The sequence below is a fragment of the Mytilus californianus genome, unplaced genomic scaffold (genome assembly GCF_021869535.1).
Source record: "Mytilus californianus isolate M0D057914Y unplaced genomic scaffold, xbMytCali1.0.p SCAF_10, whole genome shotgun sequence".
In the NCBI taxonomy this organism is placed as follows: Eukaryota; Metazoa; Mollusca; class Bivalvia; order Mytilida; family Mytilidae; genus Mytilus; species Mytilus californianus.
The window spans coordinates 3,975,964-4,244,741 of NW_026262582.1; the positions used below are offsets into that span (position 1 = coordinate 3,975,964).

The 268,778-nt window shown below is 31.9% G+C and overlaps 3 protein-coding genes across 27 annotated transcripts; 2 read left to right on the forward strand and 1 right to left on the reverse strand.

Annotated features, from left to right (window-relative positions):
• The first annotated feature begins 10,368 nt into the window (after positions 1–10,368).
• LOC127717479 (tensin-3-like) lies at positions 10,369–214,070 on the forward strand. Of its 24 annotated transcripts, none has more exons than XM_052223133.1 (32): positions 10,369–10,757; positions 76,493–76,604; positions 79,097–79,134; positions 145,151–145,192; positions 150,649–150,690; positions 151,273–151,408; positions 151,918–152,066; positions 152,489–152,679; positions 152,957–153,040; positions 154,002–154,175; positions 159,195–159,394; positions 159,744–159,812; positions 160,663–160,770; positions 173,891–174,100; positions 174,943–176,331; positions 177,929–178,263; positions 179,335–179,403; positions 182,118–182,295; positions 183,430–183,498; positions 186,213–186,263; positions 187,699–187,860; positions 189,019–189,222; positions 189,584–189,965; positions 202,532–202,704; positions 203,240–203,326; positions 205,039–205,260; positions 205,696–205,773; positions 206,761–206,799; positions 208,317–208,400; positions 208,947–209,115; positions 209,900–209,968; positions 210,631–214,070. In XM_052223133.1, the coding sequence occupies exons 1-32, from the start codon at positions 10,596–10,598 to the stop codon at positions 210,818–210,820; spliced, it is 5,667 nt and encodes a 1,888-aa protein (XP_052079093.1). In that variant the 5' UTR covers positions 10,369–10,595; the 3' UTR covers positions 210,821–214,070. The 24 variants fall into 24 exon arrangements, with proteins under 24 accessions (XP_052079093.1, XP_052079095.1, XP_052079094.1 ...); XM_052223135.1 differs by lacking the exon at positions 10,369–10,757 and adding an exon at positions 24,010–24,072; XM_052223134.1 differs by lacking the exon at positions 10,369–10,757 and adding an exon at positions 45,514–45,768.
• A 9,901-nt stretch (positions 214,071–223,971) lies between these two features.
• LOC127717480 (phosphonoacetaldehyde hydrolase-like) lies at positions 223,972–226,878 on the reverse strand. Of its 2 annotated transcripts, none has more exons than XM_052223145.1 (2): positions 226,756–226,878; positions 223,972–224,953 (listed from the first exon to the last, which is right to left on the reverse strand). In XM_052223145.1, exon 2 carries the CDS (start codon positions 224,946–224,948, stop codon positions 224,100–224,102), a length of 849 nt encoding a protein of 282 aa, XP_052079105.1. In that variant the 5' UTR covers positions 224,949–224,953; positions 226,756–226,878; the 3' UTR covers positions 223,972–224,099. The 2 variants fall into 2 exon arrangements, with proteins under 2 accessions (XP_052079105.1, XP_052079104.1); XM_052223144.1 differs by lacking the exon at positions 226,756–226,878 and adding an exon at positions 226,543–226,617.
• Positions 226,879–259,100: 32,222 nt separating this feature from the next.
• On the forward strand, positions 259,101–265,147 carry LOC127718645 (integrin beta-7-like). Its single transcript, XM_052224697.1, has 4 exons — positions 259,101–259,326; positions 261,336–261,440; positions 264,094–264,210; positions 265,004–265,147. The coding sequence occupies exons 1-4, from the start codon at positions 259,101–259,103 to the stop codon at positions 265,024–265,026; spliced, it is 471 nt and encodes a 156-aa protein (XP_052080657.1). The 3' UTR covers positions 265,027–265,147.
• The last annotated feature ends 3,631 nt before the right edge of the window (positions 265,148–268,778 follow it).

Consider the following 268,778-nt stretch of genomic DNA (forward strand, 5'->3'; position numbering starts at 1 on the left):
CTGTTCTTCATTTTTTTTTTGTGTTAGCATAAATCAGACCGTTGGTTTTCTCCGTGTTAAAACTTTTGATATTTTCTTTTGCCAGTGCGTTAAATTTTGTAGTTTACTACACGCAGAGACGGGTTAAAGGAGGGGGGTCCCCTTATAGAGCTTCATATATGTTAAATGCATAGACTTTTTACAAATACCACTTCAAACGTTGGCTTACCAGGGCCCCTCTTCTTCAAAATCCTGGATCCTGAATTATTTTCGTTTTAATCTTTTAATTCAATCCGAAACCATATGTTTTTACATCGCAAGCTGTTGTTTCATACATATACAAGTAAACAATATTTATAAAGTTATAAAAAGTTGTGTGACTTGAAATAACTTTATTTACAAAACGTATGTGAAGTGTATAAATAAACTCGTGAATATATAACTTTGTTCTGCAAATCTATAGTGATATGTGATGCATCTGTTTCCAGGAACGAATTGTAAGTAAATAACAAAATACTTTTAATCTGCTGGGTTGAACCTGAGACTACTATAACAGTGTGTTATAGTAGTCTCAGGTTGAACAATAATGAGGTGCAGAGCGAATTTAGAGGCGCGTGCATCAATATAATGTTAAAATTACGAAGATCATAACAATCTTTTTGAAGTAAGGCTAAGGTTGCTTACTTCAACGTCATTTGGTCTCTGGTGGAGAGTTCATACCACATCTTCTTCTTAATTGTTGTTATATACTATACTGAGAATACCAGTTTATGATACCTCTTAAGTTTGCACTGGTTTCGACAGAAAATTAGACTATAAACAAAATATCCCTAGAATTATCCCATATAACGCACACGAACTGAATAAAGCAGCATCTATGTTCCAATAAAAGTTGAAAACATTTTGTTGATATGTTGTTGTGATTGGGACCTACAGAGGAATCAATATATAATAAGATATATAGGATCTATGTTGTTTGTTACAGAGGAATCAATCATTTAGTCGTCAAAATCGCTCTGTTTTATGGAAATTTGTAGGTCTAGCATTAAAATCTTATGCTCTGATGTATGTTTTGGACTGGGTGATTGACAATAGATACTAGATAGTTTGTTTGCAGTTTAAAACTTATAAAGGAATCTTATATGTAATTCTGGATAATGGTGTTTTTAGAAGAAGCATAACAGCAGAGAGAGAGAGAGAGAGAGAGAGAGAGAGAGAGAGAGAGAGAGAGAGAGAGAGAGAGAGAGATGTGTGTTTGAGAGAGAGAGAGAGAGAGAGAGAGAGAGAGAGAGAGAGAGAGAGATGTGTGTTTTAGAAGAAAGCAACAAAACAGAGAGAGACATGAGTTTTAGGAGAAAGTAACATAGCAGAGAAAGAGAGATATAGATTCCTTTGTCAGTGGCAAATATTTGAAATAACTCTTATGTTTAACTCTGAAAAAGTAGTAAAAGAAAACAAAGAATGCAATCAATCAGTAAAAATAAAGATTTTATGTAGCAGTTGTTTAATAGTAATAAAGGTAGACAATAAAATGCGTATATTTCAACGTTAAGTATCGCAGTTAATATTTTAGAATTTCTTCTATAACGTAAAATATCTTGGTAACTTGATCATGAAGATTAATTGCTTCATATTGATATGGGAAATCCATAAATTTTCAAATGATTTGATGTTGGAGTAGAAAATTCTATTACACCACTTGAAGTGATCAATTTGCTAAACTATATAATATGTTAGTAGAAGTGTGTTCTGTGGTTTGACCCTCTTATATCCTATATTGATCTCTATAGAGCTTTGTAAATCATGCTTATAAGTGATTCTGTGTTGAATAATATCTTCACTAAACATGCTTTGCGGTAATTTTGTAAAAGAATACGGTATTTTTATTTGTATAGAATTTGTAAATTGAGTACATCGGGGTTTAATTACAAATCTCACCGGGGAGAGGTAATTGTATCAAAAGGTTTGCAAATGTTGCACCATCTCTAATATCCGGTGGAAGCCAAAATCATCAGGGGCGGATCCAGAATTTTTGAAAAAGAGGGGAAAAGGGGGGGGGGGGGGGGAATTCCCGATCAATTACTTTATAATTTATAAAAAAATTGGACATTTTATACAACAATTGTATATATCTCGTAAAAAACATGGAATTAAAAAAATAGCGATCAAAAGGTTGGCGTCCGTGCTCAACGAAAAGTTGAATATTCAATGCAAACAATGAAAAAAATTACCGAAATTGTTTACCCAAGCGCCTAAGTTTTATTTAGAATAATTGCAGATTATTCTTTGATGCAGAAAACCGGCGACAAGTAACAAACCAGCAATTTCTCTCCCCTTTCATAACATTCCCCTTATGATTGTCACGTATTGGCTGGCTCTGTACAACAAATTTTACTGGAACTGTTCGAGTAGAGCACTCATTGAAGAATAACAGATTTATTTGTTGTCAAGTTAGGCAACATGTATGCCTAATTAAATTCGTATCAGCTAGAATGGGACCGTGAGGTCACTCATTGTCATGTGGGATATTTTAAAAATTACATTCCAAAAATTTTTAATTTCTGATTTCAGAGAAAATATTTCAAAGTGCATTTGTTTCAAACAATCCAATCAACTTTTGATTATTGAATTTTTTTTCAAAAATTGCATGAGTAATAGATGCTAGATTTACCTCCGAAAACCTCTATGATTTTGGTTCTGGAGTGGGAGTCCTTCATTTCTTTAATTTTTTAGACCATTTTCCTGTACATTCTGTAATTGTTTTCACCATTTTTCTCTTTTCTTTATTTTAACACCTCAGTATTATCTATTCTTTATTTTTGTCCCTATTTTTCTCTATTTATTTTTTCCTATTTTCTTCTAATCTTTTTATATTTGCCCATAATTCTGCACTTGTTGCCCATTATTCTCTCAATGTAATCCCAATCCAGACCCTCATAATTTTCAAGGTCTCCATCTAATAAACCAACATCTATCCAAACAGTAGTAGTTGTAGCCTTTGGGCTAATTATTTGCATTTTGAAATATTTTCCCCAAAATACAAAAAAGAATTATGCATATTGCAAGGGTGAATGGTCCCTAATCTTGTTGCTTGCCATCTCATTGTAGATTGTTGGTTCCCTTATGTCCAGTGGCAAATATTTCACTTAAATCACTGATGAAATGATTAACTATGTTTTTTTGCTTGGGTTGTTGGGTAGCCGAACCTTTTATACTCTTATTGTCAATGAGTGTTGACACTTGGGAGAACAATAAAATTTATTTTTTTAATTACTATATCATAGAATTGAGAATGGAAATAGGGAATGTGTCAAAGAGATAACAACCCACACAAAGAGCAGAAAACAACCTATGCAAACTATTTTTAAGAGCCTTTGTACTTTTATAAATCTTTAGATGTACTTACATACACAATTTTACACTTAGATAATTTAAAATCAACATTGCAGCTAAACTGCCAGATTGATACTTTTAATGACTACCAAAAGATATTGAAATTTTAAAATCAAAACTCAACTTAAGCATGTGATAAGAGAGCTACATTATATAATTTCAAGTGGCAGAAAGTGGTGAAATACAGATTCTTGACATTTTATAAAGATGCCATAAATAGTTCATTTAATCTAGACCAAAATAAATCAAGCTTTCTAATATTGTACAACTTTTTACACAATTTTGTCAAAATTATTTTTTCCCTAGAAGAAAACTTTTTGAAAAATATCATTTACAGTCTACAGTTGAACTGCAAACAATCAGGTATTTTTTTGTAATTTGATTAATATTTTGACATTGTCCTTGAACTTGATGTATAAGATACTAATAAACAGTAATGAAGAAAGTGAAGATTTTATTGTTATTTTATATGCTGGATTTCAGCCAAAGATTAGATAAAAATGTTTTTAGCATATAAATTCTGAAATTACATGCTAAAAGATCATCACCACCTATATCATCTATTTAACAGTAATGTTTCATCAGAACTTGAATGTTTTGGATTTTTCGTCAAAGAGGTAGGACCATTTTTTTTAAAAAACAAAAGATGTTGGTCAATAACATTTGTTTAAAACATTACAGTACTGTTGTAAAAATGGGGGAGGGGGGGTGCGAAGATGCCTGGGCCCCCCCTTATGGAGCTACATTTTTTTAACCTATACCACCCCAATTTTTTTCTAGTTTTGGGCCCACCCCCCTTTTGGAGAATCCTGGATCCGCATCTGTAAAAACCATTGTTCATATTTGAAGCCTATTGAATTAAATATTATAAGGAACAGGAAACATTAGTTGGTATTTCCTTTCATTAATACCACTAATACTATGGGTCAATAATGATCAATAACCTAAAATCGTCCCATAAATAAAAAGGTTCTATTTAGCTTTTGGTAAACTTCTCCTCGTAAGATATACTACCAGCTTATTGTATTAACAGGCTGATTAATGTCAATAAGGCAGCAACCCAGACAAAAAGAACAGATGACATCAAGAGGCCTACAAATGGTCGAAACAATAAAGAATTGTCACTCTCTAAGTTGCCTATAGTGTAAAACAAATGGTGAATAAATTATCATGCTACATAAAAGCTATCTTCTGATGAATTTCTTTATGACCAGTGGCAAATATTACATTTATATTCAGGATGATAATTTGTTTATTTTTATATAAATAAACCAGACTGGTGTATTAAATGCAAAATCTTTCCTGGTTTAAAATTTAAAAGAAGCATTAATAGCAACAGTATTTATAAATGGTGTATTCATATAAAAATTAATTTCATATTTTCAATATCAGTATTAAACATTGTGTGTTAAGGAATTCTATCATGGTATGTTTTATTCATATAGAAGAGATGATTGGGTAGATTGGTTTTAATATCTGATCTATCATGTTGATCAGATCTGTTAGCTGGGTTTTTTGGTGTTTTTTCAGTTCATGACCTTGATCAAGTGATGATTACCCCAATTTTTGGGATCATTATTGTTTATGATGTAGATTTCATGTATGATAAAAAAAAATCATGAAGATTACTTACAAATTTGTGTTTGTTTATAGTTTGTAAATATATGATATGAAAATTTGATAATTAAGGTAAGGCCTGATTAATGTCTGTCAATTAGTACCTACAAAATTAAATTAAGGCAAAGAAACAAAATTTTCTATGTATTTTATAATTTTTTAGTATATAACATTAGAACGATTTTTTATTATTTTTATTTTGGTACAAACTAACAACAGGGCTGCTCTAGATTTCTGGGAGATTTATTTTGTTCAAAGTGCTGTTTTGATTATAAAGGATAATCAAAAGTTTAATTACTGTGAATTCCAGAATTTCTGTAATGTTTTATAACTGCTAAAAATGAGACAGAATAGGTGCCTCAAAAATAAAAAATTCACATTTTAAACTTTGATAACATTAATTGTAATTGGAACATTTCCGGAAACCATAATAATTAACAATGCATTTTCCTCTATTGTTCAACCAAGGCAAAAATAAATGCACACAGAAATTTCTGAAAGTAAGTATTCTACAAAACTTAGTATCACTAAACTGCATATAAAAAGTTCTTGAACATGATATAAAAAGTTATGTTCAAAATATACATAAATATGCACCATAAAATTTATGACCAAATACCAATACCAATTTTACAGGTGAGCTGAGTCTAAAGTTGACATGGTCTTAGATTACGTTAATATTTTAATTTCCAATTAAAAATGTTGCAGTATTTGAAATTGTAAGATTAAAGTTTAAATTACTTCTTTTTCAGTGAAAATGAATTCCTGTGTCATATATTCCATTGGAAAATGAAGAGTAAACTGTATCAAAGATATTTGAAGAAATAAGCAGATGTGATAATGATTTACAGTAAGGTGTATAGTAAGGCAAGTTTTGAATAATATGATTGCTTCATATTCAATTTTAGAAAACTGTACACCTAGCTTTCCACTGTGAAATGCTCACAGTGTTGTTATACCCCAGCCAAAATTTTTTTGGGGGGTATATAGGAATTTACCATGTCTGTCTGTTCATCCCTCCATCCTGCTTCATGTCCCGTGCATAACTTTTGTCACTCTGACCTTAACTTTAACCTTTTAAAGCGTTTATTATTAAAGTGTGAAAGTGCATGGAATTTTATATGGGTTGGAAGCTTTATTTTTAAGATTTGGGGCCTAATCAATTATAATTTTTCAAAAACTTAACACGCTTAAGTTCAAGCTAACTGATTGACCTGGATTTCTAACACTAATTTTGGTTTTTTTAAAGGGAGGAGTTATTGTTAGGAAACAGACACTTATAAACCATCTGATTTAATTTAGACACAATAAATAGTTGTAAATACATGTAGACATGCAATTCTATCTTCCTTGTTTACAGTTATAACTAGTTGTGCATTGCTAAGCATAAACTGTTTAGGGCTTATGTTTTGGATACACACATGAGCACAGATTGGGAGTTTCTTATTTACTCCATTCAGATATTATTGTAAATACAAAATAATGCTTCAAATATCTTAACATTTTGTACAATGTTGCAGATCATGAAATGCACTGTGATTTCAAGGGAGACAGATGTGTAAGTGTGATCTTAATGTTGCCTCAATAATTTAGACTGGGGAGATTTTAGCAATTTGACCTTATCTTCTTGTAAAGCATGACTAATGACATCTTGTTGTAAATGATACAAGGAGATGTGGTGTAAACATTAAAGAGACAGCAACTCAACAACACAAAAAAACTAAAAGACAGCAAAAGTCAAAAAAACGTTTTGAACAATAGACAGGTGTATTATGCACTACACCAACATCTAAATTGTCCATAGTCTATAAAAATTGTTAATAAATTTAACAGAAACAATCAAAGAACTGCCATTAACACTCAATTCTTCATAATGGTTTATATATCTGGTTGTGCAACAGCATGAATTGTTTATGGCTTGTGCCTTGTAACTGTTTCATACTAAACACAGTATATCGTTTCAGATGAATGATTTCAATGCCAAAAACCTTAATTTATATTTAACATATGATTTTGTAATAAGCTTATTTCACGAGATTGGAATTTTATATCTTCAGTATCAATGCAATAATTAAAAAGCAGAAGTTTGGTATAATTGGAATTTCATTTCTTTAAAATAAGTGATAAAAATTGTTTTGTTTAGGTCAGCAACCCAACAACACGAAAATCAAAAAACTTCAATGTCCTCATTAAAGTCATATTCATTTTTTATGGTAAATTAGTAAAGTCAATGAAACCTAATGGAAATATGTACAAAACTTATTTTTAAGGTATCTAGTTTAAAATAATGACATGTATTCTGCCAAGTAAAAAACTAAGCCACTGCGGCTAAAAGAAAATATAAGAGTCAAATCATGTTTTTGACAGAGAATCATCACCTCAAAACACTTTATGATCAGCAATTAACTTACTATATACCCCCCTGCAAACAAAATTTGGGGGTATATGGGAATCAGCCTATCTGTCCGTCCTCCTGGACCAACTTTTTTGTCCTTTGTTTGTTTCACTTGAAACTTTTCAGCATAATTGATCATGATCCGGAAACATCACCATGTAAAAGGTATTTTATTGTGTTTAGTTCATCCAGAATTATGCCCTTTCACCTTAGAATCTTTAACCCAGTTCATAATCGACCTAATGTCACTGCAAATCCTCCTACATGGATTATTGTATCTAAATGAAGCTTAGTACATTACTAGATCTTAAGGTAACTGATAATGATGGAAGTTTTTAACGACCTTGACTGGCTATAAAGCCTTCGCATGGTTGGCCCTGGCTTGTGCCTTTTTGGGCATTTAAATTATTTAATTTCTACCATAAGGTAATTGATATAATTTAGAATTACTGATAAGAAAAAACCTATTATGAATACAAAGTAAAAGTGAGTAAAAATTTGAATGATAGAATAACTAATGAATAAATAAATTGATGAATAAAAATACATGATGAAAATAAAATAGAACTTATATAAGATAAAAGAAAAAAATGAAAATTTTTATAGAAAACAAAAGAAAACAAAAATAAAAAGTAAATAGATAAAAAAATAATTAAATGGAGCCACCAGGATAATACATTTTAAACATGAATTAATGTCAACTTGAGTGGGTTTTTGTTTGTCATGTTTTCACCACTGCCTGATTCTTAGGCAGATTGGCACTTGATATGCAGATATGTATCCATGGGGGTAGGATCTTCCTGTTTATTGATACTTTAATTTTAGAGTTCCTTTTAACGTAGAAATTTTGGCCCTGTCCAGCACTAATCTTGGCATGGCAACTCCTCCTACATGTTCTATGGTATATAAACAATACTTGGTATAGTATTAGATCCTAATATTCAGAAGTGTATTAGGGTAAGATGCTCCAGTCCATTGAATTTTCCCAGACACATGCACCTTTGAGCGTTGAGCTTTGAACAATGGTCATACCACATCTCCTTATTTTTACATTTCCATTGTTGCTAATGGTTTCATTGTTGCATATTTTGCCTGGTGGGTCACATGATTCATGCACCTCTATGTTGTTTTGGAAATTATCTTAAAAATCTAGTTGATAGAGAGAAACTATCAACTGCAAAAAAAATTATCTGCAAGACAAATTAGTAAGCCTCACCCTGATTGTCAATTGACACCTTTTGAGATCACCCCCAGTTTTTGGTGGGGTTTGTGTTACTCAGTCTTAAGTTGTCTATGTTGTGTTTTGTTTACTATTGTTTGTCTGTTGGTCTTTTTTTTTTAGCCATGGCGTTGTCAGTTTATTTTCGAATTATGAGTTTGAATGTCCTTTTGGTATCTTTTGCCTCTCTTTTATGAAGTTATTTTTTTTAAATGATTTTTTTTTTACCTAATTTAGCCTTTTTTGCTTCTACCATGAAAACTATTAACTAAATAGAGAACTTGTATCCAGCAAAGATAATTAGCAGAAAAAGATTTACCAGGAAATCATGTGACACCTCATCCCATTCATGCCTGCAAATGACAATAAAAACAAGTTAATTCAAAAATACTTATAATTTCCTCTCAAGCAATTGTACAACTGATGCATTTTACCAAGTCAGACATCTCTCCTTGACCCTTCACGTTGCCTCTTAAACAACTATACAAATATTTGTAAATTGTAATTATAACTGCTTTTTATGTTTCAGAGATGGACATTGATTGACCGATTCTAAGTATTGATGTCTGGACAATTAATTTTATGACCTGCAAATTGTGTCCAAAGTGATGACTATTATCCGGATATGTTTACTCAGGTTTTTAATGCATTACAAGAACAGTTTAACTCGTCTTGGATACGGATTATGTGGAAGTGGTATTTTACTTTAATTTCGTAATTGAAAATTGGATCATTGGAAATAATATCCGGTTTTGAAATGTTTGCAGACCAATTTGATAAGATTATCAACATCAAATTAACGTTTCAAAAATAAATCGTAGGAAGTAGTGATATAATTTACATGTAGCACCATATGTGTAATTACAATGCGTCGTGAAAAGTGAAGGATACATGTATGTTAAAAAGTGGCTAATTAGGGTTACATGTATTTGTGAACTCGATGGATATGATGTAGTTTTTAGTCAGTCAGTGTGCAACTTCTCATAGTCAGATCGGAAATTAAACAAGCCTCACTTATACTGGAATGTACTAATTGTATATATTCGTAGACTAAAGATTTTGCTTGTTAAAGTTTGGTTTTTCCAAAAAAAATTTAGAGGGTAAAAAAGTTTGAACTGACAGTGAAGAATGAATGAAAAAAGGAGTTTAAAGGAATTTTACATATATGATAGGACAAAAATGATTACACTTATTTAAAGGTCAATATTAGGAGTTATACATAAGATCATCTTGAAACATATTTGAATGCAAATACTGAAAAAATAAAGGATATATATTGTCAAAATTGATGCATATATAATGACAAAATGATATTATCTTCATGAAGGAAAAGTCTGATTGATATAGTTTCACAGTCTGAACAATATTTTTTAATACATGTTAATAAAAAAAAAAGTTTCCTGAATAATAAATACTTTACGTAAACATTGGACCTCTTTAAGGATTATATCTAGGAAATAAATGAAGATAATGTTTTGTGAAATGAACGTTTATTTGTAACAGAGGAAACTGAACCAATCAATAAAAATGTCAAATATAGATATGAACAAAATAAAACTATTGAACTCTGGCAGTGTTGTATAACAAATCATTGAAATTTGAAAGGATTCCGTTTTGATGAATTAGTGCAAACCTTATAAATATGAAAATAGTGAGCAGTTGTTAAGAATCCTATGAAGATAACCGCTGACAACTCAATCAATTTCTTCAATAGTTTCGTCAAACATAGAAATGAATACTTAAAAGTTTCGAGCATATATCGAAGAAATTGTTTTTACCTTGCAATACTTGAGATCACACTGTTTGATTGAGAATTATACCAATGTGCTGAATGGACTCTTTGTGCATAAATATGTCATCATTACATTATAGCATTAAAATTGACAGTTTCTAAAAATAAATTTGAAAAATGGGCACTTCGGTTTTGTCAACAAAGCATTTTACATTGTCAACAAAATCTTATCTCTTGGAATAATTAGTTGCCTTGACAATATGACAGGTACCGGTCAACAGAGAGTGGTGTCCTGTGCCAGTGGATATACTTTAAGTGCAGAATCAGTTGGTGGGACGTCCATGGCTGAGGGAATGAAACTTGGATTACAGGGACTTTTCCATCTATTGTATGTTCCATTTCAGTGCTGTCAACGTAAAAAGGTAAGTGCATTGTTGTAAATTTTTCATTTTCAACTTTTAGAGGAGAAATGATGAAGAGGTGACTACTTTGCAAAGTATAGAAAAAATTCAAGTAAAGACAATTCACCCTTTATCATATGTATACCCTTATATAGATGTTTTGGCAATTGACAAATATAGATTTCACCACTGCAACTAGTGTGTTACGATATTTCTCCACTGGAGACAGTTAAATTTTAATATTTGAAGCGCGAGGCTTGCCGAGCTTTTTAAATAATTAAAATTTAACTGTTGAGAGTGGAGAAATATCGTAATAAACGAGTTATAGTGGTGGAATCTGTTTCTTTAATGATTTCTATCCTTCCTTTTCAAAGATTTGCAGAACGTTGTGTTCTTTAAATGTGACGTCATCAGGCATGGTCGCCTTTTTTTCATGACGTCACAATAGGAAAATTCAGAAGAAACCAAGAAAAATTTGACGTCATAATTAAATTTCTACCAAGCATTTGCAGAGAACAGATATTTCACTAGTGAGGAGAAATATTTTTCTCACACCGATCAAGAAATGTGAAAATAGCACAAAAATGAGAAGTAACTTTATATGAGTTGAAAATCCAGATCATCCTGTATTGACTTTGGTGACCTCTTGTGACCTCTTAACCATATGTAGTGGTGATTTTGACCTATTTTAAATGCCAATTAGCTAAAGTCAGTTCAATTGATTACAGTTGAGGCGAAAAAGGGGTCTGTTACAGATATCAGAGATTTAATTTCAGTATTGTTTAAATAATGTCACAGCTTTTCAGCTACCTTGTATATAATGTTATTTTCATGCAACCTGTTTTGCAATTTTTATTTCACATGTTTTCTTGCTTGAAGCTTCTATAATTCACGACCGTGATTCATACATATTGGCCAAACAGCAACAATTTAGCTTTTATTTTATTTTTTCAATTATTGTGAAATGGCTATTTATTACCTATTTGAGTGAATTTGAATGTAAAACACCTAAAGGTTGCGACAACCATTAGTTTTCACTTTGAAATTCACCCAGAAGAATGACTTTTTATCAGCATCACCTTGAGTTTTCTGTCACTAAAGCTTGTTTCAATTCTGACCATATAACATGATTTTTATCCATCAAAGATACTTTTAGTTGTCTATAAACTACTGCTATGGGAAATAAGAATTTGTTTATAGCCACTCTGGTAAGCCTTTCCCCTCTGACGACCCATGGCCTGAAAATTCAGAAGTGTTTCACCACTTGGAAATTCCCCTATATCTTTCATATAAAAACACATTTTTTTTTAAAACATTTTCAAAAAGTTACTTCAGTTTCAATTTAATGAATTTTTTTTGTTGTTATCTCATAAATTTGTAACAGTTTCTTATGGTTATAAGGAAATATTTTTATGAAATGTCCTAACTGAGAAATTATTATTCATTATACAAATATTGTAACTAAGTGTTATTTTTCCCAGTAACAGCCTATATATATATAATAAAACCAAGTCTAAATTGAAAACAATTCAAACCTATGATTGCGTTGGATAAAAACCGCAATTTTTATATGTGTGCATGTAAAACAAATTTCTTGGTAGAGGGGTCTAAATACAGCTCAAACAACATTTTCCAAAAGACCAAAAAAGTGAAAAAGTATATCTTAACAAAACGCATTTGACTAACAGGTCGAACAACAGATGTTCTTAAACCCTGCTGACTGCCATTGGCGATTGCCAAATAAATTGATCACCAGTACAAAATGGATCTTAATATTAATTTAATACCAAACAGAAAACAATAAACTTGTGGAAAAGATGGTATACCTCAAACATGAGGTGCAAAAATTTGTACACCATATCCGGATTTCGACAATTAATGTCTCTTCAGTGATGTTAGGGATCGAAACGGTATTTGGAAGGCCATATAATTTACCTCAATTTAGGATAGACTCTTGAATTTTGAAGAGTCGAAATAGGATGAACGGATCACATAAACCCGAAGGAAAATATAATACAAGCCCAAACGGATAAAATATAAACAAGTCTAAATTGAAAACAACATTCAAACCTATGATTGCGTTGGATAAAAACCACAATTTTTATACGTGTGCATGTAAAACAAATTTCTTGGTAGAGGGGTCTAAATACAGCTCAAACAACATTTTCCAAAAGACCAAAATAGGGAAAAAGTATATTTTAACAAAACGCATTTGACTAACAGGTTGAACAACGGATGTTCTTAAACCCTGCTGACTGTATAATAAAACCATATATTTTTTTTTTTTATGCAGAAATTCATTTTTGTATTCAAACTGATTTTTCTTAAAAGTATAAATCATAAATATATTTCATAATTATTGCAAGCAACTGCAGACGCTTCTGAATTTCATGGTAAAAATTTAATTCAATTCGGACAAAAAATAACTAAAGGAGATTTTTTTTAATTAGAAATGTGTTTTTTTATGAAATGTATAGTCATTAGTGGAATTTTCAATGGTGAAACACTTGACCTCCTCTAACTGTTGTACTTCTAGAATATTATCTCTGGTGATTTGCAGAGTACCACTTTGTTTGGAATATAAAACACTGTATGCAGAAAGTTCGAGCAATGATATTTCTTCCAAGGATGATACATATTTGATTATAATGAAGAGCCATATGAAAAAAATATATAAGTCACCATGGCCTATATATATCATACATGAGAAGCTAAGGTCAGGTTTTGCACAAGTGCAGGGTAAAAAATACAAAAAGTTGAAAAAACATTTTGTGAGTTACTGCTTATCTACATGGTGTTTAATATGATATGAACTTATCACTACAAACTATATAGAAATATTAAGATATATCCAAATTTAATGAAAAAAAGGGGGAGGGGGTATTTTTTTTGCTTTGTCCAGTTTATTGTTTGTTCATCAATATATATTTGTATCCATAACTGATTCTATTTCATGGACTGCATTTCAATCACAATTGTTTTTTTTTCAAAAACTGAATTTCTGACAGCAAATTGCACTGCCAACTTTTCCTGGTTTTTCAAATTATTTTTAGGTAGGCAGTTTGTAGGTATCACTCAATGGATTGCACAGTATCATCAGCAACTAATGTTATTATGCACTGATTATATGGTGCCTTGATCTATATAATATTGAGGATTTCCAACATTAAAGATATGGAATCATTGATAACTTCACAAATTAGGAGAGAGGAAATGAATAATATAAGAGCTATGCTGTACGGGTTTTGCTCATTGTTGAAGGCAACATACAGAAACAATGTCATTAAGTTTCAAAGAAAACAAAATGTAAATAAGTATCAATTAGTACATTGACCTTGCATATATAGAAGCGGGGGCATCTGTGTCACATGGACACATTCTTCTTTTATTTTATTTTTTTACAGTGACTGCATTTCACTATTTTAAAAAAAAAACCTTCAAGTCCTGATGACAAATTGAACTACCTATTTTTTTTGCTTCAAATGATTTTAAGGTAGAAATTTTGTATTTACAACTCCTCATAAGCAACTCAATGGATTTCAGGGCAAATAATAAGCTAACTTTTCCCAATCCTGACATATTGTTCTAAATCCAAACTCACCATTATTAAAACTTTTTGCACTGAAGGCAAACATGCTGCAAGGAAACCAACAAGTTGAAAGTTAATGCATTGAGTAAAATTGGTTTTAGATTTATAGGTGCATTAACTTTGTTTGCTTTGCAATTGAAAATTCCAAAATGATCTGCAGGTTGACTCTTCGATTTAAAAATAGTCTGTTGCTAGACTGATATCATCACATTTTTCAAGTAGTATTATAATTGAAGAGTTATCTCCCTTATTGTCATAGTGTTGGTTTGCTTTTAATCATCTGTTTGGATGTATGAATTATGTAATAACTTCCCTGGTGATATGAATACACAATAATGGTCTATGAATATCGACAAAATATGACTACTTATAACTAAGGCCAAAAATAAAATTTAAATTGTTTGTTGTTGCCTACCTACCCAGCTAAAAAGCAGCCTACCCAAACAAATTTATGACACAAATCGTTTCAATTTTTTTTAAAAGATTTTTTCCTGCTCTTATATCATTTTCTTGTCTATAACACATAACTTATGTTGTTGGCCAAAAAACAAAAATAAAATCCTTACCTACCTACCTAACCCTACAAAGCATGGATAGGCAACATCAAAAACATTCTTAAGGGTGGCTGACAGACTAACATAACAATTTTTTTTATATATTTACATTGTTTTTTTTTGTTACTTGTGTTTGTATATAAGTTCCAAAGGTCAGGGTGGTATACTGGTTTACCTCTATCCATTCTTCTGTCCTTGTATATCCTGTCTTTCCAATAAAATCTTGGATAAGTTTTTCTCAGGTCAAATACAAATCAGAGCTTCCTGAAATTTGGTATCAATCTAAATGTGAGCATGTCACAGTGTGTGATGAATTTTTAGATTTGTCACTCATCAATTTAGTTTTTAGATAACACTGATAGCGGGGAAGACATTTACAAGAAATTGCGCAGATTGCAACTTGTTGGTCTTGCCAATAGACTTTTAAAAAAGTACTAGTTAATTTTTTTTAGTTTTATGTAATTGGAAAAGAACAGACATCAGTTCTTGACACAAAATCCCTTAACCACTTGATGAAACTAAATCAATGTAACAATGCATTATTGCTGTTCATTATTTCAAAGTCACAATGAGGTCTTCAACATGGAACAAAAGTGCACACCTCATTGCAAGTTCAAGATGGCCCCTAACATCATTTTATTTTTATATTGATCAGGAGTATGTATTAGGTACTGTTTCTACCTCACCAAGAACAGATATAGTCATTCTTCAAAGTACTTTCTCTCAACCTTTAATCTGATAAATCCCTTCAAACAAGGAATTATTTGAATCTGGAATAATTTTGAATTCTGAAAAATTTATCAGAAATTTATGATGAAAACTAACCAAACTAAAGAGGGTTAGCCATGCGTGCACGGCTAAGGTTAATTTTACTTTCACTGATATTTCAGTATGAACTTAAACTAACCCCCCTTAACCATACATGCATGCATGGCTAACCCTCCTCTAACATTGGGTTAGTTTTCATCATACATTTTTCATCAATTTTCCAGAATTCAAAATTATTCCAGATTCAAATAATTCCTTGTTTTCATTTAAAAGGCATAAAACAAGAAAATTCTGTTGAAACAGGATATACCTAATGGACTTTGCTAGTCTGTCTTTTCCTGTTTCAAAAATAATGAATCCATAATATACAATTTATCTGTTCATATGTAAATAAGATGATTTTGTAACAATTTATACGTTTGGCTGGTAAGGAAAAAAACGTCTAATTTACAGCCGTTAAATTCTGCAATTTCAAGAACTTACATAGATATAAAAAGATGTACATGTGGTATGAGTGCCAATTAGACAACTCTCCATCCAAGTCACAATTTGTAAAAATAAACCATTATAGGTCAAAGTACAGCCTTCAACATGGAGCCTTGGCTCACACCGAACAGCAAGCTATAAAGGGCCCAAAAAATGACTAGTGTTAAACCATTTAAACAGGAAAACCAACAGTCTAATCTATATAAAAAACAAGACACAAGAAACACTTATGAACCACATCAACAAATATCAACCACTGAACATCAGGTTCCTGACTTAGGACAGGTGCAAACAAATGCAGCGGGTTTAAACGTTTTAATAGGCTCCACCTTTCACCCTAACCTACAACAATAGTGTAACATCACAACATAGAAAGACACACTATAAAATATCAATTGAAATAGCTTAACTCAATCAAAAGACATATTAACAAAAACAAGTCAACATACGCTGAACGAATAAATTTGATCTATGACACAATGTAAATACAAAATGAATGAAACAAGGGGGTTAGATGTAAAACAATATCAGAAAGAAAACCATAACCTTGGACAAAATGCCTCCAAATAAAATAACGTACACAGGTAAATAAAAATAATTTTGTTGCAAGGTATACATGGAGTATGGAAATATTTTTTACAAAATAAATAATTTTGTTGTTCATAGTAAAAAGTGAAAATTTATCGACATACCAAACACTAATATCAAAGGTGGTATATATTAAAAATAGTGAGACATAACACTAAATAAGTAAACAAAAATGCATTACAAATTGTTACCAACAGGTCAAATTAACACTTATAGCTAGAGGTCTTATAAAATGACAGTCATTTTGTGTCAAAACACTACCTTTTTGTGACTTGTGTTATAAAAAATCACCATAGCTTTCAATGCATTTAAGGATGTTCGCTACTCTGCTTCAAAATAACAAGGTCTTCAAGAGACTGTTATGAAAAATTGAAAGTATATGAATAAAGCAACTAAATAATTTGAAAAAATTGAAGGGTCAGTGTGCTTGTTTTCGAGAAATAAGCCATTAAAAATTTGGCGGTATACAATTCTCTCTATATTTTCCATACATGTAACATTGGCATCTTTTTTCTTTCAAAAACTATGAAAAAAAACCAAGGATTTATGTAATTTTCAAAAAAGGTGTTTTTAACTATATGTAATAAGATTATGAAAAGAAAAGTAGGGGTTAGCGGGCAAATTGTTTTATTGGCACAACATGGATAAAACTAGAGGATTTCAAATATCTGACATCTTAAGAGTACACTGGTTCCTGTAATGTTTGAAGTACAAACAGTAAGTATATCTGATTAGAGAAACAGCCAAAAAGTACTAAATCTTGTCTATCATAAGGCCAAACCAAAAATTTAAGTGTTTATAGGGTTTCCTTCTTTAGAAAAATAGGATAGGTATATACCTTGAGCATATGGGGACAACATGGAATTTTTTTCACTATTTACTACCAAAAATACCAATAAAAACTGTTATAAAGGCTTTTGGACCATACAAAATAGGGTAGGCAGAGAAACTCTTACCACAAGTATTTTTTATTTGGGCCTAATGAAACTTGTTTAAGTAGAGTTATCTCCCCTATATCAAGTAGTATTAGAAATCCAGCTGTTGATTTAATTGATATTTTGTGTATGAATTATACAACTATGTCCCATGTTGTCAAAATTAGCATTTGAGTAATAAATATCAATCCAGTATAAATTCTACAGAGAGGAGATAAGACACAATAGATGGTAGACAATTGAACAGCAATCATATAGACTTCTGACATTTCATTATAGGATGGTCTGGATGAGAGGTCCTTCATTTCTGTATTCTTTAATATTTTATGTCATTAATCTCTTTTCTTTATATTTATTTGGCTATTTTTCTCTATTTTTTATTTATTTGGCTATTTTTCTCTATTTTTTATTTATTTGCCCTATTTTTCTCTATTCTTTATTTTTTTTGGTCCATTTTTCTGTTACGATGTAGCCCATTATTCTGTATTCTGTAAACCTCACCCAGACCCTCATGACATTTCATTATAGCATTATGTATATTTTTTTTTTTATTAATATCAATAATTTGGAAAACGTTGGTATAATAATATAAGGAAACAAATTTGTTTCTAAATGCTTCACAGTTTCAATGGTCGCATGCTGTTTATAAGGTTACAAGAGTGTGATAATTTGCAATGAATTTTCTATAGGGTATATACCAGTGGTGTTCAAAATTATATTTCTTGGAGAAAAAATGGTTACTATAAATGTCAGTGTCAGTTATAACAGAAAAAAACTTATATCATCATGTAGAATTTTTTTATTAAATGTAGTTGAAATGGGAGCTACATAATTTCAGTAATTAATGGAAAATGAAAATTTTGAAAGTGTCCATAGTTAATACAATGAATATTAAATATATTATCTGCTGTTTGTAGAATATGGATTTAATTTTCATGACTTTATACCTAATTTGATAAGTTTTCAAATATAAATAACTTCATACAATCAGTAGTCCCACATTAATTTATTCAGAAAGCATTCTGAGGCAAAATAATTGCTGATTAAGGGCCAACAAAACATTCAAGCTAACAAACATTACACATTAATTTTGGTAACACAATTGTACATTGAAATGAACGATTTGTTTTGTCCCATTCGTAAATTATCAATAAATTGTTTAGGTAGACAATGAAGAGTTTCCAAGTACTAATTCACAAATCAAATTTGTTCATTCAAAAAATGTATAAGTCAGTAAAATTTTAAAAATAATAACAATGGCTGTAATACACTATCAGTTCTAAACACTTGCTTTTATTTTGGTTTTTACTTTTCCTATAAAAGGGTAACAGTTTTACATTTACATTCTGCTGTTAAAGATCCAATATTCCTGTCTTTGAGATGTCATGTCATTAGAATCTTAATGTTACAGAATTATCTCAGTGTGACATTTATGCAGGCAGATGTTTGTGAGATTATTATATTTCCTGTTCCGTAGGAAGCAGTTTCCAAGGTAAAAAAATTGCAGCATATTTTAGTTGAAATCAGCAGTTTCTTTTGTTTTAATGAAGTACTGAAAAACTGTATCCATTCGTTTACAGAAAATGTTTGAAAAATATTAATCAGGTTTGCATTTAACTTCTGTAAAGTGGTTTAATTTTCAAAAATTCTAGTGCCAAATTAATTTGTGAGGTTTTATTTTAATGCTTTTCTTGTCTGTTAGTCAATTGTTCATCATAGATAAAATTTATGCAAGTGACAATGTTTTGGGAATTTTATCTAAATTGCAAAATTGGTAAACATAAACCCTCAGCAAACATTTCCTGCTCTGCTGTGTGCTGAGTATAATTCATTGTACAGTTGTGGACTCCAATCAACTCCCATAAACAATATGGACCAAAGAAAGCTAAAAAGAATTGTCTATAAACTACCATTGGGTCCAAACTGACATGAATTATCGTAAAAGAGAGGCAAAGGATAATGTAAATGTGGATATATAAGAGAGGTTTTGGTTTCATGATTTTAATACATAAACTTTTGTTGTGGGGTACATTTGTTGTGTAGTATATATGTGATTCAATCTAAGGGTTAATAACCATCACGCGATATGTTTGAGATTTACAGCATTTATCATACTACGATTAACTTTCAGTATACTACCTTTGATCATGTTTATCAATCATATGAATGTTTCAATATTTTATTCCAACAAAAAAAATAAATTGCTCTATACTGCAACATGTTGAGAGTGAAATAATATTTTTGATAATGTGAAAAGTTTTCTTTCCCATTTGATTCTTTCATTGTCTGACATCTCAGTGTTATTCATGACAATTTAATATATCCCTCGGCTTGCTGTTTCACTGCATATATGATATGATTATGCTCTGAAGGAATCTGATTTAGATTGTACTTATGAATTGGACTAAACAAAATGTATATATCTTCTCAGGATTCTGATCCCTCCAGGGATTTTGGATAGGGATACTGGGTGTGATAATGTTATATCCTGTCCAGTACTACTGTGAAAATTTCACACAACATTTCATTGCATATTATAAGAAACTAACAATCACTGGAAGTAAACCAAGCAACTTTTCAGCCCTTTTTAGCTCACCTGGCCCAAAGGGCCAAGTGAGCTTTTCTCATCACTTGGCGTCCGTCGTTGTTGTCGTCCGTCGTCGTTAACTTTTACAAAAATCTTCTCCTCTGAAACTACTGGGCCAAATTTGACCAAACTTGGCCACAATCATCATTGGGGTATCTAGTTTTAAAAATGTGTCCGGGGACCCGGCCAACCAACCAAGATGGCCGCCATGGCTAAAAATAGAACATAGGGGTAAAATGTAGATTTTGGCTTATATCTCTGAAACCAAAGCATTTAGAGCAAATCTGACATAGGTAAAATTGTTTATCAGGTCAAGATCTATCTGCCCTGAAATTTTCAGATGAATTGGACAACCCGTTGTGGGGTTGCTACCCCTGAATTGGTCATTTTAAGGAAATTTTGCCGTATTTGGTTATTATCTTGAATATTATTATAGATAGAGATAAACTGTAAACAGCAATAATGTTCAGCAATTAAGGTTTACAAATAAGTCAACTTGACCAAAATGGTCAGTTGACCCCTTAAGGAGTTATTGCCCTTTATAGTCAATTTTTAACCATTTTTCGTAAATTTTTGTAATCTTTTACAAAAATCTTCTCCTCTGAAACTACTAAGACAAATTTAACCAAACTTGTCCACAATCATCATTAGGGTATCTAGTTTAAAAAATGTGTCCGATGACCCCGCCCGCAAACCAAGATGGCCAACATGGCTAAAAAATAGTACAGAGGGTAAAATGCAGTTTTTGGATCACATCTCTATAACCAAAGCATTTAGAGCAAATCTGATGGGATAAAATTGTTCATTAGGTCAAGCTCTATCTGCCCTGAAATTTTCAGACCAATCAGGAACACGTTTTTGGGTTGCTGCCCCTGAATTGGTAATTTTAAGAAAATTTTGCAGCTTTTGGTTATTATCTTGAATATTATTATAGATAGAGATAAACTGTAAACAGCAATAATGTACAGCAAAGTTAGATCTACAAATAAGTCAACATAACCAAAATTGTCAATTGACCCCTTAAGGAGTTATTGCCCTTTATAGTCAATTTTTTACAATTTTCATAAATTTTGTAAATGTTTGTAAATTTTTACAAAATATTTTCCACTGTTACTACCGAGCCAAGTTCATTATAGATAGAGATAATAGTAAGGAGCAAGAATGTTCAATAAAGTAAGATCTACAAACACATCACCATCACCAAAACACAATTTTGTCATGAATCCATCTGTGTCCTTTGTTTAATATGCACATAGACCAAGGTGAGCGACACAGGCTCTTTAGAGCCTCTAGTTTTCCTGTTCACAAGCTTTAGCAATCATGTGACCTCAAGTGTCCTAAATATTTCATATAACACCAAATTAAAAAAAAGAATGGTGCTTTGAAACACCCAAGATATATGTTTATGACTCAGAAAATATTTTTCTGCCATGAAATGCAGGGCTAATTTCCTAACTCTAAAATTCAAGGGAATATTTTTTCAACCCTTTTTCGCTTGAAACAGGATCTGACGTACTATGTCTTGGTGATATTACACCAAAAAGGCTCTGGATATCAAAATATGAAACAATGTTTAACAGAAAAATACAGAATACTGTGGATTCATTATTATTCGTTGGATACCAATTTTCGTGGTTTTCGTGGATACAGGTAAACCACGAATTTAAATGTTCAACGAATTACAAATTTTCTATCAGGTTGTATGCTGACTTCAGCAAAACCACGAAATCACATATCCACGAAAATGCAAGTTTTCTGCAATCCACGAAAATTGGTACCCACGAAAATAAATGAATCCACAGTATATAAGAAATTGCATGTTGTTTTTCTCATTTACATTAGTACACCCTACATTTCTGTTTATTCATATAAAAAACAAAGATATGCAGTTTGTATTAGGAAAGTACACAAATGGCCTGCCTATCCACCCCTATCAAATTGGTTTAGCACAAAAATATTTTATAAGCCATTCAAATCAGGAACTTATCTTTAAAGATATACAGATGAGATAAAGTATTTATGCTTCTTACTATCTGAGACTACTGTGTTATAGTAGTCACCCCGTTACCATATAAAAAAAAAAGAAATGAAGAACAAGAAAACTGGGACAAAATATATTGAAGGTAGCATACTATTCACAGAGGAAAGTGAATATGAATTGAAGAATAAAAGATTTTGTTTATGAAAGTTTTAATGATTATCTCCCCTTGACTGGCTCTGGGGAAAATAAGAGTATTTCACAAATGACTGATATATATAAATTTAATTGGAATTGTTAATAATTTTACTATTAAAAAAAAAAATTCTAATCTAATATTCTCAGTACCTCACATACAGAAAAAATTTGCAGTATAAATGAACAATTTTACAGCGAAATTAAAATTTATATGATTTATTTGAGGGACTAAGAATTTGTTCTTGCTTCTAAATCTTGCATTTTTAGCAAAGAACGAGCAAATATCTGGTGGGATATATAACCCATGATATCTGCATTAGAGACAGAAATGCTGCTACGAAACCATGCAGCTTTTTTTTTATATTAAAACAGTTGAATATGGTACCGTATTGATAATAGTTTTTGCAGCGGGTAGAATATTTGAATATCAATGCTGCATTTTGAAGAAAACCTTTTTGTCTTAATTAGTTTTTTTTCTGAATTTTGTTTACATGTTGGTAAGAAAGATTACATTTCTGCATAAATAGCTACTATTTTACAAACCATTCAAGAAATGTCATCAGCTTGCTAAACAAAGCAAGATACTAATTAATTCAATTCTGCAAAAATATCTATATCATGTATATCCTCAAATTTCATGAGAGAAACACATTAATATTATGTTGTATATTTAAATATATAATTAAATTAAGTCTTCTGATTAAACCCACATCATGTTCAAAGACATACACCATTTCATTAAGAATTCTTTAATACATATCATTTGTTTACTGTTAAATGGCCTATGCAAACTATAATTATAATACTTGGTCAGATAGGGGAGGTTTGTGGGTTAATTATATTGAGATAAGGGTCAGATAACTTTGATCCATGTCAAAAAAGAGCTGAAATATATACTGATATAACAGTTAGTAATTGTGGCATGCAGGGTCAGTGTATATTTCAATGTGTACAATTCTATGACTTTGTTCTAGTTATGAATGAACTTTTGGTTGTACTTTTGTTGTGACATATTTTTGAATTGTAGAAGAAAGTGTAGTTTTTATGAATGAAATTGTAAAGTTGTGGGAATGATGAATTAATGGATTAAGTTCTTTTGTGACTTTATGCTTATATTTATATCAGGAAATTAAACCAAGTAGACAAAATTTTTTGTGTGATTAAGTGACTTGAATGGAATACCGTGGAGCAAAACAAAATATTCTTATTAAAGGAATGCATGTATGAATTTGTAAATTGAAAACATCAGAGTTTATTTTGATTCTTTTTTTGTGACACAAATTTGTGAAGGAATCTGAGTCTATCTGAAAGGAAACCTAATGAAAGAATTTTATTATTTTGTTTACATACCTGATGGCCACAAGAATAGTTTTAGCAGTAAAAGTGTTTTATTAGCATAACTGAGTTTTTGAAAAGTTAATGTAATGAATTGTGAGTTACTGAATAACAATATATATGGATTATACTGAAAAGCTAAGTTTATGTTCTCCGAATTATAATTATAGATGTTTGTTTAAATGCTGTTTTATGGTAATTACGAAAATGAAAAAAAGATTTTAAGAATTTTGTTCAGATGTGGATATACCAATAAACCTTTGTCACAATATGAGAAGAGCAGGATCTCTATGTTTTGAGGATTGCTGTAAACACAGGGTAAGCATTTTATAGTATGGGCCCAAGGAATTCTCTAAGGAATTCCCACTATTTATAGTACAGGTCTCTGGGATTCCCTGAGGGATTTTGGCTATTTGTTGTTTAGGCCTCAGAGGGATTCCCTTAGGGATTCTAGCTATTTATAGTATAGGCCTCAGGGATTCTCTGAGGGATTCCCACTATTCATAGTATAGGCCTCAGTTACTCTCTTGGGAGTCTCTGAGGGATCACCACTATTTATAGTACAGGTCTCAGGGATTTCCCAAGGGATTCAGGCTATTTATTGTATAGGGTGCAATCAACAGTTTTTTTCTATGACGTCATATTTTAAGGGACCATGTCTAAGTGACCCTTAGTGGTGGAATGTTTAATAAAGATACTTGTATAAAAATAGATATCACTGGAATCAGAATTGTCTCTAGTTTATATTGAAATAAAAATATAGTGTACTTTTAGTATAGTAAAAAAGTTCTATCCAGAGAAAATGGGGGAAAAGTTGCCTAATCTGAACATAAAAAACCTGAAATCAGCTCATGTGCATACCCATGTAAACATGATACAGGCACATTTCCCATAATCAAAACTGTATGAAATTCATAGGTCTTTACCTGGCTTTTAATAAAAATCATGTTTCAGGGTACGGTTTCCTGCTTCGAAAAGAGCTACAGTGGCTGCAAATAAGTTTTCAATTTTCGCTGCCAAAAAAACAGGATGTTTACAGTGTTGTCTCCCCTCAAAACATGTATATTTAATCTAATTTTTTAAATTATTTTAATCATTTAACCTGTTTAAATTGAAAGCTAATTAACTAATTTATACAATTAAATACAAAAAACATGATACTTTTTCACCAATTATATGAATAAATAGGGATTTCCCTCCATGGTTATTTTTAGTCGGGGAATAACCCCTAGTTTTTTATACGAAACTGTTTATAGCACCCATAAGGTCTTAGGGAATCTGGCTATAACTTGGACAATTTTGGTGCTAAATTTCAATGCATTTATGAAGGCATGATTAGCTGTCAGACCTGATTTATTAAATATATCATTATGTATAAATGAAAACAATAATTTAAAAAAAAATTTGCATGATTTTCACTGCCTTTCATTGATTTTTCACAATTTTAGCCAAGATTATGTCCCCTGAAACGAACAGATTTGTGATACAGGATTTTACATTAACAAAACAACCAATACCACAGAATGTAGACCATTTGGCCTAAAATGTCCTTGACCTGTAAGAAACCTGAAGTCTGTTGAGAGAAAATAAAAACATGGCAAATTATCTTTGCATGAGAGAGGAATTTTATCATAAATAATAAAAATAATGCTAGTAATGATAGATAGCATGCAGAGTTCAGGAGGTCTTTGTCCTAGGTTCAAGGGTCAAAAAGTCAAAATATCAAGTGTTAAAGATTTTCTGGTATCTTCAAACAATTTGCAATACTACAAATTATACGAACTATCAAAAATTTTGGATCTTTCAGCTAGAGAAGAAATTGAAATTGTGACTGTACATTCTTCGTTAACATAGACATGATAGATATGAATGAATTAATGGTTCAGGGGCAGATTCAGTTGGAGGGAGTAAATGGAATTAGTCTAGGATACATGATTTTATTTATGTGCCTGTCCCAAGTCAGGGGCCTGACACTGGTTCAGTGGTTGTGGTTGGTTCATGTCTGTCATATTTGTTTTTCGTAAGTTGTCTGTTGTAAATTAGGCCATTAGTTTTCTCAATTGAATAGTTTCATATTTTTCATGTCGGAGTTTTTATAATCGACAATACTGTATGGAGTTTTCTCATTATTGAAGGGTTATGGTTGCCTACAATTGCTTACACCTCCACTTCATTTGAACTTTGGCGGATATATAGTTGTCTCATTATGATGTTGCCCTTTGCTGGATGATTAACGTATGATTTTCAAATTTATGACTGCAGAGATGCCTCTGATTTTTTAGTGGGTCCCTTCTTGCCACCTTTTCTCAAGAAAAAAAAGGTAAATGTGCCCTATATGACATGCCACTCCTTATGCAACGGGAGGTGTAACTTATAAATAAGATAGGCTAAACTAATGTTTACACAGGGAGGGGGAGTCAAGTCAAAAGTCAGTGAAGTGTGGGAGGCTGGTTTAAAGTCAATAATATATACATATGTACACAAGAAAATGATAAAGGTTGGTGAAGTAAATACATGTAGTAAAAATGAAATATTAAAGAATTTAGTGCAGAATCTTTATTTGAAGATCACTGTTAATTCCAGATCCAATCAACTTGCAACAAAATTTAAGTGTATTTATTATAATTAAAGGCAGATTTAGGGGTAGAGGAGGGGGCCAGCCCCCCCCCCCCCCTAATGTAGGTTATTGTTTAGTTTGTCCCTAGATCCTTTTTTCAAAATCCTGGATTTGTATCTGATAATATTTTTGATAGGTTTTTCAAATTGTTTAACTTTTGTTTATTTCTAGTTTAGATGTTTTTATTTTCCACATTTTTTGTTAAGACTTTTCTTCAGGTGTTGTATGTGAAAAATTTGGCACCTAGGAAAAAGTTTTTAAGAACTAAGATTTTCCAACCATTACAAGCTATTATATCAACAAGATCCATAACTAATTGAAGCCTCACTGAAACATTGATTAATTGAATATTTAACCCAATGTTTGACCATGCCTTATCTGTTGGTCAGTCTGTCCAGTATAATTATCCATAATCATAGCATTGAACCATTTACTGTATAATTTCTCTTTGTTTTCATTGTTTACTTTGGTTTTGTAAAATGATGATTAAGTGACATTGATATTTACAATCTGTCAAATTTGAGGATATAATTCCTTGTTGTTTAATAATTCAAGTTGCAGGGAAAATATACAACTGGTCATCTTTGATGATTGAATTCCTTGCTGTTCAATAATATAAGTTGAAGAAAACAAATACAACCTGTCAGCTTTGATGGTATAATTCCCTAATGTTCAGCGATAAAGAATATTTATTATTCCAATCAAGGGCCCTTGACGGGCAACATAACATGTACACATAAAACAATACATCATGATTTGTAACAGAAAAACATTTTTATATATTAAAATGAAACATTGAAAAGTTCAGACAGATGTTATTATCTTCATTCTATAAAAATCACATACATTTAATTCCAGGCAGGATCAGAACTATAAAATCATTACAATTATCATTGTTATTACATACATTAATTAACATTTCGTCTAACATCTAGACATGTAATAATATAGCTCCCTAAATATTTAAGTATAGACAAATTTTCATTAGTAAATAACCAAACAAATTTTGCCTCATTTGAAAGATATATAAAATTGGGACAGATACAGTTTATCTCCTTGAAAAATATCTCCCTATCATTATTGTATGCTGGACAACTAGTAATAAAATGTTGTTCATCTTCAACCAGATTTAGAGTACATTTCTTACAAAGAAATAAGTTGAAGGGAAGAAAAACAACCATTCAACTTTGGTTATTTATTTTCTTTTTGCTTGATAGCATTCCAGATTGAAGTTTATTATTAAAATTTTTAAGTAATTGACTGCATTATAGAAACTGTTTTAACCATTTGTTATTGTGAAAAAAAATCTTAATACACAATTGATAAAACCTAAATTAAAGAATCAGGACACATCTCAAAATACAATATAGTTGGGTGCCCCTATCCATGGCCAACTTTCCACATTTTCCCTCCCATCATCACAGTCAGCCTACTTCCAAAACCTACCTTATTGCATTGTTTATTTGTTATTGTCCTAAGTATGTATGAAATATTTGTCCCTGGACAAAAGCAAGCAGCAACCAATCAATCAGTCAAAAGTTTTAGTGAGACCTTCAAAATAGAACAGAAGTTTGCACCTAACTGCAAGATTGGATTGGCCCATAGCACTCTCATTGAGATGTTAATAATGCTGATTAATGCCAAGCATTGGAGATTGTAATGCAATTCTGTTTTTTCATAAGTGATTTTTAGAGAAATAGATACTGGAATTGAATTGATATTACGGTTGATTAATATTTTTCTAATACTAAAGTTTTCAAGGACTGTTTGAGTCAAGGGAAATCTTTTCTGTGTACCACAATAAACTTGTTGTACAACTTGTCCTTTGATTTTTGTTGTCAATAAATATTGTCCTTAGTGTGGACAGTGTATAAGTAGTAAATATTTTTCATACACCTTCCAAATTTATTTATTTATATTTTATGCAAAAAATTGTAAGTATGAGGGAGGATCAAATGTTAAAAAAATTGTGATGAATTTTTGGGGTAAAGTAGTGATTATTCCAGTTGAAAAAGGTAAAAAACAAGTATGTCTGATTTTAGCTGTCAATCTGAATTACAGACCCCTTAAATTACAGAAAATCTGTCTTTATCTAAAATTTAACTTATTTGTCTGTCTAGACAGTAAAGTGTTTCTCTTTGTAAAAAAAATCTCAAATTGGAAACAAAGTTGTAAATAGAAAATTAGACAGTTGTAATTTTGTAAACAGTTCTGATTGGTCAAAGAAATTCTGTCTAAAACTCAAACTGAACTGGTTGTTTTACAAAAGGAAAATCTGTCTAAAACTCAAACTGAACTGGTTACAAAAGAAAATCTGTCTAAAACTCAAACTGAACTGGTTGTTCTACAATAGAAAATCTGTCTAAAACTCAAACTGAACTGGTTGTTCTACAAAAGCACAATTGTCTAAAACTCAAACTGTTTTGGTTGTACTACAAAAGAAAAACTGTCTAAAACTCAAACTGAACTGGTTGTACTACAAAAGAAAATGACAGCTGTAATAATTGTTAATGATTGATTGATTAAATATTTAACCTTGATAACTAGATTTTATCAATGACCAAGCTATTATCACTACAATTATAACATGTTATGTTATCAAATGAAAGTGTTATAGAGCCATGTGTAGAGAGAGAGATAGAGTGAACAGATAGCAGAATTGTGTGAGGCTTCTGTTTATCTGACAATGTAATCTGTTAAGATAAAGATATTTAAAACCATGGAAATAATATAGAAGTCAATATGTGATACTTCCATGGAAAAAAATAGTGACTTAAGGATGTTCGCTACTCTGTTTCAAAATAACAAGCTTTTTAAAAGACTGTTATAAATTGATAGTATATCAATAATGGAACTAAAAAAATCAAAAAAAATGAAGGGTCTGTGTGCTTGTTTTCGAGGTATAAGCCATTGAAAATTTGGCGGGAAATATTCCTCTCTAGACTTTTCATATATATAACATTAGCACCCTTTTTCTTTAAAAAAATATGAAAAAATACAAGGATTTTATAGGATTTTCAAATATGGCTTTTTAAACTATATGTAATTAAATTATGAAAAGAAAAGTAGGGGTTAGCGGGGAAATTTTTTTAATAGCACTGCATGGGTAAAACCAGAGGATTTCGAATGTCTGGCAAACATTCAAAAACAAGAGGAGCGAACATCCTTAAAAACCTTAGAAAAAATAGATGACTTATTATGAAAGATTGATTGATTAGTGATTTTTTTAAAGCTAAAAAGGCTATGTCAACAGTTTTTTTTTTGGTTAAAAATTTTCATCATGCAAATAAACGAAAGGATAGGTCAGATATGGTGTATTTATTGACTAGAATTGCTAGTTTTTCCTGCCAAAGATAGATCAGTTCTCACCATGCACTCTGGCTTCCTCTACTAACAAACAAATTGCTATCACAAAAACAAAAACTATAGTGCTGAATGTGGTGTCAATCAATTACACAATTTATAAATTTTCTAATGGAAAAAGAAAGACAACTTTAATGTTATGGTACAATAGTTTCAGTTGCAATGGAAAGATATTTGCTGTCTTTCACATGGTGGCATTACAAATGTATGTACAAATTCATAAGCATTCCTTGACTTTCAAAAACAATGGAGGCATATTGCAATCCATCAAAGGATCCAAAAAGTTCCAGTGTCATATACATTTATAAGGGATATTTACATCATCAATTCAAATAGAAATACAAGGTCTGTGAGTATACATGTATTAATAAAAGTTGTCATATTAACATATTTTATAAGAAAATCACATGACAGCAATTTTTTGTGACCTTGGGCTTTTTTCTCCTCTTTGGTCGAGTTGTTGACTCTTTGACGCATTCCCCTATTCCATTCTCAATTTTATGTTTAAAGTCTTTGATTACTGAAATACTATAGAGGAACTGTTCACAACATGTTGAAGAGGACATAATGTGCCGACGTAAAAAATTACAATTTGAATACACAAAATGCTGTTTTTTACTATTCCCATGATTTTCTAGTCATACAATGTATAAAATTACAAAGCTGTTAGTTTTCTCAATTGAATTGTTTCATATTTTTCATGTCGGGGCCTTTTATAGCTGACTATACGGTATGGGGTTTTCTCATTGTTGAAAGCCGTACAGTTGCCTATAACTGCTTACATCTACTTTATTTAAACTTTGGTGGATAATTGTCTCATTGGCAATCATACCTTGTCTCCTTATTTTTATAAGGGTATCCCTTTTAAGATCTTTGATCATAGAAAATATTGCTGAAGCTGTTGATTAATATAAACAATTCTTATACAAGTTTATTGATGTTAACATGGCAGAGATGAAAGATAATTTGTACATCTTAATTAAAATCTCTCAACCCCACTGTCTTTACATGGCTCGTTAATCACATGACTTATTGTTAATCACATGACTTAATGTATCTGATCACAACATGGCCATACATACAACTGTTTGGTCAGCTGATCAATGTATACTAACATTCAGTTGACAGGAATACATACAGAAAACTGATATCAATATTTATTAGTTTGGTTCGAATAAATTTAATCTACCAGCGATATCTGAAAAACTTCAATTCATTTAATAAATCATGCACCCATTTCCATTTGAACATTAGAATTATCCCCAATAGTGGGTACACATTTTGTGAAATTTAAACTCTCCTTATACAGTTTTCAACCAAGATGTACGAAAATTCACAGAAAGTGTGCATCTGATGTTCAGTAGTTGTCGTTTGTTGATGTGGTTCATAAGTGTTTCTCGTTTCTCCTTTTTTATATAGATTAGACTAGACTGTTGGTTTTCCTGTTTGAATGGTTTTACACTAGTAACTTTTGGGGCCCTTTATAGCTTGCTGTCCTGTGTGAGCCAAGGCTCCGTGTTGAAGACCGTACTTTGACCTATAATGGTTTACTTTTATAAATTTTGACTAGGATGGAGAGTTGTCTCATTGGCACTCATACCACATCTTTTTATATCTATATTTGATTTGTGACTCCCTATCCTATTTCAGACCATCTCAATTTAATGAAACTTCACAGAAAGCTTGTACCCATTTTTTAGCTCAGCTGGCCCACAGGTTCATTGTGAGCTTTTGTCATCACTTGGTGTTCATCTTCTGTTATCCTTGTAGTCGTTGTCTTCCATTAATTTTTACAAAAATCTTCTCAGAATCTTCTGGACCAAATTAAACCAAACTTTGCCACAATAGCCAATAAATATGGTCAGCATGGCTAAAAATAGAAAATATTATCTTAAAAAATTATTATAAATGATCATAGATAGAACTCACACTGAAGCTTTAAATTCAAAAATGATCAGCAAAACAAGATCTAAAATAAGTCAATATGGCTGAATTGTCAGTTGACCTGTTGTTAAAGTTATTGCCCTTTATTGACAAATTTTACCAAATTTTTGGATGTTTGCCTATTATCTTGAACACTATAATTGATTGATAGACACTTCAAATAGCAAAAATGATAAACAAGACAATCTGATACAGATGCCAATAGTATATGTCACATGTAGTTTCCAATTTAACCCGAATAATTCAGTCCCTCCCCGTGATCGACTCTCCCAGTCGCGAGGGCCTGAACTCTTAATACGATAAAAACGTGTCACGAATCCATGATTTTGATTGGTGTTCTCTGTGAGAGAGAGCCAATCAGCTAATAGCTAAATGTAATCGAGATAGGTAAATCCCAAGCTAATTCCGAATGATTATTTGACAATTTTTCATTGACTAGGCCTTCAGGCGTTTATGTAGCCATCGTAGAGCAGCGGAATATAACGACTGAATTATTCGGGTTATTTCCAATTGTAACTGTTACTTTAACTGTAAAATGAATCTTCCTCCAATGAAGGAGCACCTCATATGATAAGTAATCCTCCACCAAATTAAAAGTTCATGTATCCTAATGCTTAAAATGTTACATTTACATGTGATGAGCAGTCCTTCACCTATAATAAAAGTTAATCTAGTCTAACATTAAAAGTAATATTATATATATGTAACCAATCAGGGGCACAGTTGGGACTCTTGTCTTGGCTCCCTAAATGTTACGGGGTCATGATTTTATTTGTAAAATCATTAGAAAAACAATTAAACTATGACGGTCACCAATATCAGGAACTAGTTGTTGCAGTTCACGAAGATCCAACACATTCAAGATATATAATTTAATTCCAAGCCAAAGTACTAATATAACATATACAAAGGACAATGTCAATATAATGTGACTCCTACTGTATCTTACTTTCTAACTCAAAGTATATTACTTCTGATCGTACTCATTTTACAAAGTTTACCATAAGTATTTATACTAAATATCGAAAATAGACAATACTCAATTAACATGACAATACTCAAATTAAAATGACATTTCATAACTTTAAGCTATAAGTGACAGCATTCACATTAATTAATATAAAAGATAATTATAATTTATAATACTCATATATAATCTCAATCTTTCAATAATTTTCACACCTTTAGTATGAATTAATGTCTTTCATATTAATTTCTGTTACTCAATAAATAAATCTGTCACAAACATTTGAAAATCATATGTCACTAATTAAGATTAACACATTATTTGTCTATACATGTAAATATTTAAATTTGTAAATAATAAGTTTTCTAAAAGTCCAATTTCTAAATAAAATGATAAAATTAGAATTAAGTCCAAATAAGCCTGGTGACATATACATCAAAGTAAAACACTGACCTGCTTTATATCTTAAAATATAAAACACTTCTTCACTAATTTAAAGTTTAAATTAACAAAGTTTATTAGTATGTTTAAATACACCAAAGGAAATTATGTTACTGCAAGCTCAATGGTTTGCCTTTGTAGGCATAACACTGTATAGTGTGGCATAATATCCATGCTCATTGTCACACAAGTTGACAGTGGGTTGTGTATTAAACGTCAGGTTAAGTAAAGTATGGTTGTAGTAAGAAAACCAGGAAGGGTTCAAACTGAAAGATTTTGAAAACAGAGAAAACTGTGCACCTTTATAATAATCAGCATGACTTTATCAGATGACAATACAAATACTAATCAAAGTACTGAAGTACTGGACATCCGATGACCGCAAGTTCTTGTGGATGGTCAAAAGCACATGTCACAGAAAAAAATCACATCTCTATACCTGAAACTGAGGTTAATGTACAGAGATATATTTTTTTCTGAGACAAGTTCGTGCGTAGATGATGAATAAATGACATGAAATTCAACCTCACCATAATAACTATTATATTGTAGTGATACAAATCAGTATACACTGGTTTGTTGTTATATATTATATTATATTAATATAACTGCAGTTACATGTATATATAATTTTCATCCATTTGTATATCATTCTATTCTACTATTCTAATAATAGTGCAGTGCAAGTGCATGGTGGACACTCTTCTGTAAAAATTCGATTTTTCTAAAAGATTGGATATGAGTAGGCATTCATATTTTCCAGCAAAAACAATTACAGAGTTACCGGTCCTTGCCGGGATTGTTGCAAAACGTTCTTGAGATATTCTACCGCATGCTTTAACACAATTTTTCGGTACATGTGCATAGATATTATCAATAATTTTTTACTTATATATATATATATATATATATCTAACGACAAAACATTTTCATATTATTAATTTATGTTCTAAACAAAAATATTTTTATCAGTATTCACTGAAGAGATGTATTTATAACAAACGATAAGGAATGTTAGTTTGCACTCATTAATATCCCCGTATTTATCATGTTTATAGATCAGTTACAAACCCAAAACGAAAGTAATGTAATGGAAATCTAGGCGATAGCAATACATCGGAATGCCCTCACGGTCATCTCGATGTAAAAATCCAGACTTAAAATAAGGGTTAAGTACTTTCCAATTTGTTAGCTTGAAGTAAAAACGAATTCAACTTTATATATAACTTATATAGGAAAATGGTGCTGATTAAAAATTACACATTCCCTGGCCCTTTTGTTTCCACATAATTGATATTACCAATAATTAACAAGTTCCGAGTCGACGGGTTCAAACAAAGATTTTGAAAGCAGAGAAAACTGTGCACCTTATAATCAGCATGACTTTATCAGAAGACAATACGAATACTAAAAATTCAGGCTAAAATAAGGCGTAGGAACTTTAATTCAGTCACGGACATGAGATATCACGGGTGTGTTCTAGTATTTTATAATTATAACAAGAAAATGACAGAATTAGTTTGAATTCCTCTAAATTTCAAAACTTTGCAAGAACTAATTTACATAATAACAGCAAGGAAAAAAACATTTAGTTTATTGTTATCATAATCACCCAATCAACTTGAGAGCATTAGTACAGAAGAAGTGTTTTGTAATTAAGATAAGGATTTTATGTAGCATTATACTCATTGTAATTGGTAATTACACACATTTATGCTTTAATTGATCTTTTGTGGTCATTTGTAGTTATTCATGAATGGTTGCTATGGTACCGTTTTAAGATTATTTTGAGTGTCCACTTATGAAATTGATTTTTCAGTAAAGGTATTTAATAATTGTTGATAAGATCATATGCTTTATTTTGTGTTGGTCAGCTAATTAATATAGTTTTATTATGCCATGGATGATATCAAGACTTACACTTTTGTGCATTTAGCATTTTGCCTGTTCATTGTGGATGTTACAATGCTTATTTAGATATTATGTCAAAGTAAGCGTTGATTGTTGGATGATGTCATTTATGTTGATTGAGAGGATTTTTGAAAGGGGGTATAATTCTCGATAGTTGAAGATATACAGCGACAGACTATTTTATACTAAAAATTTATACATTTTATATATCTTGAAAAACATGACATTTAAAAAAAAATTGCTGATCAAAGGGGGGCAGTTGTCCTCTTCGCTCCCCTGGTTCCCCCATGGAATCAGATTATGTATAAGTCCTGGATTAAAGTCCTTATAATAAAACACTCACTTACTGACATCTGAGCAATTGCTTTTTTGTTTTTCTGTCTGCACTCTGTATCAGAAAACTCCTCTTAAACCTAAAACTGAGATTTCAATGAAATTTCACACAATAATTATCAGCTAATGGTGTGGTGCAATTTTTTTTAAACTTTTTTTATTCAAATTTATTTTCAGTTTTCCTATAGCAATACAATGACTTTTGCAATACTTTAAAATTTCAAAAGGGGTTTATTTGTTTGAGGAATATCCAAATCAGATGGCAAGACAAATGCAAAAATAAAACAACCTGAATATTGCCCTAAAATTGTAAATTACAGTATAATCTTCAATTGGGGTAGACACCTTGTATTGACAACGACCTTAAGTAAGTACTATTATGAGGCTGACTTCATACAGGAGCTTCTTAGGAAGAGAGATAAGAAGTTAGCAATATCCTTTAACTCTACGTTCCGCTATATAGATGATGTTCTCTCACTAAATAATACAAAATTTGGTGACTATGTTGAACGAATCTATCCCATCGAACTAGAGATAAAGGATACTACAGATACAGTTAAGTCTGCCTCATATCTTGACTTACATCTAGAAATTGACAATGAGGGTCGGTTGAAAACAAAACTTTACGACAAAAGAGATGATTTCAGCTTCCCAATTGTGAACTTTCCATTTCTATGTAGCAACATTCCAGCAGCGCCTGCATACGGAGTATATATCTCCCAATTGATACGATATTCCGGGGCTTGTGTTTCCTATCATGATTTCCTTGATAGAGGATTGCTGCTCACAAGGAAGCTATTAAACCAAGAGTTCCAAATGGTGAAGTTGAAGTCATCCCTTCGTAAATTTTATGGACGCCATCACGAGTTGGTTGACCGTTATGGAATAACCGTTTCACAGATGATATCGGATATGTTCCTTATGTCGTAACTACAATACCCTTCCCTTTTCACGAATGTGACTTACCGAATTAGACTATTTACCGGATTTGTAATAACATAAGCAACTCGACGGGTGCCACATGTGGAGCAGGATCTGCTTACCCTTCCGGAGCACCTGAGATCACCCCCAGTTTTTGGTGGGGTTCGTGTTGCTTAGTCTTTAGTTTTCTATGTTGTGTCATCTGTACTATTATTTGTCTGTTTGTCTTTTTATTTTTGGCCATGACGTTGTCAGTTTGTTTTCGATCTATGAGTTTGACTGTCCCTCTGGTATCTTTCGTCCCTCCTTTACTAAAAAGAAACTTTTTATTAAATCTTTTTTACATAATGACATAGTTGCTTATATAATTAGTGCATCCCTATTTTTCAGTCTGATTTAAATTTGAGAGGTTTTTATATTGTGTGCATCTGGAAAACTTGAACTTTTCCTAATCTTTACAAATGCTCGAGAAGAGGAAAGATAATAAACTTTTTGTAGTTTTTATCCATCAATTTAAAGAATTTCTGGAAAAAAAACTATTTTACACTTTTACTTTTTTTAGTTTTGAATAAAAATAAAAGATATTGTTTGCATGGCTGCTATTATATCTCTTTATACCTTTCAAAAATATTCTATGGTATGTCCTGAACCTAGGTGAAAATCTTTATAATTTTCCACATGAATCATGTAGCTTTATCTCTATAATCAGGTGTTGCAGTTGTATGCATACATTGACAATGCATTGATTTGTTGCATCCTAATTCATCAGGGCCTTGCATCAGTGTGAAAAATCAATGTTTTATTTCACCTTGAGGGATAATGTTGCAAGGAGATAACAATAAACTGTCAGCTGAAGCAGATTCATCACATGTTTATTGTTAGAACTTGTTACCTGTGTTTTTACCTGGTGTTTTATGAGATTTCTATGCAATTTATTGATTGTTTTTTAATGACATGAACTTGGTGACATGATACAGATGCTGGCTTTTGTTTTGTATGTTATTTTAGCTGTGGCTCTGCATGTTTTAGATAATTGTAAGGTTCTTTGAAGGTGTTTAATATTTCAAAGCTTCATCCAATGTGACAAAAAAATCTTTTGATAATAATCCAGCCATTAGTTCAAACTTCATACTTTTAATTCTAAGTTGGACATAAAATGGAAATTATAATTTTTGCAATTATTAATGTTTGTTCTGATTTCAGTAGAGTTAAAAATGATATATATTAAAAATAAATGCATCATTTCAGCTGCTGAATTTTTTTTATCCCTTCATTTAAATGATCCTTTGACTAAAAAGTTGTTGAATAAAATTGTCTTCATTTGATAGGATTTATCATAATCCTATTGTGTTTTTTTCCATCTATTTCTGACATTTCTGTCATTAAAACAGTCATATGTTCAATAAAACTGACTGAAATCAGTGGCAGTTCCAGAACTTTCAAAAAGATAGCTAAGAAAACCAGCCAAAAAGATAGCTAAGAAAACCAGCCAAAAAGATAGCTAAGAAAACCAGCCAAAAAGATAGCTAAGAAAACCAGCCAAAAAAAATAGGGTGAAGGGGTAGGGGCTTTAGCAGTGAAAAAAAAGCTGTACTTAAAAAAACAAATGTTTGGTTAAAACGGGGGCTCAGGGCCCGATCACCGTGACCCCTGGATTTTCTCTGTAGGTAGTGATTCTTGTAAATTAAAGAGAAATATGCTTTAACATTTTATAATTTTTTAACACCTTGTATTTTGAATATTCATTAATTTAATGCACGCATCTTTGGTGATTGAAATCTAAAATGAATGAATGTGAACTCAGAGAATAGTCTGACACAATGGCCAGCTGAATATTTTAGCAAACAGGTGATCTTTTTACTTGACCAGAATAGTTGTATGGGGTTGAATAGTTTGATCTAAAAGATCTAAAAAATATCTTATATGAACATCAGATTTGGAAGTGATGTGAATAAGGTGATCCTATATTGGGATGTTAAAATCAGACTTCTGAGTAAAATTTGCTTAACTCTTGGATAATTAAAAATATTCTGAAACAGTGCATTATTGCCAACAGGTTTTAATCTTTTTGTTATCATATTATGACAGCTCTATAATATCTGAGATGTTGGTGAGAAGAATAAGAAAATATAGGATGAAAAAGTAATCGGAGGAAAGAAATTTTCAGTTAAAATAAGAATAAAAAAAGATGCTGTGTTACATTTGTGCAACACTAATACCAAACAAAGACAAAAGAAATCTAAAGAATTAAGTGAAAGTACCTAAAATATGTGAGTCTTCATATTGATAAATTTAAATTCAGATGTGGAGTATTTAATTAAGTTTGATATAAATAGTGGATTGATACTTGATTAACTTGGATATATTTAGGGGATTGAAAAGATACAATTTAATGTCTGTGAATTAAATTGGATATCTGTAGTACATTGATAATGTTGTAAGTTATCGAAGTGGATTCACATGTTAAGTTTGGCATCAATATTGGATTGATAATGTTTACATGTTATCAATAATTTTTAATGTTGCCTCCTTGGTGTTTTACCCAGTGTATCTCTTATAGTTTTTGCAAACATGAACAAAGGGGAGATGGGGTATATACTCCAATAAAACAGCAACCCAGAGACTGAAATAACCATAAGACATCTAGAGGGCAATATGAAGTCCTCAACGATATACAGATGTCCATGTGATATGTCGATTTCTGTACACCTTTACAGTTTTGATATATATCCAATTGCATCCTTACTTAACAGTAAGTGAAAGCATCCTTTTGGCGCCCTCCACTTAATAGAAAGATCTGTATCCTTTTGTGTACCCAGCTTATACAGTACAAGTGCATCCTATAGAATATATTTTAATCAGAAATTGATTCTGAATGTTGATTTCAAAGCTACTTTTATTGATTGTGAATACTATATTGTTATTGTTAACATAGTTATGTAACGTCTAATATGATTAGCTGTATAGGAGAGCACAAGTTATGTAACGTCTAATATGATTAGCTGTATAGGAGAGCACTGGTTGGAATCCAATTAATTTGTTCATTAAGTATATTCCCTATTTATTCTTAAAAACAATTACAGTAAATGTTTCTTTTTTCCCCTGTTAGTTTTTGATCTAAGCATTGAACTAACAAATATTTAACATAAGGAGATGTGGTATGATTGGTAATACGGCAGCTATCTACCAGAGACCAAAGGATAAGGATGATAACAACTATAGGTTACTCAACGTAGTGTATAGCCTTCAACAATGAGCAAAACCCATACCATACAGTATTTAAAGATACAAAAGGCCAGGCTCCATGACAAAATGTGAAACAATACAAAAGAGAAAACCAACAGCCTGATTTATAACAAAATAATTTACAAAAATCAAACAATATAGACAGCAAGCAACCAACAACAACTGCTGAATTACAGGTACTTGTTAATTCATTAGTGTAAAATCTGTATAAATTCAAATTTGTGGCTGTCTAATAAGCTATAACCCATTGATTGATCGAGGCTTTACAACCCGTGGCAAATATTACTTGCATATTCTGGAGGATAGCATTATATTTCACATGGCTTTACCTTGGTTTGTACTACACCAAAATGTTCGGTTGCTCCAAAATATAATGTATCCGTATCCAGTTGATTATGCATACAGAATTATATTTATTTACTGTGAATTCAGAAATTTTTGTGATGTTCAAATCATTGCTAAAATTGCAACATATTATGCTATGCCCCGGGTTGTCAGTTCATTTTTGACCTTTGAGTTTGAATGTCTCTTTGGTGTCTTCACCTCTCTTTTATAAAAAGTTTGCGCAAAAATAAAAAAAAAATTGCATTTTAGATTTTTATAGCACCATTTGTATGTGACATTTCCTGAAATGGTAAAAACTAATCTTTTCATTGTTCTTTGTACAACAATTGCCATAATGAATACTCACAAACATTTCTGAATTTACAGTAGACTGAAGTAAATATAGTGATGTACTAGAATTGCGGGTAACTGTTGAGGGTTGTCTATCCTTGGAAACAGACCTCATTTAATCCATTCAAATGGGTTTACGATTCATTTGTTAGAGAGAATATTTTAACAATTTGTATCAATGTATCAATTGATTTGAACAAAGCAAAAGAATTTATAGGTGTTTTAATCATTAAAAATTTGTTACAACTAAGTTAAATATTTATTATACAATAATAGAAGATTATTAAATATTTTGATATAAAATTACCATTTGTCAATCAGCAATATAAATGGTTATAGTATGTAGTACTTAAAACATTTAATGTTGGAGAAAATTGTATATAGTTTATATACTGCAGTTTTGTTCAGATTCAAAGAAAATTCTGGATTAATAATGTATTCGGATTTTAATTTTATTATGTTATATTTTTTTCTACAAAAGGAAAGTATTTACTCTGTCTGATAATCGTTCATTGATTTCTTGTATGGGATAAATTCATTGAGCATTCATTTTGATCATTTGGTCAATCTCTTCTCAAGGGATAGAGAGTGTGGACACAATAGATATTTGTAATGTGTAATAAAAAAGAGAGGGAGAACTTCCGGAGAAGACAGTCAAAAACCATTTGTCAAAATTAAAGAAAAACCAACAATATCTAGACTTAAAAGAAATTCATGGACAAACAGTCCACTGAAAACGGAAGCGAATAATGATTACATCAAAAACTCAAAGTGCTTTGGAAGGGTCAGCAATTCCTGCTCCTTTAGTGACACCTGTTGTGTTTACTCTTGACATTTCTAAGAGACAGATGTTCATCCAGAATGATTTTTTTTTCTAATTATTATCAAACTTATCATTATATTTACTTTTTTTAGTTGAAAAAAATCACCTTAGAATTTAAACTGAATAATTTCAAGACTTAATTTTTCCAATGGAAAAATATGACAATGACTGGAAAAGCTATAACATTAATTTCCAATTAAATGTGAATTTATTAATGAAGACTAGACAATGTAGTTAGGATGTTATTGAATTTTTATTTTTATTGAAGAAGATATAAAGGTATGATCAGAAAGAGCTATAGATTTTTTACCTGAGGCAAATGAGATTAGTATCATTTTACTATCAAGTTGTAAAATTCAAACGTAATTGATAACTTCACACTTTTATTCAGGTAAGGTCCATTGATTTATTTTTATGATTATAATACCCCCATATTCTCCTAAACAATTTTCATTGGCTATTTTTAATTGGGTTTTTTGGTCATCATCATGTATTGGTCAATAAATCTAATAGTCAGTTGTGATATTAGAGGGTTAATTGGTAAAGCCATCAAGAATCGTTTACAGATTATTGTGAAAATTTTGTTTGTATAAATTATTTATTGAAAAGAAAGTATTGGTTCTGGATACATATGAAGGCATATTTTCCAATAATCATGACTATGATATCCTATTAGTTTTACAAGTGCAATTGACATGGTCAGTTGTCAATTATTCAAGGAAAATGTAAAATTTCATAATGTTACAGATGTAATCGTGTCACATGACTAAATGAAATAGACATAGACATATTTATGTATTTCATAATTTAGTATTGGTTAAAATCAGCGTTGTCTTTGTGTGTATTTTGATAATTAGTCCAATTTGAAAACCACATGGAATGGAAATTCAAATCAGCATGGAGCAGAATCTAAGTTAATAATTGAAGTATGGAATTTTAATCCTTATTAATTTTGGTGCATCATATTGAGCAAAATATTGAATATTATATCTATCATTTTGTGGACCAGAGATGTGCTGTATCAGATTTTATATTGTGCAATATTTCCGAATAATTAATTGGATCAGGAGTTAATTAGGAGAATTTTATTCGTAACAACAGGTGGTTGATCTGATAATATACAATTTTAATATGTTTTCTTTTATTTCATATAAAGCAGGATTAGAATAATTTAAAAATTTAAATTTTTCATAAATTTGAATAAGATATTTTGTGGTTTTAGGGAAATTTCCTAAAAACAAATGGATACAGCAATTAAATTTGTAAGTAAGTAAACAAAATTTGATAAGGGGTGACATCTTTAACTTGACCAGTGTTTACTCTCACTGACACAAAGGTTAAATACTTCACCTGACATTTTTCTTGGCCATTCTTTCACTCAGCAACAGGACCAGAAGGAATTATTTTACTAAGCAAGCTTGAAATACTGAAGGCAAGAATGTAGAATTTACTCTATTCTAAAAATTTTATTATCAATTTAGTTTGTTTGAAAAGCCATACAATCGTTAATTTAATTAAATGAAGCTTTTGAAGAAGACAAAATTCTATACATAAATTGTGCTTTGTCACTTGGTTGAATATTTATTTTAACTTTTTGATGTTAACAGCTAGGGACATTTAGTTTCCAATTGATATTTCACACATGGAATTATTCATTAACACGGCTCTTTGTGTACATTGTCAATTTCATGTGTTTGTCAATTTTGGATACAGATGAAATGAACATTTATGGTTAGAACATCTTATTTTTTAGTCATTTAAAAACTTAAGATTTTATTGGAATTATTTACATTTGACAAGTTTGAAAGGGTTTTTTAAAGCAAGACATAGTCAAGAAACTCAAGCTTTATACTGATAAAAGGCCTGTGACAATTGGTATGGGCTATAAATGTAATAGTTGCAGCACTAAATAGCAAAAACATCAGTGATCATAAGAATTTAATGAATGAAATTTTGGTGAAAATTGATTCATAGGAATCAATCGGCTTTTATAGTATTTGTGTATCTTTATAATGTTTGTTTGTCTAAATTATTACCCTTCAATGATAAATATTTGGTCATGGTATTTAAATTTTTGAAATAAATGCCAAGAAATTATTTACTGTTTTTTAATCAACTCATATGGACATTTTCCACCAATGCATTATTATTCAAGAGGCTCCATTGGAATGTAGGCATTTTTAGACTGATTTTCTAACTGCTTCAGTTGAAATTGCATCCTTGTGAAATTTATATATATTTTTGATATTGAAAATAAATTTGGTTTTGGCATTTTTTCTTTATGATTCCAGACTGTTTTTTATTTATTTTTATTCCTTTCTTGCTTCCCCCGTTAAAAACCAAGCACTAAGTCCACTAATAATTTATTCATCTTTGGGATAATGACATTGATTACAATAGAAATTATTGGACAATATTATGAATTCTCAGCATATTTATCATGTGATTAATAATTCCCTTGTGAATCCACAAATAATCAAAACATTATTATTAATTAGTGTCAACTAATAAAGTCATAATTTAGGATGACAGCTGTTATACATGGAAGCTAATAAGTGAAGATCATGAAAAACTTTAACCTTTAATAAACCATTGCCATCTACCAATTTCTATTTCCATATTTAAAATAAATATTCAACTTTTATCATTTATAAAGTACTGAAATTGTAATATGAGACAATTGTTTAAGTTATTGCAAATATAATTCAAGTTTTTTCTTTTAATTTGAAAAAAGACAGGGGCGGATTCAGGCGGGGGCGTGTCAGGCATGCGCCCCCTAAAGTTTGCAAAGCATGGGTTGTCCTCAGCTTAGAAAAGAATATTTCAATAATTTTACCCCATAAAAATTTTAGTTTGCACCCCTCCCCTTTAACCCTAAATTCCTGGATCTGCCCATGAAAGAAATATTAATTTATGGTTGATATCCTGAAGTAATGATATCACTATAAAGATGGCTTTATCAGAAAAAATATGACAGTACATTTTTCAAGTATTACAGAAAGCGCCACTGTATTTTAAGCTGATGTAACACTTACTATCAATTTAAAGTGTTAATCATAGGAAAACTTGAAATAAATATAAATATTAGATAATTAACATTCAAGTATTTTTGTCTATTTATAGTACACTTATGTGGAAAAGTACATGTAAGATGATTAATAATATCAATTTTGATTAGTAATGGTATATTTTTAAGAAATTCAAACATGCTATGAAAGAAACATAAGCGGAGACTAAAAATCTTGGATTTCTGATTTTATACTTCCTGGTCTGTGGCCTGAAGGTCCAGGGGAAGTTTTAACATGTTTTACCAAAAAAAACTCTTTTGATCTTTTAATTAAATATAAACTTAAATATTGATTCCAGTGTCTTAATTCCCAAGTATATTCATATCACAATGCATTCAGTGATTAGAAAATAGGACTGATTCCCTCAAGTTATAGAACCACATTTATAAAACATTCGATTATAAAATCCATTCAGATAACACCGTGATAAAACATATAGTTTTATGGTACCAGTGGTAAAAGATATTAGGTCCCGGGTTGAACAATCGGTCCACATCCAATTTTTAGTAACTTCTAATGATAGCCTGGATTTTTCAATATTTGAATTTCTTTCATTCACAGTTTCCCCCAATATGAAAGCTGCAATAAAAAACTATGGATTTTTCAATATTTAAATTTCTTCCATTCACAGTTTCCCCCAATATGAAAGCTGCAATAAAAAACTACAGGTTTTTCAATATTTAAATTTCTTCCATTCACAGTTTCCTACAAAATGAAAGCGGCAATCAAAAACTGAAGTATTTAAGGGACTTTATGTGTCAAGACAGGAAGGCAATTAGTCCGAGGCAAAGCGGGAACAATTAGTTCATTCTAGAGAATTCAATACTTTGAAGTATGACAATGTGTAACGGAAACATTGACTTGTAACCTATTGAAAAAAATACCGCTAACTGATACTTTTTATGAAGTCTGTTGAACAGGTTAATATAGATAGTTTCATAAGAGTTATAGTGGTTTTTACATAATGACAAAAACATATTGTTTCAAAAAATAGTAACAGTAAGTAATCGTAATAACCTGATAAAAATACGATTGTTATTTTCTGAAAAATTGATGTATATTTCTCAGCTGGAATTAAGAAGTTGACCTAGTAGTGAAATGTGATGTGCCACTAATACACTTGTACAATCGTATAGTGTCAGTTAGCCACATGTGGAAATAATTAATTTTGAAAAATTTAAAAGTGATTCCTGGAAGAACTTGAATCAATCAAGGCATGTTTATTGACAAGCATTGCAAAGTGCCACTTGTTTACACTTGTACAGTGATGTAGAAAGTTAGCCACATGTGGAAATAATTACTTTTAAAAAAATTGAAAGTGATTCCCAGAAAGACTTTATCAATGAATGCATGCTATGGATAAACATTAAATATAATATTATATTATATGTTATGTTTATTACACAGACATTGAAATAAGCTATACCGATTAGTATCAATACATTAAAATTGATAGAACTCAACTTAGAAACATCAATTTTACAAATTTTGATGATGCACAGATTATATTAATTCTTTATGGAGTTTTTGATCATCAAAGTGGATACATTTTATATTGAAACCTTCATGAATTTTCCTGGAATTAAAAACATTGGTGAAAATGCCCCTGAAGAATTTACGGAGAAGATGGAGTACTTTATTGAACATTCAGCCACCAAAGAAAAAGATGAAAAAGTCTCTCAGCTGTTTATCAGATACATTCAAGGTAATTGTTTTATTTTGGAAAGAGGGGTGGGGAGGGCGGGGTTGGATCCCTTGTTGGAGGAAAGGAGAGACCTAAATGTCTGTGCAAGTGAAAATGAAAGATGAGTGGATTGAGACAAATATTTTTGGTACAATTTTATTGCCGAGCCTTCGACTTCTGTCGCAGAAAGCTTGACATAGGGATAGTGATCCGGCGGCGGCGTTAACTTACTTCTTAAAAGCTTAATATTTTAGAAGGTAGAAGACCTGGATGCTTCATACTTTGTATATAGATGCCTTATGATATGAAGTTTCTGTCATATGTCTATTGTCCATTGTCCTTGACCTCATTTTCATGGTTCAGTGACTACTTGAAAAAAAGTTGAGATTTTTTATAATGTTAACTTCTCTCTTATTATGATTAACAGGATAACTATATTTGGTATGTGCGTACCTTGCAAGGTCCTCATGCCTGTCAGACTGTTTTCACTTGACCTCAACCTCATTTCATGGATCAGTGAACAAGGTTAAGTTTTCGTGATCAAGTCCATATCTCAGATACTATAAGCAATTGGTCTACTATATTTGGTGTATGTAATGATTGTAAGGTGTACATGTCCAACTGGCAGGTCTCATCTGGCCTTGACCTCATTTTCATGGTCCAGTGGTTATAGATAAGTTTTTGTGTTTTGGTCTGTTTCTCTAATACTGTATGCAATAGGTCAACCATATTTAGTGTATGGAAATATTTTACGATGTAGATGTCAGTTGGGCAGGTTTTATTTGACCTTGACCTCATTTTCATGGTTCATTGCTCAATGTTAAGTTTTTTTGTTTAAGTGTTTTTTTCTAATACTGTATGCAATAGGTCATTTGTATTTGGTGTATGGAAATAATTTATGATGAACATGTCAGTCTGGCAGGTTTTATTTGACCTTGACCTCATTTTCATGGTTCATTGCTCAATGTTAAGTTTTTTTGTTTAGTCTCACTCTGTTTTTCTAATACTGTATGCAATAGGTCAACTATATTTGGTGTATGGAAATATTTTACATGTACATGTCAGTCTGGCAGGTTTTATTTGACCTTGACCTCATTTTCATGGTTTATGCTCAGTGTTAAGTTTTTGTGTTTTGGTCTGTTTTTCTTAAATTTTAAGCAATAGGTCAACTATATTTAGTGTATGGAATGATTGGAAGAAAAAAGTGTATATATCTGCCTGGCAGGTATCATCTGACCTTCACCTCATTTTCATGGTTCATTGGTCAATGTTCGGTTTTCCTGGCTGATTTTGTTTCTTAGATACTATAAGCAATAGGTCAGCTATATTTGATGCATGGAATGATTTAAAGGTGTACATGTCTGTCTGGCAGGGTTCATCTGACCTTGACCTCATTTTCGTGGTTCATTGGTCTATATAAAATGTCCATGGTTTAGTCTTTCTTTTAAACTATAAGCAATAGGTCATCTATATTCAGTGTATGGAATGATTGTGTTAAAGGTGTTCATGTATTTCCGGCTTTGTTTATCTGACCTTGACCTCATTTTCTTGGATCATAAATGTTAATGTGATACTTGTAGTAAGTAAGTGTTTTACATAGTACTCATTTTAGGTGAGGGATGTTGGCTGATTATATCCCCCCCACCTCTCTCCTTTTTTTCTAATAAATTTGCCTATGACTATATGATACAAGTAAATCCACATATATCACAATACGTAAATAATTATTTCTCAAATGTCAAAATTAGACGTAACTTATTATGTTCAATGTCCCTTGGCTAGTAAAAGATGCCTGTTTTCTTTGGTCTAAGGTGTCTATCATTTACTTATAAACGAACTACATAGCAGACAAATGAAGCTAATTAAAAGCTTATGAACTATTTTCTTGGCCTAAGTAAGTCAGTAAAGTATTGATGTTAGGTCCGTTCACCTGATGTAGTGAAGGTCAGGTTAACACTTTAATCACAAGGAAAAGAAATCATTTAAATGTGTGAATGTCCTCATCGTTTCATAAGTACACAGTTACATATATATAAATATTGAAAGCTAGGGGCTGTAAATTCACCCAAAAAATTAATAAAATGATTAAAAAAATAGAATCTGCTAGGACTCTGAACATGGTTAACATTTAAGAAATAGAAGTTTAAAAAATGTGATATTCATTTTGTACATAGGACATGCATACATGCCTACAGACATTTTATACACTAACATTAAGGTTGGTTATCATTTCCATGCCCCGCCTTCAGTTGTTGGGTGACATTATGTTTTCTGTTCTGTGCGTCCTTCCATTGAGTCAGAATGAGTGTGTACGTATCAGGTTAAAAAAAATTAAAGGTACCGTGGATTCACTATTTTTCGTTGAATACCAATTTTCTTGAGACTCGTGGGTACAGGTGAACTACAAATTTGAATGTTTAAATCAAATATCCGCGAAAATGCAAGTTTTTCTCAATCCACAAAAATTGGTACCCACGAAAAATAAATGAATCCACAGTAGTTATTAACCATAAAGCTGTGGTCACATCAACTTGAAACTTATTACAAATATTTTTTATGATGTAAACTTTTTAACATTTTATGCCAACTTATGATGTTGACCCCAATTTTCCCAGGACACATGATAGTGACTCAAGCCAGGCATTGTGTCCTATGGACACATATTCTTGTTTGAATTCTAAATTCAGCTGATTTGTATTAACTATCAAAATTGAATGATGCTCTCCTTGTGTCTAAGATAATTTTGGAACCTTAAATGACCTCCGAAATTTCATTTAGAGCTTCTCTTTACAGACCCATACTTCAATAACAGGCAATTAAAACAGATGAAATTTTCAATTAAGGATAGAATTATCTTTCATAAATTTCCCAGTGGAAAGACATTATTAATTTTCAGCCCAACCTCCAACACTGTTAGTCTTGTTGCAAGCCATGTCCAAGCACAACTGAGGTCTTAGGAGGTCAAGTGATTACAATTTGCAAACTTGACAAAAAGGTCATTTCATGGCTGAACCTAATTTTCACCCAGTTTTGTTGATTAGAATTATCTTTTATTCCAAGAAGTGGTCCTTTGCCTTGTAAACAATTTATTTCATACTTGATCAAATTTATAAAATAGCTTGATTGAAATGTATAGAAAATAAAATCATGTCTGTGAAGTGTCCAAATGTCCACTTGAAACCCTGGCCACACAGGATATTAGTAAAGGCTAACTTTTTAATAGGAAATCAAGTTTTGCTAATTATATGTATCACTTCAGACATCCTTTTTCAGCTGTAATTCTTTTTTAAAGCCAATAATGGCTCTGTTTCTTTAACTTTTGCTTTTGGTCACACAGCGTATAAGGATTTTATGTCATCAATTAAAACACCATATCCCTTCTTCTCCATTACTTTGATAGAGTTGTGCTATAAAATTTCCCTGTGCTTTTATTGCTGTTTTTCAAATTGATAGTTGTTATTGAAGACATAACTGTTTAGGTTGCAGCAATGTTTATAATGGATGTATCATAAATACATACTGTATTGAATGCATTTTTGAGCTTTAAGGTTTAACTACTGGTAATAAAAAATATTTTCCCATCATACAACACTCATCATATTAGTGTGGCATCTGTTTTTCGCTGAACTTGTATACATGATTGTTTAAAAAAGGGGCCAGCTGAAGCCCACCTCTGGGTGCAGAATTTTCTCATTGCTTTGAAGACCCATTGATGGCATTGGGCTGTTTTCTGCTCTGTTGACAAATTCCTTGTTTCCATTATGATAACATCAGTCTAGTGTAGATGAGCAATTGGTATCTTTGTGGAAACTTTATTTGCAGTCACTGAAAGCCTGACCGTTTATTATCATAAAACTGACAAGTTGTAATCCCTCAAAATGTACCTTTCATGCCGCAGGTATGTTCAAAATTTTGTCATGAAGTTGAAAACAAACTTTTCTGTAGATCACTTTGATACAAGAAATTATGATCTCTTTTAAGGAGTGGGTGGGTGTTAGTGGTTACAGTAGTCTGTTGTACTGGGGGGTATTTTTGGTGATAACTGTTTTTATGTACATTTTATATACCAATAATGGTCTTAACTCTTGAAGTCAGAAACATTGGAAAACTTGTACCAGTTTTGTCTTGCTATGTTCACTGGTTTAGTTTCATAAAAATTTGGTCATGGAAATGCTCACAGTCTCCTCCTGTGATCTATTCAAGGATATTATATCTGAATTAAAAGTCATGTTTGTGAAGTTTTTTTTTTAGTATTCAGACTTCATCACTAAACTGTATCAATAACATTAGATTAGATATTTACAAAAGAGATGTGTTTAGATCAATACATAAACAATAGTTGTGTTAAACGGGCCATTTCTCTGTGCTTTAATCATTGTGTAATAATATACTAACATGTTGATATGGTGAAATACTATCTAGTTAATCAATCTGTATTGAGACAAGCTGTTCTCTCTGTTCTGATTCAGGAGGGGGGGGGGGGTGTAGTAATAATACATATGTGAAATACTATCTAGTTAATCAATCTGTATTGCGACAAGCTGTTTTCTATTCTGATTCAGGAGGGGGGTGTAGTAATAATAACTATTTGAAATACTATCTAGTTAATGAATCTGTAATAAGACAAGCTGTTCTCTGTTCTGATTCGGGGGGGGGGGGGGGTTGTAGTAATAATAACTATGTGAAATACTATCTAGTTAATGAATCTGTATTGAGACAAGCTGTTCTCTGTTCTGATTCAGGAGGAAGGATATGTGGTGGGGATTTGTTTTGTTGTTATAAAAAGCATATTTATAAAAGGGGACTAAAATAGGTAAACATGATTGTGACAGAAACCCAACCAGGGGCAGATACAGTTTTTTTGAAATGGTGGCCTTAATTCAAAAAAAAATAATACATATATATAAAGAACAGTATATTTGATTTGTTAGGATGATTTTATGCCAAAAATGATATTTTTCTTATCAAAAAGGGGGACACTCTCTACTGCCCTCCTGAATCTGCTGATGCCAACAAAGTCTGTTTGTACCTAATATGGTTCATAAGTCTTTTAAAAAACAAGTGCTAAGCTGATACTGTAAGTTCTAAAAGGCTGTTAAAAAGAAACTCAAAACATTCTTTTGATCTAGTAAGATATTTCCAAAAAATTAAGAAAAATTAAACACAAATTAATCAATCAATCAGTCATTATTTCAGCCTATCATGTATTATTAAAGTGTAAACTACATACACAGAAAGATGTTACGGAGTGGGACCTAAAAATGGAGTTTAATTTTAACGGTTCTGTTGGTATCTTTTACCATATGGTAGAAACTAGTACAAAGTTTGGGAAAACTTTGATTGATATTGTTGAAGCAATGATTTGGTAATAACTTTTGTGGATTGCTTCAATGTGTTAGTTATAATTAAACGAAACATAATTTTCAAGTAAAAATATCTGCTTTTAAAATATATATATATACAGTAATTTCCTGTTTCAATATTTGTCATTTGAATTGGGAGTAAACATTTAAAGATGATAGTAGGTGTAGTTATCAATTTTTGTAAAAAAAATCTATAAACACCACTTGATAATATGATGAGAATTAGGGCTGAGCTTCCTTTCCCACTCCTACAACTCTGTTATCAATATATCTACTCTAGATCATGAAAGGAAATATGAAATTTTTGACATTATGTATGTAATTATGATATTTCTAAGGTATTTATTATTTATTACGTTTGCTAGTTTTGGAATGCTGACTTATGAGATTGACTTTCTAAAATTGTCCGTTTATGAATTAAGAAATTGACTTTTTAATTGTAAAGAAACGAAGGTTTCAATTCCCTAAGACAAAGTTTAAACATTAGATGGATTTTTTGTACATAAATGAGGCCTTTAGTTTTCTCGTTTGAGTTGTTTTACATTGTCATTTTGGGGCCTTTTATAGCTGACTGTGCTGTATGGGCTTTGCTCATTGTTGAAGGCCGTATGGTGACCTATAGTTGTTAATTTCTGTGTCATTTGGTCTCTTGTGGAGAGTTGTCTCATTGGCAATCATACCACATCTTCTTTTTTATATTGGCTATTATATTTAGGTCCTTTTTGGCCATATTATTCCAGCTCTTCAACTGTTTCTATTCTTATACATCCTTGGCTTTTAAATATTCGGCTATTAGCATTCCTGATGAAGACAAATCCAAAAAAGCGCTTCGGACGCATTATATTTATAACGTGTTGTTTTCATTTATTACAGCACTGGGTCGATACATCTGCTGGTGGACTATTAGTTATTGGCTAATTATAGGTACTTTTAGTCATATAGCTCTTCTACTGTTTCGGTTCTTATACATCCTTGGCTTTCAAATATTGGACTGTAAGATAAATCAAGAAGGGCTTCAGATGCATCAAATTTATAAAGTGTTGTTTTCATTTTTTACATCGTGCCAGTTTCATGTTTTGGTGCATTTCCCAAGACTCTTGTTCTATTGTCAATGATTGTTGTTTTTGTCCATAGCATAGCATGCCCCCTCCCCTAAAAAGGAAACTCTGCACCATACAATCAGTGCCCTTTATATCCTATTTCAAAGATTCTATTCCAGAAACCTAATACATCCCACATCCTTAGAAGAGTCATGACCTGAAAGTGACCTTTTTGCATGTGACAATAAAGTTGTTATCAAATTAAAGCTTTTTACTGTTAATTGATCTTCACGTCCATTAAGAGAATTTTTTCACCATGTCATAAAATAAGTGTTGTATGTTATTCTTCTGGCTATAAATGGACGCTGGACATTTGTTACCATTGATATTTATGGTTGTTTTATCGTCATTTAAGTGCAGGAAATATAGGAAAAATTAAAGGAAGTCAGTAAAAGGAACGAATTAAAAGAAACATTATTCACATTCTTGAACTCAATGTTTTTTCTCAATCATTTACTAACAAATTGATGTTACTGTAACAATTTAGGCAAATTTGGTGGTAAACTGAGGTCTGAATACAAAAATATTGTATATAAGGATGTCTGGACATTTGAATTGGCCAAAAATCGTTTTGAATTTTTTAGAATTTCATCCCTCCTAAATTCTCAACCATCTTTAAAGACAGACTCTTATTTTACTATTCTTCCATCAACTCCAATAATGTCAAACATGGGACTCTAAGAAACCTCTTTTTCTGTATTTTATCAAGCAGAAAAAATAACCGCATCCTTCTCTGCCAATTACAGTTGCAGTAACCAGTGTTCCAAATGTGATGAACTGTGAACACAGAATGTTGGTATGCTCCACGATCAAGAACCCAAGATCATAGGAGCATGTAGTTCAGTGGTTGTGGTTGGTTCATGTCCTTCATATTGTTTTTCGTAAATTGTTTTGTTATAAATTATATGCTATGTTTTATTTTTTTAATTGTTTCACATTTTTCATATTGAAGCCTTTTACAGCTGACTATAAGGTACAGAATTTCTCATTATTACTTGTATCCACTTATTTGAGCTCTGGTGGATAGTTGTATCATAGGCAATCATACCACATCTCCTTATTTTTATATTGTAAAGCCAACATCCGATAGAAATTTCCCAGCACAATGTTTTCTGTAAGGGGAATGTCATACTAGTCTTGCAGCATTGCACAGTCACCATTTTCTGTCTCAACCAGATTGTACTCAAGATGTTCATGTTTAACAGCCAGTATTCATTAAACATGATCCTCCCTTCCTTTGTCATTGTACATGTTAAATAACAGCCAGTATTCATTAAATATGATCCTCCCTTCCTTTGTCATTGTACATGCCTTACTGCCCACAATTACCATTGACAAAATTCTTGATAAAACAATACTTTTCCTTGATGGACAATTATTGGATTGTATTTCTTAATTATATTTCTGATTTTAATGTCAATTTCATTATCCTGTTAATTTCTCTCCTTTGATCTTGGCCAGTCTGATAACTTAAAATGATGTAGAAATTGATCTTTTCATTATCCATGCTTAATTAAACATGAAGATGTGACTCTCTCTTATGAGATTGTGCATTGACAAGTGTCTTGACATCAAGTAAAAGGCATCTGGATCATATATTTTTGTCTTTAACTGTTGATTTAAAGTGGGTCTCATTGGGGTCTAAGCGTGACGCGGAATTGACTGATTTTTATGTAAGCGTGACATGTGAAAGTCAAATTATTGTGCATGAAAACAAGAAACGAAGTCGGGCGGGACACTTGAAGTTACAAGCATTATTATTACAATGATAAGCAGAATACAGGAATCGGACAAAACAATAAGGAGGATCCGGGATCAGACCAGACCCCCTTTAAGAATGTTCGCTCCTCTTGGTTCTGAATTTTTGATAGATATTCGGAAACCTCTGGTTTTATCGATGTTGTGCCTTTAAATAATTTTGCCCACTAACCCCTACTTTTCTTTCCATAATTTGATTACATATAGTTTAAAATGTCATCTTTGAAAATCTTATAAAATCCTTGTTATTTTTTCATTGTTTTTGAAAGAAAAAGGCACCAATGTCAAGAGGATGAAAAATCCAGGGAGAATTATTTCCCGCCAAATTTGCAATGGCTTATATTTCCAAAACAAGCACACAGACCCTTCATTTTTTTCTGCTTTTTATATGCCCGTCAATTTTTGACGGGACCTATTATGGTATAGAAATGTCTGATGTCTGTCGGTCCGTCCGTCCGTCTGTCCGTCTGTCTGTCCGGCGTAAACATGTCGCACCGTAACTTGAGAATGACTTATCCAAATTTCATGAAACTTAAGATAGTTGTTTCTTATGATAATCAAACGATCTGTATACTTTTTGGTGAAAATAAGATTAAAACTTTTTGAGTTACAGGACTTAGTAACTAAAACAGGTGTGTGTTTTTTTTCACATGTCGCGCCGTATCGCAAAAACAATTTATGATTATTGCTTAAAACTTTACACACTTCTTAGTTATATTAATCTTAAGATCTGTATACTTTGTGTTGATGATTCAAAATTTTTTTTTAGAGATATTGAGTATTTTGTTAAAAAAGGGGGAGGGGTTTTTCACATGTCGCACCGTATCTCAAAAACAGTTTATGATTATTGCTTAAAACTTTACACACTTCTTAGTTATATTAACCTTAAGATCTGTATACTTTTTGGTGTTGATTTAAAATTTTATTTTTGAGTTATTGTGTATTTTGTAAAAAAAGGGGGAGGGGTTTTTCACATGTCGCGCCGTATCTCAAAAATGATTTATGATTATTGCTTAAAATTTTACACACTTCTTAGTTATATTAATCTAAAGATCTGTATCCTTTTTGGTTTTGATTCAAAATTTTATTTTTGAGATATTGATTTTTTTTTTTTAAAAGGGGGGTTTTCACATGTCGCGCCATATCTCAAAAACGATTTATGATTATTGCTTAAAATTTTATACACTTCTTAGTTATATTAATCTAAAGATCTGTATACTTTTTGGTTTGGATTCAAAATTTCATTTTAGAGATATTGAGTTTTTTGTAAAAAAAAAAGGGGGTTTTCGGCTTTTCACATGTCACGCTGTATGTCAGAAACTATTTATGCTTATTGCATAAAAATTCACACAAAAGACGACGGGCGTATCATGCGCTCATGGCGCAGCTGTTTATTTAGTTTCTTTATTTATATACTATCAATTTATAACAGTCTTTTAAAAAGCTTGTTATTTTGAAACAGAGTATATGTACGTAGGAAACATCCTTAAAGCGCATTTGTGTATATTGTAAACCAACTTATTTTTGCATTTAGACCTATCTTGCTGACTTTGTGACGATTTATTTTTGTGATTATCCTAACATTGTTGATGTATTATTGTAAGGGAAGATTTTATTTTGTAATTATATTCATTATGATTTATGTCCTCCTTATTTTTTCGTCTTGCAAAAATTGCAAAAATTAAATCATTCCTGAAAAACTTAAGTTGGTTTACAGTATAAAGTTTTTTAGTGGAAATGTCATTGAATAAGGGGATTTGTAAAAGTTTATGTTTAAGTAATTTCAATATTCAAATCTTATAGTACTTGTTTCAAGCATCACAAAGATTCATAAATGTGCAACAAAATGATTGAGCCGAAATTATGCAGTCATGGAAAATATGACTTTATTTGTGAGATTTCTGTAATTTGTTGATAATTTACTTTGCATAATAGAAAAACATAGGATATGGGGTATCCATCCAACACAAAAAATCAGTACATACATTGCAAAAAACACACAAAAAGCAAAGGAGCAGCGCTTTTATTGCTGTTCTTCATCTCAAAGTCACAGTGAGGCCTTCAATACGTAGCTTAAAGAAACTCACCTCACTGCAATTTTGAGACGGCCCCCATAGCACTGATTTGAGGGAAATTCTTTTCAAAATGATTTGGATAGACTTTGTCAGATGTAACACCACCAAATCTGGCCCAGTCAAAAAAGAACATACTGGAAAGTAGTACATATTTAAAACTGAATATTTCCTACGCATGATTCTTCAATGCACAGTTGTAAGTGTTATTGAAATAGAGCAAATAACTCTGCTTTAATTGGTGCTTCTGGAACATCTTGATATTTCAGTGGTTTGTGAGGTTTTACTCTGTAGAGTGGGTGACGCATATTCGCCGTGGACACATTTTCGCCGTTTTTGCTATTTTTTCTGTAAATTTCGTGTGCCTTTACCCAGTACTTGCCTAAAAAGATGCTAAACACTGTTTGTAATGTTCAAACTGTTGATATTCCACTTTACCCCATTTCCAATGTTATTCGCACATATAAAGAAATACGCAGGTGTTTTTGAACGATTTTGCCAATTATGTAAGATTTATATGGCACGCATGCGCAGTCATAAAGTAAATATCTGTTAGAAAAATAGTATAGGAATGATCTCTCAAGCTAATTCATGTAATTGCAAACATTCGTTTCTATAATATACAAGGATAATGAGGATGGTCATATCATACATTGCGGCGAAAATGTGTCCCCCATGGTACAAGAACAACTTGATTTCCTCTTGAGTTTGCGTTCATTTTTAAAACATTTAACCAATGTTTTGAAGAGAATTCATTTATCAAACATTTTTTTCATATAGTAAACTTTCTGAAACCTACATAAAAAGTTTCAAATATTCGAATGTAGGTCGGATGTAGGTGGAAATGAACGAATTTTGCTGCGAATATGCGTCACCCACTCTATATCACATGCTGAAGGCCTCACTGTGATTTAAATGATGGAGAACATCAATGAAATGGCAATTTCTTTGCTTTGGGTTTTGTCGAGTGTGTGTGAAGGGATTTTGTGTCAAAATTTATATACCACATACCGTCTTTTCTATGACTTAGAATAGACCTATAACAAGATGGTGAAAAAGGGGGATGCCTTTTCACATTTTGTGATCATGTGCACAAAATAAGATAGATTCAACCCTGTACTAGGTGGAATATTAATAAATAGGCATATTCAATAACAATAATTATTTCAATATTTGATTGATAGATATTATCTAGTGGTTTTTGAATGATAAGAGTTTCTTGTATTTAATTAGAAAAATCCAATTAGCTACAAAATGCTTTCTAACTAATCCTTCAATAGTAATATCTTTTTTCATGCCACGCCACCCATTTGTATTTAATTTGACATGGCTTTTGTCCAGATTGTTATTAATGAGATTTTTTTCATTAAACCATATCCTCATATGGGAAAATCTATTGTCCATCAATGGTCATTAAATGTTTTATTATTTAGATACCATGGTGGTCACATGAGCAAATATACTTTTTAGAAATTGAGAGACCAGCACTACATGAGATGAAAATGTTATTGTGTAGTGAAGAATTTCTGCCACATTTCAAGTGCTTTTGAAAGAACAGATAATTGGATTGAAGATGACATTGTATCAGTCATCCATTGCCTAATTATCATTGTAGCTCTACATGTATCCATCATTATTATACTCCCACTCTTGGAGTACTCAGGGCTGGGTGAGTATGTTGCGATCGCCTTGTCTGTCCATTCATTAAAAAAATAAAGAAAATGTAGGCTAATTAAAGATCATGCAATTAGACAGCAACCATTCAACAACATAAGTTATCCAATCCATATAATTGTTAAAGATGGGAAAGCTGTTACATCCATAGATCTTATAGATATCAGAAAAGTTGTCTAATCTGTAATCTTATGCTGTGCATGTACTGATTTTGTGTCATGGATGGATACCCCATGTCTATAGCAGGAGATGCTTACCTACTCAGGCTCACTCATTTTGAGGTCATGTGATTCTATTATAGCAGGAGATGCTTACCTACCCAGGCTGACTCCTTTTGAGGTCATGTGATTCTATTATAGCAGGAGATGCTTACCTACCCAGGCTCACTCATTTTGAGGTCATGTGATTCTATTATAGCAGGAGATCCTTATCTACTCATGCTCGGTCCTTTTGAGGTCATGTGATTCTATTATAGCACCAGATGTATCTACCCAGGCTCACTCCTTTTGAGGTCATGTGATTCTATTATGGCAGGAGATGCTTACCTACCAAGGCTCGGTCCTTTTGAGGTCATGTGATTCTATTATAGCAGGAGACATTTACTTACCCAGGCTCGGTCCTTGTGAAGTCATGTGATTCTATTATAGCAGGAGATACTTACCTACCCAGGCTCGGTCCTTTTGAGGTCATGTGATTCTATCATAACAGGAGATACTTACCTACTCAGACTCACTTCTTTTGAGGTCATGTGATTCTATTATAGCAGGAGATGCTTACCTACACAGGCTCACTCCTTTTGAGGTCATGTGATTCTATCATAGCAGGAGACACTTACCTACTCAGACTCACTTCTTTTGAGGTCATGTGATTCTATTATAGCAGGAGATACTTACCTACCTAGGCACGATCCTTTTGAGGTTTTGTTTTTCTATTATAGCAGGAGATGCTTACCTACCCAGGCTCACTCATTTTGAGGTCATGTGATTCTATTATAGCAGGAGATACTTACCTACTCAGACTCACTCCTTTTGAGGTCATGTGATTCTATTATAGCAGGAGATGCTTACCTATCCAGGCTCACTCCTTTTAAAGTCATGTGATTCTATTATCACATGAGATACTTACCTACTCAGACTCACTCCTTTTGAGGTCATGTGATTCTATTATAGCAGGAGATACTTACCTATCCAGGCTCACTCCTTTTAAAGTCATGTGATTCTATTATCACATGACATACTTACCTACTCAGACTCACTTCTTTTGAGGTCATGTGATTGTATTATAGCAGGAGATACTTACCTACCCAGGATCACTCCTTTTGAGGTCATGTGATTCTATTATCACATGACATACTTACCTACTCAGACTCACTCCTTTTGAGGTCATGTGATTCTTCAGTTTTATTTTGTTACATTAATTTGTCTTCTCAATCCATCTCACAATTGCCTTGAGTCTCAGACAAGTGACTCAGCCTTTTGTATCATTTAGAGCAAAAATGTACACATCAATGCAGATCTAAGCTCATAAAAAATGGAAACTGAAAGGATGAATTAATCAATAGAAAAGTTAAAAGACAATACTTTGATGTACTAACATTTCATGTTGTGAGAAGAATTCTTCATGAATTATGTAAAAAAAAATTTGCTTTGTAGTTTACTGTCAGGAGAATCATTACTTCATGTCACATGGTAACAATTAACTATAAATTAAAAATATACTTCTTTTCAGGAGATTCTGAAAATTCTGAAAATTTTTGATGTTTTTATTATTGCATTGCGAAATTTGCGATAGGATAGCTTTCGGCAAAATGCATTTTAGATTTTGTCATTTGAAGTAGATTCAGTAACTCACTTTATGGAATAAAATCCCTTTTCATGGTGTAGCATTTTTCAAGAATATTACAGGATAGTGGAATTCTTGGAAGATTATACATGATAATTTTAATCAAATGTAGTAGAATTTGAAGTTTAAGAAATTAAACGTTTCGAAAAACTACACTCAAATAATATCAAAGGAATTATTATGGCTTTGAATGGATTTTGTGTCTTGTTTATTCCTGATGACTATTACAAGGTTAGTGTTCAGTTTGTTACTGAGTTATCTCCCTTTGTACATTAAAAATTTAACATTGTTTAATCTGATAAAAATACTATGGAAGATACATAAGCCTTGTTTATCTGATTATACACTCCAAAAGATATGATATTATATAATTTAAAACAAAATTTTAGTTCAAAAGTTATTTGTTTATTAAAAAGAGAGGCGAAGGATACGAAAGGGACATTCAAACTCATAAGTCGAAAATAAACTGACAACTCCATAGCTGAAAAAGAAAAAAGATCAACAGACAAACAATAGTACACAAAACACAATATAGAAAACCAAAGTCTGAGAAACACGAACAAAAAAGTTCCGAATGAATGTAAATGATTAGCATGTATTAGGATAGGATGCCATGGTCCTGGCAAGAAATAGAAATGAAGAGGTATCTTTCTAAAGTCTAAAAACTATTTTTGATATATTCTGCATCAAATTAAAAGATTGAGTCCTACCAAATATGAACATCTTATGTTGAAAGAGAGGTGAAGGATACCAAAGGGAGTCATTCAAACTTGTAAGTCGAAAATAAACTGACTACACCATGGCTAAAAAAAGAAAAAGACCAACAGACAAACAACAGTACACTAAATAGAGATGCGCCGACTCTTCTGGGATTACAAATGAAATCTGTAGATGTGTTATTATGCCATATATGTACATTTTGTAACTTATAAATACTAGTTTATTCTCTCTGCTTTAATATTCTGCCTTAGATTACCTTTAATTCTTCCTATTTAACTCATCTTTCCAAATATAGGACAGACCTTTGACTAGTAACGCTTATAAATTACTCACAGTATAATAGGTCTTTTGTTACTGTATCAGTATATGTTTCATGGTTTTTTCCCCCAATGTTATTTTATCTTGTCCTCACCAATGGATAAAAGGTTTTGATAAAATCTTTAAAGTCAAAATTAAATCAACTATGCCTCAGCTGATCTATTGTATTAGGAGATCATCTAGCCTTTGACACACATAAAAATCCACATTAAAACTTGTCTTTCATCAGCTGTTGATTATTATCGGCTTAAATTAACTTGATAGGAACCCATCATTTGAATTGTTTTACAGATAATTTAGGAGCATCTTACTGGATATAGCAAAATTTTGTATTTTTGTATTTGACCCAAATTATAATGACAGCAATCATTAAAAGTAGGTAAAGTATAGGCTGGGACTGCTTTGACTCTGGCAGCCTATTTGGCACTTGCTGAGGCTGGGTCCTTAATGGCCCAACAAGTCCCAAGTCCCTGAGAGGTCAGAACAATCCCCGACTTGTATAATATTGATTATTCTTGTGATATATACAAATATTTCAAGTTTCTAAGGAAGATGCATGCATGTTGGACCTGTAAAGACTTTATGAAGTTATATATCTGATATAAACTTATATAGTATATAAGAATTATCCAGGAATGTCTGTTTCTCACTAAGACTTTTAATTGCAGGGAACAAGGGCTATTTCATAGAAGGGGAATAACTTGCTTTAAATTTGGTGAGAGCTGTAACTTTGGTTAAAAAGGTTAGGAATTTAAGGGAGATGTTTTGAATTTGTTATAATTATTCCATAGGAAAATGTGGATGGATGGGTTTTGAGTAGAATAGTTAGTACGGTATTGTTTTTACCAAATGTATCAATAACAATATACATGGAGTTTGAATTTATTCTAAAGATCAAAGGATTTGTTCTAATCTAAGATAGACCTAAAATGAACATTATTTCTAAATGTTTATTTGAATTTTTATACACCCGTTTACAGAACGTATTATGGAATACCGTTGTCTGTCCTTCTGTCGTCAACATGTCCGACAAAACTCAAAAACACTTAAACAAATTTTCATGAAGCTTTGGTGAATTGTTTATATCTATTGACATGAGCCCCTTTTTGATTTTAATAAATTTTAGATTTTATGTTTCCGAGTTATGAGATTTTATTCATAAAAAAGGGGAATTTTCTAGTTCACTGACAAAAACTCAAAAATGCTTTGAGCAGTTTTCATGCAACTTTGGTGACTGGTTTATATCTATTAAAAGGGGCCTCAGTGGCCGAGTGGTCTAAGTAGTTGAACTGCTGTATCACTAGCCTGTCAGCACTGAGGTTGTGAGTTCAAATCCCGCACTGGGCAGCAGGTGCAGTCGACTCCAATCTTAATTGACTAGGATTGTTACTTTTCCTACTGAAGGTCATGGTTCTCTCTGAGCACTCTGGCTTCCTCCACCAATAAAAACTGACCACCACAAAATAGCACAATAGTGTTGAAAGTGGCATTAAACACCAATAAATCAATCAATATATCTATTAAAATAAGCTCCCTTTAGTTTTTTTATAAATTTCTGATATGACATTGAGGAGTTATGGACCTTTATTCGTTGAACAAGCAACGGGCGTATCATGCGCTCATGACACAGCTTTTTATTCAAGTTCTATTTTCAACATTGTAATATGATTTTCATAGATTCTTAGCATAATCATACAACCAGTTAATTGGTTAATGTATTATACATTGGTGTTTTGTACTATAGGAATTAATGAATTATTAATTATATGCTTTATAGCTTTCAAAATACCAAATTATCACATTTATAGAACAGGATTATGATATGTTCAGATAAAAAGGGAACAGGTTGCAGTTTAATCAAAAAGTACAAATGTTATGAATAAGTTTGAGTTGTCATAAAGCCAAACTTTTACTTTTACATGTAGTGTCCCTTTGGAACCTCTTTCTTCAATCACCTGAATAGACATTTAAACTTCTAATACAGAGACACTGTTCTGCACTGGACAAGTTGTAAACAAAGTTTCAAGGTGTTGGAAATATCCACCATTTTGCACAAATCCTTGTGCATTGGAAGTCTCCCTTCAGACTTATTTTGTGTTTTTCCTGTTGATGTGGATTATTGATTTGTGTATTGGAATTTATTGATTGTAATTTTGTTCACTGTATTTTTTGTGTATTGGGATTTGTCTTCACCTGTGAATTCTCAGGTGAGTTAATTAGAAAAGTGTGTTTGTATTTGTATTGAACTTGAAAGTTTGTTTATCTACTGTAGAAGTTAAATATGATAAATTCCATTAATTTGTAACCATCTGTTTGCTGTTGCTACAACTTTTTTTGTTTCTTGTCTTGTTCATATAAAACAGGTTTGGGACTTGAATCACCTGAATGAGATATAAACTGTACACAGTACAAGTATATTAAATTTTTTGATTTTGTTTATGAATTTCTTAAAATTGAATTCAGTTAGATCAATAATAAAGGAAAAAATTGTTAATGACCTTTCTTGTTTGACCCCTCAGAACAATCTCAATTTTGACACATGTAGGATTCAATCTGGCAAGAATTCAGGCAGTGGCATCCATAAAGGTGCCTTTAACTAATTATTGTCTCAAAATCTAATTTTTTTTTTGCACTATATTGAAGTTTATATCCCTTTTGGATATTTTATCTTATAATAAACAGTTTATTATATCCCATTTGGATGAATTGGTTCCAACCTGTTTAAGAAGAGATGGGTAAGGCAGACAGAAGCCTGAAAGTAAAAGGATTGGCAACAGGGGTTAACCGGTAATAAACTGAAAGGCAAGGATGCAGAAACAAAAAACTATTAAATTTGTATTTGTCACAACAGGTTCATGAAGAATATAATTTTTGTCTCGCCTGCGACAAAAGTGAATGTATGCGAGACATAAGGATTACTATCCAGTGGCAGTGGTGGCGGTGGCGTAAACTATTTGTATAAGGCTTTATATTTCAGAAGGAAGAAAACCTGGATGCTTCATACCTTGTTTGCAGATACCTTAAGTTATGAAGTTTCTGTCGTCATATGTCCATTGTCCTTGACCTCATTTTCATGGTTCAGCGACTGCTTGAAAAAACTTATAGCTTGTTTGTCATGTGAATTTCTCACTTATGAGTAAAAGGATATATTTAAAGTATACAGGTTCCATGCAAAGTCTAGATGTCCGTCAGATAGGGTTCACTGGACCGCGACCTCATTTCATGGATCAGTGATCAAGGTTAAAGTTACATGATTAGGTCCTTTTCTCAGATTCTATAAGCAGCAGGTCAACTATATGTGGTCTATGGAATAATTGTAAGGGGTATACTGTGGATTCATTTATTTTCGTGGATACCAATTTTCGTGGATTGAGGAAAACTGACACTTTCGTGGATATTTAATTTCGTGGTTTTGCCAAAGTCTGCATACAAGTCAATTGAAAATTTCCAATTCATGGAGAATTTAAATTCGTGGTTAACCTGTAGCCACGAAATCCACGAAAATTAGTATCCAACGAATAATAATGAATCCACAGTATGTCGTTTTGTGTTTTGGTTTGTTTTTCAAGCAATAGGTCAGCTATCTTCGGTGTATGGAATGTTTGTAAGGTGTACATGTGTGTCTGGCAGGTATGATCTGACCTTGACCTCATTTTCATGGTTCATTGATCAATGTTAAGTTTTTGTGATTTGGTCGGTTTTCAATTACCATGCATAAGCAATAGATCAAGTATAATTTGTGTATGGAGTAATTGTAAGGTGTACATGTCTGTTTGACAGGATATATCTGACCTAAGACGACCTCATTTTCATGGATCTTTAAAAATGTTAAGAGTATGTGATACTTATAGTAAAACCTTTATCTTTAAGATATTTAACATAAAATCAATGGTCAGAAAAGCAGGCGAGGCATTTTATTTGTTTCCTTGTTTTTAATTTATGTAAAAGTTTTGGAGATTTAGAAGGAAGTGACCAAGTGTAAGGGGTTAGAGAACTGAGGAGGACTAGCACCTGAAAACTCAGAGAGTCAAGTGTAGATAAAAGGGAAATGGAAGTTTGGAGGATGAGAACTAGCTGAGACTGAAGTGGGATTGAGCTTGAGTTTGAAGTTAGAGTAAGGAGGAGGAATTTATTAGACTAGTTAAGAAAGGGACTGTAAATTGGTCCAATACTTACCGTAGTCAATTTTTATTATTGTCCAGTATAGACAGTTATAATGACATTTGCATTTGGATTTTGATCTATTCTTCATACTTGATTTCTTGCCATGTAATATTTTGCTTGCTTTCCAAAACATAAAACTTATCTATGGATTTTTATGGAGCAAAAAATGGGGATGTCATGGATAATATGTGGGGACATTAAAATCTAAGGTATGTGAATTTGGTTAATTTCTTGTAAGTTTGAAGTCCTGCAGGTGGTTTTAATTTTCATGTTTCAATATAATTAATGATGATTTGAGGTAATTACATCAGTGAGGCAGTATAATAGGTTATAACAAAACAAATCCCAACAAAAAATGAAACTACATGTGAACATATGGTCTTAAGCAATACAGAATTGGCAAATGTCTATGGATAAAATAAAGTCGAAAATGGATGTGAATTGAGGGGCAGATCTAGGGTTAGAAGAGAGTCAGAGTAGATGTAAATGTTGGTAATGGTGAATAAAGTGTGAATGGTCCAGCCAGATTAAATTTTTATTATTTACGATTTTATGCCAAAATGATTTTTTTCCGATCAAAGAACCCTATACGCCCACAACTGAATTTGGAACAATGGGCTAGATTTATTTGATACATTCCTAAAAAAGACTTGGAGTTGACATATTTCAACAGAAATGTGCTTCCATATAGAAAAGAAGATGTGGTATGGGTATGATTACCAATGAGACAACTTTTCACTAGAGACCAAATGACACAGAAAGTAACAACTATAGGTCACCGTACGGCCTTCAACAATGAGCAAAGCTGTTCTTCATATTCATGTTTTTTTCTTCAATGATGAGTTTGAGAGCAAAAATGAAGATTGACTTAGGTTACTGTAAATTCAGATATTATTACCTGCATTTATTATTGCAATTTTTGTAGAATTGAGAAAAATGTGAGATTAGTTATTGCGATTTCAGGGAAATCTGCATACAGATAAATGAATCAGATATCGGAATGCAAGTTCTTTAATAATATTGCGATACTCACCATGTGGCATTATTCGCATTAATATAAACCTCGCAATAATTTCTGAATTTACAGTATTATTTTCATAAGTCTTTGTAGCAAAATAGTTCTCTGAATATATAGTTTTTTTCCAGGTCCTATAAGAAAGGAATCTTAAAATTTCTGCCATGTCAGATCTCTTGGAAGAACGAAGATCCCCTAATGAAAAATGTCAACTTAATTCATACTGTGATATTAATAAATATATTCACCAAAGCTCTTGGAAGTTGCCATGAAATTACTTAAACAACTGATGAGATCTTGTTTCATGCACTGTTGAAGAGATCTTGTTTGATACACTGTTGATGAGATCTTGTTTCATACACTGTTGATGAGATCTTGTTTCATGCACTGTTGATGAGATCTTGTTTCATACACTGTTGAAGAGATCTTGTTTGATACACTGTTGATTAGATCTTGTTTCATACACTGATGATGAGATCTTGTTTCATACTGTTGATGAGATCTTGTTTCATACACTGTTGATGAGATCTTGTTTCATGCACTGTTGATGAGATCTTGTTTCATTCACTGTTGATGGGATCTTGTTTCATGCACTGTTGATGAGATCTTGTTTCATACACTGTTGATGAGATCTTGTTTCATGCACTGTTGATGAGATCTTGTTTCATACTGTTGATGAGATCTTGTTTCATACACTGTTGATGAGATCTTGTTTCATGCACTGTTGATGAGATCTTGTTTCATGCACTGTTGATGAGATCTTGTTTCATGCACTGTTGATGAGATCTTGTTTCATACACAGTCATACATAGCCTGACAACACAGCAGTTTTATAACAATAACAAACATTAAGACACAATAACAAACATTAAGACTATAACTTTGCTATAATATATAAGGAGCATAGTTACACCCTTAACATGGGATATATAATTTGAAGATCTCCATATTTAGAGCTAGAGAATGTGTAATATCATACTCAATGTAGGTCAACATTCCTTTTCGTTTAGCAAATTTAAGGGTGGGTAAAAAATGTCCAATTTTTTTGAAGTACTTAAATTTTTAAATCTACAACACCCTTAAATATACTGAAACCTGTGTTCACTTAACAAATAGTATCTTTTTGTGTGATGTCAAAATGAGATCAAGGGGTCAGAAATAATGTAACGACTTTTGACGTGAGACCCTCAAACATTTCAGGGTGCATGGAGAGGATTAGTCAAACACGGTATTTTAATAATCAGCTTAGTTGTAATCCACCCGAATCGTAAGTTTGTATAGAAACCTATCCTTATATTTAATTTGTCATTAAGAAGATATATATACTTTTACCTATTTAATCATTTAAATATTTGGTGATTCTCTAAACCAGGATTATGTGAGATTTTAGTTTATTTAATGTTCCTACAGGACTCTAACATTTATTTTTATGTCTGGCTTATTGAGAGTTGAGGGGCAATAGGTTTTTTGGTTGGGGCTGTTCATTGGTTTGTCCGACGGATAGTCCATCCCATATCAGGTGAACAATTTTGGTAAAGGTAGTAAATACCATGAAGTTTTAATCACATTAATATGAAACTTAGTACACATATAAAAGATGTGGTATGATTGCCAATGAGAGTCAAGTGTCCATTGAGACCAAATGAAATAGATTTTAGCATGTTTATTGCAAGGTGAACTTAAATGACAAATTACCATTTGACCCCAATTTCACCCTTCTCTGAACATGGACTTGGATATTGCAAGCTAAGCATGGTTAGGCTATATGGACACATATTCTTGTTGCATAACAAATTTCAGGTCTCTTTGGACTTATTTACTTGTTCCGTAACACATTTAGTATAATGTAAGCTTGGCATGGTATAATCCTATATTGACACAAATTCTTGTTGCTTAACAAATTTCAGGTCTCTGGATATATATTTTTGTTCCGTAACACATTTAGAATAGTGTAAGCTTGGCATGGTATCCTATATGGACACATATTCTTGTTGCATAACAAATTGCAGGATTATTTGGTCCAGTGGTCTAAGTAGTATATCTACAGTGATCGCTAGTCTGTATGAGGTTATGAGTATTTCAGGGCTCTTTGGTCGAGTGGTCTAAGTAGTATATCTACAGGGATCGCTAGTCTGTATGAGGTTATGAGTATTTCAGGGCTCTTTGGTCCAGTGGTCTAAGTAGTATATCTACAGTGATCGCTAGTCTGTATGAGGTTATGAGTATTTCAGGGCTCTTTGGTCGAGTGGTCTAAGTAGTATATCTACAGGGATCGCTAGTCTGTATGAGGTTATGAGTATTTCAGGGCTCTTTGGTCCAGTGGTCTAAGTAGTATATCTACAGTGATCGCTAGTCTGTATGAGGTTATGAGTATTTCAGGGCTCTTTGGTCCAGTGGTCTAAGTAGTATATCTACAGTGATCGCTAGTCTGTATGAGGTTATGAGTATTTCAGGGCTCTTTGGTCCAGTGGTCTAAGTAGTATATCTACAGTGATCGCTAGTCTGTATGAGGTTATGAGTATTTCAGGGCTCTTTGGTCGAGTGGTCTAAGTAGTATATCTACAGTGATTGCTAGTCTGTATGAGGTTATGAGTATTTCAGGGCTCTTTGGTCGAGTGGTCTAAGTAGTATATCTACAGTGATTGCTAGTCTGTATGAAGTTATGAGTATTTCAGGGCTCTTTGGTCGAGTGGTCTAAGTAGTATATCTACAGTGATCGCTAGTCTGTATGAGGTTATGAGAATTTCAGGGCTCTTTGGTCGAGTGGTCTATGTAGTATATCTACAGTGATCGCTAGTCTGTATGAGGTAACATGAGTTTGAATCCTGTTTGTGGTGATTATTGATAAGAATTGATCAATGTAAATTTGCCTACTGAAGGTCAGTGGTTTTCTTCATGTACTCCAGCTCCTCCATCAATATACCGCCTCTGTGGTCTTATGGTAGCATGTTCCCTTCGAATACAGGAGGTCATTGATTTCGAACCCCGATCAGGTCAAACCAAAGGCTTTAAAAATTTTGTTTAGCTGCTACTCAGATAAGCACACAGCATTAAGGAGTAAGAGCAAAGAATGGTCAGCATGGAGTCAAAATAATGTGTCTGGGTATGGTGACATATCTTTCTGAGGACTGTTACCTCATGAAGCACATTAAAAATTGGGCTCAGCATGTTGGTGTACTAGCAGGGTTAATATCCATATTACATTAACATGTTCTTGTCCTAAATATACAATTAATTTGCTGCTGGACGTTAAACAGCCATCCATCATCATCATCATCATCATCATCATCATCATCATCATCATCATCATCATCATCATCATCATCATCATCATCATCATCATCATCATCATCATCATCATCATCATCATCATCATCATCATCATCATCATCATCATCATCATCATCATCATCATCATCATCATCATCATCATCATCATCATCATCATCATCATCATCATCATCCTTGGCCAATAAAAGATAGCCACCATCATATATTTTTGTTTGCTGAGAGCAAGGCTCACGAGAGTTATATAATTTCACAGTGAATCACCCACAATCACCCACATTTATTCATAAAATTCACCAGTTAGAGTGATTATTTACTGAATAACTTTGTGTATACTTTAAATGTATTTACTGTTAAAGTGAAATTAACAATTATATATCAAAGAAATCGGTCTTTGAAGTAAAAATGCTTGTAAATGTTGACTGTTTTCAAATTAAGATGAATGATCATTTTGTAATTTATAAATTTTCCTGTTTGTGCTAAATAAAATAAAGAAAATTTGCTGACTTCAGATAGAAAAATTACAGTTAATATTCTCATCATTGAAAAGAATCGCCTACACTTTGCTTCATGCATGGCAAATAACAAATTTTCATTAGCATAAATATTACATAAAATTTGGTAAAAATATAATGCATGTATTTAAAGTTTGTAATCATGTTTCTTAAAAGAATGCTTAGTCAACTGTGCATGGCCAAATGATTTTGCAGTTTTTTATTGTAAAAAATCACCTTGAGTGTGGGACGTCTGTGGGTAAAAGTGCTTGGGTGGGTTAAATGAAAAACATAGACGTCACAATTTGTATTTGATGGTTCTAAGGTATGTTGCAAGTGTGAGTAAAGACTGTAAAAGGCTCAGAGTCAGGATAAATTGTGTCCAAGTAGGGTTCTTTGTCTTCCTATGGACTGTGAATTACCTTAGTGTGACCAAACAATTAGTTCAGGTAACCGCCTTGATTGTCTTGTGGTAGCTTGTTCACCTCAAGTGTGGGAGGTCGTGGGTTCGGCCTGCTCAAACCAAAGACTTTAAAATTGGTATTTGCTGCTTCTCCGCTACTAAGCTCGCAGCATTAAGGAGTTAGGCTGAGAAGCAAAGACTGGTGGTAGGCTCGGAGTCAGAATAATGTGTCCGGGTAAGGTGATGTCTTCCTGCGAACTGTAACCTTGTGAACTAGCACATTAAAATCCAGGTCTAGTACAAAGCAGGTTAAATATTCATATTACATTAACATATTCTCGTCCTGAATATGCATATTAATTTGCCGCTGGATGTAAAGCAGCCATCCATCATCATCATCAAGTGGTTCAGTCTTGAACAATATTCATATCTCATGTTCATCCTAAATATGAATGTAATATTAATGCTGCTAAATGTTAGGCAGCCATCCATCATCATCTTTTATATGTTTTTTCTGTGTTTGAGGGGAGTATATTTGATCCTTTTCTTGAGTACCCTAACAATAATTCTGTGATTTTTTTTCTTTTGCAACCTCAGAAATACCTACTTGAGTTTGTAACCTCAGAAAATCTTCAGTTGTTGACCAGCAGGTCTCAGTAAATCAAATCTTTTAGGACAGTAATGAAAACATCAAGTTATCATTTTGTTTTTTACATTCATGCTGGAAATGTTTTGGTTAAATCTTAAATGTTAAAAAAAAAGACTTTTAAATATCAAATGCTAAGAGAAAATACTTACTTCCACCTTCTATTTTATTATGATTGCTGCTATTTAAAATCTGTCCATTTAATTTGTTTAAGTGCTAAATGAACCAATAACTAATTGGCTTTTAGCCAATAGTAATTATGATTTTGTTGACAAACTTCGATAACTGTTCCATATTTAGACAGTGCAGTCAATTCATTCATGATTTTAGTAAATAAAAGGTGTGTTGTAAAAAGCAGGGTCACCATGAAATAAATGAGGCAGACTGAAGGATTCACGAAATTAAAAAAAAAAACATTTCTATTACCTAAGTACAGGTACCTGTAAAGGTTAAATCTAACCGAAAATCCTCGATTGCCATCATTGTAATCATTTGAATTTTTACTAGTATTGATTCAAATCCTGAGTTAGTACCATTTAAGCAGATTCAGGTTGATTAAGGGAGTGAGTCACATAAGAAGTTCATATTAACATGATAATGATAAATTGGTAGTTCAACAAACATCAAAGATGGCCATCAGATGCAGAGGTTTGAAAATTCAAAGATTATATAAGCTTCATCAAAACAATTTCTAATTATTTTTTTTTTAATTTGTAAACAAAACTTGGCCATGAGAACACTCCTTTATAAGGGTCAATCTTTTTTACCCAAATTATAATTGACACTTATAGATTCAGCTTCACTTAACTATAGATGTTTTAAAAATAGCTAAGTGAAGATAAGTTTATCAATTATAATTTAGGCCCCAACCTCATACAGAAATGGGTTGACAGTGTCTTATGGTGTAATACCACCATTGATTTTCCCCTATTAGTCTTTGTTAAATTTGCACTTTTCAAAAAAAGTGTGCAGAATTTATCTTTGTTTCAAATAAAGAAATACTTGACATGAGTAAAGTTTTATCCTGTCCAGTACAATAGACAAAATGTCACACAACATTTCATTGCATATCACTGGAAGTTAACCAATAAAATTTTCACCCCTTTTTTCCTGTCAAGTTTCCAAAATATTCTATAGAAACACCAAATAAAAAAATAAGGGTGCTTTGAAACACCGAAGATATATGTTTATGAATCAGAAATTTTTTACTGCAATGAAATGAAGGATTAATTTCCTACAACTTTCATATTCAAGGGAATATTTTTTTTTACCCTTTTTCGAATGCAACCGGATGTGACGTACTATGATTTGGTGGTATTACACCTGACGTCTGAATCCCTTTCTATCTGAAGTTTGAGCCTCTGTGACAAATTTATTATAATCTAAATAGTTTATCTACTGCACAAGTCTGTCAACATTTAGGTTGTGAGTTTGGCAGGTGTGTTTTCCGACTCCACTCTTTAATGACATAGCTTTGCCAGTTTTCATGCTGAAGTTTGGTGGTTCTTTCTGGGCACTCCGGAGCTGACCTCCATTAAAAAAAATGAGCAGCCACAAGATAGCCAATAGGGCTGAAAGTGGCGTTAAAACACCAAAAATCAATCAATAAATCTATATATGAGGTTTGATGACACACTAACCAATTCAGACAACCATTCACACCTTAAAGACCCTGTAAGAGTCAAATGTTTTCTTAAATAAGAAATCTAAAAAATTGCATTACACAAATCAAATCGCTCTTATTTATGTATTAGATACACATATGAGGGCATTAGCCCGATTTGGTGTATCTAATTTACACCAAGATATTATTGTCAATGCAGAATGATAGTTTTCAATAATTTAGGAGTGGGGTCTTTCATTGACTTTACCATATGTTATTGAAAAGCATGATAAATGCTGGGTATCCAATTTCATTTAATGCAATCTTGGTGTAAAGAAAAAAAGTAAATTGTCATTATATAATATATAAGATTATTCTGAGATATCCAGTTGAAAAAAAGTTAAGTTGACTGATTATGTTTAAATTTGATATCTAGAGGACATCTGCTTGTTTGTGACATAACCCATTACTTTTATTTAAATTTGGCAGTTGTACAATCTATTGTTATGTTTCTGTTTTTTAATGAGTCACTTAAATGTCTCAGAAAGCATGAACTAAAACCAATTTCATACACCCAGTGTCCATAGAACAAAAGACTAAATTTGACTAATTAAACATTTTCATTCATCGTAACAGAAGTGAACAGATTTCTACAATCAACGAAAACTGGTACAGACGAAAACAAATGAATCCACAATAGATATTGTGATTTGTATGAGATTTGGCATGTCTGTTGATGTCATGGGCCTGCTTTTCACATATTTCACTAACCTTAATGTGATGATATACCTGAATTTTTTGGTCCTGATTTGTCAAGCACTATTTTTTGAGCTGCTGACAGTATCATATTGATAATAAAAAAGCTCTTTAATCATATATTCATTTTCAAGTTCTGGTTTTTGTTTCTATATTAATAGGAAACTCTTGTTTTCCATGTAAATAATTGTGCCGTAGGTATAGAGTAAAGCAGAAAATCTCTTTTTGACATGGCCATTTGATTTTGAGGAGAGATTTTGAATATACAAAAACGTAAAGTTAACTGCAGTCAAAACTCCAATCCATTAAATTAAATCGTAAAAAGTAGTTTCCATTTTTTTTTACAAAAAAGCCTTTGTTCATAAATCGTATTTATCAATTACAAAGAAATGTGTTACTGTATACAAAATGGCCATTGTTGTACAATTGAAAACGACTGATGGGGGATCTTGAGCTGATTCTTACAATGTTTGATTCATGTTGGGCTGTAAAGGTCATTTGAATTAAAAATGCTTTAGAACCGTAGATCTTCTTTCTGTAATCATCTTAAGAGGTCTTGAAGACAAAAATGACCTTTGTTGTTAAAAAAAAAACTGTCAAAGAAAGAAACAAAAATATATTCGTTTTAGGCCCTCTAGATTAAGTATGCAATTTAGTTAAAATAAATTCAAATTATTTAAGTTTTATCATATTCATGTGATTGTTACAGTGCTAAAAATTGAAATTTAAAAAAGGAAAAATTAAACTAGGACAACAGTGTTACATATAATGGATGTTCTTGGGTGGATAAGTTTGGTTTGTAGAGATTTATGTAGCAAACTGTGCAAGGTATAGTACTGATTTATTTTTAAAAAAAAAAGAATTGTCATTTCCTTATTGATTTTAGTGCAAAATTTTTGAATTCTTCAGGGTACAGGCTCTCGTGATCATATCGGGTAGAATGTGTTGTGTTTATATGTAGTAGGAAAAGACGTCTATACAAATGAATGATGTAATGATGGATGACAATGATGTTTACACATAGATACCATGACATTTCATAGACAGCATTAAGTAACGTGTATAAATATATGTATATATCCAGCGGTACTACGAAAGTCTCAGCTCTTATCAAACCAAAACTGACCTGGGAAGACTTTACTTGACCTATATATTTTTACAATTTTAATGTTTAGCTGTATATGAATGTGAGCTCACATTGACTTTTAACTCCACAGGGTCAAACCTGTTGGTCCTGAGTCCCAAACACCAAACCTCAAATGTTATGTTGAAAAAGCGAAAATGTCCTGTAAAAAAAGCACATGTCTTTTCTTTCGGAAGGGCAGATATCCTTTAAACAATGCAAATGTCCTATCAAAAAACTCAAACATACCACGCTGTAGATCAATCCTCAATGTATTTTTGAACCCTCATCATCTTTCATATTTCCAGCTCATTACAATGGAGATGTATTATGATTATTATGCCTGTTAATTTGTTCATTCATTCATTTTTTAAGCTGTTTGCTTTTTTTATATACATATTTCTTTAAATCACAAACCATGCAGTGGTTTTAGTTCAATTTACTCTGAGAATTCAAATGATCACCAACAGAATTTTATTTATTTAGAGTTATCTCCCATTGTTCATTCATTTCTATTCAAAATTTCAGACACCCATTAATTTCTCTTTAAATATTTCCAATATGAATTCCTCTTTGAAGATAAAAAGTGCAGACACATATAGATTTCTCTGAATATTTCCAATATTATTTCCTCTTTGAATTTTTCCAATATTGATATAAGATAAGGAAATGTCCTCATTAAACATCTCCAATACTATTCCCATTTGACTGACAATAATTGTGCAATTGTGCTTTATTGAAATTAGTTCTTTTGATCTTGTTGTTGTTGATTCTGTATCTCTTATCTAGTTATCTTAGTACTCTATTAAATTATACAGAAAATAAATAGTAGATATGTTATGTTTCAGTAACATATTTATTCACTTTCTCTATTGACTCAAGCAACTATCATTGATTTATAGTTTGTTACAAAATTTACATTATTAAATATATATTGAAGGGGTCAAATGGTCAAATGTCTGAATACAGCAAGATAGTTCATCTTTCAATGTTTGTTTGTACTGGAATGAGATGTGTATATTTTTTTTCGAGAAAGTTGGAAATTGTTCTGAGAGATCAGCAGTTGAAATTCAATTATCAGAAACTAAAAGTATTCATTCTTTTTTGTGACTTTTTGATGCATTGTCTTATACATTTTTTTTGATTCTTTTTTTTTTCCATTACGAGAAAAAGTTTTTAATTTACGTAGATTTTGGACACCATTAAAAAATGTTATCGGCAGACCTAGGATAACTTTATTCTTGAACTGACAAGGTCATTGCACATGCCTGACATGATTCAAGCATCCCTCTGTCAATTCTTATGCACATTAAGGTGGTACCTAACACCTTGACTAATATTAATTTGGCTCGTTTAATTTTCATAAAATTTTGACAAAATGTTTACTTTGACCCTTTGACAGAAATATAAAACTTTCAAATAATTTGAACCAACCACTTTATCAGAAAAATTTCATTGGTTATATAGCAGTTTGACAAAACACTAATTTTGATCATTGAGAAGCTTAATATTTCCTTAACAATACAACGTAATTAAAACGTTTAGCTGATTTTTACAGAGTTATCTCCCTGTAGTGTTAGGTACCACCTTAATCAACCCTTACAAACATAAATATATTTGTTTTGTCAGTTTTCTAAGAAACAATATTATAATCCCAATTAATAATCCCAATTAAGACACTCACCCCTTTGCTCAGGGTAGTGATGTTATCCCCAACAAAAGCACAGATGAAATGATGTTAGAATGTGTAAACCCAAATATGTACTTCCAAAAAAATGAAAATTTATAGAAACCAAAATATTTTGGTTTAAAAAGACCATCAAATTAACATGATAAACTGACTATAAGTTATTCACCATTGACAAATTGTCAAATATCAGTTGTCAGCATGATGAAATAAACCTTGCTTTTTCTGTCTGCTCATTTCTTAAAAATACATCATATTGTGAGTTTTCTTCTACAACTACTACTTAAGACTATGTTGTAATATTACAAGGAATTATTTGAATTTGGAATAATTTTGAAATCTGGAAAATTTATAAGAAATTTATGATGAAAAATAACCCATACATGCCTAATGGGGCTGGGTTAGTTAGTTTGTACTGAAATATTAGTGAAAGTAAAATTAATCTAAGCCATGCACGCACGGCTAACCCTCCATAGTTGGATAAGTTTCCATCATACATTTCTTATCAATTTTCCAGAATTCAAAATTATTCCAGATTCAAGTTATTCCTTGTTTTACCCTTTTTTTAACACATTATAGAATTCATCCAGCTACAAGAAATATTGTTGATTAAAAAATTGATGTGATGTTTTTATTACTGTGAAAATATTAAAAGATGACCATCTCAACAATTTATAGTTGTTTGTTTTTAATTTTGTTATTTTCTTTCTATCTTACAGACAGAAGAACAAGAGAGAATTAAGCACAAGTTTCGACATTATTACTTCCATCGACCCAGAGTTTGTTTTGTTTGTAAACAGAGGGTATTGAGCCAGGGTAGTGCATGCCAAGGTATAGATTTTGTCATTCACATGTTCTATTAAGATAAACACACACACTCAAAATATAGGAAAATTGTCTGCAAGATTGTTGTCATTTAATGGAAGACAAAAGATGTGAAGGAGGGTCAAAACCAGAATTCATTCACCAGATTAAGAAAATTTCAAAAAATTGGAACTACATGTATTTTGACTTTCATACATCTCAAACCATATGTTCTTGCGGGACATAATTTATTGTTATAGAATTTTCTGTTAGATATACATGGTCAACAAAAAAAGATATCAAACTAAGTGGTGCGGGTCAAACCAGACTTTAAAGTTGGTATTTGCTGCTTTTCCGCTAAGCACGCGGCATTAAAGAGTAAGAGAAAAGACTGGTCAGCTCAGAGTCAGAATAATGTCCAGGTAAGGTGATACGCCTTCCTGCGGACTATTACCTTTTGAACTAGCAGTTAAAAATTCGACTCAGTGTGTAGGTCTAGTACAAAGCAGGGTTAATATTCATATAACATAACATGTTCTCGTCCTGAATATGCATATTAATTTGCTGCTGGACATTAAGCAGCCATCCATCCATCATCATAATCATCATCATCAAACTAAGTGAAAGGAAGAAGTTTCTTAAAAACAGTGGGATTTCATTTATTTCCCTTTTTGATCCCCTTATTTGAGAAGAAATGATAGATTAAACAAATCCCCACAATGCACCTCTTAAAACAGGAAAAAAGCTGAATCAATCAATTTCCATTAAGTTGCACATGTCTTTTATAAATATTTATAATACCTAACATGCCTATCTGCCAAAATCTACCTTAGAGTAAACATCAAAGTGATTTAATTACCTGGAGATCAACACTACTGATTTTTATATTTCATCAAAATGCAACACATTGTACATTTTGTATGCCTTATGCAAATGTTAAAATCTTTAGGGGGCTTAAAATGGAGATTGATAAGACTTGGTGGGGAGGGTCACATAGAATACAGAATGGAAATGGCAAATGTGCCAAAGAGACAACAACCCGACCAAAGAGCGGAAAACAGCCCACTGTGGCCACCAATTGGTCTTCAACACGTCGAGAAAATCCTGCACCTGGAGGCGAGGTTCATCTTGTCCCTAAACAATAATGTATACTAGTTCGATGGTTAAATCAATCATATGATCACATATGCTCAATTCAAAGGTAAACAATTCTGTAGGGGAGCTTGGAAGGACATAGGAGAGCTACTATTCTATGTATTACTATGTGTAGTTTATATGTTGTCTGTCTGTAGTTGTTATGACTGGTAAATAACAATCGATATATTTATATCTTTCGTATAAAAAAGGTGTAAAAAAAAAGAATGGTTTTTGCATTTTATAGTTCAATTTGTACAAGATGTCTTTTTTTGCTCTGTTTCTTGGTTGCTGTCTCATTACTTATTCCATTTCATAAGGTGTATATATATCTATATAACATTTGGGAATATCAACAGTTGTTACTGAAAAAAATCAGGAATGCTTCAAGCAAAATCTGAAATTTGAAGGTAACAGGAAAACAAGCAAAGCTCATGGGATGGTCAGCTTGCAATATACAATGGGTATACAGTCGGGAAAGCAAAATACATGCAAAGAAGTATTGGAACATTTAGGGTCAATAAAGCTCATATTTGCCAGTGTGAGCTGAAGCAAGGTCAAATAAAGTTAAATTATAAAAGACTGAATTAACATATCAAAAGTTAAGAGTATGCCAGGATGGAGGGAAAGACAAAATGGAAGTTTGAAATTTTACATTACAAGTAAATATTCTACAAGTGGTGAGCTAAAATGACTGAGAAAATACCAAGGTGTCAATTGAAAATCATAAGTCCAATAAAAACCGACAAAACCTTTGCCAAGAATAGAATAACAAAATTACAAACAACATTAAATATACCACATACATATAACCAAAGACTGAGCAACATAAACCCCGCCAAAAACCAAGTGTGTACTCAAGGTGCTCCAAAAGGGTAAGCAGTTCCTGCTCCTCATGTGGCACCTGTCATGTTGCTCATGTAAGTTCAAATCAGGTGAGAAGTGAGCCTTCAGTAATGTCACAATTGAAGAAAAGAGGACAGGATTATGGATATGACAATTGTAACATGTCTGTGATTATCTAGGACACACATAATCCACAGCAGTCAATCTTATCATGATGAAGTCTGTAAAATAGCCCTCAAAACGGTAGACAAATTTCAGCTTCACATGAAGCAGCTAAAAATATATCCACATTTTCAAACTAAAAATTTGTTGATAGATTTTTAATGTTTGCTTTAAATGTTCAGTGGCAAACATTTCATGCATGTTCATAGTGACATTCATAATGGTATATATGCAATATTATAATACACATAGAAAATAACTACCTGCAAAATATACATTTATGTGTATATATACATACATGTATATATAATAAATTCAGTTATTGGGCTACATAATTCAAGTACTGAAAATTAATGATTGAACCTTTGTATTTTTAGTTTGTAGATATATATGTCACAGACAATGTGAGAACCAGGTAAGTTTTATATTGTTATAATTCTAAATTTAATGCAGTATTTATTATTAATATCCATCTACAACAGTGGACAATAATTTCAATTCATGGCCATGTTGTAGTACTTGGGAATTTGTTGTCATTGGATTGACATGTACATGTAATTGAATAGTTGCAATTCTAATCCTGAGATATTTTCAGCCTTTATGGTAACAGTGCTTTAGTTTTTGAATTTACATTAGATGATAGAAATCAACAGAAGTAAGTCAGGTTTCATTAATTTATCCATTTAGTATTTGTTGATGCTGTGCACAAGATATTTCATAAGCCTGAAATTAATTATTCTTCATGTTGAACAGACAAATTAGTACATAGAAATGACTGTATCAGATGATATTTTCTGAACAGCATGTCAGTTTTCAATGGCAAAATCTTTTTGAAACCAGGAAAAAGACTTCTTTCTAAAGTGTAGAAATTCAACAGTCTTTCAAGGGCCAGAACAAGATGATTACATAACATAAATTTTTGTCTCCTTGTATGAAGTTACGGTTGGGTGACTTAAGCGTGAAAGTTTGGATTGCTGATTGAAGTAACTTGAACCATTTTCCCTCACTGATGAAAGTCTAAAAAGGATTTTCATAGGTGATTCTTACATCTTTCAAAATCTTCTACTTGCTGCCAGTTTTCAAAGAAATATTTTCAAAAGAATGTGTTCAGCAAAATGCTTTATTTATAAGATTTGAAAGCAACTACTTGTTAGCTTTCATGTTTCAAGTGCAATTAACTAAAAGTGTGCCATTCAGTGCATCTAATGTGTCACAAAGGTTTGAAGATTTATTTTAAGAAGCTTACTTAAAAAAGAATAATGGTGAAAGTGTTTCTGGTTTTTACTTTGCTATTATCTATTGGAATATTAACATAATTTCATTTTGTTGTAATTTTTTGGACTGAAAAATAGCAAATGTTGAAACTCTAAGTATTATGAAAATTTTCACACTTTAATAGTGTGGATGCTATTACAAACAGAATAAGTTAATACGAAAAAAAATATGAGAAGGAGAGATAACTTCAAATTCTTGTTGTTCTGTAGTTTTGTCTATAATTACTTATCTTACCTCAAAATGTGTTTATTTTTTTTTTTTGGCTTTATTTCCTTGGACTTAAGCCACTTATCTCAATTTGTGCATATGGTATTATTAAACTCTGTGGCTTAAGAATCATTTATTTGGGAAAATTTACAAAGAGGAATCAGGTGTTGTACATATGTAATTACTACACTGGTGTTTTACATATGTATTGGCAGTTAATGAACTTTAGAAAACATCATTATGATAATTAAGAGTTCAGCAAACTCATGGTTTATAGGATAATTTTTTAGATATGATTTATGGATGCTGAGACTTCTCAACTATTTAGCAGTTGGAAAAACGTGATCTGTAGTTTTTCTTTAGATGAAACAAAAGTAGACAAGTCTGTCCTCTGATGGGGCTCTAGATATTTAAGTCATAGTGATTTAAAATCTGTCTTTACAGTTTCTTATTGGGTCTTTTGTTTTCCAGTTGAAAAATTGTAAAAAGTATAATGCATGCAAATAGTTGTTGGAAAGTCAACATGACATAAGGCATTTAATTATCATACTTTTAAATTCTTCCATTCAAAAGTTAATCATATAAACTAGCTGTGTATGTGATTCCTTTATTTTCCCAGTTTAATTATATGTGAATTAAAAATATTTGCAGAAAGTTTGCACCTACTTAAGATCAGAACATTTTGGTTTATAGATTACATATCAATAATTTAAAAGGATTTGAAAGTGCAGAATTTAGCCTTGAGGTAGTGCCAAGTAAACTGATTGTTTTGAAAAAAAAAATTAAAGAAGATTTAAAAAACAATAATCACGTAAATAAGTATGCCAAGCAGTTTTGAAACTTCAGTTGTGTTTCTTTTCCAGGCCTTATAGTACTCAAGTTCTGTTCTATTGACATGAAAAATCACTTTGTATTTTTGGCAGGAACAGGTTTTAAATCTTCATAGTGGTGTCTGACAGTACAACAAATATTGTCTATCATGTTACATTTTTGTTCAGTTTGCAGGAATTGTTTGTGCTTTTTGTATTGTTTTATTTATAAAAAATTTCAAAATCAAAATGTACAGATATATTTAAGTCTCCCAAACGAAGTTTGGGAAGACTTATTGTTTTTGCTCAGTTCTTATTATTATTATTATTCTTCTTCTTCTTCTTCTTCTTCTTCTTCTTCTTCTTCCGCCGCTTTTAAATTTGAACTTGTCCGCACCCGTTCTCCAAAACCGCTTGTCAGATTAACTTAGGGTTTCACAATATGTTAGACTAACATGTCTAGTGGTGCAATCAGGGTTTTGTTTGTGCAATGGGGTTTATAAAGGGGTACTTTGAGGGGCAAAAAGAAAAGAGGGTTTTACTATAGAACCCTAAGGGATTTTATTTTTTGAAATTTTCAAATGATTATAAATTGAAAACCGTTTGTGATAGACACAATCTTTTTAATTGGAAATGTTCTAAATGATAAAGCCCATTTAATGAAATACAGGGTTAGTCCCCAGGGGCCACCCCCACCCCCTGCCATTTAAGAACGTTCTAATACCTTGTAAGTGGTCAAGATCCCCACCCCTAAACCATATATATTTTGGTTTGTTATGCTAAGATGGTTTGAATGATATACAGGGTTAGTCCCCAGGGGTCATCCCCACCCCCTGCCATTTAAGAAAGTTCTAATATCTTGTAAATGGTCGAGATCCCCACCCCTAAACCATATATATTCTGGTTTGTCATGATAAAGCACATCAAATGAAATACAGGTTTAGTCCCCAGGGGTCAACCCCACCCCCTGCCATTTAAGAAAGTTCTAATATCTTCTAAGTGGTCAAGATCCCCACCCCTAAACCATATATATTCTGGTTTGTCATGCTAAGATGGTTTGAATGATATACAGGGTTAGTCCCCAGGGGTCATCCCGACCCCCTGCCATTTGAGAAAGTTCTAATATCTTGTAAATGGTCGAGATCCCCACCCCTAAACCATATATATTCTGGTTTGTCATGATAAAGAACATCAAATGAAATACAGGGTTAGTCCCCAGGGGTCACCCCCACCCCCTGCCATTTAAGAAAGTTCTAATATCTTCTAAGTGGTCAAGATCCCCACGCCTAAACCATATATATTCTGGTTTGTCATGCTAAGATGGTTTGAATGATATACAGGGTTAGTCCCCAGGGGTCATCCCGACCCCCTGCCATTTGAGAAAGTTCTAATATCTTGTAAATGGTCGAGATCCCCACCCCTAAACTATATATATTCTGGTTTGTCATGATAAAGCACATCAAATGTAATACAGGGTTAGTCCCCAGGGGTCACCCCCACCCCCTGCCATTTAAGAAAGTTCTAATATCTTCTAAGTGGTCAAGATCCCCACGCCTAAACCATATATATTCTGGTTTGTTATGCTAAGATGGTTTGAATGATATACAGGGTTAGTCCCCAGGGGTCATCCCGACCCCCTGCCATTTGAGAAAGTTCTAATATCTTGTAAATGGTCGAGATCCCCACCCCTAAACTATATATATTCTGGTTTGTCATGATAAAGCACATCAAATGTAATACAGGGTTAGTCCCCAGGGGTGACACCCCCACCCCCTGCCATTTAAGAAAGTTCTAATATCTTCTAAGTGGTCAAGATCCCCACCCCTTAACCATATATATTCTGGTTTGTCATGCTAAGATGGTTTGAATGATATACAGGGTTAGTCCCCAGGGGTCATCCCGACCCCCTGCCATTTGAGAAAGTTCTAATATCTTGTAAATGGTCGAGATCCCCACCCCTAAACCATATATATTCTGGTTTGTCATGATAAAGCACATCAAATAAAATACAGGGTTAGTTCCCAGGGGTCACCCCCACCCCCTGCCATTTAAGAAAGTTCTAGTATTTTGTAAATGGTCGAGATCCCCACCCCTAAACCATATATATTCTGGTTTGTCATGCCAAGATTATTTGAATGATATACAAGGTTAGTCCCCAGGCATCACTAATGCATATAACTTTACTGGATTAAACTAATTTTCACTGGACGTTGCCCAATGTCAGGCGACACTGGGAATTACGAATTATGGGAGCTTCGTTTGGGAGACTTTGTAACAGCATCCTGTTACAATCATTTCTTATTAATCTGTTAGAACTATTAATTCATCAAAAAATAAGACTTAATTGCAATCTTCTGAAACCTGTTAACATCTGTATAAATATATACTTGTATTATAACTTATAGAATTTTCTGTTTTATAAACAATTAACATGCTTGTAGAGAAAACAGTTAAGAAATACCTCATTTATTTTATGTGGTGACTTAGAGATATTCAGAATTAATAGAGATATATTATAACACATATGATTTGTATTAAATCTCTAGGAATTTAAGATGCAATTATGTGTTATAACCTTGAGGTAACTTCTGCAGATTTGTGCACCAGAACAGGTGATTAATTTGGCTTATAATTTATAATTCTACAGATTTTCTGCGAACCCTGTACCACATTCCCGTATTACTACTAGGGAAATATTCACTTATAGAAATGAAATTTGTATATGATTTGAGAGAGAGTGTGTATTTTAAGTGATACTGGAGACTTTTTTGTAACAATATTTTGAATTGTGTTGCTGATTATAGGGTATGGGTTTTGAAAATAATATCATTATCACATGACAGTTTTCATACCAGATGTATTATCTGCCCTTAATTATGGATGTTTGCTCCTCTTGTTTTTGAATATTTGCCAGATATTCGGAATCCCCTGGTTTTAGCCATGTAGTGCCATTAAAATTTTGCCCATGAACCTCTACTTATCTTTCAATAATTTGATTACATATAGTTTAAAATGTCATCTTTGAAAATCTTACAAAATCCTTGTTTTTTTTATCATTTTTGAAAGAAAAAAGGTGCCAATGTTAAGTGTATGAAAAATCTAGAGAGAATTATTTCCTGCCAAATTTTCAATGGCTTATATCTCGAAAACAAGCACACAGACCCTTCATTTTTTCTGCTGTTTTAGTTTCTTTCAATTTATTTTAGTCTTTTAAAAAGCTTGTTATTTTGAGAAACAGAGTAGCGAACATCCTTAAGATCAAGATCTCAGCCCATTTGAGCCGAAGTGACAATGAATTGCCGTGCGATACGTAATGTTACGGACAGCCATGCAATAATAACCAGAAGCAGTCAATAAATTTTTCCTATCGGCCTGCTTGGCACGATTTTGGAAATACGGAATTACACAAATTAAATGCTATTATCATACTGTAAAAATTACATGTTATTTACCCTTAAGTATATGATAAACCAGTTTACAGTAAGAGTTCAATATAAAGCTTTGTTTAACTATATTATATTTCAAATTTAAATCCTTTCACAGAAGAGTAATAATCATGCTTTGATCACAAGTTTTTATCAGATAGATTTCTGAGATTTATTGGAGGCTGTAAGGCTTTGTATCCACTTCAATTATTAATGTAATAATTTTTATTTAGGGTTAATAAATGTGTATATGTATTATAATTAATAGTATGGGAAAATTCATGTAAAACTTGATAAACTACCTAATTTTTTTGGTGGTATGACTCCATCATTTTTCAGAAGTCATAATTTTTGGCAAACTGTGGTTAAATGACAAATTTACATAGATGTGTCAAACCTTCTAAGTGGGAGATCTCCCTCGGAGGAAAAACTTTGAATCTGCAATATGACATAGAACCTATTACTGGTGTTTATGTAGCTTATTTGCTGCAGTTACATTATGTAATGCTTAAATATTGAAATTGGTATTCAAATAAATCAAAACGTAAATAGATAAACTTCATAAAAACAACACTACAGGAAGCTTGTGCACTTTTGCCGAATTTTTTTTTATATTCTTTGAAAGTGTGAATAGGAGCTTTTTTGTGTGAAATATGTACATAAAACTTTCTTATGTATTCTGTCTGAGAGATCCAAAATTAGTGGTTTTATACCATAAGATAATCAATTTGTTAAGTTTTGCACAAATTTTCGGAGGGAGGCTTTTATTTTTGGTCTTGATTATCATTTAAATTTTAAGAGTTTAAAGATTTTTAAATAAAATTATTTCAGAGAATGATAGAAGAGGGATGATAATCTGAAAATAAATTTCATGTAGCCTTAAATACTCAATTTACACTGTAGAAATTTTATTCCATCCATACTGTATCAATAAACAGAGATTGTGGATTATTAAATAAGTAAAGCTGTAAACATGTTATTAGTATTAAATCCTCAAACATGTATTTGCCCCTCACAGTTCCTTATGTCGAGGTTATGTAGCATTACATCTTATCCAAGCTGTGTTAATGTTGATAAACTTTAAGCCTTCATAAAGATTGTCTCCCCTTGCTGTTTCTGACATCAGAGTTGTGTAATATTAGTTAATGGTCAGACGATGCTTTAAAAGTTTCCATCTTCTCCTCAGGTTTCTTATTCAAGGATCAATAAACAACTTACGTTGATCCAGAACAATACCTTAGTTATAATCTCTAACCCTGAGAAGTGAAAGTTTAGAGATTAAATCAGTATTTTGTTTCAAAATAAAGTTACTTTGTAGTTTTTGCCTTCTACTATGTGTATTTATCTTAAGTATGGCAAACATTAGTCTGCATGGATACTTGTGAGTTTTAATCTTGACAGAAAATATTACTGACTTCCAGTTTTAGAGGATATTTTGTGGACCTTTCATAAGTGTGAATCTATGCAAAGTAAATCAGATAAGATTGTAGTCTTGCTTAGTCATCTACTGCAAACTATTCTCTTTCTAGCTACTCACCGACTTAACATCACAAGAGAGTTTTTATTAAAGAGAACATACCAATATTTATTTAACTATAATTGTGATTTTAGTCAGTTTCTTGGACCATAGATGTTTACATCTATGCTTGGACACTGCACTAAAAAAAATAAGGATTAAATTCACTAAAACATTTTTTGACTTCTGGGATGTACCTTGATGCGTTGATATAATTTGGAAGAAGCATATATCTCACAGAAAAACAAAGGGAAAAGTGATTTAAAACTAAAGTGATCTGGTGTGGACTGATTTATGTGGATTTTGTGGATGCACAGTATTCACATCTTCATAAAATGTTAGATTGCTTTTCAAGTTCAGCGAGTTTCTGATTTAAAACCTGCTTCCTTTCTGAAGTAACAGATAACCCTCCAGCCTAGGAATTTTTATTTGTCAGTAAATGACAATAGTTTGCATGTTCTAGATATTTGTACTATAAGGATGTGTTGATGTATGGTTTATCTGTTTTACTTGTAACAGAAGACACCTGGAATTTTTTATTTAAAGGCAAAATAGATTTGATTGATATTTTCTTTGAATAAGAAACTACAACCAGAAAAATATCAATCATTTTACCGTACATATGTGATATGTATTTGACTTTTGTAGTTGAAGTGATCAAAACTGTGCAAAGGCAAGGGAAATAACTCTAATTTTCATCTGGAAAAGTGGTTAAGGGAGATAAGTCAATTTGTAAAATAAAAGGAAGTAACTTTCATTTTAGAGAAGGTTGAGATATAATACTGACTGAATTGGACATTTGATTGTAAGTTGATTTTCATGTCACACTAAATGAAATAATTCAAACATGGTACTACTAGTCTGAAATCTCATTAGTAGTTTATTAAATTTGTCAGTATAATTTGACAGCTGCCAGTCAGTCATAAATTGTGGTTAATTATATATATATACATGTTGTGGGAAAAAAAGTATAAAATTGAAGTGTGAAGTCATGTAAAGGGAACTGAACATATAAAAATAAAACATGATTTTAAATTTGTATTACAATAACTTATAGAAGCATTTTAATACACTTCTAGCAGACATCAATTGAACATTTAATTCTGTCATTTCACCATTCTGGGAAAAGTGGAGAAATTTAAGAAAATTGTGGTTTATAACTTTTTGGTTAAGTAGAAGTAATTAATGAAGTATCTGTTAGTTTAAGAAATAGATATACTTATGATATCTTGAGACACTTCATGGTATATCTTTGATAAGATGATTGGTCCACATTAAGTATGTTAAAAGGAAGAATAATGTTTCTTTCTTGTGATTAATTTATGGTTTAATCTTGAAGAAGTGTATACTGTAAAGAATTTTGACATCCTTCAAAGTATATTATAACATGCATAAGAACAATTTTGAGTGATCAGAATTTAAAAGCATGTCTTTCTATTAACCAACCTTTTTGTCACCATCAGACATGTTAGTTAACAAAGTCTAGGATTTGTTACTCTGAAGAAACCTCTCACAAAAGGATACAGGACGTACTGAACGATCTATCGAACTATAAAGACTGTGATAAAAGTGAGGAAAAAGGACTACTATCGATCATATCCCTGGACTGTAAAAACCTCACAAAAAAGGATACAGGATGTGTAAAATTCTGTCAAACTTAAGACCGACCGTGATATAAAGGAACAAAAGGGACTAAGTGCAATCAATCAAATCTGCCGTACTTATAATCCAGCATTAATTACCGTTGTATGTCTAGAAGTCTTGTGTTATACACCTTTCCATAGTAAATTTTATATCTTACATGTTGTAAACAAGAAATATGACGACAAGACATGTTATTGTCATGGTTAAAGACAAAAATAGGTAATTTATAAACGTGAGGAATGTGGTAGTGTGTACCTGGTGTACTTCTCAATTTAGCGGGAAAAGTTTTAGTTTTGTGATAAGAAGCTGTGGTACATTTTAAGATATTTACTTGTATGTATCGGCTTGAAAGTGTCAATTACTTGATTGTTTGGTAATCTATGAATTAGGTTTTTACACCTTAATGGTTTTGTAAGTGTCCATTTTACTACATGTATAGAGCAATTGGAGTGGTTTTGACAGTTTTGAAATAATAAAATTTACAATTTGAACAAATTGGAAGTGAAGTTAAATATGTACATACAGGAAATTGTCATTGACTGAGATAGATTGAGTTGTTTAACAACTGAAATATTTAAATGTGATACGCATTTGTATTTTTGAATGAAAAAAAATGCAACTATTTTTGGAAAACGTGATAAACACTATTGATATTTTAGTAGTTCACAGGAAATTGGCGGGCAGTTGAATAAAATCTACCGAGCAAAAAGGAACTATTGAAAGGCTCTTAGTTTTAAACTGGACGAAATACGAACCATTTTGAAACATAATGCTTAAAACACATTAACAGACAAATATAGATGTGACTGAAGGAGAACAGACTATATATGGGACCACCAGTTCATTGTATTTTGAAAGACTTGTCTTTTTTATGTAGAATAATTGATCGGTAATCGATTAAAATTTGGAAGGACATTCCTCAGCAGAACTTTGTGTCGACTATTTGACTCTGTCTTCATTACTTGTACAAGGATATAACTGAGTCCATTACCTGACTTAACATTTGGACATTTGACACTGCAGAACTTTGTGAAGACTATATGACTCTGTCTACATAACTTGTAATACTGATTCATAACCAATTCAAATATGGATTTTGAGGCATTGTAGAAGTTTGTTTGAAGACTATTTTAGTAGACAAACAACTAAGCTTTTTATAACTGATTAAGTGACCTGAGGCCCTTGTTATGATGAATGAATGATGAAAACAAAAACATGATTGAAGAACCAGTGATCATTTAGAAGTTCTGCTTGCCATTCGAAAGGTACATGCTTATATCTTTTGAATTACATTGCCATTGTTTTGAATAGAACTGTAATCTTTCTCTGAATGAAGCTGAGAAAACAATTGGTTTATTCTGTATGAACGTATCAACTCTGAGTTTAGGATAAAGGTATTTCACATGGTCGAATTCCCCAGAAGTTTTGTTTGAAGTGGTAACAGTTTATGACAGTAATTTATTGGATGTTAGAAGCGTTAGTGCTTCTGTTAGAATAAAGAAATGTGCAAAAAATGTAATCAACTGGACAGACCTATCATCATTTAGTGCTTTACTAAGTTACTTTCATTAGCTTCAAGTAGAAAGTGTAGTATTTGTTCTTAGTAAATCTGTTACAGAAAGGAGAGAAGGAATAAAAGAAAAAGAAAAGCCAAGGAAGAAGGGTTTGAACATTATTTTGTATTAGATTAGAAAGGAGAAGTTGAATTCAAAAAGAAAAATTGTTATAGAGTTTAAAAATTGATGACTGTCTGCCTACCCTAGGCAAGAACCAAATGTAGATTTTGTCAAGTTGCTTACTTAGTGATGTACATGGCATTTATAGTTTTATAAGCTTCACAACTGGGAATAGTTTGTATTTGGTTGTATGATAATACAACAACAAAAAACAGTTACGAAATTGCTAAAGGAATCTTTAAGCAAATTTGAATCAAGCAATTATTAGCAAAAAAATGGATCTTTTAATTGAAGTCAGGATGTGAGAATAAATGAAAGTGCTTTTGGATCTGAAACTAACTGAAATTTAAGAAATTGCAGAAAATTTTTGTAATTGAAATAACATGATTGGTTGTCATATTGAGTTACCAGTGATTGACAATCTTCAAGATAAAATTGTGCAAAAAATGTAAAATTGATAGATTGATGAAATTTCAAGGTACTTATATACATTTATACAGCTACCATCATTAAAAAAGTTTGTGTGAAAAATTAATATTTTGATAAGGTTAAAAAAAAAACGGACAAATTGGAAATTGACAGTTTGCAAAAGTGATTACTGGAGAAAATTTGAAGCAAAAATTATGACCTTGTAAGAAACTTTCATCTTTGATGTCAATTAGAATTGTATATAAATCATTACCTAGGGATATATGGGTTTCAAATGAGATAAAAACATAGATAGGGAGATAAACTAATTATGACACACTGATTATATTCTGATTGATGTATTTTGTGTGAAATTTATAGCATTTTTGATTCAGCATTGTGATATGTTGACATTGATATCCTTATCTCTTGATTAATCAGTGATGTTTTAATTAATATTGCTTTATGGATTGTGATTAATCATTGATTTATGTTTGATATTGCTGTATGGATTGATTAATCAGTGATTGAATATAAGTATTAATCGTAAATATTTCAATTGGTGATTTGCATTGGATATTGCTGTATGGATTGATTAATCAGTGATTTCTTTACACCTGTGATCAGTGATTGAATATTAGTATTAATCGTAAATATTTCAATTGGTGATTTGCATTGGATATTGCTGTATGGATTGATTAATCAGCGATTTCTTTCCATCTGTGATCAGTGAATGAATATTAGTATTAATCGTAAATATTTCAATTGGTGATTTGCATTGGATATTGCTGTATGGATTGATTAATCAGCGATTTCTTTCCATCTGTGATCAGTGATTGAATATTAGTATTAATCGTAAATATTTCAATTGGTGATTTGCATTGGATATTGCTGTATGGATTGATTAATCAGTGATTTCTTTACACCTGTGATCAGTGATTGAATATTAGTATTAATCGTAAATATTTCAATTGGTGATTTGTATTGGATATTGCTGTATAGATTGATTAATCAGTGATTTCTCTACAACAGTGATTGAATATTTTTTATGAATAGATTTTGAATCAATCAACTGTGATTGATTAATGATTGTATCAGTGATTATATATCTTTCTGATACTGGTAAATGATATTGACAAGAATATGTCTTGTTTTTTTATTTTTTTGGTAATTGAAATATTTGAATAGTTTGTGACGGTATATGTATATAATATTGACAAAAATAAGTTTTGCATCTTTTTCTTGTTTTGGTAGTTTGTGAGGTATATGTTAAATTTGATAAAATTCCTTTGCAGATGATTGCTATGTCTTGCTGACTCTTTGCTTATCATTGATTTTAATGATCAATCATTGATTCAAGTGATTACAAGTTTTAACACATAATGAGATAGATAGACTGGAGACTAAATTGAGAAAATTTGAGTGCAGCTAATTTTCACTTGAAAGAAATATTTAAACATTGTATCTTAAGAAAATTGAAGCAAAAATTACTTTTCAAGCACTGAAATACTTGACTATTTTGAATCATTTAAGTGAAAGAGAATATGAGCGCCAACACATGCAAAATATAATTTAGATATATAGTGTTACAGGAATTTGAAGGATTTACTTATTTAAGCCTTTACTGAGATAGACAGACTATAATTAATGAACAATCGCTTTGGTTATCTCAGTATAATTAACTGTGCATTCAATCACTAATTTAATCAATAGATTAACGTTAAAAAGTAAACCTTTGAAGAGCTGGTGCGACTTCTGTTTACATTGAGAGAGAAAAACGTGCTTCCTTCTAGCTTTAACAATTGGAGGCTTTCCTTTGACTATTCTTGGCATTTGTTAAGTTCATCATCTGATAGATAAGTGTAATTTCCCTCTCGTTAACTGCAAAACTCTAAAATTGAACATCTGCCAGCTTTCATTTATATTCTTCTGTCAAGTATTTTACCTTAAAATATAATCAGGCAGAAAAAATCATCGATATCCAGTGTGAAAAAATATCTCAGTTTGATCAGTTTACCTGTAATTGTTGTGCAGTGCAGGTATTTTGAGATGGCACCCTTCTTTCTTGGACTGACGTCTGCTGTAATGTGATCAAAGTCACATGAGTGTTTTATTTCATACAAATATGGCTGCTTTCCAGAAAATAATGTTCTGAGGGGGATTTCTGTTATGTAACTAATTGATGTTGCTGTAACCATGCTGAAATTTGTATCAACGAAACCGCCAAAGGGAGGCCAGCCAAGTCAAGGAAACACTGATGAGAAACCAAGGAAAAAGAAGGGTTCTTTTCGTTGGAAGATTTTCTCAAAACGAGAAAATCCCCAAACTTTCGAAAACCATGATAAGAGTGACGAGTTGGACACAAGAAGGGATAAGGATTGTGAAAGAAACATGGATGAGTATTTAACCAACCAAGCGGACTATGACAATTATGACTCTTCTCAAATGAAAGATTCGTCACAAAAGGGAGTAAACGGAAAAGTTGCCTATACAAGGTCATGGTCAGCAGGATCAGATTCTAGTGTTGATTCATATAGAGGATCACAATCAAGAAAACACATCTATGACCCTTACAAAGGTCAAAGTCATCCACTTCGTCATGTGACTTGGAGTCCAGATGTAACTGATGGAAGTGAACATGGATTTTCTTTTGACACTAGCAACATAATGGGCAATGTTACTAGGCAACATGAGAAAGACAATATTGTGGGCAATGTTTCTAGGCAACATGAGAAAGACAATATTGTGGGCAATGATTCTATGCAACATGGGAATATTGTGGGCAATGATTCTGGGCAACATGAGGATTATTACTGGGACAATTTAGAACAGTTTAATAGCTCACAACCATTTAAATTATTTCATCAAGGCACTTGTGCTCTAGATGAAAATGGACCATTTTACCAAACAATTAACAAGAAAACACCACCTGTTAATGTTTCCTCTGGACAATCTCATCCAACATGTTCAAGGAGATTAGAATTTTATCCAAGGGACCAGTTTATACATCATGTTGGGAAACCAATTCTGAATAGAAAATATGAAATGTACCCGAGCGTAACATTGCCACATAGAACTAAAAGTTCAACAGCAACTGCTGCAGCAGCTAATTCATATGCCACTGTCGGACCAAGGACTTTAAAACGGAATTACAACATACCATACAGTGTTCCTGTTTCATCTACAAAATCATCACAACAATCTATTCCTATGAATGTGTCACATGACAAGCCAAAGCTGCCTCCACTTAATATTCCAATACATAGAAATTTAATGAGGAATTACAGTGTACCTTATTGTGTATCGTCAGAACCGATTTCTTCTCCGAGGGAAATTTCTGTCAATTCAAAGTTAATTTTTTCTCCATCAATTTATAGTACACCAAAACAAAGGAAAGAATATGGCTCAGATAGAACTGTGAAATCTTGGGACCAAAAACCTGCAATTTCCACAGACTACGATCGTTTATTGACTACAGAAGACTATTTCAAAAGACCCAGTTCAGAGGGACCATCTCTAAAAATTTCAAAACCATTCTCAGACCCTCTTTACAAGGAGGATAAATACTTAGATTTTATACAGAACATAAGAAAAAGATATCCCCAGCAGGGTACTAATGAATTACAAAGTAATACAGCAAAACCTACCATGATAGTTGACAGTTCTCTGCAGGGAACCAGTCAACCTAATGGTACTACAAGAGTTTCTGACAAATTTGAAGAAAGGAAATATGGAAGGCGTTCTAATGGTTATGAAGATGTGACAGAAATGTATTTTCCACATGTAAGTTAACTGATATCATATGATTTGCATGATACTTGTACCCTATCCCCCTAAAATTCCACAGATTTAAATGTATACAACGTCTTTATTTCAGATGAGGTTTTGGTCTGGTAGTGTATTATTCATTTATTTCAGATGAGGTTTTGGTCTGGTAGTGTATTATTTAAAATTTTCAAAGTTCAAGTTGATAATTCAGGCATATATCTTATCCTCAAAATTAGAATGTAATTTTATACATGCACATTATAAATATTCCCCACATTTTGAGTTTGAGAAATTATCAATATATAAACATTTTTGGAAAAGACAGAAAGTGTGACATTGATTAAGTTTTTTGGGTATATTGATAACTTTTAAAGTTATAATTCAATTTAGAAAAAAATATCTTCTCTAGATTAAAAACAAAAGAAGCCATTTTAAAAATTGAAGTTATCAGCTTTACGTAAACTAGTAAAGTTTAAATGATCTGCATTGAATGACTATTTTAAGTTAATGATCTGGTTGCTACTGATATTTCAAAAGTACAGCAAACCATCTTTTATCTAAATAAAAAGAATGGTTTTGGTAAAAGCTTACTAAACTTAAATAGTGTACTTATTTTAAAATATGTTATATCCTTAATTTCTAGAAGTACTGTCTCGTGGGCCATGATTTTTAAGTAGTAACTTTTAGTTTAGAGGTAACAGCTGATATTTTCAGGAGTATCAAGTTGGAAGAAAAGTCCTACATGTATAACTTTTCCCAAACAGTTTGTAGAAATATTACATAATTACTAATGACTGATGTTTTTCAATGTAGATGAATGGTTAAATTATTGTACATCTCATTTTTTGACTAATTTTTTTTTTCTGATCTTAACAAATTCTGAAAAATCTATTTTGTTAATGATCAATTATTGCCTTGGGCTAATTTATGTAAGAAAACTGAACATGGAATTCTGTTTGGCAATGAAAGACATAGGATATTTTTAGAATTGTCCAGGTTTCCAATGGTTGTATATTCCACTTGATTTATAATTAAGCTAGAGGCTACAGAACCCCAGTAGCTTACTAAGTCTCTAGCTGTTTGAAGTCAGGCAAAAGATACAGTTTCTGTATTCTAGGGGCCTCTGGTTTGGATAGGGGAACATGTGGTTTTAAGTCAAGCGAGAGATACAGTTTCTGTATTATAGAACCCGAGGAGCCTCCTAGTTAGGTTAAGGGAACATGCTTGAAGAGCCATAAAAATGTGCAGTAACTATAGATTTATAACATATAATTATTTTATGTAATATAACTTTATTATGTAGGTTGCATGATGCATCTGGAAAACACATCTAGTTTAGGAAAATTAATATGAAAATGACTTAACCACAGTAATAAAACACATTATAAACCTTGAGGTTAACCTAACACAACATGTACACAAGTGTATTAAACATGTCTTAATATGAAAACAGCAAAGTATATTGCTGTTTGGTAAAGTCATTTGACCAATGCTTACCCTTAAGGATCACATGAGATCACCAATAGTGTTTGGTGGGGGTTCTTGTTGTTTTGTCTGTAGTTTTCTATAGAGTACTGTAAATTCAGAAATTATTGCGATGTTTTTATTATTGCGAAAAAATAATCGCAATAATTTTAACTCGCATTTTGAAATTTTTTATATGAATTAAACAGGATTTTTCTCAATATCGCAAAAATTAAAATCGCATTTTAGTCTAAAATGTCAAAATCGCTGACAAAATCGCAATAATAAATGTACGCAATAATTTCTGAATTTACAGTATTTTGTGGACTTTGTTACCATGGTGTTGTCAGTTTCTCGTAGACTTATGAATTATGAATTCCAGCTTCCTCTAACTTTAAATGGCCCAAACAACAGTTAAGAGTGCTTTAAGTGGCTTTAATTAAACACCATCAATCAATCAACCAGTAACTTGAAGATACTTTTGTTAAGTATGGGGACTTTACATCATGGTACATGGTTAGCAATTCAACAACAAAATCAAGAAGACATAAACAGTTCAACATACCGTCTTCAAGTAAAGACAATGTCAAGGTCTAAATGACCCCTTCTAATTGATTGTTGTTGTTTGTTTGATGTCCAGTTGACCACTTCTGTGTTTATTTCTTCCCTGTTGTCACTAGGGGTTCCAATAAGTCCGTCTCTTTTTTAGTTGATGAAGGTTAATTTCAATTGATTGATTGGATGAAAAAAAAAGGGGGGTGGGGGGTTCAATTTGCAACAGCATAGTGTATTGCACAAAAAAAAAGGGGGGGGGGGCAATTCGCAACAGCATAGTGTATTGCACAAAAGCAAAAAAATTGAATAAATTCAAATCATATAACCAATTCTAAGTTCTTTGACTACAGTTATTCTGTGTCAGAAACCTATTATGTGTCAAATATTTAATTTCAATCCAAATTCAGACCTGTATCAAGCACAAATATTGTGTCCATTTTTGACTCAACTGTTCAGGGTTGGACCTCTGCGGTCGTATCCAGCTGCGCTTGGCTAAACAATTTATTGTATTTTCTTCTCCCATTTACAATACCTCTTTTTAGAATTGGTTTAAAGTTAAGCCTGACACCCCCAAAGTTGATCTATCAATTAACTTTCAAAAATGAGGTATCAAAATAGATGTGTTTATTTCATCCTTGTGGTTTACACATAATCAGTTTGCCCAATCAACGAGATAAGTTATTTACAAACCAGGGTGCTTTATCTTTGATAAGTTACATAAAATAAAGATAAACATTTTGATTGTTCCAAATGTATGCCAAATTTTGAGCATCTTGACATTCTGTGGAAGACATTTATCAAATTTTATGTTTTAGTTACCTTTTTACACTCATAGCATTAAGGTATAAAAAAAAAAAATGAATATGTAGTTTTGATCTGTGAAGTCTTTGGGAAGGAAGAGAAACGTGGACAATTTTTCCACAACTTTTTTTGTGTTTCTGTATTTTGGTGAAATTTTCTTCACTTCTTTAAATTGCTAATATAAGAATAGGAAGATGTGGTATGATTGCCAATGAGACAACTCTCCACATAGACCAAATATAAACACAAACATTAACAACAATGAGTAAAACCCATACTGCATAGTAAGTTACCTTTTAGAAAATCTTGCCACTTATTAACTAGTACTGCATTACAATTTTCACTGAAGAATATGTTTTACAGAAATTTGATTTAACTCTAAAGAAATTCAATCCTTCACTTTAAAAAATAATGCTAAAATAAATGATCTTTCAAAAATTTGTGACAATAAAATTGATACTTGGGAATATTACAGATCCATTGTTCTAAGAGATCCATTGTTCCAAGATAAAATGTATTCCAATCATATGCAACTGTTCTAATGCCATAAAATATCAAAGACAATACAAGGAATATTCAGTATATATTGACTCAACTCCACCAATAAAAACTGACCACTGTGAAATAGCACAATAGTGCTGAAAGTGGCATTAAACACCAATCAATCAATATATTGACTATCAAGACTCAAATTTTTTTTATATAAAAAAAATGACCAGAAAAAACACTCTTTAGAATTGCTAATTTGAAAAGGCCATTGGAAAAAGCACATTCACATAACTTAGACAATATAAATTGAGGTCTCAAGACTACTGTGCTGGGATCCAAAAATTTTGAAATGGGAATTTTTTCTTGATATAAAAAATAATTGTGAATAACACTTCAGATAATAATATTTCTACATATTCAAACTTACAAATGTTATCGGTTTTCTTTTAATGAATGAGATAGGAGTGTCACATTTCCATGTTTACATAATAGTGCTTGTTTTGAAAAAATAAAAATGCCATTAAAACATCAATCTTGGATTACAATTGATAAAAATAGGATTTTAATAAAACTGTTTGTAGTCATCTTAAATACTGAAAAACACAGGAAGTCGTGCATATAGCAGTCAGAAATAAATGATATGTTGAAATCCGATCATATTATCTAAAAAAATTGTGTTATATAATGTTTGACTCAGAGCAAGTCAACACCTTCTATTCATCAATAATGTTAGTAAAAAAATAGTTCTCAATGTTGTAATCTTCATGTAAACATTTCTAATATTTATTTCTGAATTGAATCTAGTAACCCTTTCATAAATAAGAAAAAAAGTAATGTCACTGATAACATAACATGGAAAAATTGGTAAAAAAAAATGCTACTTTTTTCACCAAAATTTTTTACAAAAAATAACTGGTAACAAATGAACATTTCAATAGAACATACAAGAATTGATAAAGTCATAAGATTTTTTGTGAACACAGCAGCTGTCACATAGACATTAATTAAAACTATTTTGCCAAAAAGTATACATGGTGATGTAAGAAATAAAAATGTAATTGTACAAAAAGTCACATATTTTTTCTTGCTCTTGGGTAACAAATTGGTTAATTATCTTCATTTGACATTTTTGAAACAGTGAGTCAAACTTTTATCATACATGTTTTCTTTCCATGAAAATGATATACCGGGTAGGTCATGGAATACCTACAAATAGTTTATCTTAAAGTATTTGAAATATAATCTGTTAATTACATTGCCCTTTCTGCACTTAGGCATTGTTTTCCCTATTAGATTTCTGATTACAAAGAAAAGTACATTATTTTGCATCTTAATTGATAATGATTTACATGTTAATTGGTAGTTTTCTTAGATTATGTAAGTCTATAGCTGTCACTTGTAGTTTTGGGTATTGAATGAAGATAACAAGTTTTTTGGCCCTGACTTAGTATGGTGTATTCCACATTCTTCAAAGCTGGAGAAATAAAAATTGCACTGGATGTGAAAATAAAAAGTGGTGGTCACATTTCTTGGTATAAGGATCCTGGGTGAACTGGGCCCCCCCTTTTGTGGGAAAAATTTGGTTAATTTATAATATAGGGAATCACTGAAGCATGACTGGAGCGGGCCCCCCTTATGAAAAGTTCTGGATCCGCCACTGTTTTAACCCATATCTGTAGTCTCACTCTGAAAAACAGAGTTCTCATTCTTTGGTGGCTGTTAATATCAATACACCTCTCTATATTTCTTTCCCTTAATACTAGTTAATTTATGCTTTGAGTTTGCAAATTATTTTTCAGTTTTTATGAGCATTACAACTTGATTTGATATTGAAACGTGTGATGTTTTTTCCTTGATCTTTAACAGAAATGAATAAGAGTTACCTCCCCTCCCATTCTTGATTCATCAAACTGGAATTTAAGCTACAAGTGCCTCATTGTTCAGCTCATCAATTTCAGCCTATTTTAATTACACAATGATTGTATAAGATAGAACACCAGTTGTTTACAGAGAAATGTATAAATTCTATTTTTAGTCACGATTTATAAGTATCTTGAGTAATTAGTAAATTAATGAGAAATATTATGTAACAAGACACCTGACAGACTACAAACTGGTGGTAAACAGACTGAAATCGACAGAATCTTGAATTTGTACAATTTTCAATTTTCATGCAAACAAACATTTTATTAAAAAAATATAATAGTTCTGTAGACTTTGAGTTTATTTAATGCTTTTCCTCTAACATACAAAGCCAAAGCATTATATTCTTTTTTTCTTGTCTCCTGGCTGAAAAAAGAGTAGGTACGAACGTAAGATAGTTTGTTTAGAAAAGAATTTTACATAGCCTATAAAGGGAAATATTGTAAACTTTATAAACCGTTCTTAACAAAAAAATGTCTGGACTTGAAATGGTGCTTGACCAAAACCTTCCATAAACTGTGTTATAAGAGTAAGCATGAAAATTTAAAGGTAGGTTTGGAAGCAGAAAACAGCTGTATATTTTGCTGCCTTAATATAGGAAGATTATAAAAGCTGAAAATATATAAATTGTTTAGATGCTATATTTAAAAAAGGGGGAGGGGGTGTACCAAGGGGCCATGATTAAAGGTATGAATCTAGTCCTAAATTGCACATCCTTTTTCGTTCACTGTTTTGTACAATTAGGACTTTGGTTTTCTCATTTGATGATTCAGTTTGTCATGTCAGGGCCTTTTATAGCTTGCTATAGAGTATGGACTTACTCATTGTTGAAGGCAGTATGGTGACCTATATTTGTTGATATCTACATTATTTGTTCTCTGGTTGATAGTTGTCTGATCACCAATTATACCACATCTTCTTATTTTACTATTAAGTTTGATTTTAATAAAATTAATTTTAAAGTTTCAAACAAAGGATATATCTGTATATCATATTGCTCTGAGTGCTGGTATGGTCAACCTTTTCACACCAGTTCAAAAGTTGAATACACAATTACACATAGTTTTCCAATCTGAAGAGAGTTCATTAGTCTAAAAGCAGCTCATTAGTAAACTTATACTTTAGCTAATTAATTATAAAAAAAGTAAGAATTTTATTTTTGGGAGTATGATTCACATAGTATTTAAGTGCCTGCCAAGAACTGTATTTATAACAATGATGAAGATAAAAAACAGATGCTTGCACCAAAATAGCTGTAAAGGTGCAAGATCTGTTAAAATTCCATTCTAAAAAAACACATTCATCTTTTTATGAACAGATTTATTCATTACCTTAGAATTACGATATATAAAATATTTTTTTAGAGGTTTTTAAATGATTTTTGAAATTTCTTTTTGAAATTGGAGAGACAAGACTGCATGAACAGATTTCAAGAGAGCTATTTTAATTTTACATTTGAAATTTAAGATTGTAATGGCACAATATATGTTCAGCAATTTAAATATTAATAGACTCATCTCCATTTAGTATCAATGAGTGTCTGAACTAAGATTTTGTTTACTGTTTATCCAGTTATGTAATAATATATACGTGTATGCAAATCTCCACAATTTACAGTTAGAAAGATGATATATCTAGGTCTATTATACATGTCAACAATTTTAATTCTTGCCAAATCTTTAGATTAGACAGGTGGTTTACTATAACTAGCCCTTTTTTTTAAGTTTATATATGATATATATATTAGAAGAAAGAGAGTGATCATTTTCATTGCAAAGAAAGATAACTCTCATTGCAAACTTAAATGTTCAGGTTTCTGGAATTAATTTATTTATTTTGAGTGGACAATGATGAAAATTATGCAATGAAAGCTCTTTCCATGTTTTTTTGAAAGGCCATCTTTAAAACTGTGAACAGAATTTTGAAATTGACAATTTTTTTGGGGTTTAATTTTCTTTATACTGTGCATCAGCTACTCTTAAAAGGGTTCTTAATAATGAAATAGTTTGGTAATGATCATCAACTTTAAATTTGAAGCAGACAACATATAAATTTTGCTGAATTAGTGAATCAGCATTTTGAAATCTGATTACATTTTTATCAAACATCCTACCACTTCTCCCTCTCTTTTTTTACCGATGCAAGGTTACAAGGGCATTTCAAATTTTATGGTCAACAGAGCAGCTAATAATCCCTTGCCAAATTAACTGATTTGCTAGATCAAACAAAATGATTAAATATTGAGGCGGAAATTTTAAATGGTCATTAATATTCCTAAATATTATATTTTTTACAAATTTTGAGAACTTTTCCAAATACTTACAGTACCTTCCTAATAAAATAATTACTTTAATTTTGATTATGCAGTCAGCAGCCATCATATTCAGTGACGTGACTCTTACCGCCAAAAATACCCAATGAAATCAAATTTTGTTTGGTAAAATTTTAATCAGATAACTATTACCACTGTTTGTATTTAGATTTAGTAGGTAAATATTGTTATCCAAATAAGAAAACAATTAGTAAGTGACCAATAAACTATGGTGGTCAACAATGGTGGTCAACAGATAAATTTTTTAGTTACCAACTTATGACAGATTTTAAATGTGTCCAATAAACTTAACCGGTTAATTTTTACTGTTTTTCAATTTATTTCTTTAGGGTGGTTAAGGAGGGGGAAGGTGCTACCCTCACAGGATATTTAAGTCCTCTTTCAACAATTTTTAGAGTGGTCTGTATATATGGCTTGTTACAGGACAAAATTTTTGACCTTCCTAAAACATTTTTACATTGCAGACAATTAAAGAGAGGGTACTCATTTCCCAAATCCCACTTTTTTTAACCCCCTATATCCCTGGCATATCCCAAAAATTTGTCATCCCCATTAGGTATAAAACCACTAATTCATAGCCCCATTGCTTTCTATGTTAAATTCTGCAATTTCAAGCTTTAATGGCTACTTTGTCTTAAGTTCAAATAAAGTAGCAGTTATTTCATGTCAAAACTGTACCTTATCCTGACTTGTGCTGAAAAAATCAACATACCTTTAATTGCATATTAGAACGTACTGGTTCCTGGAAGTTTGATAGTACAAAAACAGGAACTTCTGATCTGAACAACAGGCCAAATGAGCCCTCCTATTAAAATTTCATATACTTCTTTATTATTCAAATAAAACTTTCAATAAAGGTCCTACAGTCATCCCAAGTCAACAAGCTTTCATTTGATACAAAAACTACCCAAATATTCCCACTATTGACAAAGATACAGCTATGCGTAGGAACTATTTTGTTTAAAATATGTACTACTTTCTTGTATGTTCTTTTTGACCGGGCCTGAATTAGTGGTTCTATACCTATAACAGCACCAAACTTGTTATATTGACTTCTGCTTGACTTAATTTCCTTTTATGATCTATTTCTAGCATAGAAAAACACATCAAGCTTTTGTCAAAACACTATATCACTGAATTCAAGCTCAAATTAGACTGGTAGTAGCATATGCGTTAAACAAAGAAAACTACATATGGATACTAATAGTGACAGATATGACACTTTTTCATTTTTTACCAGTTCTGATTTGTTAATATTTACTCAAATAACAGTGTTCTTACCTATATGTCTTATTTTTATCAGAGATTCTTCCTTGAATATAAATACAGTGGTCAAAACATAAAATATAATTGATAATTTTGTCCCCCCTTTTTTCTACATGTTGGAAAAGGAGAGTGATTTGGTAAAAAACCATACTTTTATGTATAAACATGGATCACCAAGAGTAATTTATGTATCTCCAAGCTAGACAACTTGCTAAAATGGTTATAAAATGCATTTCAAGTGAGAATTTGGAATTCCTATATAAGTATACACCAATTTTCCTTGAAATAAATAATTCACTATGAAAGACAATAAAACATGAACACTCACTAGATAATTTGACCAAAAACAATATTTATACTGCAAACTAGTCATAATATACAAGTCTCATTGGTTTCAGTGTAAGATACTCCAAAAAATAAAATTTCAGGTAAAATCTTAACTGTGTGCATGCTAAATGACCAAAAAAGGCTAAAATATCTTAATGTAGCAATTTGAGGGTTGTAATTTGACACTAACATAATTGTTACATAAAAAAAATAATGTAACATGATTTCTGACAACAAATGTGACCAATTTTCACTGTAAAGGGTATGATTTCTAAAAATAGAATTTCATATGCCTGTCAGTAATAGGTATAAAACCACTAATTCATAGCCCCATTGCTTTCTATGTTAAATTCTGCAATTTCAAGCTTTAATGGCTACTTTGTCTTAAGTTCAAATAAAGTAGCAGTTATTTCATGTCAAAACTGTACCTTATCCTGACTTGTGCTGAAAAAATCAACATACCTTTAATTGCATATTAGAACGTACTGGTTCCTGGAAGTTTGATAGTACAAAAACAGGAACTTCTGATCTGAACAACAGGCCAAATGAGCCCTCCTATTAAAATTTCATATACTTCTTTATTATTCAAATAAAACTTTCAATAAAGGTCCTACAGTCATCCCAAGTCAACAAGCTTTCATTTGATACAAAAACTACCCAAATATTCCCACTATTGACAAAGATACAGCTATGCGTAGGAACTATTTTGTTTAAAATATGTACTACTTTCTTGTATGTTCTTTTTGACCGGGCCTGAATTAGTGGTTCTATACCATTATCAGAATTGCTCAATTTATGATATTCCTAATCTACCCACTTTTCAGAACCTACGACAACGATTTCTATGCAATTGGTTCTAATCCTGAATAATGCATAAATTATTTGCCACAGGTTATTTAACAAATAAATAAAATCTACGATTTTGAGGAGATAGGGAGCAGATGTTTGTCACCTTGCAGTGACCAAATAATGTTATTGTAAATTCAGAAATTATTGGGAGGTTTTTATTAATGCGAATAATGCGACTGGGTGAGTATCGCAATAATAAGAACTTGCATTCTGATAACTGAAATATATACCTGTATGCACTTTTTTCGAAATTGCTCACATTTTTGTCCATTCTTGAAAAATTGCAATAATAAATGCACGCAATAATTTCTGATTTTACAGTATTCAATTGTTATGATTTTTTCCAGGCTTGTTAAAATCTGAATCTCCTAAGTGTGGCCTAAATGTCACGTCAAAGCTTAAGAAAAAAGTAAAATATCCACAATTAGAAACACTACATAAACTGTTAATTCAGAAATTATTGTGTGCATTTATTATTGCGATTTTGTCATTTTAGAATAAAATGCGATTTTAATTTTTGTGACATTGAGAAAAATCCTGTCTTATTCATATAAAAAATTTCAAAATACGAGTTTAAATTATTTTGATTACAACCCTGTCGCATTTTTCGCAATAATAAAAAAATCGCAATAATTTCTGAATTTACAGTACATAGAAGTATTAATACATGAAACGTTTTTAAAAATTTTCCCGTTCTATCTAATTTAGGTTTATATAATAATGAAATAATCTGTTGATTCTACCCACTGAAGTGCCCCATAAAAATTGACCTAATATGTGTGTACATTTTACTTTCACTAGGGACCAAATGAATGTTAGCTAACGATTTCTGAGTGTACTCAAAATAAAGATATCAGCTGGCTTCCAAAGGTTACAAGTGTTATAAATTTATACAAATAAAGCCCATTATTGAATCGTATATGAATTTAAATACAAGCTTATCAACAGTAATTTGTCGTAGTACCCGATAGGGAATATAGGCTGACGTGGTGACAGAATATCAATTGCTTGATAATTTCGACATTTTTGTTTTTTCGTATTTTTTTTTCGAATTTTGTACATATTTGGAATTATTGTGTTCAGTTCTTGATGGTCGTTATGGGATTAATATTGAAAACTGGAATGTTCTAGCTTTGAATGGAAGTACGTAATTTGAGACTTATTTAGAATACCCGATAAATGTTTTGGCGTCAAAAGAAGACGGTTATCCTTGATATTTCAATAGCGTACATATTCTATGGTTCTCAACTTAAATTTTCATCAAACCCATTATCACATAATTAGTTGGATTAATTATAATTAATTAAAGTGTTTGTATAAAGAATGGGATCTTCATTTTCCAAATTAATTAAATTTGATGGAATGATTTAATTGATCTGGAGCAAACTTTCCATAGACAAGATGTCCAGCTGTTTTTTATGTGGTGGGAAAAATTCTAAGAAGAAAAAAGAATCTAAGGTAATTGGTTCTATATTAGTTTATAAACTTTCTAATGTAAAAAAGTAATATGTTATGCTTGGACTGTTTGCTTTAACTTATTTGCTTAAGAGTTTTAGCCTTGGGTACATTGAAAAGGAAATATGAGCTCAGCCTCAGCTGCTCACTGTTTTGGTTTTGTTTCCATTTTGTTTTTATGGGCTGATTTTATTATTATACAGACCTCAAATTCAAAAATTCATCCAATGAAATTAATGTCTTTATTTGTTTTCTGGAATTACAAATCAGAACTTGCTGATGTCTTAAGAAACAAGCATCGTGGAAGAATACCCTGTGATACATCCATCACTGATCAACTCTCTGTTTATACATAATGTCCTGTCTAATAATGTAGGAAATTCACATCACATTTTTCTCAGGAACTGCAAATCTGAGAGCTTCCTGAAATCTGGTAACAAGCATCATGTGAGCATGCTAATGATACCGTGTGATGTTTTTTTTACATTCATTGATCCTCAACTTCCTGCTTATAGAATAGTGTTATTTTCGGTGTACTATTAGAGTAATAGCTCACAGTCCTTCTTGTTAATTTATGATTATGTGACTAAGTGAAACCCCAATTCTCCCCATTCTGGGCCTTAAAAGACTATATATGAGCTACAAATACTATTTAGGAGTATATAGCCCCAGAATTTTTGTGTGAGAAAAAGGGTTGATATATACATCTTTCTTTCTTTTTAACCACTTACTTAAGTAGTAGAGTTATAACCCTAGATTGAACCATCAGTTTGGAGCTGTGTACCTTTATAAATTGTATTTAAGCTGTTCACACTTAACAAAGTTCAGTGTTGGAGACAGAAATCTTATTGTGATTAAAAAACTTGTCATTCTAAATTTTGACCCTATAATGAGAGTTTGATCACATGTATCATAACATGAGAAATTTCTATTTGAGTTGTATGTGACTTTGAATTCATCATTTATAAGACTTAAGGTTCAGGTTGTTTGAACTTTTATAGGAATACGTTAAACATTATGTTGTGAGAATATACAACTACCTTAGCACCTTTAAGCTTTCAAACCATTTTAAAGTGATTTTTACTGAGAATCGCCATTTTGCACTGAACAGGATATATCATTAGGGAATGACCATTTAACTTCAAGGGGGGTATGGTTATTTCCTAAAAAATTATTCTGATCCCCAATTTGATGATGGTTGCTTCCATAAGAACATTTATTCACTTTTGTTGATTTTTTGTTGATTTGTTTGTTTTGCAATGGTTAATTTTTACCTTATTGGCCAGATCTTAAAGCACCTATAAATCATTGGGGAATGATGCATCATGTTTAATAATGACAGTCAACACTAAATTTGGGTGACCATATTGACCTTAATTTTATGGATGAATAACTGTGGTTTAGTTTTGTATTAAGGTCGCAATCTTAGCAACTACAAATCAGAGATTATTGATCTTTTGGCAGTGGATGCATTATGTTAAGTGGCAAAGTCTGCACTAAAATTAGACAATCCTAACCTCCATAAAAGAATTTTGAATAAAAAAAATATATATACTTCAGCAAGATGATTAGCTTTTATTTACAACAGCTCCATCTATTTCAACTAAAATTTTTACAAATTATCGAATATTTTGAATGTGCAGATTTTTTGGAAACTATCAATGTAATAAAATTCAAGATAAAATTCTGCATTATGATTCACAGTTTGTACCAAGTGAACATTAAGTACATTTATAATAAGTTATACGACTTTCTACCCCCTAGTTTTTGCTTTGCAAACATGCACTAAAAATATATAGTCTTTTAACCTTGAAGGCAACAGTTCAATAAAGCCAAAAAAATCAAATTATTTACGATTACAAACATTTTTACTATCTTAATTTTGAAAAATATTAAACACATTTTGTTGATTTAAGAAGAGTCAATATTTACCAAGGAGTTCACAGGTATTTTTTCTCAGACTGTTTGGCAATTTTTTTTAAATTGGAAGATAATTTTGGATCAAGGTGTAAATAGCTCTACTTGTTATTACCTTCTTTAAAGATTTTTAAATCTTTCTTTAGTTATCAATTGACATAAATATTATGATGATTCTCAAAAAATTGACGCTTTCGTTATAGAGATATGAAAAAACAAGAAATAAAATGTATCTCGCCATTAGTAAATCTTATGACCCAATTCATCATATTTGATGATATCCATATTAGTCATGACTTAAACTCTGTATGACACTCCTAGTTTAATAAATCACATGACCTTATTCATCACAAGTGATAATATCCATATCAGACATGACTTAAACCCTGTATCACACCTCAAGTAAATCACATGACCCTATACATCACATGTGATAATATCCATACCAGTCATGACTTTAAAACTCTGTATCACACCCCTAGTAAACCATATGACCCTTTTCATCACATGTGATATCCACATCTGCCATGACTCAACTCTGTATCACATTGCTAGTAAATCATATGACCCTTTTCTTCACATGTGATAATATCCATATCAGACATGACTTCACTTTGTATCACTTCTCAAATAAATCACATGACCCTATACATCACATGTGATTATATCCTTTCCAGTCATGACTACCTTTGTATCAAGCCCTGAGTTAATCACATGACCCTTTTTATACGCCCGTCAATTTTTGACGGGACGTATATGGTATACAAATGTCTGGTGTCCGTCCGTGCGTCCGTCTGTCTGTCCTGCGTAAACGTGTCGCACCGTTACTTAAGAATGACTTATCCAAATTTCATGAACCTTAAAATAGTTGTTTCTTATGATGGTCAAACGATCTGTATACTTTTTGGTGAAAATAAGATTAAAACTTTTTGAGTTACGGGACTTAGTAACTAAAACAGGTGTGTGTTTTTTTTCACATGTCTCGCCGTATCTCAAAAACAATTTATGATTATTGCTTAAAACTTTACACACTTCTTAGTTATAATAATCTGAAAATTTGTATACTTTTTGGTGATGATTCAAAATTTTATTTTAGAGATATTGAGTATTTTGTTAAAAAAGGGGGAGGGGTTTTTCACATGTCGCACCGTATCTCAAAAACAATTTATGATTATTGCTTAAAACTTTACACACTTCTTAGTTATATTAACCTTAAGATCTGTATACTTTTTGGTGATGATTCAAAATTTTATTTTTGAGTTATTGAGTATTTTGTAAAAAAAGGGGGAGGGGTTTTTCACATGTCGCGCCGTATCTCAAAAACGATTTATGATTATTGCTTAAAATTTTACACACTTCTTAGTTATATTAATCTAAAGATCTGTATACTTTTTGGTTTTGATTCAAAATTTTATTTTTGAGATATTGATTTTTTTTTTTTAAAAGGGGGGTTTTCACATGTCGCGCCGTATCTCAAAAACGATTTATGATTATTGCTTAAAATTTTACACACTTCTTAGTTATATTAATCTAAAGATCTGTATACTTTTTGGTTTTGATTCAAAATTTTATTTAAGAGATATTGAGTTTTTTGTAAAAAAAAAAGGGGGGTTTTCGCATGTCACGCCATATGTCAGAAACTATTTATGCTTATTGCATAAAAATTCACACACAAGACGACGGGCGTATCATGCGCTCATGGCGCAGCTGTTTATTATCACATGTGATAATATTCATACCAGTCATGACTTTTAACTTTGTATCACACCCCAAGTTAATCACATGATCCTTTTCATCACATGTGATAATATTCATACCAGTCATGACTTTTAACTGTCTCACACCTAGTAAATCACATGACCCTATGATTCATCACATATGATATCTATATTAGTCAAGATTATTAAACTGTGTATCACACATCTAGCAAATCACATGACCCAATTCATCATATATGATGAATAATACCGGTATCCATATCAGTCATGACTGATAAAAGTCTTGAAAAATATATGATATAAAGATGCACATCTTTTATCAACCATTGACCAATATCAGACCCTCATATAAAGTTCTGCGGTAGATAATACTAAAAAATAACATTATTAAATATTAACTACATTTAATAGTCGTATACTTGAGTAATAGTACAAATAAACAATAAATATTTTGACCTTAAACATTCAGGCAACAAATGAATGATGTTCATAATGAACATGACGAAAAGCATAAGGATCTTTTTTGGTTGTTTGTTTTTCTTAATTTTAGATGTGAGCAAAATGTAAATATTACCAGTCAAACATGCTCATATTTTGATGCATTTTGATAAATGGTTAAGAAAACAGAATATTTGATCGATTGAAGATTATTTTTTAATGTAATTGAGATTACTCATTTTGTCTAAGCCTACACTACTATGGTATTTGTCCCACAAGCCGATGTTTGTGGTTTGTGGGGGATAGTTTTTGTAAACTTTTCAGTCATGTACAAGTTAATGTTTTATTTTATGAGTCAGTGTGCTGCTGGTGCTCGACTTGAAACTGGGCTATTTGTTTTTTCTCATTGTTGAAGGCTGTATGGTTCGCCTCTAATTGCTTACATCCACTTTATTTGAACTTTGGTCGATAGTTGTCTCATTGTGAATCATACCTCATCTCCTTATTTTTATATTATTGATTAACCATATTAAATAGGGGAAAATGATATATATATATATGGGGGGGGGGGGGGGAATAACAAAGGTTTCAAGGAGCACATATCATATTAAATGTTTAATGTTTAAGTATATACTTTGAAATCAGAAATTATTGTGTGCATTTATTATTGCGATTTAAAGAATGCCATGCAAAAATGAGAGATTAAATATTCGCATTACTAAAGACCTTGCAATAATTTCTGAATTCACAGAACTTATGTGATTTTGAGATGAAGAACAGCAATTATAGAGCTAACGTACTTCCTTGTATTTAGATCTTGTTTTGTACATGTAGGGATTTTGTTTACACTGCATATACATGTATATATGGACAGCCAGACTAGCAAAAAATCTCCAAATGATAGTTCATGCTTCATATATCAAAGTTTTTTCCGTCTGATTTATTTTAAAGATATATATTGCCTTTTAAAACCACTGTATACTTAATAGTGATAGTTTAATTCATTCATGTCTTATTTGGTTTTAGAATCCCAGGGGCTTGTATGTTCTTGATGATTTACAGTTTTAATTGTTTCAAGAGGTCAGATTCATAGACAATTTATAACATTTATTTTAATAAATATTTCTTCCTTAAGGAAAACATATTACTATCGTGTGCAGTGAAGCATGACAAGGAGTTTGTAGTTGTTATTTGTTTGTTATACATGTATCTTATAAATCAGATGATTCTTGTGCTCCAGCTTATAATGTTACTACTCTTATTAGTATACTTGTCAACATACTGGTATATTTGTTCCGCCTAACAGAAGTAGTTCCCCTGCAAACTTGTTATAAACAAAAGGCCATACTATCTGTTCCTCTTGGATCAAACATTCTATACGTTTTATTCCGTAAGGAACAAATTCTGTAATATTTGTTCCAGTGGAAAAAATGTCACAGAATATTTCTTCTATTTGGAACTAATACTATATATAATGAAGGAACTTCTATTTCATGACATACTGGCTGTGTTTATGCAGGGTGCATTCCCTTCCTAATAGATCTCAAACTCCTCTAAAAAGATAAAACAAACAAAACCCATCTGGAGACATAATTGTATAGACACCTGTCTATTGGTGAAGACTGTGTGCTGTCCTGGTGATGTTTTGGGAGCATTTTTGTCCTTTAGTTAGTGTCTTATTGAGGTATAATTTTTTCTGATTAAGATTGATGATGCAGCAATGATAATATAGGACTATATAAATCCCTTGAAATATAGATTTGTTGTATGAAGATGACTTCAGAGAGAGAAAAAAAAAGAAGTTGAGTTCACATTTTTCTTTCCTGCTTGGTGAAAACAAAACCATAAGATTTATAAAACTTGGTGTGCAGTCATATATAGTTTAAAATGACCCAGTGAATTATTTACATATCCTGATTATATAACCTGACATGAAATATCCATTTAGTGGAGAGCACTTGACAAAACTGTATATCTTAAATCAGAGGGGGTAACATTAGTTTCAGTGAAGTTTCTCCACATTTATTAAAGGTTTCTCTATAAGTCAGTCTACTTGAGTTTTGCTAGCCTCTCAAAAGAAATGTGTGAGAAAAAAAGAATGACTTTTGAAACCCCATGGTATCAGTGGGTAGTCCAGCTTAAAATCCCATGTGATCAGAGTTAATATAATAGTCCAGCTTTAAAAGTCCTTGGCCAGTCTCCCTGTCTGTCTCTTTGTGTAGTCTATACTCCAAAAATGGATGAGAATTGTGGGAAAATTTAAAATGCATATGTAGTGAGTGGAAAGGGTTATTTCATGCAAAGCTTACAACTTTCATTGCACATGTGTTCCTGCTTGAATATTCATAAATGCAATGTGTAAGCTATTTCTTAAGTTTCATTTTTCATGAAAGGACCATTTTATTTCCCGCCCGTCTATGCACATACCCCCCTTTTACGACCCTCACTTTATAAAAAGTTATAGTGTTCCCTGTCCAAGGAATCATGGGATACTATCTTACAAATATATGCATCGATCCACTTTTCGCATGTATTCTGAAAATGCTGTAGAAAAGTTGCTGCACTCATGCTCTGGTGATTATAGACTTGCATTACATCATCAACATCAAAGCAACCACAACCATTTGTGCATATAAATCAAATCAATAATTCAAGGGGCCGAAATTAACATAGTCCTTGTTTATACCAAATTTTGAATGATATTTTCTGTAAGTTAATTTAAATCATGTAAAATATCAAACAAAAATAGCAATATAAAACTTAAAAATAGTAAATAAAAGCTGTATTTTTTATGGATGTAGGTTGATGTTTTGGTAAACATCGATTACCTGAGACAAATTCAAGCAAATAAAGTGATGTTCTGTCATTCGTAACGGTGGGTGTTGTATTTTTAATTCTAAGATGTAGATGTAGTCGGCCCTGCAGATATAATAGTATCTAATACAGCAAAATTAATAAATTGAGTTGTAGTTCGGACTTTGGGATGTAACATTGTTTTTGTGACATCACATAAAAATTTAACGGATTTTCCAGAAAAGCAGGCGTTCGTAGTCTAGGAAAAAATAGTGATTTAAGTGCAGATGAGGCAGCCAGCCAAGATGGTAAATTTCAAATTTATATTAACATATATTTCATGGTTTAATGGTTTAAATTTTGATTGAAAAGATACAATTTAGTAGATATTGGTTCTTTAGATTTTTTTCATGCTTGTATATACTTTATATACAACAGATTTCGATTAATTTTTAATTTTCTGTAAAAAATATTATAACTTATCAATGTTCATACATTATTGTGGATAATTATGATCTGACTTTTAGAATAAATTGCAAGTGATTGTTTTTTTCTCTGTAGAATATATGTATATAAACATAACTGAATGTATCATAATATTTAGTAGTTACTGCCTTCAACTGGTTACCAAAAAATAAAGAGAGAAAAAATAGAAAAATTCATTTTCCAATATATACTTTTTTTTTTCAACATGGTCTCAGTTTGAATAAAGAACCAGTCACAAATTTAATATCTTATGTTATAAGGAAAACTGATTTATCATTACAACACCCTAAATTGCCACACATATATAAGTAATATGTTGTAATTTTGTATCATCAATTTAAAGGCTATCATCATAACATACTAAGATATCAAACCCAAGGGTTGCCCCCATCAATTTCTTTTTATACCACGACAGCAAAAAATGTTTTGGGATCCTATAATGGTATGATGTCGTCGTCTGCATCGTCGTCGTCTGCGTCGTCGTCCGAAGACACATTGGTTTCCGGACAATAACTTTAGTTAAGGTGAATAGATCTCTATGAAATTTTTTTTAGAAGGTTCAATAACACAAAAGGAAGGTTGGGATTGATTTTGGGGATAATGGTCCCAACCGTTTAGGAATTAGGGGCCCAAAAGGGGCCTAAAACAAGCATTTTTCTAGTTTCAGGATAATAACTTGTGTATAAGTATTTCGATTGCTCTGAAATTGTACCACAATGTTTAATACCACAAGTTGAAGGTTTTTGATTCATTTTAGGGGTTATGGGGCCAACAGTTTAGGAATTAAGGGCCAAAAAGGGGCCAAAAACAAGCATTTTTCTAGTTTCCAGACAATAACGTGTGTGTAAGTGTATGGATCTCTCTGACATTGTACCACAAGGTTCCATATAACAAAGGGAAGGCTGTGATTGAGTTTGGGGTTAATTGCCCCAAACATGTAGGAATTAGGGGCCAAAAAAGGTCCAAAAACAAGCATTTTTCTAGTTTCCTGACAATAACTTGTGTGTAAGTGTATGGATCTCTCTGAAATTGTACTACAATGTTCCATACTACAAAGGAAAGGCTGGGATTGAGTTTTGGGGTTATTTCTCGAAGGGGGGTTTCAAAAAGTTGGGGGGGAGGGGGATTTTTTTTTCTAATTTTTTTAAGGGATTCATATTTTTTTTTCAAAATTTTTCAAATTTCGAATTTTTGAAAAGTTTCAAGAAGAAATCTTCAATTGCTCAGTATTGCGCAATAGATTTGTAAGATCTTTGACCACATTTGTTTTGTGTCAGAAACCTATATTATGTCAAAAATTTGATCACAATCCAAATTCAGACAGTATCAAGCTTGAATATTGTGTCCAAATTTGCCCAAACTGTTCAGAGTTCGACCTCTGCGGTCGTATCAGGCTGCGCTCAGCGAAGCATTTTATTTAATGTAAGGTATTGAATCGTTCTACCCAACTACCGTATAAAATTAAATATCAAATTGAATTTGATTTTTTCCTTGCTAAAATATGATTTAAAACCTTCCAAGCAGGTGTGCGTTAAAACAATAAAAAAACTTGATTTGTTGAATTTTACATAAGGCAAATTTATTTCAGATGAAATGACACAATATATGTGTGATGTAAAGTAAAAACTCAAGATCATGCATAATGTCAAAATATAAACCAACATCAAAGACATTTTAGAGCATTCACCTAGGATAAAAAGCTCAAGGGGACATAACTTAGTGTATTATCTCCCTTTGATGTGTTTTACAGTGAAGGGATGGGTCAATATTGGAATGTTATCTAGTATTTTCTGTTTATGATATTATTTATCATTAGGTAATCCTTAATGTGATCAAGTTTAATGTGAAGTCAGCTATTTTCCTATTTGATAGTAAATGTGTAAAATGAATGTTGTTTTCCCTGGTGGGATTACCTCCCTTGTTTACAGTAAAGATTCTAGATATAGGGGCTTATATGAATGCTGAGTAAGCATCACTTAGAGACACACAATAAAACCAGAAAATACTAAAGATTTTTTCTTGCTTTTGGACCACATATACAAGTCATTATTGACACTTTTCTTTTGTCTCAGCTTGCAAATGAAAATTGTAATTATCAGAGGTAAAATATTTTTTGCTATTATGGAAACACATGTTAAATAATTCCAGGGCTAGGTGAAAAAATGAATAAAGAATGCCTGCGTAGGATGAGTTTTAATAAAAAGTTCTCATACTTTATTAAAGTTTATGGTTGTTGAGCTATTACATATTATTCGTTACGTACTTAAATCAAAGTTTGTAGATTCAAAGATGATCATAAATTCAAGAATTAACCCTGTAATTTAATTTTGAATGAGGATATATACATAACAATGTCGACTATTATTAACATATGTTAACATTCTTGCAGGATCAAATTTCCTGGCAACTTTTTTTTAAGGCTAATGACTTTATTTGTGAAATATGTATAGATAAAAATAGACAAAAAAAATCATCTTCAAAAGGTACTTTAAACACCTTTTCTGAATATCAAACTTATAATTCTTTTTAAGTCTGGGTTAATTGCCCTCCATAGTAAACATCACTTAATGTGTTATATTTGACATAAACACTTGTCATATGCATGTTTATGCACATTTTATGAATAAACCATACACATGATTATGATATATGAATAACTCATTTTTGGCAAACATGTAGTAAGCATTTGATGTACATGTAGCTTAAGCTGTCTTGTAAAACTTTGAAATTGTCACACATTTGATGCTTATTTTTTTCTTGCATAAACTAAGCCTTTCAAATAACTTATGTAATGGGATCTATATGCATTTATTAATTGTTATGAAAAATTGTTCCTCATTTAGATTTTTTTTCAAGGAAGCAGTGTCTGAAGAATTACCAATATATTTAGTATCTTTCCAGTTGACCATGAACTTTGGTTTTTGCCCTTGAAGTGTGTATCAGATTCTCATAAGACACCCTCTAAATTTTGTTTACCTGACCCATCACCCAAACTTGATCTTTGAACTCTAATCTTGAGAATTAATTGGTCCATGCATCTTCTCTTCTTTTGAAGTTCAATATACCAAGTTTTATGAAGTTTGCTGAAACATTATAGTGTCCCTCATGGCTCAGAACCCCCTAATGACATTATTTAGTTTACATATGACCTTGATGTTAAATAATCAAGTGAGCGATCATCCCCTCCACTGATAGTTATGAAGTTTGCTGAAGCTGTTACAGGTGTATAAGATAAATTATATGTATCTTTTGCTTAAAAAGAGGTAATTCAAATATTATTTCATCCTTAGTGCCTCCCCTTTTGAAACCCCCCATTCAGAACAACTTCTACAATATTCTATAAATACAAAAAGTTACTGCATGGAGCCCCTCAATTAATACATAAATTGGATGTAATATCTATAGCTATATCATTGCTCATGATGAAATATGTAGTGTTTTATTATACTCTTATAGGATGGGGATAGTAAATAATTAAATTTGACACAAATATTTTATCAGCCGGTGGTTTCCTAGAGAACATTGCACTGGGCAAGATGGCATTTATAAGGTTTATAAAATATTGTCCTAAAAAATGCTGAATTGTTGTGCGATCATGAAGTTACAGGGTGTAGATTTTATCAAAACAATCGGTGAATATTCTTTTTGAGAAATTTATTTGATTACTGGTACTCATGTTAAGCTTGAAGGAACCAACTGATTATAATTGAGAAAAGAGTAAGGTTAAATTTTTTACAAAGATCATACATTTATATGTCATCGTAGGAAGTTTCATTGTGTGAAGTAGATTAATATCAAGTGTTTTGTCTCATTCGTCACTTCTTCAAATCTAGTAGATTCTCATTTCCTGGCAATAATGAAAACTTATAAAGTTGAATATTGGTGTATTTTTAGTTGCTCTAATAACATCTATACCATTACCTAACTTCACAACACTAATTAGAAAAGAAACACACAATTTATATTTGCTTGTCCTAAACAGAAGCAGCTACTTGTAAGAAAATGATAAGTGATCAGTATGCACACTGATTAACCACACAGTCATGGCCTTATAAAGGTATCTCTCCCTAGCAACCAGTGCTAAGTGCATTTCCTACACTGAATCAAACATTCTAGTGATGTCTGATTGTTCTCAAAATAGGATACTATACACAGAATTGGTCAATCTGTTGGAAAAAATTCTTTGATCAAAAAGTGGCCGTTACTGTACTTTAAATTCCCTGGTAAATTTGGGGTCGGAGGCAAGGAAAAAGACCTAAGACACGGGTCCAGGTGAGTGGTTTTATTCTTGTTTGACTATTCTGCCATTTTGTTATTAAGTAGCTTTTGATTGCAATATATACATAGTCAGTGTCGTATTTCATAACACTTTGATAAGATAATGGTAAGAGGGAGGGTGACATAAAAAGATAAGAGCCAACTTCCAGGTACTGATGCTGTCATGGCGATAACAAAGATGGCTTCTGTTATATAATTGGAGACAGATGATCTGATTTAGAATAGGAATGTGAATAAGTTTCAAATCTGATTAGTAGATTATACACACTTAAAAATGTTCTGTAATTCGGGTATACTCTCTTAGTCTCTGTTGCACTCTTTGTTTTTGGAAAAGTGTTTTTCGACCTTGAAGCTAGTTGTTAACCTGATATATTGTGCCAAATATTGTATTAAACTTGATGGAAGATTCTGTATGCTGGATTTAATCAAAATATTTCATCTAGAAATTAAGCTTCTGAATATCTTGAGGGTCTTTTGATTATTTTGTTTCTGTTTGTTTGTATTGGACTTAAACATAAAATCTCTTTGGATGGTGATTGCTGCTGCTTACCGTAGCATGTCTTGCCTTGTTTTTGTTAATTTTGTAAGAAATATTATTTACCACAATTTTTTAGCCAGGCCCTTCCTCATATGATTCTGTTGATGAAGACTGAGAGAAATTGACCTTATAGCCAGAAATTAGTAGTACTTTTGCTAATTAATATTCATAATATGTAAATGAGAATTGTACCACGTGATAATAGTTTGAACTGGACTGGCTTGATATCATTAAAATCTTTAAAACACGGATATTATAAGTTGCCCGTCATAGAGTCCTTGTTTATAATCACTCTGATATTTCCGTAAAGTTGTCAGGCGGTCAAAATCAAAACAATGAACGGGAATTTAGTGAATTTTTCGTGTTTTCGTGAGTTTATTCTTCTTGAAATAGGGGCAGTTTAACTTTACGTGGGAACCTAGAGTTCAACGACTACACATACAAGGTTTGGACTTGCTTATTCTTTGGACATTCAAGTTTCAAGTTTCATCCCGGCAACCTGTTTTTGTAATGACCTTGTTAGCCAATTTTCAACACAAAGTTTGCAAATTTGACGTTTCAGCCATTTTAGCCTGTATTTTATACTGCAATGTTAAAAGCCTCTCGTTTCGATTTTTTAAAATAGCTCAGGAACCTTGATTTTTGCAACGACAGTCATTATGTTTCGTTTAATGGTGTATATTGTTGTGTATATTTATTTTCTGTCCCGGCAACCTGTCAATCACTTAAATTAAAGTTAAAACAGACATTTTTTACAAAGTTCCCTATCATTTCAATATAATTTCTGTGACCTGTATCCGATTTCTTTAGTATAATATTCAAATAAGCAAAGTGGCGTTGATTTCTGGATATGTTAACTCTGGGGGCAAGTGTCACAGGCAAATTAAAGATTGAAATGTTTTAATATATCTAAAAGGGCATCTATCATAGGTAATGGTTAAAGTTATTTAACTTAGCCAAAGAACAAGTATCACAGGCAATGTTTGAAACTGTTGACAATTTATCTTTGAGCATTTAAATTGAAATTACCTTTTTTTTTTTTTAAATGTCAAATTTGTTGATTTTCTTAGGGATTTCAGTAGAAAGTTGCTGACTTTAATCCTATGATTTTTTTTGAAGGCAAACTATCAAGGCAAGGTTCCCTTACATCAGGACAATAGGCAAAAAGTAAAATTATTTCTATTTCAGAAGGGAACAACTAGATACCTTAGATAATTATACATTTTGTACATTAAAAACATAAACCTTAAATTGTTGGAAAAAAGAAAGATATAAGATCTTTATATGAGAAAGAAGACAAAGTTGTTATTTTTTCTACTTCCATTGGATTTTGACAATAGATATGTATCCAGGCAAACAAATCAGAGTTTTGTTTTGCTTAATGGCACACTTAGAAACATGACATAAAAACTTGTTTTGCTTAATGGCACATAGAGTTTTTTTTTGCTTAGTGGTAAGATATAACTTGAGGAGTTTTTGTCCTTAATATGGCATTACATAAATGTATAAGGAACTACAATGATACAGTTCTTAGCTTTAAGTTAATATCATTGCCTGATTATTTGTTAACAGCCTGCAATCTACTATCAGATACAAATTACTGTTGTTGATATGTTATAAAAGAACTTGTCAAACCTGTTATGTTAATAGGATGAGAAGATAGATATTAAATCTTCTGCATAGTGAATGGTTTAATTTAATTTTTAAATTTTTGAATGAATATATTGAGTCTTGAGGCAGTTAACTTATTTGATTTTTTTTTAACATAATATTTGGTTATTGAAGTCTTGTATGTTTTAAAGGAAGCACATGTATTGTTTGCCCTGTTTTGTACTCTTACATCAATATGGTAAGCTATTGGAAAGCATCAGTGCTTTTTTTGTTAAGCTATGTAAATAGACATGGCTGAGTGCTCTAAGAACTACTGTATCACTAGCCTGTCAAAACTGAGGTTGTGAGTTCGAATCTATATGCTCAACTCCAATCTTAATTGACTATGATGATGGGAGTTTTTAACAACCTTGACTGGCTATACAGCCCTCGCACGGTCGGTTAATTGACTAGGATTGTCAGTTTTCCTATTGAAGGTTGTGGTTCACTCCAGGCACTTCGGCTTCCCCACCAATAAAAACTGACCACCATAAAATAGCACAATAGTGTTGAAAGTGACATTAAACAATGACCAATCAATCTGCAACTATTTCTAATATAAAAGCTTATAGATAAACAATCAATTATCAGGTATAATTACTATGTGTCAGACCTCCCTTTGGCCTTTTTCTCCCTTGAATTGTTTAACATTTTGTCATGTCACTGTCTTTTATAGCTTGTTATGTGGTAATTGGATTTTGCTCATAGTTGATGGCCGTACAGTGACCTATAGTTGCTAACTTCTAAGTCATTTGGTATAAGCAATCATACCACATTTTCTTATTTTACATTTTGCCTTAAGATAGAAAAACAGTCCATTATTAGACTATTTTACAAAACCTGTCACTTTAAATGAAAAAATATTGTATAAGAAAAATTACTAATTATTTGAATAGTAATGAACATTTTGGTGAAAATGTTTGCTAACTCTAACCCAAAGTTCAAAGTATGTTGATGGGCAGATAATTTTTCATCATTTGTGTTCTTGGGTTGCTGTCTCATGGATGTATACCTTAATTACATCTCATTTTATGCCCCTGCCATAGCGGAGGGGGCATTAATTTTTTACCCTCAACCGTCCGTCCGTATGTCCCAAAGTTGGTTTCCGTTCTCTAACTTTAGTTTGCCTCTACCAAATGTTGTGAAACACAATGCTTATTATCACAAAACACAGATCAAGTTTGAATTTTGGTGGCGTCACTTCAACTGTTCTAGAATTATGCCCCTTTACAAATGGAAAAACTGCTGAATTTTTTCGTTTCCGTTCTCTAACTTAAGTTTACTTCAACCAAATGTTATGAAACTTCTACACAATGCTTATTCCACAAAATACAGATCAAGTTAGAATTTTGATGGAGTCACTTCAACCGTTCTAGAGTTATGCCCCTTTACAAATGGAAAAATTGCTGAATTTTTCGTTTCCGTTCTCTAACTTAAGTTTGCCTCATCCAAATGTTATGAAACTTATACACAATGCTTATTACGACAAAACTCAGATCAAGTACAAATTTGGGTAGTGTCACTTTTGCTGGTTCTTCAGTTATGTCCCTTTATAACTTGATATGCAAGTGGGGGCATCATCTGTGTCCCATGGACACAGTCTCCATATATTATTCATTTCCATATGCATTCAAGTAGAAATTGAAAACCAAAATAGAAGGGTACGAAAAAAATGAATAACTCTTTAACTTAAGACTAATGATTCTTAAAATAAAATTGAAAAGAAGTTAACACCTTAACTTAAATATCATATGTAATCCTTTTGATATCATGTTAACAAATATATGTTTTATGTACATGTATGTTAACTTGATAAATAACATTTCAACCCAAGAAAAAAGTGTGTTACATAAGATAAGTAGCATATTGTATATATATATGTATTCTTTTCACACAGAACAAAAGATTACACAGATTCCAAGGTCAAATAATTTGACCTTGTTACCTAAACCTTGTGTATTTAAGGACTCCACCCTGAGATATGAAGTGTTAGACCAGAGATGGATGTTTTACCTGACTACAAAGGCTAAGGGGAGATAATTAATTATTATTGTGTTACACGCCCAATCACGTCCCCAGGGTAAATTCACCTACTGTCAACTGAGTGGTCATTTTCTGTTAAGGTGTGGATAATGAATAAGATGATTATTTTTTATCATGGTTAAATATGACATTGTTTCTAAATTTCATTTATAAATTATTTCTGAAAAGTATAGGTAGTTGTTTGGACCTGAAATTTTCACTTTTTAACTTTTCTTTTAGTATACTTATTGGCAGTTTATATTCACAAGTATAATTTTGTAAAGTATAAATATATTTTTAACCTTTTGTCTATTTAATGAATTATAACTTTTGCAGCTTGCTAATGTGGTGTGGATTTTACTCATTGTTGAAGGCTGTATCATGACCCATACTGTTGCTAGCATCTATATCATTTGGTCTCTGGTGGACAGTTGTCTCATTGGCAATCATACCACTAATCATTATTTTATATACAACTGTATAAGTGATAACTATCATAGGAATATACAAGCAGCATGATATAATGAGTATTCAGAAAATTCAATTTCTTTCAGCTAAATAGATGCTTATCTCCGAAGCTTGAACATTAAGGGTGTTAACAAGTTGAAGTGGTTAGTTGACAGAAACTAGAGGAGTCATTAGCTACTTGTAGTCTAAGTGATAGATTTCCTGGGTGGATCCAAGTCAGTTTTCATTTTTTTTCGGCTAATTTATAAAATGTCTAACTTTTTTTATAGAAATAATGAAATGAGTATAACAGGACAAATAAAAAGTAAGCTATAATCATAGATACCAGAATTATGTATGCCAAACATGCATTTCTTCTAGAAAAGACTCATCAGTTACAAACGCCCAAATGAAAAAAAAAGTTAAAAGGCCAAATAAAGTGTAAGGTGGAGAGCAGTTTTCAATGCTAATGTTAACTCTATTCTCTGAAGAAAATATAGATAGATAATTTTTCCAGTAGATGTTACATTACAAGACAGCTTTTAAGTGCTTCCTTTTTGCATGAAATAACTGAACAACCTGGTAAATCAATCAAATCAGAAGGCCAGAAACAACTGTTCGCCACTACTTTTGTTTTTATGCTATAAGTCCTGAAGGAAATCACTAAAACATCCTCTATAATGGAACAAATAAACATCAAAAGCCTAATGTTATTAATTATGATATGAGAGAGATGCTATAACACAATTATTGTTATATGAGATATAAAATCATAATAAATCTCCTAGCATGTTTTTTATGGCCACAGATGTTCAACATTTAGATATGTTGATGAATGTCAAGGTCAATCCTGGACCATATATAGGAAATATTTTGAAGGATGACTTGCAAGTAAGTCAACTTATTTTATTGATAAATTTTTGGTTGTTGAAATTTTGAAAGTTAAGTGTTCGAATGTAAATGTTTTAAAAAAAAAAGAGATTATATTTGGGTAATTTTATGTCTAACTTAAGTATTATGGCATCTCATTTCTAAGGGTAGACTTAGAAAAATTTTGCCAGGTAACACTGGCCAGGAAACATTTGGACACCGTTCCTTAATAAATCCTGCCATTGGGTCTAAATATTTTGACACCGTTCCCTGGTTTTGAATCTGCCATTGGGTCTGAATATTTTGACACCGTTCCCTGGTTTTGAATCTGCCATTGGTTCTGAATATTTTGACACCGTTCCCTGGTTTTGAATCTGCCATTGGGTCTGAATATTTGGACAATGTTCCTTGATTTTGGATCTGTCAGTAACTCTCATCATTTGAGACATTATTCCTAGTTTTGGATCTGCCATTGGGTCTGAATTCTTGGACACTGTTCCTAAGTTTTGGATCTGCTACTAGAATTGATCATCAGGACATCATTCCCTTATTTTGGAACCCCCAAAAGATCTGATCACTAGGGCACCACCATATTTTCTCAGTTTTAGATCTGCCATTAAACCTTACTAATCATTATACACCTTTGTGCACGTAACTTCTGAAAAGACCAGAATCTCATTATAAAATGAAATATTTGATGTATGTGAAACATGTAGGCTATCTTTCCTGTGCACCATCCTAACTACTTATACTTAGGAAGTATGAAAACATGCATCTATGGTCCGATACAAATCAATACGAAAGAATGTCGCTATGTCAAATGAGGAGGAGAGAGATTAAAACTTTATTATACTTATAAAATTTAACAATAGATAATGGACGCTTTCTTTGATTATGCATCGTGTGAGGATTATTACGATTCTGATGTTCACCACGTTCAGACAAAGTCTATTCAGACTGAGGTAAGGATGTTGATTGTCTCCCCCTTTTATGTGATAACTTTGTAAACATCTGTTGCCCATGGTTTTATAATGTTAATATGTTACTTATTGTATTGCTGACTTCTGGCTTATATAACATTGTATAAGATTTAGATGCAATCACATTTCATTTACTTGAATGGTAAATATTGATAATGTAGATATTATAAATTTAGATGGCGCTAAAAAAGTCTTGACACATATAGCTGCTTAGAGGGGTTCCGTAAATATCTTATATAAAGGACTCAGGTACTTCAGTCTCATATTTGTAAATTGTCTATGATAATAAGAATAGAATAAGAATATTCATTATTCCAATCAAGGGCCCCTTGATGGGCAGCATGACATGTACACATAAAACAATACATCATGATTTGAAACAGAAAAACGTTTTTTTTTGTTTTATATATTGAAATGAAACATTAAAAAGTTCAGACATGTTATTATCTCCATTCTATATAAATCACATACATTTAATTCCAGACAGGATCAGAACCATAAAATCATTACAATTATCATTGTTATTACATACATTAATTTACATTTCATCTAACATCTAGACATGTAATAATATAGTTCCCAAAATATTTAAGTACAGACAAATTTTCATTAGTAAATAAAAACCAAACAAATGTTGCCTCATTTTAGAGATATGAAAAATTAGGACAAATACTGTTTTTATCTCCTTGAAAAATATCTCCCTATCATCTTTGTATGCTGGACAACTAGTAATAAAATGTTGTTCATCTTCAACCAGATTTATTTACCAGATTTGTCTATATTATCCATGATTTATATACCTCAATTCAGTCAGTACTGTGGGTAAAATTACTGCCTTAGATACAGCCTCCTAATGAATGGCCAATGCATGTAATTTACATGTAGGTATATTTTTGAACTATAAAAAAGTCTTGTAAATATAATGTAAACGTGGAGACTTATAATGTTTGCTTATTTCGTGAACATGTATTGCACAAGAAAATAAATCTGCATATTTCTTTTTACTTTTTCTTTTTGAAATCTGCATTATTATGCTGTTATGAAATGAAACCCATAGTTCATTAGTCTCCATGATAAATAGATGTTTACTATTATATAGTGTGCATTTGGTGCATGCGGTCTGCCAAATGTAGTAATTAATGAGGAATTCAGTAACATGTAATAGTCGAAGAAATGCATACAAATACAAAACAGTCGTAATTAATCAAAGTTAAAATATGCAATGTAATTCTATCGGCAATCCTAAATGGTTGACTTTTTACCTTTGTGGAGTAAAATAAAATTACAGGCCAGTATTTAGAAACCGTTTTAGAGATAAAAAAATTACTGTGAGAGTTGTGCATAAGCTATGAGTTTGAACTCCACCTATCAGAAGAACATTGAGATTTGAAAATTCCAAAAGTTGACTGTTGGTAACTATGAAATAAAGTACTAACGGAAAAGGTCGTAAAATTTAGCAATTAACTTGAAAAATTTGAAGGAAGTGCTTAGGAATTCATTGATGAACAATGGCTTTTTCGGATAGGCTTCTTTAAGCATGTGTCATTTTAAATTTGTTGCCCATTTCCAGATCCTTAACAACCAAATTGTTTTAAAATAGTCCGACCTTCCTGTAATACAAGATAATCTCTTGTTTGCACACCATCATTTCATGGAAGTTTTAAGAGCATGTCGGCTGCTTAGTGCAGGAGTAATGTTATCTTAACCTGTAACAGGTTGACCAGTTAACGTGACTTTGATTTGACGAAATTTTTTTAGCTTTATAATTGAGTAGCATAAAAAGTCTTGTTTAAATACTTTTTGTTGTATACATCAAGATAGTAGCTCTCATAAAAACAAATACACCTAACAATGTTTATATATCCTTGGTAGAAAGGCTTTTTTAGTCATAAAAATATTATCTGAGACCTTTCACTGTAAGCATATGGGATGAAATTTATCAATTTTACTGTATTTGCAAATAATTCTCCTTTGAAATAAGATTAGCTCAGACTGAGTTTATGGATTGTGGACAAGGCAATGTTAAACTTGAAAACTCACCTGGCATTACAGTAAGCCTACACTCTACAAGCTCCCCACAGGATTACTCTACTTCAGGAACTGCATCGGTGGTCTCGTGGTAGCGTGTCCACCTTGAGTGCGGGAGGTTGGGGGTTCGAACCCCGGCCGGGTCAAACCAAAGACTTTAAAATTGGTATTTGCTGCTTTTCCGCTAAGCACGCTGCATAAAGGAGTAAGAGCAAAGACTGGTCAGCTCAAATTCAGAATAATGTGTCCGGGTAAGGTAACATGTCTTCCTGCGAACTATCACCTTGTGAAATAGCATGTTAAAAATCCGGCTCAGCGCGTCGGTCTAGTACAAAGCAGAGTAAATATTCATATTACTTTAACATGTTTTCGTCCTGAATATGCATATTAATTTGCCCCCCCCCCACCGGACGTTAAGCAGCCAATCATCATCATCATCATCTACTTCAGGAATTAACTTCACTAGCACAACACATGGAGGACTGTTTTATATATCTAATAGGTCAAGGGAAGCAACACAACATATTGATTATTGCTTTACAAGTTAATCTGAACACCTTAGATGTCATCCATTCATGAGTTTTGACATACTGGTATCATATTTGTAAAAATGATTTTAGATCAGATCTAGCCATCTGAGTTACACCATTAAGATTTGATTAACTTGTCCTCTTTCATTAGGTGATAATTTTGACAGGTTAGAATGTCCCCAAGGGTAAACTTTACAATGTAATATATAGTAATCAGAAACATTATCTTGTATTACAACATCTGTTATCCAACCATTTTATTGTATTTGTTCATAGAATTGTCTCCCTTGAGAGTATCTTTTGTGCACTTGAATAGATAGTTGAATTCATCTTTATTGATCTGTTTCTTATATTGGCTTTTGATACATTATATGTTAGTAGGTTATTCTGCCATGGAAATTAAGATAATTTTGTAATGGATTTTATTCAGTAGGTGTACAGTCAATTCACTAAAAACTTGTATTGTAATTACATAATTTTTGTTTATGAGGTAAGCAAAGTTATCAGCATTTGTTAAGAATAAAACTTCTCCAATGGAAAGTCAAAAGTACTGTTCTTATCAGGATAGCTCTTGCATCACATGGAATCATGCTGTCAACAAACAAAATATTTCTTTTATTTATCTGAATAAGTCTTTTCATTTTACTTATTGAAATAATTGATAAAAAATTTACTTTTGTGCACTTGATTTATATACCTGTACATTTAAATGTTCTCTTTTGAAATTCTTGACCAGTAGAAATCTCAATTGGCCATCTGGACCTTATTATTTAATCCTTAAATATTCCTTACTTAATATTTAATCTGACCATACTTTATATGTACACAATGTAATTAAATAGAAGATAAGTCTTTCATTTCTTACTTGCTTCATACTAAGTATATAAGAATACATAAAAAAGCAACAGACAGTTATTGTGTATTAGTATCTAAGTAAACCTCTCTTCTGAAGTATCTGAATTTTTATGGAAATATTTATTTTGGTGATTTTAGAGTATGTGTTTATGTATTCAATGAATGTTTTTACATAGGAAAGTTCATGTAAGGATATAGACTTTGGACCAAAACAAAGTATTAAAAATACTGATAATTATGTGAGTTTATATTATAGACCACTTTATATGTACGATTATAAAGGGATAATTTATTTAGATGGAAATGTGAGGGTTAGATATTTTATTATCTGTCAATGTTTAGGTCAAGTTTGAATGAATAGTCATTTTATAGTATATATAACTAGCCTTGTGTTGTGAGTTTGAACCCTGCTCGTGGCAAGGTGTGTTTGACTCCCATCCTAATTGACTTAGGATTGCCCATTTCACTACCAAATGTCAGTGGTTCTCCCAGGTACTGCGGTTTCCTCCATCAATAACAACTGGCTGCATTGATGTATCAGTGTGTGCCGAAAGGGCTGTTTATAGAAACTGACTATCAATCGATCAATTTTTTTTCTACACAGAACTCGCTGCTCAGACAGGATTGTAGATAGGAAAATGGAAGCATCATAGAATGCTGAAATATATTCCTGTATAAATCAAAACCTCTTTGATAAGGTATTGAACAGTACATAATGCTACTAACTTGATGAGTTCTGACTATGATATTGACGACGTTCTGAGACTTTGAGTCTTTTCTTCACCAATGTTGTGAACTGATCAGTTTTGACTATAATTGACAACTTTCTGAGGACATTAAGTTATAGACTTTTCTTCACCAATGTTGTTAAATGGTCAGTTTTGAATTAACTTCTCAGCTACTGTTAAATTACAATTTCACAAATACAGTAATTTCATCATTTAAATGTTTATTTATTGCCAATAAAGTCTGAATTTAAATGCCAATACCAATAAAGGCCACAGATAAATAGCTTCATTATTTAAAGTTATGTATTGGTCAAGACCAGTTGAGCCAGAGGCCATGACATTCCTATGGTAATCTGGACATAAGAATCGGGATGTTCTTTATGAATGAGTGAGTTTGTTGAGATCATTTTTAAATTTTGAAATTTTGTCTAAATTACTAGAATAATATTTGTAATTTATAGATTAATTGATATTAATGTTATGTTATATATTTTTGGCGTCAGACAGAATTTTGTTTATGTCCAGAAATCTTTAAATCAAAAATAGGAAAAATGAAACATAATAATTAAAAAAATTAAATAGGAAATAAAAAAAGGTGTTTGGTATATATTTTTGTTCACTATTTATTTTTTTTGTCATGTGTATTATAAGAAAAATGTTTTCAGATATTTTATAGAAAAAGTTCTGTCCCATAATGTTATCTAGGTATGTATTTTGAAATTCATGGTCATCTAAAATATCCTGTTTTATTTTATACCCAAACTATCACTCTTATTGTTATTTAACTACAAATTACAGACTTAGCCATCATTAACCTTCCACATTGAACAAACAAAGTACTTTTGGATGGACAATCAAACTAATTTATATGTCATAGAAGACTGGTCAAGAAAAATAACAAAGGGACAAATTTTCTGGATTAATGACCAGTGGTCATTTAATTGACACTATGATCAGCTAGGGACTGTCATACATGTACTAAGGCTAACATTTTGTGTATTGACATTCCAAAGATGAGAGGGAGAGAGCCGAATGGATTAAGTTTTAAAATTGTCACTGTCAAAGAGGTAGGATAACATTCAATACTTTTATATGGGAAAAAATATTTGTGAGAGTTTTTAAAAAAAAATGTTTATCAGTGCTGTTTAAAATGCAATTTGTATGTAATTAAGATTTAAGTACAAAAAAAAGCAAATATGTGGAGTCATTATTATTCGTGGGAACCTAATTTGCCTGGAATTTGTGGTAACAACAAAGTGAACCGCAATTTAAAAATGTTCAAAGAAGTACAAATCTTCTATAGGCTTGTATACTGTATGGCAGACTTTGGCAAAACTAATGAAACAAATATCCATGAAAATATTGTTTTCCCTCAATCCAAGATAAATTGGTTCCCAAAAAAATATGAGAACCCACAAAATATTTAATCAATTAATTGTTTATGTACTAAAGAAAAATAAGTAGACAAATGAATTTAATACATAAATATTAATTTTAAAGTATGAGTTGAAGTATTGAAACAAAGATATTTAGAGACAGAAATGTTTATATATGAAGATTTGGTCATCAGCGTGTGAGTGACCTCTATATTTGTAAATATATGGTCTCATTAAACATTCAATTTTCAAATCTAAAATTGATATTTTAAAGTTGTTTGAAGTGTTTTGAAGTAGACTGGATTAAATGTTATGACAAAATATTGACAAAAGACGAGACACTTAATGTAATTTCAGGGATTTATATATTTTAAACATAAAGATTTACAAGGTATGTTGTGAAGGCTTTTATCTTTTTTAATCTTAAATAAAGGCCTTTTTAATTGGGTCAAGAATATAGACCAAAGATACATACAAGTTTGAAACTTTGAGGGTTTGAAAAGTTCAGTCATTGTGTCTAAGAAGGTTTGACATATTCTTGACTGTTTACAAAACTGGAAAGGTATGATAAAGGTGAATTACGAAATAGGTAATAGACCCAGGAAATGTTCACAAGGGACATGATTGATTGCTATATTGTGGCGGTCAGTTTTTATTGGTGGAAGAAGCTGGAGAGCCCTGAGAGAACTACTGACATTGGCAGGAAAAATGACAATCCAGGGGAATTAAAATTTGAGTTTAATGCATAATCTCAGTGTTGACAGGCTTTTGATACGGTAGATATCACCACCACTTTGACACCTTAAGGCCCCCGTTACAAGGGACATAACCACCACTACTTGGACACCTTAAGGCCCCCATTACAAGGGACATAACCACCACTACTTGGACACCTTTAAAGGCCCCTGTTACAAGGGACATTACCACCACTACTCGGACACCTTAAGGCTCCCTTTACAATGGACATAAGAAGGGAAATTACTTTTTTATATTTCGATACTTGTTATTTTGTAGTTGAAATTACATTATCACAATTTTCAACATGATTTACATTGGAGTTAGTATTCCTATTTAGTATACAATATTTTCTGCTGGATGTAAATCATCCATCTATTCCATCCATTCATCTATCCCTTCATCCATCTCTCTGTCCATCTATCCATCTCATCAATTGTCCTTGCAGATATCTCGGATTACATTTAAACCCTCATTGGTCAGTTGTATAAAAACATGATACCATTGGGCATATATCCAGAATTAACTGTCAAATATTTTATTTTCATATCAAAATAATACAAATTTTTTCACACCTTATTTTCCGATTTTAGATATTTTCATAAAGGAGTCACGACCCTATGGACCCCATGTCATACAATCTTACCATCATTTTCATCAAATACTTTATAATGATAATAGATATGGATATTTAAAACACATAAAACTGTCAAATTCCTGAGACAATATCTTTATTGAAAAGTTCACTCCCTGACCTCTGTCTTTGACCTCAGTTTTGTCCCTGACCTGCCAGTTGCTGGTATCATGTTCTGATTTGATATGTATACAGAAGTATTGTTTTCATATTGAGATAAAATTGTGACAGGGTAGATAATCAAGATTGTTATCTTTATTTTACATACCTGTGATTTTTTACCAGGAGCTGAACAATTTTTTTCACTTCAGTCCTCCTGTTCATTATTTTTTCCTCCTTGTGATTTTTTTATTGCATATATTTATCATTGCAATTTTTTTTTCATTTTATTTTAATGTGTCTGAAGGGGTTGAAAACTTCATCATTTGAGACTAAAACTGTTAATCAGAAATATTCTATTTTCTATATGGCTTGAAAAAATCAAGCTCATCTTCACTTTCCTTAATTGCTCAATATCCCCATTATTTATTTAACACCAGGGCCCTTTTCAACAAATCTTTTAATCTACATTCAAATTCACAGTATAGCAGCTCCATGTGTGTACTTTAAACAACATTAATAATTAGGCTTATTTCTGTTAACTTTTGTAAATAAGCCCAAAACTGCAATTTTGAGCATAATTCCCAAAATTGTATAAAGAGGATATTCCTTAAACCAAGGCCAAAACTCTGTTTGAAGTAAAGCTATTAATTGTCTTTAGCATATAAATCAATTCATGTGTTGGTAATAGTATAATAGAGATGTCTTCATTGCAAACTTTGACAGAAACATACTCTAATAATCGAATTTCAGTAAGATTTGACCAATTTCATATTTTTTTTTGAAAAGAGGGAATGTGGGATCTAAGTCGTGGAAAAAGTGGGAATGTGGAATAAAGGGGGTAAAAAAAGTGAGATGTCAGGGAAAAAGAAAGGAAAAAAGTGGAAAGTGGGAAAAAAATAACATAAATAAAGTGGGATTTGGGAAAGGAGCACACCTATGTCACCCCCTCACTAAATATTAAGCAGTAAAGAAGAAACAATTTGTCTAAAGGAGCTTTTATTTTGTGCTTCAATCATATACATTTGACTTTTGTTACTCATTGCTGTCATAATGAAGCACAAGTAGATCATTGGGTTCCTTACGTCATTGATTAAATTTCTGAACTGCACATGTTGAGCCTGCAGTTTGAGATGATCAAAAGATGATGTGAAACAGATTTCTATAGTATATCCTTATATTCTTATAGAATAGACAGATCTATCAGAAATATAGATAACAAAATCCATCTTTCTGATAAAAAATTGAGGGCTTCTGTGGATGATTAACCAATTACATTTTATATAAAGGTTGATTGACAGATAAAAGGTGGGGCTTTAGGGGCTCCTTAGGGATAAGTGAGAGGGAGAGAGACATCTGAGTCATTTGAAAGGTCAGAATTGCATCAAACCATAAAATTTAATTACATCAACATGTAATCTTTGGGGTCAAGTTGAGTTTTGCAAATGTACTTCTGTACATAGTGGAAATACCTTAATTTTGGAGGGAACTGGATTCTTTTGTTTTTGCATTTGACTGGGACACAGCTTGGAAAGTAATTCACACATTTTGGAATATTTGGAAAACTTTATGGAAAACTTGACAGTTTTAGACTTGATTTTCTGGTTGTTTCAGAAGAAAAATCTTAAGTGTGCTATCATTTGATTAAAATTTGGTGCCATTTACGATCAAACGACATTATGTTTTGGTTGTATGAAATTTAGAACAGTGCCTGTGTTCTGCAGTGATACTGTTACACATTTTTTTAGTAACATAAAAAATGGTTTGGGGATATAATAATTTGTTTCTAAAGAAGATAAGATGATCCTTGATGAAGATCTGATTAGCACTTGGCTTCTATAAACATTAGTTACAGGAAGACAGCTGGGTTATATTCTGTGTAAATAAAAAAAAGTCTGATCACCTGCTGGCCAGAGAGGAACATTCTACTTGTCGAAATAATTGTTTTATCCTAATCAAATTTTAGAAAGAATCTTCTTCTAAATGCAAAACTGTATCTTGTCAGCAATGACTTCAGTTTGACAGTTTAATAATGTAACAAAATTTCAAGTTTATACCATTCAGTTTCAGTACTTTTGTATGTATATGTAAAGTTTGGATGTATGGGTAAAATATAAACAATACATAGTTAGCATTAGGTTAAAATAGTTGCATGAAACTTTGTGTTCACATGATTAGTGGAAGTTGAGTTTCCTGAATACTTGAGAAAAAAAAGTTATACAATTATTGGATTATAATAGACGAGAAATAGACAAAGTTTGATTACTTCAATTAAATGAATATTTGCATATAGTTACCGGAACCTGAACATTTTCAGGATTGATGCATATTGTATATTGGATATTAGAAGTGTAATGAATTAGTCACTAAGCTTGCAGTGACATTTTATGAGTGTTCCATCGTGTACTATTAAATGGTCATCAAGACTTTGTATTGGTTTGGAAATTATCGATTAATTTCAAAGTACATTCTCAGTGACCAGATTTTATGATTTTGTTGGGAGACATTCATTCATTGCACAACAACAGATGGATATCTAAAATTATTTCTTGCTAATTAAAAGTATTACAGATAAAAAAGTCAAAATTTAAATAAAAGATACTGCAAAAGAAACTTCATAGTGAAAAATAATCATGTTTTTGGATACTTGTTATTTTTTCCTGAAAAGTGGATGAAAATGAAGGATTTTTCTAAACTGTGTACTGGATGTGTTGTCGAACAAAGAAGTTCGCCAGAGCTTGAGTTACCTCCCCCTCAAGACTATAATGTGGTAAGAACATTACTTTTCTTGAACGACTGCTGAAACTTGGGTTCAGTAGGTGCAAATGTTTTATTGTCTTAGTTCAAGGTATACATGGTAGAGCAAAGGTGAACTATAAATTTACAAAATAAAAAATAATCATATAGCTGGTTGGATGGCAGAATTTGTGATAACCACAAAATTAAGTATCTACGAAATACAATATTTCTGAATCAACGAAAATTAGTACCTGTGAAAAATATAGTATCCAGAGAACATGAATCTTCACGAAAAAACCATTTCGCTCACTCAGTGACCCAAAATTTCTATTTAACTTTAATTAAAGCTTGTAATTCTACTCACATGTTTTAAGAATCTTGTTACTGACAGGCCCAACTATATTTCACTAAACCAGGCCACAAGACTTGTGGTTTATTGTGAGATTTGACATCAGGGCTGTTTTGAGTCCTCAATGCTCTTAAGCTTTGTATATTATTTGGCCTTTTTAATTGTTTTGATTCGAGCTGCACTGATGAGTCTTTTGTAGATGAAACGTGTGAATTTTTACAAAATTTTAAGACTGGTATCTATGATTTAAGTGTATTGAAAGATTTGTAAGCTCTGTAAATATGCGAATATTCATAGACCTTTTTCGTACTACTGTAAATTCAGAAATTATAGCGTGCATTTATTTTTGCGATTTTTCAAAAATGCACAAGAATGCGATTTTAATTATTGCGATTTCAGAAAAATCTACATACAGATCTATGTTTCAGTTATCAAAATGCGAGTTTTTATTATTGCGATACTCACCTAGTCACATTATTTGCATTTATAAAAACCTCGCAATAATATCTGAATTTACAGTATTATGTTTGAGCATGCTCAGTTTTTACTTCATAGAGGTAAATACAACATAGAAGATTTAATTGGACTTTGAGATTTAAGAGAGAGAAAAGGGGGGGGGATGATCAGGTTATGTCCTCCTGCATCAGCTGTGAAGTGCAAGCACCTGTTCAGTATGTTCTCACTAAAAAGTAAATGTATAAAGTGTGATAATGATAGAATCTTGACATGCTTGATGGAGTTAACACAGTAATTGAAAGCTTCAAAAGTTGTAAATATCTTCTTCAAAAACAGCTGTTTAACTTAAAACCTCCAATGCAATCTTTAGTCTTAACATATTCCTGACAAAACAATCTTACTCTTGATTGCAATTCCGTGTTTTAGAGTAATTTACTTTTTGTTAGCAAATAAATTTGTACCTGTAAATACAGTGATGAAGATTTTTTAGAAAACTACAAAAACAGACAATTTTTGAATTAGTTTGATGGGGTGAATTGGCATAATTTAGCCTGACTCATTTGGCAAGGTTTCAATTCTGTAAAAACACTTTATAGCAGTAAAACAGTGTGCCTATGGGGTTCTGTTGTTTGATTGTTTATATTGGCCACAATTTAATAAGAATTTCTTGATATATAAGTTATAAAGAGGAAAGAATCTTGTTATATTTTAGTGTACAGCAGGTTAGATGGATACCATGATTATACTTTGACCTTTGACTTTATACTGTGACCTCTGACTTTATACTTTGACCTCATTCAGGTTATGAATGCAATGGAACTTTGAACTAATAACTAGACATTACTATGCATAACCGACCTTTAATCATTGGAGCAAACTCTCAAATGACATGACCATATTTTGTTGTTAATAGGCTATGATGGGATTCAACACTTGATAACATTGTCACATCTTTTATTAATGGGCTATGATTGTTTCATAACAATTATCTCAATAAGCATTTGTCATTTTTTCAAATCTTAATAGAATATTAAATGTAAAATGTGAGTAAATAAATAAATTTTATTGGTAAATTTCATTCCTAGTTGTCTTCTCCAAATATGCCAAACACAGTCTGATATTAATATTATAAGGGGTTGAAATAATTACAGGTCTTTCAAGTCTAAATAATAACCTATTTGACTAAAAATCACCATTTAAGGGTAAAAACCAGTTTAGATAATTACCTCCCCTGGTTTGTTCAGATTTATCTCCCCTTTTTCTACAGATTTAGCCATATGCCAAAGACACTTGATACCACTTATTTCTAACAGATATAGCATTGTCATCTTCACTTTATTCAATAAATACCATATCAAGAACGGCCATGATGGACCCCCTACGATCCTTAAGTAATTTAAAATTGACAAATTGGAATGTGCTTAATCAATTTTACAAGATGAAATTGACAAGAGAAATGGATTAGGGGTTAATCATAAAAGAATTGAATTCAAATCAGTGGAAAATTGTTGGATATTCATGTCACTTTTATAATGAGAGTGTTGTTTAGGTAATATAGGTTGGATGGATGGAAATAGCCAGTCTATTTGTGAAGATTTGTTAAGATGAAGATGAACTGCAGTCAGTTAAGTTCTGCTTGAATTTATAAGGATTTTTCTTGTTGAGTATCATTGAGTGTGAAAGCAGATAATTCATTTAAGGCTTAGTCAGCTGTTATTCAGTAGGTTAACTTGACTCGGCAGTCAGGTGTTACACTTAAGGAATGGAAACATGTAATACAGTTATATTTTGGTTTTAAACGATTCAGCCTTTCGAAGTTTGACATCTAAGGTGAAGAATTCTCTTTGACTTACATTGAGGTGGGAACATTTGCTTTGTGTTGAAGTCAGACAACAAGCTGAGGTGTGAACACTTGCTCTATGTGAAAGTCAGATAACAAGCTTGGACCTCCATTGAGGTGTGAACATTTGCTCTACCGAGTATGTTGAAGTCTGATAATAAGCTTGGACCTCCAATGAGGTGTGAATTTTTGCTCTGTGTTGAAGTCTGATAACAAGCTTGGACCTCCAGTGAGGTGTGAACTTTTGCTCTGTGTTGAAGTCTGATAACAAGCTTGGACCTCCAATGAGGTGTGAATGTTTGCTCTGTGTTGAAGTCTGATAACAAGCTTGGACCTCCATTGAGGTGTAAACGTTTGCTCTGTTTTGTAGTCTAACAACAAGCTTGGACCTCCAATGAGGTGTGAATTTTGCTCTATGATAAAGTCTGACAACTGCTTGGACTTCCATCTTGCAGTGTGGTGTGAACTTTTGTTTTGTGTTTAATGCTGAAATGTGGGAGAATATGACAGATTAAAAAAAGGCTTTTCCTTTGCTTTGGGATGTGTTAAGTGCCTATATGGAATTATGGATTTTATGTCATTATTAACACACCATATGCTTTCTTTTCCATTACAAGATCTGATGTTAAATAAACTCTCATGTTGATATTGTGTCACTACTAATTATTTCACAGAATTTATTCGTACTTACTGATGAAAGCCAACGACTCCGCTTTTGATGATGATGATTGCTTTATATTGAAATTAATGCAATCAGCATTGAGTAATACATCACAAAAAATGATGACATAAATTTAAATGTTGTCACCTGATACTGCTATTTATGTCAAGCAATTGAAAATTATGCTGCTTTGATAACAGATTTCCTAATGAGAATGCACATGATCTAATCTGAAATTGATTGCTTCAGTAAGGATTTATAGTCTTTTTAAAAAAGGGAATGAATCATTCGTTATAGTTCTTCACCTGGTTACCTGTATTATTTCTTCACCTGTGCAGGTACCAGATGCATTAATTCATTACTGTTATAAAAATCTTTTAATGCTTTGATAAGTGTTATGCAACAGATGTGCAGCTATTAATAACTGATGTCTGTTTAATTTCAATGCCAATGGGATAATGTCTTTGATATGTCAGGGAAAAAGAGTGATATTTCAAAAACAGCAATTTTTTTTGACAAAAAAAAACAAAACTTCAAAACAGTCTTTAACTTAGAAAAGTTTTTGGGGATATTTTTGTGTCTGTATTGGCCAGTTGGTGAAAATCTTACAGGTCTTATGGTTTTTGACTTATGGTTAATTTTGAAGACGCCAAACTTCGGGACTATTAAATGTTGTCATTTATAACTAAGTTATATGATTAACATTAGTATCAGAATACTCAGTCACTTCAGGGATAGATTATCTGAATAAATCCCAGGAAACTATATTTTGTTTGTAAAGACTATTTGTCTGGCATTTGAATAAAAATAAATTAATGCCTAATTTTATCAATTTTTTTAAATGTTTTTTTTCATTCTTTTTTTATTAGGTTCAGCAGGAGTTTAAAAATGTTGATAAATTCATATTTTATAGTTTACACGCTAAATATTTTAATGAATTACAGGTAAATACAAGTACTAGAAATCTTATTTGCCAATTATCTAAATCAAATAAAAATTAATTTAAACATCAGTTGAAATGGGCCTACAATTAACTTTGATCATAGCGAAAGAACGCTTTAATTTCATCCCTTTCAACCCTGAATATTACCTATTAAGAAATTCCGTATGTAACTTAAAAAGACTTAAAAGATGGATAATTCATTTAAAAAAAAGCTCAGATATTTTTGATAACATATCGGTCTTATTGACTAAGTTTTTTGTAAACATTTGTAAATGTTTTTCACACCCTTTATGTCAACAATGAGTTTATAAATAATTGTTCGAATTACAAAAACTGTGAAAAACTAACCCATGGTTCTCATTTTTGATCAGAGATATTCTGAGTATTTGAGAAGGATTTAGTATATAATTATAATTCCATAACAATGTATATTATTGTTAACAAGGTAAGAAGTTTCTCTTCATTTTGATGATAGATAGATTTTTATTAAAATGACTTTAGATGTGTAACACATAGAAAGATTATTAATGTTATAGGATAGGTAGATAAACTCTGCACATGGTTAGATATGGTAGGCCATAGTTGTGTATATATATACATTCTGTTTTGAATTAACCTGAAGTCGAAAAACTTCTCAAACCTGGATATCAGCCCACCAGGAATTCAAATAAAGTGGGACCTTTTATAACTGACGATACAGTATGGGGTTTGCTCATTGATGAAGGTCATATGGTGGCCTGTAGTTGCTAACATCTACATCCTTTGGACTCTGGTGGATCATAGTTGTCTCATTTGCAATTATTACCACCTCTCTGTATTTTCATTGAGGTAAGGTTACTGCCCTGTCAGCATGGTCAGTAACAATTATAATTTCTAATTGAAACATGCTTTAAGTTTTAAGTTTTCTGTTTATCATGTTTATGTGTGCAATTAATGAGTTAATAAATCTTCAATTGATGCTAAGAAAAAAGAAATAATTTCCAGGGGCCAGACCTAAACATTTCTAAATTCTGTAGCAACATCATTAGCCAAGTTTTAATTAGTTTGTTTTATTAATTAATTTTCACATGATTGTAATTGAATTTCAAATATTTCTTTAAAAAATAATCTATATTAGATTTATGTAAATAAACAAAACTAATGCAAGTTCAATAAAATGTGATATCAAATATGTAACTAATGCAGGTTCAATACCAGTTACCCATTTAACCCTCGTTATTACTTAGTTATTAAAGCTAAATATTAAACTTGCTTTATTTACAAACAAAATCTTGTCACCTTACGATTTAAAAAAAGAAGTAATGATCATAAAGTTGCGTGACAATTTATCGTAAAGTGTTACTAAAATTACCCGTCAGATAGGCCGATATCAACACTGTACTTTTTGTAGGGTAAATTAACTCCATTTAAGGTAGAGAAAACCATTTTACGCTTCGTTATGATTGAATAAGTTAAAGTTTAATATCTCAAACAATCGTGTACAATGCTATCCATTCACGGTTTTATTTGTAAATACTGAATGAAATATCGGTGCGTAAAAAATCTAGTATACAATGTAATTTACGATATGAATACACAAAAGCTGAATCTAAAATCAGGGTGTGATATTGTACTTAATAATGTTTGCTGTTTTGATGGATGAGTGATTTTCAAGGTTACCAGAATTTGTAATGGAGCCATTATGCATTTGTTGTAGAAAATATTGGGGTTTATTGTAAAGGAGTACTTGTGTTTTGTGTTTTTCAGGTAAATTAAAAATTGTTTTAAGTATTTCAGCAGTTTATTTATGAGAATGTTATTATTTTGCAATTTTATATCAAGTTCGACAACTTTGAAAATCTCTAATTCACAGTTTTTGGTTGTAACAAATATTGCATGTATTAAATACTTTCTGAATAATGATATATCATTTTGCCCTCTACATTTTTCATAAATAAAATTTTTTTTCAAGCTTTGTTAAATTTTGTGAGAAATACTTTGAAAATAGATAAAGCTGTGTTCAGATATGTTTTCACAATTTTATTTCTCACTAAATTCATATCTGATTTCTTGTACCTAAAAATATGAATAAGACAAGATCATTTGAAAATTTTTATATAGCACATAAATTTGTCTGAATAAATTTCAAGATTACCTTAAAAGGAAACAAATTATTCCAAGTACATGGACGACATGTGGAGGCCCCTATTATGTTTACAGTTATAACGTGGGGGCATCAATAGGATTATTGTCACAATCTGACTCATGCAGAGGTCACAGAGAAATACAACACCTTTTGATTATAAAACAGAACCAAACATTATGTTACAAGTTTAATTTGTTTAAAAGACCAACCCACACATGTACACAATGCAAGTATTTTACTGTTAAGAAAAATAAACGTATTTCAGCTAGACAGGCCTTTAACTTTTTAATTCTCTGTAAAAATAACTTTTCATTGACTACATTGTAAATCATTTGCTTGTATATATATCTGTTCTTCTTGAATAGCTTTGTATTTGGAAGCAGCTTACCATATCATGTTGCAGCGACATGTAGTAAAATATGGTACGACCCACATTTTTGGCCCCCAAAATGTTATAAAATATTGCAATGTCCAGAATAGTACTGATCCAAAAGAAATCTTATAACCTGGTATGCATACAATATTTGGTCCCAAAGTAGTTTGGGTCACAAATTCAGTTCATTTTATAATGTTGAATATCAATATAATGCACCAGTTGCAATACCTTCACCCTCGTTTAGTGGCCCAGTATTCGGTTGAAGTTATATCTTGAACGTGGAAAGGTTTCAAAGCTTTAAAGCTCAAACTTCAGTATGACAATTAACAATGGCTTTAGCAGAATGAAATTTGTAAATAGGGATGATGGGAATGATAATGAAATGAAGAATAATTGAAATGTGAATCAAAGGAGCAGGTTCACGAATTGTCCATATCAGCTCTAAGATTCTGTGAAATTTATATGTAGTATAAAAATGAAAATTTTATCGCAAAATTTGTAAAAATATCTGACACATACAAATTCAACAAGCTCTGATTTATAAGAACAATAGTGATGTCATTATGACATCATAGTTCATGTGCACTCCAATGAAAAAAATCAAGATTTTGACTAATTTTTTGCTAAATTTCAATAGTTTTTGCTTCAAACGAAAACGGTCACATGCAAGGACCACCATAGTATTTTGTTACAAATTGTATCTGGCCCATATACATCTTTTTATAACCATTTTATTTTGGTTGAAAGGTGTTGCCAACATTTCTTCAGAATTATGAAACTAATACAAATGCATTTAAACAGGCAATTTGGTAAACATCTTGTAAAATATCATAATTTTGAAGATGTCAATATTGTTAAAACGAACAGCTAACTTGAACAAAAAAGTGTTGAGTTTAACTAAATTTACATATTTAATTTTATAAATATAGGTTTTACATAGAGTACTACAAAGCTTGATTACTATAGCCTATTAAAGGCCTTCATGGCCATACTCCCTTTTATAATATCCAAACACAATAAAAATACCATTCCAAATAACCATACAACATTTTACAATACACCCTCCATCTCGCCTACATCAGAGTAAGTGAAGTGTGAATTCACTTTTACCTGGGAGAAGATTATGTGTTTGATAATCAAATACAATAATATCTTCTAATACATTTATTTATCTTGTTTATGATTAATCAGAACTTGAAATATATTCTTTTTGTGTACTTGCTGGACTCCGTGACTTTTTGGATAAATTTAGTTTGATTTCGATGTGGTTTGGACATAAGAGGATATATATTTGTGTGTATGCACTGCTGGATATAATTTAAATTCATGTTGGATCTACTACTTTATTTTTGGATTTAAGTCTGATGTGTTTTACACATTTTATGTAAGTTGTGTAACAAAATAAATGTCTACTATTGAAAACACAGAATTTTCACAGGCGTGTCTGGTGTTTCATCAGCATGGGGGATTATATTTATCAAATTTGGGATGTTACTCTTGGCGTTAGGAGATGATCGCTCCTGGTTTATTCCTTTTGGGAAGAAATATCTATGAAAGAATGATTGTAACTTGATCAGACAAGTTAACTAAAGATGATGTAAAGACATGTACTAGTACAATTGTAACAATTTAATTCATAGCAACAGATGGAAGACGGCAAAGAATTTCTGTCTAATAATATGCAAGGCTTAAGATATAGATTTAATTTTGATCGATCATTGAACTCTTTGAATCATATGGTTTCAATGTGTAGTTGCTGATATTGCATTTTTAATAACATTCTGTTGTCTTCAGCTTGCAAGTGTTTGAGGTATGTTAGAAGAGTACATACCAATTTTTAAGAGTTCAGTGCTCTGTATGTGTACTCAGATTTGTACTGAAATTAGTTGTACTGAAATTTCTTGTACTGAAATTACTTGTATTGAAATTTTTGTCAGTCCACTGAGATAATAGAATTGATAGGGTTGAGATCTAAAACAGATTGTTTACGTCCTGCCTCATATCTGTGCATCTGTCACAAGCAGTGAACTTTTTCAGTATCTTTTGTTTTCCAGCCTTTGGAGAATTTGAAGTTAATTATTGGCACGACTTTGATGGTCACTGTTCAATTTTTGGTTTTATAAAGCTTCATATTATATAAAGACACATGTTTAATTGTTGAGACCTTAATGTTTTAGTTTTTTGTGTCTTTTGATTGTGGTCTCAGACTGGGTTGCTGTCTGAGTCTTTTTGTTGCTGTTGCACACTTTGGGTTGCTGTCTAAGTCATTGGATTGCTGTTTAAGTCTGTGGATAGCCTCATCTTTGACCTCTCTGTTTGTAACAAAAACTGTAAGGAGAATTAAGAAAGAGTGATTTTCTTTGAGGAATAAAATCATGTTAAACTCTTAGTTTGAATGGAACTTTCTACATACTTTGTATAATTATGCATGTTGGTCGGTTATTTTGCTTGTGGATATTACATGTGAATGTCCACTCATTCAGATCAACAACCGATCTTACACATATTGCCCTATCAAATAAAGAAAGATTGTGTTTGCCTTGTTTTTGTTTTGCAAATGACTGCAGCCACACAAACCGCAATTGTTCTAAATTTACGTAACTTAGATGTCGACCAACTACGTAGACATTAATGGGCCACAGAGTGCTTGCTTTTTTATCAATTAACATGAAACATGGTGATAAACAATGCAAGCACATTGCATTTTAATTACCTTTCAAAACTTAAAACGTGAACTATAAATAACATGATGCACAAAAAGGTTTAGTTCTTACTCCCAAGTTTATTTTTATGATTTTTGATAGCAGAAATTATGTTTCTAAAAAAAAGACTTGCTTGGTTTTTTTTGTGGCAGGTAATGTTTTTGCATGACCTGAAATAAGGACAATTTAAGATCTTTATCTAAGTACATCTAAAGTTCTGGATGCCTACTAAAAAACTAGATACTGAATGTCACCAATACTTCTATAGTTTAGTTTAAAGAATCATAGTTTCTGACTGTATCAATACTATTTTCACCATGTATATGCTATCAACCATGATGTTTTTGGTTTGGTTTGTGTTGCTCAATCTAAAGTTTTCTGTGAAGTGTTTAGTGGGCTGTGTTGGCTGTCTTTACATCAATACTGTGATCTCTTGGCTGTTTATTAATTGTCTGGTTTTTATTCAGCTTATGGTTTAAATGATTTGGTAACTAATCTGGTCCCCTTTTTTGGCATTTATTCAAATATTGGTAGATATCATTAGCTTTATTAGTAGTTCCATAGCATCTGAGTTCACCCCCCTTTTGGGTGGGGTTTCGTGTGCCACACAATCTTATAAGTTTTCTGTAGTATACTGTGTTTATCTTTTCATTGTTTGGCATTGTAAGTTTATTTTTTACATATGAGATTTGAATGTCCCCTTGGTGTTTTCTGCCTCTTTTTTTACTGCTATTAAATTCTATAATTTAGCCTTTAAAGTGAATCAGTACACAGAAAAAAAAAAGCTACATAAGCTTGGTTGAGTTTTATATGATCAATTAAACACTCAAGGTCAATGTATTGAAAAAATTATTTCAGAATAACAATGGTCAATGTGTTTACCTATTGATAAAGTTCTCTATAAATTATTGAATTTTTCTCACTTCAGGATTGTTATTGCTAACTCCTCTTTATTAATTATTGATTATCGAGCTACATACTTGTGAAAATTGATTATGCAATATAGTACTATAGTATTGTGAAGAGGCCATCAACCGTGAGACTCAGGGGGGAAATGTTACATTAATTTAAAAAATATTTTTAAAGATTTTTTTGTAGTCCAAATTTGTTCCACTCGAAAAACCTGGGAAATATAATGCTAATAAAAGAAACATACAGTTATTCAACTGTGGTCTATTTTACCATGGTTGCTACTTTCAATTTAAAAAATTCCAATATGGAAAAAACTTGAAGAGTGCCAAGTTTAAATGTCATATCTAAACAAGTGAAAAGCAAACATTGTACATTCAGGGATGGGGAAAATTGTTTACAACACAGTAGGGGAAATGTGGGGGCATTTGATTTATGTCTAACTGTACTTTACTGAAAAAAATATTTATATACTGATAATAATGATGTCCACTTGTACTGTGCTCATTCCCTCAGTTCTGGCATGGAATGAAACTTTTTCATTTTTTGAAATAGACAATTGATTTCAAACTTTATCTATTACTACTTCCTAGTGCTAGATTTCTGGTTTAAATGAATTTATATTTTTGATGGTCCTGAAAGTTTTACATATTTGGCTTTACAATATTTTGGTCTCAATAAGTGCATGTGGTGCAGGTAATTTCTAACGCACATAGGGTTTATACTAAAATCTGCATCAATAATTCTTTATAAAGAGACCCAGATTCTTTATAAAGAGACCCAGAATAAAGTCAACAAAGTAATTTTCAATATTTAGCATAACCATCTTTTGGCCTTCAGGTTTATGCATAATAAATTACCCTAGCTGTATCATTAATAGACACATTGAGGTGTCTTGTATCTTGATATCTGACACGTAGTTAGTTGTGTAGCATCATCTTACATATGTTTACTTACATATTAATTGAGGATTAAATAACAGTATGACAAGCAAATAAATGTGATATCTGCAATTGTGTTTTATTATGTGTTTTCATAAAATGATATGACCCTTTCAAAAATTTTGACAGAATTTGCGATGGTGAAGTATTGAATGCACTGGATCACTTTATTATTTCATAGAATTATCATGATTATGACCCTGTATTAGTTTTGGTATATAGTTGTAAGGGTATTTTTTGCTGCCAAGATTTGTATTTTTGAGTTGTGTCATTCATGTTAACCACAAAGCTTATATTTATACTACTTGATGTGCAGATGTGTAATAGTGACTTGGTGTTTTCTAATTGTTGTCATATGTATTATACAAAACAATTGCTAACCTTTTTACGTCATTTGGTCTGTTGTAACGAGTTGTCTCATTGGAAGTCATACCACATCTTATTATTAAATTAAAAAAAAAAGGGTTGGTTGGTCTTGATTGTTAAAATTTGTTTTTGCAGTATGGACAAAATCTGGTAAAATTACATGTTTCTTCCAAGTCTTACATCATCATTAAATACACAACGCATTTACACAAACGTCACTGAAATTGTTTTTTTTTGGCTAATCTTATTTAGTCAACAAATCATGTTATGATTCTTGTCTACATTGAGAGCTAGTTTCCTTGCTGAGTTATTTCAATCTTGTCATGTATAGATTTGTAAACTTTTATAAAAGAAATCACAAATATTATGTCATGATAATTATGTATAATAGAATTTTATTGACCAGCAGTTAGAATTAATACGGGTAGAAACAACAGCAAGTCTAACATTTCCAGAAGTGCTAACCTTTCCGTACCATCCTAGTTTATCTCTGTATTTTGTTAGGTTCCTCAGTTGCTCAATGTCTGTTTTTCTAAGCAGTGTTTTGTGAATTGTTGTTTGTCTGTTCCACTTTTGGCCATGGTGCTGAATGTCCATTTTCAGCATAGTTTGATATTCTTTTTTTTCCTTCCTGTGAGGAAAGAGATTGTCATTCCAAATTGAGAGCTTTAATATAGTACCTTATATTTATTGATTTTTTATTTATTTTCCAGGTGATGACATCTTGTGTACCACAAATTAATAATCATGATGTGGTAAGTACTCTAATAGAATTTTCAAAGCACTGAGAGCACTATTGGAATGTTGAAAACTCGCTGTTTCAGAGTGTATCTGTTTAACTATTAGATTCCATTTTGAATTTGAGCTCTGGTGGATATTTGTCTGATTGGCAGTTATACCACGTCTTCTTACATTTATAATCAAATGTTAATGGAATATTTTAATTTTCAAATTTTGCACACTACAGGTAACTGCAGGGCACTTTCACTGCTTAGCCTTAAAGTATGTTCACTTGCTCATCATTGAAGGCATAATGAGGTCTTTGTTTGATAGTTATATTTTGGGTTTTACCTCTCTCATTACTATTGTATGGTTTCACTGCATACTTTTGTATGGTTTCACTGCATACTTTTGTATGGTTTCACTGCATACTTTTGTATGGTTTCACTGCATACTATTGTTTCATTTCATTGCAGTCAGTTGAAACAACCATTAAGGTTATCTGACTGACTTTATACCATACATGTCAATCTACATTTTCAGTGCCTGCTTGTTTTCACATAGTGCTTTCAGTACTTTGATTTAGTTTTGTTTACAAACAATAATTATGTAAGGGTGTTGTCATCAGTTTGTCATTACTGATTATACACATGTAATCTATGTGGCAGTAGACCTTGGCTTATAGTCAGACACATGCAAGATGACATTTCAAAAACAAATTTATTTCTCATTTCCATAACATGCATATTTATAGATCAAAGAATACATTATAGGCTTCCGGTGTTTTTGTAAGCTACCAAAAATGTTTGAATTTAATGAACTGAACTCAAATGTCAGGCATTATTTAAAAGATTAAAAGGCTCTACAGAGAAAGCATGATAGAGAACCTAGATAATGCTTTATGCATAATCAATCAAAATGTTGTTTAATTAAACTCAAATTGTTGGCTATGTTGAGAGCTTTGACCTTTAATTTTAACTCCATCAGTCAAAGTTCAAGGCTACCTTACAACTTTTGAATGTACAGAAATCAATTTAAGTATGATTAGGAGTAGCTACTCCACTGTGCACTGTTCTGTTATTTATTTGTATATATATGATTTTTACCTAGAATTAAGGGAACAGTAAATTGCCTGAACAAATGTGATTTTAATATACAGTTTCTTCAAAACTTTGAAATCTAAATTTAGCAAATTTAATGAGTACAGCAGGGAATGTCTTAATATCGACACAAACATCAATTTTCATATCTTCTGTTATAATGTCCTGTAATTTTAAACTACTATAAAGATACCAACATAGTAATTTTCACATCTATAATATTCATGTAAAGGTGTCATCATTGTTTATTTTTGTCCAGTTTTGGTCAGCCCAGGTGCTGGGTTTATTATTTTAGGATTAAATAACAAATTATGTTGTCACCCTAGGTTTGCCTATCAGGATGACCTTACTACACTTACATCAGGCTGAATAAGTTCCCTGACATGAACAAATCAAACGTCTTAGGTTAATCATTTGAAAGGTTTTTGGAATAAGGTCCATTATTTCTCCCTCAATTCAGTAAATACAAAAATGTTGTATAGATGTACACAATTAGTCAACTGCATCACCCCTGATTAAGTAAAGAAAAGAGAACATTTAAAAATTCCATCAATACACATAACTGAACTTAATGACCTGCAGGTTAAATGTAGACTGTTATCTAGACAATACAGGTCAAATACTTAGATACACATGTCAAAATGATTTCTTCTCAATAAATGACCTGTTTCTACTGATATGATATATTGTAAATCTATTAATACCATTGACATGATAGATGTATTTATCTAAACTGACTTGTGGACAAAATCATTATCAAAATAGAAATGTAGCAAATGATTTCCTGAAAAAGTATGCCTTCATTCATACAAAAATATATATAAAAGAAATAGAAACAGCTAAACTATTTTTCCACAAACACAAAAAATAACCCTCAAATCAAGAACAATAACTGATATTAAGTATGCTACAGTGACAGATCCCGAAATTTTCATAAGGGGACTGCCTAAGAGGGGGCCCGCTCTAGTCTTGCTTCAGTGATTCCCTATAAAATCAACCAAATTTTTTCCTACAAAAGGGGGGCCCTGGCACTCTGCCCCCCCCCCCCCCCCCCCCCCCTACATCTGCCTCTGTACTAAACTACTAGTAAATCAATCAACTTCCGGAATAGGAAATCAGGGTTCAAATTTGCTTTAAATAATGAAAGGAGCTCAGAGGACCATTTGGATTTTCAAGTGAAAGGTAGTCCTTAAGATAGAGCAGGTATGATCAGAGAAAACAATGGGAGGTCTTTAACTTTTGTAATTCAAAAACGAAAAGTGCTCAGTACTCTCTTCAGGATCTCTGAAACCACTAATTTGAACCCTGGATGGGATATTTGGTAAAAAGATCTTTAAAGTAGAATAATTAATTAATATAGTGATCACAGCTACTCCTTTGTCCTCTAGACAATTATAATGATCACAGCTACTCCTTTGTCCTCTAGACAATTATAATGACTGGTGGCTTTTCCTTAAAATGTTGATGAAAGAGACTAATCAAGAAATAGGGAATAATAATAAAATGTAGATATATCAAGAGTACAGACCTATAAATAATATAAATAAATACCTTTAAAACCAGAGCTAGACTAATTCTATTTTAGGTCAAGTCTAGAACATTTAACTGTCATTCAGGTCTTAATTATTTATTTGATTCTTGCAAAGTTCTGGTTGCCTTCCCAAATGTATTTGATGTACTTTCTAAAAGCTTAGAGACACAAACTGATTAATAACAGCCATGATACATAGTTTCCAGATAAATGTAGGACAAATATCAAACATTCATGAACATCTGTACTTTTAAAAAGTATTAATTCAATATATTTATAATACACATGTGTGAATTTTCAATAAGATAATATACTTATTTTATAATTGGCACAAACTTAATGTTTAAAGTTTATATGGCAATAAACATTTGAATTTTAGACAACCTTTATAAGGAAGTGTTTGAAACATTATCATTATAATCATTATAATTCTAGTCCTTCTCAAGTAGTATATGGAATGGTACTATTTGGGAGGACACTTGTTAAGTTTGTTGGGTTATTATGGAATATGATACACTCAATTTAATATTGGGAGGACACTTGTTTAGTTTGTTCCATCCTTGAAACTTGACCTTAAGGGTCTTTTAACTTTTCCACCTAGAGAGGAAATGATGACAGCTTGTTGTACTGAGTATTGGTGATCAATATCACTACTTGAGTGTTGTACACATCTATAAGATAAGATAAGATAAGAATTTTATTAATCTAATCAAGAACCCATAAAGGGCATCATTTACAACAATATTAAGCACAATATGATTGGAAAAAAGAAAAACTATATCCTAATATAATACTATCATATATTGGACAGGATCAGAGCCTAACACATCATGTGTCTTACATAACATTAACAATAATTGCATAATAATTTTATATATTTTGTATCCACCTGGATCTTATTTCTAAACACTTAATTATATAATTGCCTAGGCACATAAGAGTTGGTAAATGCTCATTTGTGAACAGCCAGAAATATTTTTTATCCTTGGGTAATTCTTTAAAATTATTACAAAAACTGTTTACTTTATCCCATAATAATTTTCTCTGTTCGTTATATAAAGGACAACTTACTGTGAAATGGGTCTCATCTTCAATAGAATTTGATCCATGTGATAGGCAGTGATGACATAGACGCTGACTTCTCTCTATGTATTTTTTACTATACCTATCTTTCTCAATTTTAAGATCATGTGCACTTATTCTCAATTTACATATAGCTCTTCTTATATTAAAATCTTTAATTGATAAATAAGCCTCCTTTACGAAGTCAGTCTTGAGGTTGAAATAATTTTCTAATTTACTATTACCTTGTGATAAGGTATCAGATCTTTTGACCCCCCAAAATGTTTTAAAACTGTTACAAAGTTTACATTTTACAAATTTAATTAATCTATTGAGCTTTGTATTCAAATTTTGTATATCAAGTGATTGAAGGACATATCTCATAGATGAATACCAACAATTAATGTTTCCTGCATCTAAAATTTTATTACAAACATAAGCATCATAAAGTAACCCATCGTCCAATTTGTTAAGCCTGTGTACATATTTTACCATAGATATAATGACAGAAAAATAAAGAGGAAATCTTGCAACCTCTGATAACACTGCCAAATTTGAGGCTTTTTTATTTACACCAAGAATATATTTTAGATACCTGAAATGTGATTTTTCCAAATAATCATTTATGTAAATTAATTCAAATAGATAATCACTTTTTTTCTTGCAAGCAGCAGAGTTAATCTTAAAGGTACCCCAGATTTCACTACAATATAATATGTTTATAGCTGTTGATTATTACCATACCATGTTATCTTCATCACCATGTTTATTGATAAATACGACAAGGTGTGAAAAATGTTTGTCTTCTGGTCAACTGATAGCATTAAAGACAAGTGTGTTATTGACCCAGAACAGTCAAAGTAAAAGATATGTTTAACAGAAAATTCAAATGTGTCTATCATTTCATCTTTAAAAATTATGAATTGTAGATTTGATGATAAATTTTTTAACTAAGGGAGAACATAGCAAATTTAAATAGGTATTTTAGTATGTATCATTCTTGAATAGAAAATGTTAAAATTTGTTCCTGTATGGAAAATTGAAGTGCCTATCTTCATTCAAGTACAGATGTTTCAATATTATCATCACAAAAGTATTCCCAAGCATGCTGACATCATGAGTGTGGGAGGTCATGGGTTTGATCCACAGCCGTCCAAACAGAAGATATGAAAATTGGTGTTTTCTGCTTCTCCGCTATAAGTTCCAGACATTAAGGAAAAAGGGTAAGGGCAGGTGACAGCTCAGAGTCAAAACAATGTGCCTTTTTATGGACTTTTAGACCATGGGCAAAAAAAAGTGATTCAAACTGATCCAAATTTAATATTTCGTTGTTCAGAACATTTTATTTTTTTCCCTTTTGATGTTACTGTGAAATCTTGGTAAAAATTCTAGATGTAACCCTTAATGAAAGGCAAGTAGCTAGGTTGTCATTTAAAAATCTAAGTGCAATTGTATTGGAAGAAAAAGATATGATATTATAGTGTGTGCGTTTTAACCCATGGCTTACAGGAAAGGGTAAAGATACTTCTCAATGATGTTTTGAATCCTAAATGACATTGTAACATTAGTACTAGTTAGTATAATACAATAGAACTAGTATACCTGATTGTACTGAACTTTGTATCTGGACCCTGTCCAAACTAATGTATGTCTTATTTAAATAGTTGGTTCATATAAAAATAATTATAAACTTTCAAGTGTTGAATCATGGGATAAGTGGTTGACAAACTATTCAATGTTCGATTTGACCTATGTGCACTAAATGCAATTTGTGCAGTTATCTTTTTCTGTTTTACAGAAACATGAAACAGTAAACAGATACCATTACTCCACCAGAGATGTAAGTCTGATTATTTATATTATGATTGTAATGTATAAAAAAAGAAAAAAGTCAAAGGAAAAAAATCTGTGTATTTCATGTAACCAACCTTAGTTTCATTGCTGGTAAATGTATAATTGTGTTTGCCAGAGACACTTCCAGATCCAAGGGAGGATATGCTTGAGAAAATCTATCTTGTGTTAATGTACTGAACCTGCACATTGATACAAGAAATACACACTTTTTGTCCAATATGTGAATGTATAATAAAAAGTCGGTGAACTAAACAAGCCAGAACTCTGAATACCCTTTGAAAGAGATATAATCACTCGTTCAGTTTTTAAATAGAGTATAGTCTTGTCTTGAATATAAAGCAGGTAATATTTGCAGCTTGACAAACCGCAAACATGGAACAATGATAACTCTATTCATGTTAGATGTGATAAAAGTTATTGAATGAACTAAAGGAGATATTTGGTTAATTTCAATGAGACAGCAACCCAACAAAAAAAAAACAATGAAAAATAGACATGGATCATGTGAAAGAGTTCATCATACATGTTTATTTATTTAGAAATAACAATTGTATCATGTGTATTTCAGCAATTCTCTGGATCCCCTGGAATGTCCCAGTCCTCAACACTAAGAAATATGATCACCAGGGCCCAAGATCACCATGGCAACAGAGAAGATGACCAACTTGTCCTTGACCTTGTGTACATCACAGAAAGGATTATATGTAAGTTCTTAAGAGTCAAGTACTGATTGACTGCGTGCTTGGAAAGTAAAAGAAGATACCATCTAAGCAGCACAATGTTATATATAGGTATGACATAGGTATACCCGGTACTGGCATTATCTTATTTTGGGCATATCTAATTTATGTCATCGTTTTATGATAATAAGGCAAACCTTTTAGCTTTAAATAATAAAGGAAGGGGGTCTTTTGGCTATTTAACCTTATATTATTGTAAAGCATGATAAATGCCGGATATCCAATTACATTTAATGGCATTATTATATATGTATAGTATTAAGTTGCTATTTCCAAAGTTTGCTGGGGGAAATGTCAAATTTACCCAAATTGTGTAAAAAATTGTTTCTACTCACGCCTTTTATCATAAAGTCAATTATCATCCTGAACATGCATGAAATATTTGCCACTGGACTTTAAGCAACCAACAATCAATCATAAGGTCAATTAATTATTTGATGAATTCCTTAGAAATATAAATTTTGTATTTCCAGCGATGTCCTTTCCATCCGATGGACATGAGACAACTTACCAGTATAACTTAAATGAAGTTATGAACATGTTGAAACAAAAGCATGGGGACAACTGTATGGTCATCAACGTCTCTGAACAAAGACCAGACTTACAGAAAGTTAATACACAGGTAAGGTAGGAGTTAAATTCACAGGTAAAAAGTTGCCTTTACACAGACAAAATCTGTTACCGTATGATATGATTTTCATTGTCTCATAATATAGATAGAACTTTGGTGAGTGTCTCCGAATATAGATAAAACTTTTGTAAGTGTCTCAGAATATAGATAGAACTTTTGGAGAATAAGTTTCATATAAGAGATAGAAAGTTGTTTACTTACTGTAAATGTGAATTCATAATTTTTATGGGTACTAATTTTCATGGGTTTCATGGTATAGATGATGCTATCGCAAATTTAGTGTCCCACAAATTCAAATTTCTATTGGCTTTCATGCAGAATTTGTTTAAACCATGTAACATCAAAGAAAATACAATTTCCTCAATATGCATGCAAGTTTTAAAGACAACATTTTTTTTTACTTTTCTCCTCAGCGAGTGGTAGACTATGGATGGCCAGCACACCTTGCACCACCACTGGAACGGCTTTGTAACATTTGTAAATCTATGGACTCCTGGCTGAACTCTGACCCCAGTCATGTTGCTGTCATCCATTGTAAAGGAGGTCAAGACAGAATCGCCATGGTGATAGCAGCTTTCATGCATTACTGCAATATCTGTGCAAGGTTAGTTTTAAAATATAAGAAAAAAATGTTCATATTGAAATTTAGCCACTAACAAATATTGTATTAAAAATAACAAAAGATTTCTCATCTATTTATAAATCCTAAAGATGTTAAATCTAAAAAGTTGTGAACCATCAAAACAAAGATTTATATCTGTACAAATCCTTAAGCAAACTTTCTATTCAGTTGAAAAATAAGAATATTGGTAGTACAATGCAGTTTTTAAAGAGTGATCTAAGGGAAATAACTCTAAATTTTTCATCTTATTAAATTTCAGTTCTGACCAAGCCATGGACAGATTTGCTATGAAAAGATTTTATGATGATAAATTAAGTGGAATTTTACAGCCAGCACAAGAAAGGTAACTAAAAGCTAATTGTACTTTAGCAAATTTCTACAAAAATGTTTTTAACATTCTTTATTGCAAAACAAACAAAAACCAATTTTGGTCATAGCAAAACAGACACAAAACAAACATAAGAAAAACTCAGCAATAATAAGAAACATGTTAAAAACAGTTATTGGTCTCCTTTCCTCAGTTCTAATGACTCTTTAATAAAAGAAACGACTAACTGTAGTAAAAAACAACATGCCTGAACGTAATTAATTTAGAAATGTGTGTTTATCAGTTTTTATGTTTGGCATTGGAAAAAGACATGTAGTTGTGCCATTTATAGCACAATAACATAAATCAGTGTGTAACAGTTGTTATTGTTTTACCATGTGCCAAGTAGCAATTAAATATATGAAAAATTGCCAACCACCTTGCACTATAATAGAAATTATTTGTAAAATTTGTGACAATAAATTGTTGCCCTGCAGTCACAATAAATTAATTCTGCTGTAGAAAGTTTCCTCTTTGATAGAGTTGGATTTGTATGTAGAACAAAAAAGTGTTCTTTTGCTTTAAATGAATATATTGCCCTGTCATAGATATTTTTTATGTTTTTACAGATAGAGAAATACATTTGTTTGTGAAAGTTCAATCTCACAAGGTCAAATTTAAACAAATGAATATTTTTGGGAGGAAAAATATGGAAGAAATAAAAGTCTGGTATGATCAAATTTTAATTGAAGGTCCTTTCGACCCTGCCATAAAATCATTTCTGGAACAGCTCTAAGGTGCACAGCATCCAATATTACAATAACTTCTTATTACTAAGTGGCCAAGTGGTCTTATTAGTCCATCTACAGTACAAGTATCACTAGCCTGTCAACACTGAGGTTGTGAGTCTGAACAATGCACAGTGCAGGTGCTTTCGACTCCGCTCTTGATTAACTAGGATTGTCAGTTTTTAATTAATATTGTTTTTTAATTTCAGATATGTACAGTATTTTGCTGGGTTATTATCTGGTAAAATAAAGATAAACAGTAACCCACTGTACCTTCATCATCTTGTTATCCATGGTGTTCCTAACTTTGATACGAAAGGAGGATGTCGGCCATTTATTAAAGTTTACCAGGGAATGCAGGCCATTTTCACATCAGGAGTCTAGTAAGTTTAGTGGCCTTATGATAAAGTTGTCCATTTCTTTGATTGATCGTTTTGGTAGAAGGACATCACCTGCTTTTTTATTTACCGTACATGCTAAAAATTTGGCTTTGAAGTTTTATAAAGAATGCTTTTTTTTATCAAAATGATAGCTTTCATGGAAATAAATGTAGAGTAGGAGGTCTGTATGTTATTACTGAACACTTTAACACATTGGTTAAAGACCAACAATCTGTAGTATACAGTATTTCATATCATTCCATCCCTTCAACTTTCTTTTTTCTCTGAGGATTCGATTGGAGGTGTTTACCCTGTATATGAAGCCCTAGTATTACCAGGGACAGATCCATGATTTTTGAAAGGGACAGACAAGAGATTAGGGAGGCAAAAATTATTTAGACAAATTTATGCTAAAAATTTATATATTTTCCAATCAAAGGGGGGGATACGCCCCCTGAATTGGCCACTGATTAAATGCAAAGTGCTTTGATCTCATTGCTTAGAGTAATTAAAAATCACACATGTACAAGATATAATTATAAAACCTACACACATAAAGTATAATTAATATCTTAGTAAATCTTTGTTAGTAATGACTTGTATCAGATAAACAATTTATTCATCACAAATTTACTTTGATCAACAGTAGCCAAGATCATGATTGACCCTGACTTAGAGGGTTATTAAAATGTTTGTCTGATCTCCTGATTCATCTTATCTGCTCCTCCTACACACAGAATTCCAGTTTGTGGTTTTTCAGAGGCCCATTAAAGGGAAAATGAAGTTTTTTTTAAATAAAGGTAATTGTGATGAGTAAACAAAAAGTGTACTGGATGAACTAGGTTGATTTGATTTTAAACAAGAAGTAAAAAGCCTCTAAATTAGTTTTCTTTAATTGGGGAAATGAAATGTATTTTTACCTAGCAGTGTTTTATAAACTCACAGGTGATTATCCTGTCTGCTAACTGGGGCAGATCCATAGCCTTGCATAGCCAGGCCAAATTTTTTTTGGATGATTTTATGGTAAAAAATTATAAATTTACCAATCAAAGGGGTACACATTCTACCCCGCCCCCATTCTGCCACTGTTAAATCATTGGTCTGTTAGTGTTGTTGTTTCCAATCAATAATAATCTCACTACTGGACCAAAGTTTTACTCAAGTGTAATGGAACTTCATATTTGTGTGATTAAAACTAGGGAGATGTGGTATGATTGCCAATGAGACAACTATCCACCAAAGTCCGATTGCTATTGACATAAGCAACTATAAGTCATTGTATGGCCTTCAACAGTAACAAAATCCATACCAAATAGTAGGTTATAAAATGCCCTGACACAGGGAAGTTGGTTCCTGTACATTTGTTTCATTTTCATTTTCAAGAGTTTCAGCATTTGATAAATTAGATTTGAAAGAAAGATGTCCACTAATCTCTGTAGTAGGCTGGCAGAAATAATAAGCATGGACTATTTGTGACATAGAAAAGTTCTAACTTTTACTTATTTAATTTGTGTTTGCTTCTTTGCAAACAGTGAAACAGATCAAATTAAGTTAATTTGCTTTTCTTCATGAAGAAAATTAACTCATCTGCTTTTTTTCGTTTGAAGAATTCCAATCTTAATCACATTAGCTTCAAAGGAATATTTCTGTAGCTAACAAAAATAAATATAACAATTACAATACATAATTCTTATTTATCTTGTAAATATTATAGCATTCACCCATGGGGACCCCCATTGTAATCTAATCTGAAGGAAGCTACAGGTATAAGCTATTTTTGGATTGAACATCTTCCAAATTCAAAGATCTGTTTTTTTATGTTTCATAGTTGCCTGTTAGAATCATAACATCTTATTTTTAACTTTGATAGACAGAAAGCATTTACAAGTAGCTCTTTTGTATGGTAAACTGTTAACTGATTCACTAATGAAGTGTTGAAAAAAGGAGAGAAACCATCATAAATTCCTTTTCTTTAATCATATACAGTTTGATAGCTTTCTTCTTAATAATGTAATTAATATCAGTGCACTTACAATGTTCCTTTCTGAAACATGAAACAAAATATATTTGTCAAAACTATTTAAGTTAAATAAATCAATGCACCCCTCTCCACCCTAAAAAAAAATGATGGTTGGTGCCCAAGGTACATCTGCAACCATAAAATTGAGAATGGAAATGGGGAATATGTCAAAGAGACAACAACCCGACCAAAGAACAGACAACAGCCGAAGGCCACCAATGGGTCTTCAACGCAGCGAGAAAATCCCGCACCCGGAGGTGGTCCTCAGCTGGCCCCTAAATAAAATTGTGTACTAGTTCAGTGCAATTTTGTTGATATAAATCATATAGAACCATATTTAGTATTCAAACAAATACATTCCTCTTGTTAAACCTTTTATAAAGATGAAACACCTCAATTTGAATCCTAATCTTAACATTTTTGTGCTGAAACTAGAGTTTAGATGTAAGCAACTAGCTATGTTTCCAATTCCAATTACTCTTGGTTAAGATTGGGTCAGAAAAAAAGCTTAAAAGCTAATAGACATGGTAGATATGTTTGGCATATGGAATGGCTTTTGTGACAAATTTCTGCCATTTTTGCACCAAAATCCAAGAAAAATACTTGTTCCTAAATTATTTTAAAATATCCCATGTCCCCCAAACTTGGAATATCCATAACATCCCTAAGCAAGGCTCAAATGATGATCCATTTTCTAGTCAGGATCACAGTTTTTTTCAGAAACTGACCTGTATGACCCTTTTTTGAAAGTAAGTTTGTAATTGATCATTTTATGAACCTACCAAACTTGAGTTCTTATCTTAAAAAGATATAAGTAGTATTAAAGTATTTTCTTAATTATTAAGATTACAGACTCTTCATTGATTCTATCTTGAAAAAAACTTGAGTGGCAAGAAGGACATGCAAGTTCCTTTAAATCTACCAGTTTTATGTCAGAAATAAAAAAAAGAATTTGAAATGTTGTACATGTACTTTATTGTTCATTACTATTGAATCTATAGAGAAAGTACAGGCTATGTGTCTTATCTGTTTTCATTAACAGGGGAGCAGTTTAATGTCTTTTGTTGGCTTAATTTAGATATTATTATCCAACTTAAGTTGCTTTGATACAAAAAATCAAAGAGTAACATAAAACACTGCAGCCTGAGCTACATTTGTAACTTGTACATCAGTCAAAATTGTAGTCAGAAAAAAGAGGCTGACTCATATTTATTTGATTTAGAAGTACAATTAATTAAAACAAAATGTAGGCCTCCTGAATTATGGGTTTTGGTCGTTGATGACGACAGTACAGTAACATATACTATAGTTGCTTTCATTCAACTGAAAAAAATGCTAGTTGATACATTTTTGACTATAAATTTTCACTTTATAAATATGTAGTTGCACTTAGTTTGAAAAGCCCTCAGGTTATGTTGACCTCAGACTGAAAGCCCTCAGGATATGTTGACCTCAGACTGTTTTTGCTGTTCTGTTTAGGTCCTTGTGCTTTTGGTGCTCACAACCATTATTTATTAGGCCTTATAAATGATGTAATTAAACTAAGTGTAAACTCCCTCAGGATACATTGACCTCAGACTGTTTTGGCTGTTCTGTTTAGACCCTTATGTTTTTGGTGCTCAGGATCATTATTTATTTTGCCTTTTAAGTGATGTCATTAAACTAAGTTTAATATCCCTCAGACTTGTTTGGCTGTTCTGTTTAGGCCCTCATACTTTAATTTGGTTTGGTGCTCATGATCGTTATTTGTTTTGCTACTTAAACTGTGGTTTGAGTGCACCTGTTGAAGGTTATTCCAGAAACATTACCCATCATGCACTTAGATTAGTATCCTATAATCTTTGTATTGAAGAAGTTTTCTGTAACTTAAGTTTAAACAAACAATGTTGAAATCATCTGCTTAATTTGTTTTTTTCTTCTTCTGTAAAGTTATTTGATATCATTGTGACTTCTAATTTTGACTCATTAAATCAGTTGAAATGCAAAAAAAAAGTATTTAATAGTTTTTACAAAATTAAGGGCTTCATGTCTGGCCTAGTTTGAACCATTCTTACATAATTCATTTGTTAAAAAGGCTGAAATTTGAATCTGCAATTTGATCCCTGGGAGAAGTTGACAAGGTCTCATTATCTGAGGACAAATAACTTAAACAAAGAAATTCAATCTGATCTTGTACCATTGACAGGTTTAATTTGTTTTTTTTTGTCAAAATTTCTTTTAAATGTTACTGTAAATTGGACAGTGATGTGCACATCAAATGTTTTTGTGTGAGTGTTGTTTCAAGAGTTCGTTCAATTATTGATCACATATATAACACAAATGATGGTGAGTCTAGTAACTTTAAAGTTGAAGTCTAAGAGTATAATGTATGAAACATAAAATAATGGTTCTTAATATCAATTTTATTTTCGTTGGAGGATTGAATAGAAGCATGATGACTCTAAATGTCTTTAGGTAGTTTTATTTGTTAGGCTGCTGTCTCATTGACGTAATCCCCTTTAGTTCATATAAAATGCAGGATTGAACAATTGTGTTTCATGTCAGACCTGAGGGTGTGGATGGGGGTGTACAGAATAGAGAATAATGGGCAAAAAATGTAAAGAATAGAGAAAAATGGCCAAAGAAATTAAAGAATACAGAAATAAAGGACCCCCAATACATACCCTCATACCTGAACATGGACAGAACTTACGTAATTTCTGATGGTATAGATATGTTAAAAATTCTCATACCTATAAAACAAATTTGGGCTTGAATGTTGCCACTACAAAGTCAGGGGAAAAAATTAAATCGTTTACATTTATAAATTTTTGCCTACTGTGATTTTGGTCAAGCATATTCAGTATCCAAGATCTATCCAACTGGGTCAATTAATACTCATTAATTAAAAATACAACAATCGTTTACTTCTTAATGTCTGGTTTTGTTTTTGTTCTTTTTTGTCTTGATGATATCTATTTTATTCATATTAATCAATATTTTAAATATACTTTTTTTTTCAGCAATGTTACAGACCAGATGCAAAAAGTGTGTATTTCAATATCACCAGGAATTCCACTACGTGGGGATATTATGATTAAATGTTTTCATAAACATAATTCAGGAGGCCGAGAACCTATATGGACCACTCAATTCCATACGTGTGCAATTTCTAATATGAATGTTTTGTTTGCTAAAAATGAATTGGACGAGGCTAAGGATGGTAAGTTTAGTTTTTATATTAGAGAAAATATTAATTTCAATGATTTTTTACCAAAATTTAAAGGATTTTTTACCAAAATTTAAAGGAATGAGACAAACAGATAAACCAGTGAATGTGATTGCATACTATTTTTGATTGAGGACAAATTGTACTTTCATATATATTGAATTTTGTGGTTTAGCCTAAGACCTCATGCAAGCCTATAGAAAATTTGTACTTGGTTGAACACTTAAATTTGTGGTTGACCTTTACCCATGAAATCCATGTAAATTGGTATCCCACGATTAATAATGAATCTGCACTACATTGTCAAATGGAGGATTTAGTAAACATCATGTTTGTTTTTCAGATCCTCGTTTTCCAAGGATAGGGAAGGTTGAGTTTGTATTTGGTAAAAGTCAAGACAGTAGAGTATTAGGTAAGTGTAGGCAGTAGAGTATTAGGTAAGTGTAGACAGTAGAGTATTAGGTAAGTGTAGGCAGTAGAGTATTAGGTAAGTGTAGACAGTAGAGTATTAGGTAAGTGTAGGCAGTAGAGTATTAGGTAAGTGTAGACAGTAGAGTATTAGGTAAGTGTAGGCAGTAGAGTATTAGGTAAGTGTAGGCAGTAGAGTATTAGGTAAGTGTAGACAGTAGAGTATTAGGTAAGTGTAGACAGTAATTAGGTAAGTGTAGACAGTAGAGTATTAGGTAAGTGTAGACAGAAGAGTATTAGGTAAGTGTAGAGAAATAAGCATGGGTCAATATTATGCAGTTGACCTGACAATATTTTTGATAGTCCATAGAAAAAATACTGAACCTTTTGAAGGTAAACATTTGATTGGATACTGAAAGGTCACTAAGCCTGACCTCTTATGTTTTCAAGTCTACACACTGCCAAAAAAAAACAAATCTAATGGAGCAAAGTGAAAGATCTGATTCAGATTGAAAGTAGGAGAGTCTTGTATGACTTTTTATGTGTTTATTACTTTTGCAGTATCTTCAAATTAATGTCCATAAACATAGCAAATATTTTACTTGACCCATCTAAGGCTCAAACTGAAGCAAAACCTGACATGAAAATAACACAATAAACAAAAATTAGTTACCTTGAAAAATTTATTGAAAGTAGATTACATTTTATAACAATATAAAGCTGTGACACTAAAAACCTACAAACACATTGAGACTTGCATAAAAATGAGAAAATTGGATGTTCCAGATTTCTACTTTAGCAGTTTATTTATGAATACATCAGGAATATTCAGTGTAAAATATTTTTGTTTTCAGTACATGATTTCAAATCAGACGTAACAGTGCCAGTAATAGATGAGGATGGACTCAAACGCTCAGAATCTTACGAAAATTTTCTCCGCGCTGGAGGACTGACGGTGGATGGTAAGTACTAATGCACTGAATTTATAAAATATATGTACTACAGATTATTCTTGTACACCACATTTGTATATTTGGCAGCAGGCTGGGTGTATCTTTATTTATAGAGTTGACAAAGCATGATGGGAAATTTATCTGGTTACCTAGCTACAGTAGTTTGCTCAATTATGAAATAAACTAAAATTTGCATGGTTGTCAAATATTCGTATAAATTTAGATTTAGTCATTTAATACATGTATTTGATTGGTGTTTGGTGGTGAAAAAATGTCAACTACTGGAAAATTTCACATTCAGCTTTTCCAACGTCTTAGAAGATGACCATTGACCTTTTGTTAAAGGTCATTCTGGTCATCTTGAATATTTATTCTTCAAAGCTTTAAAAAAAGCAATAGTCAGACACTTGGGCCAGTATTCTGAATTTTCTGTTCCAGATAATTGATTAAAGGTTTTGAGATATAAACAAATTGATCTTGTTTTTAAGTGAATCGGAAAGTTTGGAAGCCTCCTTCAAGGTCAAAGTCAAGGGCAAACATGGAATGCATGTTATAATAGACTTTTTTATTTGTAGTCAGATTTTTGTTGATCTTTTAGCATTGTCACCTTCTTTCCGACATTTTGCATTTAGAATAGTGCCGCTTTTTATACTAAAACAAAAAGGTAAGTTTTGTATGAGATATTTACAAATTAAGTCATATGATCTTTATAATGTATCTTCATTGCTTATGTTTTGATTTGCATTATTTGTTTTAAACTATTTTATATAAGATTTTGATATGTTTGTGAAGAACCAAATGGATTCAGTTTTCATACTTTACGTTTCATTTAACTGGTCCCTTTACTATGCATGAAAGTTTTCCATAAGTTACCAGATTCTACTGGATTTTGGGATTTTCACATATTTTGTCCCTTTATATTCCTTTACCAAACAATTTATTTTCTTCATTCTGGTTTTGGCACCTTTTGAACTTTTACCCATGCTTGGGAAGTTTTAATATTGTAGATACACGTACCAGATTTTATAGTGAAGAACTGAATTCATTGGAGTTTCTACAGTCAATATATATTTTTAATCGTTTAATTGGCTGCGTTGTGATTCAAAACTGATTTTAATGTCCAACAGTATGTTTTACAGTTTTTAATCATAATGGCCACCACAACAATTGCCCCTTGTTTATAAGCAACTGTTTCAAACGAATAGAAAATATATAGTATTTCAGGAAGCACTCTATATATGTGAAATAATGTTTTCACACTTTTACATGTATGTTAACAATCTTGAAAACAGTTGTTTTAAAAACAAAAACAAAAATATAAGATTTTTGTGAACTTGTATTTTGTCAAAATATATAGGGTAAAAATATCTGATGAAATTTTATTTGTAGAATTGTTTGTAAAGATAGATGTCCCTGTTATGCAATTTTGATGTAAAAAAGTTTCATTGGCTAATTTTTATTTGGGGGGGGGATGGGGTATGTGCACATGTAAAACTAACCCCACCAGATAAATGCCTGTAACAAGTCAGGCTACCTGGATCACATGTATTTCTTGTTTTGTCTTTGCTTGTACAGCTATTTTATTGGATGAGTCAGCTGTTCATGGTTGGTTTGGTTTGTTGTACATGTATTTTGGTAATTCCTGTAGTTTTATATTGTGTATTTGCTGTCAGTTATTATCCCCATGGAAACATTTTTACCTGAACAATGTATTACAAAAAATTTGTGTTCTACAAAATGTTGTGTGTTTTGTGCACTTCTTAATTTTGTTGTTTCCACATTGCAAGGTGGTGAATAAGATAAAGATTTTATATTGAAGTGATACAGACAAGTGATGTGTTGGTGGTGATTAAAGGAATGATTACATAGTTCTGAGAGAGGGATGATATCATCAACGTGATCAACCAGACAAAGAGGAGTCTTTGTTTATGAATTATTTCATTGCTGGTCTTCTTTTATTAATGTCTACTTCTAAATTTGTGCTGTTTTCTAACTACCATAAGTCAATACCCTAAGGTTTGAGGTCCATGTGATAAACCTCCATGAGGGACTCTTTTTCATGTGGGCCAATAAATGTTGAATTATAAGTTGTTACTGCTTCATATGTTTTCCGTACAGAGATTATGTAATAACATATACACTCCTTACTGGATTTTGTATCAGTTTATCTTAAAATACTGCATCACTGAGTCTACCTTTGAATTTTCACACGTCAAAATTTTAAATATCTAAATCAAATTTGAACAAAGGAGATTTGCATTTGCATGACTATCTTCAAAAGGGATTCACACATCCATTTTATTTCATATTGCTGCAAGACTACCCACACAAATATTTTTAATGGATCAATTCAGAAACTCAATTTTTATCCTGGTAAATAATGTTGGACTGTCTCGGTATCTTTCTAAATAATATCTAACAAAAAAAAAACATCTTTTGTCTCATCTACATCAAAAGTTAGAAAGCCAGATTGCTTGCTCTACAGGTGTCCTAAACAGTTTATTTAAAAGGTCTAAATAAAGAAAGGCTTTAATTGTAAATTAATTCTGTATCTAAACTTTGAAAAAAGCCGTGTTCACATTCACATCCAGTTTGAAGGTGGTTCCGTGAAAAGGGAATGAAAGAGCATTGACCTTAATTGACCTAGTGAGAAATGGAAAATATATTAACTGTCTTTTAATAGTCCAACTTATAGCTACAAAATACTTCTGTACAATATTAGAAAATAATTAAAGTCAGAACATCACATTTTTATGATGAATATTTTTGTATGGGGGCAAAAAACCAAAATTGTTGGCAAGCGTAAGAAATGTTTGTATTCATGATTGAACTAAAAATTCATAGTTACAAATAACCTTTCAAAACAATTTGACAAAAGAGATGCAAAAAAGGTTTAATTTCAACCTGATAGTATTCTCTTTGAAAGTTGTTTTTTTTATCTTGCAGTCAGTGTAAGAAAATTTGACACTTATCTTTCGGATTCCTCTATAGAGACTCCAACAGATGGCCTTTTCTCAAATGACAAAAAAATTGAAACGAAATGTAGGTTGAAAAACCTTTCTTTGAATTTTTTTTAAATCATCAAGAATCCATGAAAATTACCCACCCATTAAAAATATCTAGGTTTCTGCCTCAACAAATGTCCATACATCAAAGGAATTTAGGGTCAGAAAAAAGGTCTGTTGATTAGACCTTGGAATAAAGCCAAGTTATGAACTTTACCCAGGTGCAAATCTGTTAATCAGAACAACAAACGAGCAATTTTTTTTGTTATTTTTTATAGCAATAAATTACTTCTAAATAATGTATGTTGTCATAAATGTCTACAACTGAACTTTTTATTACATTTATCAATGAACTAAGTCAGAAAGGTGTACATATATTAATTATCTCTCTGTAAGGAGGTGACTATTGAGTCATAATTTATATATGGGGTCACACATAGTTGAAAGTACATTAACAAAAAATCAGGTTGTACTTGATAATTTTTACAGTGCATTTTTTGTGTAAACATATCTGAGCATTTATGTCTTTACATCTATTTAAATTTAATTCTCTGTTTAAAAAGTGCATATAATGATTTTGTTATTTTTAGCTCACCTGGACCTAGGACGACAATTTTTGACTAATTTTTTATCTTTGTCTGATCTCAAAAACTATAATAAGTAGGTAGAAACGTACTGTGAACAGAAAAAAATATGATGAACAATAGGAGATATGTATTTGACATTGAAGCATTTTGGAGCCTCTTGTTTAACAATGATACATGTAGTTTAAAACTACATGTGGACTGTTCTGTGAGGTCTTGTGTTTTTCTTGTTTGAATCAGAGTTACAAGGATGTTTTAAGTTTTCTATCTTGAAAATGTCTCATCTCTCTGACTGTCAATTATCTATGGTATAGTTCTAACAAAAGTAATAATAATGTAATCAATTAATCACATATGTACTATATCACAATTAGAGAAAGTAATAAATAGGACTTGTTAATCCCTGGCACACTCTTGTGGTGTTATCACTGCTTTAAGAATGCAGGGGGTCGGTAAAGGGAATTTTGTAGGTTTTCTTTAATTTCCCACATTTTTCCATGCTCTTTATTAAAAGATTCTCCAATTATGATTGTGGCAACCTTAAGCAAAAACACCACTAGATTTCCCATGAGGTAACTTTTACAATATAACCTCCTATGAGGTAACTTTTACATCTGTCAAAGGTAGTTATTATATATGAACATTACCCTGTAAATATACTGATACTAGATGAAAACAAATGGTTGATGGTAATGTATACAAACAGGAAATATTTTTGATTTATGACAGAAGGAAATTACCCCCTTGGAAGCCCCAATATTAATTGCTGAGGCATCTGGAAGATCATAGCCCTGCAGTACTGTATCTTCTCTCACCTGTGTTGATAATCTGAACCACTATTATTCAGTAGCAGCTATCATCTCTCAGGCATAACATCACTTGGCCCTGGATCTAATAAATTTTGGCTGCTGATGTGAAACATTATTTAGAAATATTTCATTTAATTATTTAGAAACTGTGCAGGAATTCAGAATATACTTTAAGGATTATTTATATAAATATAAAGTGATCCATGGTTTTTTTCAAGTAGGAGTCTGAATAGTTTCTAAAAATAGATTGGAATTTGACAGGATAGGAAAGAGGAAATGATCAAACTATTATCCACATCCCACGAGGAATTAATTATTACGAGTGCATGAAATTGCACAATATTATTTGTTGAAAATCAATTAAAATATTGATTTTGGTAAGAGATTTCGACATTATTTCATGGATATACGTAAATCAGGATAAAATCCATTGGAAAAGAAAACAATTAAAAATAATAATTAATAAATAACATTTTCGGATGTTTAGCTGAGAGATGCCTGGAACTTCTGTGCAAAATCGAATGAATGGTGAGTTTTATGATTAGTTGAAATTTGTGTTTACACTAACTAGTACTGACTTCATTTATTTTGTTGATCTGTTATTAATTACTTCTGATGACCATAGGTCAGCTACCTTAAGGTAATTTGTAAGAATTCTGGTGATGATTGATGGATAACAAATTGTTGATAAATATTTATGTCTTTGGGAGTATGCTTAGAAAAAAGTATTTTTGTACAGAAAATTGAACTAGTTTTACATCCAGCCTGTGGACATATTTATAATTAACATAAAAACTGTCAATCAGACATGTCCATTGTCACACCTTGGTTTCAGTGAAAAGATATTTAGTACAATGTCAGAAATTTTCAGGAAATACTGCAGGTCTGAAGACTAATATTGACAGAAAATTGCCCCTTTCCCATTGTGACTTTCATTGATTTAATGGCTGTTAAGGAAAAATGTAGGATTTTTTGCTTTGACCTGACCTAAACTTGTATAACTGTGTGATGGGTGATGCAAATTAATTGCTATTTGTTGGGATTCATTTTGGTTTATATCGGCATTAAATGGAATGTAAACATAAAATACTATAATCAGTATTACACCATTCCATCAGAAGACATTTAAGGGATTACTTAAATCAATTTCATGGGGTGTGCTTCGTTGGGTAATTTTTTAAGGTGTACTTGACTCACACAAGATATTTTTAAACCATTTGTTTCAAAGGTAATAGAACTAAACAGTGTTTGAAAATACCATTGAAAATGTAGTGTGATTAGTGACCAAAGTGTTTGTGCTTTCTTATTGTGATTTGTTCCAAGATTAAAATTATGATAATAGATAGGATAAGTTTTTATTTCCAATAGAGGATCCATTATGGGCATAATACAGTGATTTTTTTATATTAAACAATTGCAATATAGACAATACACAAGAAAAAGATCTCAAACATGAAATATAAATTGACTTATTATTATTCCGGGTGCGGGAATTTCTCGCTGCATTGAAGACCTGTTGGTGACCTTCTGCTGTTGTCTGTTCTATGGTCGGGTTGTTGTCTCTTTGACACATTCCCCATTTCCATTCTCAATTTTATTATTAATATATATAGCCATAAAAACCATAATGTTTTGTGTTTATTGACCATGCAACAGAAGCAGCATCACATCCATTATAAAAAAAGCTTTTGAGTCAAGTCCTTCCTCGTGGCTGATGCATATGAACAAATAGTATTGTTGTCCATATGCAGGAATCACCAAGGGCAGGTGCTTAAAGGACACTCAAGCAAATACACATAATTATGAATATTATGAAATTTCAATGATATCTGCCAAGAATTCTAACCACTTGCAGATCAAATTTTTATGTAGGTAATAAAAAAGACTGTTAAAAGAGAAAAATCTTTTAGTGATATGTTATGCCTTTTTTTGGCAATCATCTATGGTGGTAGAAAAATCACACAGGTTCTCATTTTATTCTGCCAAGAATTCTAACCACTTGTCAATTATAAAAAAAGACAGTAATTCAAGCAACATATTTTAGATGTATTTAAATTGAGATAAATGTTTTCTGCACATTAACTGATTGTGCAATGTATTTTGGGATCATTCCAACAAAAGATATATTGTAATGTCTGTGTTTTCTCTAAAAACTGAATGTCTAATATCACAGCCGATCTGATTAACACTGGGGGTATTGAAACAGCAAATGCTTCCCTGTCTCATTAGGGGAGACAATGTTGAATTATAGAAGTTAAATATTAAACATTTATAAGTATATGAAAAATAAATCTGGTTCATACTTTTTCCATTTTTTGGTAGGTAGTTAGATATTTCATGTATTTAGGTAGTAAAGTGTTCCATTTTTCAGTAGGTAGTTAGATATTTCATGTATTTAGGTAGTAAAGTGTTCCATTTTTCGGTAGGTAGTTAGATATTTCATGTATTTAGGTAGTAAAGTGTTCCATTTTTCGGTAGGTAGTTAGATATTTCATGTATTTAGGTAGTAAAGTGTTCCATTTTCTTTATGTGCTTCATTTTCGGTAAAATAATTAGGTGAAATAATATGAAAATAGATAGGACATGCGATACATCTGTTTGGTTGAAAATTTAGTGTAACCTATGTAGATTAACCTCATTAAGGACATTTTTTTCCTAAATTAAGTTTGAAGGAATGATGTCTCAAAAGGTCTAATTTTATTCATACTGATACATACATTAACTTTCAACTGTTTTGACACCATAATATTATTTCAGTTAGGCTTACAAATTTATAAATAGTACATGGGATGTTGATTTTCTACTTTTCGATATGTACAGATCTTCAAATTTCATGATCAGTTTGGAGTTACTTCTCTTATACCACACTCTCAATATTAGATAAATTCATGTGTGAAATTGAAAAGTTTGTCATGTGGATAAGTTTGGTTCAAAATTGACAAAGATATCATGTGATTTAAAATAAGAAACTCCTCATTCATTGATAGATATCTTTAAAGCCAACCAGTGTTTAGGGGAGATAACTCCTCATTCATTGATAGATACCTTTAAATATAAATGTGACACAACAGTATATATCACATCAGTAATGCTGACTAGTGTTCAGGGGAGATAACTCCTCATTCATTAATAGATACCTTTAAATATAAATGTGACACATTATTAATGACATCAGTAATGCTGACTAGTGTTCAGGGGAGATAACTCCTAATTCATTGATAGATACCTTTTAATATAAATGTGATACAACATTATAGATGCATAGATACCTTTTGATATAAATGTGATACAACATTATAGATGCATAAGTAATGCCGACCAGTGTTTATAAGAGATAAGATCTTCTGGTCTGATTTAACAGGATATAAGATATCTATTTTATCACTAACCCTTTTGAAGGATGCAGCTTCTGTTCTGATAAGAGGCAGCTGTCCTCTTCTGTAACAAGGCTGAAAACATGAATCTGATAGCTTTTTTAGTTATTAAGTATGTAGAAAAAAACAGGTGTGCCAAAAATAATGGAAGAATTTGTATTAAGTTCTGGTTAATTTAAAAATAAGAATGATGATAAATTGAAGAGAATTGGTGAAATTTTTTATAGTTGGAGCAATTTGTAATGATTATTTCTGATGCATCTAACAGTAAAACTTTTAAACACACAAATCAAGACAAATTGCTCCAACTATAATTTTATTCCCAAATTTTCTCAAGACATTTCAATTGGTAATAAGGCAGATCTTGAAAGTTGATTTTTTTACAAGCAAAATTCACATACATGGGATATTTTAAAATCTGAAGTGAGTTAAGATTTTTATATATAAATATATACACAGTAAATTCAGAAATTTCTGTGTGCATTTATTATTGCCAGTCAAAATTTCTGAATATTCAGAACTAGTATTAAGATTTTGTTAAAAATGAAACTGTTTAAAGTGATTTAATTTACATATGAAATATTGTTGCTTGCTACTCTGTAATTAAAAGTAATTTATGGAAATGGATTTGTTCACCTCAATTTCATTTTATATGATACTGTAATTGACCATGGATGGGTAGGGGGCATACTAACACCTAGCTGTTAATTTCCTCAACAATTTATCAAAAATTGTTGAATAATTTATTAGGTTGATTTCATTTCAAGTGGCACACTCAGTAACCTTACACTGAATCTATATCTGCTAACAGATTTTATAATTGTGTTATCTAAAGAGGTGCCTCTTAATTACGGTGCCCTTGCCTGTTGGTAGCTAAATTTCAGCGCCTATACCTAATATACACTCTTTTTAAGTGGCACTGGTTCAAATGCCTCCTCCCCTCCCCACTTTTCATTTTGGCAACCGGCAGTTTGCAGAACATTCTTTTTTTTTTATTTATGTTTATCAGACCCTGTCCTGAATATGCATGAAACATTTGCCACTTGATATTAAGCAAACAACAATCAATCAATCAAACTTTTAAAATGTTGCTAACAGTTGTTTAACTTTTTATAATTTCGATTACTCCTTTCTGTGGAGCACCACCATTGTTGATTTCATGATATTTCCTGTTTTGTTGATTTTATTTTTCCAATTTGATATTTTTATTCCTATAAAATTCATAAAATTCCTATAATCCTCTGGCCTTGCATCAGTGGTGATGGTAACCAGAAAATAAAGGAACTTAAATACCAGATAATACAGCAGGGTGTCTCGTTTTGGCGTGTGACACATGGTATTTAATGGGATTATGGGTAATTACAGTAACAGACCCTCAAAAGCATGAAGAGATTTCTCACTGATTGGAGGGGTGAACATTCATTGATCATAACATGCTTTATCTGTTCTTAACATGTGTTTTGATTGTATTTCAAGCACCTTGAGTTAAATTAGATGAATAGTTGAAGAAGAGGTTATGTACTATATTTTTGGATAAAAATCTTTTATGGATGATTATATTTTGAAAGTTAATTGTACCGTTATTTTTTAAAGGCGACCTGTCAAATTCCCCGTGATTATTGTCTTATTTGGAGACACCCAAACATTTCTCCATCCCAACTATCCTTTAATCATCCCCAAAAAGTAAAATTAAAAATAGCATACTAAACTTTTAAACATTTGTTTTAGTTTTACGGATTTTCAGGTTAGCTTTTAGTTTTTGTCTAACCATTATTGTCGCACAATTTTACCCACTCGAAATCTGGAATTCCTATAATTTCATTATTTTGTGTAAGATGTATACATTTCCTGTCTAGATATACCAATAGAGATACACAGCCTATTAATTCTGAAGATACTGGGATGAGAAATCCATCAAAAAGATGTAACTGTTAGACGAGGCTCACCAGGGGTTAAAATAGGGCTCATTATATGTTTAATGGTTGCCTGTTCTTAGTTAGGTTGAAATGTCTGTGACCATTCTCTTATTTAAAATGAAAAGTTGACTTTTATATGGACAATTTAGAACAAGGTCTTCTTTAGAGGGTATCCTTGCTTCCTTCATTAATAAAAACTGGCCGCCATGAAATAGCCAATAGTGACAAAAGTGACATTAAACACCCACAATAAACCAATCTTTAGGAGGTTCAACCTCATGCACTTGTTTAGGAAATATTTAGAATTTTTGAGGTAATTAACATTGGATTGATGTGGAAATTAAACAGGAATAAACTTGTTGCCCTCTTTAATGATGAGCAGCCACTAGAAACAATGCTGCAGTAGTACCAGATTATATGAAACATGTGCGATTAATTAGTTGATCAATCATACATAGTATCTTCATGCTGTGTGTCTAGTGTGTTTATATCATAGAGTTTATAGCAGGAGAAACGTTTTTGAAGTCACTCCTCAGATGACCTGTTCTGATCATGTATATCTTCTGTAAAATATATGTTTACTCTGGTACCTTCAATAATTAGGATGCAACCAGTTATCTTTCTGTTGTGGAATTCCTGGTGAAAGTGTTTGCTTACTTTAGTTGGAGGATAGATGTTGATTGAATTCTTCAGTGTTTTTGGATCAGAGATTATTTTCTCAAGGAAAAATATGTAATTTTTTGAATATGATGGAATGTAATGATTCATTTTAATTCAGAGATAAAATGATTTTTTTATTGTAACTTTTCTGAAGGAGTATATAGTCAACGTTTATTAATGTTTCGGATGTAAATAGTTTTTTGGAGCATCATATGTTGTGAATTAGTGGAATATATATCAGAATGTCCACCTGTACAGTCTATATTCCACCAGGTAAAACAAATCTTGTAGAATTGACTTTTGATACTTATACATGTTATATCCAGGATAATAGTAAGATTTTACCAGTGCTGTCTCATGCATTATTTGGTGGCATTTTTCTTTGATCTATTGTTGTCTCTCTTTGATGTTTGCCAAATCTCACGCATTTGGGTCATGAAAACTTGACAGCCCTGTTTTATTACTGTAAGTTCAGAAATTATTGGATTTATTTATTTATTATGATAGTTGATCAGCAGACAAAAATAAGGAAATAATTGATGAAAAGTGCTTAGAATTGGAGTCAATTAAATGATAAATAGAATTTCCGTCACTTGTCACTTAAAAATTTCCAAATTTGTAGTACATATACATCATGGAAGCTTATTTGATTATCACATATGTCTTTTTATTCTGATTTCCTGCATATTATTTTGAATATGAAAACTTAAGGCCAAGCAATTGAAATAACTGATGGATTATGTGTGATTAAATAACTGATGGATTATATGAGTAGAATGATAGAAACTTGGAACTGGTTTAGATTTCTTGAGACAAGATAGGAACTGGTTTAGATTTCTTGAGACAAGATAGTCTGAATGAGCTTTGATGAGTTCTATTTGAGATTGATTGATATGATCATGTATGATAGTCTGAATGAGCTTTATTGAGTTCTATTTAAGATTGATTGATATGATACATGTATGATAGTCTGAATGAGCTTTGATGAGTTCTATTTGAGATTTATTGATATGATACATGTATGAGTTATCTTCACTTTGCATCATGATGTGCTAACGAGTGGTGTGCAAAAAATGTCATATTTCTTCAAACAAAAAGATCTTATGTGCAAAAAATGTGGCTATTTTAAGCCTATGTTTCAACGAAGCTATGAGTGTTCTCTCAGAAAGCAATTACAATGAGTGAGTGCCAAAGCTAGTTAATTGATAATTTTGGCACAGAATCGTCAGTATGATTACACATATAAGTGTTGTTATTTGTGTGTCGTCTGTTAATTATAGATATTAATTAACTTTACATAATGTTTTAATATTGTCTAAATGATGTAGTCTCACTGGGGGAAGTGGAAAGTTTCAGTGGTTGGCTTTATTCAAATAGTGTCTGTTTAGTCGATAAGTGACTACATGAACATGTAGGAAGTATTTAGATTGTATGTGCTTTTAAAGAACTATAACTCTTGGACTACCATTAACAAGCTAAGTTCCCTTTATCTATTATTATTTTTTAAAAAATGTCATAGTTTTTATTATTATTTTTAAAAAAATGTCATAGTTTTTACCCCAATTTTAGAAAATTCTAATCCGTAAAATTAGTTTTGCCTTCAACATGTTCAATTTAAAGCCTAATAAGCTTTTTCTTAACTTTTCTCTGGTCTTATACACCCACATTATTTGGTCTGTAGAAGATGTTTTATTTCCATTAAATGGGCTCACAAGGAGCATAAAACAATATAAGACATTAATAAGACAATAACAAAAAGAAACAATAGTCTAGTATACATACAAAGAAAAGAAAAGGCAGTTTGAACATCATGAACTATCATCATCCATATATCTGTTTTGTATCTTGATTTTCTAGTTGGGTTAATGTCCTCTGTACAAGTATTATATCTATTGATAATACAATACACGAGGGTCGGGATGGAGGGTCCTTCATTTCTGTATTCTTTAATGTTTTAGGCCATTTTTCTCTATTCTTTATACTTTTTGCCCATTATTCTCTATTCCGTAAACTCCCATCCACACCCTCATACACATGTAGCCTAGCTATGTTAAAACTGAAGTTGCTTGAAGCCTCTGTCATCTTTTGATGAACCCTCCTAAGATATACATCACCATCAATGTGTATTCAGCCTCTAGCAGATATTTACGGATTTATGACATGATAAATGAATTTTTATGATTAAATCTGTTGCAAGTAAATTGTTTACACCTTAATTTATGTATTGCTTTTGTAAAATTGTCATGAATTTGGCCTTGCGATAGTTTGGTGTATTCATTGTGGCATTTGCTAAAATGTAGACAGGACCCTCTGTATGGAATGAAAAAGGGGACATACTTATATATGGACTGGTATTTTGGAATGGACTGTGAACAGAGTTGCAATATTATCAAAAAGTATTTTATGCAAGTAAAAATTGTAATAATTTTTGAGAATAGATAAACGATTTGGTTGAAAAATTTCAAAAAAATGATAGATATTTTAAACAGGTAGATATGCAAGTTCACAAAAATCAGATACCTTTAAGTTTTACCATTCACATTTTTTGCCATGCTAGTATTATTTTGTTGATTAAAATTGCATTCAGTTTGACAATTTCACTGATGAAAATTATGCATTTTATGAAACCATCAGAGATAATTGCATTAAGTTTGACAATTTCACTGATGAAAGTTATAAATTTTATAAGACAGTGAATGATTAACTGAATACAATTTCCTTTTTACCTATTCAGATGCATGTTTTTTTATTTTGTATTCTGTAGTAGCTACTAATTTTCAGATGTGCGAGACACGGGCATGTCCCCTATTGCCACATCACGAATTTCATACGGACATGCTGAGGGCCCAGTCGATGGCAGCTTATATGCAACAGTTCATAAACGACAGCATGAATTTGTCGATAACTCAACCATTTTACAAAATGGCAACACACAGTTTCAAAATGGCTCACAGGCTTCAAGCGTGGACTCTGGTATTTCAGCCTCCTCTGGTATTAATTTTATTCCCTGCATGTTTGTTTTTAACAATGAACCAATGTCTTGAATACATTTCACAAGTGTTTATTTCTGTAACAGTAACATGAGTAAGGAGTAAGGGTACTGAACACATATTTTTTAATTGAGTTGCAGTATTTTAAAGGAGAAAAGCTTTTGTCAAGAAACATTTAACCATTTTTTTCAAGTCAATGTTTAGAAGATTTTGCTGGAAACTGATTTTATTTCTTAAAAACAAGACATTGGTTTATTATTTTGTTTTATTTTTATTACCACAATTTACAATACATATCATCCTCATCATCATCAATAAATGCATTTTTGAAAATGTTACTTTTCCTGCCTAAGGTTGTGAGAGAAGTTGGTGGTTTTCTCCGGGTATTACAGCTTTCTCCATCAATAGAAACTGGTCGCCATGAAATAGCCAAGAGTGCTAAAAGTGGCTTTTAACACCTACAATCAATCAATGTTTTACATTTTGAGGTCCTTAACTCCTTAATAGCCTACAAAACTCACAATAACATTGACATGAAACAAGGTCATGTTTCATAAAGAAGACAAGCATACAAGTTTCTTTGTGAAAGAGGAAACAGAAAATTTTTTATGATTGGCCTTTGGTGAAATTTCCTATATTTTATAAGAGTTTAAATAAGTATTTTTATGGTGTTTTAAATTAACACAGACTGAATTTCATATCTTCATAAATCCTAATTGTATCCATACTTTTCCCAAGGAGGTGGTTCTATTTTATGAACCCTACATAGAAATTCCCACATTTACATCTCAAAAGGCCTGAAGAACTAATATTTAAATGTTTCATTTTATACCTCTCTTTCAGGGTTAGTTGGAAACACAAGCACGAGCCAATACAGCACACATGCACGTACTAGTGAACCAGTCCAGCAACAGGGATACAGTACAAGTAACAACACAATGAAATCGAGCTATAGTTCTCAAAGTACCCTGCCGAAAAAGGCAGCAACTGTTGATGAACAGAAGGAACTAGATATGATTCTTAGTGATTTGTTAAATGACCAAGTTTTTGTTACTAGCCCTAAAAGTCCCCCTAAAAGTAGCCATTCTTCATCTAATGATACACGAACATTTAGGACATACGATACTGAAAGAGGGCCAGATGGGAAACTAACATATCGTACCGCAGAGGTGAATTATAAAGTGCCAGAACAACAAAGTTATTCCTATTCAACTAGAACTTTTAGCGATGATAGCAAAACATATGTGCCTCCAAATGCCTTCAGCTATACTCCTGCGTCACCCGAGTTAGCTCGACGAACGGAAACAACTAAAACTACAACATTACCTTATAGTGTACGGACTGATTATGAACATCAGAATGGTGACCAATTCTCATACTCACGGTCTGACTCAGATAACTCGTCGTGGTTACAGCAACAACAACAGAAGTTACGGGAACGGAAAGATAGTAAGTCAGAAGAGAGACAACAACAGGAGAAACAATTAGTAGACGAATTACGATCGGCACAGAATAAATATTTTACGAAACGTGCTCAAAATGAGGCTGATGAACAAGCTGTAATGACCTCGTTTCAACAAAACATGTCACCACCCCCAACTATGAGTAATGGACCCACAACGGGAAATTACTCATACTCCATGAAAAAGACTCATACTTTTTCGACAGATAAATCTCCGGAGCCAGTGAGAACGTACCCTACAGGTGATTCTTCCTATACATCTACAAGCTACAGAACTGAATCTAACAAACCGCCCCCATCACCGGGGCAAACCAGGACAAATATTCAAATAAATATGCCTGTTTCACCCCCACTTAGGAGTAGTAGCAAAGATTACATGCAACGGTCAAGAACAAGTAGTTCAAGCAATTCATGGCAGTCAACTCAGGGTCAAAATTCATATCGTCAAAATTCTGACTCAACTTTCGATAGGCAGTCTGAAGTCATACTGCCGCCAGTAGTCAAAACTATCACCATAACAACCCCTCCCCTATCAAGGCGTAGCTTCTCGCCAACCAACCAACAGAATGTCCAAAAGACATCTAATTACGAAATTCGTCAAACCGTAAGGGATCAGTCACCTGATTTCAGTAAGAGCCTTCCAAGATATTCTCCAACAAAAACCAAAGTGACGGAAATTCAGGAAACAAATTTCCCAGAAGGAGATAAGAAATCTCATTACATCACAGAAGTTTATGTCCATAGAACTGCTGGAGATACCCCAGAGTCAGGTACGTTAAGACCTGAGAAATCATGCACTTTAGAGATACATGTTATTTTTTATAGAATATTTATGTTACTTTTTATGTAATTTTGCATTCAATCTTTTTGACACTTTGTTGAATGACTATTTAAAAATATTTTCTAGCTTTTGCTGCTTTTTATATATATTAATAACGTTTTTACTATATATTTTTTTTCATTACACAAAATTAGAAAATAAGATATAAAAATAAAGAAAAAAACTCTTATTGAGGATTTAATTAGTTTATTTGAAATTAGTTCTTTTTATCATCAAATGAATTTTTTTATCTTTTATCCTGAAAAATTAGGCAACAGAAAAAATTTAAACAAGTCAAAATAGCATTTCTAGCCTTATGCCTTTAGTCTGCTTCATTTAGATGTTGATCTGTATCTCTCAAGTGTTTAACTGTTACCCTCCTCTTCCAATGTTGTGGACTGTACTATAAATAGACTGCAATCCTTTATCTAGACTTGTTCTAAAAATAGAATGCATTTTTTGGAATGTCCGCTGCGAATGAGCCGAAATTTTGCGATTTTGAAAACTGCCATGATTTGTTGTTTAGAGCTTCTACTCACAGAATGAAGTATGGGAGATAACTCTCTCTCTCTAACAGTTGAATGGGAGATAACTCCATAATGTGTCTTGATTTGCTTTTTGGAATGGAATGTGTTTTAATTTGATTAAAAGACAATGACATAATTTTCAGATTCTTTAATTTAAAAAAAATCTCAAGATACAAAACTTGCAACCTAATAAGCTCCAGAGATTTATTTTATTCAAAAGAAGAATCTGAATATTATTAATGTCTTTTAGAATTTTTTTTTAAACTGTCTGTTTTCTTTACAGTTTTGTTGGTGTAGGACTTGATTTTGTTAAGCATGAAAAAATTATTCTTTGAAGTATAATTATTTATTTATTATATTATGTTTTTTTTTCTCTTCAGATTGTTAATATATTTTACTTGCATGAATGTTTTAACAGTCTTGATTCATTCAGTTTTGAAATTCCAAACAAAGATTTTTTTGTTATAATTTATTTTCTTTCTGTTTATATACCATATTTACATAATTTGAATGAATCAAATGCAAAAAGCTTCAATTTGCATGAAATTTCTTTTTATCACTTTGCTTTTTGTGCTTGAAGCACTTAAATTGTTAATTTTCACTTTCTATGATATATTCTGACACTGTTATAATATTTCACAATTTTAAATATATTTATTTCACTGCTATGAAAATGTGCAAAATTGAATCCAAGGATTTCTTCAACACATTGAAATGAATTTCTACATTAGCCTTAAGCTTGCTAGTTTATCGGATTCACAATTTTTTGAATTTCCTTAAAGTTGCTTAGTTAATTTATACATAGACAATGTAAGTATTGTGTAAAATATGATTTAGTTCTATAGTAAGGGTTAAAGTTTATAAAATAATCGATATCTTCTATCATCGATTTTTTTTTTTGGCAAATTGATTCAAATTCTTCAAATTCAAATGATACATTGAAAAATAAAGTTTTTATGTAGATTTTGATACAATTGTACTGGAATATTTTTATTGTCATTTTGTCCATTTCTTTTTCAGTCCAACATCATCGAACAAAATCAGTCGAAAGAACGGAAAAAACAGAAGTCGACAAAACAAGGTCATTGGATGAACTTGAAAAATCTTTACAAGCTGCATCCAATTCAATAATCGCAACACAGCCAACATGGCAAGTTCAAAACCAACAACAACAACAACAGCAAACAGGAAACCAGGGATTCCAAAAAATAGAGCAAACCCAGAGAGTGACACGAAAATATGAAACCAGAACATTTGAAACCCATAATCAAGAGAAACAGGAAAGAGTGAGTAACGAGGAACCACGAAGCATGTCACCAACATGGGATAATGTTTCCCCGCATGTAACCATAGATGTATGTATTATCGTATTTATTTTCATTTTAATCATATCACAAAGACTGATCTCAATAATATCGGAAAAGTTTCTGAATATCTCTTAAACAAAATCATATTGAAAAGACCAACTGAAACAAAAAATTACCCTGTCATTTCTTGAGGTGACCCCAAATGCTAGAAAATTTACCATGTTAATTTTTTGGGTGACCCACATGCAGGAAAATTTACCCTGTCAATTATTTCGGTAAGCCCACAGAGTATTTTTATCTAGTGTATAGACAATAAGCTTAAATGATTTGCACTGGTTGATACATAAACTACTGATACAAGTTAATCACTGAGGCCAAGAAATTGTTATGAAAAAAAGTGTTTCTTATACAATACCAAATTCAAAACCTAATCAAATGAAAGTATAGATTGAAATATTGTTGTATATTTCTGGCTGAACAGACAAAGGGAGATAACTAAATTATTAACTATGGTAACAAGTCTTTGTGATATGTCTTTAAACTATTCAAAATATTCACATTAGCTGTTAAAAGTGCATTTAACTGATCAGTGTAAGTTAAAATAGAAATCCTTACCTTTAAACAAAAAAATGGAAAAAGAATTTGACAAATGATGAAAAACAGCTGATCGGATATTATGAGTAGTTTATTCTTTTTATCATTTCATTTTATTAATATCCCAATTTATTTCAGAATTGGTAATATTTTTTATTTCAAAATTATAATTAGATGTTGTAACTTATTTGCATCTGTAGTATTTATTTAAACCCCTTTATATATTAGTTGTAACTTTATATTTCTACAGTGTCTTATAATGTTCATTATTATTTTTTTTTCTAATTGGAAAACTGCAGTACTATAGTATCTAGGCAAGTTGAAAGAATGAAATCTTTCCTTAGGGCATTGTATATTAGTGCTAGGTTGCAAGCTAATGAATGATTTCAGAAAATTTTATCGAAATATTTTTTGCGAGTTATTTTGGATATTTACAATAATTTTTGTTAATTTACAACTTACAGCCTATTCTAATACATTAATTAGTTTACAATTTTACAATGAAATATTCTTTTACAACTTAAGACTGAAATCCAGGATTCAGAATTGGATGCAGAAGTTTTGTTTCTTATGAGCAAATATTCTGAGGATGAGGTAGAGATTAGCATGGAAATTAATTCTAAAGATTATGGCATTAAAATTTTATAATTTGATATTTAAAACTTACAGAATTTAATCTGATGGTCCTCTCTTTTATTGTATTTCTTTGATTATTGATTCTGATGAGTTGTCTTTCCAAACTTTGAGATGGTGACACCCTCATGCAACCAGCAGATAATAAAGGCTATAAAACGAAGGTCACCAACTGCAAACTTTGATTTGTAACTTTAATTTGAGATTGTTGAAAATACATAAAAAATTGTAAACTTTGGCAACTTACAAAAGCTTGCTGTGTTATTCAAATTATTACACTTAAAAATATTCTTATTCTGAACAATTTTGTTCCCTTGAAAATTATTAAAATTATAAAAACAGCCTTCATTTAAAAAATGAAATTGTGAAATAACAATGAATGGTTAGACATTTTTTTATCTAAATTTGCAAATAACATTGTGAACCAACCTGATATGTTATGCTCTTGAAATGATTTAAACAGATTGAAATAGAGGAAAGGGAAGCAACTCACTGTTAGGGTAGACAACTCAAATTCTTATTGTCTTTTTCAATTCAAATAAAAAAAAATAGAGCATGGATTCTGTTTTATATTTAAAACATACTTTATTTGTAAGTCAGAGAGCAACTTCTGGTCAATAAATATTGTTACCAGAAGTATTTCATACATCATATGCATAATAAGCTTCATCGGACATTATTATGTAGATATAATTATATATACAACAAATCTTAACATTACTTATTTTAATATTTTTCTGAATATGAATGACTTTAATATTCACATCATTTTGTATATCTAGATATACCCTGGTATTCTAGCATGTTTTACTCTATACTTAAATTCTCCCATTTTTGGATGAGCATGAATTTTTCTTTTTTGTTGTTGTGAGCATGATTATCTCCCTTGTCTTAATATTTTTGTCGAGCCTTCGACTTTTGTCGAAAAAGCGAGACATAGCGATCCTACATTCCGTCGGCGTCGTCGTCGTCGTCGTCGTCGTCGTTGTCGTCGGCGGCGTCCACAAATATTCACTCTGTGGTTAAAGTTTTTGAAATTTTAATAACTTTCGTAAACTATCCTGGATTTCTACCAAACTTGGACAGAAGCTTGTTTATGTTCATAATATTAAATTCAAAAGTAAATTTTGAAAAAAAAAAATTCCATTTTTTCTGTATTTTACTTATAAATGGACTTAGTTTTTCTGCCAGGAAACATTACATTCACTCTGTGGTTAAAGTTTTTGAAATTTTAATAACTTTCTTAAACTATCCTGGATTTCTACCAAACTTGGAAAGAAGCTTGTTCATGATCATAAGATAGTATCCAGAAGTAAATTTTGTAAAAAAAAAAATCCATTTTTTCCGTATTTTACTTATAAATGGACTTAGTTTTTCTGCCAGGAAACATTACATTCACTCTGTGGTTAAAGTTTTTAAAATTTTAATAACTTTCTTAAACTATCCTGGATTTCTACCAAACTTGGAAAGAAGCTTGTTTATGATCATAAGATAGTATCCAGAAGTAAATTTTGTAAAAAAAAAAATTCCATTTTTTCCGTATTTTACTTATAAATGGACTTAGATTTTCTGCCAGTTAACATTACATTCACTCTGTGGTTAAAGTTTTTAAAATTTTAACAACTTTCTTAAACTATCCTGGATTTGTACCACACTTGGACAGAAGCTTGTTTATGATCAAAAGCTAGTATCTAGAAGGAAATTTTGATAAAATTTTGTTCCATTTTTTCCGTATTTTACTTATAAATGGACTTAGTTTTTCTTCCAGTCAACATTACATACAGTCTGCAGTTTAAGTATTTAAAACATTTATTAGATTCATAAATTATCCTGGATTTTTACCAAACTTGGACAGAAGCTACTTACAATCAAAAGATAGTATAGAGAGGAATATTCTTATTTATTTTTTTCCACATTTTTGTTGAGCCTGCGAATAACAGTAAAAGTAGGCGAGACACTGGGTTCCGCGGAACCCTTACGAATTTTTTCTTTATTGGATTGTTGGTATAGAGAAATACTCTGCCATTTCACAAAAAAATATCATTTGTAAAATTAGTTTTCACAAACATGCTTGAGTTACATTTAAACCAAATCTGTATTGGTAACAGTATAAATATCTGTATCAAGGACTTAATATTTTCTATATACATTTGTACATGTATTCTTATTACCTTTTAATTAGTACGTAGACAGAATTTATAATTTTTGTGCAGTTTTTAGGTTGTATTATTTCCCTTTAAAGCTATTTTTTATGAGCTTAATTAAGAGGGAAAATTACACCTTTGGGAAACTGTCATTGAAAAACTGTTTGTTCAATTTACTGAATAACATTTAAGTTTAATTCCCATGGACTATATAACACAGGATGTTTTGTTTCTGTCAGGTTTTAATTCTAATTTTTAACAAAATACTGTATCAAATAAAAATTTCAAAATTGCAGTTCAAATAATGCAAAATATTACCATTTAATTTTTTTTTTGAAAAATGTTCTTCAATTTATCACAAATTTGTGTTAATGCTCCGTCATAATATTTGAATGCTTTTCTATCTATCAAGGTTAACTGGAAAATACTTTCCATATTCTTATTTTAAAATCATAGAATTTTTCAGTCGTATTGATTAAATAATTTTATTGTTTTATGTCTGTGTCATATTTATGAATTTTAATCTTGTAGCAGCGTCAAGAGATAGCTGCTCCACGTCCAAAACATATCAACGTTGTAGAGGAAGATCGATTTAGTCTGAGACCTATCGGTCCTGGCATGCAACCATTGGAACCAGAAGGCATACAAACTGGAACCCTGCCAAGATCTACCACACCTAGCTTCCCAGTTAGCCCTGTGTCAACTGCAGGTATGTTTCATTGTAAACAAAAGATTATTTATCATTAAAACAATATATGGTATGAGGCAACAAAAACACACACATAACAGTCCTAAAGTGATAGATAATTTTACGTTGCTATGATTACTTTTTTTTTAAATTTTGTTTATGAATTTCATTTTAATATATATCTGCAGGATATCAATTTTATAGGAAACACATTCATTTATTTAAGTTTATTTAGTTTTGTTTGAATTAGGTCATCTTACAATGTACATCTAGGAAAACTTTTATTGCTAGATTTAAGGAAATTTATATAATTTTTTATTTAATTGGCCCTTTAAATAATTTTAAAAAGGCTAGAGTTTTTGCATTTATAGAAATTTTCAGTTTAGTAGGAATTTTATGTTATATAAAATTTCAGACATTTTTGATAAATTAGATGATTGTAAGTAGCCAAGTATGATTTTGTTATTTTTGTTACGTTTTTAGTTGGGTTTTGGAAATTTTGCTTTGCACAAGGGGCACGTAACTTTTTAACAGATTGCTTTTTTTGGTTTTGTTCGAATTAGAAATTAGTTGCCATGGAAAATAACAAAACTCAAATTAACAATTAATTTATCAGAAATTTTTTTGCTTCTTATTTTTGTGGGAAGATAAGATCTGTTAGATAGACTAAAAAATTGATTTAAAGGAAATTCATAAATTACTAATTATTTCATTCGGCCAATTTTTAAAAAACACTTTCAGTCTTTAGGACAATTAAGCTGTGAAGAACAATTTATCTAATAACATCCAAAAATGTTGGATGAAATAAAAAAGAGCATATTTAACCTTTCAAAAACTTTTGAATTTTATCATATTATAAAAAAGGTCAGAATATAATCATTAGATTTATTAGGTTAACTGAAGCATTGGATTTTGATGAAAAGTTATCTTTTCAAAGAATGATGAATGTAAATATTACTAAATAAAAAAAAGATAGTTAAGAAAAGATAAAACTGCATAATGAAAGGATTATATTAAAGTGTTTTAAATATTTTTTTAAGCATAGGTTACATTTACTTTTTGTCTGATATCCAAATTAAAAATAGGTTAAAGATAAAAGATAAATATTTGCCGATTTCTTTATAAATGATATTTGTTTATATTTGGCGCTAACAGAGCAAGTTATACAGTCTGTACATCAGAAAGTCCGGCGTCTGTCGCTGGGATCAGTAAGAGATCTGCATGGTAAATAACAGATGTTGTCCTTAACCTTTTTTTTGCCTTATTTTATCAGAATTTCAGTCATAGACTTGCATGTAAATGTTGTCTTCATACTGTAGTTTGTATTTCAAAAACAAGTCTTCAATGTTTACTGTGTAAATTTTTGCATGCCTGTTTTTTTTCCACAAATCCAGTGATTTTATTTATATTTTATTGGAATTGAAATTAAATATTTGATATTTTTTTTTTAGTTTAATAAATGTGTTTTAGTTTTTTCTCAGTTTTAATCAACATCCATTAATTGTATTTACAAAATAAAACTATGGACTAAGGGAGACAATCTAAGTAAAAATTGAAAAAATGAGCATACATACCTCATATTTGCATGATCATTTAGTCTTAGTGATGTATACACACCAAAAAAAACATGAATGTTGCATGTATGAAGACTTTTATACCTTAAGACAATTTCCCTTTAAACAGAAACTACAAATTATGTCTTTCTTTTTGAATGAAGAACTCTTTAACCTTACATTCTGAAATTTTCCCTGAAAGACTGAATATCTTTTCCTTTGTGAAATATGCAGATAAAAAACTGTCCATAGGTAAAATTTTACTAAACAAAGATGTAGAAAAGTATTCCATGTATTTTATTGAACAAGTTCATTATAAAATTTTAAAAAAAAACGAGGAATTTAATTATAGTTTAGAAGATTGATGATATACGGTCTTTCTATGCTGTTTATTTAAGAAACTGATACAGTCGCTACAGAAAATAAGAAATTGTATGGACAGTTTTTTTTTTGAGTTGTAACGGTTACACGTCTATTTAATATGTGAAGTTGGTTTTTTTAAATGATTGAGAGTAACAAGAGCACTGTAAATTAAAGATTAAAGAAAACTGTTGAATAAAAATATCAATTTCAACTGTTGCTTGCATTTGTTAATTCTATGCTCACTTTTGGCTAATACTCATGTCACATGATATTGTCACTTGCTTTTACATTATTTGAAAACACACTTTTCAAGTACTATTACTTACAACAGATGTCCTACACTATAAAAAGTTGACCTGTCTTAACTTTAACCTCTTGGCCCTAAAGATATTTTTAGGCTGAAACAGATGCTGAGTTTGCACACAGGTTACTTTATCACTTTCAACAGGTTGCCTTGGATGGCCAGTCAATGTCAATGTTCTGTTTCAACATGTTTAGCCATATATATCTTATATGTTAGATAAAGAAAATAAAAGACATTTTATTTTGCAGTAGTCAGCATGCAAGTAATACTTGTGATTAAATATCATCTATTAACTTTGTATAGTTTCAAAAGTTTCAAAATGGTGTAATCTGTCAGAATAACTTAAGGGGTGTTTAAAAAACCTAAACTATCGGTGAGAGCCAAAAACACAACCTTGACTACATTATAATCAGGGCCTCTGATGGTCATTCAAAACTCTTAAAATCAAAGCAAACGATACCAAAGGGATATTCAAACTCATAAGTCGCCAACAGGCTGACAATGCCATGGCAAAATATGAAAAACATTAAAAAGACAAACGGTATACAAAACACAACACAGAAAAATAAAGACTGAGCAACATGAACCCCATCAGAAACTCGGGCTGATCTCAGGTGCTCCGGAGGGTAGGCAAATCCTTAATTGATGAAATAATTTTAAAAAATTACTAGTTCTACATATATATACAGGGATAACTTTACTAAAATTGAGAGGTTTGGGTAACCATTTTACCCTGGGTTGTTAATGTCTTTTGACCCAAAAGTATAATCAGGATTAGCCAAATGAATAAGCCATAGTCTTGGGCAAGGTAATTACAATAACGTTTTCTCAATATTTATGATATTTTATTTGAGAGTAGTAAAGATTGCATCATTTTGAAACTATATAAATGAATGATCATTGGTTGAAAATGAATATGTTGAACAACACCAACCATATATACCTCACTTGAATATCAAGAATTGTTTAAATGGAAAAGAGTTTATATTTATCATAAAGCTGAAAACCACACTTAAGTCAAAATGTCATTGATACATTACAAATAGTCTTGTCCTCAATTTGAAAAAAAAGTATAGAATTGTAAAAATTGATGCTTAAATTTAAGCTAAGGTATATATGGTATGGAATTGATACATATAATTATTAATGTTTTAAACTCCTTGTTGGTCATATAGATTTCATTGAATGATTGTGTATGGTTTAAAACTTGCAGTAAAAGTGCATTTAATTTATTCATTTTAAATGTTTCATGTTATTTTATTTGTTAATTATGATTAATAGTTTAACATGCTTTAAAAAAAATTCAAAAGATTAAACTCTTCAACTTTATAGTATTTCACACCAAATTAAATAACTGGAAAATTTTAGAGAGTTTTTAAAAAGATTATTTTTTAACTGTGACTATTGTTAGAAATTGAGAAATATCTTTAACGGGGTAAATTTATAAGAAATACATTTGTTGTAGTTGCAAGTGAAAGGAAACATCTCTATATGGCAAATATGTTAACATGATTTGTAAATAGACTGACTTTCTTGGGACAAAAAAAAAGATTTTGATACAGGAAATATTTTCTCTGATCATATAAAGTATTAAAAGTTTATGTGCACATTTACTGCAAGTTAACAGTGTTGCAACAAGGATGCATATTACCTCCTGGATTGTTTTTGATGTTTTGTAATGACATGTGTATTTTATTTTGTTTTGCCTGCGGTTGTAGTTACTCCACCATTTCCAATTACTCCAAGATCACCATACAATACAATGCAAGGTAAATATTATCCTCATTACTTCATCTCTCACATTACAATTTTACATGTATTTAGTTAAAACCTGTTTTGATGGGGATTGTTTCCCTTTTTTTTTTACATATTTGAACAGACATAAACTGGTATAGAAATGTACTGCGGATAAATTGTAAATCATGGAATGCTAATTTTCATGGATTCGTGGATATTGGTGAACCACAATTTTAAAGTGATATAGAAAATACAAATATACTGTAGGCTACTTCATCAACATTGTCAAAACTAATGAATTGAGTATTCATGAAAATAGAAGTATTCCATGATCCAGAAAAATTTGTACCCATGAAAATAAAAAGTTTGCTGTATATGATAAAATTTAGCTTTTTTTTTGGGGGGGGTCAATTTTTTTATCTGTTCTTGATTTGTCTTTGGTGAGACTTTAAAATGTATCACCATGTAAGAAAAACAATTGGGAAAATGTTTTATTTGGATTATTCATGGTTGCAGGGGATACATTGAATATCTTAAATGAAGATTATTTAAATCAACATTATTAATATGACTTGACCACAATTTTATGTTTTATGTGTTTTTGTGTTTTGTTTGTTTGCTAGTAGAATTTAGTCCTTCACAGCACTCTTTAACTTTATTTTGACTCTATTCTAACTTAACTTGCATGTACTGTTTTCTTTCACAGTGTGAGCATGTCTGGTTTCTCAGTGTTGTTGTTACCTTGGTTACTAATCAAATACAATTCCAGGTCTCTTGAAAAAGTATAATTTTACATTTTGATAACATTTCTTAAATACATTTTGATAATAATTAAATTTTTGTTTTGGATTTTTATACAAAATTTAAAGAAATATATTTTTATTAAAATATAAATAAATTCCAGGGTAGCAGCAGGTTTATTTGTGTTTATCTTTTGTTTCATTATAAGTTTCATGCTTTCATCCTCATTTTGTCATTATTTTTTATTTTAATTTAATTTTATTTTGATTTTTTTTTGTCAGATATTTTATACATTTTATTTTAGAAACATCACATTTTAATCTTTCAACATTAATTAGAAAAGTTCAAACATAATGTATAGCCATAATATTATACATACAAAACACAGGTTGATTCAAAATAATCTATAGAAATTGCATGTTTTGGTAAATGTAGGCTATATTGAGGATGAAAATGAAAAAAAAATTAGGTACAATTTTTAGTACATTAGATGCACTTAAAAACAGGCCATCTAACAGATTGCAAGCAGCTTTTCTATGTTACAACACAAATGAAACAATTTCCAGAAAGTGGAAAAGTGGGCATGGTCTTCAAAATATAAACAATTTTAACACCTTAAAAAATGGGCTTTTTTCAAAGTTGGCTGTACAAAAAATAACAGTTAAGTGTCAATCTTAACACTTATTTTAACATGTGCATCTTGCTTTTTGTCATGTGACTGAATAGCTTCCATGCCTAGTTTGTCACCTACAACGCCACCTGTATTTGATAAAGACGAGCATTACAATCGCATTGTGAGCCGACAGATCGCACGATCTACGTCGGATCGAACTTCAGATCCACTTTATGCCTCCATACCTGAGGATCTAGCTAGAAGGCAGAAGTCAGGTAGATTTAACATAGACAAGCAAAAAATAGTCAGAAAATTGAGGAAACTTGTAATGGCCACTAGTTTGCTCAAACTTTAACTCAATATTTTGACTTAAGAAATGTGGCGGAATTATTGCCAGGGTTTTCTGATGAAATAACTTAACGAAAAAAACAACTGTGACTTTTAAAAGATTCAAGTTACTTTTGGAAAATGTCTTTATGATATATCAGGCAAGTGTTTATTTTTTCCTTCAGAATTTAGCAGTTTCAGGCATATTGCAAGTTTTCTTCTGCAAAAACGGTTTTCTCTTGAGAATTGCTTTTGCCATTGTAGGTAATCAGATTAGCTTTTAGTTGCAAATAACAAAGCTTTTAAAACTTTTCACACTAGAAGTTCCGTGCATTGTATAAACAAAAGTATTAATGACTGCTGCTGCAGATCTAAAAAAAAATAAATAAAAAACAAAAGCTTTGAAAATCAGCATGGGTTTATGGTTTATGCATGACACCTGAAAAAAATCTAAGCATGTGATTGCATTGCAAAATCTCACAAATCTGTATCAGCTTAGTGATGTCTTCTAATCTCACACTGGTAAACTATGGTGATTGGGCTGTATCCCTCTAACTCAATCAAGCACCAATGAATACTACACAGAAATCTGGAAATAAAAGAAGAGGAAGAAAAAAGAAGTTCCCACAATGATAAATTAAATTTCTGTAGTTGATCTGCATTCAACAAAGTTATGTATTAAAACTTTTGCATGGTCAATATGTGTATATTTTTATATGTAATATCTTGGGTCGGTTTCAGCATCTTACATGGAATAGTCTTTGCATCAAGCATTTATAAGAAAGAATGGTTTATTTTATAACTATAAATTGCATAACATTGAACTATGGGTTCAATTGGTTTTTTTCCAGTTTCAAGAAGTTTTCAATTGATCTATTTTTAATGTTCAAATTTGACAGATTATTTGAATCCACATTGAATTTGGTAAGTTGGTGAATATAGTTGCGGTAGGCATGTGGAATAGATTCAAGACTCTTGACTTCCTAACATTGACACAAGACCCATTTAATTTCAGTAAAATCTCTGGTTGTTCCAGGAAGCATGGTTTTAACTTCAAATGCAAACCAATAGCAAGATTTCCATTTTTCATTTTCTTGTTTCTATAGCAACCCATCAACAGAATCATCAACAACACCAGCAGCAGCAGCAGACACAGCAACAGACAGAGCATCGTGAGTACAAATACCAGACTCAACAGAATTACAACTACAACCAGCAACCAGGTCAACAATTTGTCACTGGTTCCCAGCAGAATGTTAATATGATTGAAGGAATGCCACCTCAGAATATACCAATTCAACATCAACAAGGTAAAGAGTTTTCTTTCTTTGTTGCAGAATATGTTTCATAAATCTTTTGAAAGTCATGGACCTCTTTGATAAAAAAAAAATCAAAAAGAACAGGTGCATTCTAATTTTTTGGGGAACTTTTTTCAAAAAGTGTTGAAAACACAAATATTGAATTGTTCAAATGTGAAATTGACATGTAATTTTAACCTGGAATGCATTAGTGATCAAGTTGGATGTATTATAATAAAAAGGAAATTAATTTGTCTTTTATTTGCAAGAAATTAGCACAAATCAGTAAAGTTTAAGTTATTGTTGTCTCTTGTCTAGAAGAATTAAGTTCTATTGATTTATATTTTATTAATATTCCATTTCTTATTTTTAGGTGGTTCTCAGTTCAACACTATGAGTTCAACACAGGGCTCAGTTCCCTCTCCACAAGGTTTCAATACATTAGGTTCCAACCAATCATATCGCACGGAATCACATGACAAATACCATACAATGGGTTCCACCGGTTCACAGGATAGGTTCGGAACAATGGGTTCACAGCCAGATAGGTTTGCAACATTGGGTTCACAGCAAGAAAGGTTCGGCACAGTGGGTTCACAGCAAGATAGGTTTGGCACAACAGGTTCACAAAACTTCAGTACTATGAGCTCAGGACATCAACAACAGTTTGGTACCATGGGTTCACAGCAGAATGGAACACTCCATGTTGATACAAGACAAGGACATATGCACAGTGGATCCTCTTCTGCAGGAAGGTAAGAAAAGTGTGATGTTCTTCAAATATTTCCATTTTTTTAGGTAACCAGAATAATTCAGTGTTATATTGTGATGCTGCACGATGAATGCCTGAATGTCTAGTCAAAGAAAATTGTCAATCAATACTCAAGGATTTAGCTCTTGATTAACCTTTTATAAAATTGAATCTGGAGTAAGGGACATAACAAGTTATCTACCTTAATCAAGAATCAAATGTTACAAATTCACTGCTACCTGTTGATCAGGCCAGAGACCACAATTAATGACCCCGCTTCTCATTGTCCACGAATATAGTTCCCTTTAATTAAAGTGTATTTTTTCTTTATTTTTTTCTTTCCCTTTCTCATTCATTTCTTAGTTTTTATGGGGTGGAAATAAAAGAAGAGAGCTGAAATAAATTTTTTGATGTTTTATTTTAACTGATTTTGATATGGAAAGAGTGATTAGGCCATGTGCAAAAAGGTAATATTTACAGTTTTTGAAACATCTCTTGACTTTTCCATAGGGGTATGCATGTGTATTGGCTAAATTTGTAAAATGTAAAAGTGCAATCTTTCTGAATGTTGGATATATATTTGGACTAGTACTGTACATTACACACACGAAAGATTTGACAAAAAGATCAGGTGCAATTTTTTTAATGAGACAAAACGTTATAAAGAACTAATAGAGGAATTTAATTGTGGTCTGTGGCCAACGGTTGTTTAATTGACCTCTTTGTTTTGTGTTCCACATTTGTTGTCTATAATGCTTAATTATGTTGTTCAAAAGCCTTGAAGACAATTACATCATGGGAAAGAGGTAGAAAAAATGTCCCCTGAATTTATTCACACCATGGCCATGTTCTAAAAGCCATTCAATCTTTTCTAAAATTTGCAGTATGTGCACTCAGAGGTTTGAATCACATTTTGGTGTATTTAATCAATGATGTGACCAAATAAAAAATACCTAACAATGGCTCAAAACTGCAATTTTGACAGATAAATGTATATTAAAAGGATATCCTAAACCAAAACCAGAATTCAGTGGGAGGAAGAGCTATATATTGTTCTTCAAATACAAACCATACGTAAAATTTGCAATATTGTCTCAACAATATGCAGCACTGAAAAACAATTTTATTTAATTGAAAATGAGATTACTATAATCTCAGATTTAGATAATTTAAAATTGTCAATAATTTGTTTGAGAATAATATTCAAATACTAGTAGGTTTAGACAATGATTATGTTTAATATTCAAATACTAGTAGGTTTAGACAATGATTATGTTTAATATTCAAATACTAGTAAGTTAAGACAATGATTATGTTTAATATTCAAATACTAGTAGGTTTAGACAATGATTGTGTTTAATATTCAAATACTAGTAGGTTTAGACAATGATTATGTTTAATATTCAAATACTAGTAGGTTTAGACAATGATTATGTTTAATATTCAAATACTAGTAGGTTTAGACAATGATTATGTTTAATATTCAAATACTAGTAGGTTTAGACAATGATTATGTTTAATATTCAAATACTAGTAGGTTGATATGCTTAGATTTTAATCATGTGAGTGAAACAAATACAGGGGAAATTGGCCCTACCTCTCTAAATACTTTTTAAATAAAATGTAAGTTAGGATTTTTCTATTTTAAATGGCATATTGAATAGGGTACTAAATTTTACTGTTTGGTTATTTAATTAAACTTCCAAAATATAGTTTCAAAATATTATCATAAACTCCTTCAGAAAATGCAATGTGATCTAGCGGCTTGGATTACAATAGATGTTATGAATAATGAAATGAAGAAAAAAATTCTGATATATTATAAGATGTTGCCTAAAAGATGCCTCAATGAAAATGTATTTAAAATTGAAATGTAAAGTGTATTCAATTACATGTTTACAAAGTGACTTCAAAGAACTTTTTTGATAATGTTTGAATAAGAATTAATATATTAGTTTCAAGATGATATGATATAGTTATGCATTTCTTTCATATATGATATTTCTTTTTATAACATGTGGCCCCTCAAAATGAGAAAAGAAGTTTTTGTGTGGGAAAGGAATGTTCATTAATTGAACAAATTTCTGAATTAATTTTTTCAAACAGTAATCGAGAAGTAATTCTCTTTTAATGAATTGAATTTTAGCAAAGGTGTGTTTTCTTGTACGAATCCATTTAAAGAAGAACCCTTATACCCAGTAATTTAAATTGAAAAATATATGTTATATAAAGATTCTACCGTGTCGCCACATCGCTGATTACGGTATTATCCATTCAAGATAGTTTAATTTTCAAACTTTAAATGCACAGTTTATACCAAGCATTTGAAAATTTGAAAATTTAACTATGGAGAGTGGATAAATTTTGTAGTGGACAGGGTAAGGTGGTAGATTCTTTTATGGTAATTGGAAAATGCTGATTGTAATGTTCCGAATGGATATCGATTATTATAGGGGGAAATTACACACGACAAATTGCAATGTTTCGAATGGATATAGATTATTATAGGGCGAAATTACATACGACAAATTGAATCAATGTGTGCTTTACTAAACTTAAGTCAGAACCATTATAAATGCATACAGAATTAGAGAAATATTCAGAATAGTACTATGTGTATAAACCTGAGGATTCTGCAGTGAGTTGAAGTTAAGAGAAAAAGGGGAATATAAATTGTTTTGAAATAGTTGTTATAATAAAGGTTTTAATCAACACAATTATAAGTTTCGAAATTGAATGCAAAATTGCAGGACAAAAAAGAATTAAACTTAAGTTTTGATTTAGAAAAAAATTACAAAAAAGGGTTGCCAAGGAAAGACTCTTTAAAAAAAAAGGTCCAGGAAACATCCCATTAAACTTAAAGTTTTAGACTTTGTTTTGTACTTTTACCGTTTTGATCATATTGTTTCCATTGTAATAAAGTAAATACACAATATTTATTGTCATCGATTCTTATTTAAGCTTTAAAATAGGATAGAAAAAAAAGACAATTGATCTGAAGTAAACAAGATCTGTTTCATATTGTTACTGAATGAAAATTTGTAATCTGTATTCTTTGTACTATCTATCTATATAAATCACAAATACCTATACACAAAAGGTAAAATAAACATCAAACACATGTACAAATGATCGTTATCTAAAGCCTTTGTAGTCTGTGGCTAATCCATCAGATATATTACACAGTCTGAGAGGTGTAATACATCTTAAGTAAATAAACATTCACTTCTTACATGTACACGTGATGTTTAGAGGCAATAAGTGATTATAACTTGCTGTCAGCTCCACATGGTATTTGTATTTTATCAAAAAGACATCCTGTGACCTTTGACATATCTGAAAACAACAATATTACCTGGGGGATTAAGGTAGCGTTTAAAGAGTCAAGTGGTATTTTGATAGTAACTGAGGATGTTTACAGTTTACCAGGGGGCATAATCGTAATCTAGATTTCTCGACATGTGACATAGAGATTGCGCTATAAAATAATAATACTGGATGTTAAATCTTCATAAGGTAAATGGGAATTATTTTGTTTATAACATTGCACAATTTGAAAAAAAAAATTCCAACTTATTTAAAAATTATTTGACATAACTTTTTCAACTTTAAAAATTTAAATATTGTTTTCATGTTTAATGATCTATGTTTACATTAAAGATATTTGAATTTAAAGACCAGTGTTGAACTATTCGGGACCATATATTCTATTTTAAATATTATGATCTTAATGTATAGTATTGTTCAAATATTTGCCTCTAGGCTCTGGCATATACAGTTGTTAGGAGAAATGTTAGTAGAGCAATAATTTATAATTTATTCATCTAAACCTTTCACATGATTTTAAATCATTTTGAAAGACTTTTTCTGAATTTGTTTTTGTTGATTTTTTTTTTGTTTACACATTATTCAATAACAAGTACGTGTGTTGGTGCTGGTCGTAGGGGCGGGGGTGAAAACAACCACCCCTTTTATGACATTTTTTAAATTTTATATAAATTAGAAAAAATCTTAACCCTTACAACTGTAATGTATTTCTTTTTAAGTGTCTCAAAAAGCAAATTCCATTCAGTAAATCCACCCACAAGCAGTCTTTCAGTACAACATCGTACATGAAAAATTTCTGCTGTAGAAGTACATTTTAAAGGATCAAATGAAAAGACAGGATGTTCTTAACAATTTGTTCAAGGTCTCCACTTCAACTTAAGTACAATTTTCTTCTTCTTATAATGTAGCACAGAAATACTATGCTTTTTCTTTGAAGTACTGTGAATTCATTTAATTGATGTGGATGTAACTAAGTTTGGTGGATTGAGGAAAAATTGTTTATTTGTGGATATTTGATTTCGTGGTTATTCCAAAGTCTTCATACAAGCCTATAGAAAATTTGTACTTCAGTATACATTTAAATTCATGGTTTTCCTATACCCTCAAGGATTGGTAGCCACAGAGTAATAATGAATCTACAGTACTGGTTATTTCCTAGTTGTTTTTTTTTTGTTCTTTTTGGTCCTTCGAGTCTCATGTACATACATCCATCCCAAAAACTCTCTTTCCCAGTGTACTACTTTTAGGGTCTTGTGGTAAAAATTGCTAATGGTGGTGCTTGCCTTGAATTCAAGAGATTTAGATTTGATCTAAGACAAGGTGAAACCAAAGACATGCTCTGTATGTTAGTCTAGTCCAAAGTAGGTTTTAATAAATCATATGCCATCTCTTCCTCAGATATGCATGTAATATTTGCCACTGGACAATACACATCTATTTTTCTTTCCCAGGACATAATGGAATACAATTTTTGCAGTGTTGCATTTTCAGGTTAATTTATTCCTACTCTATGATAATCATGCTTGTTCCATGTCTTTGAATGACCTGAATGAGAGATATTATAATTAATTTGCCAGTTTGTCAACGTGCAACTGTCAATTTACTTGAAGTTATTAGTCATAGCTACATATACTGTGTATATTGTTATAAGCAGAATATAGATTTAGGAACAGCTGGTTTTTATAGACAGTAAATACTGTACATGGATTATGTAAAACTTGTTTGGCTTTGATAAGTGCAATGTTTTTTAATGGTAGGTCGTCTTTGATATTTTTTAGTTTGGCTTTGAAAAGTGCATGTTTTTTAAATGGTAGGTCGTCTTTGATATTTTTTAGTTTGGCTTTGATAAGTGCATGTTTTTAAATGGTAGGTCATCTTTGATGTTTTTGAAAGCCATTCTTATAAGCAGTTCTTCAGAGAGATACAATCACAAAATGAGAATTATATCAGAACTATTTGAAAAAAAAGAGATATTTTGTGTCAGTCAGTGGAAATATTATTTGATTGTGTCATTGTTTTAACATGTCATTCACAGTTTTGTCAAACTATTATACCATAGCACTATACTTGTTCCAACACAAGGATTAATTCTAACAGAAGAAAAGTGAACAGTCACTTTATGTTCAGTATTATTCAGAACAAGGACTGGATTATTAGAACTTATTATAAAATTTGAAATGGTATTATATTGTTTTACATTTGAGGAGATTTCTGCAATCATTCAACCAAGAAAACTGTAATAATGTGTAATTTCCCTCAATTATTTCTATATATACCGGTAATGGTTGGCTTCTTTTTAAAAAACCATTTTGAGAGTTTATATTTGTCAGGTGAGCTACCTTAAATCTGCCTTTCTCAAATATTAAGAGTAAGTTTAGTTTTTTTCTCGTAAACATTGTCAACAGTATTACTATTTAAGGTTTAATGAACAAATTTAGTCATGACCTCTTGATTTAATCGACTAGGAAATGAATTTTCATTGAAACATTCAGGCCAAGTTTTGGGACAATCCAGTTGGTAAACAGAATTAATATTACTACTTAATGATTCAAAAGTTTTCTTTGATGTTGGGACAAGGAAAAAGTTTTCTTCTATAAAATTTACACAAGGAAAAAGTTTTCTTCTATAAAATTTACCATTGGGACCATAGAATATGTAATAATTGATATGTAACAAAATGTAAATGAAAACATTCTGAACAACATTTAGGGGCACTGAGGTGTAAATTCTAGTGAGATACATAAAGTGGTGGAATTTATGATACTATTCATTTATTCAAAAGGTCATGTTAAATTCTCAATAAAATTTTATGATAATTTATATTAGCAGGATTGTGATTTATACAATTTATTTGTGGAGGTTAAACATTGGTTTTGTGATCATTAAACATTTGAAACATATCCTTCATGGAGCCTCATGTTAACTTATTTGTACCAATTATTTCATTTTGATTGTCCTTGATCTCAACATTGATAGTTCATTTATTACAATTTACAAGTATATGAAAATAAATAATTTTCCTTGAAAATGAATTGTAGCTAAATTTAGGAGTGGGATTTTTAAGTTTGAAGGCTGCTGTTTAGGATTTTTAAGTTTGAAGACTGCTGTTTAGGATTTTTAAGTTTGAAGACTGCTGTTTAGGATTTTTATGTTTGATGTCTGCTATCTCAAGGTAAAATTAATTTGTACTCAGTTTCTTGTTCATTGTAACAAATTAGGTGTTTACCTTTTAAGTAAATAATTTATAAATAAATTAAGATAAATTGTAGGAAATTCATGCGTTATCTATATATACTATTACAGTTTTAGGTCAAGATCAAAATCATTTTGAATTTAGTTAAAAAGAGAGGGTATTAAGGGTGCAATGTTATTTGAATGGACCTAAGATTAACATAAATGTTTGCAACTACTCTGAATAAATATTATTTTGTAATTTTGTCGTAAAAAGGGTAGCATGCAAACAATCAGTGTTTTTTTGCTTCAAATTTTAAAAAGTTGCATTGGTAAATGTTTCATAATGAATTTTGTAGCAGGAAATTGGAAATAAGATCAGTTCATGTTGATATATATGAGGAAACACTGTCCTGACCTCTGGTTCGTCAAGCCCTTTAGTCCCACTGTCTGTTGAATTATCCCCTTTGTGTAGGGGACATTGAAATATCTGTCGTCCCTTCAGTCTAGTATAAGTTCTCTCACAAGTACAGGTTCTTGCCAGGTTTTTATAAAATTTTTACTTAAGATTTGTATTAGTAATTTCTTAGACAAATTTCAAAAACTTTGTTTGAGTCATTGTCCTTGGACAGATAAAAATGAATAATAGAATTGTGGATTACATATGTTACCACGAACTTCACAAAAACAAGTAATCCACGAATAATACTGTAACCTTAGTAAGCACAGTTTGGCTGCTTTACAATGGGACTTAGGATACCATGTCAAGGAAAATTAGTAAATTCTTAAATGCTGTTGAAACAATTAAGAGATATGGTATCTTGAGTTAATTGAGAAGACAGCTATGGGTTGATTGCATCGGTACATGTTTATATATATCTAGTATTTTGTTTATGTACAACTTCATTACTTAGCAATAATTATCACTCAGTAAGAAACAGCAATGTGGGCTTACCAGGAAATCTCCTAAAAACTGATGGAAATTTGGAATTCTTGTTTATTTAGTTATGGATGTTAAAATTAAATTGGAAACATGATGTTTGGTTCTCCCAAACTTTTATGGAAACTTCATTAGCTTGAGAAAAAATGTTAAAAAATTTACAGTGAAATATTTTGATAAAAGTTTCTCAATTAATCCGGCATGTTTATGGGAATTTGACTACTGTGAAATTGTTGGAGTTTTCTTGGTGATTGGTGATCTTGTTGAGTTGCTGGTTTTTAATGACTTCAGTGTTTTCCAAAAACAAACCTGAAGTATTCATGTTACTAAGTGTCATGGTTCTCATTAGCAGATAAAAAATGACATAATTTAATATTGATTGGATTATTAAGTAACAGATCCGAGAGGGTAAGATATTATTTCAAGGTTAGTGGGAGAGGGTTTATTATGGTCATGACATATTTGCTGGTGTGTAGGAGAGAGTTTAATTGATACAGACTTCTTGGCAGAAGTGTGGAAGAAGGTATAATTCATTTGAAATTTATTGCTGGGATATGGTAAAGGGTGTAGTCAATCTTAACTTTGATATATTAATATTTTGATACAAAAAATTTCATATATATTGCTATATTTAAAGTTTAGAATAAGGAGATGTGGTATGATTGCCAAAGTGACAATACTGTAATCCACCAGAGTTCAAATGACAAAGATTTAAGCAATTATAGTTCACTGTACAGCCATCAACAATGAGTAAAACCCATACCCTATTATGAGTCTACTATAAAAGTCCTTGACATGATAAATGTGAAACAATTCAAACTAGAAAAATAATAGCCTAATTTATAACAATACACTTTACTAAAAACAAATCTGATTAATGTTTGTAGTACTTTTGATAGGATTGATTCCAACATTATGATGTGACTGATAACATTTCAGGAAACTCACCAGTGGTTGTCATTAGTTACATTTGAGAGATTTTTGTCCTTTGAAGAATTTGGTGTTATTATGGGAGATCTCTGTGAAATTTATTCACAAGTGCTAAGGCTGCTGGAGATTTAGAACTATTATATGGTATAGACAATTTTCTATAGGTGAAGACTGTATGGGTTGATTGTTTCTTTTATGCCCCACCTACAATAGTAGGGGTCACAAGGATTTCTGGTCTGACTGCGTCCAACTATACAGTATCAGGTTAAAGTTTTTTGGCGATGAAAGTAAAACATAAAGTTGTGGTAGCATCAACTTGTAACTTAGTGCACACGTAAACTTTATAATTTATACTTGATTAAGGTTTTGACCTAGATTTAACGGTTCACTAAACATGGAGATGTCATAGTGCGAGCGGGGCATGGTGTCCCTGGCACTAATTATTAGGATTTTTTGAGTTGTTAAGTTATTATTGGTATTAAGATATACCCCTCATCTGCGTTCCTTCCTTCTGTCTAAAAATTAAGAAATATCTAAAGAACTATGAGGTTCCATGTACTTTGTCAGCCTTTTGAAATTTTAAATTCAAAAAGATTTTAATAGACACGTGAAAATCACAAGAGTTATTGCCCTTTGAAGACAGGAACCTTTAATTAAGATACTGAACATAAGTTCTGACTTTAAAGTTATGCAATTACCCAATTAACTAATGTTAGAAAAAAGCACCCAATTAATTCTGGCTAAACAGTTGGCATTTTTGGCAAGCAAGATAATGGGAAGCATGTTTTAATTAAGAATGTACTCTCCAATTAAAAAAGTTACTTATCACAATTTATATCTGAAATATGCATTTAGCTGCTCATATTGTGTCTATTTTATTACAAAGAGAGGATTCCTTGCACCTAAGTAATCTTTTGTTATTAGATAATGACAAATATCTTTTAAACCTTTAATAATTTATATATTTTTAGACAATAAATTGCCTATTAAAAGTGCTTCTGAAAAGTTATCTTGCATTTCACCAAGTAGCACTCTTTATTAAATATTGTATCTATATTTTGGGGATTTTTTTCCTTTGATTTTGTTTACATTATTATTATGTTTTATTTTTGTATATTTGAAATGTATACCAGATGGTAGATTGTGTAACAATGCAGGGGCTATAAAGTATTATTATAATTAATTAGCAAAAATTGCAAAGATATCAAAAGCAATAATTTGTATCTATAAGTCTGGTTTCTTTCTGTGAACTATAATTATTTAGTACAGATTTGCAGTGTTCAGCTTAACCACAGGCCCATCAGCCCAGGCTTGTAAACATGCTGTTGGGCCTGTAAAAATCATTGTTACAGGCCAATGGAATCTAACTAAAATTTTCATAAATTTAGCTTCTGGCCTGGAGATTAAAAAATTTATCCTGAAGACTGTTTGCATGTGCATTACATTTTCCGGTTCCATTTGTTAAGAATGCAAGTATTTTCTATAGTGAACATTCACAAATGTTGATTGAGACAGTGATTTAGACTTGGTTGAAAAATAACATTGAAGTGCTTGCTAAACATTGTTAAAAACACTATTAATATTTAAAGTTCATTTTCTGTAAATATCCTGCTGAAAAATTTTGATTTACTCAAAACACATAGGTTTTTCTAAGCCAGGCATAGATGGCCTTATTTTAGAATGTTTTGTTCTCTGCATGCTCTTCAACTTTGTTTTTCATTTGTCCATCCAACTACTTTGATTTGAGCGACACCAATGAGTCAATAAACTATAAGTCTGGAATCTTTGATAAATTTTTGCTAAATTTGAGCCAGTGCCTTGGCTATTTTAGAGGAGAACATTTGCTATATGTTCAAAAAGATAAAAACATTTGGAGACACTTTTGTCTTGAATGCAGAGAAAGTTCATGGCTCTCATTTGATAAGATAGCAGGTGTCATTATTTAATTTAATCTCATTAAAATAAGTTTACAACCTAAGATCTGAGTACAAGTGATAGAAACTTTAATAAGAAAATTTAGAAGAGAAATAACCACATAGAATTACATTGGTGTGGCCTAACTAGATTGCATTTAAAAAGAGATGTTGTAAATGTACTTCAAGATTTCCGCTTACCTCAGAAATAATCATCTTCAAGTTCAATATGGTAAAACTATTCAAGGATTTAATCTTATAAAATGCACATTCATACTTGAGTAGGTTTTCTCAGGTGCTTATAACAAAAACTTAAACAACTAATTCTTTCCCAATAGTAAAAATAAAAAAGAAATTGAATATTTTAACAGTAAAAATCTCATTTGAAATAGTATTTCACTCTATTGGAATTCAAATTGGCAATTTAGGTTTAGTTGCCAACTTTTACAAGGTGAGAAATTTTTCAGAGCATGGTTTTCAAATCAAATTTCTTAGGAAATGATACATTTGAAATTGTATATGATATTGAGAGAGTTTATTGCTAAAAAGAATTGTGAAAATATTTTGGAAGTTAGAAGGTAGGATTGAAGTAGGTAAGCTAAAAATATTAATCACTATACTTATTAAGACTGTGGAAAATTTAGTACTATGATATGTAAAGGGCAATTGTTGTAGACTGAATGTGTAACTGTCAATGGTGGATCCAGGGGGGGGGGGATGTTCTGGGGGTTGAAATCCCCCTTTTGTTTGACAACTAATGCTTGTGTAATGGAACCCTCTCACTTTTATATGAATCACAAGTGTTGGAACCCCCCCTTTTAAAAGTGGCTGGATCCATGCCTGTCTCTATATGTCTTTGTGGGTTTGTTGATGGCCCACCTATGATAGAAGGAGGCACTATGTTTTCCAGTCTGTTCATCCATCTATCCTGTATCAGATTAAAGTTTTGCATCCATTTATCCTGTAACAGATTAAAGTTTTGCATCCATTTATCCTGTATCAGATTAAAGTTTTGCATCCATCTATCCTGTATCAGATTAAAGTTTTGCATCCATTTATCCTGTATCAGATTAAAGTTTTGCATCCATTTATCCTGTATCAGATTAAAGTTTTGCATCCATCTATCCTGTATCAGATTAAAGTTTTGCATCCATTTATCCTGTATCAGATTAAAGTTTTGCATCCATCTATCCTGTATCAGATTAAAGTTTTGCATCCATCTATCCTGTATCAGATTAAAGTTTTGCATCCATCTATCCTGTATCAGATTAAAGTTTTGCATCCATCTATCCTGTATCAGATTAAAGTTTTGCATCCATCCATCCTGTATCAGATTAAAGTTTTGCATCCATTTATCCTGTATCAGATTAAAGTTTTGCATCCATTTATCCTGTATCAGATTAAAGTTTTGCATCCATCTATCCTGTATCAGATTAAAGTTTTGCATCCATTTATCCTGTATCAGATTAAAGTTTTGCATCCATCTATCCTGTATCAGATTAAAGTTTTGCATCCATTTATCCTGTATCAGATTAAAGTTTTGCATCCATTTATCCTGTATCAGATTAAAGTTTTGCATCCATTTATCCTGTATCAGATTAAAGTTTTGCATCCATTTATCCTGTATCAGATTAAAGTTTTGCATCCATCTATCCTGTATCAGATTAAAGTTTTGCATCCATCTATCCTGTATCAGATTAAAGTTTTGCATCCATCTATCCTGTATCAGATTAAAGTTTTGCATCCATCTATCCTGTATCAGATTAAAGTTTTGCATCCATCTATCCTGTATCAGATTAAAGTTTTGCATCCATCTATCCTGTATCAGATTAAAGTTTTGCATCCATTTATCCTGTATCAGATTAAAGTTTTGCATCCATTTATCCTGTATCAGATTAAAGTTTTGCATCCATCTATCCTGTATCAGATTAAAGTTTTTGGTAAAGATAGTTTACCATGAAGTGATTACCACTTTAATTTGATACATGTGTTTGTGATGATGTGATCTTTTTACAATTTATACTTTGATTGGGTTTTGACACAGATTTACAAGTTTACTGAACATGGAGACGTGATAATGAGAGTGGGGATTCGATAAAAAATATTTTGATCTATTCTGATATCAGGCTTGGCGTCAATTACTGGTGTGGATTTATTTATTTTCGTGGATTGAGGAAAGATTTTATTTTCATGGATATTTGATTTTGTGAATTTGCCAGCCATAGAAGCCATAGTAATATGCTATATTAAAGATATATTGTAAAATTTATTCCTTTTTTTTTCTTTCAGTCCACACTCGCCTGAGACTTTGAATCAATTACGTCAGCAACTACATGTAGCACACAACATGTCTTCCAGTTCAGGGGGCGCTCTTAGTCCAGGGCCCCACTCCATGACAGGTCAAAGTTCACCTAGTGTTTACTTTGGTTTGTCAAGAAGAGGAAGTCTAACCTCACTGGCAGGTAAGGTTTTGATGAGTTTGAAAAATAAAAGAAAATTTTGGCTGTATTCAAAGCTATCATTTTATCACAAAGAAGTCACAAAATTTCATATTAAAATGCTATGTTCTAAAAATTACTAACAATTAGCTAGCAAAATCATAACTTTCTTGTTTTTGTGAAAATGCCCATTGTATTTTGATGAACGGAAATTTTAAAGCATACTTGCAAACTGACACCAGAAGGGGGTGAACTGTCAACGGGACATTCAAACTCAAAAGTGGAAGACAAACTGACAATGCCATGGGAAAAATGGAGAAAAACAAAACAAAAGACAAACAACAATATACAAAAGACATCACAGAAAAACTAAAAACTAAGTAACATTAAACCCACATAAAAAAACGAGGGTGATCTCAGGTGCTCTAGATGGGTTAGCAGATCCTGCTCACATGCAAGGGATTTTATACTTTTTTTTTTTGAATTAATAAAGATGTTATGGTCATTATTTTGTTTTACTTATGTGTTTATTGTGTATTTACTTTGTACTTTATTTCAGATAATGCAGATGCAGTACACGCTACTCCAAAGTTTGTAAAGAACACGTCAAAATATTGGTACATGCCAAATATAACCAGGGAAGAAGGTAACTATTACAATTTTCTAGAGTTACCTCCCCTAACATCAAAATATTGGTACATGCCAAATATAACCAGGGAAGAAGGTAGCTTTTACAATCTTCTAGAGTTACCTCCCCTAACATCAAAATATTGGTACATGCCAAATGTAACCAGGGAAGAAGGTAACTATTACAATCTTCTAGAGTTACCGCCCCTAACATCAAAATATTGGTACATTCCTAATATAACCAGGGAAGAAGGTAACTATTACAATCTTCTAGAGTTACTGCCCCTAACATCAAAATTTAGATACATACCCAATATAATTCCTCTGAAATCACAAAAGTGCAAAGCAATATTATTATGAAAGTTCTCACTAGGTACTTTACTGAAGTACTTGTCAGTACTTATCCTCAATGCTTGTTACTATATACTAAAGACAACACGCTGAAATTGATAATGAGGTTTTGGTTACACTTCAAAAAGACATTTTCATCTCATTGCCTTTTGACTGCATAACATGAAAATTCTATTTGATATGTTAATAAGTTTTTGACTCAGAAAATTTTGTATTACTGAGATCTATAAAGACTAAATATCCAATTAGCCTATTAGTTTTTCCTTTTGACATTTCACATTTCCCAGCTTACCTTACATAATGGGACTTAGTGCAAAGGTTTTGTGGATATTCACATTGTTATTAGTGCTTTCTACTTTATTATAGAGTTGTCCCATTGACTATCAGACTTTATCTTCTTTAAGATACTTTCAATACTCAGACAGAGATCAGCAATTTATATAAAATGTTACATGGGTCATTGAAAGTTTAGTATCTGTAAGTTAAGTCACGTTGAAAGTCTGAATCAGTGACCAATATATCATGGTCAGTTCTAGTGAGATGTTGATGATTTATAGAAGTATATTTAAAACATTTCTGTCAGCTTTTGTGTGTTCCAGTTAAGGTAAAACAATAGCTGTGCAAACTATTGTTAAAACATGTACTTAATATTAAAACATGTACTAATATTAAAACATGTACTAATATTAAAACATGTACTAATATTAAAACATGTACTTAATATTAAAACATGTACTTAATATTAAAACATGTACTTAATATTAAAACATGTACTTAATATTAAAACATGTACTAATATTAAAACATGTACTAATATTAAAACATGTACTAATATTAAAACATGTACTTAATATTAAAACATGTACTTAATATTAAAACATGTACTTAATATTAAAACATGTACTAATATTAAAACATGTACTAATATTAAAACATGTACTTAATATTAAAACATGTACTTAATATTAAAACATGTACTTAATATTAAAACATGTACTAATATTAAAAATACCTTCAAACAAGCAATTATTTGAATCTGGAATAATTTTGAATTCTGGAAAATTCACAAGAAATGTATGATGAAAACTACCAAACTAAATAGGGTTAGCCTTGTGTGCATGGCTATGGGGGGTTAGTTAATTCATACTGAAATATCAGTGAAAGTGAAATTAATCTTAGCCATGCTAGCATGGCTAACCTTATTTAGTTGGTGTTAGTTTTTATCATACATTTCTTATCAATTCTCCAGAATTCAAAATTATTCCAGATTCAAATAATTCCTTGTTTTCAAAATCATTACTGTTAGACGAACATTCAAGTGTGTAAGACAAAAGGGAATTGGATAATTGAATATCTAATAATTACTATTTTTTATTTCAGCCATTCAAATGCTAAAAGACAAATCCCCTGGTACATTTGTTGTCAGGGATAGTAACTCTTTCCCAGGAGCCTTTGGTCTTGCCTTAAAGGTAGCTACAATACCTGCCAATGTCCAGACAAAATCGTCAGGTGATCCAGCCGCTGATTTAGTTCGTCACTTCCTCATAGAACCGACTCCTAAAGGTGTTCGGTTACGAGGTTGTAGCAATGAACCTGTGTTTGGTAAGTTTTATGTGTTGACTTTTTTATCATTCTGTAATTACATGTATGTATTATAAAATCTAAAAAGAATAACAAAGTCTTTCGTTTAATATTTTATGAAAAGAAAGAAAAGCTTTGGAAAAATACTTCATTAAAAATTATTTTGGGCTTACATTGATAGCAAAAAAGTCTGAATGTGAAGAAATCAAAAATATCTTTGTGACTACACTATATTTGATTAAGGAAGCTGTAAGTAGACAGGGTATGAACATTTGAATGTCAATTTTTGGTCATTGAAATTATGAGCAAAACACTTCAAAGAGACAAACTTTTTCTTTTTTTAGTCAAGTGAAAAAATTATTTAATGTGTATTTCTGTGTTGCATACATGTATTACCGATACCTATAAATATACTGCAGACACTTTTCTCATTTTGATATTTGATTGTTTTTACAGGTAGCTTAGCATCCCTTGTTTACCAACACTCTATAACTCCATTGGCTCTGCCATGTAAACTGGTACTACCAGAAGTTGGTAAGTATATTCAAAATCATACATGATAGAGTCAGACTTCAATCATTAAGGATGTTCGCTACTCATGTTTTTGACTTTTTGTCAGATATTCGGAATCCTCTAGTTTTATCCATGTAGCGCCAATAAAAATTTTGCCCACTGACCCATACTTTTCTTTTCATAATTTTATTGCATATAGTTTTAAAAGTCATTTTTGAAAATTTTATAAAATCCTTGTTATTTTTTCAAAGTTTTTGAAAGGAAATAGGTGTCAGTGTTAAATGTATGAAAAATCTAGAGAGAACTATTTCCCGCCAAATTTTCTACTGATTATATCTCAAAAACTAGAACACAGACCTATCATTTTTTTCTAATTTTTAATTTCCCTTATTCATATTCTATCAATCTATAACAGTCTTTTAAAAACCTTGTTATTTTGAAATAGAGGAGCGAACATCCTTAATTGTACAAAAGGTCAAATAGGGGAGATAACTTACAACAGAAAGGAAGAAAAGTAAATCATAATGAATTTTATCTTTGAAGCTGTGATCAACACACTTACATGCCTGTAGGGTCTTCATGTAAAATTGACCAACACAAATTCATATGAATGTTAATCAAGGAAAAGGGAGGTAATCCTGAACAGAGAAATAAACTATGAACGCTAAATGCAGTTGTCTTGCTATTTTGATAACAAAAAATGATAGCGATGTGGGTTAAACTTAAATAGAAGAGAGACACAAAAAATGTTTTTCAACAAATAGTATGTTTTTACGTTAGATAATCATATATCCAGCCAAAGTTTTGGTAATTCAATAAAATAATAAAACAGATGAATATACCAGGTGTTGTTGATAATATTAGGTAAATGGAATACTGGTGTTCGAAGTCATTAAGAAATCAGGGAAAAAAATATTTCTGAATCCTTGAGAATCCACCAAAATTAAAGTTTGATCGATGTAAATTTAATTAGACAATGATTTTAACTATGCACATTTTGATCAACAGTTTTACCAAGATTTGTCCCCTGTGTTCCAGTTTATGAAGGTGAAAAATACAATACAATCTCTTTCTAATGATAAGCATGGCATATACATTCTATCAAACATTCAAACTCTTACATTTAGTAGAACAAATACAAGTCAAGGAAATAAGCATGTCTCTCTTAATAGAAATCAACTTCCTCAGGAACTTCTTTTACAACATTTTCTTTTATGCACGGTTAGGGAACATTTTAGTTCTTTAAGGATAAGCATGAAAATTTAAAATATCTATTTCCTTGGAAGTAAAATGAAATGTTTCTTCTGAGTTACTTCCCCTTCAATACTTTTATATTGTCCCAGACTTGAATATATATTCCTCTTGCATTCTGTATTTTAGCTATAGAATTTTAAACATGTTTTTCTGCATCCTGAAATGCATACAGTAGATAGATATAAGAAGATGTGGTATGAGTGCCAATGAAACAACTCTCCATCCAAGTCAAAATTTATAAAAGTAAACCATTATAGGTCAAAGTACGGTCTTCAACACAGAGCCTCGGCTCACACCGAACAGCAAGCTATAAAGGGCCCCAAAAATTACTGGTGTAATTAAAACCATTCAAACGGGAAAACCAACGGTCTAATCTATATAAAAATCGAGAAACCAGAAACACCTATGAACCACATCAACAAATGACAACTACTGAACATCAGATTCCTGACTTAGGACAGGTGCAAACAAATGCAGCGGGTTTAAATGTTTTAATGGTACCAAACCTTCACCCTTATCTGAAACAATAGTGTAACATCACAACATAGAAAGTAGTACATATATATAAGTGATTTGAACAGTTTTGATAACAAAAATATGATTGAAAAATATAAGAACATCTGCAGACTTTGAAAAGGGAGACACGTATGCATTTCTAAACAGGCAAGATATTGGAAGGAGGGAGAGATTTACTACTTCACCTCTATCTCTGTATCTGTCCTTTGTAAGTTTTTCGCATGAAATTTGGAATTCATTTTTCGCAGGAACATAACAAATCAGAGCTTTCAGAAATTTTGTATCAAGTTTCAAGTGAACATGCCCTATGATGCCTATTTACATCTATGTCTCGTCAACTTTCTGAATACCTACCGTATATCTGGACCATCATTAGTGAGCAATAGCTCAAAGTAGATCTTGTTCAAACTAATTAGAGGGTTTAACAAACAGTATGATAGAGAGTTATAGTCTGACAATATCTTATACAATGGGACAAAAACTCGTACAATGTGAACGTTATTCATACAGCGTAAGGTACAAAGCAACTTGTGTATACTGTATTACTTCAAATGATAACAAACACACTCATATCAGAAACTATGCTCAAAATTTTTTTTTTTTTTAAATAAGAAAAAGAACAACTACAGAAACCATGGTATTTTGTGCTGTAAGGTTAAAGGTTACAACTGTAAAGAAACATTTTGATTACATTATTGAATTGTTAAACAGAAAAGATAAAAGAAAATAAGACTTATTTATGTCTGGTATATTTGTTAGTCAGAAATACTTCATCAGCCTATTATTCCTTACAGATCAAGCAATGGAGAGCAGCATGGACGTATCACATACATCAGAACTGCCATCATCTGCAGCAGCTCTTCTGGCACAGGGAGCAGGTACGTTCTTGTTTTTGTCTCACCTGGGACATATTTTTTTAAAGCACAATTTGAGCATGCTGTTTCCAGCATCACTGTAATTCTGATATATATTGAAGAAATTAATCAACTGTACTGTATCTTATACTTACCAACCTCAATCATTGATTTTACTGTAGCAAATAAGAATTTTCAGGCAATAAGTTAGGAGCAAATATTATTTCTATTATTATTCTGGCAGGTAAATTAAGGATTTTACCCCCTAAAAAAGGTATAAAATCCAAACAAAATCATAACAACAAACAAATTGCATTGAAGTTATTCTTTCTGCTAGATAGAAAATTCCAAGTCTACACCGGTGATCTTCACCTTGTTTGTCTTTATTTTGCAATTGAATATTGCCTGACTTCAAAGTAAGTCAAGTATACATGTAGGTGGTAATGTTCGATCAATGTTTGTTGTCAGGCTCTGTCACATTGACATATACACCAAATAACTTTTATGTTTAAATATTTTATGAAAAACTTGTATAATTTCTTACCAAACAATTTTTTCTTGTACTTTCAGCTTGCAATGTATTGTATATTAACTCAATAGACACAGAGTCATTGACAGGCCCACAAGCTGTTGCCAGGGCATTGAAATTGACCTCTGAAATGGGCCCACCACCAACATCAACGGTGGTCCATTTTAAAGTTTCTAACCAGGGTATAACATTAACAGACAACCAACGAAAGTAAGTTACCTAAATTTACAGACTTTAATTTTTGTAATTGGAATTAGTCCAGTTTACACATCAATAAACTGATTTTTTTTTTAAACCTCATCACTCTTTAAAAATCTCATTTTTCAACAACCATTGAATGTAAATAATGTTTACATGTACAGTATGTGTATTATGAATTTGAGTTGCCATTTTGTGTATATTGGTTAAGAAAGCAGTCAATGAACATGGTCTATAAAAAATGACTTACCATAAAAATCACCTGTAGAAGTGTTAGTCTCAAATTATAGTACTGTTAATTCAGAAATTATTGCAAGGTTTTTATCATTGCGAATGATGTGACTATGCGAGTATCGCAATAATAAGAACTCACATTCAGATATCTGATACATACATCAGTATGCTGATTTTCCTGAAATCACAATAATTAGTCCCACATTTTTTGTACATTTTTCAAAAATCACAATAATGAATGCATGCAATAATTCCTGAATTTACAGTAAATGGTTTTAAAAACTGCAAATGTTTATATGAAATGTTTTTAATCTACTGTGGAGTAATTATTATTGGCTTTTCAAACAAGTGTGGATTTTGTGGGTATAAAAAAAAAACTTGAATTTGGATACTCAATCTAATATGAATTTTATGTTTTTAGAACGTCATAAAACCCCAGAATTATGCACCCTCAAAAATAGAAATTTTCTCCCCAACAATGAATTTTAATGTTCATAGTAATTTAGATTTGATAGAAAGACATTTTAGAGAATTGCTTTAAACATGATGTTTTATGTTACAGATTATTCTTTAGAAGACATTACCCTGTGTCAGCTGTAACATACTGTGGAATGGATCCAGAAGGAAGGAAGTAAGTTAAAGGGAGATAACTGTCCTTGGATGGTGTAAAGTTTCCATTTAAACCATGAGTTAATCATACACTATTCCCCTTTTCCTTATAAATCATACAGGACTCACCGTTCAAAATTACTCACATTGTAACATATTTGATGGAATTGCAAATTTCAATATATCTTTTATAAGATGAAATAAAATTTAAAAAAACATACAACGTTCCTTATGTACCATACACTATTACTCATGCAACTTACACCATTCCTGATTACACTATACACCATTCTGAATTACAGTATACACCATGTTTTATTTGGAATTTAACACCATTCATGGGCTGTACTAGCCTAGCCATTTTAGTGGGAAATGCTGAAGGATATAAATATAACTATAGATTAAAGTTTTGTCCCCTTATTGTATATTGTTGCTGAGGTTTGCCTGCTTTTCCATTTCATTTTCAAAAAATATTATATTTTGGTGCCTTTTATAGCTTACTCTACGGTAGACTTTTGCTCATTGTTGAAGGCTGTATGATGACCTCTAGCTGCTTACATCCATGTCATTTGGACTCTAGTTGTAGTTGATAGTTGTCTCATTAGCAATCTTACCAAATCTTTTTATTTAATATTTTAAATGCTTCTTGTATTTAATTTTACTAAATTTATTTCTATTCTTTAGATGGAAGAGAGATGCAGACATTGCAGGTGTTCAACTAGAAAGCAGGGTATTTGGATTTGTTGCTAGGAAACATAGCGGTGCCTCAGACAATGCTTGTCATCTGTTTGCTGAGCTTGACCCTGAACAACCAGCTTCAGCTATAGTCAACTTTGTTACAAAAATTATGATTGGTCAAAGCAGCAAGAAATGAGCGAAATGTGATAATTATTGTTTTTCATATATTGGCATTATCCAGCTAAAAATATTTGTAAGAAATATTGGAAAAGCGAAGTATATAAATTGTTTGTTTTTATAAATGTTTTCATTTATTTCAACTCTCATGTTGGTAAAATACAGAACTATGTCACAGACGACGAACCAGATGACTTTGTTTAAAAGATCAAACTTAAGAATTAACGAGATTAGTTGTGTTATCTGATGAGAATATCGAGGGTAATTAACTACATCAAGTCCATATTGTTACACCAAGTTTGAGTTGAATGGCCTTGACTTTCATTGCTGCAAGCGGCCATATTGAAAATGGAATTTTTTATGCTTTAGTATATATTTACAACTCACATGAGCTTTATGTTGTTAATGATATATAAATGTTTGTTTATTTTTTATTGTTTACATATATCATGTTATGTTTGTGTATAAACAAGTGTGATTGATGTCATTTTGTAGAAATTAGTTAATTCATGTGAACCTATCAAGTTTTAATAAAAATTTATAAAGAAAATAATTTGAGGGGGGATTGGAAGGGATACAAAAGGTTAAAGGTTAACAAAAGGGTTCAATCCCATGAACCCTAAACATAAAAGATCAAGGTCCCTGAATTTTGTGTCATGAATTTATAGACCAGGTTCCTTCTTTTCTATTGATGTTTACAAATTGAGGTAAAAATTAGTATGTGCCTTTTTAGATAAATTGAATGGCAATGAATTTTTTATCTTTTTGTTTTTTTAATTGGCAAAAAAATATGAATATGCAAAATTTAAATATATTTATTATACATAATTATTACATGTATGGATGTAGATGTTCATTTGTTTTAATTATTCATTATTATATATGTGTATAAGAAATTCTATATTTATGAAAAAGTTCATTTGATATAGCTGAATTTGTATAGACTTTGTTTTAGTGCAGTGTTTAGTATTTATAAAGCTGACCTTTAGCACAGAGATATATGCAACAAAGGGAAAGCCCCTTAGAACATTTGCTTGCAGTTTACAGCTTCATATGACTTCTGTTGTATGATTGAGACTATTTTTTCGAGAGGAACCAATTAATTCCTCATATTGATTTGAGTTTATTCAGCTCTGTTTTCGCTAAAAGTTTTGACCCTTTCCCGCTTTCGTTATGTAGTATTTGTGCCGAGTGGAAGGTTCAAAAGTTCAAAATGTTTTTGTTGTTGATGAACATTTAAGTGTATGTACACTTATAGATCTACATGTTTAGTTAAATGTGATACCAAATTTTTAGATATTTCCAACATATTTTATTTTTATCCTCTTAATGCCATGTATCTCGTATCGCCTCTTTGCTTTAATATACCATTTACGGGTTTTATACGCATTTAAATGTCAGTCGTCTCTCAAATCTTGCCTTTAGTTAAGTAGGATAAAAATAGTTGTATTTGATGTGTTTTGTTGAGATGTCTGAGTCATGTTTTGAACGATCATCATTTTTTGACACAGAAAAAAATATATAGATCTCAAAAAAGGAAAAGAGTTTATCTAGAGTTTATCTTTTTTTCAGTTCCTTGTTGAGATAAATGAAATAAAGAAAGAAAGAAATAAGGATGATTTAAAGCATGAGGTTCATCAATTTTAAAACTAAATGAATTATAAACTGATCAAATATGAGATCTTTATTTAAAATTTCTAATGCATCTTTTGTTATATTCAGGCCTTTTAAAGGATTTTAAATTTCTAAGTTAGTTTTTTTCCCTAAAAAGTGGAAGTAATTAAATTCTGTAGTTAACTTTCTAATTCTTACTTTAGTTAGAAATGAAAATCTACTCATTGCCTGTTTAATATTTTTGTATGAATTTTTATAATTGTAAGCTTGCTTGCTTTTGGTGCAATTTTGTTGAAACAATGTACATAATCTCAATATTTGTTTTGGTAAAACTTGTATTTCAGTGTAAAATTGTATCTATAGTTACCATGGTTACGATAAAGGTTGTCGTTTGTCTGCAAAATTTTATAACATACATTTGACATTAAGTATATATAATGTGTATAGTGCTATACTGTTTTATGTACATGCTAAATGTAAAGTTCAAAACCATAGATCTGGATGAAATAGGGGGTCAAAGAAGGCAAGTTGTTAGAATTATTTAAATGATTGATTATTCTATATATCTTAATCTGTAAATTGCAAATATTTTAATTCTATATGCAAATTTCAATGTTACAGCAATATCATTGCCCTTTTTATGGCCCCTTGTTTTATGTACAGGTATAAAATGCTTTTGTTTTTGTATAGACTGGAGTTTATTTTGTCTTTATTTAAAGCAAGAGATTTGAAAAAAAAATTACCTCAAAAATAGTTGAAATTTTCTATTTTAACAAATTCCCCAGTCTGGACTCTAGTTATCTCCCTTACTTGACAAAATTACCTCCCTTTTGTTGATATTTTAATTCACCGGTTGATAGAACATGACAAGTCTGCAAATTCAATTTCAAATCATGATCTGTATTCCTGATATATTGAACATTTATTTTCAGCCTTAATTTTTTAGATTAAAATAGTTGGAAGATGAATTATTTTTTTTTAAGGTGGTACCTAACACTACAGGGAGATAACTCTGTAAAAATCAGCTAAATGTTTTAATTACGTTGTATTGTTAAGGAAATATTAAGCTTCTCAATGATCAAAATTAGTGTTTGTCAAACTGCTATATAACCAAAGAAATTTTTCTGATAAAGTGGTTGGTTCAAATTTTTTGAAATTTTTATATTTTTGTCAAAGGGTCAAAGTAAACATTTTGTCAAAATTTTAGGAAAATTAAACGAGCCAAATTAATGTTAGTCAAGGTGTTGGGTACCACCTTAATTCAAGGTTTTTGCCTAGAATTTAGAACCACATAATATACTATTCAAAATAAAAAAAGTGAGGAAAATGTCCAAAAAGTATTTCTAGCCGAAATGCATATTCATTATCCTCCATTAAATTACTAAAATTTTAACTATGAATGTCTGCTATTGGTCAGTTGAATTGAAATGGTCACAATAGACAGGATTATATAGAAAACAAACAGGAAAATGTCTGCTATTGATCAGGTGAATTGAAATGGTCACAGTAGACAGGTTTGTATAGAAAACAATAAACCCCATGCAAACTCATTATTTAGCTTTGATTTTATATTGTGAAGAATAAAACAGTAGGATTGTTACAATAAACAAGTTATATGTGGTTATATAAAGAAGAATAAAGTCCATATTTATGAATTATTTGTTCTTGTTTTTACATGGCCGTAGATTTGTTAGAAAAGGAAAGAAAATCACAAAATTAATAGGACAAAAAGTCACAATTAATTAGTATTCAAATATATAAGAGAACAAGAGTGTACATGCTGAAATGTATCGCCTGCTTTACTGACCATCGATTTTATGTTGATAGTCCTAAATATAAAGTTATTACTACACGTATTACATAAACTTAACATGATCCAAGAAAACGAGGTCAAGGTCTGATAAAACATGCAAGAAATACATGTACACCTTACAATAATTCCATACACCAACCATAGTTGACCTATTGCTTATAGTAAACAAGAAACAGACCAAACCATGAAAACTTTATATTGACCAATGAACCCTGAAAATGAGGTCAAGGTCAGATGAACCCTGCCAGACAGACATGTACACCTTACAATCATTCAATGCTTTAAATATAGTCTACCTATCGCATATAGTATCTAAGAAACAAACTTTAACAGGAAAACTTAACATTGACCAATGAACAATGAAAATGAAGTCAAGGTCAAATGATAACTGCCAGACTGACATATACACCTTACAATCATTCCATACACCAAATATAGTTAACCGATTGCTTATAGTTTAAGAAAAACAGACCAAAACACAAAATCTTTGACATTGAGAAATGAATGGTCAAATGAGGTCAAGATCAAATAAAACCTGACAGACTGACATGTACATCGTAAAATATTTCCATACACCAAATATAGTTGACCTATTGCATACAGTATTAGAAAAACAGACCAAAAACACAAAAACTTAACTTTAACCTCTGAACCATGAAAGCGAGGTCAAGGTCAGATGACACCTGCCATGACAACTTTATCATAGAATATTATAATGGCCATATTTGGTTCTTAAATGGGTCGATTTCAAAAGCCTTACTACTAGGTTATACAAATGTCTTCATAAAAGTTCATTCTATGCTTCAAGTCAGCAAATTTTTGATTTTTTTTTTCAATATGAAGATTTTCTGCATTTGTTGGGCCTAAAAGTTTGAGGAAACATTTGCCTGCAACCTAGGATCCAAAATGTTCTGAAGACAAATAAAATTGAGTATGGAAATGGGGAATATGTCAAAGAGACAACAACCCGACCAAAGACCAGACAATAGCCGAAGGCAACCAATCATGGGTCTTCAATGCAGAGAGAAAATCCCACACCCGGAGGTGGTCCTCAGCTTGCCCCTAAATAAAATTGTGTGCTAGTTCAGTGAAAATGGACGTCACACTAAACTCCAAAACATATACATGAACTAAAGTTAAAAAACACACAAGACTAACAAAGGCCAGAGGCTCCTGACTTGGGACAGGCGCAAAAATGCGGCGGGGTTAAACATGTTTTGTGAGATCTCAACCCTCCCCCTATACCTCTAGTCAATGTAGAAAAAAGAAACACACAGAAATACGCACAGTAAAAAACTCAGTTTAAAAGAAGTCCGAGTCCGATGTCAGAATAGGTAACAAAAGAAACTAAGCAAAATGACAATGATACATAAATGAACAAAGGACTACTAGCAGTTACTGACATGCCAGCTCCAAACCTCAATTAAACGGATCGAAAGATTATGTCTTCATCATATGAAAATCAAGTACAATCCCTCCCGTTCGAGGTTTAGTATTATACCATCATAAAATATATGAGAAGAACATAACCCGTATCATGCCAACAACTGGTTTTAGAATAAATGTGTTTATTTCCGATGCAAAGACCATATGAGTGAATCAATATTAATACCAAAATATGCAATCCTTAATGACTTGACAACAGTATCGTAACTATATCCTTTCCGAATAAGTCTGTTTAAAGGTTTGGTTAGCGGCCTTTGAGGTGAATGCCGACACTTTTGTGCTTTGTAAAGAATATTACCATAAAATATTGGATGTGAAATACATGAACGTATAAGATGTCTGCATGTTGATTTATATTTACGAATGATGTCCCAGTAAGTTGTACCGATGATAAAATTTAGTAAATGTTTCGACTAGTTTGTGATATCGAAAACCCTGGTGTAATAATTTTTCAGTAATACAGAGATTTCTTTCGTTGAAATAAAAAAAAATTGCAAATGATGATATTAAATCCCTTGACACAAAGATTTTCTGGATCGCAGGTGGTGGCCAAGTATATTATGTTAAAAACTGTTTAAATTTATCGAAAATTTGACCAAAACTGATGTTACAATACAAATGCATACTTGAGGTGTCATTTCTTCGTCATTTTTAATGCAATGTGAAAACAAGAAGTTATTTTGTATTAATAGTTATGTCACAACTATTTCTATGTGAAATTTGTAGTATTTTGGCCTGATTAAAAAAACGTCAAATTCTTAGGGCCAATTTTCACATGAATTACTCCTTTTAATTGTACAAAGGATATATTTCTTCTGTTTAAAAGTTGTAGTTCATTTACAGTAGAAAAAATATTAAAACTTTATTTTTCTTATCCGAGACAAATTATCTTGATAATGAATTGTGACTTTTTGTTGTACAACTTTGTCCTACATTAGGTTTTGTATGTGCACCACTACAGAGTGTATGGGGGTACACATGATTGACCTGTTTGTTCAACTTAAAATCACCACAACACCTCCAAGATGATTTTATTTTTTTCTAAGAATATTAAATTCTTGTAGTTTATTGAATTGTAAGGTATTGTTATACAAAGTAGTGAGTAGTACTATTCTGACTTGGTATGTGTGTCATTGGGAAGGTACAAAGTTAGCAATATATGGCAGTTGTTTTTTTCTCTTGTTCCATTGATTGATAGCATTTAATTTTGTCAGTTTTTATGGACCCCCACTTTTTGAATTGGCCTTGAAGTATGGTATTTTTGTTATACTTTTTGGATGACACACCTTTGATAAAATTCCAAAAATGGTCAGAAGTTACTAAGGGGGCAATAAAAACCATAATTTAAAAAAGAACACACAAAACTAAGCCAAAAGAAAAAACTAAGATAAAAACAAGCCCAGAAAACAATCAATAGATAACTAAGTTCTGTATTTTTGTCTCGCCTTGACAGAGTCAAAACTCGAGACATAGGTATGCTGTTTCTGGCATTGGCGGCATCAACAATGTATTAGTTTGTGATTAGGTCAGTTTGTGGGGAACCACTAGTGGTAGGTCAATGATATTTGGTATGCAGGTTGTTTTCAATTTTTTACATCACTGGGTCGATACCTCTGCTGGTGGACTATCAGTCCCCGAGGGTATCATCAGCTCAGTAGTCAGTACTTCGGTACTGACATGATTTATAACAAACTTTTCTAAAAGTGCCCGTTTATAAATTTTGAAATTATAAAGAAACTAAGGTTTCAACTCCCTCAGGCAAAGTTGACCTTAGATGGATTTGGCTATTTGTTTTAGGTATTTTTGTCATATAGCTCCTCAACTGTTTCGGTACTTATACATCCCTCGGATTTCAAATGTTTGGCTTTGAGCGTTCCTGATGAAGGTAAATCCAGAAAAGCGCTTCGGACGCATGAAATTATTAAACGTGTTGTTTTCAATTTTTTACATGTATTAGTTGGTGATTAGGTCAGTTTATGATGAACCACTAGTGGTAGATCAATGATATTTGGTATGCAGTTATACAAGCATTGGCACACCTCGTTTTCATGGCGGGATAATTTGGCTCCACCGCTCAGTCATGGCCTGTTGACTTTGAAACTTTTGCTTAGTTTACATGTACATTGTATTAGTTTGTGATTAGGTCTGTTTATGAGGAATTACTAGTGGTAAGTTAATGATATTTTGTATGCATATATGTATTAGCATTGGCACATCTGATTTCCTTGGAATTGTTTTGCCCTGTACCTTCAACAGACATGGTTCATTGACTTTAAATATTTGGCATAACTTACATGTTAAGGTATTGCTATTCTAACTTCAACATTTGCATTTTACTATCAAAATAACAAAAAGGTGAGACATATCTCTGTGTTAACAGTTTATTGTTATTTTACTTTTTAAGCCCAACCAATAATTAGAGTGAACTCAGTGAGAGGAGGGTAATAGTATAGTACAAAGCAGGATTCACATAACTTCTGGCTGATGTTTTCTTGACTTTGATTCTTGTGATCCTTCCCTCCCCTCTATGTAGCTGTGTGCCAGGTATTTATCCTTCAGAAGGATACTACTAATACCAGTTACTAAATTGTTTTAGTAATATGTGAATAATTGATTAACAATGTCTTAACAGAAGCAGGACAACTCACCTCCCACCTACGCAACCCAACGTCCCTCTTTCACTTGCCCCTGTTTCCCCCAACTCTTCCTAAGTTTGCAATGACTCGTAACAACTCACCCCACTGACGAACATGAGTTTATCCTTGCTGAATTAAGAACTGCAAAACACCCACGACAAAAATATGATATAGAATATAAATTATACCCACTTTTAACCCAACTGAAAATAACATGGACCACTAATATGACAACTGCAAACTTGGCCCTCCTATAATATGAGAATTATAATACAATATAATACATTTTACAGACTTTTAACACACTCACTCAAACGTGAAAATAACTTTCAACTTCGATCCTGAGTCTGGTAATTGGATTTCTCTACCTCTCATTGAACTTGTTTCTCCATTTCCGTGAGGTAACTTTGTTTTATTTGATTAATTCCGTTAAGTAACTTTGTTTTCCTAGAAAGTAAGGTACTTAAAGTTCATTGTTCAGTGCGATGATAGTCTGGAGAAAATTGCAGAAACCTCTTCTACTTTTCAATACAAGTCTGTTTATTTATTTTATCAGCAATCAAAGCCGGGCTTCAAAGTTATTGTGAAGCTACCTATTATAGAGGAGGCGTGAATCAGATGTGAATACTAAAAAATTTCAAACATCTTTTAGAGTACATACAATCCAAGACTCTTTCATCTTGCAATAATATTAAAACATTTGACTTTTCTACACTTTACACAAGTATTCCCCATTCCAAACTCAAAGACAAATTGAGTTGGTCCTGCTTTGTTTCATAAAAAAGAATGGCCTACGTAGATACAAGTTTCTTGTCTTAGGGAGGTATAAATCGGCGTACTTTGTAAAAAATATCTCTGATTCAAACAAAAAATTCTCTGAAACTGACATTAATAAGAGGATTGAATTCTTGATTGACAACATATTTGTTTACTTTTGGAGGACGTGTTTTTCAACAAACAATCGATATTCCCATGGGAACCAACTGTGCTCCTCTTCTTGCCGACTTTATTCATATGAGGCTGACTTCATACAGGAACTTCTTAGGAAGAAAGAAAAGAAGTTAGCAATATCCTGTAACTTCACTTTCCGCTATATAGATGATGTTCTCTCACAAGAAAGCTATTAAACCAAGAATTCCAAGTGGTGAAGTTGAAATCGTCCCATTCGTAAATTTTACGGACGCCATCACGAGTTGGTTGACCGTTATGGAATATCAGTTTCACAGATGACAACGGATATGTTCCAATTGTCGTAACTACAACCCCGTCACCTTTTCCTCGAATGTCACCCTACCGAATTAAACTTATCACCGGGTTTGTTCTAACATGAGCAACACGACGGATGCCATATGTGGAGCAGGATCTGCTTACCCTTCCGGATCACCTGAGATCACCCCCAGTTTTTGGTGGGGTTCGTGTTACTCAGTCTTTGGTTTTCTATGTTGTGTTTAGTGTACTGTTGTTTGTCTGTTTGTCTTTTCTTTTTTAGCCATGGCGTTGTCAGTTTATTCTCGACTTATGAGTTTGAATGTCCCTTTGATATCCTTCGCCTCTCATTTTTTGAAAACAAACAAGTGGATTAGACACTAGTATTTCATACTTGTAAAGTCTAGCCCTGAACTAAGATTGTCACTTTTCCTACCGAAGGTTGTTGGATCTCTCCGGGCATTCCAGCTTCCTCCACCAATGAAAACTGACCGCCACGAAACAGCACAATAGAGCTGAATGTGGCGTAAAACACCAGTCATTCAAACAATCTAGTTCTGGATATTGTAGTAAAATGCAAAAGTGGGTAAACACATCATTCAGGAGAAATAACTCCTATAAGGAGGCGGTTGACAATTTCGGCAATGTTGACTTATTTGTAGATCATATTGTGCTGAAAAACAATTGTCTTTCAAGTCCAATCACTCCTATATTTCGCCAATTGATAATTTCGTCCACATCAAATTTAGATCTTACTGTTTTAGTAGTTTTACTGTTTAAAATTTCTTTTCTAGTTATTTAAGTATTTAAGTTAATAACCAAAAACGTCGAAATTTGCAGAACAATGACATTTCAAGGGCAATAACTCCAAAATGGATTATCCTATGAAAGTTACTTAGGAGATAGACCTTGACCTGCTGATCATTTCACCTTGTCAGTTTTTCTCTTCGAGATATAAGCCAAAAACTGTGAATTGTTTTTTTTTTAATTGATATATCAGGTATAATAACTTCCAAATTGATTGTCCAATTTTTGAAGGAAACAGACCATTACCCGCTGATCCATAATCCAACTGTTTTAATTTTTGAGATATAAACCAAAAACTACATATTACCCCCTATGCTCTATTTTTAGCAACAGCGGCCATGTTTGTTGATGGATCGAATGCTTGGATACAATTTTTAAACAAGATACCATTAGGAGCATTCAAGTAGAGTTTGGTTATATTTGGCCAATTAGTTTAAAAGACGATTTTTTTTAGCTCACCTGGCCGAAAGGCCAAGTGAGCTTTTCTCGTCACTTGGCGTCCGTCGTCCGTCGTAGTCGTCGTCGTTAACTTTTACAAAATTCCTCTCCTCTGAAACTATTTGGGCAAATTCAACCAAACTTGGTCACAATCATCATTAGGGTATCTAGTTAAAAAATGTGTCCAATGATCCCGGCTGTCAACCAAGATGGCCGACGTGGCTAAAAATAGAACATAGAGGTAAAATGCAAGTTTTGCCTATTATTTCAAATACCGCTATAAATAAAGAAAATCTGACATGGAAAAAAAAATCAGAATGTTAAGCTTTCACTACCTATTGTCGTTTTAAGTCAAAACTGTCAGACGACTTCTTAAAGGAGTCATTGCCCTTAAATGACAAATTTTACCATTTGAAAAAAAATGCCTTTTACCTAGAAAATTGTAATAGACAGATAGAAACTTTAAAAAAAGCAAAAAATGATAGCAAGACAAGATCTACAAATAAGTCAACATGACAAAAATCATCAGACGACTCCTTATTAGAGTTATTGCCCTTTCATGACATTTTTACCAATTTTTTTCGTATGTGCCTAATATCTTAAATACTATGACAGATAAATAGAAACTTTAAAAAGCAAAAATGATCAGCCAGACAAGATCCTCAAATAAGTCAAACATAATCGAAATCGATAGTCGACTCCTTATTGAAGTTATTGCCCTTTATTGACGATATTCCCCATTTTTGCCTATTATCTTGAAAACTGTAATAGATAGATATAAAAGAGAGGCGAAAGATACCAAAGCCAGGGACATTCAAACTCATAAGTCGAAAATAAACTGACAACGAAATGGCTAAAAAAGAAAAAGACAAACAATAGTATACAAAACACAACATAGAAACCCAAAGACTGAGAAACCAAACCCCACCATATAAACTTTAAATAGCACAAATGATCAGCAAGACAAGATCTACAAATGTGCTACAATGGCAGAAATCTTCAGTCGACTCGTTATCTAAGTTATTGCTCTAAAATGATAATTTGTAAGCATTTTTTGCCAATTATCTTGAAAACTATAATAGATAAATAGAAACCTTAAAAAGGAAAAATTAACAGCAGGATAAGATCTACAAATATGTCAACATGACTGAAATTGTCAGTTAACTCTTAATAGAATTATTCACCTTTTATGATGATTTTTAAAAAAAAGTTGCCATTGTGGAAGGTGCAGGTGAGCGACATAGGCTCTTTAGAGCTGGTTTAAAAGTCTAGATGGATGAACTGGTTAATTGACATGACTTGAACCTAAATGGTCAAAGATTATTTATCATTATAAGATCAACATTGTTATCAAAAACCTAATCATAGGACAGTCAATATTTGGTCAAAACTGACCTGGTTTGGTTGCTAATGAGACAACAATCTACCAAAATTTGCTCTATTTCTGTTTTACTCGCAAGGTCAAAGCCTAAATGCTGTATAATTTTAATAAACTTTGAATGTTAGAAAAGTCTATATCCAACATTAACCTACCTGGCCTTAAATTGCATGTGATCTTTTTCCATCACTTGGCGTCCGTCCGTCGTCCGTCGTCATAAACTTTAAAAAAAATATTTAGAATACATTGAGAAATTATGATTGCTTTATACTTTGCAAAAATTCTTTTTCGAATTCGCGAAGAAGGCCATCTATCATGTGAACGAGTTTTATAATGCACAAACTTATAAAAAAAAAAGGAGATGCGGTATGATTGCCAGTGAGACAACTATCCACCAAAGTTCAAATGAACTGGATGTAAGCAATTATAGGCAGCCGTACAGCCTTCAACAATGAAACACCCATACCGTATAGTCGGCTATAAAAGGCCCCGACATGAAAAATGTGAAACAATTCAAACGAGAAAACTAACAGCCTAAATAATCTATAACAATATAATTTACGGGAAAAAAATAACAGACATGAACCAAAGACAACCACTGACCAACAAGCTCCTGAATAGGGACAGGCACATGAAAGAATATGGCGGGGCATGACTTGGGACAGGCACATGAAAGAATATGGCGGGGCATGACTTGGGACAGGCACATGAAAGAATATGGCGGGGGCATGACTTAGGACAGGTACATAATAGACTGTGGCGGGGTTAAACATGTTTGTGAGCGCTCAACCCTCCCCCTAACCTTAAGCTTGGACAGTGGTGTAACAGCACAACATAAGAAAAAACTATAAAAATCATTGGCTATTGGCTTAACTCAAAAGACACAAAGCATAATAGTTGCGTATAGCTAAGAGTACTCGCAGCTTCTGAAAGCTAGTTCAAAGCCAATAACAACAAATAAATAATTAATTAATTAATAAATAAATGCCATGTCAACCATAATTCTTCCAAGGTAATAAATATTTCAAGCGTTTCCTCCAATTTATTCACAATAAGCCCTCCCTCTGCATGATTTTCAGAATAGTTTTCATTAACATTATTTTGTCAAATTATCTATCATTTGTAACAATGACGGTCATGTTTGAACCATTCAGCATACTATGACAAAGAAATACCTTAAATTCATCCTTTCCTTAAAAGGTACATCAACAAGAAAGATATGCAAAAGAAAACAATAATCCATTATTCTATCCTCCGGAGCACCAGGAATCTATTATAGTGAAGTTAGTGCTACCTTATTGTATCATTGTTTAAATTCATCATCCGGAGCAAAAATGAAACAGAACAGGCATAGACGAGAGGCGAAAGATACAAACGGGATAATCAAACTCATAAGTCGGAAGAAAACTGACAATGCAATGGCAACAAAAAAAAAAAAAACGAAAAAACGATCAAACGATAATTAACAGTATACAAAACACAACATAGAATAGCCAATGAAAGAGCAACACAAACCCAACCAAAAACCGGGGGTGATGTCATGTTCTCCGGAAGGGTAAACAGATAATGTTCCACATGTGGCACCCGTCGTGTTGTTCGTGTAAGTAAAAACCCGGTGATAAGTCTAATTCGGTAGGTAACATTCGAGGAAAAGAGGACAGGATAGATCTAAATATCAATATATGAACTTAATCAATAGGCAAGTGTCTACATCACATGTCGAGCTCTTAATCTTTCCAAGCCAACTCTAGACAACTTTAAACTGATTGTATCAAGAGGAATACGAGGAGACATCCATAAAGTTTAAAGTGTATAAAAAAGAAAACAAACTGTGACGGTAACATTTTTTTTTAAGATAGTGATTTTTGACAGTATCAAAATAAATAGTAATTAAACCATGGGAAAATTGTGGTCAAGTTTTGAAATGTCATCTATAATTTTCACATATTCTATACTTAAATTAAGGTTTTTCTCCATGCTTAAGTCTCTGGTTAATTTCTTCCACAACTTCAGGTAAATCTGCAATGCTGTCAATCACATAATGCGCACCAGACTTCCGTAGTATCTCACGAGACTTTTCAATTTTTCTAAATTCATCCTCTGGTGTCATTTTATCGGCATCTTCTAAACTGTTAATATCCATATAGTTACTATATTTAGAAACGCCAACACCCCAACACCCAGCCTCAAGGGCTTCCCCAACTCCAGAAACCGTATCGTCAACTTTTACAACTGACTGGATCGTACTCACGTCAAGTAAATCCATATTTCTATAAACCATGAAAGGCTTAGGACGTGCCCCGTTGATAACGTCATCTCCGGCGACCGATGCATCTGGAACATATCCTTGTTTTTTGGCATCCTCTAACAAGACGTCCACCATAGAGCTTAAGAAACCAGTAGTGTGTCCAATTTTTACTTTAAAATTGTCTCTCAATTGTTGTACAGCAGTCTTGGTACCTGGAATTAAGTCTGTATACGTACGAAGGCATGCTAATTGCATTGGCACAAAATCTGCAAACATTTTATCTACGTCGTTTTGTGTAGGTTCCTGTCCCTTCATTTCTTTCCAGCGTTGTCGAATATCTGGCATTTCCGTCAAAGCCTTGATGTGTAGATCCTTCCTAAGTCCCATCGGTTCGCGTGCCTCTAACATTGTGATAGGTACTCCATGTTTCTTAAAAACATCAACAAAAACAACAGCTGGAGCGAGAACATACTTGTCAGCCGTTGTACCGCTCCAGTCCAAAATCACAGCCTTCACTGGTCCAATATATTGTCGCACATACCGAAAAGAAGCAGCCATCATGAACTCTACAAAGTATGAAACTGTATGTAATATTTATTGTTCTTGTCGATGAGATAAATTGTTTATCAGTTTATTGTCCTTGAAACTTGAAGTTAATTTTAGATGATACCACGTGTTTAAGGATTTTGACATATATGTTGGAAATATGGGTCAAGTACAGGCAGTTAATAGAACGTTAGAATAGTACATCTAGTTCAAAATGACCAGTGATATCCAATTTTTCTTTATACAAAGTCAAACGGAACGGTTAAAGGTTTCTGATATCATATATTAAGATTAAATAACACAGAAAAAAACGCCATGCCTTCAAATCCGTCTAATGCTACGCCGGCATTTCAGTATCAGAAAATGATATTTGTTTGTAAAGGTAAAGGGGACAGTAAAGACCTAAACTAGACTCTGATTAAAATACCGATTATCACCATTCCTATTGATGTGTGTCATGCCCCTGCTACCTTGGGTGCTTCACTTAAAGATATCACGATAGGTCCAACAGTACAAACCTCCTCGTGCTCGCCTCGTGTGCTCGCCTTGAGTGTGGGAGATCGATCCTCGGTCGAGTCAAACCAAAGACTTTAAAATTACAAAAAAATCTGATTCTTCGTTAAGCACGCGGCGTGCAGGAGTAAAAACAAAGACTGCAGCTCGGGGTCAGAATAATGTGTCAGGGTAGGGTGTCGCATTGACTTCCATCCGTCACGCATTATACATGTATCAGGGTCTGGATGGGGGTCCTTCATTTCTGTATTCTTTAATTTTTTATGCCATTTTTCTCTATTCTTTATACTTTTTGCCCATTATTCTCTATTCTTTATATTTTAGTAACTCATTCTTTATTTTTAGGGTCCATTTTTCTCTCTTTTATATTTTTTGCCCATTATTCCTTATTCTGTAAACTCCCATCCACACCATCATGTATCATCAGTACAATATATGTAACTAGTTGTCATAGCTTTTTTTTCGGGTCTACGTTTGAAGATGAACAATAACATTGATAAGAAGCTAAATTAAAAGTGCAAAAGCTTTATTTAAAGTCGGACTTGTCTATATCATACTTACATAGACAACACAAGCTTATCTTCTTAGCTTTGAACCGATATTGACAGATAAATTAATTGTTGGCTACTTAATGTCCAGTGGCAAATATTTCATGCATGTTCAGAACGATTAACAGACATAGGTTATAGACATAGATAAAACATAACAGACATTAAAAGCATAGAATTGCAAGCCATTTTTAAAGTTATTCAATTTTAAAATATCTAATAAAGTTAATAAGATATCTTATAAAGTATATAAGATATGTTTTTAACTTCAAATTTAATAAGCCACATCTCATAAAGAATACAAGATATCTAATATACTTTATATGATATCTTATCTAATTTATAAGATATCTCAATAAGTTTATAAGATATCTTATTTAGTTTATATAAAATATCTTATTAAGTTTATAATATATCTTTAAAATTAAAAACATAAGCTATCTTATGAAATATAAAAGAGAGCTTATCTAATTCATAAAAGTAGTTTTTTATATATCTTTTTTTATCTTTATTATCTTAAGAATGGAATAAATATAAAAACGGCTTACCACAGCAAAGAACATTATCATGCAAAATAATAATCATACACTCGGCTTCAGAAAAATACTACGCAGGTTCAAAACATAACCTTGATGTGACCTGTAATAACTGATGAATACTATTTATGGACATGTTATTTCAAATCAAAATCGTTTGAATAATGTGTTATACGATAGCCCTTATATATTTTTGAATATTCTAAGATATAAGATGAGACTTACCAGACAAGAGAGCAATTTCCTTGATTGTTTTTGCTCATATGTTCAATGTTGTTGTCTATGAAATCAATATAATACATCTGATAGCCACAATGAAACATTGATTAACACGTACATTTATGTACATCTCTGCCTTAAACTTAATATCTCTATAAATGTATTTTCTACACGTCAGCACTCTGTTGGATTAAAATCAGTTGCGGATCCAGGATTTTTAAACCTCAATATAATTTTGTCATTTAAATAGCAAAAAATAAAAAATGTCTACTACATAATTTATTTAAAATTCTACGAACAAAATCGGTTACACATTATATTACGAGACAATTTGGGGGTAAAAATCAAATAAATATTGGGACTTGCCGCACAGCATATAAAAAAAAAGGCGCAATTAGTTTATATATATATATATATATATATATATATATATATATATTCCACAGAGTACTACTGAAAAACTATTATAACTTGGAACAATAATTATTCATATACCTATTTCTATCATTTGAAGATTCGTATAGTAAGAACCCTTTCCATTAAAAAAATGACCACAGGGTCGGGGCGTACACCCATCGTACTTGGAGTCATTTCCCTTAGAATATTGCTGACAACCAACCTGGTTACAGTAAAAAATAATTTATGATTGATTTGCAACGATTTGAGGCCCAAAAATGCAACAAACCCCATTTAGAATCCTATCTTTTGAAAAGAAACAATTTCCAATATTATTTCGCCACAACTTACCCATAGCTACATACAATAAGATAAAACCAATAGTCAAACATATTATTATGATATGCTGTATTACATGTATGTCACAGTACATGGAGCACTGTGAGCTGAGACATGCGACATGATAATTGACGATTTTATAGCCTAAATCTGAGATGCTAAATCCTATAGATCTGCAGCGACTCTATTCACAAAAAAATCTTAAGAGTAAAAATACTCGTAAGTCATACACATTTCAGTATAACTTACGATAAATTTTAATCGTAAGATTTTTTTTGTGAAAAGAGTCGCAGAGACGTTTACCTAAATCGGAGACGTCATACCTTATTCCGGGACACTATTCCCTAGATCTGAGACGTTAACATTAATCTGAGACGTCATACCTTATTTCGGGACACTATACCCTAGATCTGGGACACCGCTATTCTAAATCTGAGACGTCATACCTTATTCTGGGACACTATACCCTAGACCTGGGACACCGCTATTCTAAATCTTAGACGCAATACTTTTATTTAGAGTACTGGGGCTCTTTTCACAAATGTTACACATTTTCTACTGAAATGTTCATGACTTACTTTAACCAAACTTAAGCACAATCATCATTGGAGTATCTAGTTTGTTTTCTCGTAAGTTTTTTTGTGAAATTAGTCACAGGTACCCTTAATGATGGACTTTCGTGGCACATGACCAAGACAGTGCTATCTCGTTAAAACCGATAAAAATAAGTTTTCAGTCCAACCGTCCATCTATAAAATTACATACACACCAAGCCAATACCATCTAACTTGGAATGGTACGAGCATGGACATCAACATTCTCCTATGTCTATATACAATGGTACGAGCATGGACATCAACATTCTCCTATGTCTATATACAATGGTACGAGCATGGACATCAACATTCTCCTATGTCTATATACAATGGTACGAGCATGGACATCAACATTCTCCTATGTCTATATACAATGGTACGAGCATGGACATCAACATTCTCCTATGTCTATATACAATGGTACGAGCATGGACATCAACATTCTCCTATGTCTATATACAATGGTACGAGCATGGACATCAACATTCTCCTATGTCTATATACAATGGTACGAGCATGGACATCAACATTCTCCTATGACTATATACAATGGTACGAGCATGGACATCAACATTCTCCTATGTCTATATACAATGGTACGAGCATGGACATCAACATTCTCCTATGTCTATATACCTATATCTAACTTGAAATGGTACGAGCATGGACATCAACATTCTCCTATGTCTATATACAATGGTACGAGCATGGACATCAACATTCTCCTATGTCTATATACAATGGTACGAGCATGGACATCAACATTCTCCTATGTCTATATACAATGGTACGAGCATGGACATCAACATTCTCCTATGACTATATACAATGGTACGAGCATGGACATCAACATTCTCCTATGTCTATATACAATGGTACGAGCATGGACATCAACATTCTCCTATGTCTATATACAATGGTACGAGCATGGACATCAACATTCTCCTATGTCTATATACAATGGTGCGAGCATGGACATCAACATTCTCCTATGTCTATATACAATGGTACGAGCATGGACATCAATATTCTCCTATGTCTATATACCTATATCTAACTTGAAATGGTACGAGCATGGACATCAACATTCTCCTATGTCTATATACAATGGTACGAGCATGGACATCAACATCCTCCTATGTCTATACACAATGGTACGAGCATGGACATCAACATTCTCCTATGTCTATATACAATGGTACGAGCATGGACATCAACATTCTCCTATGTCTATATACAATGGTACGAGCATGGACATCAACATTCTCCTATGTCTATATACAATGGTACGAGCATGGACATCAACATTCTCCTATGTCTATATACAATGGTACGAGCATGGACATCAACATTCTCCTATGTCTATATACCTTTATCTGTATTTCAAGTAGCTTTGATCTGGGTAATGTGCCGAACACATGTATTTGATAATAGCTTTCATAATCATTAAATGGGCATATGTCGTAACTCAGGAGCCTGTTATATCGGGGTCTTTTATAGCTTGCTATGCGGTATGGTTTTTTGTTCATTGTTGAAAGCCTCACGCGTACGGTAACCTATAGTTGCTAACATCTACGTTATTTGGTTTCCGGTAGATAGTTCGTCTCATTGGCAATCTTACCACGTCTCCATTTTTTATATTGATTATGAAAAACACTTAGAGCTTAAAGGAATGAAAGGGGAGCCAAATTACACTTAAAGATGTTATAAGATTGCTCAAAGATGGTACTTTCATTTCTATTCTTCATATCAAAGAGGCCTTTGACGAGGAACATTACAATACTTTATCCACAATTGCTTTTGATGAACGCTGGTTTAATGTTTCACTGTTGAGTTTCAGAGTCGTTACGGTATTATGCTACAATCAGCATATTATCTTAGATGGATTTGGCTATTATTTTAGGTCCTTTTTGGTCATATAGCTCTTCAACTGTTTCGGTTTTTATACATCCTTGGCTTTTAAATATTCAGCTTTGAGCACTCCTGATGAAGATAAATCTAGACAAGTTTAACCTTTCTAAAAAGGTAGTGAGTGCTTCGCACTATCATAAATTACGTCAACATGTATCAATCATTGTTGATCGGGTCTTGATTAACCATACTGCAATTTTATTCCTTTTTTACCGTATTTGATATTCCCCCCCCCCCCCCCCCCCCCCTTCTCTGGTACATGTTCCCAATTTTATATTTCATTGTGGCCAATATCACCTTAGCGTGCGATGCAAAAAGCGCTTCGAACACATGCAATTTATAAAGTATTGATTTCATTTTTTATTCTTTGTTATTAGATATTTTTACTGCCTTGATTTCACCGACCGTGCGAGACCCTCATGACCCGTAGTAGTTAATTCTCAGTCTTTCACAATCAATTTGTTTAATGTTTGTCACTGACAGTTAGTAAATGCTAAAATCCGGAGGGAGGGGGAATCGAGACATCCATTCTGAATGTCAACATGCAGTTATTTTTAAAATGATTCATCAATCAGTCCGAAATTCTTCGTACTATTTGCGTATAGTCCAAAAATATACTCATATGGTCCGGAACAGCTACATTGAGACCTGTGACTATTATACTAAATTAGTATAATAGTCCCAGTTGAGACTGGGCTGCATATCTGGTAAATATATGCTATATGAATATTTAAATAATATCAGTATGTGTTTTATAATCAGTTTTCGCGATCAAAAACATTTCTTGAATATCGTTATCACAGTATAATGCAATGTCAATAAAAAGTACATTGTGTAATTTTAAAACTGCAATTAGCGGAAAAAGTAATCATTACATGACAAATGCGTGACAAAATGTAATTAATATATCAAATTACAATATTGTTGGCAAATAATATATCAGAAACTATACAAATAAAAGCAACACAAAATAATGGAGCCAAAACTAGCAACAGCAATTCATGACTAGTAAAATGATTTCGACGATTCTCGTCTTAGTTTTATTGTGCGCTTATTGCGGAAAAACAGCAACCAGTTGTAATCCAGGTAAGAATATAGATGTAAAAAGTGTTAAACTACATCATAATTTTGAAAACTGTCTTTAAGGAATTTTCATAAAGCTAAGACAACTGTGTCTGAATCCTTTATTAGTTATTACTGTCAATTTGCCAGTAATTAAAGGGGGTCTAAGGGTCGTATATGAGACTCGAGGTAAGTTGCGTATGAATTTTCAATTCATATGTGCCAACTTTTCAGCAGCGCCTGCATATGAAGTTCATTCACTCATATATTCTAGATCTTAGTATGTTTCTTTTATGATTTTCTTGAAAGAGAGTTGCTGCTTTCAAGGAAGCTGGTGACCAATGATTCCAAGTGGGAAAGTTGAAGTCATCCCTTCGAACGTTTTAAGCGTGTTTGGTTATTTTGCCTTTATTGAATATATGTGTCACAGATGACCACGGATATGTTCCAATTGTCGTTATCACAATCCCGTCCTCTTTCCCTCGATTGTGACATCAAGGAATGTGATTTAAATTTTGCCAATTATTCTCTATTCTTTTTTTTTTTTTGGACTAGTTTTCTCTATTTTTTTTTATATTTTTTGAATCAATTTTAGCTGTGTATGAATTGATAGACCATTCAGACTAAGTGAATATTCAATGATATATCAATCGGTTTAATATTGGGATATTTTTTTCCGGTAATATATGTTGTTTCACAAAAAATCTTCGATGCCGGAGGGTTTATTCACTCATGATCCACTTCGAGCTAACACGACGTTCTTTTTTAGTGATCATTGCAGATTGTTATTGTATATATATACAACACAGGCACTTGTCTCTGAAAAAATATTTCCTATTAACCGTAATATAACATAGGAATTTTTTTTTCAGATACAAGTGCCAGTGACATACAACGCATAAATGTGTAATGAATATTACCGAAGAGTGTCAAGTTTGCAAACTATCTAGCTTCGATGATATAGGTTTAATAACTTACTACACTGTAAATCTAAGTGTTAATAAATAGAACACTGCTTGAACGCTTTTTTGTAACACTTTTTGAACGTGTAATGGTGTTCCAAATGTTTACACTAGTGTTCATCAATTGAATGTGTGGTGTTCAGTTTTTTTATGCCTTTGTGTTTCATTTTTGCACACTTGATGTTAGAGTTCTTAACACTTAGTGTTCAACGATTTAACGTGTCCGAATGTTCAAAATCTTAATACGTCGACGCGTTCAACAGCCATGTAACACTTTTTGAACACATAGAACATGTTTAAAGCCAAAGTGTTAAGATTCAGAACACCAGTCGTTAACTTTCAGAACAGTTGACATAAGTGTTCAAAGTGATGGTGTTCAAATGTGGAACATGTTCTATTTTCAAGCGTACATAATTTTCCATAAGTACTCAACTTAAATAAACTGTTATAAAAACTATATTCAATCAGGCAAAATATAACAATAAAACATATTTTAACAAGTAATTCTTTATGTAATCAAATGAGCATATTATATGTAAGAAAAGTACACCAGATACCTTATGATATCAAAAGTAACAGTCAGTGAAATCACATACATAATGTTTTTAAACTGACTTAGTATATATCACAAATAATGATTTTCCCCTACATGACTAGATAGTTGCAACATCATTTGTATCCTAACCAAAAAAGCATGTCAATGTGATAATTAGATAGTTTATGATATAGGTATTTGTCACAATGAAAGTTTAAAATTTTGCAAATTCCAACAGTTCTAGTACGATCACATACAATGTACGCTCCACTTTTCAGTGCATCTTCACTTAAAGCTATCAACTGGGTGGCATTTTATGTGTTGTTATCAACTTCCAATGTCAAAATCCTCCACATCAAGGAATGTCTATGAGCCTATATATCCTGCAAAACAAAATTAAAAATTAATAGAAGAGAGTTTTTCATAAAGCATCAAATTATGCAATGCTTGTTATGCTTTAATGTCGATATATACTAGTGTACAAATTGATATTCTATAGCAATGAAATGCAAGTTTTGACATTATAAATTACAAAAGTCGATTTCTTGACCTAAGGTGAACAGATAGAAATGATACACCCACATAAGCTATTAATATACATATATTGTCATACCTTTTTTCGACATCTTTCTTTTTTCCACCACTTTATAGCATGCAGAAATGACCTTTTTGGGATTATTGGCTACCGGTTCCTAATTCAAACATTTTAATCTAACGATTCCTGCAAATAAAAAAAACAAATGCATTTTCTAAGTCAAAAATGGTGTTCCAAATGTTTGCACTAGTGTTCATCAATTGAATGTGTGGTGTTCAGTTTTTAATGCCTTTGTGTTTCATTTTTGAACACTTGATGTTAGAGTTCTTAACACTTAGTGTTCATCAATTGAATGTGTGGTGTTCAGTTTTTAATGCCTTTGTGTTTCATTTTTGAACACTTGATGTTAAGAGTTCTTAACACTTAGTGTTCATCAATTCAATGTGTGGTGTTCAGTTTTTAATGCCTTTGTGTTTCATTTTTTAACACTTGATGTTAGAGTTCTTAACACTTAGTGTTCAGCTAATGTATGTTAGACTGTTTATTCATCAGTTTAGGTAATCATCAGAACAAAGCTGACAGTTATTTACGTTTATATCTAAAGCCCGTTTTTGAATTCGTCTTTTATGTTGAATATTGAAAATTTTGATATAACAGTTATGAATATTTGATAAATATATATCTGGCATGAAAAAATAACAAGGAAGCCATCGAACTACCTATGGAGATTATTCTAACTTGTTACTTACTTCTTTCGTGTTCATATGGGATAGAAGTCCCTTCTCCAGGTCTCTTTCTTATGTGTATCCATTCTTCGTTTAACCGCCTAAATCGCTAGCCGATATCTGTTTCCGGTATTTGGTATCCTGGTATATTTTTTTTAACACGAGGTGTTCAAAATTTCGAGCGATTTGAACACTGATTGAACATGTAATGTTAATAAAATGAACGGATCATGAAATAAGATAAACATCGACATATTTTTATTACGATATTATCATAACAGGCCTCATTGATATGCATAATTATGTGACTTATAAGTAAAACTAGTATATATAAATAAATAATAAAATAAATTCATAAACTATACATATATGCCAGCTTGGAAGTTTAATATTTCACAATTACTAAAATATTAGCCAAAAATTCACAAGATCGTCATCCTGCGTATACATTCATATATTTTAAAGAATTTCTTTTTGAATTTGCCAATTGGAAGGATAGAAAATCGGACAAACGACTATCTTCTTTTTTAGATCAGAATTTGAACACCGGTGTTCACTGCGTCTGAACACACATGTTAATATTTTTTAACACAAACGTTAAAACTTTGAACACGTCTCTAAGCATGAACATATGACGTTAAAATATTGAACATTCGGTGTACAAATTTTGAACGCGTCCGGATGCGTCAGGCGTCAGATATATTTACAGTGTAGTAATCTATCTCAATTTAAACGGTGTACCACTTGTTGTAAGAAGTGTCTCTATTGTATCTGAACTTCAATGTGTAGATTTTTATATCAGTAAATTTAATGTATATGTTATAATTATAATTCATTACATAACATCCCTACATGCAATTGACAAAAGCAAAGGAAAAGTGCTTTTATTGCTGTTCTTCATCTGATAGGCGCAGTGAAGACTTCAACTCGGAGCAAACGCTTATGAGTTCAGAAATACTATGTAAAACTTCTTACCTGAAAGATGATATCCCCAACTGCAAACTGTTTCTACCTTTTAATACTATTTTTTTTATAATTTTTTTCTCATTAATATCGTGGTTATGTAGAGGACAAGGCAACAGCTTGTAAAAATATTTATGTAAAAACTTACAGTTTAAAGAAACTGTGAAATTTCCATAATTACATTGTACTAGCTTAAAACAATTGCTGTCCATAGCTATTTTCTTTTGTAATCATCAATATAAATTTCTTGCAAACATTTTATCATCGATGCGTTTATTTTCTGTAAATTTACTGTCTATAAAATGTTGAATTATTTCTTTCCCCAGGAATATATTGCCATGGCAGTATTTGGCACAACTTTTCCGAATTTTTGGTAATCAATGCTCTTCAATTTTGTTTTTTATTTGGTATTCCAAATGTTTTAATTCGAGCGCCACCAATGAATCTTATGTAAACGAAACACGCGTCTAGTGTACTAATTAAACCAAATTAAAAGTCTGATATGTTTGCTGGTTTTTTATGCGTATTCAGAATGACAACACTGAAATCTTCAATATATCCAATATGTAGATTCTGCACGTTAACTTTAATGGGATGGACGGCGGGGATATCAAATACTGGAAAATGAGAGTATGTTGTTTTGGGAAAGAGATTTTGCCTTAACTGCAGCAGTCCATCTACGGACAACCAAAGAGTTGTTGGAATGATTATCTAACGTACACACAAGGCATTGGAACTAACGTCTCCATTCCGACCGGACGTGATTGCGTATTCATACATCCGGCACAGCCAAACGGACTCCCTCCTTTAATACGTGTTTTACTGGCGGATGGGAGAAGTCCAAGGACGACCCTATATAATTAAGGAATATATCTCTCTCACCCAAAGCTCTGTTTCCTTGTCCGGATGTGGCTAATAATATTCTTTATGTCCTTTCTGGTTTAATCAGCTCTTCAAAGGCTGTAGCAGGTTTTGGATTTTCAAATATTTGGGTCTCTAGCATAACTGAAGAGACATAAATGGTCGAAATGCACATCTGATGCAGTAAAATTGGGACCGTTAATGTTAGCCAACCTTTGAGTTTTCAAAAGTCGTATAAATGGACAACAGATTAGAATTGTACAGTCCTTGTCGCAGATCAATAAGGAGGACTTGCAATAAGATAAGAAGGTTAACTGTTCATGATTGGTTCTTAGTTACTAGAACACACCCGCGGGTCACGGTGACTCATCTAAAGTACCTACGCCTATTTATTACTTTAGTCAAAATTATTAATTCTTAAATTGTCAATTTGTAACTTGTAACTGTGTAATTTCAAAATTCGTATATTTAAAATCTGTATTTGCAACTTTGAAATTCAACATTTGTAACTTTGAGATTCTTTATTTGCGACTTTGTAATTCATTAAATCTAACATTCGTATACTATTTCTTATTTTGTCATTCTTCATTTGTAACCACGTCACTCAAATATTTGCCATAGACACGCTGAAATTCGTATATTGATGTTTTATAACTTGAAATATGTCGATAAAGTCTAAATCGGTAGGTCACATTCAAGGAAAAGAGGACGGGACTGTGGTTCAGATAATTTAAACATATCTGTCGTCATCTGTGATATTAAACCTAAACGGTCAACCAACTCGTAATGGCGTCCGTAAAATTTTCGAAGTGGTAATTTCAACTTCACCACATTGGATCTCTTTATTCAAAAGTTTCATTGTAAGCAACAACCCTCTATCAAGGAAACCATGAATGATAGGAAATGCAAGCTCTGGAATATCGTATCAACTGGGAGATATATACACCATATGCAGGCGCTGTCGGAATATTGCTACATAGAAATGAAAGGTTCACAATTGGGAATCTGAAATAATCTCTTTTATCGTAAAGTTTGTTCTCAACCGACACACACTGTCAATTTCTAGATGTTAGTCAAGATATGAGGCAGACTTAACTGTATCTTTTGTATCATTTACTTGAAGTTTGATGGGATAGATGCATTCAACATAGTTACCAAACTTTGAATTATTTAGTGAGAGGACATCATCTATATAGCGGAGCGTGAAGTTAAAAGGATAATGCTATAGCTTCATTTCATTCTTCCTAAAAAGCTCCTGTATAAAGTCAGTATAAGGATTACTTCCTCCCTTACCTCAATTTCTTGATCCAACCCTGATAATTTTCTGCAAAATTGAGCTATAAATTGTGTACTAACTGACCGGTACTTCTATAGATAAATCACAAACGTCAAAATTAAATTAATTGTCAAATGAATCAATTTTAGCTGTTTGCAAAATATTGAGAGAACACGTCTTACCATAAAGTTTCAGAAGTTTAATATTCTACACTTTTAAAGTTAGTATTAGAGCACTTCCGTCATCGCTGCGTATGAATTGATAGACCATGCAGACGAAGTAAATGTTCAATGATATCTCAAACACTTTAATATTTGTGAATTTTTTTTCCTGGAAATATATATTGTTTCACAAAAGATCTTCACAATATTACCAAAAGGTGTCAAGTTTGCAAACTATCTAGCTTGATATAGGTTTAATAACTTAATGGTAATCAATCTCAATTTTAACGGTGTATCACTTGAAGTTAAAAGTATATTTTTTGTATCTGAACTTTAATGTGTAGATTTTGATATCAGTAAATTTGAGGTATAATCATAATTCATTACATGCACTTGACAAAGGCAAAGGAAAAGTTCTTGTATAGTTGTTTTTCATCTGATAGTCATAGTGAAGACTCCAACTCGGAGCAAACGCTCAATTACATGTAGATACTCATATATATATATTCTTTCAGTAAGTTTAGAAATACTATGTAAAACTTCTTACCTGAAAGATGATATCACCAATTGCAAACTCTTTCTACCTTTTAATAGTATTTGTCATAAAGATTTTATCATCAATACCAGTGTTATGTAGAGGACAAAGCAACAGCTTGTAAAAATATTTATGTACAAATTTACAGTTTAACGAAACTGTGAAATTTCCATAATTACATTGTCAAGTACAAGCCTAAAACAATTGCCTGTCCATAGCTATTTTCTTTTGTACTCATTAATTTAAATTTCTTGCAAACATTTAATCATTGATACGTGCATTTTCTGTAATTTTACTGTCTATAAAATGTTGAATAATTTCTATCCGCAGGAATATATTGCCATGGCAGTATTTGGCACAACTTTTCCGAATTTTTGGTTTTCAAGGTTCTTCAATTTTGTTTTTTATTTTGGCTTTCCAAATTTTTTTATTCGAGCTCCACCGATGAATCTTATGTAAACAAAACACGCGTCTAGTGTACCAACTAAACCAAATTAAAAGTCTGATATGTTTGCTGGTTTTTTATGCGTATTCAGAATGACAACACTGAAATCTTCAATATATCCAATATGTAGATTCTGCACGTTAACTTTAATGGGATGGACGGCGGGGATATCAAATACTGGAAAATGAGAGTATGTTGTTTTGGGAGAGAGATTTTGCCTTAACTGCAGCAGTCCATCTACGGATCAACCAAAGAGTTGTTGGAATGATTATCTAACGTACACACAAGGCATTGGAATTAACGTCTCCATTCCGACCGGACGTGGTTGCGTATTCATACATCCGGCACAGCCAAACGGACTCCCTCCTTTAATACGTGTTTTACTGGCGGATGGGAGAAGTCCAAGGACGACCCTATATAATTAAGGAATATATCTCTCTCACCCAAAGCTCTGTTTCCTTGTCCGGATTTCGCTAATAATATTCTTTATGTCCTTTAGGTGTAATACCACTAAATCATAGTACGTCACATCCGGTTGCATCCGAAAATAGGTCGAAAAAAAATATTCCCTTGAATTTGACAGTTGTAGGTAATTGATCCTACATTTCATTGCAGTAAAACATTTCTGGGTCATAAACATATATCTTGGGTATTTCAAAGCACCATTATTTTTTTATTTGGGGTTTCTATAGAATATTTTGGAAACTTGAGGTTACATGGTTACTAAAGCTTGTACACAGGTTAAAAAAGGGGGAAAATTTGATTGGTTAACTTCCAGTGATGGTTATTTTCTTATATGCAATGAAATGTTATGTGAATTTTTTTCTATAGTACTGGACAGGATAAAACTTTACTCATGCCAAGTATTTCTTTATTTGAAACAAAGATAAATTCTGCACATTTTTTTGAAAAGTGCAAATTTAACAAAGACTAATAGGGGAAAATCAATGGTGGTATTACACCTTTTTGGTTTAATCAGCTCTTCAAAGGCTGTAACAGGTTTTGGATTTTCAAATATTTTGGTCTCTAGCATAACTGAAGAGACATAAATGGTCGAAATGCACATCTGGTGCAGTAAAATTGGGACCGTTAATGTTGGCCAATCTTTGAGTTTTCAAAAGTCGTATAAATGGACCACAGATTAGAATTGTACAGTCCTTGTCGCAGATCAATAAGGAGGACTTGCAATAAGATAAGAAGGTTAAATGTGCATGTATGGTTCTTAGTTACTAGAACACACCCGCGGGTCACGGTGACTCATTTAAAGTACCTACGCCTATTTATTACTTTAGTCAAAATTATTAATTCTTAAATTGTCAATTTGTAACTTGTAACTGTGTAATTTCAAAATTCGTATATTTAAAATCTGTATTTGCAACTTTGAAATTCAACATTTGTAACTTTGAGATTCTTTATTTGCAACTTTGAAATTCAACATTTGTAACTTTGAGATTCTTTATTTGCGACTTTGTAATTCATTAAATCTAACATTCGTATACTATTTCTCATTTTTGTCATCGCTGTATTATTCTAACGATCATTATGACGACAGATGGTGCACGGTTTTCTTCTTCTGTGTATAAGCCTCCTATAAGTAGGGACACCTTCATATGGAGTATATACCCTTAGTCGTAATAAATCAACCACTTTAGTACAACAAAGAGATACAGTGTAATACCGAAGGCTTGTATAATCAAAATACTGAAATCATATAAATGATAGAAGGCAAATAATCTACATTTCACTAGTTTAATGTAATATATACATGAAAAAAAAAATACAATTGAAAATGTATTTATTTCTCGTTTCCCAGACATTTTTTGGCTATTCACTTGACATCTATCTTCCTACACCGACAATTCCACACCGAATAGTCACAGATTTGTCCTACTTAATAATAATTCTAATGAAATCCAAAGTACTCAGTTAAAAGGCCAAGAATTGTACTATGCACGTCACGTTTGATTTTAGACTGGGATATAATTGATCGTTATATGGGGACGACACGCTGATTTTAGGCTGGGATATGATTAATTGTAATAAGGGGACGAGAATATTTATTTTAATTGTCGTTTTGACTACGACTGTTTCTGTTGTACTACCAGTGCCAAGGGTATCAGCCGCTCAGTACCAAGTGTTCCGGAAGGGGCATTTAGTTGATCTCCGCATGTGATCGATCAAATCACTGACACTTTTCGGTCGTTTTCGTGTTCACGGAAAATTACGAACAGATAAGTTGTATATACGTGCGAAGTAACCCAAATAGTCCACTCGTTACATTCCGCTGATGTACGCTGCCGAATAGAGTAATTCGTTCAAAGTTGATTTTAGTCTAATTTTCCTATTTCTGTTTATTTCGGTCTTAAAAACTGGAGAAGATGGGTGGATCGTTTTCAATTTTAATATTTACAGACAGTTAAGACGCCATTTCTTAAAAATTTAAGAATATGATTGTACAAAAAATATGTGTGGACCCCCTTTTATTGAATATAAATAATCCAAGTCATGTGTGTATACCAGTCAATTAAAATATTCACAAACGTTTCTATTCTTTAAACTAATTCGTATAAATGAATATGCGGTTAAGCAGATAGGGTCAAGCTCATTTTGTCTGTTTGTTTTTAATTTGCTGTGGCGTGTTATATTAGCTGTATTAAAACACTTTTTTAAAATAGATATTTACGAACTTATTATCCCGATTTTAGTTGGCCGGTTTCAATAATGTAATCAATAACATTTATTACATATACATAAATTTAAACTACTTGAAAGTAAATATTCTTTTTCAAATCTCGATACACTTTGCACATTTCAACAGTAAAAAAATCTATGTCTTCATTTGTCCTCATTATTTTGTTAAACATCATGTGAAACCTGATCGCTTCGTCGGTATTACCTGTTTTACCCGGGATCCGCTTTCAATCGGAAAATACTTTTAGATCAGTTTAAAACGAACGGTAAAAGGCAAAAATATGCAAAACTAAATACAATTTTCCATGTTTAACTGCTGTAGTGTAAACAATTCTCGTCCGTTTTTCAAGTTTTTTACATTATTTAATTTTTTTTTGAAGGTAGAAGTTTTATATGATTCAGCGCCACCTTGTTAATTATAAATAAACTAGGATTTCACACAGGTGCTTCGGAGACGGTATTAAGAGTTGAACGATGGACAGTCTGCGGACTGAAGGCTTTCTTACTACCTGATTGGAAGATACACTGACGCTGTCATAATTAAAGTTCGTTGATTGGTTGAGACAATTCAAACCTAGTGAATGTCTTTTAATCCCGTAGAGTGTCGGATCTGAACTCTTTATTTTAGTAAATAGATTTGCCCGGTTACCAATCATGCATATCGGTACGCAGGTAACACTTATCTATAAATAGCCGACTCTCCTGAAGATTTGTAAACACACACGTGATTATTTCAAAAGAGGGGCGAAAGATACCAGAGGGACAGTCAAACTCATAGATTGAAAATAGACTGACAACGCCATGGCTAAAAAATAAAAAGACAAACAGACAAATAATAGTACACAAGACACAACATGAAAAACTAAAGACTAAGCAACACGAACCCCACCAAAAACTGGGGGTGATCTAAGGTGCTCCGAAAGGGTAAGCAGATCCTGCTCTACATGTGGCACCCGTCGTGTTGCTTATGTTATTACAAATCCGGTAAATAGTCTAATTCGGTAGGTCACATTCGTGAAAAGGGAAGGGTATTGTAGTTACGACATAAGGAACATAACAAACTCGTGATGGCGTCCGTAAAATTTACGAAGGGATGATTTCAACTTCACCATTTGGAACTCTTGGTTTAATAGCTTCCTTGTGAGCAGTAACCCTCTGTCAAGGAAATCATGATAGGAAATACAAGCCCGGGAATATCGTATCAATTGGGAGATATATACTTCGTATGCAGGCGCTGCTGAAATGTTGCTACATAGAAATGGAAAGTTCACAATTGGGAAGCTGAACTCATCTCTTTTGTTTTAAAGTTTTGTTTTCAATCGACCCTCATTGTCAATTTCTAGATGTAAGTCAAGATATGAGGCAGACTTAACTGTATCTGTAGTATCTTTATATCTAGTTCGATGGGATAGATGCATCCAACATAGTCACCAAATTTTGTATTATTAAGGGAGAGAACATCATCCATATAGCGGAACGTAAAGTTAAAGGATATTGCTAACTTCTTATCTGTCTTCCTAAGAAGTTCCTGTATGAAGTCAGCCTCATAATAATAAAGAAACAAATCGGCAAGAAGAGGGCACAATTGGTTCTTATTGGAATTCTGACAGTCTGTTGAAAAACACGTCCTCAAACCGTAAAAAATATGTTGTCAATCAAGAAATCAGCATCTTGATAACGTCATTTTCAGAGATTTTTTTGTTTGAATCAGAGTGATTCTTTACAAAGTAGGATTTATCTCTCCGCAAGACAAGATACTTGTATCTACGTTCGTCATTCTTTTTAGCTCACCTGGCCCGAAGGGCCAAGTGAGCTTTTATCATCACTTGGCGTCCGTCGTCCGTCGTCGTCGTCGTTAACTTTTTACATTTTGAACTTCTTCTAGAGAACCACTAAATGGAATGTAACCAAACATGGCATGAATGTTCCTTATGAGGTGCTGACCAAGTGTTGTTACTTTGAAGCCGATCCATAGTCCAAGATGGCCGCCAGCAGGGGGACTTAGTTTAACATAGGACCCTATGGGAAAAACATACAAATCTCTTCATTTAGAGAACCACTGAATGGAATGTAACCAAACATGGCATGAATGTTCCTTATGAGGTGCTGACCAAGTGTTGTTACTTTGAAGCCGACCCATAGTCCAAGATGGCCGCCAGCAGGGGACTTAGTTTAACATGGAACCCTATGGGAAATACATACAAATGTCTTCTTTTAGAGAACCACTAAATGGAATGAAACCAAACATGGCATGAATGTTCCTTATGAGGTTCTGACCAAGTGTTGTTACTTTGAAGCCGATCCATAGTCCAAGATGGCCGCCAGCGGGGGACTTAGTTTAACATAGGACCCTATGGGAAATATTTACAAATGTCTTCTTTTAGAGAACCACTGAATGGAATGAAACCAAACATGGCATGAATGTTCCTTATGAGGTGCTGACCAAGTGTTGTTACTTTGAAGCCGATCCATCATCCAAGATGGCCGCCAGCGGGGGACTTAGTTTAACATAGGACCTTATGGGAAATACATACAAATGTCTTCTTTTAGAGAACCACTGAATGGAATGAAACCAAACATGGCATATATGTTTCTTATGAGGTGCTGATGAAGTGTTGCTACTTTGTTGCTGATTTACTGTTCAAGATGTCCACCAGGATTTTTTTTTATTAAATTACAGGGCCAATATTAACCCAAATTTGGCCTCACTCATTATTAGGGTATCTGTTATGATTTTAACCTATTTTAACATGATTTCCAAAACCAAAGTAGAATCAGGTGAGCGACACAGGCTCTTGAGAGCCTCTAGTTTATGAAACAAAGCAATACCAACTCTTTCAATTTGTCTTTTAGTTTGGAATGGGGAATACTTGTTAAAAGTGTAGAAAAGTCAAATGTTTAAATGTTTTCAAGTTACGTACATTTTATACCTGAAAACATAAGAAAACTTTTAGGAAAATGCTTTTTTCTTAGTTTATATTTATTTATACTCAGTAAGATAATCTAAAGGCAACACAAACATTTTAAAACGGAGATATCAAATATTTTCTGTTCGATTAATAATAACTTACACGAGAATTTTTATCTCAGGGGGCGGGGCGGCGGCACTTCGACCTTTCTCGGCAGGGGTGAGCAGCAGAGACATCCAATACCCCACCCTTATATATATATATATATTGAATGATAAAAGAACATACATGTAGTTACCCTAGCTATTATATATTTTTTACAATGAGTATATAAACCTGCACATAGCTATCATTGTTACGCTATTTCATGGGGGGATACTAGTAAATAGATTTGACAAATATCTTAAACATTTACAAAAGTGATTTTAGAGACATATATACACAATCTTTTTAATTGCATCTGTTAAAAAAATATCGACATCTGATTAGTTTCAGATTCAATCATCAACCTTGTCTTACATTTCACCTAAATTTCTCGACCTCATGCAATATCATGAAGCTTCAAATAGCGACCTATCCCAGCGACTCATCCCTTCCACTCATTACATAATAAGTGCCCCAACCACACCCGAAGATCGTTGGGCTGAGTTGGATGATGTCTAGATCTACCTAGCTAGCTCTTCCTAGCAAGATAGCAGACGTTGAAGAACAAAAGACTAAAAATATATCTAAAAAGGAATATAAGAAGAACAAAAAACTACTCTCAGACGATAAAAGCAATTATACATGTATGCTAACATATTTTAAGCAATGTTTAATTTCTATCAATGATTTTAAACGAGATGTGAAGTATACATAGTTAATTTAGACAGCAACCCAATTAAGCAACTAACAAAACGTGACAATTTACTTCTAAAGTTCAATCTACGGTCTTCTTCAATGGACATTTCATTACCACATTTTAAAGTTTTTATCCTCCCAAGTCTAACTATTATATAAAGAATAGTTGTGAATATGTGAGCCAAAATTTGTTCCTGTGAAAAAAGTTCCAGTGGAACAAATATTACAGGAAATATATTCTGGAAGAACTTTTTTCACAGATAATTTCTATATCTTTTGTTCCATCTCTATACAATAAGTTCCACAATTTACCCGGTGAAATAAGTTCTGGGTTTGTGAAATATGTTCCTTACCTAGTGAAATAAGTTCCGGGTTTGTGAGATTTGTTCCTTACCTGGTGAAATAAGTTCCTTGTCTGTGAAATATGTTCCACTGGTTATACAAGTTATCTTTAATACTGAGCATTGTTATCAGTGAGTTTAAAGTTATAATTCAAGTACATTATAAAAACATGTATTATATTGATAATGTAATAAATAAAAGGTGTAAACATCCAATATGGATTCTGTGGAGTATAGTAAAATGTTTAATTACATTATCCATAAAAAAATACCCAAATGACAATAATTTAATGAGGCAGATAAGCGAAGAATAAGAAAAATCCGTCAAAATTTTTTAATAGATCAATCATTCATTTATGAATATTGCAATTCAACATATGTTACTTCATATCAGAATTTGTAGATAAACTGTTATCACAGAGATATGTCTCGCCCTTTTGTAATTTTGATTATGCAAATGTTGAAATTAAAATAGCAATACTTTAACATGTTTCATAAGTTATGCAAATATTCAAAGTCAATGAACCATGACTGAGGTACATGGCTAAACAATCTCAATGTAAATGAGATGTGCCAAAGCTAACACAACTGCATACCAAATACCATTGACTTATTATAAGTCGTTCCCTTTAAACAAACCTAAAGACAAACATTAACTTGTAAACTACTAGTATGTAAAAGTTTCAGTCAATGAACCATGACGAGGGGGTGGGGCTATATAATCTTCATGGAAACGATACTTGCAAATGCCAATAAATTTGCATACCAAATATCGTTGACTTAACATTAGCAGTTCATCTTAAACTAATCTAATCACAAACTAATACATGTAAACTAAGCAAAAGTTTCTAAGTCGATAGACCATGACTGAGGGGGCGGGGCCAAATATTCTCCATGGTAATGAGATATGCTAATGCTTATACAACTGAATACCAATTTACATTTGCCTACCCTAAATGGTTCCCCTTGAACTGACCTAATCACAAACTAATACATGTTAACTTAGCAAAATTCTCAAAGTCAATAGACCATGACTTGGGGGATAGGGCCAAATAATCTCCATGCATGGAAATGAGATGTGCCAATGCTAATACAACTGCATACCAAATATGATTGACCTACCACTAGTGGTTCACCATAAACTAGACCTTATCACAAACTTATACATTGATGACGACGCCGACGCCGGAAACAGCATACCTATGTTTTGCTTTTTGACTCCGTCAAGGCGCGACAAAAAATGAAATAGTGTGTTTTAAATATTTATCACAGTTTTTGTCTCGCCTTGACGGAGTCAAAAAGCGAGACATAGGTATGCTGTTTCCGGCGTCGGCGGCGGCGGCGTCAACAATGTATAAGTTTGTGATTAGGTCTAGTTCATGGTGAATTACTAGTGGTAGGTCAATGATATTTGGTATGCAGTTGTATTAGCATTGGCACATCTCATTACCATGGAGATTATTTGGCCCCACCACCTCAGTCAAGGTCTATTGACTTTGAAACTTAGCTTAGTTTACATGTATTAGTTTGTGATTAGGCCAGTTTATGTTTGCATTATCAAAATAACAAATAGGCGAGACATATCTCTGTATTAACAGTTTATTAATCATTGTTGTGCATTTGTTTTTTAATCATTATATTATCTACGTACAATATCACGGCCGACACTCGGCTAACCGAGAGATTGGTCGGTTAATCTATATTGAGTATGGGGCTATATGGGCGGTTGGTCTGTTAATCGGGTCGGTTATACGTCTGTTAAGAGTAAAACGCACAATTTAAATATTCAACTCTGTTAAATATACAGATTTTTGGCATATTATAAGAACCAAATAAAAAAAAGAAAAGTGTCTGACAAAATGATATCTATCATAAAACATTTTCCACCTGTAAAAACATTTCATAGTCTGCGCAAACTTCAGTAAAACTAAAAGGCGTCGTGCAAGTATGTGGTATTTATGCTTATACGCATATCAATTGTTTTAATAAGAGGCGAAACAAACGATTTTAGATATCATTTAAAGGACACAAAATAGTACTTTGGTTTTAAAAAATAAATTGACATTAGTGAATATTTCATAATTGTAATATAACGTGAGTAATACCACGTTTTAGTGACTATTAGGGGAATAAAGTCTGTTAGTTTTGCTACCTTTATAATTTCCCATTAAAAAAGTTAAGAATGAGATGTACTTGAGTAAAAAAAAAATGACAATACGGTGCAACAGTATCCTTCTAGTAAGAGCATTTTTATTTTGACTTTCTTTGCATTTTATTGAAAGGTGTGTCACTGAAATATAGCGTGATATGGATTAGCCGCTGGAATATGCATGAATTTATTATTAACGTTTTCAATCAGCCTTGATTTTTGTGTCTGTTCAAAGAAGCACGTCAAAAAATCCGACTGAAAGTGTCTGTCTTATACAACACCGGGTACATATAACGTGTTGTCGTTCTCATATGGACATGATATTTGCCACTGGACGTTAAACCCTAATTCGTCAGCATCATCCAATTGGTTCTTTTGTACTATTACTTAATCATATGTTGTTTACAAACATTCTAAAGAAGTAAATGAAAAGAAGCGAATGCAGCTACATTTGATTATCTTAAGTTTTAATTCATTTTATTCCGTTTAGTTCCTTTCTACATAAGTGCAGAGGAGAACTGCAGTTGTGCGCTTGTAAAATTCTAGCATTTGTCACAAATTTGAGTACATCGCAATCCGTTACTGTTTCAACCACCCCCTCCCCCTGAAATTTTGTTTTGTTTGCACTTTACAATATTTACTGAGCTATCAGATTCAGCGGTTGACAGGAGGCCAATGTTTATCGGACTCCAGTCTCAAATAACATAAAGTGATATACAGTAAAAAAATTGCAAAGCATCTATATAGATATCGTTGTCTATACTATTAATTTAAAAATAAGGAGATGTGGAATAAATGCCAAAATTGTTTTAACAATCATCTTGGAGGGTCTAAATAGTAAAAAGGGGTGTTTCATGTCTGTATTCTTAAACAATTGTTATTTTTCTCTCTTTTTTAGCAATGCATCACTTTCTACTGTCCTTATCTATTATTCTATATTCTGCGTCTCCATCCAGATTCTCGTGTATACCATGAGGGTCCGGATTGGGGTGTTGTTTATTTCTGTATTCTTTAAATTGTTATGTCACTTTTTTCTACATTTTATTTATTTTTCTCATTATTCTTTCTCTATTCTTTATATTTTAGCATCCCAATATATTTTACTTACTGATGTTTAGTTACATTACGACGTTTATCTCTGATATAAAAAAGCAGATGTGGTATGATTGCCAATGAGACAACTCTCCACAAGAGACCAAATGACACAGAAATTAACAACTATAGGTCACCGTACGGCCTTCAACAATGAGCAAAGCCCATACCGCATAGTCAGCTATAAAGGCCCCGAAATGACAATGTAAAACAATTCAAACGAGAAAACTAACGGACTTATTTATATATAAAAAAAAATGAACGAAAAACAAATAAGTAACACATAAACAAACGACAACCACTGATTTAAAGGCTCCTGACTTGGGACAGGCACATACATAAACTAATGTGGCGGGGTTAAACATGTTAGCGAGATCCCAACCCTCCCCTAACCTGGGACAGTGGTATAACAGTACAACATAAGAACGAACTATAAAAATGATGTATATACTGGTTACCAATATTTTTTTAATGTAGATGACAAATTGGTGTCATTCATAACAACGAAACAGAATTCACATGATATACGCGACCATTCTTGAATGAAATTAATATTACTTTAATATTACACTTTTTGAAACCATTTTTATCAATTTCCATTGTCTAAATTTATGTTTCATTGTTCATGTGTTGTTTCCGTATAGTTTAGCCACTCGTCTTGAGCCTACCCATTTGATCCGATAACTCCCCATAAAGCAATCAAATTATATTTTCATTGCCATTCATAACTCTTAACAGACCAAATAACAGACTGAGTTTTATACATCCGACCCATTAACAGACCAGGTTTTCAATAAAAATTGATTAATATCACCAAAATACAGATTTTCGTGTAGATTTTTCACACAATGATATTAATATGGTTAACAAACATAATGCCTGTCTTTTTTCGATGTTCAAAATATTGCATGCAAATTAAGTAAATTCAGCCAAGTTGTCATTTTGTGTACATTTTGTGTGTGTAAAATGTGTATAAAATTATTGGTGAGTAACCCGCCTTTTCATTTTATTGATTGTTTAAGGGACGACCATTTGATATTCTGGGGGGGGGGGGGGGGCGAGGCAGGAGGATTTTTAAAATAAATAACTCAGCCTTGAATATAACAAAAATGAATGGTTTGTTCTATGGTAGTTTGAAAATAAATAACCTGACCTACAATGTATTGAAAATAAATAACTCGGCAGGTCTTTTAAACCATTTTATAAATGCTATTCAAAAGTATGAAATGACACCAGATTCCTACAAAATTCATCTTTTTTCATATTTTTTTCGGGAAAAACTTTCCAAATCTTTTATAATGCAATGTATAAATATTAATGTACTTGAAATGTCTGAAACTGGGTTTCATTTAACTAGAGGTATATTAACTCAGGAACATTTACCTCACTTTCATAAGTCATAGGACTGTAACTAAATTGAGGCAAATGCCTCAGGTAGGAAATTTCAAAAACAAAAGCTTGTCTTCATATCAAATTGTTTTTACTTCGAATGCCTTGCAAGAAGCAAGTTTTGTTCACCCTCTGGCATACAGCCCCTGTTTTTCGTGATCCATGTTTCACATTTAATTTTAGTTTTCAGTGTTATTTGTCTATAATGTTTGCCGTTTTGTGTTTTATCTGTTCCAGGGTTTATCTTTTGTTCATTGATTGCCCTTCTTTATTCTCTTAGTGCTGCATTCCATTTGCAATTTAGTAATTTTTTTAAACTTGAGTTTAATTTTATTTAAGGACTTTTTATCTAATTTTACAAACTACATGAATTTCAAATTGTATCTCAGCTAGGAACTACATCAAGTTGTAATTGAAATGTGTTATAAAAACTTACCTGACATAGTTATATCAATGATAATCAACCCCTCTAACTTAATTTGAGAACAAAAACACATAATTGACAGGTATATAAAAAAGATTTTCTGCAAGCCAAAACACTAAAAAAAAAACAAAAAAAAGCAGCCACATACTTAAGTTTCTGAATTACACTTGTTGCTTTATCCTACATATTGGTCTTTTGATGTTGTCCCTAAAAACTAAAAGTCTTACACTGAATCTATATATTTTGAGACCAACATATTGTCTTCTTGTGGCCTTCAGCCGCTCCCAAAACCTTCGCCAAATTTTTTTTGCCTCGCTCCGCTCGGCAAATATGTTTGACATTACTTTAAAAAGAGGCTTAGTTACAGCCCCACTTTAATACCTTGTACGTATGCAATACCTGCAGTTTGGAATTCAGAAGATTCACTTCCACAGGATGATGATTAATTCTGATTAAATGGTACATAATGATTTGCCTATACATATATTATCTATTTAGGAATAAAAAAAAAAATTAAAATTGTGTGTTTTCAAATATTATAAATATAATTGTGAAAATAAATAATCAGTCCCTTGTTTTAATGAAAATGAAAAACCATGCTTCATCAGTGCAGAAAATAGATAATATCTTCTTCTAGTTCACAAAAATAAATAACTGAACCAAAACAAATCCTCCTGGCCCCCACCAGAATATCAAATGGTCGTCCCTATAATCGAAGCTAGAAAAAAAATAATTACACCACTGGATTCAGTACATTGAATTGTTTTGTCAGACATGAATAATTTTTATGATAAAAAATATATTTAAAAAGTTATACAATGAAACATACTGAACTTGCAGGTATTTTCTCGATAACACCTGATTAACAGACTTTAGCCAACCCAATTAACAGACCAACCGCCGATATAGCCACATACTCAATAGTCGAGTGACGGCGGTGAATATATATGCTGACTTAATTTGAATTTCTAAAAGATTTACCTTATTTTGAATGTTGTCGTGTTGTTTAAAGACTTCAATGTTGAGTATTAAATTAAATTTGTCAGGTACAACTATAGAATGTTTTGCTTGATATAAAGTTAATGCATCATGTTAATTTATAACACCTGGAACTTATTTAACATTTAGTAAAAAAATTAGTTCCGGAACAAATTTTACAGTGCTAGAACATATTTCCTTATAATATATTAATATATATTCCTGGTATACATTTTCTATGATTTAAATTCCGGTAGAACATATTTCCTATGAAATAAGTTCCGGCGGAACAAATATCACGCCGGAACATTTTTTTTGTTACAAAAATAATCTTAATAGCAAAAAATAATTCAGATATTACTTGAAACTATGAGCAGGGTCAGGAACAAACTTTGAATGTTTATTTTGAGGTTTATTGACAATTTTACTAGACATGCTATATGAGAGAAAGAGAAATAAAAGAAAATTATAAATTTAAAAGACGAAAATACTGTTGGCATTTAAAAAGATTATTCTTAATTGTATGTTTTCTACAAGAATTGTAAAACAAGTATAAACATACATATACTATGATCATAAAACAAAAAGACATTTATATGTCAACATACGAACGGTCTCCCACAAAAGATTATGTCAATCCAGTATGTCAAGCTTTTAAGGGTAAGTATGATAAGGGCCTTATTCGACATCCCACATTAATGGTATAGTAAATACATATGAAGATATGTACAAATAAAACAATAACAAAAGATACAGTATCAAGCTGTATGGTTAATAAAGTTTTTGGTCAAATTTGTTGATTCTCTTATGTTGATGGCCTCATAGTGAACTTAAAATAGCTTTGTAGAACTTATCACCTTCTTTATAACCAACGAAGTCCATTGTGATTTGAAAAAGAATGGCGGCGAAACTACTATGTTAACTTCAGGCGCTTACAATAGGTCTTATATAACAAATTACCCATCTCACGACTCTGAGTATTTTTCATAAAAAAAAATAATCAAGAAGTCCAATAAAACCAAATAATCTGAAAAAAGAAGCATTTGATTATTAAGGATACTCATTATTCAAATATAGAAAAAGAGGCGTGGGGCATTCCACATTGCAGTCCAACTACAATGAATAGACAAAATCTTCATCGACAACAAAAATGTCCATACATATATGTGAAGCTTCACATTTTAAGGATCATTTTTGAAAAGATCTGAGATACCGTTGGAAATATATTAATTGTGTTCTTATATGTTTAGATTTTACTACGTTTCACTCTCTACACTTTTCGATGCCTATTGTGAACGGAAAACTTTGAGGTGGAACAACCATACTTTTCTAACAAAAATAAATAAGCAAACAACCAAAGAAAAAGTCAACGAACAACTCCGATATATGTTTGAAAAAAAAAAATCGATAAAAAGACATTACCCCTCCATTTCCAGTGTTAATACATTCTCCAAATGAAATTGGTAAATCTAAAAAATTGTATAAGCCTTTTATAATTTTTGTAATCCACTACAATTTACATACAATTCTGAACGAATTAAACTACAAAGAGAAAACATTTTCCACTTTTATCAGCTATGAGACTGCTAGCTTTTTAGAAAAAGCTATTACTTGTATTCAAATCCCGTTGACCAAGTAACTGTATATAGAAATAAGAAGATGTGGTATGGTTGCCCATGAGACAACTCTCCAAAAGAGATCAAATGAAGTGGATGTTAGCAACCATGGGTCACCGTACGGCCTTCAGTATGTTATGTTCTTTAACGTTACATATTTACATGTATCAGTAATGCTGATCAGATATGCAAAAAATAAAGAATATATACCATTTTGTTTTGAGATTGCTTAGCGGTTTAGTCTTAGTTGACGACAAAATGTTATATGACTGCATTATCTTCTAAAGTGTGATCAAATATACACGTGTAACGTGTAACGGGCGATCAATGGATCCGTATCTGAATAAATCAGGATTTCAAGTGTTCAACTCAATTTTTCACCACAACCAGTTGTCCTATTTAAAACAATCAAAACATCCATAAATGAATTTACAACGAAAAATATATACACAGCACAATGCACATAAATCAAAATGCAAGGTGAAGTACCTCATTCACAATGCATAAACACAATGTTTCATAACTGAATATATATACACAATGTCACTATGCAATCACTATGCAACATGTATAAGACCGATTTATTCACAATGTCACTAACAGATCACTATGCAACATGCAACAGGCCCTTTATTACACAATGTCACCAACAGATTACTATGCAACATGCATCAAGTAAGTATCACACAAAACGTATGAACACAAAATCACATATATACAACTTCTATTTACAACGTCCACCAATATGTAGTATCACTTTGTTAGTCTGCAACTAACCACAATAACACAATGACACAATTACACATGCACAAATCCTTCAATGCACAAGGAATATATATATAAACACAGCTGAACTCACGCACTAACTATCCCTTTGAGTTCCCACACAATGAATATTATCCAAACTGGTAAGGTTTAACACAGTGCACTTTCACTTATACACTTCCACAATATAACATCTTGCAACACCAGCAAGTATACACCTTGTATTCTCACTAATACACTTCCACAATACAACAACTTGCAACACCAGCAAGCATATACCTTGTACTTTCACTGTACAATAACTTATTATATAAGTTTCACTTTATATCACAATCACTATTGCAATATCCACATATAAATCCGAACACTATTCATATATATCCTTTGGAATCACTTAATTCACTCTACTTACCAGTTGGAAAATAATCCCTGATGTTATCACTTCAACGGTCCACTTAAAACTGACAGAGTTTCTCTGTCTTGGGCTGGTTTATATACTACCATCTGGATCAGTCCATTATACTTAAAGGGGTGAAAATCAAGACTATACCAAATTTAGGGGTGTTTTAATTAATAGATGGTGCTCCAACTATGGAGAAACTTGTATACATATAGAAACACTATTAACAGGAAAAGACAACTGGTATTTCACATCAAAACAAATGAACAATGACCGATTTTCGTTACACACGTCTCATAAAGATTGACCAAAGCTTTGAGTTGCCTTGGTATCATGTTGTATTTGTAATGTCTGAACCTAATTTCAGCTTGACCTATGACCTCTTACCATGCAAAATCAATAGTTGGCCATCCTGGCAATTAATAACAGACAAGCAAAGATTAGTCAAGATTAACTAAACATTTTAGTCTGTATCGTTAAAAAGATTTTTACCGAGACATATAGACTCAGCTTGAACTTAGACCCCTATTCTTGAATATATACAGGGTCGTCTGAGTGCAAGTGGAACAATGTGATCAGGGTTCGAAAGGAATTTAGATTTACCTTTTTGACCTAGTTTTGACGACTGTAGCCTAACCCTTGACCTTCCGTCTTGAAAAACAATAGGAATTTACGGTTGGACCCTTTTTATGATGATAAAGTAGAAAAAACGATATGAAGATAGGTCTAAACATTAAGTCTGTATCATGTATACATTTTGAAGTAGTCCTTTACCGTTATCATAAACTTTGGCCTTTGTCCTTAAAAATCAATAGGGGTCAGTTAGTCTTCTTAGTGATGTAGTGTGTATACAAAGTTTTATTCATAATGACTATTTTGTTCGAACTGTACACGTATCTTAATTTTGAAAGAGACTTCGTTGAGAAGGGAAAATAATCTGTTTATTTTTTTTTATTAAAAATCTACGCCTAATCTGCACCATAGAAAGCTAGGAAGAATCGTGATGCTGATCAAGTTTATATGGTCACTTATATTATGGTGATTTTCGTGTTCCATTTTTAGCTCACCGGGCCCGACGGGCCCCATGTGAGCTCATGCCATCACTTGGCGTCCGTCGTCGTCCGTCGTCTGTCGTCGTATTTGTCTGTCGTCGTCGTTGTCTGTCGTCGTCGTCGTCGTAAACTATTTCAAGAATCTTCTCCTCTGAAACTACTTGGCCAAATACCTTCAAACTTTAACTGAATGTTTCTTAGGGTATCTAGTTTATAAATTATATCCGAAGTTTTGATCCATCAACAAACATGGCCGCAATGGCTAAAAATAGAACATAGTGGTCAAATGCAGTTTTTGGCTTATATCTCAAAAACTAAAGCATTTAGAGCAATTCTGACATGGGGTAAATATGTTTTATAGGTCAAAATCTATCAGCCCTGATATTGTCATACGAACCGAACAACCCATTGTTGGGTTGCTGCCACTAAATTGGTAATTTTAAGGAAATTTAGCAGTTTTTGGTTATTATCTTGAATATTTAAAATGAAGATAAAGATAAACTGTAAACTTCAAAAATGTTCCGCAAAGTAAGATCTACAAAAAAAATTATATGACCAAAATTGTCAATTGACCCCTTAAGGAGTTATTGCCCTTTGAAGACGAATTTACACAATTTGTTTATCATATTTGCTAACATTTAAAAATCTTCTCTTCTGAAACTACTGGGCCTAATACTTCTAAACTTTAACTGAATGTTCCTTAGGGTAACTGGTTTAAAATTGTATCCGAGGTTTTGATCTATCAACAAACATGGCCGCTGTTGCTAAAATTAGAACATAGGGGTCATATGCAGTTTTTGGCTTATATCTCAAAACCTACAGTAGTTACATGTAGAACAAAATTGAAAGGGGTTAAAGTGATAAATGGGTCATGATATATCTGTTATGAAATTTTCAGACAAGTTCGACAACCCATTGTTGGGTTACTGTTGGAAATTAATTTTTATTAAATGTTACTGTTTTTGGTTATTTTCTTTAATATTATATTACTTTTAGATAGAGAGAAAGTATAAATGGCAATAAATGTTCAGCTAAGTAAGATCTACAAATAAGCCAACATGATCAAAATAGTCAATTGACCCCTTGAGGAGTTATTGCCCTTAAAATGTTTTTTTTTTTTTTTACATTTTTTGTGAAAGTCTTTTTCAAATTTTTTTTCTCTGAAACTACTTGGCCAAATACTTAAAAACTTTAATTGAATGTTTCTTAGGGTATCTAGTTTATAGATTGTATTCGGGGATTTGATCCATTCAAAAACATGGCGGCAGTTTCTAAAAATAGAACATAGAACAAATGAAGATTTATGGCTTTCATCTCAAAAACTAAAGCAGTAAGAGCAAAACTGACATAGGTGAAAGTGTTAAACAGGTTTAGATCTACTGTCAAGTAATCTTCAGACAAAACTGGGTTACTGTCCAGAAATAGTTAAATTTTACGAAATTTTACAGTTTTGGGTTATGTATTATCTATAATGTTATTATAGAAAGAGAGAATGTAAATGACAAAATTGTTCAGCAAAGTAAGATATACAAGTAAGTCAAATGCCTGAAACTGAAATTACAGGTGAGCGATATCAGGCTCTCATGAGCCTCTTGTTATATAATGATGTTTGGTTTGCTGATTATCTTAAGAACATAGTCTGCTATTTTTTTTCCATGTCTGCGCTCTATTCGCGTTGTCTGTCCTAATATTTAGAACTTTAGTCTGGATCAAAATTTTGGAAATAAAAGTAGTCCAATTATTCAAAACTTTGGCCTGTGAACACATTGTCACGAGTATACATGGATAACCTTGAGTAAGTCATTACAAAGTCTATTATAAGGTATCTAAGAGGGACGGGTTTTTTTCAAAGATTTTTTTTTTATAATTTATATAAGATTTCCGCGAGTTTTATTTTTCTTGTATTTATATTCTTTTATTTTCCAATAAATCCTTCAACAAACAAAGCAATACCTTTCGTAACAATTTTTTCACAGAAAACCCGGTTAGGTTCCCCATAACATTTCTATGTATATATAGGGTCATTGAAAACGAACCAGACATTAATCTGCATACAGTAAAGTTGGTTATTCATGATGATTAAGGCTGTTGTTTTTGTTTGCTTTGTTGGTATGTACAAGTATTTTAACGTTCTAGTGTTGTCTGCACAGGGCTATTTATCCGTTGCTTTCATTTAAATATTAAAAAACTATTATTATTATTCATGTTCTTAATTTTTATAGTTTTCATTCGAGGATCCGTATGACTTTTTGTTAAAGAAAACACTTATGATTAAGGGGGGCAATATATCCAACAAATCTTTTCTTTTTGTTTTAAATTTTAAATAAGACCCGATGTTCATCAGGGGTGTGTGGGGTGTCTCATAAACAATAAACGAAAAGCTCAAAACGTAATGAAAAAGATAACGTGACAATAGCTCTTTGTTTTGATAAAACGAACACTTTACACGAGCATAAAACATATCAAATATGTTTTGTTCTATAGTTATAGTTCTTACATCTGACCACAAATACTGGAATTAGTAAGAACAATTATAATTTCTGCAATTAAAATTAAGATAAAAACGAAAAATATTGGCCTTTCAGTAGCGTAGCTTGACCCTTATTTTATGTTAAGCAAACGACTTGAAACTTTGGAGTCAATGCAACAGCGCGGTTCAAACACCGCATTGCGGCTTAGGTGTGGATGGTTCAAGAGCAAAACAGGCGTTTTCAGCATTAACAAATGCAACAGGTAGACAATATCGACAGGTTTGATTGATTGATTGATTGATTGATTGATTGATTGATTGATTGGTTGATTGGTTGATTGATTGATTGATTGAATCTGCTTAAGGTCCAGTGATAAATATTTAACTTTAATCGTGCAGTAGGCCACCTACAATTTCATTACTGAAGAGTTCTTGCAATGGTCCTATAATGTACAGGGAGCGGTTATTTCTTCCCACACGAGGTACCGGATTTAACGCATCCATTTCGACCGCACGTGCATGACGCCTATTTTAAGCATGGGTATGATTAGCGCGTATGACAAAAATTCAGAGTCAGCTGACAACTGACTGATTTGACAGGAAATTATACGTTTAGCTTAATACGCGGATTCAATGCATAAATCCTTGAGTGTTATTTCATATGCGTTGTTTTCTAAAATAAGGTATACAACGCAAGGTCAGAATTTTTACGTCACTATTAACAGTGGTTACCTACAACCTGTTTTTTAAGAATAAGAAGATGTGGTACGATTGTCAATGAGACAAATTTCTACCAGAGACCAAATGAAGTAAAAGTTAGCAAATATAGGTCACCGTACGCCATTCAACTATGAGCAAAACCCACAAGCTATAAAAGGCATTGACATGACAAAGGTAAAAACAATCCAAGCGAGAAAACTAATGGCCTGATTAATGTACAAAACAATAAATGAAAAACAAATATGATATTCAGCAACAAACGACAACCACTGAATTACAGGCTCCTGACTTGGGACAGGCACGTACAGTAACACTGTAACGGGGTTAAACATGTTTGCGGTCGCCACTAGACTGGTTACCTTCCCCTTGCAACATACGTGTATCTATTCATCCTTGTTACCGAACATATTGTCGACTCAAATGAAATTCTTCCATATTTACTGACAATAATTTAAACATAATTCTACGCATTAAAATTAAACTCTGTTCTTCATAACTTTTTGCTGTTTATCAATTACTGCAAAACAAATATCCCCCGTTTCCATTCTCAATTTTATTGAAGCCTTGATAACAATGAGTGCATATGAAGGAACATTATATAAATAACACATATCTGAGAGGGTGATAGAGCAGATTGTTACTCCGAGAAAACATTGTCAACTGAGGCGAATCCAAGGTTGACAATGTCTTTTCGAGGGGTAACAATCTGTTCTATCACCCTCTCAGATATGTGTTATTTAATTTATTATACTGAATGTTCTGTTATTACTGTCTATTAAATTTCAAATTCAAAGTAATAAACTATGTCGTCTAGTACATAACAATCATCCGTATATATTAAAGGGCTCACTTGAGCAAGCGTCTCCGTGAAGGGTAATATAGTATTTGCCATGGGATAGAGTAAATTGTCTCCCTCGTATTAACCATTCAAAATCTGGCATTTTGACATGATGTATAAAAAAAAATATCCCTTATGAGGTTCTGGATGGAGTCAACAGAATAGAGAATACACTGTAATAGGCAATGCTTAGAGAAAAATTGGCCAAAAAATAATTAAATCTGAATAATGGGATGCTTAAATATAAAAAAAAGAAAATAATGGGCAAAATATATAAAGAACAGAGAAAAATAACCTAAAAACTTAAAAAATACAGAAATGAAGAACCACTCATGCAGACCTGCTTTAGAACATACTCAATAGTTATATGGTACAATGTATGCATATATCAAACTTAATTTTCTATTATATGCGATACTATTTGTTGCAGCATTCGTTTGTGCGCAACACCATGGCGGAGGAAATCACAACCCACCTCATCACCCCCATCCGGATAATAAACAATGCCATACCGATGCTGACTGTAGTGGATGTGTAACCAACACAACCGGATATTGTAACTTACAAGATAACCTGTGTTACTGTAAACCCGTTACTGCAAGTAAGAAATGATTAAAACAATATTTTATCTTAAATTTTTACCCCATATTATATAAAGGTATTATACCAGTTCAGTGCGTCCGAATATATTTTATTTATCACATAAAATTGAGAATGGAAATGGGGAATGTGTCAAAGAGACAACAACCCGACCACAGAACAGACAACAGCAGAAGGCCACCAACAGGTCTTCAATGCAGCGAGAAATTCCCGCACCCGGAGGCGTCCTTCAGCTGGCCCCTAAACAAATATATATACTAGTTCAGTGATAATGAACGCCATACTAAACTCCAAATTGTACACAAGAAACTAAAATTAAAAATAATACAAGACTAACAAAGGCTAGAGGTCCTGACTTGGGACAGGCGCAAAAATGCGGCGGGGTTAAACATGTTTATGAGATCTCAAACCTCCCCCTATACCTCTAGCCAATGTAGAAAAGTAAACGCATAACAATACGCACATTAAAATTCAGTTCAAGAGAAGTCCGAGTCTGATGTCAGAAGATGTAACCAAAGAAAATAAACAAAATGACAATAATACATAAATAACAACAGACCACTAGCAGTTAACTGACATGCCAGCTCCAGACTTCAATTAAACTGATTGAAAGATTATGTCTTCATCATATGAATATCAGGCACAATCCTTCCCGTTAGGGGTTTAGTATCATACCATCATAACATATATGAGAAGAACATAACCCGTGTCATGCCAACAACTGGTTTTTAAATAAATGTGTTTAGTGCCGATGCAAAGACCTTATAAGTGAATCAATATTAACGCCAAAATATGCAATCTTTAATGACCTGACAACAGTATCGTAACTATATCCCTTCTTAATAAGTCTATTTAAAGGTTTTGTTAGTTTCAGAGGTGAATACTGACATTTTTGTGCTTTATAAAGAATATTTCCATAAAAAATTGGATGTGAAATACCTGAACGTATAAGAAGTCTGCATGTTGAGCTATATTTACGAATGATGTCCTTATACCGATGATATAAAATTTAGTAAATGTTTTGACTAGTTTGTGATATCGAAAACCCTGGTGTAATAATTTTTCAGTAATACATAAATTTCTCTCGTTAAAATCTAAAACATTGTTACATACACGAGCGAATCGTACAAGTTGAGATATATAAACACCGTAAGATGGTGACAAGGGAACGTCACCATCTAAAAATGGATAATTAACGATAGGAAATGAAAAATCATCTCTTTTATCATATATTTTAGTATTAAGCTTTCCGTTAATGATATAGATATCAAGATCGAGGAAAGGGCAGTGGTCATTGTTAGTATTAGCTTTATTTAAAGTAAGTTCAACAGGATAAATTTCTTTAGTATACATACTGAAGTCGTCATTATTGAGAGCCAAAATATCATCCAAATATCTAAAAGTATTATTAAATTTGTGTATCATATGTTGTTTTGATGGGTCTTTACTGATTTTTGTCATAAATTGTACGTTTATTCTAAGGTAAAACTTTAGGATATCAACTAAATACTACCAGTAAGAGCGTTATCAGCGAATCATGTAATATCCAGAACAACAAATGTCGCTTACGGTCAAAATTGCCCAAAGGTCTAATACTTTCATGAAGATGGCATCATTTTAAGTGTGCTAGTAACCTCAGCTTTTTCCAGTTCACGTGAAAACGTTGTGAAAAAAAAGCGTTAGCTGTTTCATCGGCTGTCCCAGCCTCGATCCCAACATTTGGCTCTACACGTTTCGCTAAAATTCAGAAATAATGAACAAACGCTCAATTTTTTTCCAATAGACTACTGTAGTGATTTTTAAAATATTTTATGAAATAACTCACATCTTTCTAGTCGTATAGTTCTGTAATCTTATTTTATACGATTAACTAATGCTCTTGAAAAATGTTGGGAAAATTAAAATTTGATAACGAAAATTTTGTGCGTTGTAACTATCTAACATGAACTAAAAAAACTTGTTCTTGTTATCTATTACAGCTTGCATACACATGTTTGCTTTGGTTTTCAGAACGTGCCGCGTGTCATAACGGACATCAGTGCTCCTGTCCCGATGGACAAAATGGTGTATGTAACGCACAGGGACACTGTGAATGTGGAGACCATCCAGTCGGAAGTGAGTATAAATTCGACCATTCACTAGACAGATGTTCCATAATACGTACTCATACTTATCTGTACATTCAATAATATTTAGTCCTCATGCTCCAGGCCTTGCGGTAATAAAACTTTGGAGCACGATTATCGTACTCAGACTCAGAAATTAACCAATCAAAATACTGGATTTGGTGTTTCGAGCACAAATTTTGTACCTCGAGTACTGAGTAAAGTTTTATGACCGAGGGCCCTGGTCCTCCAATTGTTTCAAAATACGCTCTCCTGGTCCTCCCGATGTTACAAATTACGTTATCCTGTTGCAAAAGCTGTTCCAAGATACGTTCGTCTGGTTCACAAGCTGTTCCAAAATTCGTTCGTCTGGTTCACAAGCTGTTCCAAAGTACGTTCGTCTGGTCAACAAGAGGTTCAAAAGTACGTTCGTTTGGTCAACAAGCTGTGCCATTATATGTACTCCTGATTCTCCAAATGTTCTGTAATACATACTCCTGAACATCCTTACGTATTGATCAATACAACATACACGAGGGTCTGGATGGGGGGTCCTTTATTTCTGTCTTCTTTAAATTTTTATGCCACTTTTCTCTATTCTTTATTATATTTTAGCACCTTATTATTCTCTATTCTTTATTTTTTTGGTCCATTTTTTTCTATTCTTTTTATTTTTTTGCCGTTATTCTCTGTTCTGTAAACCCCCATCCACACTCTCATACATAGTCTGCAAAGAACATGATGAAATTGCATTGGACACAAATGTTTGTATGTTTGTATGCGATATCTTTGAATTGCATCAGGAATATGACAGAGTTGTATTTAATGAAATGATAGGATTCGTATATTTTAAAAAGGAATTTCACCATCTAAAATATTAACAAAATCAAAACCCACCCTACGTGAACGGTTCAACCAGACATTATTGTGAGAAAAATCAAAACCCATGTAACGGGAACGGTTCAAACAGACGTTATTGTGAGAAAAATCAAAACCCATTTAACGGGAACGGTTCAATCAGACGTTATTGTGAGAAAAATCAAAACCCATGTAACGGGAACGGTTCAAACAGACGTTTTTGTGAGAAAAATCAAAACCCATGTAACCGGAATTGCTCAACCAGACGTAATGCTGAGAAAAATCAAAATGCACACGTATAAAAATTGCGGTTTTTATTCAACGCAATCATATATATACAAGTCTAAATTGAAAACAACGTTCAAACCTATGATTGCGTTGGATAAAAACCGCAATTTTTATACGTGTGCATGCAAAACAAATTTCTTGGTAGAGGGGTCTAAATACAGCACAAACAACATTTTCCAAAAGACCTAAAAAGTGAAAAAGTATATTTAAACAAAACGCATTTGACTAACAGGTCGAACAACGGATGTTCTTAAATCCTGCTGACTGACATTGGCGATTGCCAAATAAACGGATCACAAGATGTAACAAAATGGATCTTTATTATTGATTTAATACCAAGCAGAAAACAATAAACTTGCGGAAAAGATAGCATACCGCAACCATGAGGTGCAAAAATTTGTACACCATATCCGGATTTCGACAATTAATGTCTCTTCAGTGATGTTAGGAATCGAAACGGTATTTGGAAGGCCATATAATTTACCTCAATTTAGGATAGACTCTTGAATTTTGAAGAGTCGAAATAGGATGAACGGATCATATAAACCCGAAGCCAAATTTAATATATACAAGCCCAAACAAAAAATTATAAATAAGTCTAAATTGAAAACAACGTTTAAACCTATGATTGCGTTTGATAAAAACCGCAATTTTTATACGTGTGCATGCAAAACAAATTTCTTGGTAGAGAAGTCTAAATACAGCACAAACAACATTTTCTAAAAGAACAAAAAAGTGCAAAAGTATATTTTAACAAAACGCATTTGACTAACAGGGCGAACAACAAATGTTCTTAAACCCTGCTGACTGCCATTGGCGATTGCCAAATAAACGGGTCACAAGGTGTAATAAATGGATCTTAATTATAAATTTAATACCAAACAGAAAACAATAAACTTGCGACAAAGATGGTATACCGCAAACAAAGGTGCAAAGATTTTTGTACACCATATCCGGATTTCGATAATTAATGTCTCTTCAGTGATGTTAGGAATCGAAACGGTATTTGGAAGGCCATATAATTATGGGAGATTAGTTTTAACTAATGGGATTATCCTCTTGAAATAAAGATTATTTATTTATTTATTTATTTATTTATTTATTTATTTATTTATTTATTTATTTATTTATTTATTTATTTATTTATATTTATTTATTTATTTATTTATTTATTTATTTACCTCAATTTAGGATAGACTCTTGAATTTTGAGGAGTATATAAACAAGTATAAATTGAAAACAACGTTCAAACCTATGATTGCGTTGGATAAAAACCGCAATTTTTATACGTGTGCATGTAAAACAAATTTCTTGGTAGAGGGGTCTAAATACAACACAAAAAACATTTTCCAAAAGATATAAACAAGTCTAAATTGAAAACAATAATTCAAACCTATGATTGCGTTATACATATCTGTACTTCTAAGTTCGTAGTGGTTAGTTAAATAAAATTATATAGTTTCAAACTGTAATAATATGAAATTATATTTATATTGTAATACTTGTGTTTTTTTTAGAGAGAGCAGTCCATGTTGGTTCTCACTGTGGTCAAAAGTCTGATTGTGCAGGTCTAGACTGTGCTGGTCAAGACTACGATTGCATAAACATGAAATGCGCATGTCATGACAATAGTCGTAAGTGATCCGTTTATTGTAACTGAGTCAAAAGAATTCAACGCTAGTCCATTTTTTTTCAAATTTAGCTGCTATTGCCATACAATAAACCTAGGAAAAGATCATTTGATAGTTGCTTTGTATAAAGTGTAAAAAGCTAGAAAGAATTTTTGAGTCAATATTCACAACTAATGTTATCTCCTCAAAAATAATTTGAGGTGTATTTCAAACGACAGCTAGTGCACTACAAATAAACCAGGAAATCCCACAAAGTTTAATCCGTTTTAGGGAACACTGGGCAATCCATGTGGGATATGATCTGCTCACTGAGGTAAAATGCACAAGTAGAGTCCTCTCGAAGCCTTTATATTCATTTAGAAATAATTATTTTTAAAAATAAATAATAAAAAGTACTTACATCTCCGTAATTTGGTCTCTGGTGGATAGTTGTTTCATTGCCAATAATACCACATCTTCTTATTTTTATATAAGAGTAGTCCAACATATAAGAGGATGATGATGGATGGCTGCTTAGCGTCCAACGGCAAATTAATATGCATATTCAGGACGAGAACATGTTAATGTTATACGACTAATAACTCTGTTTTGTACTAGACCGACACGCTGAGTCGGGTTTTTAACGTGTTGTTCACAAGGTAACAGTCAGCAGGAAGATTTGTCACCTTACCCGGACACATTATTCTGACTCCGCCACAATAAGTACAATAATAAGTAACTTCTTTTGAGTTTTTATGTACTTCTTCCAGTTGAAATTATCTGAATAATTCTGAATGAAAATTCTTTTCTCTTTCAGATGGACAACCCGTTGGTCGTTAATCAGTATCATTCTGCCATCGCATCCAAATTATTGAATACAGATTGTGTAAAGCCACGTGCTTTTGTTGATCATTGTTAGGCAAGACGAATTAAATTTGATTAAATAAAATGAAATATTTGATCTTTTTGGATCATTTCTTTAAGCCTAAGCATGAAAATTATTTTTTGTAAACCGGCTTACCAAAAAAAAAAAAAAAAAATAGAGAAAATTATTTAAAATTAAAGAATACTAATATGAAGACCCAACCCCCCTCCAACCCTTTTGTCCTCCACCCAAATTCACACACTCGTTCATGCAGTATGGTCATCTTTCTGATTTGCGAATCAATACTCGACATAAAGTTAACATGGATGCATACGTTTATTTTGTACATTTGTTAATCTAAGATGGTTTTGGGCAACACTGTGTCAATATTGACAGTACAAGTAAATATTTATTGTTGTTTGAAAAGGAAAAAACATAGATATTTCACATTCCTGTTGGTTGTTCATAGCAATATTTTTCCTTACTGTTGGCTGTGCATTGGGAGATATCATCTCCCTGTCGGGTGTTCAATGGGAGATATCATCTTTCCGTCGCGGCTGTTCATAGCGAGAATTCATCTTCTTGTCTGGTGTTTATTGGGAAATACCATCTCCCTGACGGGTGTTCATTAGGATATTTCACCGTCCTGCCAGGTGTTCATACCAATATTTTACCATCCTGTAGGGTGTTCGTATGACTATTTCACCTTCCTATCGGATTTGCTTAGCAAGAATCAAAATGTATACCGATAAACTTATCGTAGACGTTCTTACCTTTATGAGGGTTTGAATGGGGGTTTACAAAATAGAGAATAATGGGCTAAAAATATTAAGAAAAGAGAAAATGAACCAAAACATAAAGAATAGAGAAAAAATGAACCAAAAACATAAAGAATAGAGAAATGGGGCGCTAAAATATAAAGAATAGACAAAAAAGGGCAAATAATATAAGAATAAAAAAATGAAGGTCCCCCATCCATACCCTCCCTTATTGCCTTAACCCTTATCTAACACAAGGCCTGAAAGGATGCTCGATCAGGATATCTCAGTTACTGTACTTGTTCGGATTAAACCTTCATTTACTATAGTATTTTTTTAATTAAACATTTATTTTCGACATGGGAAGCTGAAGGTCTATGCAAAGTTATTCCTCGTCAACTCGTGTTATATATTCTTAATGGGGCTATATATGCTTCATTTTTATACGTCGACATATTATGTAGCTACGATTTATATTCATGAAGCGTCCAATTTTTGTAAATATTTTAACAGCTTTAGCTTAAATGTTACATAAGGGATTTTTTCTTTTTTTTTAATGTTTTCCTTTAAAGATTGTAAATTTTTTCACAGTGTTTTAAAATCTTTTCCCGCTAAGATCAATGAATGCCGTTTAAATAATTCATTTAAAATAGATATCTGCAATTAAAAACAGACAGTAAAGAAGCAACCATTTATTTTATTGGTAAAAAACTCATCGTAGATACCAAGAATAAAATTTTGTACGCCAGACGCGAGTTTCGTCTTCAAATGACTCATCAGTGACGCTCGAATCATAAAGGTTAAAAGGTTAAATAAAGAACGAGTTTGAAAAGAATCTAGGACCCAAAATTGCGAAAGGTTTAATTAAATTCAGCTAAGATAATCGAATGTTACAACAAATAAAATGAAAAACCGTCAATAGCAATGCATTCTGTCTCTTTGTGTGTAATTCGCTCTGTAGCAAATGCTCCGGCAATAGCCCTTTCTGGTACATTCCGTAGATTTTAAGTTTAATAAAAGAAAATCATACTTAAACTAAAGTTACAACGTCTGGAGGCAAACTCGAACTGTATATCGTTTTTGATTTTGTTTCTCTAAAAAGTTTCATTAATTCGGCTTCCGAAAATCTCTGGCGTTATTCCCACTGATCTATCTTTATCATACGATTATATAACTACCACTTGATCAATAACGGTAACAGTAGATTGACAGTTCACACTGAAGGGTACCACAGATCCAGCAGTCAGTATACAATAGATCAAGCAGCCAGTACCATAGATCCAGCAGTCAGTATACCATAGATCCAGTAGCCAGTACCATAGATCAAGCAGCCAGTACCACAGATCCAGCAGTCAGTATACCATAGATCAAGCAGCCAGTACCATAGATCCAGCAGCCAGTACCACAGATCTAGCAGCCAATACTTTTGAAATGTTTGAATTATACATTAAATTTCATGTATAATTTGTATAATCGTACTGACGTTCAAGACCAAGTATTGCACTACTAACTCTTGTTATATTTTTTTTATCTGACAATGTTCTTCATTTTTCCAACGTCGGAATGTTATGAAGTTTCGATACGACTTCTGTAAATATTAATAAAGTTTTAATTAAATTTTGATATATGGAAATTGCTTTGGGGAAGATAAATTATGGTTACGCCCAAGTATGTTCTATATTTTTTAAAAGCTTAGAACATGGCTGTAAAATATCATGTTTGTTTTTCTTTGGCAGGGGAGGGGCAAAGTTTCACATAACGCCATATCATGTTTTTTTTCTCAAACATATGACCTTACCCATTCTATCTCTCATTTTATCTCATTCATCCTTTCTCTCACTCATCCAAGGCACAAACAATCTCTGTAACACACACGCGTTTTCTCACACTACCACACACATTCTCTCTCTTCACGAATGTCTCCCTCACACACGCACACATATTCTCATAATTGTCCTACACACCCTCTCTTTCTCTCATACACACCACAACTTTTTTATTCTTTTGTACTGCATTAGTTTTCGCAAACAGACATACATGCAACTATTTGTATCATTTTTGAGGGGCCTGATGGGTTATTTTCGTTCTTCGTGATCATCGCATTTTCGCTATCGTGATCCGTTTTTCTACAGATTTATTTTTTTTTATATTTTCGTGATCCGTGATCATGGAAATTTATTTTCTGTGAATCGAGATTGACAAAAAAATCAACTCGTGAATCGTGATGAGACCCCCCATCAGGCCCCTCAATTTTCGGTAGTTAAAAATTAAATTAATGGAACCGTTGTTCTAATTTCATTCAGAAATATTCAAACAAATACAAGGCGTTTCTGAACTCATAAACACAGTGGGATAATCAACCATGTCCAAATAATGTCAAAGAGCAAATCCTTCCTTTCCTGAGTGTATTGAAGAGGGTCCGGATGGGGGTCCTTCATTTCTTTTTTAAGGTCATGTTTCTCTATTCTTTATTTTTGGTCTATTATTCTGTATTCTTTTTTTTTAGCACCCAATTATTTTCTATTCTTTATTTTTTAGCACCCAATTATTTTCTATTCTTTATTTTTTAGCACCATTATTCTCTATGCTGTAAATCCCATCCAGACCCTCATTGTCGTCGCTCTCAGCCCGAAAGGTCATTCGTTTTTACTTTTGGGATTCATCTCAATGCCAAACATCAGTAAAAGAATCGCGCGCCAATACGCTATGACAAAGATAAATAAAGTACCATGAAATGTTTTACGATAGACGGGAATTTTTGTACATTAATGCGATTTTATCCGCATTCTAAATTTTCAAAGTACCGCAGGCACCTGTTGATAAAAAGTAAAACGTGGCTCTTAGCATATATAAACTAGTTCTTCTTTATGGTCAATATATGTTTTAATTTTCTCGCCGTATTGAAGACCCATTGGTGTTCTGTTTCCATTCTCAATTTTATTTAAGTACGACCTGGTACACATACAAAT

What these genes read in the sequence shown, in the direction of transcription:
- LOC127717480 (XM_052223144.1), bottom strand. Translation starts at nt 226,579, where the DNA reads ATGATTATTATTTTGCATGATAATGTTCTTTGCTGTG. An exon ending in TGATAATGTTCTTTGCTGTG is followed by an intron (nt 224,954 to 226,542) that starts GTAAGCCGTTTT and finishes CATACTTTGTAG; the next exon opens with AGTTCATGATGGCTGCTTCT.
- LOC127718645 (XM_052224697.1), top strand. Translation starts at nt 259,101, where the DNA reads ATGTATGCATATATCAAACTTAATTTTCTATTATATGCGATACTATTT. An exon ending in CTGTAAACCCGTTACTGCAA is followed by an intron (nt 259,327 to 261,335) that starts GTAAGAAATGAT and finishes TTTGGTTTTCAG; the next exon opens with AACGTGCCGCGTGTCATAAC. An exon ending in TGGAGACCATCCAGTCGGAA is followed by an intron (nt 261,441 to 264,093) that starts GTGAGTATAAAT and finishes TGTTTTTTTTAG; the next exon opens with AGAGAGCAGTCCATGTTGGT.
- LOC127717479 (XM_052223118.1), top strand. Translation starts at nt 91,876, where the DNA reads ATGCTGAAATTTGTATCAACGAAACCGCCAAAGGGAGGCCAGCCAAGT. An exon ending in ACCATTACTCCACCAGAGAT is followed by an intron (nt 150,691 to 151,272) that starts GTAAGTCTGATT and finishes TGTGTATTTCAG; the next exon opens with CAATTCTCTGGATCCCCTGG. An exon ending in TAGCCCTGTGTCAACTGCAG is followed by an intron (nt 182,296 to 183,429) that starts GTATGTTTCATT and finishes TGGCGCTAACAG; the next exon opens with AGCAAGTTATACAGTCTGTA.